Source organism: Coturnix japonica, chromosome 3 (genome assembly GCF_001577835.2).
Source record: "Coturnix japonica isolate 7356 chromosome 3, Coturnix japonica 2.1, whole genome shotgun sequence".
Lineage (NCBI taxonomy): Eukaryota > Metazoa > Chordata > Aves > Galliformes > Phasianidae > Coturnix > Coturnix japonica.
This window is the reverse complement of record NC_029518.1, coordinates 69890324-70178681: the sequence shown is the minus strand read 5'-3', so window position 1 is coordinate 70178681 and position 288358 is coordinate 69890324. Positions and strand designations below refer to the sequence as shown.

Sequence of the window (288358 nt, the reverse complement as noted above, 5' to 3'; positions counted from 1 at the left end):
ACAATAGCATCAAAATGCTCTAACTTTTCCACTGAGTTGAAACTCCATTTTCCAAACAGCTCTACCATCAACTTCCATCTCCTGTGAAAGCTCTTAGAGAACAGCAAAAGAAGCTTCTCCTTTACCTACTCACTCCACATGTGTCTATGTGAGTGCCAAGGAGAAGACAGCCACAAGAGAGCACCCAGTCCCCATTACAGATCCTGACTAAAACAAAGCCCATGTTAAGTGAGTGAAAGTCTTCGTGGGGTCCCTGCCACCTCTCTCTAGTTTTTTCCATCCTCAAAGCAACATCATTTCCTATTTCTAGGAATGTTTTACTAAAAAGAAGGAATATTAACAATTCGATACCTTCTGCCTTGTCTGGCCCTCTAAAGGTCACAATGCAGGAATAAAACTTACTTCAGTGTTCCACAGCTAAGCATTATTTTATAGGCATCATGTGAAGAGAGATTCCCTTCTTTTAATTACCATACAGGTACTGAAGGGCTAGCTTCAACCTAGCCTTCTCCTGAGCTACTCCAGCAGCACTGAAAAATGGATCTGCAGCTAGCACAGAGTGGCCATATCTGAACAGGAACCCTCATCTTCCACATATACTAATGCCTCAAAATAAAATCCACCTCACTCTGAATGAGTGTGGTTAATGGGTCAGTGTTATACATGCTGGTCCTGGACCTGTGTTGAGCTTGGAAGGGGCAGGAAGCACTGTGCATTATAGCTGATAATGGAGCGCATGCCGATGGAAACACCTCCAGGCAGCCAGGCTGCATGGGTGGCCCAGGCAGGGAGGCGCTGCCAATATTTTAACAAGTGGCTCCCACAGAATTGTTTCCCTTCAGCAGGTGATAAATTTATGCTTCAAAGATGTGAAGTCTGAAAAAAAAATAAAAAATAAAAAATAAAAAAACCCAAAAACTAGGGATTCTGGAATCCATCGTTTTATTTAAAACAATGTAAAGAAAAAAATATGCTTCTAGCTAAGGAAGAAGACATTGCTGCTTGGCAAGAAGACGTATACTAAGATGCAGTTGGCCAGAAATGCACTGAGTCATGCCGAGCAGTGTTTGACCAGTGTAATTTATGGAGGTGGAGAATGCAAGAGGGGAGTTGAATGCATTGCCCAGGAGTCCCACAGCATCCTACTCAGGAAAGGTTACTGAGAATACCTAATGCTGAGTAGAGCACTATTACAGCTCTGATGAGCAGCCAGAGCTAATAAGATGCAGGGAAAGGTGACGATGGAAAGTTAGGCTTTCACACCTTCTCTCTGTACTCTGGTAGAGGAAACACAACCACGGGCTCCCAAACAAAAAGCTTCTGAGGGAGCATTTAGCAACTTCAGTACAGTCCCTTGTACAAACAAACTCCACATTGAGTCTCTGTGGGGGTAAACACTAGAGCTCTAGGTCCTTCAAATAGGTCTCTATACGTGGATCCGGCTTTTTGCAGTCTGTCAATGCAATCACAAGAGATTCCCAGCCTTCCATTTCATAGGTTTTCCATTTACACATAGGAAATGGCACCTTTTACTACTATCCTGTTTCTGAGCCATATTAATAAGTTCAACTGCTTTATGAATTACCAGTTTCAACACTGTTCTGCTTTTCATATCACTACTGTTTTCATGTCAGCAAAAGAATTTCAAACCACAGGAAATTCTGGAGATGGAGTGTAAATGTATGCTTAGAAAGACCTATGAGGAAGCAAAATCAGTTGAAAAGATATGAAAAAAAAGTCCTGTTACTGTATTCATACTGCACTTTTAATGTCATCGTTCTTTAAATACGCAAATGAAGAAGATTAATAATTTAGCAAGTGAAGGAATTTCTGTTCAGCTTCTGAAAATCCCTGAATTATTCATCTGTTCTGACATCAGATAGCTTTTGTAGCGCTGACACATCCACACTGCCTAAAATGCCGAAGAGAGACTGAAATGACTGAGTCACTCTCTCACAGCCCTCTCACATTACAGCTTATGAACAACAAAACCCTGTAAATCAGCAGCTCACAAAAAGAGAGGAGGCAGCTCATGATCACCTGTTGTCTATGCCAGAAAGATGATGAGAAAAGGGGAGCAGGAGCATTTTGTTCATCCCTTAAAAACGGTGTTAAAACTATTACACCTTGTCTGGAAATGGATCAACTCCTTCCCTGGATTTTAACCATAGGGTATATGAGAAGTTTAAGAAATCCAGAAGATAAGCAGCACTCAAAAGCCATTATAAAAGCAGAATATTGGTGCTTACAGCATTAGAATCGAGCCTGAAAAATACATAAACATATTTTCTTCCATAAAGCAAAACTTATGTATATGTATAGAGATAATTTTTATGTTCTATAATACATAACATGCATTGGCCTCACACACATCTGAAATTAAAATCTGACAGCATCATAATGATATTGAACTATTCCCTTCACTTCTTTCATCACTTTTGCAGTTCTGGATGTTGATTTGGGTTACAGATTATACAGAGGGATACTGGAGAAAAATGTCTAGCAAACGAAATAAGCACTATCACCTCAAGAATAAATATTTGAGATTTCTACTAGAACTCTTGGTGTAAAACATTCCAGTGTCAAAATTAGCAGGATCTTCCTAGGAAGTTTGCTGTTTTACTGGCCGCAGCATTTGGGCTCCAGCCCCTTACACATGCATGTTTTGCAGCTGGTCCTTTACAGATAAAGTACCTTCAGGAAATATCTATTTCCAGCAAGTAAGGAATTCTCATCTGTGTTAAGACTTCCACCAGCACAGCAACACTCAGAAGAGAATGCAGAGACACAGGCACAATCAGAGCTATATATCAGAAGGCATCAGTCAGCCTGAGATTTTAGCAATCGTCTTTAAGCATCTACAGGATAGACATCTCTGACTAAACTAGTTGTCTAACATCTCTTTGTAATCACCAGAGACTCTGAATTTCTGGAAGAGGAGAGCAAACCGGAGTTACCTGAACAGCCTCCTCAAGGTATGCCCCACCTGCACTGCCATAATGATGACTTTATCCAGTACTTTGGGCTTTGAGTTTCCACATACTTGGGAACAAGAACATAGCATTCATTCATATCACAAACATTTTAGCCATTAGAATTTGCTGTCCTCCCTATGAGCAGAATGAAAAGACCCTTAAGCCCTTATCTGGAGCATGTACCAAAGCATTAGAAGAGGACCAAAGCAGCTCTTAAACATCATCTGCTACTTCGTTCAGGGCATTTATACTTAGTAACTGTAATAGGCTTCTGAGGGCAGCAATAAGATTGACAGTTACTTTTTATAAATTCTTCCTTATAATGTAATGGCACAAAGTTACTTAAAAATGTTAATCTGCCTTATTTTTATGAGTTATTTAAAATTGAATGTCCTCATATAGGTACAACAGGACAAACGTCCTCTCATTTAAATAGCCTGCTTACTTTAAAATTTGAAACTAGCTATGAATTTAAACCTTTTTTAGTTTTTGTCCACCTGGAAAAAATTAAGAAATTATTATATGAGTATCATAATAGCAACAAACACTGAAGAGTGTGAATTCTAAGGTTTCAAAATCTATTTTTACATTATTTTTCATGTAAGTTTTTAATTTAGATTTAATAAGATTCTAATTGCTCTTTTAAAAAAATATATCCATTGATTATTGAAGACATATTTCTTTAGGATTAGCTTACATAGCTTTGACTTTTAAAATATTGCTTTAAATAGTTTCTCTTTTTGTAATTTATGCTACCAAATCTAGACAGCAAGACATAAACTTATTGAAGATTATCCATTTTATAAGTACACATCTCCAGCATAATTATTCCATGTCAGAAAATGTCTTCAGGAATGAATGATGAGTGATTAGTTATATTCTGTGTAATTAAAGCCAACTGAACATTTTGCCACAGCTCAGAAAAAATATATCAGCATGCAAAATGAAATAAGCTGTACAGCGTGATTCTCAGGTCTGCTCCAGTTGCCTTTGCCACTTCAACAATACAAGAGAGCCAGAAAGACAGCAACCTTTCTCTCCTGGTGGAATATATGGTAATTCAAAGCAGCAATATCAGCTGTATGCCACTTTCCATTCTCCAGCTAGAGGGTGCAGTTTTAATACTGCTTCCTCCCTTGCTACAGATGTACTTTTGAGCTCACAGGTAGCTAAGATTCATATATAACAGTTTTACAGCAGCCTGAAGATCTATAAAGTCATTTTTGCCTTGCTAATCTGGCACTGTTTGCTATAGTCGTTCTGGGCATTTAAGCGCAGGAAGGTTTTATTTAACTGTAGTCTTATGCTAACTGCAAGCTTTAGGTCTGGATTGAGAAGGTATTACAGTCACCTGGAATCTATCCCTTCCTCTTGCTGAAAGACACTTAGGCCTTCGACATGTTGCACACTACTTGGGAACACCTCTCTCCTGGTAGGTAGAAATCACCTGGAACAGTATTACACCATACATTATAGGAAGGCCTGCACTAGCAGAAGTGTTAATGAAATTAACTGATTATTTATTTATTTATTTATTTTTACGCACTCTTAGGTATCTCACGTGACACCTTTTAGAGTGATGATAATGAAAACTCACAGTACATTATATAGAGTTCTCTCTTTAGGAGTTTGAGGATAGAAAGTGCTTTCCCACCATGCTTCAGTCCACTTAGGTTTGAATCATCTGTTTTGATTTTTACTGCAATCTTGATGTATAAAACCAGAAAAAAAATCGACCAACCGACAACACAGTCTAACATTCAAGAAACATGGAGCACTGAAACAACCTTTAAGGGCAACATCTGCCTTGAGAGTGTGTCTCCAGTGAGTAAAGCTGCCTCTAAAAGCAAAGCATTGCAGAGCAACAGCAGTGCTGAGCTGAGCTTGTTTAGCTTGGAGTAGAGAAAGCTCCGGAGAGACCTCACTGTGGCCTTCTAATACTTGAGGCAGCTTACAAGGAGTGAGACTGACTTGTCACTCATTTTAATACATAGTCCTGTGAACAGTGAAAATATGCAGCTGTGCTTTCCATTCTGATAAAGGAATCTGAGAATAGGTTTCAAGACTGAAAAAAAAAAAAGAAAAAAAAAAGAAAAGAATTTTTTGCTTATTTGTGACTCCATTTTCAATCAACATAAATACATCACTTATGAATTTTCTAATAGTGTACAGAGCTGCCATAAAAATGTGATCATGTCTCTTTACCAGACTTCTGTAAGTCCTCACTTACCAGAAAGATATACCTCTCACTTTACAATCTACCTTATTCATATCACCCTTTCTGGCAGTACATACATTTATGGACAACTGTCTTTAAGGATGAAGCACAGGAGGAGCGAAATTTCATCAGAAGTCACAAATGAGCACCCTGAGAGCTCACTAATAATTGAAACTGCTTCCATCAAACCAGAGTGATGTGTAAGTTTCGCAGCACTGAGGTTATGTATCTCACTAGTTTAATGCCTTTGTTGTGCTCTTTTTTTGTATGATTTAATTAAAATAAGTTTTGTTACTTATATACACTAACTACGTTGTATATTTTATGATGGATGCCCCAAAGGTAATACATCCCATTTTGTCAATGATGTTTGTCTTATTACCAGATTCATCCACACAGAGGATACTACAATTTGTTCATTTATGAGCAGCAAGTGGCAGAAAGTATGACACACAATTATCCCAATGCCTGATTTCTTCAGTAACAACAGCTCAAAATTGAGAAATGGCTTACTTTTAAAAGTACATTCACTTGTACACCACAGGAGTCTTTTTTAGATAAGCACGGCCTAAGTGCATGTCTGTGCCACATTTTCAGGAACTGCTACAACTTCCATGGGAACTAGAATACTTCTGAGATTTTCAAAACATGCTACATTTTGCTTAGAATATCCAGTCTGGATCATTTCCCAGACCACTAAACACTTTCTAGACTTGGGTAGCATTTTCTGCATGATCTCCTCCTGCATTGCCTAAACTATCTAGGATATGGGATTGAAGTATCAGTAAAACCACAAGCCAATTGCTTACTTACTTACAGTCAGGTGTGTGTGGGGGGGGGGGGGAGGGCGGGGGGGTTGTAAATAAATAAATAAACATTATACATACAACTTAAAAATTAATAACTTCTTACAGTATACCCAGGGTAGGTCTTTGCATCTTCACTGCTATTTTCATCTGGTAGGACAGTTTTGAATTAATAGTATTTTAATTGTGAAAAATTGGAAAACTGTGGCTACAAACACGAATGTTTTGTCATAATTCTGTATTTTATTTTTTCAAACAAACTCAGTCTACAGAGACAGTAAATCTTCAGCAGGTGCAAATCAGCACATCCCTACTGCAACAATCTTTACCAGCATCTGGTACTCTGATACAGATAAAGTCTTCCTGGTTGAATTAATACTTCTTAATGCTTCTTGTTACCTTCTCCCTCCCAGGCAGTTATTCTCAAAAGCTCTTATGGTGGCTGCTTAGATATTTCGTGATTGTCATTAATAATGACAGGCTATGCGGTCACCATATTTCTTTCGCCATTTATGTTTTCTATTTATTTCAAGGAACAGGCGCACCCAAGTCCCAGTCCCATATTTCACCAGTGTTATCATTTAAAGTAACATAAGAGACAACTCTCAATTCTCCTGAGAACCCTGAAAATTATATTTATGCAGGTTGTGAAACAGGAAAAGTCTTCTAGTAGAATTGCTTGTAAATAATGTAATAGACTTCCCGTAGAAATTACAGAACTTCCCTCATGGGCATCTTCAGTAACAGGAAAAAAGCCAGCCAGGAGCAACAAAGCCACAGTGGACCTTTCCTTGATCAGGATAATAAGCCAGGAGAATCTCAAGATCCTTCCTGGCTTGTTCTTCCAATCTAGTAATATTACCAATTATCTTCCAGTGTACACAAATACAGTACCTCATTTCTACACAATGTCATAACATTTGTTCCTAATACATCTCTTCCTGACACTGCAGTAACACATCCAGTCCTTATTTACAGTTAGTTGTAATACAAATCTATGATCATCGATTTACAACATCTTTCCCAACATTTCTAAAAACCATAAATCTATTAATTCAAACGTTCAAGCAGTTTAAAATGTTATTCTGCATTAGCCAGAATTAAAGAAGTATTAGAAAGCACCAAATGATCAGATGTGAAACAGCAACTCAAGGCAGAATTGGTAGCTAGATGTGTATGTGGTCACAGATATCATAGCAGAAAGCAAAAGAGTTGGTCTATCTCTGAGGAGATTGTATGTAGGAGTCCCTGCACAGTTCTGGATACTTCAACACCAAAAGGAGAAAAATGCATCAATGGCTGCAAGGGGGGGAAAAAAAAAAAAAAAAGAGAGAGAGAGAGAGAGAGAGAGAAAAGACTGAACAGTTGGAGGAGCTGATTTATGAGGAAAGATTAAATGAATGATATTTATTATCTGTAAAATGTCCAGCAGCCATATGTTAATGACTTCAAGTACCTGAAGAGTGCAAATACCAATGAAAGGAACAAATAACCAGGCAGAAAAAGAAGATGTAGCTTCAAATACAAACAATGGAAAGTCTGGGGGAAATGCCTAACAACGAGCTTTCTCCACTGAGGAGAAGCATCCAGGTTGGATGGGGCCCAGGGCAGCCTGATCTGGTGAATGACAGACCTGCCCGTGGCATTGGGTTGGAACTGGATGGGCTTTAAGGTCCTCCCAACCCAAGGCATTCTGTAGTCTGAAGGAAAGCATCAGGAACCTTGTTGCTCCTAGTATCTTTGAGAGCAAACAGGATAAATCACCAAAGAAAAAAAAAACACAATAACATCATGGATCTGTCTGGGGCTATCTGGCAAAAGAGTTTGCCCAGTAACTACTCTTTGATTAGTAATTTATGTCACTTAATATGTATATTAAAAAAAAATAAAAACATTGTTTAGGAAGTATACATCTTGGAATTACTAACAGAAAACCACTGTCTTCCGCTATTTTATTTTCATGTCTCTACCTAATGAATGTATAAATCACTGCGGTTTTTATCCAGAGGTCAGGGATACACATTTTCCTTCAATAAATGTTATTTTGTACCTTTCCTTTGCTGCTCAGCTTTCTCATTATAACAAGAAAAAATTGTTCCCTGGTAAAAAGCTGGAATTCCCATTCATTTTCAAAAGAGAAACTGGATATTCCCACTACTCTCGCACAAAGCCGTATCATTATTTACTAATTCCTTTTTAGTCTTACTTCTGTGTTTCAGAGATGGATTAGAAGGTGAAATAGATAAAAATGTACTCAAGACAGACTCCAGGGAAAGTTCCCCACCAAAGCCTTGTCCCACATACATGTCTGTTTTGGAAATAATTAAGACTCAGGCTCACCCACGTAAAAGGATGCTGACTATAATGTATGTCAGTTAGGTGCTCAGCAGTGCAGGAAAGAAACTTATACTAAGAGCTGGCTCATTTGTGAAGAAAATCTCAGAAGTAAACCCAGAGCTTCTTCTGTTTGAACAATGGGAAAGTCATGGCCTGCAGCTGAAAGATGCTACCAGCCACACAAACTTTGCTAATGTTCCAATGTGACCCTGAGCATGTGCTCACAGTTTCATCTAATGAGCACAGAGATCAAACCATACAATGTTTGTATGAAAATCTAACTTACATAAGGAAATATTTTCCCTAAAGGCATTTTTAACACACATGGGGAACTATTATCTAACCATGATCTAACCATTATCATGGTTAGAGTTCCCAACATTTTCTACTCAAAGCATTTCTAAAGAAGGGAGGCTTCTTTTCCAAATTAAAAGATCTGTGGTTTTCACAATTTTCCTTTTTTTCAGCTTTCCTGTTGTCTTTCTTTTCCACACTGTTTTGGAAGGGAGAAATCTAGAAAATAAAAGAGTAGAAGGTAAAGAGGAAGAAAAAGAGAAAGAAAGAGAAAGAAAGAAAGATTTGACAGAGGGGAAAAAAAAAAAAAAAAAAAGGATGACTGAAAATACATTTCAAAATCCCAGGGAAAGCAAAATAAGATCAACTCTCAACAAGATCCAGCAGGGTTCTTTCAGTTGACAATGAACAGATAGAACCCATTCCCTAGTGAAAATGCTTACAAGCCACTAAAACTCCTGCAGCAATTAGTCAGCAAATGTCCAATCAGGTGGAAATCCAGGATGGAATTAGCATCCTTCCTGCCAACCTGGCATGAGCAACATGACCTACTGGATTTGGCTGACTGCACAGTATAAGTGTATACTTAAAAGTAATAACTGTTATTCATATGAGTCAGTGGAAATGAGGCACCTACATGGAAAGGCTGTGTAGAGTCTTCATTACAGTCTTCCAGTATTTAGAGGTAGATCATAAACATAAGGGATATCAACCCTTTACACAAGTAGATAGTGATAGGACAAGGAGAAATGGTTTTAAACTAAAGGAGGGAAGATTTAGATTAGATGTCAGGGGGAAGTTTCTCACTGAGAGAGTGGCAAGATGCTGGCACAGGCTACCCAGAGTGGTTGTGGATGCCCCAACCCTGGAGGTGTTCAAGGCCAGGTCGGATGGGGCCCTGGGCAGCCTGGTCTAATACTTGATCTAGAAGCTGGCAACTATGCCTGTAGTAGGGGGTTGGAACTTGATCCTTGAGGTCCCTTCCAACCCAAGCCATTCTACAAATCTATAACAGTTAATCACGTAAATACCTTTGCAGATCAGGGTCTTATTTCAGTGAAGGGCACTATGGTGCATTTTTTGTCATGGAAACTGGTATTTGCCACAATAAAAGAGACAGAAGTTCCCACAGAAGTTCTCCAGCCAAACAGCTTTATTTGGAAATGACCACGTCTGCAGCAGGAGTCACTTTTCTGATCAAATGTGCAAATTTCCTCTTGGTTCACACGGAAACATTTACAAGAACTCTGAAATATGGAAAGATTTTTGCCATATCATATGTTTTCATATTAGGAATTTTGTCCACAAATGCGGTCTTCCAAAAGAAAAAAAAAAAAGTGTGATTCAAGGAAAATGGTATCCAAGTCAGAACACGAAGCAAGCTAACAGCACTGTGAACCCAAAACAGCCTCAAGAAGATCTGTCTGCCAGCGGAGCCAGTAGTGGCGTCAGCCAGAGAAATCAGCCACAAAACCAGACACGGCTGCTGGAAAAACACATTCCAGGTCCTATATAACACTGCCAAGTTCACCCCATGATTATAGCCATGGACTTTGGAGAACCCAGAGGAAGAAGGTGAAAAGGAATAGATTCAACATTGCCTAGATCAGGAAGAGGCAGAGCCAAGGCAACACTAAAATTACTGGTAAGTCCCATTTCACTTTGTTCCTACAATGTTTTAAAGCGGATTCTAGCTATAGACTTTCAAAGTTTAAAGGAGATTTTGTCATTTTTGGCATCAAACTCAGCTTTCTTAGCAAACATGATAATGGCCTTACATTGCATGGCCTTTGCCCCAAAGGATTCCAAAGTGTTTTACAAACTTAAACTGATATGTGGCCAACGTACACACAGAACTCTTCATCTACCACTGAAATGTGCTCAACCTCAAGACAACCTGTCATAAATACTTACCAAAGCACAGAAGCTCTCTACAGTATTTTAGACTAGGATGTGATGAATGCTTTATGCTACTGAATCCGAATAGGAAGGTGGAACATAATTATGCCAGCAGACATTCAATCACACACAGAACTTTAGCTCCTACTCCTTCTACTCTACACTTACAGTCCAGCTCCTACCGCAGTGCCTTTCAGTGGTACAACTTGATTATAACCTTTGTTTTCCTAACCTCCCTCAGTAAAGTCCCCACCTACATAACTGAGTTCCCCTTCCTTTCTGACTGGTGCATCTACTGGACCAGCACCACCAGTTCTTCCTTCACTTAAGTGTTCCACCACAGTTTTTGACAGATATTTCACTTCTTCTAGGACACAAATATATCAAGGCCAAGTGAAGCTTTGCAAATATCTTCCAGTACAGTTATTGACCGCACAATAGTAAACTGCTACACACACTGTGCTTTCTTTTGTTTCTTTGAAATGGATATCCATTGCTGGTTTTACTTCTTTCCTCCTCAAGTAAAAGCATTTTAATAGTAGCATCAATTTTTGAGGCTCAGTAGCTACCTGTCCACAGTGGGAGAAATATTCATGGCCACAGTTTGCTTCCCTCTCCTGAACTTACAATATTAATAATTAAATTAATAATTAAAAATTATCATTTTGACCTTATAAAGCCACTTAATTCTCATGGCCATTTCAAGGCCAGAGGAATACCAGATTACTTAATCCTTAGAAAGAAAGATTTATAGAGCAAAACAGATTTGTGCCAAGTGCACATGGAGATCACAGGGTTTTAAATAAAAAATTTCAGACATAAAGCTATCACCAGCTCATGCAATACTGTATGTGGTTGCCACTAAAAAAGCATCAGCAGAATCCCAGATATTCTGAACACCATTGCTCTAAATAATGCTATCAGCCTCAGCAGAAGAAACGACATTTCCAACTCTAAGCACCAACACTAAGGCATTTCTTCTGAGAAATGAAGTGGTGGAATAGGCACAACGTCCCAATAAATGAAACCAAACAGATTTTTAGATTTCACCTCCAAGGCAGGGATATGGCCACAGGTTTCTCTTCAAGGGATGTTATGAGAAAATCTACTATCTGATTCCAGTTGCTTTTAGTACATGCATGTCTTTTTTTCATAATTACCTCCCTAATTATTTTCTCCAGTAACGGGAGAACTGGCTCTTGCAGCTTTCTCTCATAGTACATGTAATTCTGGCTCCTTCAGAGTCCCTGGAGTTGTGGAAAATATGTCTGTTTTCAAAAGCTTGAAATCTGATGATCTCAGTTTTCCCTTCTCATGGTGATTACTCTGAGACCATCAGATTTCAAGCTTTTGATAGCAAACAATTTCTTCCACATGTAAAATATTTCTGATAATACATAAGCAACAAATATTAACTGCTGGTCTGACTCTGAAATTTTCAATATAATTAATACTCAGGGCCCAATCCCATCCATTTTGGCATAACTGAATATTTTACCTGGCACTGCACAGCAGACCTAAGCACTGGCTTTGTTCAGCTGATAGACCATCCCTTCACAAGAAACAGGTAGCAAATCTGTTATGCTCCAGCACAAGCAATAAAAATTATGACAAAATTGACTACATTTGCTTTAGGAAATGTCTATAAATCAAGTAAACGCTAGCTTTGAGAAACTGCATTCAAAAGCTCACACACCTCAGCAGGCTGTAAATACAGCTATTTACTGCACCTTTTAACTACAGCATTACACATCTAGTAAAAGCAAATACGTAATAGAGGTGAGCCTGTTGATCTCAGCCTGGGCTGAATTTCAGCACTCTTACTTTTCTAGCAAAGTGCATAACATTTAGAAGGATAGGGGCTTGCACTGGAAGTGGTTTGCATAGCTAGCCAGCCCTTCCAAAGCTCTAAATCACATCCAATTACTCCTGTGCTGAGATCACAAGGTTGTGCTGGGATCACAAGCTTATGCTGGGCTCAAAAACTTGCACCCAGCTTTTCTTTGGCCAGCAGTGCCAGACAGCAGACAACTGTAGCATCAAGGAGGCTCTGCTCTGACTTGAAGATGTCCAGAGATGGAGACACTAACATTCCCTGCAGCAGTGTTTTCCAACAGCTAATCTTTTCCCTGTTGAAGACTCATGTCTTATTTCCAACATGACTTCGTCTGGCTTCAGTTTCAGGACATTGGTTTTCATTATTCCTTGGACAAATAAACCTGTTCATTATCATGCCTACAGATATCCAGCCCTGACATTCCCATCCTGTCTTCCTCAGCTCCCAGAGATCTGAATGGGGGAAAGAGAGATCTGAAAAGGGGAAAGTCCAGCTTGCTACAACAGATGCTACAACACTATTTATTAATTTATTTTTAAAGACAACAGCTTTCAAAAAGGTATGCAGTGTTTTGAGGCTGCAGTCTTTCTCTTAACTTCCCACCACTAGCCTCTTACAGGAGAGCCCCCTCTGCAGAATCCCCACCCACAGCAGCTAGTGGTGAAAATACTTCTCCAGCCTCTTCTGGTTTGGAGATCCCATTTCATTTCTTGGTTTGACATATTTCAGGGTAAGACAGACAATGCCAGTCTCTTCCAGCACTTCTTTATTGGATTGCTACTCTCTGCTGAGGTAGCAAACACACCAGTAGTTTAATGAGGAATTCAGGGAAGTTAAAAGACCTTTCCATTTGCGTTCAAATCTCACACAAGCAGCAGGCTGCAGCTGTAGCCTTTCCTGCCTATGGATAAATGTATTATTTTATAACATGGCCTGGACCTCCTACAAGGAGGTCCTCAAGGAGTGGAGCCAACGAGTCATTATGAAAGGCGGCCTAAAGAACATTTGACACTGTTTTCTGCCTACGCTTAAAAAGCACCTCGTAGTTTGGGCTGCAGTTTGCACGATTTTGGCTTTTAGAAAATATGAAACACCTTAGTAGATGGATTTTACGTCTAGGAGATTCCATCCGAGGCACTGAACCCACCCAGTTTTATTACTTATGCTTTCAAAAGGTTGGGAAAAGCTTCAAAGTCACATCTGAAGAATTCATGAACTTACCCTAAAAAAATATCTGGAACTCTGGCATCCATGCAATTTTTTAAAATATCAACACAGACAAAAATCTTCAAATAAATCTTACCTAAGCAAAAATCAATGGACTTATTAATTGTCTTGTATTTCATTTCCTTTGAATAAACAAGCTTATTTGCTACGTGTTGAGACACCATTCAGTAAGTCACATGCAGTCCAAGCCTGCCTGGCAATTAAGGCCCTGGGCTTCAAGAACCACCTGGTGACTGGGAATTCATATTAAAGAAAACAATGAGTGGAAGCTGCTGATGGGGCAGAGTTACAAAGATGAAGAGAAGGACATCTTCCATGTCTGAAGAGAAGATGGGACCACAATTAGAAAACTGCTTGCTTACCCTTTGTACCTCTGTTCTTGTGGCTTTACTAAAACTCACAAAGGTATTCAGGCAAGTGATAGCAAGTACAATAGCTAATTGTTATATTGCATGGCCTTTGGTCTCCAATCCTGCAGCAGTGTACAGTCCACCTGTGCTCTCTATGCCATGCAGAGGGCTGTCAGGCAGAGAAGCCTGCAGAAAGCCTTAGAGAGAAGCACAGAATCATAGAATCACAAGGTTGGAAAGGACCTACAAGATCATCTAGTCCAACTGTCCTCCCTTTACCATACCTACAGAAAACCACTAAAACCATATCTCCTAGCTCCCTATCCAGATGCTTCTTGAACACAAATTTTATAGCCTGTCCACTTGAGATTCTAATTTGTGATAAAATAGCATAAATAATCCTCAAAGAACAGATTAGAGCCCAGATCTGGGTCCTACTGCTTTGGCAGTAAGTGCTGAGCTTCACCCAAGATAAGACCAAAAGATGCCACCTACTTAACCCAACAGTTCACCTTTATGAATAGCATAATTTCATTGAATTGTTTGTTTTTATTTTTTCTGTACCCTTTCTGATGAAGGAGGTGAACCAGAGCCTGTAATGAGAGCACCTGCATAAACTTACTCCCAACTTCAACCCTATCTCGTGCAACTCCATGGACTTCACAAAAGTAAATGTGCTACCCAAAATATCTCTCAGATTTCCATAAATAATAGTTTCAAAATGAAAACATTTATGTGAATAAGTTCTTCAAGCTTTCAGCCTTCTGCTCCACTTTCCTTGGATGTGTTACTGAAGCTTATTACAGTTGAAAATAAACTGAAATGACTGTTAGGTTGTGGTAGTGAAATTAAAAGCAACTGAGCATATCTTGTAAAGTACGGTCAATAATTTATGGAGCAATTTAGGTCAAATATGCTTGACAATTCTCCACTGGCTTGCTAAGAATGTTATTTATTACACTCTTCACAACTAGTTGCCAGCTTAGTTAGTTCTCACTTCTTTATTTACTTTTCCACCTGATGTGTCCCAGGAAACACAATGTTTTCAGGTTTGGAGAGGGGATGGAAAGCATTTTTTGTGCACGCACATAATATCTAAAGCAGAGCTGTAATGGAAACTGTGGTTAAAATATTTTCTAGAGGAAAAGGTCAACTTCAGTAAAAAAAGAGGGATGATCTCATATCTGACAGTTCAGATACATGCAAATCTTAGCACCAATAAGTTATGTCATCTGTTAAATTCACATAAGCAGAATGCCTCTGTACATTTTGCACTGTTATGACAAGACTGTACAGAGCAGGGGTAAGTATTCCATATGAAACTGTTATCAATACAGAATTACTTGCATCTATTCTTATCTTCAGATAAATCAACTGTGAATTAAACACAGCATGGTTTTCTCTGCTGTCTTCAGAGACCTAAACTGTGCCACATTAAACAACATAGCAAGCATGAATTTATACTTAGACAGAATGACACTGAAAGTTATATCCTAGCATCTTACTCAGTGAGATACCATCCATCCTGACCTTGGCTAGACTTCATATTTTACACACCATTACTGTCATAGTAACAGACAGAGCCAACAATAATTTGCTCATACAATTTACAATATATTGTCTTCCAGCCACACTGAGGCTTCCTTAACCACCAGCAGATGTGTTGCTTGTATTAGCTACATTTGAACAAAGCAGAATTTATTCAGCCCAAAAGTCCCTATGGCTGCTTGGCTGTATCTTCATCTCAGTGTATAGCTAATTTAGTGTTCATACCACTGTAAATAATTACAGTATGGCTGAAGACTTTCAGCCTAGAACATGCTACCTAAATCTCATGCATTTTCCCCTTTCCTGGCATCTAAATATTAGAAGTCAGCCCTTGAAGAGGTTAATCAGTTAATCAGTACTTAATCCTGTTGCTGCTTTTTGATGTGCAGCCCTCTAGACTGTTTATATGTGAACACCATACAGAGCTTCTTTCATCATAACCCCTCAAAGATTGAAGTCCGCTCATTTTAATGAGCGCTACTTGTGCTTTATTATTGAGTCACCCCATCTTTTATGAATCTCTATATCTTAATATTCTGTAGAATAAACTAATGTAAAGGACATAAAGCACCATAGCTGCTTTTCCACATGAATGGAAGGGCTGTGGAGTTTATTAAGGTATAAGTATGGACCTAGCTCTGCTGGCAAAGGCATTCAGAAAGAGGAAACTCACAGGAAAAAAAGATGCAAGTCCCTAGTTTCAGGTTTAACTTACTGAAATAGCAGTACAACTGTATCCAGCACAGTGTAATAACATAGCCATCATTAATTTTTTTTTTTCCAGGTATAGAGCTATCCCAACCTGGCAAAAACTCTCAGTTAGGATCAACAAATAACTTAAATATCTTGTCCAGGAGCTCATATTCATTTGGGCAGAAAACCTGCCTGGCTTCAGAGAGATTAGTAGCCTGAGAGCTAAAACTACTATTTTTAAAGAGTAAATTAGGCAAGGAATTGGCTTCCCAGAAAGTTTCCTTAACAGCTTTAATTTTTTAGTAAAAGAATATGAAGGGTAAACAGCTCAGAATGTTGCAATAGTCTTTACTATAGTTACTGATTTTTATTCCTTTGTTTTTCAGAATAAGAACTGAAATGAGGGGAAGAACACAACTCTGAATTATCTGGGGTAGAATTACCCAGCCCATATTTTCCTTTGCCCATTTCACCTTTTCCTATCAGTAGCCTCTTTCACATCTTGACCAACAGAAACTCTTAACCTTTAATATCTATATCCTGTTAGTTATTTCCCTTTATACTGCTCAAAATAGCACCCCTTAACACCTGGTTACCAAAACTATTCCAGTAGCAGAGGGAAGAACATAGTGTTCTTCCCTGCCCACTTTCTTAGTGTGAGTTCATGACCCAAAGACGCTGCTCTTAAGCCCAACATAGCCAGCCTGCAAGGAAATAGTACAGCTTGAAAGGAGTCTTCTTATACTCACTAGAAAATGAAAATTTAGGTTCAGAATTTCCCCTTCTTTTTACTGCTTCTACAGGAGATAGTATTTCTCTAAGCCAATGCCCAGCCACTTGGTTGGGCCCTTGAGTCCATCGCCAGACATAACCCCAAACAGCCTGAAGGCTTCTGGAGTTTCTTCCACAGGTCCAGATGTAGGAACACTGCCTCCTAGAAAAAGTATCTTTTCACACCCTCCACTGGATGTCCTTCTTGGTCCCTAAGCACAGCAGAGTATCTCTCTCTTTTATAATTCATTTCTTTCTGCTTCTTCCTTCAACAGTCTTGAGGTATCTCAGGCATCCTGACTGCAAAAGCCAGGTGAATCTGCTTTAACATTAGAAGTTGGTCTAATTACTGCAGCTCAGATGTTTAATTCTTCCACTGCTTCTGATTCAAGGTGCCTTCACAGTGCCTGTACTGTCAAGTGTTGGCAATACTTCCCCAGGACCTTTTGTTCTTCTATAATATCCATCCTGGTTGGGGGTGGGGGATTATGAAATGAAGAACCTTACCCCTTTTCCTAAACCGGTTTTGCTTAGCTCCAGTGTGCCTCCAAATTTCCTAAACTTCAGGGTAGTAATTGTCATCAAAACAGATAATTTTATTCTTATACAGCTCTTCATTGTTCTTCCTGACTGTTAAAAGAAATTCTGCTGAGCTTGATAATTCTGGAAACTGAAAACTACACATTTTAGCTGGAGCCAAGGCTGTTTGTGCTCTTGCCCTGTAAGATCTTTGTATAACACAATCAAAATGCACGGACCTTGTGAGCGATGGACCAACATTTCCATATTTTTGTTATTTTCTGCATTTTTAGGAATGCCATAAATCCTGTCATTGCTTCTCCTTTGAGCATTTTCTAAATCATCGCATTTTACTCTTTGGGGCCTGTTCTGTTTTACCAGGGAAAATGAAATGTGTGTTCTCTGTAAAAGGTTAAACAATAAAATCTTTGCAATCTCCTCTCATCTGGCCAGGCTCGTTTTAATTTCAGTAACAATGCAAGTCAACTCACTAAAAGATGCAGCTTAACCTTTTTGAAGTCTTTCTGCTTCATTTTGATGTTCTTTTATTCATTATTGTTAAACCTTTTGAACATATCGTCAAAGTTTCTGATATCCAGGAGTTCCCACAAAGCCTAAGTTCTTCAAGTTGTGTTACATGATGAAAAACTGAGTTCTTAAAGCAATACCTGCTATTTCCTAAAGGGTGTGGAGGAAAACCGTAAATATATCCATAACGTACAGTTATGCAAGTATTCAAATGGGTAAAGCGAAGAAGGCAACACTTTTAAAAAATATGCTCTGTAACATCAAGGTCCCATTTACACACAATTCTCTACACTGGCAGCGCTCCTACTGCTCATTCCCTCTTGTGTGCCCCATCTTGTAACAAAAATCATTCCATGTATGTACTTATAGAGAAACATATCAGTAAGCTGGGTGGTCAGGGTAGTTAGAGGATAATCCTGCCAATTTCTTTGGCACCAGTGTCCAATGCCTCCCCAAAGCCTGATACGTGATGAAGCTGAACATCTTAGAGATCATATGAGGCAATATGGTACACAGAACCACACCAAGGTATTTGGTTTGCTTTTATTTGGTATATTAGTGTAGTACAAACACCTACACTTTTTTCTGTCCTGCCACTGTAGAATCTGAGGATTCAAGATTTTATTGCATGCTAGCTTTGAGTTAAGAAGATTACAAACAAGAGTAAATTATGGATATGAAAGAGTGAAAAAAAATCAGTAAATATAATTCAAAGGGAGTCATCTTTCTGTCATGGTCTAGATACCATTGCATAGAAAGCAAACTCAAGAGTGTTGTCATTTTCATTTGGAAAACCTACTCTAAACAGACCTGAAAAGTAGAAAGCTTAAAACAGTGTAAGCCAAAAAGCATGACATTATCTCTGGGATAAGTTCGTAAATAACACCTTAAAATATACATTGAGGCAAACTAGGCATCACTGCAAATAGAGGGACAGATTAGAAGTGCTTATCTCAAAAAACTGTGGTGAACTGACATCTCTTTGCAATATGAAGAAAGGTTCTGCTACACTTTGACTCTTCCATCATACAGAACCAGGAGCTGGAAGAGAAGAGAGGGGTTGGTCCTGCTTCATCTCATTCCCAGCTTACAGCCACCATTGGAGGTAGAGGACAACAAAAAGAGCCTTTAATCTGAACTGTTGATGCCAATTCAGTGCTTTTATGATTTTAATACAGATATTACACATGTATATCAACTCACTGTGTACTGAGTTGATGCAAGCAGTATTTTTCCAAAAAAAGACATAATGGGAATAAGTATGAAATAGACTTTAGCTTTTGCAACATCACATGCCTACAGATTTATTACAAGACCAGAACTGCTATTATTCCCACAGACATAATTACATCTTAAAATACAAATTTTTTTTAACTCCCAAAATATTCTTCACAGAGAATTAATTTTAATTACAAAAATATCTCAAAGTGAAACATCTTTCTGTAAGTAAATACAAAATTTAAGGGATGGAGAGTATCGCATTTTTAAAATTCCCAGCTCTGTTTGTCAAAAAAAAAAAAAAAAAAAAAGAGTTGACTTTTTTTTTCTATTCCTGGTTGAGTAGCAAAAACGTAAAAATAACTTTGTGCAGCTGTATTACAATACTGCATATTAGTAATCATGCTGTTAGCAGATGCAAGTTTAACTTTCCCATATGATTGGAGATATATATTACAAAATCGTACTTTATTTACTTTTCTATCTAATACCTTTAATTGGCACTCTTAACAGAAGTGCTTCGGGTTCCAACTCAAATAACAGCATTTCTTGAAGCTGTAGCCATAACCATTTTAATCACGTGCTATATGGAACCAGTTCTAAATATTAAGGAGAATAAAAGCTCTAACAGCTAAGCAGAAGGCTGGAATCCAGGCAATATTTCTTTGCAAACACAAACTAAAGCTCACTTTCTGTGTGACCTTGAGCAAGCTACTTGATCTTTTTGTGCCCTGTCAAGAGAATTATTAAAAATTGGACTTCTCTAACCAACAGATGTTACTGTACATCAACACAGAGAATACTAGAGTGAGTGCATTACTGAAAACATTTATGACAACCAAACAACGTAGAACCAAATTTATTTCATACTGTGTGATTTGCATCTTCATAATTCTTACCACACTTACTGACAAAGCCATTTAAATCATGAGATCACTTGTTTTCCAACAAATTAAATCCCAATACTTGCCAATCATTCTGTTTCACAGGTCAAGAAAGATAAAGTCCTTCTTTACCTTGCATAGATCCTCAAGACTATTAGAATTACATCTATTTGCAAGAAATGCTCACAAAACTAACAAGTTCCAAATGTTTCCTTAAATGCATGTTTGTTTCAAATCACATGTTTTTAATCTGTGTAAACTGACCGCATTTTATTTACCCCAAGCAAGTGCTATCCAGGAGATACTATAACTAAAACAAGCTAAGCAAATATTTTTAACTCATCTATCAACACAGAGCGTAACACAAGAAGAAAAAAAAAGAAAACTACTTTAGCGAGTACTACTCATATAAATAACAGTGTTCAAAACATGTGCTACAATCAGAAAGATTAACGTGGTGGAAGAGCAGCAAAGCGATGTAACAATAAAGGGACTAGTGCAAATAGAATGGTGTCTTGATAAAAAAGGTACTCACCCATCTCAAAGATCTAGGCTCACAGAAAATACAAGGAAGGGATCTACAACCAGAGATTTTTCCACTCTGGTTTGTCAGCTATTAAATGATGTCTAAGAGAGGTGCAGCCAGGCTCCACCCCTTGGGTCATGCAGCTGAATTGCCTTCACCTGTGCTCCCAGGGCTGATCAGGTCCTAGCCCCAGGTGCTCAGTCAGTGGTTCAGGCTGTGAGTCAACAGTTACCATAAAACAGGTAAGAGGCAGAGGGGAAAAGCAAACATTCTCTATCTCTAGGAGCATTAGGACAGGAAGAGAGAGCTCTTAAGTAACATCTTTTAATAAGAACCCTTGCAAAAGTAAAGAAAGACGGTGACATGATAGAAAAATATGTTCCCAGGGACTGCAGCACTAGAGGCCATTAAGATCCAGGAGGACAGACATCTGAAGTACTGAGAACCCTGATGCAGTTGCATGTGGAATACACCTAAGTAAAAGTGATAATCATTTTTCTGAGCTCCTAGCTACAAGCCATTCAAAATAGAAAGCCAAAAAAGCCCCTCAAACCCTGAATTTGTATTTTCACAACCCTAGGACAAAGCTTATCAATGTTGTTAAAAACCCTTTGAGTTGTTTAACATTGAAAAAACAGTTCAGGTAAATAGGGATCAACAAGAGCCTCTCACATGTCTTAAACTGATTCTAGAAGGTCATTCAACAACAGAACTCGTGTATTTACCTTGCGCGTTAAGTATACACCATTGTTTTATTGCAGCAATAAACAATTTTGAATCAAAAGGAATCTGAAGAAATTTTGGTGAGAAAAGAGACCCATAGGACACATAAGCTGGGTAGCTCTAATGGCATCCATTCTTCCATGAGGACTGGAAGTACATGCAGACCTAGGAATGAAAGATAAAAGGATAATTATGAAACATCTTGAGGTATCTTTGTTGCAATTATGCTTCCAGTCTGAATCTGGTGGGGAATGTAATGAACTTTCCCAAAGAAAGTAAGAAATATTTTCTTTTCCCCTCTTACTGGAGTAAATTCAGCAATTTTGCCCTTGACTCTTACCGTAGTGTCCTCAGTTTCTCTCTTTTATGATTCTCAGAGGCATTAAAAAACTAACAATGCCAAATGATTGAAAGGTGTCCTTATGAGACAGATTTTGGCACACAGCATTGTCAAGGCTGACTTTTCTCTCAACTATTTCTATACAGTGAATGAAACACAGGCATGTAAAAATATTAATCTGAGAAGCATCTTTCCACTGTTTGGTTAAAAGAACCTTATTCATAAACCCTGTTGTACTTCAATATCACACAGGCATCTGTCTTTACAACCAGTCATGCTCAGAAATTACTGTGATTAAACCTTGACATGAAACCTGAAGCATTTTACCGTACTTCTCATGAAAGATAAAAAAAGAAAAAATACATGCACACACAAAATCTGGCTTAGTTTTCCTAAAGATATAATTGTAGATTAATGCTACTCAGCACATTTCTAATGAACTATACATTTAATTAAACAGTTCTGAGGCAAAACAAGGTTTTATACTACAGCAGTAAAATTGCTGATGAGCAGAAGTCATTTTCCATCAATTCCCCTCCTGCCTTAGTTCATCTCCTTGTATTTCTGACCTTTTTTGGTGAAGATTTGACCCTGATTAGGGTTAGGTATCAATGCATATAGATGACCTTCTAAATTTCACCCTAAATGTAGCGATGACAGTTTTAAGTGGTGTGCCTGCATTCCAGAGCTTGATACCCAATCATGTTTACTACCACTGTCCTAACACACAAAATGTATTTATAAAGAATATTATCATCCCTACTCAAGTTTCATCAGTCAGACTATATATCTATCTATCTATATATTTCTTTTATTTCTATTTTTTTTATCAAGCACTCCCGAAGCAGGCTTCTTTTTCCATTGATTATCTTGTCATCATACTCTGAACTTGTTCCACTTTGAACCTTTTGGTGTTTTTGTTTTCAAAACCAGTCAGATGAAATTGAGTAAGAATTCAGCTAAAGTCATATCAGTGCCACACAGAATAAAATCCTCTCTATGTAATGCTTCTGCTAGCAGTATCTTGCCTGAGATTTATATTTACTCTTTTTCCCAGCTGTGTCACATCCTTGGCTCTGTCAGAGACCTTTGTCTTTCACTGCTTTCAACTGCAGCTTCCTGCTTCACATAAAATTTAAGAGAAGCAATGGCAATGAATTGAAATGTGTTTAATAACTTCTTGTTTCACTTAATTTAGTCACAATGAAGATTAAATGATATTTATAGTGCCATTTTACTTGTTTAGATTAGAAGACTTTCTTATTCTTGAAATTCTAGTAACTCAAAAATGCCAACAATTGTAAACTAAACACAGGGTGAAGAGCACTCATCTGTGCCAGGGTCTGGGACTGCATTTCCAGAAGCTTCAGTTTTACTACTGTCTATTTCAAAGCCTGACTACAGTTTCAAAGATGTCATCAACTCACTGAAAATACTTCGGCTATTTTAAGAGGTTCTCTGTCTGTGTATAGGGTTTCAGATCTCAGCTCAGTTACTTCAAGAGGTGGAAGCACATCTGAGGACATCTTTGGATTTCTCTGATATGAGCTGGGTTAGCCCTCAGTTCAAGTTCAACATCCTGTAAAGCCTAGCAATTACTTGACTGTAGAAAGGCATAGTCATGTCAACTTAACTCTGTCACAACCACTGAAACATGATGTTCTTTGTTTTTTGTCCCTATTCCTTGAAAAGTTCATGGCAAAATGACTGATTTCCAGTTAGTTAATCTTTTCACTAGCTATTGTTGAAGACCTGCCTTATCCCATGCTTTTTACAACCAGTTAAGCCAGTATAATGGCCCTGAAGCATCAACAGAGCAGCAAGATCTTTTCTAGAGTATGAAACAAGATTGATTATCTGATTTCCTTTTAATACAGCCAATAAACACTCTTAATCTATATATCTTATATCTGAAGTAGCTTTATTATTTAATTCCTGTTTAACTTCTCAAGCAAATGCAGAGTATATCCTCTATTACTTTACCATCTTACTTTCCTGGAATACATGCACATTACAAACCTGCCCTTCCAGACCATGTTCTCAATGTGTTTTTACTTTAGTTCAGTAACTTGCCATTGAATAGAACAGCAGAGGACTGAGAACACAGTCTGGAATCCAAATTCTGCCTTCAGATTGGATACAGCCTGCAGTACAGGACCAGAGTCAGGCTCCCTCCTGCTCTTCACTCATCACCTCTGACATCCTGGGCAAGAGCTTTTGCCACCAGTTCACCACACAGAAGGCAAATGAAAGCATATCAGATGACAGCAGTTACTCTACTGACCAGGTCCAGTTTTCAAACCCATCTACAAGACTTCAGAGAGTATCAAACTGCCTAGAATTTGAACAGCAGCCCAGTTCTAAGCAGGCAAATGAATCTTCTCTTGTCAATCAGAAATATCATGAAATCACAGAATATCCCAAGTTGGAAGGGACCCCGAAAGACCATTGAGACTAGCTACCAGCTCCACACAGAACTACCCAAAATTCAAACTGTGTCTGAGAGCGCTGTCCAAGAGCTCCTTCGAATTCTGGCAGCCTGGGGCTCTGCCTATTGCCCTGGACAGACTGTTTCAGGACCTGACCACCAAGAAGAATCTTGTTCCAGTCCCCAACCTGTCCATCCCTGACACAGCTCCATGCCATTCCCTTGAGTCCTGTTGCTGTCACCAGAGAGCAGTTCTTAACACTGCCCTTTCACTCCCCTCATGAAGAACTGCAGCTGCCATAAGGCCTCGTGTCAGCCTCCTCTGCTCTGGGCTGAACAAACTCAGGGGAGTCAGCTGCTCCTCATACACCTTGCTGTCAGACTCTTCACCATCTTTGTAGTCCTCCTTTGGATGCTCTCTAGTAGTTTCAAGTCATTCTTACAATGTGGCACCCAAAACTGTGCACAGTGACTGAGGTGAGGCCATACCAATGCAGAGTTTGCACTACATTCTGCCCGACACAGATTTTAGAATGTTCCACCAGTGCGAACTGCACCAGCATGGCCTGCAACCACAATTTATATTCACAGCCATAACATTTGCAGGAATAATTCATATGGCAACTAGACAAATACTTGTTGTATTTGACTGTGACCATACCGTTCTCCTGTACTAACTGTAAGCTCAGTCTACACAGACATTCTCATTCAGAAATACAGGGAACACAATGCACTATAAGGTGACTAAAAGGGATTGAAACTGGCTCAGACTAAACATTAGTGGCTAAATGTTAACTGTTTAGGCTACCTGCATTGATGTCTAACAAATCTATGAACTTAATGTGGTTGGTAGGCAAGAATTAGGTTTTTCTTGAGTTTCACAGCATGTTCCACAATATTTCTGCTTTTTATTGTTCTACTGCAAGGGTTAATGTGATACGAGCTGTAACGAGCTGGCCAGCTCCTGACATGAACAGAAACTGATTGATTATATGTATAGCACACTAACTCTCTGCAGATGATAATCGCCATCCATGTATCATGCATTCAGCAATCACCAACATCTTTAATACAGATGTAAACCTTTGTATTGATGCCAGTTAAGCTACAATGAAGAGAGAAAGAATGTCAGAGACCATTCATTTTCTTTCAAAGAGTCGCTCCCAGCAATGCAGTTTAGAGCTCCATGCCATTTTCTGCTGCCATAATTTACCAGAAACTCAATTCCTGGCAGTATATTGTTCATGGTTTCAGAAATAAGGACACGTCTAAACTGAGAATTACTGCTCACAGATACAAGCCATCACAGCTTACATCCTTAATGCGATAGCTGAGGTGGAGATGGTGACTGCTGTTTCTCACTGGATGAGCTGTGATGTATTAGTCATTAAATAAGTTTCAGTAGGTTTTTCCCATCTTCACTTAAATCCATTCTCAGGTACCTACTTAAAAATATTCTAGGCACTTCAAAGGTTCTAAATAATCTCATATCTTCTTAGAATTGATGGAAGTCAAAGACAGATATCACAGAAGGAATCTGTAGAACAATACAAGGAGAAAATTCTAGAGGGAATAGTAGTAATAGTAGTGTAGATAAAATGGAGGATAATGTACAAAGGCAACAAGCACTGTGTTATAGCAACAGTAAAGCAAGAATAGTGAGATACCTGCATTTCTTAGATAATAATATGGTAATATCTCATAAAAACAGGGGAAAGAACACTAAGGGTACAGACGTCAGAAATTGTACAGGTAAGTTGATCAGAAACACAGAGGGAAGAGAGAGAATAGATTCAAATGATGTGTTCACTTTACCATATAAACTGAGATTAGTATTCCTAGATGCAAGGTTTGCATCATGTTGATAAATCCCAATTTTGTGTAGAGAACAGAGTACTGCTAGAGATGGCCTGCCCAGACTTGATGTCAACCTCTTTTCTCCACTCTCAATTCTTTTCTCTCTTGTGCCAGTAGAAATGCATCCAAGAGCTCATTTAACTGAAAAATTAGGAAAACGCAATAATTCCTCACCTGCTACAGTTACAAGATCTCCCAACTTAACAGTGAAGTCAGCAGACAGATTGGCCTGAAGAATGAGTGTTCAAGCATGCAATGACTTGTGCTCTTAATTTTCAGTTTTCTGTTTCTGCTTCACATCTGAAAGAGAACTAGTATGCCTGAAAACTTGCCTGTGCTATTCCACCAGTTAGACTAATAAGAAATAAGAGAGAAAGCTTAGAACAAGAATTTGGAGCAAAATCAGCTCTGACTTTTAACTAAAAGAGTTGCTTCCTTAAATAATTAGTTTCACAAAGTTACCTCTACTTCATCTCTGTGGTCCTGTATACTAGAAGCCAAGTGCAACAGCAGTTAGAATTAAATCACAAATATGAGACTGCTCAGAAAAATGACAAAGTAGGGTAGCTTAAAGGTCAAAACCCCAAGAAAAGCATTCTTTGAGGAACTTTTCCATCCTCTGATATAGATGGGTGTAACTCTCAGACCTGAAGTCAGTGATAGGAGTGGCTGATTGCATCAGGTGCATAAACGTGGTCCCCAAGAGGCCCAAGTATCCTGTGACATCAAACAAAACATGAGAGAGACCTGCTTTCTCTTTCACTCTCTGACTGGTACTTCTTGCTTTCTTCCTTTCCCTCTTCAGGCTCCATCAAATGTGTACGTCATTAGCTAATGTCCATCGGGGCTGCTTATTCTTCCAAGATCATTTCACACCATCCTATATGCCATTTCAAATAATGTGAAAGATATTTAGCAGAACTGCATTTGTCTACGTAAGACTGTATTTGGCCAACATCTTCACAGGGTCCATTTAACACAGGCGTAAGCGTGAGGTTCTTAGGTTTTTGCTTACATGAAGATTGAGAAAAAATGTTTGGCACTATTATTATTACACATATGTCATTCTGGCAGATCTGCATATTACGATAATTAACAGTCTTGCATCCAGAAGACAATATGACTACCAATTCAGTTTGTTCAGCAGTTCTTGCTGTGCTAAAACACTAAGGAAAGGAAAAGGAAAAAAAGGAAAGGGGAAAAAAAAAGTGAAAAAATAATTCTATGTGCTGGAAAAAAAAGGAAGGAAGGAGGGAAGGAGGGAAGGAGGGAAGGAGGGAAGGAGGGAAGGAGGGAAGGAGGGAAGGAGGGAAGGAGGGAAGGAGGGAAGAGGAGGAGGGAAGGAGGAGGAGGGAAGGAGGGAACGGAGGGAAGGAGGGAAGGAGGGAAGGAGGGAAGGAAGGGAAGGAGAAGGAGGAAGGAAAAGGAAGAAGAGAAGGAAGGAAGGAGGAAGCGAAGGAAAGGAAGGAAGAAGGAGGCATAGCGAAGGAAGGAAGGAAGCGAAAGGAAGGTAAGGAAGGAAGGAAGGAAGGAAGGAAGGAAGGAAGGAAGGAAGGAAGGAAGGAAGGAAGGAAGGAAGGAAGGAAGGAAGGAAGGAAAAACAGGCAAAGACTCCAGAAAATAGTTCATTTAAGCATAAGTAATTCACCAACATTTACACAAAAATTACACAGGAATTATTTACATAGGAACTAAACTTTCTTCTTCCCATAGAGTACAACGGATGTAAAAAGAAAAGTGTAATAGATGAAGATGAATCTTGAAGGTGAATCCTTCAAGAAATGTCAAACTTTCCATGAGTACAAGTCAATTTCCTACCCAGGACACTGTCCCACCCAGACTGGAATTCCTGCATGTGTTTGGTGCCCACAGTTCTCTCTGTGTTGTTATCTCTTCCGCTCAAGTAAAGACTGATACAGCTTTCCTAAAGCTACAGAGTTTACCAGAAATCAGCTGAGCAGTCATCAGGAAAACATAGTGTTCCTGTGCATGTAAGAAAAGATAAGACAATGATAAGACTACTGATGATGATGATGCTCAAACCAAATTCATCTGGGCATCAATACAGGAATGTTCTGTCCCTTAGGTTTTCTAGATAGTGGAGAAAAATGGAACAAAATCACCTCTGCCTTTCAGACTTAATTTCTGAACAACTACTGGGAAACACCACAGCGTGAACAGCCCAAGCAGCTTAGCACCTACGTAAGGCCTGGACCCTGAGAAGATTCCCAAATCAGATCCTCCCTGTCTGTACAGTCTCTTTGGAGACACTCCACAAAGTGTTCTCAAAAACATCAAAACTGTAACAACTGTTGCCATCCTCTTTCAAAACTGCTTAGTTAAACCAGCAGCATTTTCACTCCCTCTATTGCTGCCAGCTATGAAGACCTACCCTTCCTTCTCACTGGCTCTGGCATTCATGTGACCCCCTTAGAAAGTGAATGTAGCTCACTAAACTGGCAGAAATCTAACCCAACAAAACAAAACAAATCAAGAAAAAGTGAATAGTTTTCACCACTTTAGTGAGCTAATGGATCGGACATATCCCAGAGACGACAGAAGGGAGACAAATGGAGCATGTGCCCAGGAACACGCCTGCCCCTTTCACCAGCAGCAAGCTTGTGGGTTGACAATCGCCTCATGAAACCTCACCCACAGGAGAGGAGAGGGCCTGTCAGAGAGGCCAGAGAGGCTCAAGGGGACCAGGAGAGACAGAGTGAGCTCTTCCCAACCTAGCTGCAGTGCTGAAGGGCCCAAGTCATTCTAAAAGCAGAGCTGGTTAAGACTGAGCCTGCCCCGAGGAGCACTGCAGCACCGTCTTCCTTCAAGACTGGCCTCCCCTCAACACAGAAATGGAAGGAAAAGCAAGAAAGACAAGCAAGTTGCCAAAATCTGTCAGTTCCAGAAGAAACGGTACTATAGGATGCGTCATGCCTTTTAAACAATAGTGCTATATAGTTGCATGTGAGCACAAAAAATCATTTGTCCTTTAATCAGAAAATTAAGGACCAATCACATCAAAGTCAGCTATTTAGGATATTAAGGATCGAGCTTTATGGAAAGCCAACCTAATGCAGCAAAACCATAAGACTTGCAGCATTTTCTGGTCAGTATATACAATTGAGAAACATCAGAGAGCTAGAAGTCTGAGTTGACAAAGCAAGTAAATAATTTGTCAGAGAGAAGAACCTGCCCCGTGTTAAATCTATGTATGGATATAATTGACCACATTTCATCTTAGGAGAAAAGAAAAGTTGTGGCCAACTTCAAAGGAAACTGAACAAAAGTATCTCTAATGATTAATGAATTAGTATCGTTGAGTAAACGAGCTATTCTGAATGTTTGCCCAGAGGCAGTCATGGGAAAGTTTCCAGAACTATTGTCATTTTTCCTGGAACTCATTGACTTTAAGGACTCCACAGCTGCAAGAATTGTGTGAGCATTTCAAGACTGTCAATTTCACCACTGATTTTCTGAAAAATTCTTCCTGAACTGATTTTTATTGGTTTCAGCTGGGGAATCCATTGCACCCAGCCAGGAAATGCCACATGCCTCCTAAGCTACTGCTCTATTCTTCTTGTGCTGATGCTATCAGAGACTCAAATTCACTGCGGGGAGAACACTGGGGGCCAAATTTGCCTTCTGATGTATGCACACAGCTCCCACCGAGCTAATGCAGTATTTTTTCGCCTTTGATGCCTCTTATAAAATGCAGTTTAAAGAAGCCTGGAAGTATTGCATTAGAACAGGGAGTTCACACTATTGGTGGTCCCCATTGTCATTAACACAGTTAGTGGCATTCCAGTGAAAAACACAGAACAACTCTTTTGTTTGTTTGTTTTATAAGCAGATCTTTCAGGGTGGGATCCGGCTTGCTCAAACTCCGCCAAAGCTGGAACTTCAGCTAAACTCAACATAGACCAGCAGCGATCCACTTAGTCTCCTTTCCATAACTGCCTAACATTTTAGGCACCTCAATACATCAGGCTCTTTCCTCCTCTGCCCAAAAACTCCCCAGGCAACTAATTTACAGTTACATATTCACTCCCACAAGAAGTTAGAGAGGGTGTCTCATTCCCCACCCCTCCTCTCTTACTTCCATTCATGTAATGCCATCCCTTCTCTTGTGCTAGCTGTGATGCTCCAGGGACCTTTGCTGTGGCAATTTATCTTCACAAAACAGCAGATCTCCCACTTCTTTACTGGGCTTATTTGTTCCAATTAGTGAGTTGAATCAGCTCCCATAGGGGTGGCAATGTTCCACAGCAAGGCCAAGGTAAGTGGCTGGCGCATGTAGAGCGGGAGTTGGACTGTGTTTCTTATAGTGCCCACTCTTGTTTCATGAAGCTGGTCACTCAACTGGCAGTCTGTATTAAGAAGCTCCATTTCTTGGGGGAGACAAGTTAATTCCAGCTGAGACACCTGCAAGCAGGAAACAGTTCAGGATCTACCTCTCACCCCAGCAAAAACTAGAACATGAAATAAGCCAGGGCCGCAGCTAGTTCAGTTGGTGTGGCTTTTTCTCTGATTCACAGTATAGATTTTTTTTTCTATTGAATCCATTAAAGAAAAACAAATCATAGTAAATCATTAAAGTAAATTAAATACATATAAATAAAACTTCACACTTAAGGCAGTGTAAGACAAGACATGCAGCCTGGAGCAGAACTGAAATCTCCGCCTGCCTGCTGTACTCAGCTCACCTCAGTCTTCCACAAGCGCACACCCCAGGTGTACTGCTCTGCAGCACTGCATTGGTCCTACATGAAGTCTCCAATTTTCAGTTCAGCTGAGATACTTTGATCACAGTTCCTTCCTAAATGCATTCTTCTGTGCTGGAATAGCCATGTGAGGGCCCTTGATGAGAATGAGTACTGAGAGCAGAAACAGAAACTCATTTCGTTTGATGCAACAAAACTTCTCCTCAGACAAATGCTCCATGGTGGTCCCATGGTAGGAGGCTGTGCAGAAGGCCTTGCTGAAGTAATAATAATACTGAAGTAATTTCATGCCTCCACCCACTTCCAGGCCTCTGATTAGTACAGATGCTGGAAAGTTAACAGCCTTGACTGTTATAAATGGATGCAGCTTCTCTGGCATCAATGAAACCATGTTAATTTACCTTTCAAATTTGCTGAGAATCTGGTGTTCATTCTCCTATAATTAACTATTTTAAGAAGTTTTATTCTGAGTCCTATTTACAACTTAGAGCTTGTTCTTCAAGAAGTTCAGCTTACTCCAAGTCACAAAAAAAAAAATGCCCACTCTTTGCTGTCCTGTCATTATAGTCCGCAGAAAGGCAACTCTGTCTGTATAAAATACTTAAACAGTCTTCCTTTACAAAATAGGAAGCCAACAGTCTGCATGTAAAAACTCTTACAAAAGTATTCTCTCCCAGATACACCTCTGTGCTTCAGACTGGAATATCCACAAACTACAGAGACACAACATTAACATCCAGAGCATGGAAATCAATGTGAGAACTTTTACATTACTTTCTGACGCATTGTTAATTTGCACATATGAATTCAGGTTCTTATGAGCTCATTTCTTAAACAGCTCCAGCACTCATACAACTGCCATCAGTAACCTCCTCTTCTTTGCCATAAACATGCATACCCCACACTTGGCAGCTCAGGCAGCATTTCTCAGCAAGTCCAGCAATATTTCAGGCACAGAGAAGGTCTAGAACTGCCCAGTCAGCATTAACACCAGGCAGAGGAGATATGGTAGATTTCAATACTGTCAATTGAGACCACTGGTGAATCCACTGGGATTCTTAAGTAGAAGTGACTCACAACTTGAGTCTAGACCTGATTTTGGTGGTGTGAAGGATCATTTCTAAAAGAACTCAGAAAGCAACATAAGCAAAGAGCTTGATGCAGCATTTAGGCAGACTCTAATCAGCTTGCTTCTATGCAAGAAAGGGCAATGTAGTCAAATATCTTACTTACAAATCTGGTATTTGAACAGTGGCCTGAAAATCTGAAATTTGTTAAGCAGAATGTTAAACCTGCTAAGCTGTTTGATGGGATGCATTAGGTGGGGCTAGTTCTCTAGTAACAAGATATTAACTGAAATATATTGAAATGCTGTTTAACAGCTATGCTATTTAATGAAGTACAGTCACAACCAGGTTTGCTACTTCTTTCAGCCGGTGGAAAAAATGAACACATTAGGGAATCTTATTGCCTGCCTAGAATGTGACATTTTACACTGGAGCAGGATGGAAATCACATAGATCACTGCCAAGCATGTCGGTTTATTCTTAAAAGATCTCTCATACTCACACTGACTTCAGAATGAAGGCAAAGCTTACTTCAAACTACCCTACAGTACTGAATTTCCAGCGAAAACTTCTTTCATACCAACAAGTCAAGTTCTCAAAGCATCAGCGCTCTGTGAAAGAGAATAGGAAGAAGCCACATAAAAAAACAAAGAACAACAACAAAACAGGTGTAGTTTTGTGCTTTGATCTTTTCTACATGCTTTGTCTTCACTGGTCTACCTCACATCCTAAGATTTCTGTTAACAAAGAAGATCTTTCCAAACTGGATTGCTAATGTGATAAGAGTTTTAAATCAGAATGGTGAAGGCTAGAAGCTGTCTAGTCCTCGAAGAAGCATTAAGGAAGAGGAATCTACAGAAAAGACTTAAAACATCAACGATAAAATTACAATAAAGTTTTAGAAGACTAAATTAGGATGGCTGTCAATGAACAATATATTTTCCAGGAAGGAAATAATGGGTAATGAACGCTAATCTGTAAGTGTTATAAGATCAGACATACAACTTCATTGGCATGACAGAAGTGACCTGATTATATGAGGCTGCAGTTTGTTCAAGCAGGATGGACAAGGAAACACATAACAAGCACATACACACTTCCTTGAAGACCCAGGGAGAAATTTGCTGCTCTAAGGTATTTGGATAATGTTACACAGGAAATAAGACTATAGGGACTATCCTGGATTAGAGCACAGCATAATATTACATTTGGAAATCCACATGGTTAAGTGTTGCAGTCTTTATAACTAAAATTACCTTAACGGAGGTATGCAGCTGATGAGAATTTAATTTCCCAACCTTCTGTTGAAAACGTCTTATCTAAGTTATTCAAACACTCAAATATTTCTAAAATCAATGAAGTGTCATGAACTGACATCACAGACTGGTGTAAATTACTCCTGGATGTGCCTCTCCATACTCTGACTGATGAGAGAGAGAGAGCCTGGACACCTGGGCTTGGTACTCAGTGTCTAAACATTTACCATTCACAAGCCAGTTTCTCCCCAGGAGGTTCTTGGAATGGGGTGAAAAGGAGAAGACTTGTCTGGACTCCACTGCAGGGAGGAGGGAGAAGCAGAATAAGGAAAATGGGAGTGAAGTTCTGTGGATTCTTTGGAAGAAGAGGCAAAGAACAACAAAAGACTATAGACTTCAGGAAAATGGCCAAGAAGAAATGTTGTTTTAATAGGTAAGAAGAAAAAAGAAAGAATTCAGGAGAAGTGGCAGTTCTTTAAAGAAACAACAATGATGGCATTGCTAAAAACCATCCCCAAACCTGCAGTAATCCTTCCATTCCATGTGTCCTTGTCAGATGGCGACATAGGCCTCCAGTGAAGATGTGAACCTTTTGCAGCAAAAGTCTGAAGAAGATGTCTAGAAACATGAGGAAATTGAGGAAATACTGAAGGACTTCAAACTATTCAAGTCTCGAATTGAGCAGACTGATTTTGCAAAATGATTATAGCTCTTTAAAGATAAGCTAGTGCAGAGTGAAATGGATTAACCAGTTAGCATGAACATGGCTTGTTTTGAGTTGGCTAAGAATGCTCTGAACTTACAGCAAAGGAGGGTTGCTGTAGTGACTTAGATGTTAGGGATTTCTTTATCTCACGAGGCCAGCGACAGTCCCAGTGTATTAACAGAGAGTTTTAAGAACAAGTTTAATCAATGCCTGTAATGAATGTTGCATATAATTGCTTTGGATGAGCTCTGTTATTTCCTGTAATAGTCTATAACTCCAAAACTCAAGAAGGCGTTTAGCCTAGAGATCTTAATTCCTCTTGACTCTCCACAGTTGGTCCCTTAGAGGTGGATTAAGAACAGGACTAGCCTCACTGACTTAACTAATGTGAATAGCCCCAGCAGTTCCCCAAAGCTGAGTACACTCATCTTGATCCCTTCCCTCCAATACTGCCAAAAATAGCTTCACACTCCTTCCAACCCAGTGATATTCTCCCCTTCCAGATCTCTTCAAATGCCAGACCTCAGCTTGTGACTGCTGTACAAATTCACACTCCTCCTCACTGTTATCCTGGTGTTTCCTAGTTCCGAACCAGAGCAATTTATCAAGAATGTTTCAAAACATCGCAGACTGGCAATACTGTGTGTGAGGAATGCCATGCTCTTAATTACAACCAGCTCTGCTATTCAGAAAGAGCAGTTACAGTATCATAAGCATCCTTCAGCTCCAATTTTTTTTAATCAACACTAACTGATTGGCAGATGCTGGTGCTCTCTCTAGCATTCCCTCAGGTTTGAAAAGTAGCCACAAGTCAGCAGTCATTCTTCAATACTTGTGCAGCAAACATGTGGTTTCTTTGCCTTCCAAAAAACCCTCAGAGTCTCTTCTAAATTAGGTATAGATTAGGTAAAGCACATCGCCTAATAGTAAAAACAAAACAAAACATAATCCCTGACAGACAGAGGTCAACAATAACAACAGGCCCACAGCCACTCTCAGGTTTCTGCCAGGGTTCAGCTTGCACTGTGTGGGTTGCTTGCAGGTTCACTGATGACAGAGCATGCTCCTGAGCCAACCGCTTTCTTAAGCAACAGGCTTGGCTGCAAAATGTTTCTTCTTGTCCTGCCCTGTGCACCTACCACAGTATCTGTGGCATGCGCAGGACTGATACGTGACAGAGGTAATTTGGGGAGAGATCACAGGCACTGTCTGAATCTCAAATGAACACTGGCAAACTCCACAAGCTGCCCAAAATCAAGAGAAAAAAGCATTGTGCTTGTTTCATGAGGTGCTTTCACTTGCTAGGAAGCTCTAGAGAACCTCTTTCCCAAACAACCCTCCATTCAGAAATTAAGATTATATTCAAAGCCTCTTGATATATACAGTACAGCACAAGGTGATTGAAAGAAACCAGAAGGTATCAAAATGGTTACAAGTATTATCATTTAAATCAAGACTACTCAGCCTTTTCTATCACAGTCTGCTAACCCCAGGGTTACTCAGCTTAAGGTTCTTGTCGTCATATGCTTCTTCCCCATAAGCTCCTATGCTGGATGAGCAGCAGCCAATGAAGTAAGATGAGGCCACAGACTCATATCAGCATAGACAGGACAGCCCCAGTACTGAACACAGCTGATATGCCCTACCACCACTTCTCACCTTTTAGAGAGTAAGAAGGGTTCCAAATTATTTAGAAGGATAGCTGGCAGAGGGAATGTTTAAACAGTCAAAGGGCTCCTTAAGTTCTGAAATCTTCCTTGAAAGACACTAAGCAAGAACAAGAAGCAAGAGGTGAATTAAATGGTCATTTTATCTCAGAGGAAAGTCAGCTGGAAGAAGACTGTCCAGGGAAAAAATGAAAGCAGTAAGTAGGTACAAAGCATAATGAGAAAAGCAAACAGATCAGCATATGTCATTCAGCAAACACACCTAGTTTATTTTTCTACTCACTGAATCATTAACACAAGTTAAAATTATGATTAATACTAAGACCCATTCTCCCTAAGAAAACCAACAATGTATTAAAATAAGCCATGCCAGAAGAATACTGAATACACCATAGGAATGCTATTGAATAAGAATGAATAAGAAATACTGAATGCTCAAGATGATTATCTTGATGATGCCTCTATTATTCATGTCAAGACCAGAACCGAACATCCCTATAGAGTAGCTCTTCATATCTCCCAGCAAATTTGTTTCTTTCCTATTCCAGATTGTGGAGCTTTGTCTCAGCATTTTAAAAATGCTTATCCACAAAAGACAGATGATGCATCTTCCTGAGTTATATGATCAGTCTTTCACTCATCTGTAAAATATTCATCATATTTTTGTTGTTGTAGCAAAATTATTTTGGAACACTTTCAGATGCTGGTCTACAGTTTGCTGCACGTGAATTTTGAAGATAAAGAGCAACAGGATCAAACTGTACTGGCATTTCAAATAGCCCATGGTCAATGTAACCGCCAGCTATACTGGACCAGCAGTGCCAGGTTGTTGTGTCCTGCAATTTGAGATGGGGGTGTAAATAGCAAAAGGTGTGTAAGTAGACTTCCAGTTTGTTTCCAAATGTAAATGCTACAGAGCAAACTGTTGCAGTTTCTTTTCTGAGGTTATTTGGACTTAAAGCCAACCAATTTTTCATGAGTTCTCAGAAAATATGTAGACAATTGAACGTTAGCCAAAACTCCAGTACAAAGGTAGGCTGAAACAGAGGAAGAGAAGTGTAATAGTAGCAATATTCCAGTATCCCAGTTACACTTGTATCTGCTTTCATCTCTACCCAGATATTTTCCTGCACCTTATAAAGTAATGTCAAGCACATTCCTAATCTAGTGTTGAGTGTAATCCGACATTTGGAAAAGTTTGGTAACTAGAAGGTGAGGTCACATACACCCTTGAGAGCATCTGGATACTTCAAAGGATGAAGTTACCAAGCAAGCAGAAATTATTTTTGCAACTTGCACCACAATATCAAGTCCACATCTTTCTCCATTATTCCCGGATGGAAAATAATCCTTATCCAAATACCAGTCTTCAAAGGCAGGCAGGCAGAGATCTTGAGCATATAACAGGGTGTTTCCACTGAACACCCAAAAACATGAGGGGAGGGGGAAGCGGGGAGGAACGCCAAAATACAAAATTACTGGGTAAATTTCTAAAATCATAGAATTACTCAGGTTGGAAAAGACCTCAAAGATCATCAAGTACAACCATAGCCTAATCATAGTACCCTAAATGTAACAACTCTCTGCTAAACCATTTCTCTGATATGGGGGAAAGATTCTCCATGAAAGGCCCCAGACAGTGAGTAGCATAGGAACAGAAGAGTGAAGATGGCAGAATAGCCCAGCTACTTTCAGTGAGATTATAGAAAACACAGTAGAAGCCTGAGCAGTAGCAGTGCTGCAGGCTTCACTTTAAGCCATCAACAGGCTCCTGCTGTCTGTTCCCTGAATAAAGGCCCCTTTCATCTCCTGTTACCCAGTTGTCTCCTCCCTGCTTCTGAGTAGCATCTCACCTCAGACAGAAGGAAAAAGTGGAAGTGAGGAACACCTTGTAGCCTCTCACCCATTTGTCTGTCCAGCACCATTCATGCACTCCCCAGGCTCTTCCCCAGAAGCACCTCACAGCACTGTGGTCCTTCCTCAGCCCCCTCCCATCATTAATCAAGTCCAGACAGGAGTTCTTCAGCCCTTCTAAACCTCTCCTACCTTCTTCCCCTTTGTGCAAGACCCCTGTATGACACGATGGCAGTAAATAATCCAGCCAGCACCACTTTTAGCCTATCTTCCATATGAGATCAATCACCACCCCTTACTCTTTCACAGCTTCATTCCCATTCCCTTCTTCCCTGTTCACAATTCCTCCCACAGAGCAGGCAGCTTGAAATCTCATCATAGAATGCCCTGGATTGAAAATTACTTCAAAGATCATCCAGTTTCAACCACCCTTTTCATGCAGGGTCGCCAACCACCAGACCAGGCTGCTCAGAGCCACATCCAGCCTGGCCTTGAATGCATCTAGGGACAGGGCACCCACAGCCTCCTTGGGTAACCTCGTTTTTACTCTGTGGCAGACTAGCCAGCTTGCTTTGAAGAATATCCCTCCACCATATTTAAACCAAACCCTTTAACCTTCAGGAGACAAGTTGGTTTTGTGGGTAATTTGCACAGCAGGAGAGCAAACATAAATGTCAACCGAGTCAAGCTGCTCTAAGATTTCTGCAGTAAGTACTACTGTCCTAAATCACAGCTCCCTTTGTTTTAGGAGCTAATTTCTCCCCTTCTTACAACCAGGATGGGATCAACCTTTTAAACCTGCAAAATAGACAGGACACTTTAAAAATCAGTGAGTCCAAAATTTGCTGGTGAGAGAAGTTGTGAAGAATGACACCAGCCTGTCACAGGCTTTTGAACAAATAAGATCAGTCCAATTAATGCTGGCCTTTGTAATTTTACTATCAGATCTGTACCTTTAGTAGAAGATAAATACTTGCCAGAACAGATATTCACAGTTTTTTGGTTCACATTGGACACTTAGCTAATATTTTTCTCTGAGTTCCATGCCCTGTCTCTGCTTTTTTTCTTTCTTTGTTTTAAGCTCATGAAAACTATTATTAAATGCTCATCTGAATGCACACATTAGATCTGGTGAGCTGCCTTTTAACAGAATGATTTTAATTGAAAGGAAAACCCTGCCTCCTGCTAGGTTTGGGTGGGCTGCAATTAGTTCCATACTAGCTAGTTTTGCCAGAAAGTCATATAACTCTTCTGTTCAGGCATTCACATTCTGGTCCAGCTGCAAGCAATATGCTAAGTCAGCAAAAAAAGAAAGAAAGGAGCTGAAGGAATTTCTCATTGAATTAAGAATCTGGTCTGTCCTCAAATCTGAAAATATGTGTAGGATTCCATTAGTCCTGGGGGATCATCATGCTGGATGTGCCAGCTACTGATATTCGCATGAGATCCATATACCCACAGCAACGCTGTAAGGAAGCACAGGGATACATCATCCACACTCATACCTTTCTCGTGTTAGCAGCAAAACAGAAATCCTCTCTTTATACCTGAATCGTAATGATCTGGTGAAAAAAAAAAAAAAAAAAAAAAAAAAAAAAAGTAGTTTATTCTGTTCCTTAACTGCAAAGCAAATAAAATTCGCCACACTATCACAAGGATGCAGTGACTGAAACAAAGAGCAAAGCATGCAGAAGATTGGAATTCTGGCAAATTCGGACAAATGAAAATTGGAGGAAACTCTTTCCTTAGTATTTCTGGTTTATTTGAAGCCAGCTAACTATGAAATGGTCTTAACAGTCTGTTATGTTTCAGTGTAACATGAGGATCTTGAATCTCTTGACTAGTAGAGCATGAGCTGGAGTTTCAGTTCACTGATGGGTGGGGTTTTTTTTTTTAGCCTAACAAATATATTTAAACAGTATGTGCAGCAGAGACCCCCTTTAGTCATGAACATTCAATGGGAAATATCTGAAAAGTGGACATTAGGTGCCAAAAGTAACAATTATGATTTCCAAAGAGATGCACTGGAACTAGGAGATGCTTATCTTTTTCCATGTGGTCATATACCTACTAAGATCATTCAATGCTCTAACAGTTGAAGGCATGCTCAAGAATTATCATTTGCATTACCGAGTCAGAGAAAAACTTATCCAGACACCCTTTGAACCTTGGGGGTTTTCTACATCCATGCTTGAATCAGCAGAGTCAGTATTCTAGCACAACTACTGCACAGAAGACTGAGCATAGCAAGCCCATACAGAAGCAATCCTTTCACGTTGTTCTTATGGCATTAATAAAAGGTGCCAGGTAAGTTATACATTATTAACTAGAACTAAATGGAAATTTCCTTTTTCATAAGGGAGATGTTCTATGGAAAAAAAATCTTTATTTGAATTTTTCCTTTGAAATTGATTTTCAGTGTGGGATTTCTCTTACAATTTTAGAATGTTTAAATTGTATTCCCATTATATATATGTGTGTGTGTGTGCTACACTAAAATAGTTCAAAAATACTTCATTCTGAAACATCAATTCAATATGAAAAACACTATTCATTGTATTTTCTGTAGGAAAGCTGAAATTTTCCAAAGGATATAACACTATAAAATTTCAGCTTAAAATAACATTTTTGGTAAGAAAATTTTCTGCACTAAATACTATGGCCAACAGCAATTACAACTTTTCCAAAAGTCAATGAGATCTACAATGGATTTTATGAACCTTTATCCCACCTAATGCAGTAATAATGTAGCATTCTGAAAGAGCGTGAAAGGATTACGCTGAATGGGTTGTATCCCAACAGCACCTGAATATAAACAATGTTTGTTTAGCTGAGAACTGCTTCTCCATACATGACTTTAAATTTGCAGAAAACTATAAATAGATAGCATTTTCACTGAAAGCACTGAATTAGCCAACGGGGTACTCCACACTTTGTAATGTGGAGCAATGTGGAGTGATAATGAACACCATGTGTGTGTGATAATGGAGGCTGTAGAAAACAGATCTGGCCAGCTGAGTGAAAAGGAAATGCTGGAGAAGAAAAAAATCTGAAGTCCAAGCCAAAACAAGTGACCTAGAGAAGCAAGTAAGGGTTTGTATTTGGGGCAGGCTAGAGGCCTGAGAGAGATCAGCAATTCAGCAGGGTATTTTTAAGCATATGCTCAAGGCTCTCCTTATTCAGCAGGAAACTTAAGCATATGCTCAGAGGTTAAGCATCAGCTAAAGTCTCATTGATGTCAATGGGTCTTAAACACATGCCTAGAGATACATGTGTGCTGAAGTGCTTTTACAAATAAGAATGGACTGGGGATCAGGGCCTCAGTCCCCTGATATTTCATAGCAGGCTAACCCTGCAACCTCCTGGCTTTCCAAATTCTTCGGAGTAGATCTCATTTATTATACTCACAGGACCAGACTTAAGCGTGTAAGAACTTGCATTACTGTACATAACTGCCATTGGCCCTTTGGTACTGAAACAAATAGTAAAGTACAGATAAACTTATAAAACACCAGTAATTTTTATTGCAATTTGCCCAAATAATCCCCTTAGCGATAGAAATGAAAGCTTAAAATAAGCAGAAACACAACTTTGGGGAAAGTCATTTAGTATTTGCATTCCTGGTGGCAGAAAAGAATGAACTTAAAGATAAAATTGAATCGAGTGATTCAGATTTACTTTATATACATATATATGTATATTTCTGCCAACCAGTGGATCTATATTTCTTTGTGCCTGAACAGCCCACTTCCCACCTGCATAGCTAGCTGGGTATCACTGTACAACTGAACAGCCACACCACTTCTTTGACAATCCAGCCTTATTGAAGCAAATTGCAAATGCATTAATCTGCACTGATATCGCTTTAGAAACATGCAACAACTATTCTCTGAAGCCAAGTTAGCAGAATAAGATTAAAGAAGAAATATCCAAAACTTTTAGATGAAATGTTAGATTCCAGCATGTCTTCTCCTTTAAAAACACATGAAAATACGTGATAGGGTGACAAGGGGAATTACATGGCTAGATTACTAAATTATTAAGTATTTTTTCCATGCAGCTAAACATGGGACTAGAAATTATCAGTAAAAATCCTTCCTGTGCATTTCAGTGAACCCGAACAACCGCTTGGTCTTTACATTGCATAATTCTCTGAGGATAAATAAGCAGTGGAGGAAATGGCCATAAAGTCATGCTACGGGGCCAGCTGAAAACTCCTTTAGGTGGAATCTGTAAGTGACAGCCATTTTTAAAAACCCCTTAATGAGACAGGAGCAAATTGGGGTACATTTGAGCAGCAAGACTTTGTCAGAGTGCTGCTGAGCGTAACCAATGTGAGGCTGCAGTAGCAGTTACCTCCCCATAGGCATTGTAACAAAAAGATGACTTCAACAAACCAAAAAGGCCCACTTCCTCATTAAAATTTATTAAAGGAGGCAGAAAAATTATTGTAAGAGCCCAGAAATCAGCTTTATGCATGTGTCTTCCTTTTGTCATGTTTTAAACTGAAGGATATTACTGTTTGGCATTTCCTGCAAAGGCACTGAGGAAAAGCCACAGCAATATAGTATTTCTTCCATAGATGTTAAAAGACTCACAAAAAATGGCTAGCATACAATTTCTGGTTAAAATTCACTCACTTTTTTTGCTTTGTTTTTTCAGATGAAGACAACCTGGTGAAAGCATTCCCACATTCCTCTTTGCACTTTTGCCATGACAGGACTTAGCTGAGGCAGGCAAATCTGTGTGCTAAAAGCGTGTATCTTAGCACAACTTAATTTCAAGTTTCTGCTTCTTCATTAAAAGAAGAGCACCTCTCCTTCCTCACTCAAGCAAGCTGCGGGTTATCACTTTCATCCCTCCAAATGATGCTGCCCTAGCACAAATACAAAACAGGTTCCTATGGAATCTCAAGAACTGTTTGTACATCCTACCACTGACCACAGCGGAACAATGGTGTGCCAATGATGTAGGAAAAAAAAAAAAACCAACACCTATACTTGCTTGCTCTTTCGGAGTCTCTGAGCTACATCTAGCTCCAAAACTATTATTTATAGTTATGAGGTGACAACTGAGAGCTAGCAGTCTGCTGAGTGAAAAAACTGTTTGCATTTATCCCTTTCAGAGACATCCTATACACATGTATGCACATCCATGCACAACAGCTATTCATGCTGGATAAGGAGATGTACCTAATCAACTGCACTGCTTGCCCAGTGGCAAGAAAAGGAGTTTTTTATTTAGTGCAAATTAAGTGCCATAAGCTTCGCTTTTTAAGGGTGTTCAAATTGAAGTTTTTTAAGCCAAGCCTACAGCTGCGCTTAAAACAACGAGAAGTTGTGAATGTTTTCTATGGGTATTTTTGCCTATCATTTTAAATAAAGGAATCACTTCTAAGCTGCTTGAAAGCCCCGTGTTATTTTAAAATCAGCATCTTTACATTTTTCACATCATTACAAAAATGTTGTTGTTGGGAGAGCTTCTGGAGGTCATCTGATCCAACCGCCTGCCCAGAGTAGGACCGTCATCAGCACCGGCTCAAGCCTGTTGTGATTTTATTTAGTCAAGCCCTGAAACCCTCCTAGGCCAGATACCTACTCTCTGGGTAGCCTGCTTCAGTGCTGCACTGCCCTTTGAAGAGAAAAGCTTTTTCCGACTTCTGTTGTAACATCCTAAGCCACCCTTGCATTGTTGGGTCCCCTTGTTTGAAGTGGCAAAACCACTGAGAAAGGTTTGGCTTCACCATCTCAGTCACTTGACCTCAAGCAGTTGCAGGCTACCAGACTGCCCCATAGCCACCTTCTTCACTGGGAGCTACATGTGCAGCTCCTGTCACTCCATTCCAGAGGTGGAAACTGGCACGCCTCAACACCTCTCTCATCACTGCTCCAGGGGCAAAAACTTCCAGCAGCAAGAAGTGACAGAATGCTAGAGCTATAACGTTGACCAACACCACACCTAACTAAGCCCCTTGAAGCACACTTTCAGATAGACTCTCCAAATCTCAAAGAATCTCATTATTCCATCATTTTCCCCCAAGAATAAATCATTTCAAGAAAATATAAAACCAGCCATATGAGCATATGCAGTGTAAGCCTTGTGACTGCTGCCCTTGATTTAAGAGGAGCAGAAATCCCAGCAGAATTCTTTCCAGCAGGCGGGCGTTTAATGGATCTTGTGAAAGTGTGAGCATGTGGGCGGGGGTGGGGGGGAGAGAAGGATGCTGATACGTACTTTTGAAATAGATAGTCAACACTAGAAAGTTTAAAGTAATTTTCTAGCCAAATAATTACAATTGCCTTCCAGCATAATTTCCCATGTGTGGAAAAAGAAGAAAGAAAGACAAGACCCAATATCTAGTAATCAGCTCGTCTGAAGCATAGAAAACCTGCTATACCATCCTTCCCTAGGAGGGTAGGAGGCGGTGCTAGAACAAGATGGCTGTGCTTTCCTAAGCACAAGAATCTTAATGATCCACATCAGTTCTTGGCCCAGACTACAAAGATTTTAAGTCCTGGATATTAGCCCTGAAATTAGCATGACTAGCTTTTGCCTTTTAAGCCTTAATTCAGCATGTACTTCTGCTCTGAAGGTGGGAGAGAGAATTACAGAACACAATAAGCTTACCCTAATAGCTCCAGTTCCACCCAGATCTCAGTTCTATGAGCATAGGAATATTCAGTAAACATTTCTTATTGACTGCAAACAACCCGCCCTTCCTATTCCTTTAGGTAGTTCCCTGCTCAGCATCTTGTTTATACTCCAGAAGCTACCAGAGCTGCCCAGTTCTGACTAGGCAGAGGGACTGAGATGGGATTTAAGTATCTGACTGTCCACGTACCCTGCTAACATTGGAGAAGTTGGCTTAGTTCTGCTCACCATAGCCACTATGTATCCTTGATGCAGCCAAGGGGCTGCATCTGTGCCTAGAGGCTTCTGGCAAAGTCCTGGGCGTGCAGTGTATACACCATACACCCTCTCCCTAGGCAGTTCCCGTTGAATATGCCAGGCCATTCAAAATGTCTCTTGTTCCCAGAACAGAAACATTTGACCTGATGAAGACAAATGAACTTTTGGCATGTCCTCACTTCAGTCCTCCCAAGCCACACTTTGTTTTCTTATTCTTTACTATTGGTGGAGACATTTTAACAATCCACAGAAAAAGACTGGATGCTTTTCGTTATTTAAAAGCATTTCTGAATCTACACTGCAAACAGAAAATGACTCAGTGCTCGGCATTACCTCCTAAAACCCCGACCATGCAACACACTGCACCCAAGAAGCAAGATGGTCTTAGACACATTGCATAGTTCTGTCATCTATATGATGTATGGTAATAAATAACCAGATGTCTTTTGCCTTATTTACCCATTGCCTTAGTATGCAGACAAATTCTAGAAAGGTAAAATACAATTTAACAAGCCAGTGCATATTACAACAATGTTAAGGAGACAGCTTTCCCTCTAGCACTCCAGACAACCAAAAGACTCTCCAAAACTGCCTATATGTGTTAGCTTTCCAGCCATCATCAAACACTGGATAGCAAATACTGTCCTCACAACTCTTCTGATTAGGTTTGGGGATTTTGGTCAAGTTAGATGTTCACCCAGTTTGTACCATCACAGCAGCATGGAGTAATTTCAAAACCACACAAACCATTTCACATGGGCATGAAAGCTCATTCAAACAGTAGAGTACTGGAGCTAAGGTAAACTGCACAAAACATCTCTTAACACACAGTTCAAATTGATCTCTCTTTGTAAAGAGCTCTTGGAACACCTATGTAGCAGTGCCTGCAGTTCCCTTGGCTTGGATATGTTCCTGTTTCCCACATACCCTTTCATGCAGCCTTGAGAGTGTTAACAAGTTCTAGAATCGGTTGTGTGAAGATCTCTTCTCAAGGAATAAACATTCTAATATGTGTGTGAGGCTGAGGCTGCAGGGGAAAAAATTGTATATATGACAAGGTTACTCCCACTTTCCATGCCTCTTAGAGTCAGGGATTGCCATCACAGCTTGTAAAACATATTTAAACAACACATTAAACTCCTTGCAGAAAAAAAAAAAAAAAGAAGGAAGTGTTGGAAGTTGAAATGCTGGTTTTGTAAGCGTTCTATTACCAGCTCAGGAATCGCACTGTTTTCAAGCTTTGGTTTTTGCAAGGAGGGAAAAAAATTGTCTCCCTGTCAGAGAATATAAGTGCACTGAAAACAAAGAAATGTGTTTCTCGTGTAGGGGAGGGGGAGGAGGGGGAGGAACTCCTACAAAATAAAAGATACATAAGGCAATTTCAGGAGTGCATGACCATCTGAGAGGAAACATCAAAGCTTTACACACTTCTCTGCTAAGCTCACATCTAACCCATTGACTGCTTCTCCTTTCACCTACAGCTAAATAAGCTATACTTTTGTTAAGTCTAGTAAGAACATACTTGCACTAGGCCAGACTCAGCATCTTGACCCAGACTCTTATGTGGACATTAAGGACATTTGCTAAAGAAACACAGACTCTATTGTTAATCATTTCTTTTAGCAAACTTCCTTCGCAGCCTGAGCTGAGCGCTATATTAAACTGTGAAGAAATAACTAGAACTACTATGCTGCAAGTGACTTTTAAATCAAGTGCATCAGTTATACAGTATTTAGCACTGTGCTGTAAAGGGTGGTAAGCGGAGGTGTCATAAATATCTGACTTTATCATCTGTTGACTCATAATCCAGATGCCAATGGGATATAAATCATGTAAAGCACGTTTCCAGATTAGGAAAGTCTGACTGCTCACTATTGTTCAAGCAAACTACATTATTTCTTTGTAGGATCAGCAGTGCCCTCTGATGGTTAATAACTGTTATTGAGATAGAAGAGCTGAATATGGAAAGTAAACTGTATATTCAATACAAAATGTTCTCAGCTCCTGAACTAGATGTTTTCAGTCTTCTGTATACTTAAAAACTGTTGATTTATTATCTTGATTTAATAATCTTGACTTATTGGAAATATTTTTTGTGGATTTCTCTTTCCATTACAGTTTATTTCCATTGATGTTGAAGGGTACACACACACGTATACTAAGAATGCATCAGAGAACTGTTTATACATACACAGTTTCAAAGGAAATGAGTTGCAAACAGTTTCATGCACAAATCACAGGATTTCTTTAGTAGACACTGAGAAAGGCTCTGACAAATTCAGACAGCAGGATATGCAGATTTTCAACTAAATGTCAGAAAGGACACAACTGGAAAACAAGGAAGAAAACAACTGGAAAAAAAAAAAAGAAAAAAAAGAAAAAAAAGAAACTTAGGCAAGCTCTCTGAAGAGCCACATATGCTTGTCTGTATTTTTCCAGCTATATAAAGTAGGCTAATAACTCTCTCAAGAAACCCTGCTTCACATGTACTTAGAACGTTACACGTAGTACAGAAGTGTAAGAAAACAAGTAATCAATGATGCTTTTTCCCTTTTCATCTTTGACTTTACCTGTCCTTAAGGTCATCAGCGTCCCCGTCACTTACCATTTTATCAATTCTAATATCAACTGGTCTTTTGAAACAGGTAGTAGCTAGAAAACAGCCACGTACTTGGAGCTTTCAGTGATGACAACCACTATGTAAACGTACACAAATCTCTCCCTTCAATTGAACAAGTAGCAGGACTGGAGCTGACACCTTTAGTGAGACAAAACCTCCCCAGATCTGTATCAAGCACACACCTTCCCTACTATAAACTGGAAAAAGAAATGTGAATATGAAATGTCCAAACCCTTGCAAGACTTAAAAACTGCATATTAGAGTTTAATTCTAGTATGACTACACGACAACTCCTAAAACTAGCCAGACAATATAGAGAGAAATATGCATAATAAGTTGTAACTGCAAACACTCACAGACTGCAGAGCAAAATCAATTCCACAATCTTGCAAAGAAGGATGGCATCAAGGGAGTAGACAGTTGGGTGCATCCTCTGCTTCCTATTACCTCTGCTGGCGCACACAGGCAGCAGCCATTGTGTTCCTAGATCTGCTGAGCTGTTAGCAAAACTCTACTCTCTCAGGGCTACTTTATCTTATTTTTTTTGTTTAATCTAAACCAAATGTCATTTTGTAGATTTTTCCTCTGATGATGAAAGCTGAAAATAACAGCTTCAGATGAAAGAGACCAGCAGCAAGCCTTCTCCATGCCAGGTTTTACTCTGGTTCCAGACCTACTACAGAACCCCAAACATTTGGAAACAGGACAGTGCTGGGGAGTTGCTATTTATGCGTCCCTCTTCCACCTGAGGTTGCTATCAGCTGAGGCTCAGCTGGGAATACCAGGGCTGAGACTCCCATTAGTGTTTAATTTGCCCATTGCCGTAGCATAAGAACAAATTCTAGAAAAGTAAAATATAATGTAATAATCCTATGAATATTACAGCGGTGTGAAGGAGACGAGATGCACTCGTGCAGCTTTAAAACCCTCTTCAGCCGCCTGGGAGGGAGGAGGTAGACGCTGGCCGGCTACCCCGGGCTGCAGGCAGGAAGGCCGAGCTGTGAGAAGAGCCGGAGCCTCCTCTGCTGGAGACCGAGGGAAAGGCTGTAAAGATATTTGTGAATGGATGATCTGAATAGAAAGTAAGCTAGGTGGGCTGAACAACGTAAAAGTACTTCTTTTTCACCTTCACTTTTCCACCCGCTTCAACGTAAATTAGCTAAAATTCCAAGTAAGCATCCATTTCCACATTAAACAATAATAAAATAATAGTTAATAATAAAGATGTGAAACAAGCTACTCCAGGAACTCAACATGTTCTCAAGATGCTTTTCAGTCAGGAGATTAATGGGGATGGATCTCTTTAATGCGGCATTCTGTTCCAAAAAATAGCACTGTCCAGAGGAATAATGATAATGTCACTAGCACTATTTGACATCATAAGTACCAGGAGGATCCAGCTCCCTTCTGAGGTTCCTGTGCCTATAGCTACCAGTTGGTAATACCTATTCTTAGGTACTGTTCTGGCTGTAACAAGAAGAATAAGCACGCAGCTGCTTAATAAAAACCATTTCCAAAGCAGGAGATTGATGGCAAATGAATGAGCTAAAGGGAAATTTTTGTAACTTTCTGTGAGGAGCCTTCTGGCCATTATGCTGGGTTGTATGGGAGTAGTTCAGACACAGCAGCTGGTTTATGAGTGTGCAATATGGCAAAAGAACATAGGTCTTCTGGGTCCCTCTTGTGTGTACAGCCCTTGGGAATCACTAAGTGCTTATAGTATGGGCAACATCAGAAAGAAGATACCAGAGTTAGAGCCCAGGGAAGAGAGTTGCAGATTTCTTAAGTTGTACTACAGCAAAATAATTTGAAATTAATAATTTGAGATTGTCTTGGATTCCTGTAGAAAAAAAAATGCTTCCTCTTGTCACTATGTAGCGTGGGAAGTGCCAAAACGATGCCACATAACAGTTTTAAGGGAGCTGGGAATTACCAGTCAGGCAGTAATTACTATTTGAACAGAAACAAACAATTCCTGTGTGAACAAATGGTGTAACTCTTTAATCCAAAGTTTGACTGGGCTTACTGTTTATAGGTGAGGCTGTGCAGATCTCACTGTCCCCGACTTTGCCATAAATAAAGTCAGAAAAGCAGTATTATACTTTTGTTTTGCTTCTCATTTCACCAATGGAATATTTGGCTTTGCTGACAATTCAGGTCAAACAGGAATCATGCACATAAGATATAAAAAACATTGAATTAAACAGCCAACAGCCATGGAGCAAAAGGTGCATTGTGTCCTTAGCCTGGGGCTCTGGGCTCAATGAACTTTAATTTGTCAATAGTTCATCAGCGTTATGAAGGACAGTCAGTAATAAAAGAGTACAAAAAATAAGTCTTGCTGCTTTATGGACAAATCAACCTAGCCAATCCAACACCTTGAATGAGGGGAGACTGACATGCAAACCACGGTCTACACATCTTTACCCTTCAGGCATGCTGAGGTGATGGTAAGATCAAAGAGGCTTTTGAAATGCCAAGTTCTGAGAAAGGAAATTGGGAAATATAACTCCAGAGTTAGCTGGGGAGGGGGCAGGGATGAAGGTCATGTTAGAAGGTGTTAACCACTGTAGAAAGAGAGACTCTTATCCCAGATGGTGCAGACGTTTCACTGTTGAAATATAGCTGTGACCAGCCTATCTTATAAGGTAATGAAATCCGTCACAACTTTAACAACAAAAGTGGTCACAGGCTATAAAGGAACAGTGTTTGCAGGAGAGGTAGGGACGAGAAATGTCAGACACTCGAGGCTGTGTCTTTGAGACGCTGTAGTCAAGAGGATCAGAAAGGAGAGGAAGGAAGAGATTGTCTTGCTGACAGCTGCCCGAGGATAGGAGCGGAGGACAAGTAAGATATTGCTTCCTTTGTAATGAATCCAAGATGTACCTCCCTGGCCTGACATTTGCTGAGTAAACTGAGTTAGCTATTCAGACAGGTCCTTTTGGTCCACTCCAGCTTTCCTATACATTCTTAGTACATTCTGTTTTAATTAGACCAGTTGAGTCTTTGATTGTTTGCAAATTTCATGCAGGCTTTTCCTTAGCGGTGCTTCTAAGAAAGAGGAGCTACAGGAAGATGCCTGGAGCCTGTCATAGCTGGGATGTTTGGTCAAAGGGGCACAGGCTATGGAGACCTTTCTCACAAGAGATGGCACCTGCAGAACTGAAGTCTGGCAAACACTTAGGTAACACCTGGATGATCAGCTGTTTTTCCACTTCTTCATCTTCTAATCTTTTTATACTATTTGAGCATAATGGAAGCCAAACCAGAAAGAGGGATGTCTATCAGCTTTCATGAAAGCCAGTACCGCTAAGTAGGAATAATTTGTGCCAAGCCCACATTTATGCTAGAAATTACTGAACGCACACAGTAGTAGTAGGAAAATAGAGGGAGGGAGGCTGGAAAATGCAAGTAACAGTGCAAAGCCACAGCCAGCAGAGCGCAGCATCACACCAGATGGATGGTGTGTGGATGTGACAGTGGTGAACTATATTCCCATTGATTAAATAGCAGGTATCAGGTGCAAACAAGCAAATCTCCCAGGAAAAGAACCATACTTTTCCATGCATGCATTTTGAATAATACTTAGATACTCCCAAGTGATAAACTATTTTTCAACATCAATGTTTTGAGCACAGAAAGTAGGAGAAAGAATCTGGGATTTACTGAGCAAGGAAAAGGGAAGTGGAAGTAAGAGACTGGAAGATCCAAGCCAGGTGTAGTAGGTTGACTGGTAGCCTGGTGATAAGAAATAAGGTAAGTACTTGGGATGCTGAGAATGGGGAGGGTGGCACTTCTGATCTTAACTTCTATATGTCATAAATCACTGATTTATAAAATAGTGATGAAAGCATTACTTTTCCTTCAGGGGTTATTCTAGAAATTAAGTGGTAATGGGAGGACAGTTGGACTAGATGATCTTGTAGGTCCTTTCCAACCTTGTGGTTCTGTGATTCTATGATTCTAAATAACATTCTGATAATACTCAAGTACGGTAGAGAAGAGTTCCATAGTCCATCATGCACAGCATATGGATCATGATTCCAAGTGAGAAGCATATTTTATGATCTTATAATTAAAACTCTATTGTAATATATAAACATACTAAAACAAATTAGCATTGTAAGGCCAATGTTGGATTTGAGTTATTCTTTCTTATAGGTATATCTTATGTCTATCTTCTTCACCATATATATATATATATATATATATATAAAATAATAATAATAATTATTATTATTATTATATTTCACTATGTTGTGTCTTACATGCTCATAAGATTGTGTATACATTTATATCCTGTGCACATATGGGATTTATTCAGCCTAATATCAGTCATCCAGACTTGCTCGATCAGTAGAGTTTTTATTCTACAATAGGTGCCTGCGAGAATCAGGATGACTCTCTCTTCACACTGACTACTGTGAGGTCCAGACTTGGTAGCTGTTCAATCATGGGGAATATTTTTAAGAACTAGAGATTATTCATCATAGCTTTAAAAATATGATGATATTTCACATTACTAGTAACAACCAACTTACTTTGTTAATGGTAGGTGCAAAATACACAGCTACCTACGTTAGCAGGTCAGGCAAAGGGAGACTAAACTAATCAGTGAATTATATTTCCAGACTTCAGTTTCTCTCCAAATAATAATTGCATGAGTAAAATCCAGGTCTAATCTCAAAACTTCTGTTTTGTTTTAGATTTATACGTTATCTTACACAGATCCTCGGATTTCTCATATATTGTTTTGGATTAGAGTGCACTAAGGTAGAAAGTTGCTCATTATGGCCTAACAAGCAATGGAAATTTGCCCAGTTGGGAAGAACAGCTGGACAGAAGTCTCTGTGATGAAGATGATGGAAAAATGGGGAGAAAGTATGTGGTTGTATGACCACCTTAGATGCAACTGCGCATGCACAGAGGGATATTAGCGTATACTAATGAGTTCTTGGGAAATAATGAATATGTATGGCAATGTACTGCATATGTATGTCTTAACTGTTTAAAGGTAGAACTATAACTCTGAGAGCACACACCTGGTCTGTCAAACGGCCCAGTACATATTGTAAGTAATAAAGGAATGTCATTTTCTAACACCACATTGGAGTCAGACAGTTTTCTTCCTGGATTTTGGATGATAGTTTTCAGGACACTGACAGTTTTTTGAACCCCTCTGAGACAGCTCATTGTTTGCAGGGTCTCTCTCTTGGATAAGAAATGTCTGACCTCCATTTAAAGTCCTACAAACATACAGCTGGAAGGATAACAAGGAAAGCTCATTTCCACATTTAGGCCAAGGATAGAAGTCTGCTTTTTGCTTGATAGGTCTAAGTGGGAGAATAGCAGGAAACACTGTTACTAGCAGCTGACTCAGCTGATAGCTCAGCCAAGCCAGTCCTGTAAGCCATGAGAAGGTCTACCCACACGGACACATACCTAGCCAGCTGCCAGCATCTCTGCTCTTAGTCACCTCAAAGGGTTCATCGGTCTCTGTGCACTGAGTCCCTCTAAAGTCAACACAGCAAAGTGGCTCCTTCTTGGCTCACCTTATTTGGGCTATTCTGAAACCAAATGAGTTGCAGTATCTGATGTGAGCTAATGAGGCCCTGTGACAGAGATGCTATGGAAGAAACAGCATGGCAAGATACATTTTTAACTGATTAAGTTCCAGGAGTTACTTCTGGTAACATTACATATTCATCATACTTTGTTCTGCACTATTTTCCATAGTAAGAAAGACCAAGAGCTCATTGCCCATACAGCTCTATTGAGTGACCACAAGGAGTAACACAGAACAATCCACTTCCTAGAGAGAAACTGAGTTCACCCTTGCTCTGCTACTGTTTGCAATATTTGTTACCAGTATCTATAACCTATGTCAGATTCAGCTGTATGAGAGCTCTGGAAGTGATTAAAGGAGCTTTGGAAGAGCTGTCCTAAGACATTTCTCATGCTGAATATGAAGATCAGTCCCCAGTATCCCAGGGTGCACCACTGGCTCACACCAGAGCATGGCCTGCTCATTTCAGAGGAGTAGAAGTGCTGAAAGAAAGGGTTCGACTAACAGTTATCGCACACTTTTTCCCTCCTCCCCTAAAATTTTCTCTGTGCTCACTTTCCAGTGTCTCCATTGTCTTCTCTAACTCCAGTTCCAACAGTCTCAGGTGCACCTCTGTGCAGTTGCACAATGTTGTGCTTTTCCTTAAAATAGCGGTAGGTTGGAGAGGCTGCGATAGAAGTGGACAGTATTTAATGGGCACATCCTGTTAAGTAACAGGATATTCTTGCTCCGGGCACCCAGATATGGTTCTGGAGTAGACATTTTCAGCACAAGGTTAATCCCACATCTGTTCCTTTTTGTCTTAGTTAATGCCCAAGATGTTCTCCAAGATAAAAGCGCTGTTATCAAAGAGCCCTTCCTGGAGTAAGAGGATGCCTATTTACATTCTCATCACCTTGTAAATGAAGTTTACATGAGGTGAGATCCTTGCAGAAGTGGGAAAGCTGATAAGGGCACATTGTGGATGGCCATGGCCAGCAGGCATGAGAGGAAGTGTGGGCCCCCCACCCTGATACACAGGGTGCAATGCCTTGGAACATCCCAAGCTGTTTCCAACACACCATCCCTGACCAGACCAAAGAATTCCTGTTCCAGAAGTGAAAGAAATCTGTGGAATTTAAGGCTGGGCTGCGCTGTACAAGTAAAAAACAGCATTGCGTGTGCAAGTACCTTTTGCTTCCTTTTGAACTTTTTGCAGTGCCCTCATGTTTGCACAGAGCTGTGGAGGGCAGGACCAGGACTTGTTTAGAAATGGTGTGGCTGTGAACTATGATTCGCAAGGAAAGACGATAAGGTCAGAAAGGTGTCAACAAGCTTAAAGGTGGTAGGTGCACACAAGGATGTAAGCCTGGACATTCAGGAATAAAGTGGCTGGCCAGGGCTGTCTTTGTTGTCAACACAGCTGAATTCCTGGCAGTTTGTGGGTATTTGACAATGCTGGTGTAGCTATTTGGGCGAGTAGTTTCAGAGCAGGGCTGCTGGGTCAGGATGAAGGAGCGTGACTGACTCCAGAACAGGTGTTCGCTACCTGTGATGAGTGGTTTAAATTCTCATAAAATCAGTAGAGATCTAGTCACTACAGGGAGTAATGTGTCCTAGGGAGCAGCACAGCAGAGCAGCCATGGCAGGAGGTACTCAGCTGCCCAAAGACATCTGAGCAATCACGAGGCTGGCAGGTAGGATGAAAGACTTGCAGGAAATCATCTTTTCTAGAGGGACACCTGGAGATCACCAGCCAGAACCTTAGTTTAGGTCATGAATCACACACAGCTCTTGTGTCTGCTCTGGGGTGACTGAGTCACTCTCCAAGTTCCACTGACTGTCCTAACCAAGTTTCCATTGGCCTCAATGAAAGTCTAGCCAAACTAGAGCATGTGTATGCATGTGTGTGTGTGCAGCTACATTTATGCGCCTTGGCTTCAAGCTGGATCCCAGCCAGGCTGTTTCATGAGGTAGTGGAGGGGACATGAAAAGGAGGTTAAGGAGGAGGAGAGGAAGTGCCACGCAAGATTTTGGCACTGGGGACTTCCCAGAGATGAGATAGGTACCGCACAGCACAGTCATCCAAGGAAATGAGAAGATACCACAGCTATTTTAATTCAAGTCATGTATGCGAGCACAGGGACGGTGGATCATAGTCACCGTAGAAAACACGGGTTCATTTACTTTCCAGCCATCTGAGGAAACAAACAGACCAAATGAGTCCAGATTCCATGCCGTGGACTTTGGGTACCCAGGAAATCTCAGCGTGACATCAGCCGTCAGCAAAGAGACAGTGCCTCACACAGCCACCACAGTGCTGCGGGAACTGACACTTCTCCGTGTGGTCGGGACACTTCTGTTCTTAAGGGAAAAATCGACCAGTCAGTCGCTGCTTGCAGTGTGACATTGTCCAAAGGATGCAGGGAACCGTCGGGAAAGATAACTTTCTCCATCTGATTTGGTCATCATCCCATTTGTGGATACGCAACTTAAAGGGCCAGGTGGGGGGGCACAGGCAGCTCTGACTTATCCAAACGGTGATTACCCCACACTGCTCCCTACAAGCTGCTTATTTAAAGCATCTGTGTCATTTTTTTTCCCGTCAGCAAGCGTATGCCAAGCCGCAACCGTAAGCTCGGCGTTTCACCGCAGAAATAGTCACAGAAAGCAGTTCGCGAGCCTACGCTGAAAACATGAAAGCTGTAATTAAGTCAACTCTTAAATAAGTCATTCTCAGGCTGAAACAACACGCTTTATTTTAAGCATCACTGGGGAAACAGGAGGGGAAAGGCTGGGTGGAACCCTGGAAAACAAACACTTTCATCTAAGCTGAAGAAACTCCTTGAGGCGCACTAAACATTCACCAAGGATCCCTGGGAACGCTGGAGTTTGTCCTCTCGCCTCCACCTGATTTCTCCTCCGCTCTCAGCCCCTCACGTCCATCCCCGCGGAGCCACGCGGAGCCGCTCGAGCTCCGCCTCCCCCCGGTGCCCGCGGTATGGCGCACGGCTCGGCCGCGCTGTGCCTGTGCCTGTGGCTGAGCTCGGCGGCGGGGCTGCGGCTCACACTGCTGCACACCAACGATGTCCACGCTCACGTGGAGGCGCTGGGCTGCGGGGACGGGCAGCGGGGCTGCTTCGGTGGCGTGGCGCGGAGGGCGGCGAGGGTGGCGGCGGAACGAGAGGCGCAGCGCAACGTACTGCTCCTGGACGCCGGGGACCAGTACCAAGGCACCGTGTGGTTCTCCCACTTCAAGGGTCGGGAAGCCGTGCGCTTCATGAACCTCCTGCGTTACGATGCCATGGTAAAGAGGAGCGGTGCGGAGCTTCCCTCGCTCCCCGGGGGGGCGGGTGTGTGCCTGCCTCGGAGTATTGCAGCGGAGGGGCTGCGAATCTCGGGGGCGTAAGGGATGGAGAGTGAAGTGCTGAGCTGGGTGAAGGATATCCCGTTGGGTAAAGGAGTCAGCTGGCAGCCAAAGAACGGAGCGTGTGCCGAGGCTGCGGAGAGGATGGGATGCTGCTAAAGAGCCACTGTCGGCAGAGGCTTGGGGCGAGCGGGCTGGAGGGGCTCTGGTGGAGAGGGGCTCGGCGAAATCGACGGGAAACGCCGCGACCGGCTTGACGGGTCGAGGAGCGCACGCCCGAGGGGTTACACCTGGCTGTGCACGCTGGGGGCTGGCAGCACGGCTGTGTCTGGTCCGGTGGGCAGGGACGAAGGGCACATAGCGGCAGCGCTGCTTCGAAGAGTTCGGATATGGGATGTTAGTCGGAACAGCCCTGCTCTTGTCTAGTCCTGGCAGTCCCGGGGTTGTGAGGGGACCTAAGAGTCCGGTGTGAAGCGGTTCCGACTGCGGCGGGCTGTAGGTAGCGTGGGGATCGTCACTGCACCTGAGGAAGCCGGCGCTGTGCTTCCACTCTGTCTTCTATGAGCGCGACCGGGAAGGCTGAGGATTTGGGATGAAGCTGGGTGGTTATGATCAACCCTTGTTCTTAAACCTCTTCTCTCAGAATGATGAAGAATTACTGTGATTTGTTCTGCTTGTGTACAACACCAGAGAAGAGACAAGGGATGGAAATTAAGTTCGGGAGTGTGTAGTTATTTGATCAGAGATGACAGCTTGAGAGGAAAATCTTGCTCTGAGCAAACTGCATCCTCTGGCTTTATCTTGATTTCTGTGGAGTGTGTTCTCCTTTCTCATCTCCAGAAGGGGAAACGTTGTCTCATGCACTCTCCTGCCACACCTCATACCAGACAGGCAGTGCTGTGAGGGATGCTGCTCGTTCTTGCTTGGCCTCCTGAACTGTTTAATCTTAAAACTAACATTGTCACAGGGTTTCCACCCAGTGATAATGGGGAAGAACATGTGCCTGCAGAACTGGGAAACACTTTGATGTTCTGGAGAACAGGAGGATGATATTCAAGATCATATTTTTCCACCTTCCTTCCCAAATCTTGCTGCTGGTTGCCCTTTCTCACCCTTAGTGGTTGCTGATTTGACTGGCCAGTGGTGAAGGGACTGGAGCATCTCCCCTATGAGGAGACACTAAGCGAACTGGGTCTGTTTAGCCTTGAGAAAGGAAGGCTGAGAGGGGACTTGATCCAGCGTTTATGAAATCACCTGAGTGTGTGGGCATGCCATGAGTGTTAGGAGCCTTCTGGTCTCCATCACCGTCAATGCGTGGGCGATCAGGACAGGGTTAATCCGTCGCGGATGAAAGTAACGCATCACGGATTCCAACGAATGTGTCGAACGAACTTCTTTATCGGTTCGAGGTGACGGAGCACTGGAACAGGCTGCCCAGGGAGGTGGTGGAGTCTCCTTCTCTGGAGATATTCAAGACCCGCCTGTGTGACGTGGTGTAGGGAGCCTGCTTTGGCAGGGGGGTTGGACTCGATCTCTAGAGGTCCCTTCCAACCCCTACAATTCTGTGATTCTGTGAAAATTGGAGTTCTCTAAGCGCTAGTTGTATCAGAAGAAGTTCCTTTAGGCAAAATCAGCAATATTGAGCTAATTCCCAGTGTCAGGAAGACATAATGTAGGAAGCATTGGCAGTTCAGTTAGGATATCTCATTAGCTTTTTCATCAGAATAAAAAATTTAAAAAAGAAAAAAATCTGAACCATAGTGGGTATCCAGAGGCTTGCACTGAATGCTAATGCTTTAGGTGAAGCAAGTCAGCCACTTGCACAGGGAGTGAGGTCAAAGCCGTACTGCAGAAAGGTGAGCCAGTGCTTCTGTAAGTAGAATTTGAGAAGTCACAGCCTTGGCAGAAGGGGCGTAGCTTACCAAAGTGGTTGGAAGCTGAGATACCAAAGTAGGATTGCAAACAGGATGAAGGGAACATGAGTCACAGAAATCATTGCAGGATGAGGGCAGGAGAGCCGAGGGAGTGTTAGGGGCAGCTTGGCAGCATTATCAGGTTTGTTCCGCAAGTGGGACAAACTTTGTGGGTTCTTTTTAGATTTCTCATTTTCTCCTTTGTGCCCACTATCACTACAGGCTTATTGTCTCCTGTTTAGCTAGGTATTGTGTTCCAAATCCTCTTGCTGCTAGCTTTCCTTTTTGGTGTGAACAGCACTGAAATCCATATGAAGTACCATAGAGGCGGTAACTGGAGGGGTGAGAGAAGCATTCTAGTTTTAAGTTGCGTCCATATGTTAATCTGAATCCTGATTTTTGAAAGCTTTCCAGCTTTGATTCTTGTGAGAGGGGGGTTGTATGACCACATGCTGTATGCCTGCATCTTTCTGTTTATTCCTCATTGCCACAGAATCATAGAATTGTTTGAGTTGGAAGAGACCTCTAAAGGCCATCTAGTCCAACTCCCCTGCAAGGACAGGAACAACTCCATCTAGATCAGGTTTCTTCGAGTCTGGTCCAGCCTTGACTGACTCCAGGGATGGGGCATCCACCACCACACCTCTGTGCAACCTGTTCCAGTGATTCACTATCCTTATTGTAAAAAATCCTTTTCTTACACCCAGTCTAAATTTCCCCTCTTTCAGTTTTAAATCACTTCCTCTTGTCCTAACACAACAAACACTGCTTAAAGTATGATGTCCTCTTTTTTCTTACATCCCCCTTTAGATACAGCAGTTATCAGAGCTCCATGGAACCTTCAACAGGCTGAATAACCCCAGCACTCTCAGACTGTCCTCGTAGAGTGTGTTCAGATTAGCTGAAGGGTTATTCTCTAAGATTAAAAAGCCATAGGAGCTCCATGCATAATAGTGGTTGGGTAGAGTAAAGGAACCCCAAATGAGCAGTCCATCCTTCTCCCCAGAGGAAAAGCCACATCAAAAATAAGGCTGTATTATTAGACGCCAGTGACTTCTCATGAACAAGAGACTTTATAACTGCCCACATCATGGGAAAAGTTTTGACCAAAGCTTTTATCCTAATGGACAAGAAATAATCCAACTGCAAGCTACGAAGCCAAGAGAAACAAGGTTTCATAAGTGTGTTGGGTTTTTTTGTTTGTTTGGTCGGAGGTTTTTTTTTGGTTCATGTGCTAATGGCTGTTATATGCAATTCCAGTTCTTCTTTCGTTTGCAACAAGTTGTTTTGGGATATACTTTAGTATTTAGGATGAACAAAAGGTATTTTCATCAGCCAAAAGGAAATGGCTTGCTACTGTTTTGAGATTCTCCACCAATCTGTCACCATTCTTTCAGAACATGTTGACATCAAAATGATTTTCCATACATTTGATTATTTTATTATTATTATTATTATTAATTTTTATTTATTTTGTTTGTTTACCACAGGTTAGGTTGCAGTCAGTATTTGGTTATAAATGGTATACAGTCAGAACACATCATTGCATTCTCTGAAGTCGCGATTTTCTTCAAGATGGTTCTCAGTTCTGCTTGAAAAACACAGAAGCAGCAGCACAAGAACCATTTGCCTCCTTCCCTGGAGTGGTAGCAATCTTCTCACTAGCATCAGCAGGAGCAGTTGGTTGCAGATGCAAGATATGGAAGATCTTGCTGATGTCCTGATTTTCCCTCAGTCTTGCTGGATCCCACCACACCAGCAGCTCCCTGCCTGTGGGAGTCAGAGAGGCTGGGAGTCTTGTCTCCCCCAAAAGAAAGACAGTATCAGTTCATTGCTCAAATGCTGACCTCTCATGCTTGCTGTGGCTTCAGAATCCTCCTTTATATTGTCTGTTCAGAGAATAAAAACAGGAACAAAGATGTGGATGTGTAGATCAGGGAGGTATATAAGTCGTTTAAGACGGTGTATACAGCTTTTCCTATTTAACCTTCAGAACAAAATCACGAGCACCTTTTTGTTTAGAAGGGTTCGCTAACTGAATTCAGCACCCCTGTCATACTCTGCTCAGTTGCCACCTGAAATCTTGTTACAGGTGCCAACTAATGCTGTCACTGCCTTTCCATAGACATGTCCTTTCCTTTCCTAACACCTCAGGGTGATGCAAGGTTCTTGTGTGTGCTGAGCTTCTGCATAGCTGCCCTCTGTGGTGATTTTCTGGCTGGCACCAAACATGGAGGCCCAGGTGTGTGGCCTCAAGAATTATTGCTAAATATCATTAAATATATATTTTAAAACAGCAATCCAAGCCTGAGCTCTTAAAGTGCATTTTATTTAAAGATAACATATACTGTGATTGGCTTGTACTGTTTTTTCACTATTTATTTTTCTTTACACAAAATGCATGTTTTATTTGCTGGTTATTGTTAATCCTGTCATAGTTAGAGGATGTAAAACTGCTGGGTTCCAATCTGAATGATGAATAATGAATACAAGCACTTAGATTTTAGATTCCTGCTTTCACATCTGTACTGATATAAGAACATCTAAAAAACAGAAACCTAAACCAGAAGAAGTAATGTTTCTTTGTTCGTGGGAAACAGAAATGTGATGGTTTAGACAAGAAATGGCATTCTTCCCTAGAACACAGACCTGGTTTTCTCAAACATACCTTGTATGTCATTTATAAGAGTAGTTATACTGAACTGTAGGAAGTACCTTACATTTTCTTCTGCTTTTCACAGGCTTTGGGCAACCACGAGTTTGATGAAGGTGTGAGTGGATTATTGGACCCTCTACTTAGAAATGCTAATTTTACAATTCTGAGTGCAAACATTAAGGGAAAAACCCCATTGGGAAACCAAATGATGAAATACGTTCACCCTTTTAAAATACTACATATTGACTCAGAAAAAATAGGCATCGTTGGCTACACTACAAAGGAAACTTCCTTTCTTTCACGGCCAGGTATGTTTTCTTTAACATGTCTATACCCTTTACTCCTGTTTTATTGCTTATCTACTTGTCTGAACCCAAAGATGACAAATGTTCTCAACTGGAAAGTTTGTTGTTTTGTTGGTACATCCCCATGTGATTGAAACTTCTGACTTCCTCGTTTTTAAGCTAGTGAAGGTTTGGTAATTATCTTGCATCACAGAATATCTAAGAATAATAAGAAGGCTGGTGAGATTGTGGGAAAACTGGGGGGGAGTGTTTTATTTATATATATATATTCATATTGCTATCTATCCATTTAAATAAGTGTTAAGTCATGAATACAACTTGTCTCTAGAGTGATGTGTGTTCAGGTAAATACACTGCTCTGTGTTGGAATTTTACTCATGGGTGCCTCCATGCTTTAGCACCAGTAAAAGCAAGGAGAACTTCTGTGTTTTTAAAGCAAAAGTTGCACAAGATGTTTTTGGCCTCTCAGATATTTCCAGAAATTAGAGTAAAGAAGGAACACGCATTCAGCTTTTACCACAATTGCTTCATTCATGAGTAAAATTAGAGTTGATGAGGAAGAAACTTTTCAATTTCTGACTATTTATTCCAACACTTTGGGGGTTTTGTTTTCTTTTTTGCTTTTAGTAAAAAGAAATGGAAATGAATAAATATAAACAAAAGAGAATGGAAATATCTGAATCAGCCATAGGAGATCTGAGTCACTGCCTGTTCACTGTTCAGTCCCATCCTATGAAAATCTGACTTTCTTTCCTGGATTTTCGTAGATTCTAAAAGGAACAGAGATGTTCTAAGCACTGATTTAATACATTTTTCTGCTCAGAAAAAAAAAAAAAAAAAAGTATTTTATTTTGTCTCTTTCCATTGGACAGTAATTAAGCTAAACCAGTGTTGCATATCTTTCCTGAGAAAAGGAATATTCATGTATTGCAATATTAAGCTGCTCCTTTTGTGCCATTTAATTCTTACGCTGTTTATTTAAACTATCAAGGAGCGGATGTATGAGGTCAGAACAGACTTCTGTATCTGACTCCTATTTTTCAATATTGTTTTGGGAGCCGTCTGTTTCCCTAATGAAAAAGGAAACGGATCTGTATTTTGTGTAAGTAGGCAGTAGAACTTCACCAGTGCATGAGAGTGTTCCAGTATCATCTGACATGGTGCTGAGTTCGAGAACTCTTCATACAGCCAATTTTGTCCAGTGTTGTTCTTCTTCAACAGTTAATAAAGTAGATCTCTGCTTTTATTCCAAACAGCAGTGTTGGTGTGGGGATGTAACCAGGCTGATTTCCTTTCAAATACTACTAGCAGTACTCAAATACTCCTAGAGGAAAATCCAGATAATGTTGGACTGATTCTTTACAGCATTTAAATGCATCTCCAGCAACATAAAAATATTGTATTGAATGTCTCAATATGTTGAGACATTTTATCAGTGACCACGACTAGGAAAGACAATACCAGAAGGGAAAGCTTGTTAGCTCCGTATGAGCAGTTGCAGAAGCACTAAGCTAAGTATATCCCACAGTGTGAGTGAACAGCAGGGCAAAATCTAACAGCTACCATTTATAGTGATTAGGGTTTTTATAGCTTTCTGCTTTGCCCTTCTCAGTGAGTGGAGGAACGTTTGGAAGCTCTGAAAACTGTGAGTTCAAAATATGTTTGTGTATCTCGGTGACTAGAACCTGGGACCTAGCAGTCCTTCAGACTGATAAAATCTTGTCAGAGGAGGGTCAGTGGCAAAATAGGTATCAGCCTAATTCTTTAGCACCATGAATAACATAAGGAGTGAATTTTAAACTTATTCCCTTGCTTATCTCCACATACTTCTCTCAGATAGTGCAATTTGCTCAGGCTGAACTGTAATTGCTTTGGCTAAAAAATGCTGAACATACTAAAACACACTAAAATTAAGAAGTCCTTAGACCTCACTGTTGCTATGGTGAGGGAACAATTAACCTCTGCTGAAAATACTGATAATTTTACTGTTGGGAAATGGTAGGGATGGGGAGCACTCAGTTCAATTTATAGGTCCTGCATGCATTGTTTGGACCTTGATATGCTGACAGACTTCTGTCTGATAATCTCAAGGTCAACTGTTTCATATATGATGCTACCAACTCACTGAGTGCCTGACTTGTTGTAGATGTTCTGTATGTTGTGAACTCCCCAAATAATTAATGTCTTTATCTGTCCTGAGAAGTGCCACATAGCTGCTATATACCCATTTGTTGTTGTTAAATAATAGACCTAGTTTTGTCCACTGTCATTTTGTGTAAGGTACAGACCCAAAGCAGCTTACTCAAAAAAAACCCTAATGGCAGAAAAATATTTATTAAAAATGTCAACTTGGCCAGTTTTCTAAAATGTGATTTTAAATTCCATTTATCCAGTTTGTTCTGGCTAGCTTGCATAATGTTTTTAACATGCAGCCAGTTCATTTCCTTGGTTCAGTTTGGATGTTTTATCTGAAAACCTACGCCCAGCTAAAAGGAGAAGAGGATGTCACCTCAGTTTAATAACTTGGGAGAGAAGTGAAATACTGACAGAAGCAGTAGAAAACTCTTAGTTAAGAACGGTACTTCAATTCAGATTATATGCATTTTTTTCAATGGGCAGTGGAACACTAAGCAGTACGTTGCTTTTTGCCTCATTCCTTGAGAAATTAGAAATTCAATTACCCTTGCAGTTCCCCGCTGCATAAGTGTTGAACCTGCTGGCCACTTCCAGCTAAATTTGATGAAGCAATGCAATGGCTGAGATGTGAAGCTATGTGATGTGACGTGGCTAGCTCAAGGAGAGGCTGTGAGAGCAGTACTTGCATTTCCAGAGCAGCAATCCCTTTTGAAGGTACAGGGAACTGCCTGCTGTCACAGCCAGTCCACATCTAGCCCTTCATTTGGAGGTCTTAGCTCTCTGCAGAACTGATCTCTATGCTGTGGTGTGCATGTCTATTGTAGCTAGTCCACAGATGGTTCAACAAGGCCAAGTAAGTGCAAGGTACTGGGGCAATCCCAGTATTTATACAAACTGGAGGAAGAACACCGTGAGAGCAGTCCTGCGGAGAAGGATTTGGGGTCCTGATGGATGAGAAAGTGGACGTGAGCCAGCAGTGTTCGCTTGCAGCCTAGAAGGCCAACTGTGTTCTGGGCTGCATTAAGAAAGGGGTGGCCAGCAGGGAGAGGGAGGTGATTGTCCCCCTCTACTCAGCACTTGTGAGGCCCCATCTGCAGTACTGCATCCAGACCTGGGGGCCCCAGTATAGGAAGGGCATGGAGCTCTTAGAGCAGGTCCAGAGGAGGACCACTAAGATGATCAGAGGGCTGGAGCACCTCTGCTATGAGGAAAGGTTGAAGGAACTGGGCTTGTTTAGCTTGGAGAAGAGAAGGGTGCAGGGAGACCTCACTGTGGCCTTCCAGTACTTGAAGGGTGCATATAAGCAGGAGGGGGAATGGCTGTTTACAAGGGTGGATAGTGACAGGACAAGGGGGAATGGTTTTAAACAGAGACAGGGGAGATTTAGGTTAGATATTAGGAGGAAGTTTTGCATGCAGAGGGTGGAGACACACTGGAACAGTTCACCTGAGGAGGTTGTGGATTCCCCATCCCTGGAGGCATTCAAGGCCAGGCTGGATGTGGCTCTGGGCAGTCGCATCTGGTGGCTGGCAACCCTGCACATAGCAGGAAGGTTAAAACTAGATGGTCATTGTGGTCCTTTTCAACCCAGGCCATTCTATGACTCTTTGGTGAGATGAGCACATGAAGGGCCTATATTCATGGAGCGCTTCTTGGACTTTGTCTTCTGCAAAGAGCTCTGCATTAGGCCCAGCTTCAGACAGGCCCACAGCTGAAGCTGGTGGCCTGGAGAAGGAAGGCTAAGGATATAATTTAAGTCTTCCATTGTCTTAATAGAAAGAAAACAGAAAGAGACCTTTCTGAGAAGGGTCCAGAGGAGGGACAAGAGACAATGGGCTCTAGTAGCACCACAGGAAATTATGGCAGGATGTAAGGAAAAGATTTGTCATGCTAAGAGTGGCTAAGCCAAGAAGCAGGTTGCCCAGTGAGGCTGTGGATTTTCAGCTTGCTTGGACAGGACCTGAGCAGACTCATCTGGCTTTGAGTTCCTGCCCCAAGTAGGTTTTGGAGTTGATGGCCCCTGGAGGGCCCTTCCAAACCTCAATTAGTTTCTGACTCTTTGATCCTAAGAAGAGTTCCTCAAGAGAAAAATGTGGGGATGCTCTACACAATTTGCTCTGAAATGTGCAGTACAGAGATTCCCTCTGGCAGTAGTAGAGCTATTCAGCGGGTGTGGTGGGTATCCAATTTATATAACCCCCTTTTATCTCTTCTATTGTGGCAGTTTCCTCTTCATTTCCTGAGACATTTTGCATTGAATTAAGAATTAGTTTCACTCCTCCGTTTGTTATGAAATAATGTAAATCTTTTGACTTTAAAGGCACATTTAAAAACCGCCTGATCGAAAAACTACAGGAAGGAGAGGCATTAGGTAGATGAGGAATTGGTTGAAATGTTATTCAGCTGTCTTCACTGAACAGTTAAGGCTGACAGTTTGTTGACTCTGTTGTTAAAACTCTGTTGAAGAAATTATCTTCTTACATAGGAAGTCCTTTTGTACAACCGTAAGCACTGTGACCAGGATCAAAACCCCTATTTGTCTAATGTTCTTGTAGCTGTTTGTCACATTAGAATAATTTCAGCAGGCACAGAAACATTTCAGAAAGACTGTGAGTTTTCCAACATTGCAGCCCAGAAGAGCTTTCTCCTTTCCATTCTTTATGTTCTCTTTTTGGGACAGCAGCTCATTTGCTGTGCAGTCATTTGACATTACTGATAGGGGTTCACGTTAGATGAGATCATTTGTTTAACAAGGCAGGACTTTGAAGCAGCTGATGCTTAACATCTCAGAAGAAGGGAAAATAATGAGATGAGTGTACAGTAAAAAGAGAGAGATTTAACCCAAGAGGAGAGGGAACATCTCAGGGTAATATAATTCAGGAATAAAGAAGCTTCATAGTCCTGTGTGGAAATAAGCCAGGAACTTGCTGACACATTTTGTTTCCTTTTTCCAGCTAAATAATAATAATTGGCATTATTATTATTATTATTATTGTTATTGATATCAATGGAGTTATAACTTATTTAGTATAGGCAAGTACATTCCATTACCAAAAACTTGAATTAGCCTAAGCATACAGATATTCTTGAGAGACTGCAGAACTTCAGTTTAGGAGCTTGAACCAACTATGAAACCATTGCCATTTGAACTTCCATTAATTGTACAAAAAAGAATCCTGTATGACGTTTATGTGTTAGAAAAACTTGTAATTGATGCTTTGTAAATATATTCATTCTTGCTTTCTCCTTTCTTTTTATTTTTTTTTTCCCCAGGAAATGATGTAATCTTTGAAGATGAAATTGAAGCATTGCAAGTGCAAGTGAACAAACTCACAGCTCTGGGAGTGAACAAAATAATTGCATTAGGTCACTCTGGCTTTACTGTGGATAAAAACATTGCCCAAAAGGTGAAAGGAGTGGATGTTGTTATTGGAGGACACACAAACACATTTCTCTATACAGGTATTTTACTTCATGCTGAAATGTTTTTTCTAAAACAAAGCTGAAACTGATTGCTTCTCTTTAAACTCAGCTGACTTTCACAAATACAATTTTCTGCCGGCAGTGCTGGCCATACTCATATCTGGTACCTATCCATAACCTCACCATCACTCTTTGATGATGGTGATAACATGATAACAGAGACCGGTCTGTGGAGATGTTATACTAAAATGTGCTGCCAGCAGCTTGCAGATCAGGGAGTTCTCAAGCCTGAAGCAACTCCTGAGTATTTCCCAGTCACTGCCAGAACTTCCCTTCCCAGAACGTGCCTCATCTCCCCATGAGCTCTACAGCCTTTCCACACAACAGCTGGTCATAGGGCATTCCATCGCTGAGCTGCATGTCCTGCAGGGACCTTGCTTTATTTTCCTCCTGCCCGCTGGTGGCATTTTCCTGAAGTTTTAATAAACTGTTTTGGAGATGGTAAAATGAAGGATAAACACAGTACTCAGTGTATGCATTCATCATGGATTTATATGGCAGATTGAAGACTCCTTTGCAAAGACTCATTAGCCATAGATAGATAGAAACTAAAATAATGACCAGAAAGCATAGCTTTCTCTTGTTAATGCTCCATTCATTCAAAAAACAGAGAAGGTAAAAACCAGTTCCTTTTCCAGTTCCAAAAAACTAAAGCCACTTCTGTGTGCATAAATGCTTCAGGGTTCTCATTAGTTACGGGATTGTTTCAATTCTTCCCAAAATAACAGTCAAATAGTGAAGGGACCTGGATTCCTCTAAGCAACCAACTCTGTCAGCAGGGCTAAAAGTAGGAAAAAAAATGTTTCTCTTGTGAACTTGGTTCAGCTTGTCATTTGTTACAGTCATTCCCTCTTGAGAAGAGGAGGGATTAGAGATGAATATGATTTGCATTAGAGTTCTGGAAGGAACATTTGTCATGCTTATCATCCCCGGATTTCATGCTACATAAACAACCACAAATGAGAGGAAACCAGCTGTGCTGTGAGCAGTGCAAGTCAGGAGTGTGCTTTCCTTCCACTCCCCCTTCTACACGCCCACGTGCCCAAGCCTGCAGGCAGCCCAGCTCTCATCCATTAGAGCGAGAGGGAAGCATTCCCATGAATGGAGAAGATGGAAAAGGCTGTGGGGGGTGTGCAGCAGGACCTGTCACCACGCATGCGACACCTCTCGGAGCCACCTGACCTGGGTCTTTGCTGGTGATGGGGTTGAGGTGCTGATGGGAGTATCAGAGGGTGTGATACTACTCAGGTATATCATCAAGGCCACAGGGAGGCAGCTGGCACCCTGGGACAGGTGCTACATGGCTTGCTTTGCCACTTCCTCCCCTGCATGGTTTCTAAATCCACAGCAGGCTACGCTGATTGAGCCAAGAGCTCTGGAAATATCTTGCTTTAATGTGTCTGTTTCCAAGTCTTACATCTAAACACACTTTAAACTTTGCAGGGCAGTAAGTTTTAAATCCATGACTACTTAACTCTCATGCCGATGAAATCTTCTTTTGCAACAGGTTTGCAGCCTGTCTGAGATTTTGGACACTAATTTTTATATAGCAAAAATCAATTGGGTGTTGATTAAAAAAAAGTTACAAAACTCCTTGTAGGTATTCTGACTGTGTATTATCTCAACACCCTTTCTTTTTCTGTATTTTACATTCTTATTTTTTCTAGCTGGTACAGAGCAATGTAGTATGAAGGCTTTTCAGCCAGAGAATGGCATACGTGCACGACTTAGAGGCTTATATTTGGATCATCAGAATGAAAAGTGCCTTTGTTGCTATTGTCACATGATGTCATTGGAGGAGTGCGCTGTCACAACTCAAAAAACACTGTGGTGGTTATTAGAGCCCAAGTCCTCAAAACAACATCATCTCTTATGAATTAACATAACTGGACAACTAAATGTGAATTTGTTCTGCTTAATATCCCATTTATTTTATTAAGGACAGGAGGCACTTGAAATGTCATTCTTACAATTCCTTGAAGGGCACATGAGCTGAAGCCCCTCTTAACATGGTTGTTTTGCGCAGGAACCCCTCCCTCCACTGAGCAGCCAGCTGGCCCGTATCCCTTCATGGTTGACTCAGATGATGGGAGGAAGGTGCCAGTGGTACAAGCTTATGCGTATGGAAAATATCTTGGCTACTTGAATGTTACATTTGACAAGAAAGGAAATGTAGTTGAAGCAGTTGGAAATCCTATCCTGCTGGACAGCAGTGTTCCTGAAGGTAAGTGGACTTTGAATTTTCCTGCTGTACTACAACTCCAGTATTACTGGGTTGAATGCATAGCACAACATTGCAGAAGAATTCAGCTTTCTTCCTGCACTTGTGGCTCGTTTCAGTGTGGAGTTCAGGCTGTCACTGTTGTATCCATTTTCCTCTGTATTTCCTTTTCCAAAGAGTGAGATATAAAGGCCCTTGAGTATACACAAATGCAATGCATGACTTTGCCTGTTTAAAATCACAGGGAGTCCTTCTGTGGGAACTCAGGTGATACATTATCTTCCCACTTAGGAGACAGTAAAAAGCAAAAATTGAGACTGATAGATGCTCTGATCTCATAAGCATGCAATTTTAACATAATGTTATAAATGTTGCTGTTGCTGACAAAGTTACAAGGCAGATGGTTTAAAATTAGTAAAGCAGTTATGATGTATCTGTATGTGCAAGCATTCTTGTACCTATTTATTTTCTGATAGAATTAGATTTGCACAAATGTGTGTATAGAGTTAATTTCTATAATGGGTTTATTCCTTGGCACTGATACTTGAACAAGTATCCCTTTTAGCACAGCATTAAAGGGGAAGGAACTATCTCTAGAAGGGGCTGAGGGGGAGGAGGGGAGTTGGAAGAGATGCTGTGAAGTAAGGGCCAGGCTCACTTGTATATTATAAGTTCTTGAATAGAAGCTGCCATCTGTCAAAGCAGATGCCAGAAATCCCATTGTTCAGCAGTTGCAGCAGAACTGGGTGAAAATATGTGTAAGTGGAATAGAAGAGAGGGCCTTGCTGTGACGAGAGAGTAACTTATTCACCAGTTTATGCAGCTCTGCCACCTCCCTCCCTGAGCTTTGTTTAGAATGAATGTGGATGCCATATTGGAAAAGCCTCTAGGGAATGAGTAACATTTAAGAAACATAGCACAGATACACTTGTATACATTTGAAAATGTATACAAATAAGCACTGCTTATTCTACACTTATTTTTGCTAATTCATAGACGAGCAGATTAAAGAAGAAGTAGAGAAGTGGAGGAAAAACTTGGGGAACTACTCTAAAGAGATTGGAACAACTAGTGTTTATCTGAATGGTTCAAGTGAAGCATGCCGTTTCCAAGAATGCAACATGGGAAACCTGCTTTGTGATGCTATGGTAAGAAGTTACCGCCACAGGTGGCAATCACATCTATGTATTAGTCTAGGGTGATCAGATGAAATGCTCCCAGTCTCTGAACTGTCACTGCATGGGCTCTCTGCTGCTTTCTGTCCCTGTAACATCTATTTCCTTTGAAAGACCTGGCAGGGGCAAGGCTGCAGTGAACCTTACTTTGTAGAGTAGGGAGCACTTTATTTTTGGTATAGATTCACAGATAGATAACTGTTTGTTCTGTTGAAGCTGCAGTTTTAAGAGAGAGGGAGAGCCAGCTTAGCTGCCCATGACTCTACTGCTCTGATTCTCACTCTGACAAGTGAGTGTGCCCAGCGCTTTTGTTTCAGCCAGTGCTGGCAGTGCCCTTTTACGGACTTTTTGTGAAACAGAGCCAGAACTCAGGAGCTGGAAAGTCTTAGGGCACTTTCCAGCCCTGAGGATACCGCTAACTCTCGCTGTCCCTGCCCACCTGCTTCAAGACCCAGTGCCAGCCCCAGGGTCAGGCTCCATCTCCCCACAGCTTTGCTTGTCCCCAGGGAGGTGACCAGTGTCTGGGTTTGTCCTGGTGATTCTGGCTGCCCCACTCCTGGTCAGGGCCTTAGGACAGGCACTGGCTAGTAGGCTTGACCTAGCAAACCAGTGGGGAAATCCCAGTGCTCCCAGCACCCTATCCTAGAGCCTTGCTGTGCTCCTACAAGTGTCACTGTGCTTCATCATGTCAAACCAGAAGTCTCTTATCAGTTTTAAACCAATTGGTTTGGGTTGTTTTACTCTCCCACAGTAGCTCCATTTCCTTTACATGCTCCAGAGAGAAACATTTACCAATGCAACCATTTCCAGAAATGAGAATTGCCACAGATCTCCACAAGCACTGCCACAAAATCAAACTGCAGTTAATAATAACTTTTCATTTTGGTATCTACCAAAAGCTGATTATCCAGTCCATGGGATGGCTTTCATTGTAATCCAATTTTTAGTTCATGTGCTGATTTCCAGATAAGATTAAGATCTGGGGATTCTGCATTCAGTTCTGCTAAAACAGCAGTATCTTGCTTTGGGCTAAATATTATACATTTATTAAAATAATAATAATTTTAAAAAGAGATAAAATACATTGGCACTCTTTAAGATTAAAGAAAATTGTTTCATTGCCCTTCAGAAGTCAGTAGACTTTCTTGATACACACTGTGTTGGGATGTAAAATTCCATTCCAGTGAAGTAGATGTCTGTAGTCAACCATCTGTGTTCGTCATAAATCCACATGGGTTACCTTTTACGTTCTTTGAAGGATGAGTTTTACATTTGCTCTCCTGTGTGGTGCCGTGCATTTGGGGGTATCAAGGGATAAAACAGACCTGTCTGAAACATGGGCTTGAGAATTTAGAGTCATACTGGGAACTCTGGAGATTGAGAAACACGGAAAGATTGTTTAAACAGTTACTCAAAACAGAAGTCCAGGTAGTTCAGTGATGCTTTTCCAACAGGAGCCTGACATCTGAGTAACAGGTTGACAGATGTAGATGGCATTTTACAAAATACTATGAAAGAACCCAAAGGGGAAATGACTGAATTGTTAACCGCAGCACGCAAACACTTGTTCTAAATTGCCTCTGTGTTCAAGGCTGAGACCAGAGAGTGTAGGAGCACATTTTAAACATACTTTTTTAGGTACTGAGGAATTACAGATTTATGATCATGACGTCTGTTCTGGGACAATTACTAAATCAGAAGGTATAGTTCAGACCAAAAAACTCAGCAACAGGCAAAATCAACTCATTAAGTATGAATTATGAATTCAAGAATGGATTTGGCCTCAGAGAATACCAGTGAACAGTAAGCTGGAGCAAAAAATTTCTGCACCTACAAGTTAAAGGTCACACAACACCCAGTGAAGGGATGCAGAAGAGAAGTGGATGAACCAGAGCAGAAAACAGGAAAATCCATCCCAGTGTCTCATCTCCAAAAGTGGCTGGGGGATGGTGGTGAGGACAGAGCGTACGTATGGGCACGCCTGTGGATAGGTTGTGTACTCCACTATGCTCCCAGTAGCTTGCAGCTCAGGGAACTCCTAAGTCAGAAGAAGCACCTTTGTATTCGCTATTCACCACTGGAACTTCTCCTCTTTCAACTTGCCCCGCCCCCCTTGAGCCTTTCCGTCATTCAGCATTCACAGCATCCATCATTCAGCATTCACAGCATCCGGCGGCAGGGCGTTCCACAGCTGACCTGCATATCTTGCTTTCTCCAGTCTCCTGCCAGCTGTGCCCTGGCTGGATGCCTGATGGAGACCAAGGAGCCGTCCTTGTACTGGAACATTTGGTCCCTATTCACTCTTTTTGCACCACTCATGATCTTACGCATGTCATTTATTTTCCTTCCATTGTCTTTTACCAGTACAGACAGTCCTAGCCCATGTCAGCATTCCATGATCAGATGCACTTCAGTGTCTTGGTCATCCCTGTAAACCCTCACTGAATCTTTTCCACTTTTTATTATCTTTGAAATGAGAAAGTACGCTGATTCCTATCCAACTTCCACATGCCCTTCTTGATATTTATTGCTTTTTTGTCAAGCCCTTCCTGTAGTTGTCTTTTTGTGCAACTGACAAGTCATAACCATAGCCATTTCATTATGGAAATGAGTCCGTCCTTTCCATTATCCTTGTTTCCTTTCTCTTAACCCTGTCCCTTTCTACTCAATTATTTCTAATGACTGATTCTGTAGGCTTGTCATCCAACAACAACAGAGTAGATCCCTGACCTCTGTTTTCTTGACTCCTTACGATGTCTCAAGCAGATTCTGTTCTGTCCTTGCAAGTTGCTTCTGTCAGAGTTTGGATACTGTTGGACACATGATTCTGCGTGAAGTAGATTTTTGGGTCTGAATATGCCTGTTTCACATTCCACCTCTCTTCTACATCTCACTTCTTTGCCAAGAGCATTCCAAAAATCAAAAACCAATCTCCAAGAAGGTGAAAAATCTTATTTCCCTGCAACGTGCAACAGGAGCTCCATTATTCAGTACATTCCCCTGCATATTGTAGTGTTCAGCTGTGTTTAAGGTTCTGTTTAAGCTTCTGTTTAAGGTACTTTCTGATTCTCCAAACGTGCTCAAATCATTTCTATGTCACAACAGTTTGAATTAATAAACAAAACAAAACAAAGGATCCTTTGTTCCTCTATCTTTCCCTGGTAATGTTACGTACACACAGACCATGGGAAAAGTTGAGACTTCCCTAAAGAAAAAACCCTAAAGAAAAAAGGCAAATATTTTTCTTGTTAAAAGTTTAAAAAAGCAAAATAATGTGCTTTGCCGTGTTTTTCTAAATCAGTATTTTACAGTCAGTACATAGGTAATACTGGAGAAGACAGAAAACCTTTCACCTGTTTTTAGTCTTGGAGCGTAAACATCCACAGCCTGGACTAAGCGAAGACTGAAAATCAGTTTAAACATTTTCCTTTGATAGCTTTATGAGAATGTCAGACGTCCAGACAGAAAGTCATGGAACCATGTTTCACTCTGCATCCTGAATGGAGGTGGGATACGGGCATCCATTGATGAACGGAGTGCTAATGGTACGTAGAGCTACATACTGAGCGCCGGCTATCCAAGAACAAATTAGCAAGTTGTTAAGCAAGCCTGAACACAGTGTTTGGCACTGTTTGGGCTTTTTCTGATGGGGCATTCTGAAGTTATCTGCTATTACAGTGAACTGCACTCAAGTTGACATTAGAAGTTTTTAGTATTGTTTATGCTTTTTATAATGTCATTCTCACCTTGGTGCTGTGGAACAAAGGAAGTTGGTGGCTGTTCTTCGCCTCCTACTGCAGAAGGATACATGCTATGGTTGCTGGAAGCTTTCTGTAGTCTGCCATGAAACAAATGATTTATTTTTTTTCTGAATGCTTGAAATTTTACAGATCTCTTTTTCCTGATACTGGATAAATGGAAATTGAAAACAAACACAGTTTTTCACTTTAGCTTAATCCTTCTTCAGGGCTACATGAGTTCATCTTAAGTAACTGGAAAAACTGCTAGAGTTAAAGACAGTACTTTTTTTTCTTTTTCTTTTTTTCTTTTTCTTTTTTTTTTTTTTTTTTTCCCCCTAAACCAATGTAAATAAAGTCTCATTCCCCAGGTAGCATCACTATGGAAGATTTGCTGTCTGTTTTGCCATTTGGAGGCCGTTTTGATTTGGTAACACTGAAAGGTTCCACACTGAAAGAAGCTTTCGAGCACAGTGTGCGCAGGTACGGAAGAGGAACAGGAGAGCTGTTGCAGGTTGGAGGTATGCTTTCTTCCTTACTTGCCTTGGTTTTCTAAAGGAGCGCTCCTTTCCACAGGTCTTGTTTGTCTAACACTTGAAAGACCTTTGCATTGCCTCTTTAAAAATGGGAAGCATACTCCAGCTCCGTGCTTCATCTGTGCCAGCTAACTGACACTATTTATCCTGAAGACCTTTTAGCTGAGCTGTGCAAGCCCCACAGCACATAAGCTATCAATGATTCTTCAGCAGAGACAGGATTCCCTGCTGTTGTAAGTGGCAGCAGTTCAGTGCTTTAATTAACCACAGGAAGGCATGATCAGGTAGAGCTTTAACGCAGTAACTGCTGTGACAAGCTCCTGTTTTCAGTTCTTCACCAACAGCCTACCTCATACCCCACACCAGACTTCCCTGCTGGTCACTGCCCATTGTTGTTTTATCAAGATCAGTTTGTGCCATTGCCTAATTATTAGGGATATGTTTAGAATTAGTCCAAGTAGGCCATGGAAATACTTCAGAGAATTTCTAAATATTTTAGAGACTAAAAGATAATATTAGAAACACATGCACTTCTTGAAACACAGCTCCACAGATATTTATCCAGATGCATGCTACGTTACAGGCATGTTTATTCCTGCTCTGCTTGCAATGCTGTGCGGATTTCTTTGTTTACGTAGCAGAAAAGCCAGGCCCAAGGGCAGAGGCCAAGTGATTTCCTTCCTTGCCTCTCCCCACACAGCCTGGTGATGGGGGCACTCACCCCTCATGAGATCCATAACCGCCTTATACCAAGGACACAATCTGCATCTCACAGGTGGCAAGTGCTTGTACCAGTGAATTACCTACCGCCAGGGTAAGGCAGCAGCACTGCCTTGTCTTACAAAGAAAGAAAAGATACCTAGTAGCTCTGGAAAGGGCTCAGGACAGAAGATGCAAAGAGAAAGAGAGCCAAGGTCAGATGAGCTGCTGTGCTTTGGGTTGGTTGTTAGTGGCTTCCTGAGCAGCAAATTCTTGGTAATGCTGTTCTCACAGCCTAGCCCTCCCCAGGCTTTGCACGAGGGTTCACTGTGAGAAACATTCATTCTCCTACAGTGAGTAGGAGCAGCAACATTAGGTCTTGGCTTAACTCTCTTTTCTTGAGGACAGTGTTCGTTACCCATAATAGGCTGCCTGGCTTTAAAAGTCACTTCACTGAACAAGACAGTAGAAAGAAAAAGCAGATGCTGACAGCAATCAGAGACAGTATTTTCAACCTTGCAGTTTCCAGTTTGTTTCTGGAGAGTTACATTAAGAAGAGAGCAGATGATCAGACACCTGAGGTGAGGCAGTATTTCAGCAACTCTCTAAATTCATGTGTTTTCTTGCGTAAAAGTTGATTTGAGCACTAAGAAAATCCTTTGAACCAACACGACCTCTCAGTCACAGAAGTGAATGTATAGAATCTTCAAAATGATGGAGGACGCTGCTTCTAGCGCCATGTGTTCAACAGGCACTGCTTAAAGTGGCACTCAAACTTATTTCCTGCAGGTATCCGTGTGGTCTATGATCTCTCCAGAGAGCCAGGAAACAGAGCCGTTAGCATAGAAGTGCTTTGTACAGCCTGCAGAGTTCCAGCCTACGTCCCACTGCAGATGGATGAAATATACAACGTGACTCTTCCATCCTACATGCTGTTTGGTGGAGACGGCTATCACATGCTGAGAGACAACCACATAGCATACAGCAAAGGTAAGTACAGGCTCCGAGAATGTAGCAGACAAATCCTAAGATCTAGAAGATATTTCTGTAGCAAAAGTGTCAATTTTTTTTTGCTTTTATTGGATAGATTTGCTTCTAATCTGATGGCTCTGGAAGGCCAGTTTTGGTTTTAGACAGCAACTGCACTTTTTTTATTTCAGTTAAATCACAAAGGTTTCAACAAGTTCAAAGGTTTCACAAAGAAGGTGAACCTCACCCATTCGGCTTTGTTAGGAGCACAGTTCTGGAATCATAGTAAATCACAGAAACAAACAAATATAGTGGAGAGTAAGCACTGTGTGCAGCCTTGCTCTTGCACTAATTAGTAAACAATGCATTTGGTGGAAAGGTGCTATTTCCTTCAGACCTCGTACTTGCAATCTGTGGAGGTATTTGCAGAGAGAATGATCACCTCTGCTACTTCAGGACATAAAGCTCAAGCAAGCACCACCAGAGTCAGCCCACACCCTGACAGCACCATGCTTCCCATGAGCTCTGTAGCATGATGCTGTAAGGAGGTGCTGTCAGGGTGCTGACAGAAGCCATGCTACAGAGAGAAGTGTTACCCAGTGCTGTATTAAGACTCTTTATCATAGCACAAATTGTTACAAGGTCACTATGCATATGGTTGATGTAGGGACCTTTTAAGACAAAGGGAAACTTTTGAAGTATTTGAGATTTAAATTCATTATATGCATTCTGTGTTTTCCAGAATGCCCTACCAAAAAGAAAAATTCTTCTAGGATCTCACCCACATCATGCAGAACTTTCACTCGGCACATTCTGATCCCAAAGTGATTATACTTCTGTTGATTTAGTTAAACATGTTTGTACTGCCAAAAAACCACTTCCTTTTGGACCTCTCTCACAGACTATTTTTTGGTTTGTCAGGATGTTTCAACTTAAAGTTGATTCTCCCAAGCAGGGGCAATGTTTACAGTCATATTCAGTCCACAGTTTATACAGGGGGCTGTAGGTTTTAGTAAATAACTGCTGATGCAGAAACAAATTCAGAGAGATAGTAATCCAGTCGGAGCAGCAAAAGGTGACCAGTTTGAAAGGTTCCTGCAGCATCTTCCCATGTGTCAGTGGAGCAAAATGGAAATTACTTTGAAGAGGGATGCTCTTCAGAAGTGCAAGAGCATGGACCAGAAAGAGCCCATTGGAGATGGATGGCTGCAATAACTCATGGGGGGGTCTTCAACTGTAGACAATTTCTGTGTGCAGCACAGCAGTACCCAGATCAGATATTCTTCCTAAAAGAAAGCCAGTTCTATAGCACTCTATCCAAAGGAGGTGGGAACTATCCAAATTTCCACCATAACAGAAGCAAACAAGAAAGCCAGTCAACTGAAAGGTTTTGTTCTCCAGTTAAATGTGATTTCACCAAAGCTTTCTGCTACAAGCCACTACAAAGCGGTGGTTTTATCTCTTCATAAAATCCAACTCTCTGTCCACCCTACACTGTTCTGACAGTAAGCTGCCTGAGTCAGGAAGGCCGGGAATATAAAACCAGTCTTTAAGGCTAAATCCGCAGTTCTAAATTGGGTGTGGGGTGTGGCTGCTGCAGAGAACGCTCATCATTTCTTCTTGTTCATTTAGGTGAACCTGACATCGATGTCGTTTCCCGTTACCTTGACAGAATGAAGAGAGTTTACCCAGCAGTTGAAGGTCGAATAAAGTTTTCTTCCGGGAGCTTTAACCAAGGAAGTCTTACCCTGATTTCTGCTTTGCTCACTGTAACGTTCTGGCATTGCTGATTTTTTTTTTCCCCTCAAGTGTTTACATTTGGAAGAAAGGTGGAGGATCAAGATGGTGCTGAGATGGGGAGAAGAGGACTGTTCTCTTTTCTCAAACCTTAAAACAAATGATTGGGTTTCTTCATGGAGTCAATTAATAGCAAGGACTGTATTTGATCTGGCTGTTTTTGAAGTGAGTCTGGGGCAGAATTCATGGCTTTCCTCACTTTGAAAGAGCAAATACAAACTGTCGTGACCCACCATTCGGGTTGAGGTTTCAAGAAGCAAAGTATCAATGTTCCATCACAAAACAACCACTGACCAACATGGGATATTTTAAACTCGTTGATTCTTCCAGCTGCTTTAGTGAGATGATTGAGAATCTGATTCCAGTAATGTAAATTAGCTTCTATAAGTAGATTATAGGTGCACATACTTCTCTTTCACCTCCACTCAGGGTTTAAGCTTTGTATCTCAGAAATCTAGCTTGCTTCCAGTTATTATCTTACCTGCGCCAATGCCTAAAGTAGCTGGATTAACTCAGTGTCATTAAAAGCACTGGTCCATTTATGTGCAATTTAAAAAGTAAATTCAGTACACTTTTTAAGGCACAGCAGCTTATTTATGTTTTCCATTAATAAAGCTTGATTTGATTTTGATAAATTTTGATAAATCAAATATATATCCTCACCAATTATTATGACCAGTGTGGGGACTGTAGCTACACTAAGTACAAAGTATTTTAAGGTTATTTTCCAGGCAGATGCTCCATTTTACACTTACCCAGAATCCCAACAGTTACCGGTACCAGCAGCGTTCACAGAGGACACCAGATACACAGATGCCTGCAGCACCAGGGCACCCTTTGGAAGTTTCCCAGTAATGGGACTTTTTACAGCATAAGCTGGCTTCACCATAACAGCAATCATAACTCAAAAGCCTCTTTCCTATACGAACAGACTGCTTTAAAAACCCAGTCGTAAGTGCCAAGCTGATGAGCATCGAGTCAGAAATATGAAGAAATATTTCATATGAAAATGTGAAGTTCCATCCGGAACTGATATCAACATACTTCCATATTGTTTACTGCTTTATTAAATGGATGTGCAGAATTATAAATAAACCTACCTTGATTTTCTGGAAAGCAAATGACACTTCTTTTTTCCAAGAGCCAAGCTACTCACCTCTTCAACTAACCATGCCCACAGATTACATGGAGAAGGTGCATCATATTAAGGTAAATTACAGGATGCTTAAGTTTCAAGATCTAATGATTACTCACATAAATTCAAGAGTTGAAAATGGAAAGATTTGATTACAGAGTTGCATTAGTTAAACTGTTAGAACAGGGATGACAATGAACAGCCAGCCTTGGTGGCAGTGCTGACTTGTCAATAAGACTCCTGAAGTTCTTAATTTACAGAATGGTCTTCCCCAAACCAATGTAAAACAAATAACAGAGACTGTATGTATGGACTGAGCTGTACCCTCACATCAGATTTTGAGCTGTATCTGCACGTCAGGTATTTTGTTGTGGTATGTTGTGTTTGCTTAAATAAAAAGAAGTGAGAAAAAACTCCTTTGGCATGCCCAGAGGGAAATAACACAGCTACACCTTCTCTCAGCAAGCAGAAAGAAAAGGTTTACAAAAGCAATGCAAGCAGTTAATGCAAACTGTACAGGCTAAGAACATTCACACTGTATTACTTTGGCTCACTTGTAAAGGCAAAAATGAGGAATTGTCTGAAAAGTAAAATCTCAAGAAATGCTGAAGATATGAAGATATCTCTGTGTTGTTCTGTGAGTAAAACTTGTTAAAAATCCCTGCACGTTTCCCTTGAACAATCTCTTTCAGGCAGGCTGAGCCAACACATACAGGTTTACTGGAAAAACCTTCCACACATTTTTGTACTAATAAATTTTTAGAAAACATTCAAAACAGACTCACATTGTCTTCTTTTCTAACCCTGTAACCCTAGTTTGTTCTTCTAAATGCCCTTTAAGGAACACGACAATAGTTGCACTTTCAGCAAAGTGTATGCACTCAGCAGCCTTATTTTATATCATCCCGTACTGCTGCTCACTGAGACTTTGGGGAAATGAATCTGGCTTTTACTGATAACAGCTAAAGAAATTAAAATACAGATATATGTTATTTACTTGTAAGTGGTATTAAATTTTAATGTCTTTATAGCAGAAAGAGATTTTTAGAACTTAGATTTAATATTATTTACAAGAAAATATACAATGCAAGGCTAAAACGTCACACACCCATTACATTAGTGCACAGAAGATGTTTCTACCGCATGACCAGTGAGGTCCCAGCATTCACATCCAACATGTCGCAGAGCTAGCTTCCTTTGGACCCTGTCAACAGGAATCAAGAAAGAAACTGATGTAAGTGTGAAAATATGTATTTACCTATGAACAACTGATCTACAACAGAATGAGATCTGAAAATATCTGCTGGAAATCAGAGATAAGAGAAAGGAAGGCTACTGCTCCCAGGTTTTTAATACTTTCCTTGAAGTAGGTATTTTATTCCTTTTCTGGAAGCTCTCGCCTCCTCCATTCTTTAATGATAAGTGCATTTATTAATACACAGCAAATTTTGTCTCTGTAAGGATGTGTAAAAAAATATGCAGTGGCATATTTTTACTACTGGATTTCTTTTCTTCCTGTGCTAGGAAAGCTTCTCCTGTCTCAGCTTACCCTTTTCCTCCTATCCTGCCTGAACAAACTCCCAAAGGACAAGCTACACACCGTATCAAAGGAAAATTGAACTACTTTTCCACTTCTATCCTTGTAAATTGTACACTCACATACAGTGCCATTAACCACAGCTTATCTATCTGCATGTACATGTAGCAGGATGCAACTCCAACAAGTAGGTACCAAGAGCTGGAATTAGGTTCCATGTCCCCTCCAACAGAAATTGCTATGGCCCCTCTGAACGCTCAGTACTCAAACCAAAACTTCCAGGACGCTGTTTTCTCTTTAAATGCTGACTGAGCTGAAATATCTTTGTTCCTCACCACCTGCAATCACATTTTGGTATCACACAAGAAGGACCAGCCTGCTCAACAGAGACGTTACAACAATTTCTTTTTTCCACTCCCAATACAACTGATAACCAAATAGCCACTAATTCATTTTAAACTTTTGCATTAAAATTGGTTGGAGCAAACTGTCCTCTTCCCAAGTGGCTTCATGGGCAGTTTGCAGTGATTTAGGGGAAATGAGTTTTAGAATTAAGGGCTCCATATAAAAAACACTGCCTTCCACCCCTCCTCTCTCTTCATCTTGTGTTTGCCTCTTCCTATCTATCGGCCCTCCCTCAGCTGCCTCTTTTAATCCATTACAGTCCTGCAACCCTCCCATCTAAGCCCTACAGTCAAAAACCTTGGGAACACTTCCTTCTGTTTTACTCTTGGCATATCTGAGATAAGAAAACAGATGAAGTTTCTGGTGGGAGCATTTTCTTCCCCTTCCTTTCTTCTACTGAAACGTGAGACAGTTAATCGCTCCCCTCTATTCCCATCAACTCAAATGCTTAACACAAAGCCTTCACTTTCCTCCAGCACTATCTGAAGACAGACCAATATTCCTATACATTTACTGCTAGCTGCTGTGAGAGAAAAGCATTTCCATGCAGTAGAACAGTAGGGTTAGGTCAGGTCTTTCATGCAGCACACAGGTCACCAGGTTACTTCCTTATTTGCTTGGATGGTTGGATCATTTTTGGTTTTGTTTCTTGACTGTGTAAACACTGCCCTAAATACATGAGCTACAGAACCAATGCACAGAGTAGGTTAGACTTGCCAAGCCGGTCTCATTTCAGTGGCAACAATGGAAGGTGCCCTAACTTGTCCTGAAATCTGTCATTTGCTTATTATGCTGAACAAATCATTGCTCAATCCTGTGGTGTACTCTGGTAGTTCCTGGACACGGGACTCATGCAACAAAAATCCAAAAGATAAATAAAGGGCTATTTTTAAATTTTTTTTTCCAGTGAGATGGATCACAATGTGTATCTTTCTTCTTTATCTCAATGGAGTAAGTTAAAGCTGCAGAGACCAAACTTGGAGTAAGAAATCTATCTACCAAATAGAAGTGCTAGAGCTCTATCTGAGCTCTGCATGTGGAACTCACATCTGAAGAACAGGAAATCCCTGAATTAAAATGGAAACAATCAAACAGAAAGGCACAGGGATCCTGACAATTGATCACAGTCTGGTGCTGCTGAAAGGTACCACACAATCACTGCATGATAGGTAAATAGGCCTATGTGGGTTTTCAAACCTAAATAACAGAAGTTAGGAAAGCCAGATCCACAAGATTTCAACACATTAGTAAAAAGCAGATTATCTACCAAAAACCTAACATATTACAAGGGAACAACAACAAGCATGCAACAATGATGAAACATGTCAGTAGCTTGAAGAATTCTGTACCTATTGGAACAGTGTTAGCACATACCTTACTTAGCTCTGGGAAGAGTTCTTGAATCCCAATGTCCAACAGCACGTAAGTTAACTAAAAGAAAATGAAGGAAATGGCATCAGCCAGACACAAAGTTAGACCAAAGCAACATCACCTCTTTTTATCTTTGCTCTGGATGAGAGTTCTGCCCTCTGCTATAGCCATGCATTCACTTCAGGAAATGGCAAGTTTCCCAAGTGCTGCAAATTACCTGTTTGTTGAGCACTGGTTGCTGCATGCCATCAAACAGAAGCCTGATGCCTTCGTATTTAGCCTCTTCCCCAATGCACTTGCCTATTAAATCTAGGCCAGATATCACCAACACAAGTCATTAGGAAGCATTGCAAAACAGCTATAAGATATATAGTTGTAGTTAAATAAGTAACATCCTGAGCATTTGTTTTAGTTGACATGAAAATACCACTATAATTCCATGAAAGCATTTTCTGTTATCTCCAGTAATAAAAAAAGGCTTTAATTAAAGAAAGAGTTCAAATTTTATCCTTTCTAAGTAACCAGCGGAAAAAACAAATATTCCTTTGGTACTTCCTTCCTCATCTTTCAGTGCTGCACACCGAAGCATTTGTTATAAGAATTTCATTCTGTTGTCCTAATGCTTTGTTTAATATGTGGCAAGTTGGAATGTTTTAATTACTTTCTGAATAACCCAAAAAATGAGCCCTTCTGTAGTTTATATAGTTTAAACGAGCTCAGATTTATCTTCTGGCTTCTTCTATCACTGCTTTACCTGGTCTGCAGTTGGATAAAATGCAAATCATACAAGCTAAACATAAAGAAACCACAGTTTTAAGGACATTTGCGAAGTTTTCTGTTACCCCAAGTCTTTGTGAATGACTACACTGCAGCCTTACACAGCAACACTGAATTAAATGATGAAATGAACTCTGGGATTCTTCGTTTTTCACACCTAAGTATTCCAGTCATATCTAAGCAGCGCAGAAATTATTTTATTTGGAAAGCTAACATTACTGTACTTGCGTTACACTTCTGCTCGAACAATTAATACAGCCATAAAGAGCCATTATTAACCTGGAATGTATCTCATCATTTCTTCAAAAGTCTGCTTTGCTCTCTTCTGTTTGTCCTGGACAGAGCGTGGTTCGGTATTCTCACAGAACACAGCATCTGCAGTGAAGACACATTAATGAAACCATCTTTAGGCAGTTATTTTATCACCAGCATAAGAAAGTTGGTTTGGATTATGGCTTCAAAGTTGAGCTGCTTTTCTGCACGACCTTAACTGGAAGAGAATTCTGAGCCTTGATTACATTAGCCTGATCAAATCCAGAATAACCCATGCACTTAGAGGACAAGAATCTTTTGCCAATTTATTTCTTCTCAACTTTTGAAAGCAATAACCTTCCACTTTTGGCTCAACCCTACTTTACGTTAGTCATAATCTTCTTACTTAAAATTTTCCTTACAATCACCTTGTAAAAATTACTGTTCATAGGAAGTATTTGCTGCTCAGTCTTGATGGTTGTTTTCATTTTGTTTTGTCCTTTACAATATTCTTGGTTTCATATGGACAGAGTTGGCCTCGACTGCACAGTTTTGGCAACAAGTTTCATTTAGCTGAGACCGTGGTCCCATTACACTTTGCAACAGTTGTGAGGTTTTGTTGTTTGCTTCTTTTTAAATAATCTTTGCCTTCTTCCCATCTTTGAAGGTTAAAATTACCATAATGAAGAGAATTTAAAAGAAAAACCCACACAAAAAAAATGCCCTAAAGCAGGCCTAAAGCAGCACATAAGTGAAAACTAATTTAAAGAAAGTATGAACCATTCACAAACTGACATACTAACCCACCTTTATTCTCCTTTGCGCACCTTTGCAAATTAATGTTCATAATACCTTTGTTTTGTTGTGTATTTTTCCCTGTAAATCATGCTTGATAGACAACAGGGCTAACATCACCTTTTAGCAACAAATTTCTGGAATGGTTTTACAGGCCCACCTGACTTTTAGAGTTCCACTGGCTTTAGTTCAGCACTACAGCGTAATACTAAATGACTCAAAAGAAGGGATTTCAAATGTCAAATTAAAGCAACACTTCAATCAAATATGGAACCATTGCTGACCTCTCAGCAGCGTTATCAGAGAAACCAAACGGTGCTCCTCACATAGCTGTTCTAACTTATAATGCAAGTAATAGTCCGTGTATAGTTCCAATGTATTTTTGAAGAGAATTCTTCCTCCCATCAGGAGATGATGCAGCCAGTCAGGAATGTGGAAGACCACTCTACCTGCAAAGTTATAGGAACAGATATTTATATGGTTCTCTTAATAACCAGGACCAAGTAGTCAAAAGAAGTCATCACGACTTCTTTGCTGACTCAAAAGACGTCCAGATTACTCATCAAATACTCTTTTATTTAGTTCTTTTATTTATTTCTATATGCTTGCTTGAGGAAACGGAAGGAACTAAACCCACAAAACTACATGCAGAAAGGCGGAAAGATAAAGCAGAATTGAATGATAATGAAAGATTAACTGCAATATTTTAGCACAGCAATAAGGGTTCTTTGCTGCTTTTCTTATAAATGGCTATCTTCCTAAGTTGTATAGTGTTATGGTTGCATGTCCTAGGTTATATACGACTACTACAATAGAATTTTATTTCCTGCCAAAGAACCTGAACTTCATAATGAAAAGAAGTATAAGAACAACTAAGAGAAATCGCTTCTTACCAACATACATTAAGTAGTCATAGACTCCTTCTACAGTCATCATTTCCATGAAGTAGTTCTGATTTTGTCGTCTTTCTGTATTCTCAGAGCGGTTTGCGTTATTTTTGAATAAATCGTTGAAAAGCTAAAAACAGAGATACAATATCAAAAATAAAAGGAACATCAGGCTCTTGTCGCATCTTTGCTTTTCATTTCACAGGCCATTTTGCTTCCAAGTACCTTCACACAACTAGACTTGCTACAGGCCTTGACCCTTCAATGCACCTTCAAAGGCATGAAGGGTGTGAGTCTGTCAGCCTTAAATCACAGGGGGACCCTATGACATTCATGTATTCCTAAAACATCCTATTGTCATGTGTTATGAAACAGGCAATGGGTTCTAGACAGAACAGCTGGAAAAGAAGAGTCCGTTGAGTCATGGAGGTCCACATCTTACAATACCTCACAAAAACCATTAAGAGTTTATTTTATATTATTTAATTCCCAAAACTGTTGATGCAAATATCAGAAAAATGTATAGGAAACAATACTGTATTATGAAAAGAGAGCTCAAAAGCCTGCACCAAGCTTCCAACAAAACTATCTCCCTTTTAGAAGAAAATACAGTGCAACTCCAGTATAGCCTAGAAGGAAAATCTGCCCCGGCGTTCACCAAAAATTCAGTGTTGAAGAGCTTCCTTGCTATGAGACTGACAAGACTACTATCAATAGATTTTTCAGTAGAACTCACATATTAGAAATTAGTTCTGAACAATGGTCTCTAAATTTGCTTGTTCTGGGTCTACTCTCCATAGAGCAATTCTCCCTGTAGTAGATTAAGCCACAAAACATCCAGGTCACAATGGACTCTGAATCCAACATGTCTCCAGAGTTCCTGTGCTCTTACAAAAAAATTATATCGGGAAATCTGGCAAGACTCAAGTTTTGGCACATACTTAGGGCCTTCCTTTTGCCAGTGCTAAACAGCTGACATCACCTTCATAAAGCTCACCTTAACTAAATGACAGCAAGTTACTACATAAAACACATGAAAGGGCAAATACGGTTAATGTACACTGGATGACTGGAATCCAAGAAAATAACAAACCAAAGCAAGAGCAGATAATTATTTGCGCCTACTGTAAGGAGTACACCTGGTATGTTGGGTAAAGAATCGTCTTTAAACTGATGTCTACATGACTTCTCAAAACTGAATCTACGACAGTGGGAAAGACTGTAGTGGAACTGTTGGAACTTCAACAAGAGCTTTCTTTGTTGTTTTTTAAAATACCTCCAAGCTGGCTGAGATAACAAATTGCCAGCTCATAGCAACCCACAGTACAATGGAGAAAAATTTCAGAGGAATGTGTACCAGCCAAATTAAATCATTAACAACTCTCCAGTAGGTAACCTGAAACCAAAATGCTATCTTTGGGCAGAGCTTTCCAGCTTCCAAAAGTTATTTTTCACTTTCACCCCAAACCAGAAGCAACATATTTCAAATACTGTATATACCTCTGCGCAAGGATAGCTTTTCCTGTGCCTTGAGCATAACAATCCCTTGTTCATTGCCAAGCTTTGAAAGTTCATACTCTTGTATGTGCATGGCACGAAGAAATGAGCAGATGAACAGATTTATAAAGTATATACTTCATACTAATCCAGTGTAAGCGTGTATCTACACTCTTTAGCAATGCACATCTGAAGGATGCAGCCACCACCACGTTTTACTCTCAGATTTTGACTGAAAGTGAAAAACGTACAACTGTATACCTAATACAAACATAGGGGTGATATTCATGACTCAGAAAAGCAAGTGATTTTGCTTTTACATTTCTGCTCATTTTACTATCTGAAACGTGATATAATGCTCATTATTGTAACTACACAAAAAAGACAAGCAACGTTACCCTTAGTTAAATTTTTAAGATTAAACAGTAATTGTGATTATAGCACTGAAATATTCTTTAAGGGCTTTCAAGGGGGAAATTCCACTTAATGATACTAGCTAATAAGGGAAGCCAAGATCTTGAAGCAATTGAAACACAAAAACCGTATTACAAGAACAACCAAAATAATCTCAAGTTCAACAGGTTCCCTATTGTACCTTCAACGGGAAAAGCCAGCAAAGTAAATACAACCACCCATTGAACTGCCAGTAAGTTACATATACCCCAAAACATTCCTGTAAGTGCGAAGCTGATAAAAACAGTACCACAGTTCTGAACAATATCCACAGCCAGAGGCATAAACTATTTCCCTCCTTCATTTTCAAAGTAGAGAATTTGCACCCAAATGCTAAAAAGAGCATATGTATAGTATCTAAACCACTTCAATTAGCATAGGAAAATGCATCTGTTTTCCTCCAAGTAACTGCAAATATACACTATACTGCTGTTGTTTCAGAACAGTTCTTACTGCCATTGGCAGGTCAGCACAATTCAGCAGCACAGTGACTTTGCAGGCATGCTTTTCAAAGCCTGCATCAGCTGAGAAGTCCTGTTGCATTCTAGCAGTTCTGATGAAAGTACATTCAGAAGATTGTTGAGCTGGTAGAGACAGGCTCGAAACATAGCTAGGAAAACTGAAAATGCTGTTTGGTGCCCTTAGAAGGGGCAGCTCTTTGCTTGGTTGTTTAACCAGGAAGGTTGGTAACTAGATCAGATGAATCTGATAAAATCCAATTGCTCTCAGCTGTACTTATGTTAACTGCTCACATTCATTATATATTATGATGGAACAAAAGATAATGACCTTAAGTTGTTACAGGGAAAGTTCAGGCTGGATTTTAAGAAAGAATTCTTCTCAGAAGGAGTGGTGAGGCAGTGGCACAGGCTGCCCAGGGAGGTGATGCAGTCGCCATCCCTGGAGCTGTTCAAGAACTGTGTGGATGTGGCACCAAAGGATGTGGTTAGTGGGAACAGTGGGGATTGCCTGAGGGGTGGACTAGGTGATCTTAGTGGTCTGATCCAACCTTAATGATTCTATGATTCTATATTCATTAGCTGCAAATCGCTGATATTTCAAGCATACAAACACACACACACACCAGAATTATCAAAAAAGCAACAGCATGCAGACAACTTTCCAAAGAAACAGCCATGTTTGTGACTAAGCTCCCGCTTTCATCTGCCCTCACAGACCTTTCAGCATTTCTTATTCAGCCTGATGAAGGGGTAGCCTGGGCATACTCTGCTCCTGGCAACTGAGTTGGTAGCACATCCACACATCTCAGTGGATTCTGGCATGCTGACACTAGAATAAGCAGGCTTACATCAGATAAGTTATGTGGGAGCACTGTGGCAATGCAAATATCAACAGAAAATCTATCCTGGACTTCACCATATGATCTGTGTTGAAGAATTTCTTGCCATCAGTCAACACACTCTTCTCAGAGATGGACACAATGAAGCGCTGCAGCATGTTCTACCTTCTATTGCTCCACTGCAGTATCTTTTCATTGACTTCATACAGGTAGTTCACACAATCCTGGTACAAACATTTTGCATATGTAGCCACCACCAGTTTCTGTTGGGACTGTGCAGTACATATAATCTTCAGAAGTGAAACAACAGAACTGAGACTGCAGAACCAGACAACTGAAGTCTATGTTTTGGTGGTGGCCTATCTTAGCTCACCTTTGCACTGAACAGTCCTTGGTATCTGCATTTCCAGCTTAGCCTCATCTGACAGTAATTCAATTAATGAGTTCTCATACAGCTCTCTAGCACTGTGGCAAGCAGAGGTGATCAAGAGATTTGCTTCCCAAACAAATTCAGTGGTCTGAACTACAGTGGCACAGCAGATGAAAGCAGTGTGGCTTACAAAATGAACCCAAGAAGTGACAAAATGCAAATGACCTGGAGTCGCAGTACTGGCACAAAGCTTTCCCCAAGCATGGGCTGAGATGAAAAAGAGAAAACTGGCTCCCAGAGGAGGCACGAACACTCTAACAGTTCAGTTGAAGGCTGAATCTCACAGCATGCAAGCGAATTCTCACAAGAGGCCAGAACATAGCATAGCCCAGCCCTAGCTCATCAGATTGTTAATAATTACAGTGATTGCGTAAGTACATGTGCCCTGGCAAAACAGTAGATAGCAATTTAGCAAGGAGGCAGTCAGCATGTGAACGCCATGTACATACATGCTGGTCAAAACTTGTAGCAGGATTAGGGCACTCCTCAAAGCAAAGTATCTTAAGCGCCTACAATTAGATAATAACTGTGGCTCTGCAGTTGATGAATTAATGTCTGAAGCTTTACATACGGACATCAAGTGGCTCCCAAAACAAAACAGGTTTCTTCTAGGGAAAGAAGAAAACTCTGAAATAGCTGCTACATGACTAAGCAATTAGTTCTACAGACAACTACAATAAAGTCACTTAAAGGAACAGAAAACCCCCACAACAGACAGTGAGAAGGAACTGGGAGCTGGGGCTAGCTCTATTGTACTTAGTCAGTACAGAAACTGTAGTAGCAAGTTCTCTAATGTCATAATACTATAAAAACTGCCATACTGAGGGAAATCAACTAGGCAGGGGGGTTGGAACTACATGATCCTTGAGGTCCCTTCCAACCCGGGTCATTCTGTGATTCTGTGATTCTGTGAAATCAAAAGGCCAATCACCAGTAAGCATCATAAATATAACCTAGGTTGAATGGAAGCATTAGGCTTTAGATTTGTTGATGTCAGAGAGAGCAACTAACAGATAGGAGCCATATTGTATACTAGACGTTAAGGTACTGCACACAAACATTCTAAAGACAGATAACAAGTATCAGCACTGTGACAATTCTGGCTTGTAGCACTTCAACAAACCACTCTTCCCAAACACTCTAGCTCTTCACTTTAAAAAGAAGCTGCCTTACAGCATTAAAATATTCCCCTCTTTACACCTAAGCTTTCAGCTCTTATCCTCTCAGAACTTCTCAGGCTCTTCATATTCTCATCTCCAAATCCAGTAAGGACTTAAAAAGAAAAACTGAAAAACAAAACAACAAAACGAGAAAAAATCCAAACAGAATTAATTTGCACTGTGACACACAGATGATAGAGTGAAAGATCTTTCTTGTGGGAAAAAAACAACACAAGAAATATATGCTGTTTTATTTATGATTTTTTGGCTTTGCATTTTCAGAGCATGATTGCTTTTCCCCACCACTGTACAAGGGAGAAGGAAGATTGCTTACTGTACCTTCTTGTTGTTCTCAGAAGTGGGACTAAGAATTGTAAGCTCAGGCCTGCTTGGTTTGGGCTTGGGAGATTCACAGGAGTTGATAAAGTTCATGATGAATGGCTCCAAATGCTGGCCTTTCTGAAACAGGATACGAGTGGCCTGTCACTTGCATAATTATAGAAGGGGAGGAAAACAAACAAACAAAAACAAGCAAAAAAGCCACGACAAAACCTGAGTTTCCAAACGAGTTTTCCACTAGCCTATACATTAGTGGGCTGCTAAAGTTAGTAACTGAAATTAAAAGGCTGGCAATCTGGATGACTTACCTCTTTCATCAGCTTTCCTGGAACGGATTTTATAATCTTACCTGTAATTAGGAAGAATTAAACAAAAAAGAAGTCAGTGCTTGATCTTAAACATACCACAGCAAAACTCTTTTCCCCTCTCCAATTTTTCCATTCCTTATGGTGCCCATTCTGACCACAAGCTCTTTGCAGCATCTTGATATATCACATTTTAAAGTATTTATTAAGACTTCCTACAAGCAACAGATAACAAGTAATGAGTAAGGTGCAACAAGAGATTTTTCTCAGCCAATCAGTATCTAGCATTTCATTTTAAAATGCTATTGTTATAAAAGTTGATAGAAAAAACTATGAAAAAGTCTTCCACATATCCAGTTTATAACTTAGTGCTCAGTACTCTCCAAGATAAAATACTTGAACACAAAAATATCAAGATGATTCTCTGATTGCTTTAAAAAGCAATTACAGTTTCTAATGTCTAAGTTCTTAATCCTTCATAATTGTTTACCACAAAAAAAGTCATAAAAACTGAAATTCTCCGCTTGCCCTGTAAAGATTGGCTTATCTGGAGAGATTCTGAAAAGCTACAGCCTTGAATGTACCAGTGAGCAATGGTTTGCAAATTGGATAGGCTACAGCTGTGATCTCAAGAAGCGCTCTCTCTCCTGATAAGGCTATAAGGATACAGCATAGTAACTTTGAATGCCAAAAAAAGTGGTTTTATTTTAGGAAAAATACTGCTCTGAACATACCGCTTATCTACATACTGTTAATTTTGGAACTTACATTGGAAAATATGTGCAAGCGTCAAATGAGAATGTTACTAACTCTCACTAAAAGCCCTAATGAAATGCCACATGTTGTTAAAATGGGACATTTATGGGAGGAACACATATTCTCACGTGCGAGATGCCCTGAAGTAAATGAGCCAAGCTTGTCTGAATGACACAGATTCATCTAGAGGGAAGAGGGTTTATTTTTTATTTTTTTCCTTTGTCTAAAACTAAGTAAAACCCTTTAACTGGAAGATGACCATCAAAACTGATTCCACATTTTGGTAACTTGCTAAGAGCACAGCGACCCCAGTAGGTTCATGTAACAAGAGGGAGAAGGAGAAATGCAATGGTACAGTTCAGATACAGCTCTCCTGGTATGTATGCTGATGCCAGAACTATAAGTGTTAGAGTTATGTGAAGACAGAGCAGCCACAAAGTAGGACCTAGCAGCTCTGGCACACTGTTACGAGGAAGCTACATTTATGGTCAAGCTGTGAAGTCACACTGCAAACTGCTTCTTAGTAGTTTAACAGATGATATTAGGCAGTATCTATTTCTTAGATTCATTATCATAGATCCATTATCATTATAGAAATTCTCTACCTCAGTTTCCATTTGGCCTGCCTACATCACATGCCCCTGACTAAAATATTTTTCAGCTGCTCAGATTAAAAGAGGACACCCACCAACACTAAAAATATCTAATATTGTACTTTACTGATTAAAATAAAAATATTTTTATCCACTAAATACTGAAAAGTCAATTTTATTAAGAAACAGCTTATACCATCATATCTATAAGCAATGTCTGGCTTGTCTAGATTTGACCTGGGACGATGCCACAAATCTTATTGTACTACTAAATGTACTTAGCACACCTTATTTTGTGAGTGGTAAGAGGTGTGAAGGAGCATAGCTGTTCTTTCCCATATCCATATCCTTACACAAGCCTATCTATTCATTACCACTATCATTTAATCACAGTACATATGGTCTTAGTAATTGCCAGCACAAACTGCGTATTACATACCAAGATTCACATCAGGCAACATTTTATCAAGAAACTGAGTCTCTCCTCCATTAGGAGACAGGAAGTCAGCTAACAGTTGGCTGTTACTTAGTTCTGGATGTTGCAGAAGTTTCTTTGAAATGGAAGGAAAGAAAAAAGTAGTTAAAATTAATCTTTAAAAAAATCAGTTTATCTACAGCTATATGTATATGTACATACACATACACACACCCAAGGAGTGTTACATTACCATAGATATTGTCATTTCCAAAGTACTTTTCAGTCATGTGAAACTTGTTAGTTAAGGTTTAATTTGTCCCATTGAACCCTTTTAATAACCCATGAATTAGAAACAACAACAAAAAAAAGAAATAGCAGATACTCATTTGTTAGTCTTAAATAATTAGCTGTGGAATATTCTCTACTCTACAAGACTGATACCTGCAGATACTCCTGAAACTCCTCCCTTTTGGATTTTAAGAACTCGTAGTTCTTGGGACCAATGATTCTCTTTGAGGGAAGCTGAGCATCAGGAAAAGTGCCTAGCAAAGATATTGAGCAGATTAAATTACTCCCGTAACAGAACAAACATTGCTTTCCTTATTTTAAATTCCAGCTTGATACTGGATAACATTCGCAGTAGTAGAAAAGTGAGCTTCCAAGGTGATGGAGAACATACCATGAAATTCTGTTAGCTTTGACTCAAGCACATAAAATTCCAGATACCTCCTGTAGACTGACCAGTGCTCAGGTTCATGCCCAACTGGAAAAAAAAAAAAAGCACAGCAGTAAAGATAAGCCAGGTTTTATGCCACTTGGAAAATGAATTATGCAACAGCAGGTGTATGTTAGATTATTGTAGGAGAGACTGCAATAATACTAGGCTACCGTATTGCAGTAATTAAAATGATGAAGTCATGACAATAAGGCACATCAGAGCATTCTGAGTTAAAAGACCTTTTAATTATCCACAGCATTCCATACCTGCCCTTCTATCATTTCTCTCCACATCAATGCAGAACACTGGAATTCTCTCTTTTCTGTCTTTTCTCTCCAAGGAGGGGTCATCAAAAAAATCTACGTATGGGATGCTGATTTTCCATGCAGAAAGGTTGCGGGGTGTGTTTGGGGTACTAACAGCCTCCTCAGGAGAATCATCTTCCATCACCATCACACCTTCTTCAATCTGTAAAGATTCAAACATTCCAGAGAGTTCAGTTTTAATTGGCTCGGTCTACTACTGCAAAGCATATGCGTTAATGAAGCTATCAGGTCTAGATCTGTGCTCATGATCACTTCAGAAAATTAAAAAAAAACAAAACAAAAAACCCTCACATCATTAGTTTTCAGAAGACTTTTAATTTTTAGATTGGCTGTAGATTGCTTTTAAGTTAGTGTATTTTAATGAGAACTAAGAGCTTTTATAGCATTATCAAGTTTCACATCTGATATTTCAAAGGAAAAGAGACAGATAAGAGAAGCACACTGGAAGGAACACAGCTGGAAGAACGCCTTAGATACAGACCATCTGAGTGCTACTGGAACCTGGCAGCATCCAGCACAGATGCAGTGCATTTCCTGGCATATTGGGAACCAAACTGAAGACTTGAGTTTATTAGGTCAGACCATAAAGTTATCCAAACACAATGAGAGACAGAAGCCAGTAGTGCACCAAACTATCAGGTTTCTCACTCCCAAAGCACAGTGCACTGGAGCATGCAGCAGAGCCATTAACTTGATTTAGTCTGCATGGTGCAATGTAGTCAAGACTGGGAATTACTTACTTTCACAACTCAGAACTAGTTTTAAGCAAAGCCACCATCAGTATCACTGCATTTCCCACGAGTTCCAGCTTCAATATCACAGTCCCCAAAACAGATGAACCAGGGAGCAACAGAGATACAACCATTGCTGGCTGTGTGTAGGGCAGCTCCAGTGCTGAAGTGTCACAGGTTTAGACTTCACGCCACAAAATGTAAAGCTGTTTCCTCCATATGCAAACAGAACTTGACACTAATGCCATGCAAATGCTGAAGAAATCCTTCCAAAATGAAATGGTGACCCCCAACACCACACTAACACTGCTCTTTACAGACAGAAAAACCACCCACAAGCAATCTATCAACCTTTCAACATATAGCACATGTGCCTTGGTACCACAATTTATTCAGGACCATAAACATATAGATTATCTTAAATATCTCATTAGAAAAATCCAAGCTTCAGCAAGTATCCTTGAAAAGGTATTTATCCAAACAATGAGTTAGTTTTACAAATAAGGACACAGTATCTGCAAGAAGGTAGCACAGGGCTGGGCTGGGAATTGGGAGCACTGCCTTTGTTAAAGTTAATAAAGAAAATTATAATGCAAGAAATTATGACGTGAATCTAAAGCAAATAGAGAAGCATGAATCCAACTTTCAGATACAAAGTCCCCTAGCTTCACAGTTTACAGCTTAATTCCTCCCAGAGGCACAGCCAAGGTGGCTGAGGAAGTTTTGCCTGTATTGGGATACTGGGAATATATTGGGATCCATACTGCAGATCTGGCTCCCTGCACGTGAACCAATGCATTCTGTCCGTGTCTGCACTACAATATTCACATGGCCATGACTCAATTGCACCACAAGCACAAGTGTTTTCACACAGATATTGGTAGCTAAACTCCACCATGCCGCTTTCTCATTCCTGCTCAAAAGGCTGGGGGGAAACATGTTGAAAAAACCTTGTGGGTTGAGATGAGAACAGCCAGAGTACACTCAGCATCAGTAAAATTAACGTCATTTATTGTCCTTTGCTAACAGACACACACATTGAGAAACTAAAACCACTTTCTCCCCACCCACTCACTTTCTGCTGCAGGACCTAGTCTCTCCAATGGGATGCTGGCGCTCCCCAGCTGGTCCCACATGGGCTTCCAATGGGCTGCAGCTCTCCCAGCACTGCCCCCAGCCACAGCCAAGGTTGCACTCTATCATTAGTTTGTGAAACTGCTGTCTCCACCAGATTACTCACCTGACTACTACCCTGATTTTGGCGCCGACATTATGCAATTTCCTACGCATTTCCACTACAGCAACTCACTGTAATTACATTAACTGAAAGCAAGGAAGCATGAATTTCTGGGGTTTTTGATCCTTTCTAATCATACTACCAACCTACAGTAATTATCATTACCTCAGTCTCTTAGTCTCTTTCCATTTCCTTTATCCAACAAAGCCACAAATCCAAGTTTACCAGTCTTCTTGCTATACCCATGCTATAAAGTGTACAACATCATTTGCTGTATTTAAATTTACCTTACAGAGATTAAGGCTGCCTTACCGTATTAGCAGCTTCCAAATTTGCAGAGCCTCAGAAATCTGCTAATTCATTTCTATCTGTATGTGGTTTCCTTACACTACATGATTTTCTCTTACAGGCTTTCAACTGTAATCAACATAATTTTGTCAACATAAAAAAAAAAAAAAAAACAAACCAAAACAAAATGGGATAAAAACAAAAAGCTCCAGACATTTCAGTTTTTGTCAGGACATGACAATGCTCAAAACACCATTTCACTATTATTCTTTATTAACTTTGAATCCACCTGGCTTATGTTATCACCGATCATTTAAATACTAAGTAGAGAGCAAACTCAGTGGGAGGAAATAACTTTTGTTTCTCTTATGTGTATATTAATCAGAAGTTGCTAAGTCTGTGCTCTGCACTGCCACTACCATACAATTGTGCTGTTTTAAGCACTGCCAGATCATGTTTAGAATGGGACAGCTCTTCCTCTGACTCTGTGATGCCTGCTAGGAAACTGCACCTCAGCTCTTACTATAACATTATTAAACTTGTATTAAGCTGCTGAATTGTTTATACTCAGTATTCACTCAGGAAATGAAGCCACAGGTCTGTCCAGCATGCTGGAAGCACAGTAACCTTGCAACAGTTTAATGCTTTCTTTCCCTATTCTTCTTCCCATTCACACTTACAAACGAAAGGACTGAGGTATTTCCTGAGGTTTGTCTCAAGTGTTTTCACTAAGCGTTGAATCCTCCTTTCTCCTGAATAAAGGAATCTGAGATAATGCTGCACTTAAAACTCTCTATTCTTGCCAAAGATAAAACCATTCGGTCATCCTGAAAACTTACCTCGCTAAGGCTGTCTCCACATAGTCTGCCTCTCACTGAATTCAGGAGTTTTCACAAGTTAACTTCTTGTCCTCTGATACAATCATAGAATCATAGAATTACCCAGGTTGGAAAAGACCTCAAAGATCATCAAGTCCAACCACAGCCTAACCATAGTGCCCTAATTCTAACAACCCTCTGCTAAATCAAAACAAAACCATGTTCCTTTTCTTGTGCAATTGCTTCAACTATATTTCAACTATACTTCAACTATTAATTCCCGCCTACCACACAGGAATTATACTTCCACATCCTTTAGCTAGTAGAGTCTATGGAAGTGATCGTCCTGGTTTCAGCTGGGACAGCTGATTACCTTCATGGTGTCTGGAATGATGCTACATTTTGGCTTCAAACGAAAAACAATGTTGACAATACACCAACATTTTCACATCACATAAAAAAGCCTGAAAACTGGGGAGTTGGCTGCTAGGGGTAACTACTGCTCAGGGAATGGCTGAGCATCATTCATGCTCATCGTTAGTGAGTAATTACATTGTGCAACACTTGTGTTGTAAATATACACACACATATTATCATTGCTGTTATTTCTTGCTCTCTTTTCTGCCTCAGAAAATAGTTTATCTCAACCATGAGTTCCACCACAACCTCCCACCTCCCATTTTCTCTCTCATCCCACCGGGAGTAAATGAAAAGCTGCGCTTAGCTGCTTCCTGGGTTAAACCACAAAAACAATGTTAGAAAATAAACACATTTTCATAATAATCTGGCCTCCAAAGAGAGAGCAGAGAAGTGACATCAACAAGAACTTAACTGCCCAGTAAATTAATAGCAACAGTTTAAAGACATGATCTATATGAAGATTCAGACCATAGAAAATGTTCCATTTAAAGGAAAAAAAAACAAAAACAACAACTATTTGGAGTTCTAAGTTGCTGATTCTTTCACATTTTATTCTGAAAGAAACTCAAAGCAAGGTGAATAGTGTTTGTTTGTATTTACACTTGCCCTTTTGCTGTGGAAAATTAACTAGCAGTTTATAAAGGTAATAAATGCTTACAGGTCTTATTTTGTGCAGAAAAGGTATGAAGGATTGTATGGATAGACACACTGTAAAAAACTATGGCTATCAATGGCTGACCAATCCTCCCGCGTTTTTGAAAACAAAACAAAACAAACTTTCTATTTGTTCCCTAGCTATGTGTCAGGAACCAATGTCCCAAGCAATATTTCCACCACTGGCTCTATTCATTGCTGTTTAGCATGAAAGAAAACATTAGCCAAGAGATGCACACAAGACAAATGAGAAAGGGCTACTAGTTCATGACCATAAAACAACACATCACAGTCCAGCTTCATAGCAATTTCTCCAGTAACGTAAGCATTTATGGTCTTGTGGCAAACTTCAGAGTGAAAAAATCACATCCCTTGAATACCATCTTATTATCATGCAGAATTAGAAAATGTCAGTTTTTAAATAAAAATGCATTGCTTACATAAGTGAATGACAACACTACATTTAATATTTCACTCTACTTAAAAAATCAGTTCAAAGGTACAATAACTGGGGATGAAGCCTTGGCTTATGAATGACTACAGAAAAAGTGCAGCTAAGTTGCTGGCTTCTGATTAAGTGAAACAGGGAACATAGCAAAGTAAGACAGCTTAACATTGCCAAATAAGTGAAGGGAAAAAAATACACAACATAAGGTCTAAAGAAAAAAATGTAAAGCTTTTACTTACAAAGTCATCTTCTCCGTCGTTTAAGTTATAATTAGGCAGCATAGCTCCTTCCATTGCAGAACTCTTGAATACACCTTTTATTTTGTTGCCTATTCTGCTGATTCCAAATGACTCTCCTCTTTTCTGTGTGGTCCTAGGGTTAGAGAAGCCAGAGTTCACACTATAGGGTGTACAACACAACAGCTCAGCAGGCCATTGCAGATAATGTGCAGATTAAGAGAAAAATGCAAAACATACCTAGTCAATATATCTACAATATATATCTACAAATCCACTTAAGTTAAAATCCATGTAGGAAAAAATAGAATTTCTTGGTTACACTTGCAAGTAATTTGGATTTGTCATATGCTTAACATTAACATGCTAATAACAACATCACAGTAATGCAGTCCACAGAATAAACAATTAACTGTATAAAACAATTTTGTTTTGACAGTAGAAACTGGTATTGGTACATGCACGCACACCAAGAAGGTCACTAACTCTGTCCTTTTCCATGTATTCTTATTTAAACATTTATCCACTGTTGCCAAGTACTATAAATGGAGTAGTTAGATGCACTTTTCTACATAAACATCCCAGATTTTTACAAGCATGTGAGATCTTGACTTTTAAGCCTTAGGGACAGACAGAAAGAACGAGCAAGGAACAAGACTGAGCATGAGACAAAACAGATGCAACTGAAAAATCTTGGCTTGAAGAAGCAGTCTGACTGAAAGATGAAGAACTGAAGTCTTCTTAAGAAATAAAGGAACTCATGATAAATCATCCAATAAGAAACATTACAGAAAGATAGTCCGGGCATGAACAGCACTCCATACCGAGAACAGTTTTTATAGCATTCTTATGCCCTTACAAGACCTGACACCAAAGGCTACTCCTTAAGAAGCAAGTCATGACTAATTCTGGAAAGAAAAACGTTGAGTATAGAATCAATCGACCTGAAACTACTTACAGCAGTTCAGTACAGGCAACTAACAGGCAATTTAAAAACAATACAGTGAACTGCAGAATCAAGGACTCAAAATAATTTTATAGATTACTAAAATTCAAAAGACAATACTTTACATGACCAAATATATATATATTTTTTTTTTCCTCTAAAGAAACAAAAAGGAAAATCAGTGCTGCTTTTCAGCAGTTCACAGGTAAAGCATTAAAACCATGCCGACATCACCAACTGCTGACTCAAAGCACCTGTGTGTTACTAACAGAAACTATCTTCCCATTTTATAATTTTACCCAGACTGTGTACATGACAAAAATCACATAAATAATTCACTGTTCTTTCATTATTATCAGCTCCAACACAAAGACAGACAACAGCTATCTTTCCCACCTCTGTTAACCAAAGGTCACAGCACAAACACATGCATGAACAATCTGACTCAATTTTAAACAACTTCTACATGTTACTGAACTTTTTTTTCCACATTTGAGATCTGAATCTTGTTCAAGACCTTAAACCCAAGGACAGCAAAATACAAACCATATTCAAAGTTAAACAGTTTTCCTAGAAGGCTAATCCTTTAGAGCCCTGGCTTAGCTTTCAAGGACGTTTTTATTCTTGCACAAAACTTTGCAGTAGTCAGGATTACGAATATTGCTTTGTACCAGTTCATTGACTTGGTAGAGTACCACTGAAGTTCAGATTGGTGAAGGTTTGTTTTCACTGATAATGATGTAGCAGTAGGCAGAATACAGCTGCACCTGTCACAGGTAGAGCATGTGCCTCACGAGTGCAAAGCAAGAACTACACTGGAGCAGTTATATGGTGATGGACAAGGATAGGATTGTCTTCACAGTTAAACGTACCAATTAAGAATAAACTGGTGACTTACAGGCTATACAGACACACAGCAAAGAATGGTGACAACACTGGAATGGTTTGGCCAAATACTTAAAGAAAGCACAAGCCAAATAAGATAGATGAGCATGGACAGATTCTAGGGAAGTTAGTAGACAGGAAAATAACAGGATGGTCAAACTTCTAAAGCTAGCAAAATTAATAAAAGACCCAAAAGTCAGGATGGAAATTCATGGATTCACAGGGCAGGTGAAAGGGAAGAAACGGGGCTAGAATAGGTTCAATGCAGGGAAGAAGAAAGAGGAGAGTCAGTGGCCAGTTTGGAACAGAAATGAAGTCCACCAAGACTTGCCAATTTGTTACTGTCAACACATAACATAGAAAACTTTAATTGGGAAAATATCCCACTCCCTCTAGTGCTGATCTACATAACAGCACTGCTAGACCATCAATCTAGTTACTTTCTTGGCAGGGCTCCGGGTGGGAGATTCTGTAAGTTCCAACATTCCTGATGAATGATGTGATGACAGCAGGTTGGATTTTATTTTTATTTTTTTTTAAAAAGCTCCAGAATTCACACATGTGTAACATTAAAAATTGTTATCGCTAATCATTCCAGAGCTAGAAACTGCAGAACAAAGTTTGCGTTATTGCCATCCTGCACTGTAACATTCTTTAAAGATGGAGGGCTGCAAAGTCGTTATCCCACAGGATCTGCCATATAAAGTGGTCGGTGTGGGCTATGCAGGTGAAGAATGCTGCTCTGTGGGGCAGGTAGTACCGGACAAGTCACAGCTATCAGACAAACTGGATTCTTACATGCATATGAAATCAGAGTACCATATTCTTTTTTTGGCTGACTAAAATCCATACATCTGATCAATAGAAACACTGAGTGCACAGAGCTACTTTAAAATCAGAGTAAGCTATAAATGTTATTAATTGCCCAGCATGCCAGAAAATTGTAACTCTGTGCACTGAACTGGCACATAAAAGATTAAAAGTTTCCATGAACTTGATTCCTAATCTGTAAAATGAAGTTGCTAATGCTCCCTCATGAATAGCATGAGTAATATATAAAATACCAATGTCCATGCTGACAAATACCAGAAAAAGCTCCAAATAAAAAGATACTGAGTTTGGATAGCATGTATTAAAAGAAGCATAAATAATGAGAAAAATCACCAAGCAGCAATTAAAGCATTAACGAGTGACAACAGACAACCTAGAGCACGAATAAAGAAAACTACTGAAAAAACAGGATATGTTGTAATCAGACCTCCAGCAGCCAAAAGAAGGGCTGCACAAAGGATTAATTTGGAGAATGGTGCTTGACTTTAAATATGATAATACTTATAAAATCGTTATGTGAGCATGCAGTGCCAGGCAATGGTCCTACTGAACACAGCTGTGCCAGGCAAAACAAGCCATTAAGTGGATAAAACCTCAAACATGATCTGGAAATGTGGAGTAAAGGAAATTATAGAAAGCTTCAGAGGAGCCAGCAATCACAGGCAGAAAACACATCAAGTTATGAAATGTGTTCCAAAATTAACAACAATAAGCAAATAGTTAACAGCAATGAATATTAATGTACCGCAAACTTGTGAAAATTAGTAATTAAGCACTTTTTATACGATGGCGAAGAAAACATGGGGACAAACACTTAGTCTGAAGAAGGCACACTGTGAAAAGTGAAATGGATGATTAATTGCTGTTATAAAGGCTGTGTGATGCAGTCATGATAAGACGCAACGTAACTAATGCACAACATTCATTGAGTGTTAGATAGACTTACCGGAAGTCATCCAAACTCAGGCTACTTCTGCAACAACAGGCACACAAATTACCTCAGAGCCCAGGTGAGAATAATGTTAAAAGAAAACAACAACAACGAAAAAGCTCAGACCTACCCCAACAAAACTGAGTAGACTTGGACCATCCCTACACATTAAATACAACTACGGTAAATAGTTTCTGACCTAAAACCCTTACAGAGTGAAATGAGAACAGTGCTTGAATACCTCATCAGCACAATGACCTTCAAATTTAAAACCCCTGTTACTAGAATTTTCTTTAAGATTCATTTTAAAGAAGAATTTTTCTTTAAATCAGTAGCTGCTTACACCGGTTTTCATTGTTGAAGTTAATTGCAGTGCCAGGCAGGTATCAAAGTTCTTCTGTAATCGATATTAAAAATTCACATAGGACTCTAATTCACTTGGCCTTTTTTTTGGTACGTGGAACCAATCCCTCAGCCATTAACTCATTAATTCTTGTTGAAATGTTTAATCGGGTTGACCATAAATACAGTCACTGCACATGCTGCATTTTTATTTCACAAGAGCTACTAAACTCTGGACAAACTGATGCAATGAGCATCAGTTCACTCATGGGGGTGGTGGATTCACCAGACCTACAGGTGTTCAAAATACTTGCAGATGTGGCCCTGAGGAACACAGTTAGTGGGCATGGTGGGGTAGGGTCAATGATTGGACTAGATGATCTTAGTCCAGATGATCTTAGTCCAGTCATAGACTAGATGATCTCACCCTTTACAGAAAGGGTAGTTAAGTACTGGAATAGGCTCCCCGGGGAGGTGGTTGAATCGCCATCCCTGTTTGTGTTTAAGAGCTGTTTGGATGTGGTGCTCAGGGATATGATTTAGCAGAGGGTTTTTAGAGTTGGGGTACTATGGTTAGGCTGTGGTTGGACTTGATGATCTTCAAGGTCTTTTCCAACCTGGGTAATTCTATGATTATAGTGGTCTTTCCCAACCTTAATGATTCAATGATTTTACGAACATCATAGTTTATGGGATTAAAATACTCAAATTTCAGATTTTGTTTTACAATAGGTACTGCTTTCTAAAGCACCATGATAAAAGACAGTGCAAGATAACTGCAAATATGGAAACACATCCTAGCAAACTGGAATGGATTATGTCTAAGAGAAACTATTATAACATATACAGCTGCTTAATTCTGCAGGTTTTATTCCTAATCACTCCTCAAAATTTTTACATCTTCTACTAGGGCCTACATTTGAAAAAGGTTTTAATTTCACTGCTCACCCCGTGATGAGAAGTTGGGATGCTTTTTCTCAGACTACATATAAGGAGAAACATATTTATTGTGAGTGTGGTCAAACACTGGGATGGGCTTTCCTGAGAGGTATCAAATGCCCCCCCTATACCAGTCAGTGTTCAAGACGTTTGGACAGTGCCCTCATTAACACTGGTTAGCCCTGAAGAGATCAGGCAGTTGAATTAGATGATCATTGAAAATCCAACTGAACTATTTTATTCAATTCTTCTGTATGTTCCAGGTGTGTGCAGAAAACCAAAGCAGGTTTATATCTACCCAGAAGCCTGGGAAGCATGGCCACATACACTAACTAGTAGGTGGAAAATACCAATGACAGAGTTGAACTGCTAGTCATCAAGATATCCTGCATGAATTCTTTACAATCCAGAAATATTTGTGACTTCTCATTTATGAACTTAGAAGTTTTCATTGGACATTATTTATGTCTGTACAAGTTATGGTTGCTTCGTGCAGTTAAAAAAGTGATTAAAAACAGAAGTTATGCACTGATCATCTCCTCTTCCTACCTTCCCACTTTACTCTCTAGAAATTGCTGTTTAATAATAACTTCCTTGTCTTTTGATAACTGAAATCTTTCAACAGATTGCCCACATATTCATTCCTCTGGGATTTTAGATGTACTACTTGATCTCAGACTTTTTAGCCGACCGTATCAATGCAATACATGCAAAGTGGCTCTTGCAAAACTTCAAATCAAAGATGCAGGAAACAAAACTCATCACTTTGTAATTTCTCTCAACTGGGACTAAAGGTAGAAGAGGGAAGAAAAAGCATGATGCACATGAATAACATTTGGAGTAATTCCACAAGTAATCTCTACTTCTTCTGGCAGTGACTATTCATAGCAGACTCTGCAGAGGGAAAATCCAAAGCAATGAGCAAACAACTTTCAGATAGGATCTTTGTTTCATGGGAATATTCACTTAAGCATCATTTCAGGAACAAACAGTATCTCATACCATAAACCATAGTATTTACTCAGGGCACTCAAATCATTCTAAAAGGTGAACCAGATTTACTATCAGTAATGCTGCTTGAACTCCAAGAAGTGTGACAGCCCTTCCCCAAACAGAATAATTTGGTTATTTTGTAGCCAGAGATTTATCCTCTGTAACTTCGTTCTTTCTGTATTGGAAAGCAAAGCACCAAGAAGATAGCCTAAATACTTCCTTAATTTGACTAGATTTAGGACATGTGTGACAGGATACTTTCATTCTTGAGATGGATCACTTCGGAAAAGATACCAGAGGGCAGATTTTTAGGTCTGAATGAAACCATGTAGTCATATCCAAGAAAAAAGCTGGAGTGTGGTTTAATGTCAATAATCCTAATGAAATATAATGCTGGGGACAAACACGATTTGGACAAGTTGTCTTGTATGCTTCTTCACTAGTCAACACAAGTTTGTCACCACCAGTCTGAGAAGACACTACTTTTAAGCCTGAATCTTGGCCTCATGAGATTACAAAGACTACAAATAGATGTCACAGATCAAGGGAAAAATGGAACGTTAGGAGAGAAGAAAGGGATCTCATGTTATATAGGATTCATAGTGATTGACTCATTCTGTGAGTCAAGAGCGCTGTTGCTAGGTATGTCTGTGTAGAAGTTGTTAAAAAATTTGCTATGATTCCCATAGGAGGTAATCTAATATAAAAACAAGCGTTTTCTACAGCACTGTGGATCTTATTTCATCCCCAAAAGAAACCCAATCCAAATTATAAAATGTCTTATTGAATGTTTCCTTCCTTTGATTAAAGTGTAAAATTAATTTTGAACTGGGCTTTTCCATGACTGAGCTATCCAGAACAGCGGAAAATACAAGAAAAGAAGAGCTCCAGCACCACAGTAGAAGGAATCCCATTCACACCAGAACAGCCGCTTACTCTTCTCTACAGGCTGAGCCTGAAGTTGGTAAGCAATTATACATCCCAAACCCAGAAACAAGGCTTCTGACACTACATTTCTACAATGAATGAGGATAGCTGGGGGACATAAGCACACACATAATACCACTAAAAATTTACATAAATTAATATTAATCAGCAGCAAAACTCCTGGTTTAATAAACTGAAGCTCTCAACTGGAAAACAAAGAAAAAAATTAAACAAAAATACCTGTTAAACTTTGAATTGCGTGTTGGTGACTCTGCTCCTCGTAAAAGGTGTCTGAAGTACTACAACAGAGAGAAATAAAACACTGAATAAAGCACTGGGCTAGCTAGGAGGTAAGGGCTACTCAGCAAGAACAATGTTAAGCTGACCATAATCTAGCAGCTACAACAAACTTCTAGAAAAGGATTGACTGAATTTGCAATACATGCTCCCAGGACAAGTTATTTTAGTTACACCCTCTTGTGATTAAAAGAAACATGAAAAATTAGAAGCTAAAACTAAAGTCTAAAATTAAGTGATATAATCCATGTTTCCTTCCTTGTTAAAAATCAAACACTTGAAGCACTATAGCTTTTAAAGGAAAGTGATCAACAATGCCATTTTTGAGAGATGCACTTTATGAAACAGAACGTAAGCAAGGCAAATGTCTGATTCTAGGATAAGTCAGTATATTCTGCCTCAAATAAATGTAAGAAACCCAGTTTGACCAATACACACAAACTGCAAAGGGGATGAGAACTCAGACTCAACTTCTGTATTTAAAGTGTTGTCTATTAGAAGGCTTTAGAAGTAGCAGTGTGACCAGTGTGATGACATTATTTATCTAAACTTGCATTCAGAGCTCAGTTTTCTTCATTAATCATAGAACAATTTTAAATGCTTAGCAAATTGCTTTGAATGATCTTCTGGAGATCATACTCTTGATTTTCAGGTGTTATTATTGTACTTATATAAAACCATCATAACTTCAAGCATTGCTGCATTTTAACAAGTAAATAAAGCTATTCTAAATAGCATTTTATGCCTATTAAGAAGATAACATTTGCACCAAACCTGTAATTGTAAGAAGTGGTGGAAGGAATGGGATTTTGTAGTAGCAGTGCTGTACAAGAAATTATTACATCAAAATATTTTCTTTCTTGTTTTTATTCTGTTGATTTTATGATGAACTAGAATAAATTTAGTTTTCTGAGAGCAGGCAGATGTCAGAGCTGAGAGCAAGGTGAAAAATGAGGATGTACTTCTCATGTACACATGCATGCAGCTTAAAAATAGTGTGTCCTATAAAAACAAATACAGAAAACAACAATATTGCTTGAGGACTACTCTTTAAATCTTTCAGACTTACCTCATCACTATGACAGAACATAGGAGTGAAAACGTTTTCAAGGAGAGAAAGTACATGCTCGTAAGCTTCAAAAAGACATCTCATGGTTTGAAGTTTCACAACATCCTCATACGGACCTTCAGCAACTGCAGAAAAATTATTAAAAAACAAACAAACAAAAACAGCATTGCAAGCTAATACAAGTCCAACAGGTAATAAACAGAAATACACTGATAAAATATGGCATAAGTACAGCATAGCAAGGGGTTAACACGTCTTAACAGTTACAACAGAAGACTGAGAACATGTTTAGATAAATTAGTCCTGTCAAATGCTGTCTAACTTTCAGTGTTACATCATTCCTTCCAAATTCAAACTTACTTCTTTGAATCTCTTCCACAATAAAGGGATCAAATCTAATTTTGTCAATGCTTTCATCCAGACAGTAGGTTTTGTAAATTTTCTGGACTTCCTCATGAAGAGCCATCTTTTCTGCATCTGACAGTTCTGGCCGCAAAATTCGGTCATTGAATTCCTCTGAGAATTAAGGAAAAAAAATGGATTTGTTGATACAACTTGGCAAACAAGTAGCAGCATAAAAATCAATTAATTTTCCAGCAGATACAGTCATTCATACGGTTTTGAAACAAACAGAAGACATCTCAAAATGTCAGGGCAGATGCACTCTGATTAAAATTATTCCTAAAAATAAATTGTATTACAAAAAATGATTCCTCATCACAGTAAGGATAAATCCATGAACCCATGAAGGGCCTGAACAGCCCTTTAAACTAATCATCCACCTTCTATGTTGCTAGTTCGTTCAAAAGTTACATCTTCTCTCAATAATTTCAATATATTTAATATCAGGATACCTTGAAAATGAATTTCCTCTGGCTATGTGTATTGTGTATATTCAACACAATAATTCAACATTGAATATATACATATATTCAACGCAATTACTGTGCAATTTCTACATGATTTATTACTCATCATATTAATGGTATGAAAACTATCAAGAAAGAAGGGAAGATATTGTAGCATTCACTTCATTTTTCAATTAATTGACACAAATAACCTTCTTCAGAGAAAGTCTTGCAAGATCATCTCTGTTTCTTCAAGCTGATTTCGTCCAAAACTTTCAAACATTTCCACCAAGTGAAAAACCACCTGTGGTACATATTTAGACACCATAACCCGAGTGAACTACTTCTCACCCTTTGTTTTATAAGCTAATGTAGAGTCTCATCCTTAAAATGAGACTCATCCTTAAAAACATCCTTAAAAACACAGAAGAGGATTAGACATAAGAAAATTCCAAAGTTTACTAAAACATATTGATCATTGGAAATAGCCAGAGTTTGAGTAACCTTTCTGCTTAGAAGAAGCATCTCTAGACAATTTTATTGGCCGAGACACTGCTCTATACATAGCACTAGCATTAAGATGGCAACCACTTGGCTCTTTTTTGGAAAGAAGAGATTTTCCTGACAAACAGTCAACACATCTGAATGATACTGAGCCCAAAGGAAGTGCATGCATGCAGATTCCTTGTATTACTTTCATACAGTAATTACTTGTGGCGTATTTCAGAGATAAAGTCTAATTAAAAAACAAAAAACAAAAAAACCATCTTGCTGCTGTATATAAGGACCTGGGATACAAAGGCTGAACCATTGTTTCCTATGAAACACAGAAATATTTGGTTACAAAAAAAAAAAAGAAAAAAGTAACAAAAAAGCATTACACTGGTAAGCCAGTAATTAACCACCAGTGGGGGCGGGGGGAACAAAAAAAAACAAAACAAAACAAAAAAACAACATTAACCACCCTAAATTACAGAAACTTCACAGAAAAGCTTATGAATGGAAAGCGAGATGATTTTCAGACAATACTCATCTAACAGTAAAACCTAATGCATACATCACAACCAAGATTACCAAATAGGAGGAGGTGTCAGCAGCTTTACTGTTCCTGCTATGTTTCCGCTCTTTATTTTAAGCTTTAGGTCTAAACAGGAAAATCTTTTCATAATGCAGAGCTCATTTTATAAATACTTCAGTAACCACATATTTAAAAGACACAGCTGCACATTGTATCTGCGGCTAGAAGTTTTTTTCTTACAGGAATACTTTATTTGTAAATGGACAACCTTTATCAATAAACAGAAACATAATTAAGACCTAAAGTCCACACTGACATCAGCATTACCAAGATTAGCATTCAAGAACCAGTACATAAGTAAACGAATACAGACCCTGAAATGTAATCTCTTCCTCAATAATGCTGCCTCACTCTGTGACTGAGTATTCACTTAAACATACAAATGGTTAAACCCTTTAAGATCATCAAATGCAGCTCAGCACATACACGTAACCTTACCTACAGTCAGGCAGAACTGCAGCACGTGGACTGCTCCCTCCTGTTTCAAGAAGTTCATAAATCGAAATAAAAGATCCTGCTGATCCCGGATCTCCTTTAACTCCAGTTTCAGGACCTTCATGGGACATTAAAAACAAAACCAAAACCAGTCAATTTTCATACTTTCAATGAGAACAAAAATAAAAGCAAAGAGCCGTAGAACAAAAGGATCAGGTAAAGTAAAACAATTAGGCAAAACAGCAATGCAAATAAACATTGCCTCTTCTTACAGATGGCTTTTTATTTCTTGGCTCTGCAAATTTCTGCAGGAATGGAACCAATGAAGAAGTAGGTTCAGTTGCTTTCTCAGGCTGCAGAAAAAAAAAAAAAGAGAGAGAAAACAATTGGGTAAGAGGGTTTCTTTAAAAGGAGAATAAAATACTCTGGTTTTAGCTTTGTTAGCACTTACTGGACTGTCATCAATGAAGATGAGCAGCAAATGGTTGACAGTGTCCTGGAAGAAAACATCGTAGAAATTTAATATTAAAGAAACTCAACTAGAGGGAAATATTTTCACTACTGTGTTATAGTCATATTAACATTTATATATATATACTTAAAATGTTAAAAATATATATATTATTTACAAGTCGGGATTTCCTACAAGATTTGCATAGAAACATTCTTCACTTAGTGGTGGAAAGATCTGCAAGGTATTTTTGCTGATAAAACAGCTCTAACTACTAATATTTCCGCAGTTACAGTATCTTCTGCTTATAGTTTGCTGAATTATTTGTAAATGCTGCAGAGGATGTTCAGAGGGCTGCAGCACCTCCCCTAAGAGGACAGGCTGAGATAGCTGGGGCTCTTCAGCCTGCAGAAGAGAAGGCTCCAGGGGGACCCTACTGCAGCCTTCCAGTACCTGAAGGGGGCCTAAAAGAAACCTGGGGAGGGACTTCTTATAATGGCAGGTAGCAACAGGATGAAGGGAAATGGCTTTAAACTGGAAGAGGATAGATTTAGGCTAGATATTAGGAAGAAATTCTTTACTGTAAGGTGGTGAGACAGTGGAACAAATTGTCCAGAGACTCTGTGAATACCCCCACTCTGGAGGTGCTTAAGGCCAGGCTGGATGGGGCTTTGAGCAACCTGGTCTAGAGGGAGGCGTTCCTGCCTATAGCAGGGTGTTGGAACTACGTGATCTGAAAAGCACCCTTCCAACCCAAACCATTCTATGATTATATGAAAGTCAATGATGGCAGTATTCTACTTTTATAAATAAAAGAAATAACACTAATGCTCTATTTTAATCAGTTCAGTCAGTTAAGCATTCAAATCATATAACAGTTTGAGTTGGAAGGAACCTTCGAGGTTATCCAGTTCCAATCCCCTGCTATAGGTAGGGACATCTTCCTCTAGACCAGGTTGCTCAAAGCCCCATCCAGCCAGTCCTTGAATGCCTCCAGGGAGGGGGCGTCCACAGCCTCACTGAGCAACCTGTTCCAGTGTCTCACCATCCTCACAGTAAATACTTTCTTCCTGATATCTAGTCCAAATCTACCCTCTTCCAGTTTAAAGTCATCTCCCCTTGTCCTGCTGTTATCTGCCCATATCAGCTGCGGTGAACAAAGGCAGTGGCCACGAAGTTTCCTTTTCTTTAACCCAGACAAAGCCCACAGTGAGCAAGCTACTGAGTGTCATTTGCTTTATCATAATATGCTTAGGATGAAAACCCTAATATTAAATAAATGAACATTACTTATGCGTTTTAAAGTCTTACAGGATCAGCTAAGAAATCCATAGAGGGAAGGAAAACAGAACCAGGCAGAATCTCTCTTATAAGAAGTGCCAGGGACCTGAAAATTAAAAAATAAATAAATAAATAGATAAAATCAGTACCCACACTAAATGACTAAATTTCAAGGGAATAAAGTCGCTAATAACATTACATTGTACTGGGAAATACTTTAGTATTTAAAAACACATTTTAAGTATGTTGCAATACTTCCAACACCGATCAAATAATCCACAAACAAAGGGCTTGCACTGCCCTTGAACACACAAGCAAAAGGATAAGGAGAGCAGGAGGATGACTTTGGAATTCATTCTGTTGCCCCTAAAATTATAGTACTATATCATATGCGTATACTTTAAAAAAATAAATAAATACTTTTTATACCTGCATTCTGTTGATTTGGGGGGCAAAATATATGGAAAAAGAAGTTCAGTAAGTTTTCTTAAGTAGTGAAGTTCATCTCTTCGGCTTCTCAAAGCAACATGGAGTTCTGGACCGTACTCTTCTAAGGCAGCTTGCTGTAAAAATTCTGCATTTTTAACTGGAAGTAGGAAAAAATAAGTCACAGGCTGTTGCTTTTTGTTGTTGTGAAATAAGAGGTGACTGCTTTTCATCTGAGCAAAAACTAATACTTTCAGTACATGTACAACTGCCAAAGGAATACAATGTTGTAACTTTAAAAAGAACCTTGTCTTAGACTCTGGGGTCTGGCTATGCTGAAATAAAAATCCCATAGGAATATGAATTCTCTCGCTAAATAATTGCAGTTTGCATAATTTCCTCAATGATTTTTTTCATTCATCACTACTGAAGAACTCAACATTTTGATTCTTCAGAAAAAATGCATTGTCTAAAGTATATCTTTCTTTGCTTTTTTCTGGCCTCCTTTTTGGCCTCCATTTTACTGGGCTTCTACCTACTGCCTTGCATACAATACAATTCTAGATTAATGTAAACTTAAACATTTATTCAGTCCTGTTAAACCCATTTTCCTCCTCAGAACACTTAGAAATAAACATGAAGGAACATATATTAGCCCATATAAAAACAGCGTGAATCAAACCAGAACCTGGCATGGGATCTGCAGCATCACTGCCTCATAAATAGGTGTTTGGAGTTGAAAGAGTATCTGCTTTACCATGTTAAAAGCTACACATACCAATTAGCAGTAACAATTATATAGTCCTCCAAGTTACTTCAAAAGACAAGAACCAAACTGCAATAACTTGCACCCAGTTGTGTGAACAACCCACCACCTGTTTGTGCCAAAAAACACTGGGATAGTGTGGGATACATTCCTGCTATCTGCAAAGCAAAAGCTTGTTTTCAGCTGACTGAATTTAGTACAGAAGACAGCTAGCTTATCTGGCATAACTAAGAATTGCAAGTTGGACTTGGCAAACTCTGTAGGTCCTTTCCAATTATTCTGTTGTAACAGATGATATGGGGGATGTGGGAACATGTACTGCCTGATAAGTCCACCTAGTTGCTATCACTAAAGGCAGAGAGGAGGAAGACACAGTCTGGCAGCAATAGGTAACGAACAGTAGAGATGTATGCACAAATAGGAGTGATAAAGGCAGGAAGAGCGGGAAGAAAGGAAATACTTCCTAGAGCAATAATAAAAAAGGATATAGGAAGCAAACAGAAAAGGCTAAACTCAACCAGTTGCAAAAGCAAGGCCTGAAAGCTACCTCTGAACAACGCACACTAGGTGACTGGTTAGCAACGTTTACTAGGAAGTGCTGCTGAAAGTCATTTTCAGGTGCCATTTCATGCATCTGCCCTCAGAAGCTTTTCTGAATTTAACCTCTGAACAAAACAGTTCGTTTTCAACGCTGTACATTTAAAATCCAGGCCTTTGCCAATGGAGAAAAGTGTTTCCAGTTTCTTTGCAGAAATCAAAGGAAATATGAAATTCACTTCAACTTAATCCAATCTAATTTGATGATGCTCTTGTTTGTGCCCACAACTCACACCATCAGCAAGAATTTCCAAAGTTCAGATAACAGCATATAATTATGGATATCGAGCAGAGGGAAGGGAGGAAAGTTCATGACTTCAGTGAAAGTAAACAACTACGCTTGAAAGTTGAATGAAACCACATTTAGTAAATACAGCGCTGTGGAACACAGCCAGCGAAAAAAAGATAACATTAAGTGTGATATTTTTCAAATATTCCCTCAATGCAGAGTTTTTGTTACTTTGTTACTTTTACACCAGGCTTGTGAAAATATTTTTATTTAGATATGAATAAAAGATGCTACTTTTCCAACATTTATACCTTGTTTTTGAGCATAATTATATAACTTCAACATAACGAACATTTTCATCACATTAACAAGCAGACATGAAATCAGTGGTAGGTGTGAACTCATTCAAGCTATCCAAGTTACAGTTATATTATAGAACACGGACATGCAACTCTTCATTTGTAATTGCTTAGATAGAACACATAAGAAAACCTTCAACAAGCACTGCTAAATGATCTTGGCTGCTCTGAACAGACAAAAACATTCTTGTTCACCACACAGATATAGAAGTTTAGCACTCCAAACTTATGGTGACACAAATACACCAGAACTGAAAGCCGAGAGATTTTTTGTATCATACCATTTTCTTACTTGTCTTTGCAACCTCCAACTCCAGAATAAAAATGTGAAAGGATCTTTTTGGTTGGATGTTGGTTGTTTGCTTTTAAAAAGGAGGCAGCAATGATAAGAAGACTTAGCAAACATATCAACAAACATGCAGAAATAAAACTTTTATACTTGCCATTTGAAACTGAAAACGCGTTAAATCTTTACAGTACCTTTCTGCCTGGCTTTGGCTATCACTTCTATATGTTTCATTGCTGCCTTCAGCATTTTCTTTGTTACTACAGTTGGAATATCCACCTAAATAACAGTTTCAAAATAAAAACGGAACTATTTCAGTTTCTTCCCCAAAACATCTTAAAGACAATGACTATCAAACATACTAATTTGTCCCCATTGTAACCATAAAAAGAATCATTCAGAAACAACCAATGCATTCTCCTCTAGGTAAATGGACACTGTGCTCACTTTACACTTGTGTGTAAAGCATACAACATCATGTACAATGCTACAAACAATGCTGTTAGCATTTATTTTCAACTTGTTAACAACGTGATTCTTCCATTGCAGTAATTATAGTAATACAGCTTGATTTCCAGATCACTGTGGATGAAGTCTAGTTCTGTGCAAAGAACAACAAAAGCAAATAATTCCCTGGTAGTTCTTAGTACTTATACGTGCTTAAGTTTATTAAGTTATTTTGTTGTATATCAGTCACAGAATAAAATTACTTTATTACCAACAAAGACAGATACGATGAATTATTACTCAGCTTCTAACTCAAGAAGAAAATACGCAACAGTTGGTATGAGATAACAGTTAATACCTTATTACAAGATCAACAGATCAGCTATTTTTCTGCAACAATAAAGGAGCTACAAACAAGAAGTACATACAAGTAATACTTGCAGAGTATATTGGAACTCCAAACGTTAACACCTCGCTCTAGATTTTCACTTTGAAAGATCTGTTTCACTTTCAAATCCCTACATACTGTCTGGGTACTACACAGATCATTTCCTAATTTTCCCACAGCTTTGCTTTAAAAGCAACAGATTCAAATTCCAGTAAACAAGAAAGTCATCTGGATTTGATATATAAAAAGGACAGAATCAGGCTGCTCTTCAGTCACCACAGAGTGCACATACAACTTGTAGCCCAGAAAATACTGCTGTTATGAAGGAGGGGGAAAAACACATTTCCAGTAACTGCTTCAACAGGAGGGCCAGTGCTGAATAAACCTGGAAACTGAGTTAGCATCTCTTACGGCTTAGAACAGCCAGAAATTTTGAAGCCATATCTGTAAAACAGACTTGAAACACTTTACTGGCATACGGGGTGTATGTGTTAACATATTAAAAATACAAATTAATGTATGACTATGATCCATAAGATTGACTTAGGAATTATCACTTGTAAAATTAAAGAACTAGCTGCAGTTGGAGAAAGAGTGGGAATAGCTCTCAGTGGCCTTACCTTGTGAATTCTCCGAACTAAAACAGATGCAAAGAAGCGCAGCGTGCCTCTCAGTTCATCCACAGAGGATTCATCATCAGTAATATTTCTGCAGTGTTATAAAAGCAGGTTGTGTAAGAATAAGAAAAAAAAACAACAAAAAGAAACATTTATATTCATCCAACATGTGACAAAAAACCTAAAGTTCTAAAAATACTAAAAGCTGGAATAATAACATCCAACAGCAGCACATCAATAGACATTAACTGAATTGAAAGCTATGGAGTGTGAGGAGAGACTGAACAGTCTTCTACTTGAGCAAAACACAAAGCATTACCAGCATGGCTGTGCACTCAGCAGTGTCTTAAAAATGTCTGAGGGTAAACTGGAATTGTATGTCAATTCCTGCCCTAATGTACTATCTGCCTATAGCAGAACAAGATGATCTTAAAAGTCTCTTCCAACCCAAACCATTCTCTGATTTGCATGATTTTGAGCAAGTAAAATCTAACTTATCTTCCACATATGTGAAAACAGTAATTGCTTTCTATTCATTCCACCCCAATTAAGCTAGACTGAACTGCATCTTCCCATTCCTGCATACTCCACAACTTTATACACTACAAGATTTCAAATAAAGAAACTACAAAGCAAATGAGACAAGAACTTCAACCTAAAGCCACATGAAACAACTGAAGTTATTTAGTATGTTTCTACTTGGAAAAAAAGGAATAAAGAACTTAAAGTACATTCCCAAGTCACTGTGTCAAAACATCATCTGAACTTTTAATCTGGCTTACCAGTTTCCATCTGCTGCAGTACATTATGTTCAGTGAAAAATCATGTTAAAAATACTTGAAGTTGATTATGGGAAAAAAAAATACTTAATTCCACGTTTTCTGGAAATTGGATGAAAATGGGAAATACTGAGTCTTAGATGCAGAAATTGCACCTAACTTGAATGGGAGATGGGAGAAGAGATCCTAATAATGGCACTCAACAAAATGCAACAGAATAAATAAAAACCTACCAAAATTTAAGTATATATGGCCCTTAGAGAGTCAGTAAAGATACTGCTAAAAGAGCACTATAACAGTTGAGTAGTAACACTACAAAGAAAGCTACACGCTGCTTCAGCTAATGACCATGTGTAAAAGCCATCACAGATTTCAGTCTGCATAATGCATACGCAAACCCCTAAATGTTTCTGCCTATGCACTAATTGCAAACATCATTTGTTTAAATATATATATACATATATATAAATGCAAGCAGCAACAGTTCTGTTTGAAAAGCAAATAGTTATGCCCATAGCATCATTTTATGTTATTAAGCATCAGAGATTTTAAAGCAGTGTTAGCCTGGGTTACTTAGCATCCAAATGCACATTGAAGGTGACCTCTTAGCTACAGATACTGGGGACCTGGCAGACAAAGTACATAACTAATTGCAAGAACATACACCTCAAAGAAAGTGGTCTGGCACGAGGAACACAATGATCCTCCAATAGCTAATCATATGTTGATAAAAATACCGCAAGGGAAGGTTTGTTTTAAGATCACCAGCTCACATTTTGGAAGCAATATGGCTTGCAAATATCCATACTTTGTAAGGAAGCCAAGGGATCAGCAAACAAACTGTATGACTGTATTACTAATATTTGTCAGATAATAAGATACATGAGGTAATTTGGACCAAGAAATCGTTTATTGACACTTGGATAACCACTATTTTGGCAAATTCTACTTGGACGCGACTTTCTGCCATGTACTTTCATGAAACGCCACAGTTCCGCAGAGACATTCCTTTAATCAACAGCGGACTGAATTCTCATTAAAAGGTCAAGCAACTGTAAAACCCCAAATCTCCAGTGAGAGGCAGGAAGGGCCAAATAACATTTTAAAAGCATTATAGAAGTTGGCGGCATTTTCTCAGAATTCAAGGAAAAGCTTAAAAGAAAAACGCTAGAAGAAAAGACTCAGTCTGTTCATTATAAACAGTTACTGAGTCAAATACCTCCAAAGATACACACCCAACCGCTGGTCCATGCAAAGTCTTATGGGGTCTACTGATAAACAAAAAACATACGCAAATACTGAAGTGATTTTTTTTTCCCCTGTTTATCAATTATCCTTATGAAATTCAACCGACTCTTACAATAAGCACTATGAAAGGCTGCAAACTGCCTGGTACTTATTATATATTATAATTGCCTATGCTTGGTAATTCAATAAAAATTCTACATCTGCAAATGAGAAAACTCTTATTATAGTCACTGTCAATGAACAAAGGTTTTCACAGCAACGTATTACATCAGTAAGGTAGGTTAGAATCTGGAAAGCTGGAATTGCAACAGAAAAGAGGGACACATTCCAACATCAAACTGTCCTATTTAAAATCAGATATAAGATGTTAAAAGCAAGACTTCATGTGGTATAAAACTACATAAGCGACTCTGACTGGTGTTTTGTAGTTCTGTACACTTGGATAACTTATAACTGTAATCCACAGTTGAAAAATAATAAGTATTAGGATAAAATCAATACATTTTGAGAAATACAAGCAATTGACATAGTTATAACCGTCTATTTCAGTAGCATTCATGGGATTTTAAGTACTAAACTTCATTCCTTGAAATTAAACCCGTTTCAGGGATGTTTGCTTTTAAATTTTAATCTTCATGAGAGCTGCTGGAGATCACAGGAAAGCACAGAACCAAGTATCTACAGATAAGGATACCAAAAATGATATTGCAACTTCTGGGCTGAAACCTGTAAACCTTTCAGAACCAGGCTCTTTCGCTGGAGAATCAGAGATACCATCGCAGTAGAGCTCACTGAACTCCCACTGCACAGTCCGCTGGAAGCCCATTGCTTCTGATGAGTTGGGTGTGAATTTATGGAGCCAGTTCAAAATCTGGAGGTGCAGCCATGTGAAAACAGAAGACAGATCACCAAGAAGTAAGATGTAACACGGTCTAGGCTGGTTGGCTCCGTACCAACTACATTTTGCGCTGCACTTGCAGCCACACAGATTCCAGCTATGCTATACCAACTGTATGTTGTACTCCAGACGGCAGTCATCCTGGATACCCGGGATGTACACAGGTGATATGCAGAACACAAATCTCCTTGTGGGCCGAAACCAAGTGAAATGTGAAAGTGACTTTCCACCAGTCACCAAAAATAAATAAATAAATAAATAAATAGATAGATAGATAGATAGATAAATAAATAAATAATCATATCTAATTTCAACATATGAAACACCGAACTGTCTCCTTGTGTTTCTTCCTTGATCAAACTCAGAGCACCCCCTAGTTTTCTGCACTTGAAAGTTAAAGACCTTGAGTTTTCCAGCTTGAATGCAGCGAATACATGGAGCTCAAGCTCCCTCTGCTGTTTGTACTAGCAGCTGTTTTATACTTAAACGCATTCACCACACAACAAAGACAGAGGTGACACAAGCAGATGCTGCCCATAATTAAAAACCAATCAGGCCAAAAAGGCTGCCCAAAAATTCCAGACCCCAGACAGACAAAGAATAGCAGAGAACAAAACAACATCTAAATTGCCTTTATCACAAAACTCGACCTCTCCATTTAATGTGAAAGGATGTTGTTTTAACGTATTAATAGCAGCAAGACCAGTTGAAATTTTAATCTCTGTTAGTATCTCCCTACAAAGCACTTTGAGGCACTAATTTATATAACCACAGCTATAAGATTGTCTTTATTTACTAATTGTAAGGTTATTTACACAATACTACCATGTTCAGCTCAACACAGACGCCCATCCCAGCCTTAAATCTCAGCAAGTTATCAGACAGTCTGCAATAAAAGGGCTAAGAGGAGCACTTAGAATATCTTTTCTGCCCTAATTAAAAGCAGAATTCTTATTTTTGAAAGGCTATGTTTAAAGATTACATTTTATTCAGAGATGAGATAGACAAGAATTTCTTTAGTCTGGAAATAATTTCAGTTCAGTTTATTTAAAATTTTATAAAAACAAAGTTGTGCAGATTTCCAAGCGAGAGTTTTTCAAAAGTTAACATAAATTATCTAAAAATGTGGTTTTTAGGATGAAATAAAAATTCTAGGATAACCTCTACTGTATCTCAATCATTAACAGACCTGCTCCTATAACAAAAATGAATGCTGATAACAGTTTGCTTATTGCAGAATCAGAGAACATCTTGGGTTAGAAGGGACCTTGAAGCTCACTCAGCCCCAGTGTCCTACTGCAGGTAGGACTGCCTCTACCAGCTCAGCTGCCCAGGGCACAACCCAACCTGGCCTCGTGCACCTCCAGGGATGGGGCACCCACAGCTTCTCTGGGCAGCTGTGCTGGTTCCTCACTACCCTCTGAATAATGATTATTTTCTTTATGTTATTTGAAAATAGTAACTTTTATGTAAAGCTCATACCTGTACCACGGATAAATAAAGTTTTCCAGGACCAATTCGAGCACCTGTGAAAAATGAAGTCATTGCAAAATAAACAAGTGTACTGTAAGTAGTTGTTAGAGGAGACCACAGAGCAGTCTCCTGTATCATAACATTTTAACATACAGTTATATATGACGCAGACCTACTGTAAGATCAATAATTATGCATAATAATCATCAATACATTGGGCAAGGAGTAATCAGCCGATGTTTTTATGAGGTTTCAAGGTGACACTGTTTTCACCAGCACCATGGACAACACAAAGCACAGTACTACGGCCACTCTGTGATGCAAACCTTGCTTCAGACAAGTTCAGCCACTGAAAGGAAGGCATCTCTTGGGCCTAGGCTGCTTCTTGAGGAGTGCTGTATTGATAGAGGGCCCCTTCACCAGAGGGGTGAGTTCCAATCTTCTTTTGGTATAAGCCTACTGGTCTACCTGTGAATACTTTTCCTAGTATCACTAAGAACTTGTCAGAAGCAATTTTACTTCTTTGTAAGCAGAACACTAGTTCATAAGAATAAGCATTATTCCTCTTACAGCATCTGAGGCTGCTCTCAGTCACACTGCAGATGCACTACAGGAACCCAAGGCTTAATAACTGTATGCTGTCTTTAGGGCTCTACTCATGACTATATAAGTACTCTCAGTAATAGACACATCATAGACTTTTTAATTCCCCTCAGTTCTTCAGACATAAGCAGTTGATGAGCACACTTTTTCTCCTCCCTACTAAGAACACTGTCAACTCGGATCTCATAAGACAATCTTCCTTTCACAACTATTTTACTTCAGGGATTTTCTTCCCTTTGTTTTTTTCAGGATGAAGAAGAAATCCTTGTTCCTTCACCCCTTCTGAAAGGACGCTTTCCAGTTTGCGATAACTTTGTGTATCTAGATTGTGGACTCCATGAACTGGTTATTCTACCCTATATTTCCATTGAAAGGATGAGGGGAAACAACATCACAGACTCATTACTTCCCAGACCAGAAAAATAAAATAAATCTGGAAAATCTTCTTTGGAAGTTAATTTTCAGACAACAGGAAGGAAATCAATCCAGCAGCAGTCTGCAAAGAGACTGCTGGCCTTAAGAGCAAAAGATCAGAGTACCCAAGACAATTTCACTGATGCTTTCTGTAATACAGCCAGAACATAATACACCAATCTGCTCTAGAAAATTCAGTCTCACAAGTGCTGAAACATTATTTTTGTTCGTGCAGAGCTTCTAACAAAACCTCTTCCAGGGGTCATGCCAGAGATGCATTAAAATAAGTGCCTATCAAAGGGAAAGAATTGGAGAAAAATCTACACTATGGATCTGTATCTGTTTAAAGATTCTTTTTCTTTCTTCGTCTATTTTTGCTATGCACCTCCCTAGCAAATAGCAACTGTAGGAGATTACCTTCCCCGTGGAGCAGAGCCTTCAAGCCTTAAGACTCAAAGGGATTACAATGCACTACCCCTGAGCTTTCATTATCTGTGATGGCTATTTTGAAACTGAAAACCTATTCATCAAATGTATTACTGCAACTTTATCAGCTGCTAACATAACTTATTGATGCTATCTCATCCTACTAGAAGAATTATTTCTAACAACTCTACTTAACTCAGCCAAATATACAAGTTCTGTTAAAAAAAAAAGTCCTGTGGTTATTAAATCAGCAAGATCAGACAGCCTACCCTGCCTTCTTGAGACTCATTCTGTTGACTTCCACCTGAACATTTTGCATGATTTGTCGGGGCTTTTTTTGGCGTCTCTCACCTCCAGATTCATACTGTAAGTAAGGGCTCTGTATTAATGATTATCTGCTGGATAAAACCAGGCAGGCAGTCCCACTCAGACAAAGACCAGGCAGACAACTAACCCAAAATACACCTAAAGTTCGTGTGTCTGTGATCCTGAGGTCCAAAGGTCAAGACATATCCTATTAGAATTCAGGTTATCTGTATCATCCCTTGGTCCTGGACACACAGAAGATAATCCTTATTCACAGATTTGCTGAGCAGCTAAGTATGATGCTCCATTCACTGCGTTCTCGTAAAGCATGACATGCATCCACACTCAGTCCAGCAACACCAAAAATATCACCCAAGCAGATAGGATAGCTCAAGGAATGCCACTTAATGACAAGCAATTTCCTTTTCTATGAAGTATTCTTTTCCAGCTCTAAATTGAAATGATGAGTCATTTCATTGAAAGCCTAACTATTTTTCAAGTATTTCACAAAATGACTGGTCCTGCAGAATGCATGAAGTTTTCAGTTGGAAAGAGATTAGAAATGTACAACCAAACATACTGCAGGTAGCAGTACTATAAGTAGCTGAGGAGGAAAAGAAAAAGAAATTCATTTCTAGCAAGCACTACAACATCGCAGCTAATAAATTTCTAGCTGCTGAGACAAGCTTTCTGTGGACTCTCATTCATAGTACAGGCTCCAGTTGCCAGGAGGAAGAACGAGAATTACCAGGCCAAATTGGACTGAATAGTAGCAAGGACTTGATAAGTAAACCACAAACACAATCTAAAAAGCCCTAAAAGACTGCACAGCTAGATAGCGGAGGCTGCTTCCTGAGGGGAGAACAAACAACTAATATGAAAGCAAGCAGGCTGCAGGGAGCTACAGGAGTTTTAGGCTGGCAGGAAGCATGCCATTAATTTGTCCATTTTTCACTTCTAGAAGGAAAAAAGAGAAAAAAATCTGGTCTCATACTATGAGCAAGAATCTGAGAAACTAAACATGAATGAAAATTTGGTGAGATCAACAGACAGCACCCTGACCCACTGGCCTATTTCCATAACGATGCTGATCACAAGCACCTGAGCAGCTTTCTGTAGGTTTGACTTGCAAATATTCTTTTGTAAGTAGAGATGAGCTCATTGACTAAATAGTAGAATTCAGTTCTCCTGTATACAATCTGTAACACCTTGATCAAAAGAATGAAAAAAAAACCTGCAAACAGAATTATAGTGAAGTCAATGTAGTATTCTTTATACAGGATACAACCCAAATGATCAAACACTGACAGATGCATGGCTGAGGCAGTTCAAAGCTCAGTTATAACAATAGCCGTGAATGAAGGGAGGGAGGAAAGTCCAAGCATGTGTTTCTCTTACTGTTCAAAACAATACAATGGCGAGATAAGCAAGGCAAGGCTGCAAAGGATTATGAAACTAGAAAACAAGATGAACTATCATTACGACCTAATGTGAGAAGTCCGTATATTATGACAAAAGAAGAACTAGAAACACTAATCTAGAATAAAAAACAAAAACAGAACTATTCTAATTTTCTGGAGAATCTGCTTTTTCAAAAGCAGGCTGAGCTCCAACACTGCTTTGGGATCTCATTAATCTTAATTCACTTCTTGCTGTATCAGCTTCCCTCTAACATGTGACTAACCCACAAAAGAAAACACGAGCAGTCTCTCCTTCCAACCCTAAGCATGTATCCAGTTCCAATTGCACATTAAGTGCCACATCCCCAGTGCAGGGGATGACAAGGAAAGAATAAGGTGTGGACAGAACCTTTAACCGGTACAGAAGGGTTGCAACAGGGAACAGCACAGGAAGATTTAGCATTACACACAGCACGTGAAAAAGGTGACTCAAGTGTGTGAACAAAAGTCTATTTTCGTCCACCAAAAGTTATCACCCTGCCACACTGCAGAAGGAATGCATGGAACCCTCCAGTTGAGCACTCAAAGAAGAGAAAGGAATAAGAAATGCAGCATAGATATAGAAAAGCCAAGTCTATGCTGCTAAATAAAGCAGGTCCAGAGGAGCCAGTGAAGTTAAAACAAAGAAACAACAAAAAAATCCACCAACAAAAGACTCACATTGTTTTGGTAAAAGCAGAACTACAGTATCAGCAATCAAATACAAAATGTCATTGTATGGCAACAAAAGATCACTCCTGAGAGATAACTCACAGAGAGGTTCCCTTCTGAGAAACATACTAAAGAACTTCACTAGCTAACATAACTGCTTATGAAATACAGAAGTCATGCTGTTAAACTAAAGGGTGTTAACAAGATATCCCTGTATTGAGGTTTTTTTTGCACGAGTTTGTTTTGTTTTTCAGCTTGCTAAGGGGTGTGCTCTGAACACAGAGCTGTATTACAGTTCACTTTAGTTGGCTTTGCACACCAGGTTCTCAGTTGTGAGAGCTGACACAAATGGCTCTGTTCGCTTCCGACACAACATCTATTCCTCCTTTTACCACCGAGCTCCAATGCAGAAATTCTAAACAAATAGAAACTAGGGCACCCAAGGTCTTGATGTTTTCTTAGCTTTTCAAAAGGACAGAAAATTATCTACTGAGCTTCATGAAACAGCAACAAAATGGAACAAATATAAACCAAAACAACTTTTCACTACTTGAACCAACCAAGTAGGCTGATATACACTTAAATCAGATGTGTTTTTCAGGCACTTATTTATACCTGATCTGCCTCCTGTACTTCCCAACGTGCACAGACCTTTCTTGAGTTCTAAGGATGCCATTCAGGAACAGTCACATTTCTGTTAACAAGTAAACCATCTTGCCTCTGCACCCAGCATTTATTCTTCTGATTTGATTCTTAAATGATAAGTTAACGTGAACACTAAGTACCTCTGACTTGTTTGTCAAGCCAGAAGTTACAGGCCTACAAAACATATAATTAAAGAAGTCACTGAACTGCAAGGAACTAAAGAAATGAAACAACCTTTACCTCTGACAGGGACGCGTCGACCTTGGAAGGCACTTTCAGATCCAGCCATGGCTGATAGTTTTCCAGGAGCAAAGCTGGTCTGTTGGAAAGCACAGACAAATTGATGCAACAATACTGCAGTTTTCCCACTGACATACACAAAATGTGATAAACAACAGGACTGTCAGTGCCACATATTTAATTTACCTGTGCCTCTTGCATTTGACTTTGCCACACACAGCACAACTGTGACCATGAGGAAATAGCTCCGGCAGTTCCAGTTGCTGAGAGAAAATATTTGGACAAGTTTACACTCTCTGAAATGATGGTTCTTATAATATACTGATGCATTAGTAAATTTCTCTTTAGAGTATGCAGAGAGTATTACAGAGAGTTGAGTGGTAGAAAGACAAAGCTGTTTCACAGCAGGAAAACAGGGCAGTAAGGCACAGTATGAGAAACCACTGAACCAAACAAAAAAAGCACTTTTGCTGAACAAAGTTTAAGATGACAGATACCCTCTCATATGTCCAGTCACTTCCCCATACAATCGTCTGCAACTAGAACAAATGATTTCTATACAATTCTTGCCCTGCTTGTATCCCTGAAGACAGAAAAAAGGATTTCATAAAATAGAATCAATGAATCTTCAGAGTTGGAAGAGACCTTTAAAGGCCATCTCATCCAACCCCTCTGCAATGGACAGGGACATCCATAGCTAGATGAGGTTGACCAGGGCCTGATCCAGCCTCACCTTGAAAATCCCCAGGGATGGGGCATCAACCATATCTCTGGGCAACCTGTTCCAGTGCCTCACCACCAGCACTGTAGGAGACTTTTTCCTTATGTTGAACCTAAATCTACCCTGTATGAGCTTGCAGCCATATCCCCTTGTTCCATTACCACAGACCCTGCTAAAGAGTCTATCCCCTTCTCTCCTATAGAAATGCTTTGTTACCTTGGAGTTCAGCACCGCTAAGAAATGTTTGCCCTGGAACAGGCTGCCCAGGGAGGTTGTGGATGCCCCGTCCTTGGAGGTGTTCAAGACCAGGCTGGACAGGGCCCTGGGCAACCTGATCTAGTAAAGGTGTATGTTTGGTGGCCCTGCCAGGCAGGGGGGTTGGAACTACATGATCCTTGAGGTCCCTTCCAACACGGGTCATTCTGTGATTCTGTTTGATTATGATCAATAAAGCTACTTACTTCTGAAATACCAAGTGACAAACAAGGAAAATGGTTAAAAAGCCACATCCAGCAACAAGCTTCAGAGGTCTACGTACCCAATGATTTGATGGGATTATGCATAAGCACACGAGGAATCCGGTCTTAATCACCACACACATGCCACAAGATCCATCAGTATGCAGAAATAAGTGGTATTGGTGTGTAATGCTTTAAAAGAAGGATTGCCATCCACATGCATTGCTGCCAAACGTAAAGAGGAACAGGTTCTTACCTTGGGCTTGTATTTGATAGTGTACAGAATGTTGGGCAGGAGTGAGTCCGGTCCCAGCGAGCAGTAGAAGGTGACGACGCCAGCCACAAAGGACCAGAAGATCATCAGGACGTGAAGGTACCTTACAAAGAACGAAGAAAGGAGACGCTACTCTTCATACCTGTATGCATCTCAACGGGGGTGAGGCCAGGCCAGGCAGCACCACCACCCGGCTCACAGCCCCCCCCCCCGGCCGAGTTACCGGTTGAGCAGCAGGGTGGCGGCCGCCAGCCCCAGCAGCAGGCAGCAGAACAGCGGGTACTGCCGGCACGTCTCCCGCAGCGCCTCGGCGCCCCGCACCCGCTGCCGCAGCCTCTCGCCGGCCGCCCGCAGCCAGCCCATGGTGCCGCCGAGCCGGCTCCCAGCCAGCGGGGCAGGCCGCGCCGCTTCCGCCGCCAGCAGCATGTGACGGCTGAGAGGGAGGCGCCACGGCCGCCATCTTCCCGTCCCGCCCCGCTTCTCTCCCCCTTAAAGTCACAAAGCGGAGACCAGGCGTCGTCTGGAATGTAGTTTATTGCTGCCATCTTCACGTTAATAACAGCCCTCAGCTTTAGAGTAAGGCACGAGATCCCACGCTGCCTGAGTGCTGTCAGCACTGTGGTGATCCCAGCTCAGGGAGCTCCGAGTTACCACAGTGCAGCTGAGGGGAAGATAGGCCATTACACACATACAAGCACTTCAGCAGCTGCTCCTGGGAAACCACAGCGAGAAAGCCTGCTCAGCAATAAGCACCTGCTTATTTCTATGTTACCTTGAGAAGCCGGAGATCCCTTTTACATGGCATACAACCCCATATGTGGGCAAAGGACGCATGGAAAATTGCTGCTAAAGCAAGCCCTGTTCACAAAGCCACACTGCAAACCTGTGAAACTTTTCTTTCTCTGCGAAAGAAAAACCATCGCTGGGAACACGGGTGAATATCTAGAAAATGAAAGCTGAAAATAGCTTTCAGACACGTCCCTCCGACGCCCGTCATTTTATGCAACACTTCCCCTGACCTCCACATCAGGTGAAACGCTGCAGTGAGACTTGCAGCATGCTGACCTTTCTCAGAGCGCCTGGCACCAGCCCAGGACGAGATTGGATTTCCTTCAGAGCGCCTGCTCAGTATTATTTCATGTCAGTCCACATGTTCTCTATTAGGCATATAAAAAAAAACCCCAACACCCACAGAAATAAGGTGCACGTTTACAGCAAGGCTCCGTACAGACTGTTCAAAGGAAATCAGTTTTCCTCAAGAAGATGCATCTTTTCTGCTTTCTAACTTGATCCTCAGTTTAACTTATTGGGATTAATATACTTAAAGTATTGCATAGAGATGTCATGACTAGCATAATGTACGTGGGACATAAGAAGTAACTCAAAGCAAACGAGCAGCAATCAGGAAAAGAAGTCAGATTCTGCCTCTATACTCTATGTAAAGTTCCTTTAAATTACCATTTCAATGTTTATTTGTTTATCTCAAATAAAATCACCACATTCCTATTTGGCAGTAATTGTACCCCAAGATTTCCCTCCGTTCAGTTTTCCCTCAGTTCATTTTGCTCCACTGGCCATACACTGCCACAACCTGCTTTACCCCATCCTCCTCCACCACAGTGCAGCCACGCAAGCATCACAGTCACCCTTTACAGCCCATGCCTGACTTCTGCTACACTGAAAGGGAAAAGATGGAGATGGGCTCTGACGCTACATGTGGGCAGCACTGTGTGATGCTGAAAAACTACATTAAACACTAAATTATTATAAGTTATTCTGGTGTTTTAGTTTAATCTTAATTGTTTCTTTAGGCAGTGAGCTATAGTACACATTCACATAGGCAGACTGCATTTAATTTACTCTGCATATACAGTCAGTTTTTGCCCTTCAAGCTTTTTTCTTGTTTTTGTCTTCTTTCTATAATATCTCCTTTTAAAATGTACTTGTTTTTCCCAAGGATAAGGCTGTCAAGGCTAACATGCATCACACAATCCTTCATATACAATCATAGAATCATAGAATTTCCCAGGTTGGAAAAGACACTGAAGATCATCAAGTCCAACCGCAGCCTAACACAACCAGGGACGGCGATTCAACCACCTCTCTGGGGAGCCTATTCCAGTACCTAACTACCCTTTCTGTAAAGAAGTTCTTCCTAATATCCAACCTAAACTTGCCCTGGCACAACTTTAGGCCATTTCCCCTCGTCCTGTCACTTGTCACTAGTGAGAAGAGACCTGCCCCACATCTATATGCCCCCCATATCTAACCTTTCAGGTACTATTGTTCCTTCACGCATCACGTTCCACAAATTGAAACTCAATTCACTTTAATTTTTCACTTTAACTTTTCAGAAGAAAAGCTGCCTATGAAATAAATCTCAAGAGAGTATTCAGCAAACAGGTAAGAAATAAGTGAACAGACCCAGATCCCAAGAAAATTAAGCATTAGTAGGCAATTCGACTTTTCAGACTAAAACTCAAGTCCACCAACAGTTACAGTTTCAGCTTGTGAGTTCAGATAATTATTAGCATTTAGGTAAACAAAACTAGTTCTACTGTTACAAATGCAGTCATGTGCATTTGTCTGTAACTGAGTTAATAGTCTGCTAATAATCAGATCTATGGCCTTTGAAGGTCAGCTCCCTGCACTGTCTATACAGACATGCACTCACTGCTTGTGAGATCGTGTGCTGCCAGCCACAAGCCAGGGCTCTTACCTTTGCTTCCTGGACTACCGCATTCTCCAGCCATGAGTTGATCCATAATATTACAAGATTAAATTGGATAGGGATAACCCAGGGCCCAAGGTAACCTCTGCACACAGCAACAGAGGCTTTAGGTTCATGGGCAAAATCCCATATGAATTGTCTTTCACAGGGAAGGAGAGCTGCTTTGGGAGAACAAAATGGCAGAAAGAAAGGAAAAAATTGCTAAGAAAGATAAGTGACACATGTCTCAACAGATCACTGATCTGCACAGTTTGTCCTTTAAGTATCAGAGAGAATTAGTATATTAGAGGTGAAAGCTATTTGTCCTGTGACAAACAGTTGTTTATGGGACGTTAAAACGAGGACGTAGAGTGAAAAGCTGCAAGATGGCTCCAGAAGGCAACAATTTAGACCACAAGAAACAAAAACCCAACAGAGAATAGCTGTAAAGAGAGGCATTAGACCTACAGAGGAGACAATAGACAAATGCTTGAAGAAATGTACTAATGGAAATAGTCAAAAGAATGTTATAGCACGTGCTTGAGAGCTCAATCTAAATGAAATTATCTGTTTACAGCGGGGTATAAAGAAAATCCTGCCCTGGAAAGATAACTACTTTCACAGAGTGTGTCACATCCTGAGTTGTTCCCACTGATGGCTTGGTGGTTAATGAGTGAAATTCTCATATTTGAGGAGGAACCCGAGCTACATTCCCTTGATTCAGCTGAGTTTGAAAGTGTCAAGGAAGCACTCATAAGATGACAGGCACTTCTGGTACACACTGCTAAGTGATGCAGCACCTGTGCCTCTCATAAGTAAGATGAAACCTGTAGGATTCAAAGTGCACTGCAAGTTCTTCACAATGGATACTCAGTGGATACATAAAACAGCTGTGCTGGATCAGCAGATGTTCATCCAAGTGAGCATCCTGCTTGTGACGATGGCCAACAGGGGATACCTAGGAAGGAGTTATAGAAGCATAGCAAGAACTTTCCCAGAACATTTTTTGACTCTGATTTGAATCTTGGGCATATCCTGAAATGAGTTGTTCCTTTTTTTCCTGAGTTTCAAGTTGGTTTCTCAACTACCACAAAACATCCATGAAAGTCGCACAGAAAGGCATTCCACCACTTAATTCTGCTTGCAAGGGCGACAGAGCATACAAATGGCTCAAGAACTTCCATTTATTATCTTAAACAGAGACAGCGAAAAAATCATTTCTTACGTAGCACAGCTGCTGATTATCACTGTATAAAATAAACCTGACGTCCCTTCCTCAGCAAGCCATCCTTTAGAAAATGAATGGATTTTTTGGCATTTTTTAATTTACATCATTAATTTTTCTTCAAGAGAGCACGTTGGTACTTCTGGACATCTTTATTGCTCTCTTTGTCATTTCCAGATCTATTATCTCTAGTTTTGTAGTGCTGGACTAAGGAGAGGCTGCAACAGGCAGAACAACAGAACCTCCACAGTTTTTATGAACTGCCTAAGTGCCTCAGTTAAATAGTTCTTTAATTGCTTGGGGCTTTTTGCCTCCTTTGATATGCTTGAATTTATCTTTATTTTAGATTATGATTTATTTTTCCCCCCTTACTTGTACACAACTTCAGGGTCTTTATTTCTTATTTTATTTTCCTCTCCCCCTTCAAATAGCAAAAAAACTCTCCCAGCTTCAAGTCTTCACGTGTCCTGTGTGTCGAGAAGAACTCAGCTATGTCGAAGTGGAAAAAAGCCTCACGGTAGCTAAAGATTGTCAGCTTGGATCAAGGAAGGCTTTCTACCGATAAGATCTGTCATACCTCCTGATATTGGTCACATTAACCCTGATATAGAAATGAGATTTTCTTCTTTTCTTTAAGTGGTGACAAGCAAGCTGGTACCATGAAGTCCACTGCTTCAGCTTCTGTAGGTACAACAGCAGATGCCTGAAGTGTTTTTGTTAGGTCAGCATTCCGGAGGGATATTTTTAGTTCGAGCAACCGGTTTCTCTGTGAACACGAAGCATTTAGGAGCAGCGTAGGGGTAAGAGCTAAACAACATTAATTACCACCCCCCAAAAAAATGATTTGTGCTACAGCTGAGTCTTTCATCAACCACTTCACAGAAACTGTTAGCGCCAGCTGTATAACCAAGGTTGTTTTGATTGCCATTTGTTGACTGAGGATGCATGTTGGACATTTTCCTTCATTTGTATATGATGTATGGTGAAAAAATAGACATTTTTAGAGTGGTTAGAGATAGAAATAACAATGGGACATAAATGTTATGTTTCCCTGGCAAGAATATGGGGTGTAACAAAAGCATAAGAATTCTTTTATGCTAACAGACTGATGAACACGATGACGCTGTCCTTAAGAGAGACTTATTTCTCCTCATACACAAGGAAGAGTTTTGAAGCTTTCTGAAGAAACTTCTTAATGCATATGGGCAAATCACCAGTATTAATTGTTACGTGTAACTTGAGCACAAAGCCCCACATTAAAGCTCCAATGTAAGAGGAACATGAGTTTTAATGAGACAATTTAAGAAGCGGGGCTCAGCAGCAAGTTCTGCAAAACCAGGCTTCTCTACAGCTGATAGCTGATCAATGTTGCACTCGTCAGAGAGCAGCTGAAGATGACAATCCCTCCACAGACCTGTTAGCAGACGTACCTTGGTAGGTCTCTCTTCTGGGCCGCTAAGAACAGTTACTTGGGACTTCTCCCAGGTGATCTGCAATGCAGTTCCTGGTTGCAATGCCTGCTCACCACCTGCATGGTGGGCTTCCCTAAGGTGCTCCTTTGGGGAAGGAGAATGCATACTTAGAAGATAACTGAGCTGCATGAAAGGAGGGCAAGTTATGAAATCAACACAAGGGAAGAGCTAGCTAAAGGTGTTCTATAGTTAAACGTGTGACTAGTTGAAGCAGTTAGAATAGTGTTTCTTAGAAGCTGCTAATTTCATCTAAATAAATTAATTCAGACAAGTGAACACTTCATACAGAACACAGCCTGTTCTATTTACCAATTTAAGTATCAAATTTCTGCACTATTGCAAGTTTTGCTTTTTATTTTAGGTAACTGTTATTCTAGCTGGGAAAGTCACTGGAGCTTAGAGGAACTGAGATTGTATGAGGGAATACCATCATTCAGTAGTGTTCTGACACTTTCTACATCAGTTGCTTATCTGTGACTGAATGGCTTGCTACTGCATAAGCTACCTGGCTAATCTGTGCTATTACACTGAAGTATAAAAATCTACTTTCAATGCAAGGTAGGCATGAAGCTTCCTCTTTCAGGGATACATAAATATTTCTAAGTATATGCTAGTAAATGGGCATGTTAATATGAAAATCATCTCACCATCTTTCATATCAAATTGCAAGGAATTATATTTTTTCCCCTTAAGGAGCTGCAAATATTTACTCTTATCTCCAGAGTTTCAAGTATTCTGTACACTTTATTTCTGGTATTTTTTTTCACAGAATCACAGACTTGTAGGGGTTGGAAGGGACCTCTAGAGATCATCGAGTCCAACCCCCCTGCCAAAGCAGGCTCCCTACACCACGTCACACAGGTAGGCGTCCAGGATAGTCTTGAATATCTCCAGAGAAGGAGACTCCACCACCTCCCTGGGCAGCCTGTTCCAGTGCTCCGTCACCCTCACCATAAAGAAGTTCTTGTGCACATTCATGCAGAACTTCGTACGCTGTACTTTCATCCCATTACCCCTAGTCCTGTCCCCACGCACTACTGAAAAGAGACCAGCCTCACCACTATGGCCCCCACACCTCAGGTATTTATAAACCTGGATCAAGTCCCCTCTCAGCCTTCTTTTCTCAAGGCTAAACAGACCCAGTTCCCTAAGTCTCTCCTCATAGGGGAGATGCTCCAGGCCCTTCACCACCTTTGTGGCCCTTTTCCTTCAGGAATTAGAATGATTGAGATTTGAAGTTTCAACAGATGCATTTAAGATAGCTCTTTACCCTGCATAGTAGTGGCAGGCTTTAGATAAACCTGAAGTTGGGTTCGGTGTATTTCAGATACAAGAGGGAAGGAACAACTTTTACCTTGAGAAAGTAGATCTTGCTTCAAAATGAAGGTGTCAAAATGGGGAAGGGGATGCTTTTAATATCATAGATTCCCGGGGGCATATATTGAACCCTTCAGACATAATTTGTTGAGGCACAGCAGTAAACTCCCCTAAGTACTGGCTTTCCCACCTCGTTCCCTGATGCCCACACGAAAAAGCCAGCACAAAGAAAACAAGGTCATATATTATCTGGAGGAGCAGTTCTGGTCATAAGGAGACATCTTTGCACGTAGCACAAGGTGTTTTAGTTCAAAGCTGCTCACCTGAGTGTCACCAAAAACTTAAAACATACAACCGCATCTCCACTGGATGCTTTGTTTCCCATTCCTTCTACAGTCAGGAATGTTCCCATCTCCCATTTGAGTCTTCAAAAAGAACTACTCACCTGCAGAGAAAATGACAACTTTCCCCCACTGAAGGCTGCCTATGAAACAAATGCTTCTGTGTGTTGTCCGTAAGCACTCAGGATACACAAAGCCTCATCTACTCTTGATCCTCTTTCATCTTAGTAAGGAGAGAGAATCCTCACAAAATGAAGCTTGGAATAAGATAAGACAGAATATATTTGCCATTTCTAACTGCTTTATCATCTGGTACAGACTTTTGCATCTGACAGTTTATTTTCTGGTATAAAAATATATATATAAAAACTGCTGCAACTTAAAAATGAACACCTTCAGACTAAAGTCTACCAGCCCTCTTGCTGGCAATCCTTCAGAAGTTCATACTGATCAATGCAAAGATCTTCAATTTTGAGCACATCTCTAGTGCAGAATACACACATGGGCTACCTGTGCTGCTTCATCTTTAACAGCATCCCATCCTAGAAATGCTGTGTCACTTGTCTCCTACAGAATGCTGTGCTTGCATTGGACCTATGCAAGAACCAGGTGTTGTATTTGGGAACCCTTCAGACTCATTCTCAAATTGAGATCTCTAAAGGGGCTGCTAAAAGGGCTTTGGGTCACTGCAGCTTCCTGGGTGGAACAGGTGTTCTCAGTGACCGTAAGCCCTGTGCAAAGATGTGCAAATCAAGACTCTATGAGCAGGATTCACTATGAGCACCATGTTCCCTAAACATCACTCATGACAAAGGCCTCATGAAGCCTAATTAAGTTCATATTTTCCACTTTTACTTACCTTTTATGGAACTGTTAAGAGTACTAAGAAGCAGATTCATTTAATAACTGTAAAAAGAATGGACTAACTCCTCATTTATATTGAAGAACAGGTCAGGCGCTGGAACAGGCACAGCAGGTACTCAGGACTGCCTCTTGCTTTTCTGTCACCACGGCTATTAGTCCATCACTTCAAAACAGCAGGTTAGCAATTATTAGCTGCTGAGCATCACCCTCAACTCTCACAGCAGGGCATCTGAAATAGTGTAACGCACACTAACTGGATTTGTTCATTTTTTCTGCTTTGCTATGTTTGAAACATCCTTTCTTACTGAGGTACTTCAGACTTCCCTAGCTATCTTCGACACGTTCCTACTCTCTAACTTGCCTTTCTCCTAGAACTTCTACCAAGACGAAGAGGCCCCGATGGCCACACTAGCCAGAATGGGATCTCCTTACCTTCCCACATGAAGTCCAATGAACCTGCATCTGCTCTTGAACTGATGTTTGAATCTGGGCAAGATCCACCACCTGACATTTCCTTCCCATTTTTCAGTGGCTGCTAGATGATGCCTGGTTTACAGTATATCTACCTTTCACAGGAAAAGGACAGACTGATTAATAGCAAGAAAGATTCCACAAAGCTGTAACACAGCCAAATGAAGTTCTTTTACTTTGTGGTTTGCCAGGTCATTTACCTGCTGTTTTGCCTTTAACTGTAGACTACATACTTGCTAGTAGCTTAGTAAAGGCACATATAATTATATTATTGTGCCCACAAATTGAGGATTTCTTTCTCCCACTGTCACACAACCTTAAATTCTCTCAGCCTCTCAATTCCAAACAAATATTCTCCTCAGTACTCTCCTTAGAGGAGCCTCCCTTGTTGTCAATCACTGCATCAAAGAGGGTGAAGGGGGGAGGAAAGTCGTCTGAAAGGGGCATAGAAGGATGCTTTAAAAATATTATTCCTATTAACTATTGTTTTTCTAAGACTACAAAATATGAGTGGATGATCATCGACCTGCAGCTGTACTTGACTAACACCACAAAAAACAATGTAAGCCATCAGCACTCCAGTGTAACTCGGTACCAAATCGGACACATTAGCCTGAGCCATTATTGAGGGCAACCTGCACCAACCTTGCTGAGATGTGACCGCTCTCTAATTCACTTCAGTGCAGTTTGTACCTGAGTGGAGTGTACACCTCAGTGACCCTCAGAGTGCCTCTACAAACCAGATGGCTTCACTTCTGAAATGCTGAACATCAGCAATGCTACACAATTCATCATTACAAAAAAACGAGCCTCAGTACTTCCCGTAAGAAATCTCTACTATTTTCAACCATAGAAAAGACCAAGTACCTCAGAAAGCAGAAACTACCGAGTCTGAGGACTTACTGATCAGTTAACACCACACATTACCACATATATACACCACAGTATTGACATTTCTGTCTGTACATGAACGTGACAATGCAATCGCTCAGAACATCAATAAACCTAACTCGGTACTTACCAGATTAGTAAGCCACTAAGACCCTTTAAGTACCATTACACCATTCCCATTGTAAGATCACAGTGATAAACAAAACCAAGTTGCAACTCCATACACAGAATACTTTAAATCCAATGGATTTAAGACATTCCAGATCCTTCCTAGTTTTAACTGAAGGATCATTCTTGCAGAGATGTCTATTAGGATTCCAAAAGCAGCTTCCATTGTACTCACTGTAAAGGCTTATATCCATCTCAGGCTTACAGTGAGACTAGTTATGAGATGCTTTTTTTTCCCCATCTATTCATTGAAGTCTTATGTTAGAATGAAATGTGCAATGTTCTTCTTGCAAATTCTGACAGATCTTTAGAAAAGTACCTTGCTGTGGTTTTCTTCTGAGCAGATCTTAATTCAAAAGCAAGCGTAAACCGCCTACGCTTTCAAAGAAGTATGTTAATGTGAATGAAATTAGTCTAGTGAAACTGTCCTGAAGTCAACTTTGTGTTCGTGCTTCTGGTGAAACTACTACTAATGAGGAATCTGAAGTTGCCCTGGCTGAGCTCTCAGAGGATGCTCTTATCCCAAATTAGCCACATTGTGTACAAGAATTTTTAAATATCCAATGCTGGTCACAGGTGCGTTCATCTCTTTAAAGAAAAGAAATCTGAAAAAAATAAATGAACAATATGGGAAATGCTACACTTGGAGCCAGGGACTCGGTACCTGATATACTCAGCTCCTGGCTCTTTCAATGCCCGTGTTCATGGAAATATCCCTTCCAACTGCTAAGGCTGCTATGCTTAAAAAAAAAAATACATACTTCATAACATCAGAAGCATTTTAGGTGGTTTTTAGGTTGAAAATATTTAACATTAAATGGTATCAGCTTATACTCAGTATTCAATTATCACTGTGATAAACACTAAGGTTCCCAAACCAAAACCCATATAACCTTCCTACTCCCTACAAATAAGGAGTCAGTTTGGCTACAGAAGTTGGATTTTAGGTACTGCAATTAATTTAAGTAATGGAATGTCTATTTTTACTTACCGTTATCACGTCTGCAGTTGAACATCTTACGCTATCCTACTGTGTAGGCAGCAATACCGTGAATGCACTTCACAGCTTCCTTAGCGCAAGGAAAAGTAACAAGATTCAGTGCCTCTTCTTCCACATCAGAGGCCAAACCAAGCGAAGAGGTGTTCTTTGCCACACTAACTGCACAAACGGAGACAGCAAACTATCTCCATTCATCAGACACACGCATCAGTCTCAGAGTAGAAGGAATCCAGATTTCTGACACAGCTGGCTTTACCTAAATGACTGTCAGGAAAATAAGTGTTGGCTTTGGAGCAGACAGTATAATGAACATTCTGGAATTAAACAAACCTTTGAACTGGAACGTAACGTTTGAGAAGCTGAATTCCTCTGTCAGACATTAGTTCTATTTACCTCCCTACCTACCACGGCTGTGGTTTCTGACTGTCTCTGACTGTCACAGATGATTCAAGCTTCCACCAAGTACATGGAAGCCCGGACAGTCTAAACAAGCTGTCATGAAGACAACTTCAAAATAGTGAATATAACCCAATGCTCCCAGACAACCTGAGAGCTGGCCATTTTAGATTAACTTTGCAGAAAACCATTAAAAAAAAATCTAACCAGTTACATCTTAGCAAGAAAAAGACAACAATTACGTGAGACAATCACTGTTCTCTCCAAATTCCAAGTAATCTAACAAGCTACTCCTACTACTTTTCAACACAGCTATCATAATAATCAAGGCAACACAGGACCCAAAAAGTCATACTTTCCTCCTGTGTGTTTAATAATACGTATTTAAACACTTGGAAGTGTTGACTGATCAGATTCCTGCATGAGAATCAGTTTTCCATGACTTTTAACATCAATTTTTAGGAAGCTTTATGTTTGTTTGCACTATCCATCTGTAGAGTAACAATTAATTTACTCAAGTATCTTCAGCTAAACATCCCTTCTTATATGTTGGGTTTTCTGTTTCTTTAAGTCTGACAGACAGAACAAGTGAGCAAGTACGATCTGGTGTTGCCTCTACTGCAAACAGCACAAGCCCTACTCGCAGCCTGGGGGTGTCATGCACTAGAGTTGGCAGTTAATTCAGCACAACAGTCTGCCTACACTGAGTGTCAAATCCACGGTAGCCAGATAGGAAACTGGGATTCATCAGCTTCATGCTAGGAAGACAAACTCACTCCAGCTTTGTGGGTTTCAGTTCTCTGAGCACTATACTAAAAAGGATGGATGTGGCTCTGGGCAGCCTGGTCTGGTGGTTGGCCTGCACATAGCAGGGAGGTTGGAGCTAGATGATCACTGCAGCCCTCTTCAACCCAGGGCATTCTGTGATTCTAAAAGGTACTGCCCTATAGCTTCCTATATACTATTCCTATGTACTTCCAAATTTTTCTACTCCGTTTTAAGTTATTGGCATCTTCTATAAAGCTTTCACTAATGCAAAGGAGTCAGAATTTTGTTGCACATTATCAGTCTGAACACACAATTCAAAGAAAATGTTACTAGAAAATGAAGACCACGTGGACATAACGTCTCCCCCACACTGACATGGGGAAGCACCAACAAAACTGTCAGGCTGAGCAAGTGCTGCCTCTACAGAATCATCAATGGCACAAAAAAGAAGTTGCATCTCCATACAGCATTTATACAATGAAACATTAAGTTAGCAAGCTTATCTTCAGAGGAGGCTGAACTTTATTATTAGACTGTCATATCCCCACAATTCTACCAACAATAGAATTAATAATATTCCTTAAACTTTTAAAGGCAGTATTTACGTAAGAGTTGTATCTGCAGTAACAGCCTTTCTCTGAACAGTAGAAACAAATTTAAGTTTTGCATTCTAACAATTTTCCTCCTCAAAAAACAACATAGTGCAGCTGTATGTCCACTCTTCAAGTGACTGGAAAAAAAAAAAAGAACAGAAGTATACTTTAAAAAGTGTATTCTTTATAAACAAGAAGCATCGAGCAGCAGTTCCCAATTTCTAACTAAGCCCAACTAGGCTTTGAATTGTTGAAAGCACTTCAAATCAGTGTGGAACTACACTTACGCTCAAACCTTCACAGGTGCTGCAGTACAGAAAGCCTCCTGTGAGAACAAACTGAGGCATTACATGAGGTCAACACTTGCCTTTAACATGCCAAAATAAACCGTGCATTACGGTCCCGGCTGTCCCCAGAGCACCATCTAAGAGATGTGTTCTTACTGGTGAACACTTCATGTTTACCAACACCCAGTGCAACTAAACCAACGTTGCACATACGCACTTCCCGCTCTCCCCGTGCTTAAAAATGAAGTGTTTCTTTTTCTTTACACAACTGGATTTTAAGACTGGAAAATAACATTGCTTTGAGTTTTTCCACCGTATTAATCACCACATGCAATTTAGTTTTCTTAAGAGTCTTGCTAAAAAACTGCACCAATATCAGAACAGTGCAAATCATATTTAATTTTAAAAGTTATAATGGCTTGAGTTCATACTTAGAGGGAACACTGTCAAGATCTTGATATTTTGCTCGCTCACCATTGCTTGCATTCGACTGAAAACACTTTCCTGTCAATTTTGCAGTTTTCGCAATAGTTCCCCGTGCTTTTATCAGGGCTGAAATTGAGGTCGACATCCTCAATTTCAACACACGTAGTGCCTTAATAGCAATGTTTTTATTCATTTCCATCAACGGTTACAATTCCATAAATATATTACCCCTCCCCCCCAACACAGTTCCAAACTAAGAACTGTCGCTACCACTTGTGATCCCACAAGCGTTGTTAAGTTTTCCAGCAATGGAGAGATTTTAACATTAAGAAACCTGAGGATGTCCCCTTGACTACAACCCCCAGTGTTTCCTTTTTATAGCAAGTTCAGAATTGCTTTCCACACCTTGACAGTGTTCCTTATAAAACCATATGACAGTAAAAGTGCCAGTAGGCATGGCAACCTCTTTGAAGGGAGCATTTAAACTCCTTGGCACTGGGAATGCCAGCACCAAGGATTACATTGAAATTCAGAATTATACTTAAGGCTACAATTAGCAAACCCACTTTCCATAAGCCTAATATTCTATCACTAGATTTGAAATTTCAGAAGCTAATGCAAACCGCATAACTTTTATGCTCAAATCTGAGGAAAAGGTTACTCTTCTTTAGCAAGGGCAGTACACGAAACTGTAGTAGCAACTGTCTCTTATGCATCGATTACTCATTTCACCATCATTCACTTACTTTGTCTTTAAGTTCAAAACTGGCAAGGCACATTTACATATTCCAATGAATACTTGACAATTTTAAATTACACTTCATGTCCCAGCTATCCCAGTAATTGACATACAACATACTAAAATGGTTTATTAAGATAACAAAACAAAAACAAAAAAAAAAACAAAAAAAAAATTACTGTGAAACATACAGGCTATTGGCAACCACTATTCTAAAAATGATGTAAATACAAGTAAACATACTGAAATGTGTGCGATTCTAAGTTTGTAACCAGAAGATCTCTGTACTAACACACATTTATATTAATGACACATAAAAAAAATAAAAACTTTATTACAAAAATAAGTTACACTCGCCTCCAGCTTACAGTATAAAACAATTTTATTTGCAGGAATGCAAAATGATTGTTTGCCATGAGCATTTTCAACATATGACATGTCTAATTTTGTTAAAATTTGCATTTACTGGGGGGAACTGGTGTGTATAAAACCTTAATTAGGTATAAGCTTCAATTTTCATTGTGGTGCCTATGGGTATGTAGTATAACTGCAGTATCCCTTTGGGCAGGGGGTTAAGGGAAGCTCTTTATGCCAAGTCCAACGCAGGTCATAATTTTAAACTATCTTTTACCTATACGAAGTTGGACTTGGCAAAGTTGGTGTTTTTTTAGTTATTTTATTTTTTGTGGTTTTTTTTTTCTTTTCTTTTCCTTAGGGGTGGTTCAATAGAGGATGCTTCACCACTGAACACTCACTGTCATCAAGGTGCTTCAGAAAATTAAAAACGTAGCACAAATGATTGTACTCTACTCTACTCTACAGGTTATCATGATCTGCATAAGAGAAATGGAAAGCTGATCCACGTGTTTTTACAGTGATCAGCAATAAGAAATGCACTAATGAAAACATACCTTTTACCTAAAAAGCTAAACTACAGCCATATACTATTCTATGATTTATGAAAAAACTTCAAAATATCCAAATGTCAGGCTTCACTGTACAGTTGTCAGTTTTAGTCTGACCTTTTATAAAGGGACACTGCAGTATTTAGTACAAGTTGCTGATGCACTTTTTTGAACATCTGATGTCTTACAAAAGTAACATCTTGCTAAACTATTATACATCCAAATAACTACAATATCTGAAGAAGCAAGGCTGCTTTTTCAGCCACAAAATACGACAAAAGCAAGGCCTGTTATGATGGTCATGAGGAAGTCTTACAAAGCCTCTGGAACTAAAGGCAACTAAGAATGTTACATTTGGTATATTATAATCTTACCCTCATATCATATTAAACAAGCCTTGCTTTTATCTACAAAGATTTTCTATGTACAGTACAGACAGGGTATAGTTCAATCCTCTGCTACTGAGGTAGTTAACCAACCCTTTAAAAAAGGTTCTGAAAAGAACCACTATCTGGAATGCCTGACTAACCAGCTCTGATGATTACACCTGAAACTGCTGTATCTGAACACAATTCATAAGTGATTACTATATAAACAATCATGATTAACCTTCATGAGCAGAAATAAAATTTAAGGATACCAACGATGGTATTCATCTATACCACTGCAATAACAATTTCAATGCAAGAATTTATGAATACCACTTTCGGAATCCTTAACTAAGAAAACTTGGGGGAAAAATCTACTTAAAGCAGATTTTTTAAAGAACAACTTTATTCTTTATTAAGATACCATGCTAGACGTTAAGGATTTTGTTGAACACATTGGGGAAATAGAGTAGCTTTAGTTTAATAACTTGCACTGCAGAGAAAACTGTTAAAGAAATTCATTTCAAAGTCCAAGTATTAGTTCAAATGTCCCATATTTGAATCCATGATCTTCGCAGGAAGGTCTTTTGCAACAGAATATGCTCCTATACAGCTGAGATACTTAAGGTTGCTTGATTTCCTTACCATTACTCCACTGCAAGCTTCTGGTGTAATCCCACATAGCAAGTCAGTCTTCATTGTAACAGGTCAGGACCGGCCTCGACCCCTTTTCCCTGCTAGCCAGGTAACAAAAGGAATCAATTAGATAAATCATTTTAAACTCTGGTCTGTACATTTGTTAACATAAAATCTTAGCAAAACGAATTACTTTAAAAGAAAACTACTAGGTGAACATTTTGCCTTCTGCTTGCCACTAACTTTGCAATTTCGCTAGGAGTGTTTTACCACTTTGTCACAAACTGATTTTATTTAAAAAGTTAAGGTTTAAACCTTGTTATCACCAGCTAAGGTTTTGCGCACTAAGTCACAAACAACTTTACATTATAGAAAAGTCCCAATAACAGTAATATAAAACTCTGCGGTTGCAGTCATCATGAAAACATGTTGAAAATTGAATCAAGTCTAAGCATAATGTGACTTGTGATCTAGTTTGAATTTCAGCAACCTAACTGCTTTAGGCATAACTTTAAAAAGAAAAAGATCACATCTTTGCTCAGGTGCAATCCTTCCTTTTTTTAATGCTTTTTCTTTTTTTTTTTTTGTTATTTAATATAGAGTTTGGAATCTAAGAGAGCAGTGCCAAAATGAAAAAATACCTAGCAACCATTTTCAAGGCAGTTTTCAAGACGACTCATTGAGCTGAAAAGCACCACTGAAGAAACAGACTAAAAAAGTCTCTATATATTATATCAGGGCTCTAAACCTCACCCATCGTTTTTAATGCATATTTCATAGATATGTACATACATATGCGCGCGCACCTGCTTGGAAATAAATGGGGCAAAGTTTAAACAGACGTATGGAGGTTTAAAGAGGATTTAACAGACAAGTCATTTGGTAATTTCCAACATTCATGCTTTTCCAATACCTCCACTAATTTCTACCTGTTTCTAGTCTCATGTATTAAACAGGTTTCCACAGTCTACTTAAATTCAAGCATTTCGGTTTCACTACCAGCAAAATAGAACCAAATTATAGCTCTGAATTCATTTACTTGAAAGAGAAACTGTAAAAGCTACGTTAACTTGTTTTGGCCAAAACTGACCTTGAAACGCTAAAGAAAAATTTCTGCAGGATTGACAATTCTAAGCTGCCTCTTTACAGCTTGTTACGTAAACAATTGTTTCAAATTAAATACTTACCAACTTAACTTACTACATGAACTACTTTAGCATTTGGTGGGAACATGAAGTCTGTTGCAAACTAGCACTTTTCAACCAGGAGCAGAAAACTGCAGTAAGTCCGTGTTGTGTAATGTGCCAGACATATTCCACACAACAGCGACAAGGCACAAAACCCTTTAATTGGCCTTGACATGCTACACAATTTGAACCAAATTTGCAGTAAAATTTGTCAAAAACGAATTGTAAACACAATTTTAGTAAGTGTACACTTAGGTGTGAATTTTTATTGAAGTAACAACAGCATAAAGAATACAGGTAGCCAAAATGGTTTTGAAAAAACCAAATTAGGTCAAAGTTCTAAATTAAAAAAAAAAGCAATTGTGTATCAATTTACCTTTTCTAGCAATTTAAGTTGGTAACATACAAATAGTTACTCTGATACAAGTTATTAAAGACACTCAGATTTTATCAACTACCTTTCATAGACACCAAGACTATATACTATTGGAAACATAGCATACACTACAGCCAAATAGACTTGAGCCAAATTTTCCCAAGCAGTAATGCAAACTCAACTATTATTATTATTATTTTTTTTTGTAATACCTAAGAATGCCTTTATTGAAAAATAAAATAAAAAATAAAATCAGTTCGCCAGAAGCAGTTAGAAGTGTGGCTTTGTTCACGTCCAAGCGGATTGTTAAAATATATACATAAAGGGCATCTTGCCAGATGTCACAAATTATAGCGGCAACCGTTCAGATTTAGGGCCAGTTTCTGATCAACCTATCAGTCTCTAATTTTTACAGAAGCCCTACTGTTCTATTTCCACTGTTGCCCAAAAGAATCCTGATAAAATTCCTGGTTGTCATTATTGTAACCATAGTTACCGGCATAGTCACCACCTTGCTGGAGCGGTTGCTGAGCAATGGGTTGGGAGCCCCAGTTCTGATTATTGGTCTGGCGCCGCTTGGAATCTGGCTGGTTGTACCCATCAGCTTTGCGCTTTCCTCCTACATTTCCACCGCGGCCACCCCTCGCACCACGTACCCCGCGGCCTCTTTGTTGCTGGGCACCTCCTCTCGCACCACGAACGCCTCTTGCTGATCCAGGACCACCTCTCTGTGCATAACCGGCTCTGCCACGGGGAGGAGCAGCCCCGCGACCTCTGGATGGAGCAGCACCCCTTGCTCCTCTACCACCCCTTCCTCTAGCTCCAACTTGAAAATCTTCATAACCATAGTAAGGATCTTCATATCCACCACGATAGTTATGGTAGTCATAGCCATAATAATCGTAATAATCTTCATATCCGTAATAGTCAGGGGGATATCCATAACCACCTCTGCCTCCTCGGCCTCGACCTCTTGTTGGAGGGGGCATATGAGGTGGACCGTAATAGTAGTAATCATCATACCTAGAAAAAAGGAAACAGACGACATGGATTTCGAAGGAACTACTACTAAGCAACCGCGCACATAATATTCTTCTACTTCAAGAATGACTACTTCGTGACAGGTAGCTATTATCACGACAGGTTGATTTCTACAAAGCACTTCTGCCTTCTGCATTAGGAAAAACCTTAATATTAAGGAACTTGATTATCAGTGACATTTCTTCTATGAATGCAATACTTAACGCCTAAGGTAATCATCTACTTCTGCCCCTACCACACAGAAAATTTCCTCTCATTAAGTAAGTACTACGCAACGAAACTCTGCCCTCGTTTAGGAGCAGCAGACCAAGCAAACTGAAACCTAATCCTCTCACGCTATTATTATTAAAATGCATATTTATATGACTGTCTCATCAACTCCTATGTAACATTACCACTATTCTACCTGCCCACACCCCTCAACTCTCCAATCGTTGGAGTGCTTCTCCCCTTTAAATAGTCAACTTCTCTTCCAAGTAGCAATGCATTCAGATGCCTTTTACACCTGCCCACATTATCAATGATCGCTAAGACCTTTAATATTGCCTTCCAATCCAGACCTTTCTGCCGCTATGGAACCTTACAATCACCACCAGGTTTCAGCCGGAATTCTGCTATCTTCTTACTAACTGTTCATACTTTAAGTACCAAAGGGTACTCATTCCATTAGAGATGCAGATGTGTCGCTCTCCAACATCACTGTGATTTTTATGTGTATTTATTTCCTAATGAAGTCCCTATTGTCAAGACTTTTGAACTGTTCCCTTCAAACCTAGGATGGAGCCAACTTACTAATCATCGCAAACTTTATGATCTCATTCACATTCTTTCTCCCTCAAATATAATAATACCACTAACGCAACTCATGCATTAAAAAGTTCTACCCCGACAATCACGATGGCTTTCAAACAGGAAAAGACTGATTCAAAATGCACTTTCCTCACTAGAAAGTCCCTTATATGCACTAAGCACAAAATGCATGAACCAGATTGAATCTACAGCCATGCGCAAGTTTCCAGAAGAAAGTCAGAAGCGTTTTTACAACCATGGAGTACAAACTCCAAGTTACCTCTTAGACCTTAGGATGTCATTTCAAACTTCTCATGTAACTACAATACAGACTTAATAACATTCATATCCCTCTACTCCCTTTTTAGAACCCTAAGAAAATCAAAAGCCCTTACAATTCTCAATTCACTCATTAATAGTATAACCAAAATTCAAATAAGCCCGGAGCTTAATGAGTCTAACTTCCCTTCCTAACTAACTTTCCTACTTCAGATGCCTCAATAGTTCCTAAAAGTAAAGGAATATAGAAAATTCCCAAATGAAAGAACTGGAAAGAGGGACTGAATGACTGAAAGTACCGTAACTCTGACTAGAGAAAAAACAAGAGAGGAAACCCTGCTTCACCTACATCCACAAATTTAGACACGAGCTTCTTAAAGGGGGCAGGGGAAATAACATACACATACATTATTATGTTCTTCTTAGAGTTGTTACACAGCAAGAAGACATCCTGTGTTCTAAATACATGTGCAATATCCAGAAGTAGCAATACTGGATGTCAGATCACAGACAAAGAACAGTTAGGGGCAGGGGAATGGAAGTCATAGAGCATTATAGCTGGTCAAACACCCCCTATGAAAATCTTCCTTTCCACTGCCAGAAACAAACCATTACCAGATCCTGAATAAAGAGCTGGAAAATCAGAAGTCTACTGCCATGTTAAGACTTCTTATTACTCAAATTCATCCAGAGAAAACTTATCTCCAACCAGAGACAACTACCCTTATTGACCACACAGACAACTGCCTTCCTTAAGGAGTCGTACAACGTTCAGTAGCAATTTATATTACAATTAATCAAGTATTCACTGTGCTACTGCCAAGACAAAGTGTACAAAGAAAGAAGATGCATAATCAAACAAAATAAGCAGAACAGAAAAGGCATGGCACAGAATACAAGCACAAGAATAGTGAGATCAACTCCTTTCAGTAATGGGAAAGAACAAAAGGGCCAAGAAAGTTACAAGACCTATAAGCAGGGCAAACTTAAGCAGTTCCATGCGTACGTTAGGTCACTATCTGGAGATCTGCAGTAATCTGGTAACCCCACCATCCTGTCTTCTCATTTGCTGCGCAGCAGCAGTGGCAGAAGTTATTTTTGGAAATACAGGGGGGGAGGGAAGGTGGTTAGGAAAGTTACAAGATACCCAAGAAGATAAATACATGAGAACATTAAGCAGAACACAGTGACATGAAATGTATTTTTTGCCATGTTAAGCATTCAAGAGAGTGAGATCTTGATGAGTTTATAAGTTTCATAAACAGATGTGTCTTCTGGAAGTTGCAAAAACTTATACCAGGATCCTCCTTTCAGGGGTGGCCATATCAATTCTCCTAAGACTGCTAGAAGGAGCACATGTCACTAAATACATCCATCTGACAGACCAGTGCAGAAATACATGAAGCTTAAGAACAAGAAGTGAAGAACCCACACGTTTCCTCTGGTGCTCATACACCCTTTGAGCAGAACAGTAACTGAATTCTCAACTAACACCACGAGATCTTACATAAAACACAAACACATCCAACATTTTAAGAGAAGCTGAAGAACCTATGTGCACTATGATACACTTACTAACTACCTAGAAGTTCTAGTTCTTAAGATCATACATGTCTTTCAGAAGTAATACAACACATGTGCATGCATTTACACTTACATCTGATTTTTAGCCGCTTGTCTCTGAGCTTTCCGTTCTTTCCTTTTTTGATCTGGTGGCTTAGCAAAAACAATTTCAATGTTTTCTCCCTCTAAATCTTTGCCATTCATTTCTTCCATTGCCTGAAGGAATTAACCAGACTTTAAATATACTTCTAAGCATATCTGGAGTTATTAATTTTATTCTATCCTTTAGAATATGCATTTTAAATGTTGTTATCCACAGCTAAAACAACAATTTAAACCTAAAGAAGAGAATTAGACAGCACAATATTATGGGTTTCAGACAGTTATGCATTTCCTCTTAACTTGACTCTGAAACCCAAGACTGCATGTATTAGTTTAAAAATCTTCCACTCAAAACTCTGAATAGACCTCAAATCCTTTCAAGTTGTTTCAATTAATGAAGTGGCAGAACTGCTTTCTGAAAAGACACTAAGGAAAACTTTGCAGTAAGGCAATATATTTCTACTGTCAGCATAAATACAAACACTACTAAGACTAAAAAATCAGTGTGGTTTTGTGCTTTTACACGTTAATTTGTTTCTTTTTTAAAGCCAAAAAGTAACAGTCTCATTCTCAATTAAGGAAGTTTCAGTAATTGCTAAAAGTTCACTTCAAGCAGAGGAATCCTGAAGATTCTACAGCTTTTAAGGATTCTACATAGCCAAGCCTCAACAGGATGTGTATCCTGTGAGAAGACTCTTTCAATCATCTTCCTAAGCATCTGCTTCAAGACATTTGGATGAACAAGAAAAGCTAAATCCCCCTGTATCCTGTATCCTCCCACAGGACATTAAAATAATAATAATAAAAAAAAATAGACTACAGGCAGGAGAGGAAATGCACTTTCCCTTCCTAACAACAGATGACCAGAGAAAAGACCAGGCTAACAAAATCCGGGGGTGACAATTCCTCAGTTGTCCTGAACCTCCTGTCAAAAAGAAAAGGTGCTTATTCTACACCATAAAAAATGAAGTTGCTCAGCTCCTAGAAAATAGGTTTTTACCTAAATGAATCTTGCTTGTCTTAGAGAAATGACTTTAGCGTCTACTGAAAATTCATTGAGAAGTCATTCAACTTCTGGCACTTTCTATTTCAAATTACAGGTATGATTATCTTAGATACTCATCAGAGAATTACTCAGGATACATGCACCTAAGATGCAGTCTTTCAAGCTAACAAACGCTTTGGTGTTTTTTTTATAGGAGATTCCCAGAGATGAATGTTTACAGCAAAAACCCTTAGCACTCCTCCACAGTTAGAAGAAATACATCATCTAAACTATATATTTAGTAACTGTTTTCACACCTGCACGAGCATGCACACACAAGTACAACTCTCTCCACGTACCTTTACAGCACCGTCCCGTTCATCAAAGTGAATGAAAGCGTAGTCTTTTAGCTTCTTCACTCGCTCTAGCTTTCCAAACTGACTGAAGGCCTTTTCTAGTATCTCCTCTGTTACAGTGTTGGCAAGATTGCGGACAAATAGAACTTTTACCTGGAAAACAAATTAGTTAAGATTTAGAAGTGTGATCCAAAAGACAAAATAAAGCTTTGCAAGTTGTTACTATTGGGAGCACTGAAAATATCCTTTAAATGTAGTGTTTAATGTATGTAGATATGGAAATTTATACGCTCCTATAAGCACAAGTTGGCTGCAAACATCCCTCGCTGCTAAAAATATGAGATCCATTTTCAAACATGATTACATAGCACTAGCATCCTGAAAGTCAACAGCGTTTTTGTTAATCTTTAAAAGAATCCCAGCAGCTCTAATTTTCAACTCAGGAACACCTTCAAACTTGAAAGAAGGCAAGCGAGATTGGTTACACACAAAATAATTAACTTATCAAAACATCCCATTGTTCAGACAGGTTTCTGCAGAACAGTCATCACTGTAATATCTAGGTCAGAGGTGACAGGCCTGCAGCTCTCAAGCTGCTTAACTTGTGGCTCCCAAGCTACAGCTACACCAAATACTAGAGCAGCAGGACTGTGCTTGCCTGAGAAACACTCAGTGAGCTGAATCCACATCCAGAAGAGGGAAGAAACACAGAACGGGACATTGAGGCTGACACTGCCAGGCCACTCTTGGACTTCCACAGGTCAAGCTGAGCCCTTCGTTTAAGAAAACAGCCACCTCCAACCAACTGAAAACCTGTTTCCTCCCCACATTAGCACTGCACTAAATGAACTGTGCATTATCACTACCTTTGCACGACATCACCCATGAGTTCTCTCTTGCATTCTGGGAGTCCCTTTCAGATGCTGCCATTGTGTCCCGAAGTTACAGTGCTACTTTCCTACAGTGCAGCTGCAACCTCTGTCCACACCCTCCCCCACTACCGATGGTGATAAAAGCAAGCAAACGTGCTCTATGACAGTATTTGACTTCCCATTTCCAATCCTAAAGGTCAACACAAGTAACATAGGCTACAAAGGAACCAAAGAAAGCATGCTTCAACTTTCTGAAGTGAAACTATAACCCCTGCTCCTACAAAGTATAGGAATTTAGAACACCCAAACATCTAATTGTATGTATAATACATAATTACTATGTGTATGACCATGTAATTAGGTTACTAATAAACAGAACAGACTTCTATAAATCCTCGTCTCACTAGATGGCAGAGTTAGGATGGGATGAAAGGACACTGCAGACCATAAATCTGATCTAGATAATCAACTTCAGCCTTTGGCAATAGCTACCCTGGAAGATTCTCGGGGGATGAAAGAAGTTGCAGCCAGCTCCACAAGGAAAGCTTCTTCCTGTCCCATGTTAACATTTGTCAACGAGCCTTCCTAGCACAAGCAAGATATCTTAACCATGCCTTAATTAAAAAAGTGAACTACAAATGTTTTGCCACGTAACTGCCTGCTTTTAGAACTGGTATCTTTCACACCAATGTTGCTTATTCTTGTGCTTTAAGAAGGGATAAAATCAGAGACGGTTCTCACAAGACTCCTAAGTAGCCTTCAACAGTAAGACCACAGCAGCTGACATTCTCTGTGTCAGATATGATTACAAACCATATAGATTATAATCTTTATTTCTTAGTACAAACTGCTCTAATGTGACACTTTCAAAAACACAAATAGTTTAAATTTTCTTTTGTGCAGTTGGATACATTGATCTCTAACACCTTTGTTGTTCTTACAGGTGAAATGCGTATCTGAACCAATCAACACAGAATCACAGAACTGTAGGGGTTGGAATGGACCTCTAGAGATCATTGAGTCCAGTCCCCCTGCCAAAGCAGGCTCCCTACACCACGTTGCACATGTAGGCATCCAGTCGGGTCTTGAATATCTCCAGAGGAGGGTCCACCACCTCCCTGGGCAGCCTGTTCCAGTGCTCTGTCACCCTCACCATAAAGAAGTTCTTCCACACATTCGTGCAGAACTTCCTATGCTGTACTTTCATCCCATTACCCCTAGTCCTGTCCCCACGCACTACTGAAAAGAGACCAGCCTCACCACTATGGCCCCCACACCTCAGGTATTTATAAACCTGGATCAAGTCCCCTCTCAGCCTTCTTTTCTCAAGGCTAAACAGACCCAGTTCCCTAAGTCTCTCCTCACAGGGGAGATGCTCCAGGCCCTTTACCATCTTAGTGGCCCTCCGCTGGACTCTTTCCAAGACATCCCTGTCTTTTTTGTACTGGGGAGCCCAGAACTGGACACAATATTCCAGATGAGGCCTCACCAGGGCAGAGTAGAGGGGGGAGGACACAGGTGTCAATGCTAAGAGAAAAACTGAAGCATGGGCTGAGTGATGATGAAATCACTTTTATTTCATTTAAGCTGAAGAGGTTTCAAGAAAAAACGCAGTTGGTTAAGGCTCAGAGGTTGTAACCAAGAATTCACCAATACACATCTAACAACAAATATACCCTGCTATTCGGCATGCAAATGCACAGCAGCATTGTGTAATAAATGCAGGACCCACTTGTGAACTGCTCAAGATTGAACTACCCCCAGAAAGTCTGAATCTGGTCCTTTTCCTCCTCCTACCTACAGCACAAGCACTTCAAACTCTGTTACTACATTCTCCAGGGGTTAGTATCCCTATTTCCTGCCCTATCATCTACCACACAGCCATGAGAACCAGACTTTATTTAGCTACTTAAGCTGCCAATCCAGCACATGCTCTGTACCCACAACCACGCTACAGAAATAATTTAAAACATGAGCAGCATCAAAATGCTGCTTAGGAGAAAACTATCAGCACAACTACTTAAAAGTTATAAAAAAGCTTTTTTGCTAGGTATTTCAAACATCACTTTCATACCCTGGCTAATTCAAGGTAAATCTGCCTTCAACACCATTTGCTCTTATGGACTTTATTTTCTAGTAGTTTGGATGAGAAAACTGCAGATCAAATAATTGCCCTGATAAAAGCAACCTTCTACTCTTACAGCACTCCTCCCAGAGCCTTCTACCAAAGGAAGCATACAAGAGTCAAGCACTCTCCCTTTGCTCATGAAGGGCAGTGGCTGGGAACACCGATAACCAACCTGTAGTTACAGAATCACAGAATTGTAGGGGTTGTGAGGGACCTCTAGAGATCATCGAGTCCAACCCCCCTGCCAAAGCAGGCTCCCTACACAAACCCTACACGGTTCCCACTTAAATATAAAGTAACACAAGGTATTGAAAGGGTGACACCTTAAAAAAATTATACGGGACAAAACACTACCAAGTTTTAATTTCTTCAGTCTTCCATTCCTTACACTTGCAAGTTTACCACAGAAAGACACTGATAGGGACTGATGTCCCTTCCACCTCCCACTTAACTATGTGACCAAGTCATCAGAGGTTCTTTAGTTTAACAGTATGTTGGATTAGGATGGCTCTCTTTTGAGCCAAGAAATTCAGACAGAGATGCAGGAAGTGCCACTCTCAACAGATTCTTTCCTGTTGCTGATCAACTACAATACATAGCAAGAAAAACAAAGCCTGAAAACAGGGTACTCCAAAATGCTTCTGCAATGCCCTTACTACAAAAGCAGATTATTTTTTTCCCCTAAAAGTGAGCCCCTGCTCCAGCCCTTTTTTCTTATGGACCAGCAAAGAGGAGATTCTCAGCCAAGTCATCTTACTAGGCCCAACAAAGCAAGACTCCAGCAAGTGATTTGTCTCAGGTGAAAATAAAAGCACGGGCAAAAAGCAAGTGAAGAGATGAGGATAAGAGCTAGCTATGAGTTTCTATCAAACAACCCAGCTACACAACAGAACTGAAAACAACAGACTTGGACATTATCTGATGGGAAGAAAAAAAATCAGGCAATCAATTCCTATGGCAAAATATCATATGTATAATGGAAGTGTTGCAGTGTACTTCACAATGTTTAGAGTTCAGACTTAAGCTTAACTGAAATACTCAAAATCCAGTCATAACATTTTAAGGAATTAACACTCTGCCAAAGTAATGAAGAAAGGAAAAAAAAAAATACATAGTTCAAAGTACAAAATAATTGGTCATCTTCTCAAAAGCTATTGCTACATCTCTGAAAAGTCCAATCTGCACATCTTAAATGTTTCACTTCTTAAGTTATAAACATGCATTTCCAGGGTTACAAATCATTCAGGCTTGTTCTCTGACCATAGCCAAATTTCTGTGCAATCAAATCCTAAACTACAAAAGCTATTTGTGTTTTTGGAGTCACTACATCCACTTCCAGAGGAGAAATTAAGTACACCAGCAGATGGACCAATTCTTCCTTGGGAGAATGAGATAACATCAGACAGTAGTTATTTAAAAATTCACATCTATATTCAAGAAGACTGACAGATGTTATTTAAACCTGGGCTAATATCAGGAAATACTTACTCTGGAACAAGGTATTTTAATTCTACTACGTTTCTCTTACAGCTTTATTACCTTTGCCATGACTTCAGGATCTGGGTCTTCTATAGGGTCGGCCCATTCAACTGTAACAACATTTCCCCAGACTTTCACTTTGCCGCTCATTAACCTACGTCTGGCTTGAGCAGCAGTTTTGTGATCTTCATATTCAAGAAAACAGAAACCCCGGTTCTTTTTCTTGTCATCAGGCTGATGATACAATATAACATCTGTAAGGCCCTCTGAAATTAAGCAAAGAATTTATTTGTTATAGCTTTAGTCTATGACTTGATGTTCACAAGTAGAGATTATGTTTCTGGGAAGTACACATCTAACTAGTGGTTCCAAAAAGCATGATCATGCTGGACTTTTGAGCCTATGAACATATTAAAGTTTCCACACTTTCAAGAGCAACATCTCCAAAAGGATGTTAGTCTATCCCAGCTTAGCAACCCTTTTATTAAGTGAGGAAAGCTTAGAAACTATGGAAGAATACCTTTCTTCTCACTGACCAGAGGAGAGAGGGCAGCCATAAAGTTGCATTTTGTAACTCCTCTCAAACCCCTATGTCACAACACTTATCAGCATGTGCTTTTTCCATGGATGTCCAAAGAACAGAAGGTTAAACTTGCATGATTTCAATACTTCTAAATTGTTTCAGTGTTGCTCCAGGAAACCTTAAGTACAGCATTCAGTAACAGAAACCATACAACATTACCTTTTCAAGTCTATATGCTATTAACAAAAATAGATCCTTATCAGAACGCTAGCAATTCTGAAGCACAAAACTAGTTATGTTCTCCAATCTGCTTCAGTTCTGTCTTGAAAAGTTTCTGAAATACCTGTTAGCACTGAAAGAATTAAACCACACGTTTGTTTGAATGGCCTTTCTAAACATTACACGTGTCTCAGTAAAACTGGACCTACACACCAAGTCTAATTACAGATTTCAGCCCTTGGCACAGTACATTAAACAACAACCCATAAATCCCCAAAGTCAAGGGAAATGCTGAGTCCTATCAGTCATCATCATTCAACAAGATAAAGATGGCAGAAAGTTCATTACTGATCACATCCGACACTTCCCAGCTCAATACAACAGTTACTGCGTTACCTGTTACTTTGCTGAATTCTTCAACAATTTGCTCCTTGGTTTTACTCTTAGGGATGGAACCAACAAAAAGTCTATTATTGGCAACAGAGATGCATACACCGATGTGTTTCCCAGAGCGAATTTCGTGATTGTTGTACTGAAAAAAAAACCACAGATAACCATTAGTTGGATAACTTTCATCTCCAACAGCAGCACTATCAAATACTTCACTTCTAAAAGTGTAACACCTAGTAACGTGGTATGTTCTTTGACATTTAGAACATTCTTATGAGATATACTCAATTACTTTGCACTATAACTGTGTTCCCTAGACTGCCTTCATGCAACAGCCAACAACTACCTTTGGTTTTTGTTCAAGCCTGTTTCTTAATACAAGTTTCTTTAGATTTTTTGTGGAACTATGAAAAGTTACGATTATGTCCAGCTCACAATGGGCAAGGGTAAGTAATCCTTTCACAGCAGCACAGAAAGAAACTCAAGTTCCTCTACAGATTGCATCTGTGAATTCTTAAACTGAATTGTGTATAACAGAAGACAGGTGTTGCAATTAAAGTCAGATTCCCTTCCAAAAGTCTGTAGTTCACAAAAGACAGACGGCCACGATCAGGTCTTCTCCGCAAAGCATGCAAGAGCAATAGCTGAATTCTTTCCAAAGCATGTAGATTACACACAGACAATAAGCAGCAGAACCTTCCACTGCTTTGAAATCCTAAGATTTCTGTTCAAATGCCTCTCCCAAAACACGCAGCCTGAACATATCAGCCGTTCAAGAGGAAAAATATACACCACTGCAGGCAACTGCTGACAAAGAAAGTGCCTTTCACTAGGATGCAGACAGACATGTATCATCCAAATAAGCAGCAAGGAGGTCAAATGGTGGCACATCAACGCTTTTCCAATTGCAAGCCCAGCAACAGGCAGTTCTTCAGCTGGGAAAATGTGTTTTGTGGTCAGTGTTTTATTGACAAGCAGTAGAGTAGCATTTCAAAATTCAACCCAGCTATTTAATCTAGCAAGTGGTTCTGTGCCTGGTGGCACACTTTCCCACATATGCAAAGTCTTCCACACCCCCTTCCTGTTCAATGCACTAAAAATGAGGGTGAAGATGTACAATTATTTAGACATACATGTAGGAAAAAAAACCAAAAAACCCTGTGTAACTGAGAACTGTCAAAGCTATACAACTGTAGAAGTGAGCTGAAAGAACTCTAGATGCAGGAAGGATTTTCAACGGCATATTTCCAACTAGTTGGACTAGCAAGTCCCTTATGCATCTGGATACAAGACACAAAAAAGATGCTTCTTCAATGGAATATACAAGTCAGTTTTACCCAGTACATTATCTTGATGTCCCTTTTAAAATCTAAGACTAAAGTCTGACTCCACATATAATCCAAATGACTCTCCCACACCTTGTAATAAGAACACCTCTTAATTATCCTAACACACTGCATTTGCACACTGACATTAGTTTTTCACGCCACAATATATTAACTACTATTTTCTATCACATCTTTCTCCTACTTCTGACAAGGCAGCCTGCAATTAGGTGCTCCTAAATATACAGCTGGTGCTTTTTAGGTAAATAGTTAGCAAACTTAGATAAGGCACGGGGCAGGAAATGGGGAAATGGTTTTAAGTTAAATGAGGGAAGATTTAGGTTGGATGTTAGGGGGAAGTTCTTTACTAGGAGAGTGGTTAGGCCCTGGAACAGGCTGCCCAGGGTGGTTGTGGATGCCCCGTCCTTGGAGGTGTTCAAGACCAGGTTGGACGGGGCCCTGGGCAACCTGATCTAGTAAATGTGTATGTTTGGTGGCCCTGCCAGGCAGGGGGGTTGGAACTACATGATCCTTGAGGTCCCTTCCAACCCGGGTCATTCTGTGATTCTGTGGTGGCACACACAGGCCCAATTCTGGATTAAGTGCCACAACAGTCAGGCCACAAGATTAGCAAGGGCAGCATAACGCTTTTCTCTCCTGTCACCACTGAATCCACGCCCAAAGCCAACAGAGACATTAGTATCCTGTAGACACTACAGAGCATTCTTACTTTGCTGAGTTCTTCAAGAACCTATTCACAGACGGGTGAAGTAAGGTTACAATCTGGTTCGCCATTTCATTCACTTTCACCCAAGGTTTATTTCTAGTGGTGAACAAGCTGCACTGCTGGGCCTCGCTGGCAAACTGCTTCAGGGGAATGCTTGCATAATTCACCTGTACCTGTACTTTGATCAAACTTCTATTTGCTGTGGTCAAAAAATACTTCAAATTATAGCAGCATAAGGTATATAATCTCCCACAAGCTTAACCCCCTGGTTCTTATTTCCGTGCCTTATTTTGACAGAGCACTGGAACAGGCTGCCCAGGGAGGTGGTGGAGTCTCCTTCTCTGGAGATATTCAAGACCCGCCTGGACGCCTACCTGTGTGACGTGGTGTAGGGAGCCTGCTTTGGCAGGGGGGTTGAACTGGACGATCTCTAGAGGTCCCTTCCAACCCCTACAATTCTGTGATTCTGTGCATGCCCACAGTAATAGTAATCCTTCCAAAATAACTTCCAAAACTAAAAACTAACAACTTCATATGAAACAGCAGGAAGAACTGAGTGTGTGTGTGTATAAAACACAATGCTCAGAGTACAGAATCAGAAGGCAAACCAGACACTCCGATAGAGAAGAGATGCCTGAAAGAAGTCACACCCAACTTCTGACAGGTGGTGCTTGAGTGAACAACACTTGAGATGCCACTTAAGCAGCTGGCAACAGGGCAGAGATGGTGGACTACACACTGGATGAAGTATCAGACATACAATTAACTACTGTTCATATCTTTAGGTCTCCTTGGTATCAAGCCACAGCACCATTCCACTGCTTGTCTGAAGCATATCAAAGTTATTTCAAACAATCCACTATTTTCAGCAGAGTTCCACAGGCATATTTTGCTGATTCTCACAGAATCACAGAACGACCCAGGTTGGAAGGGACCTCAAGGATCATGTAGTTCCAACCCCCCTGCCTGGCAGGGTCACCAAACATACATATTTACTAGATCAGGTTGCCCAGGGCCCCGTCCAACCTGGCCTTGAACACCTCCAAGGACGGGGCATCCACAACCTCCCTGGGCAGCCTGTTCCAGGGCCTCACCACTCTCCTAGTGAAGAACTTCCCCCTAACATCCAACCTAAATCTTCCCTCTTTCAACTTAAATCCATTTCCCCCTGTCCTGCTATTGTCAGCCCTTTCAAAGAGTTTACTCCCCTCCTGGGTGTAGGTTCCCTTCAGGTATTGAAAGGCTGCAATGAGGTCACCCCACAGCCTTCTCTTCTCTAGGCTGAACAAACCCAACTCCCTCAGCCTGTCGACTTGCATTCTCATGCAAGTCACTCCTTGACAACTTGAGCAACTTCTAATACAACAAGCCAGCCAGCCTGCTATGGTCAAGACCACTCAAAAGCTAAACCTCATCTTGTAGAATTTGTCAGAGAGAATTAGCATGAAGACTGAAAATCTGCGCTATCATTCCTAACACTTTTCAACTATTACCCTCAATAGGTATCTAACTGAATGACAAGTAACTGCTTTATCAAAGATCAAGTGTACCGAGGCATTAATTACCTTCCTCCCCTGTATCACTGAGTACAAGACTGAGGTCAGGCATCTGACATGTTACTTCTAGGGAAACAAATGACTTCTCAGACCCTCAAAGAAATATGCTGCATTTAAGCAAAATGCAGCTGAGGAAAAAAACTCTTCGATTAGTAAGGACCTCTGGTAACGTATTTGATTTGTTCCACTCTTTTGGTAAGTCATGTGCACAACTCTGAAGAGTTTACACACATTATAAATAGCTGAGCTGACAATGAAAGTACAAAGAGGTACATGCAAACAGCTGAGTTTTCCCAAGTGTATTTGGATTGTGCACAGGCATACTGAACATTCTTGTTTAAAAAGTTAAACAGCAGATACCTCTTTTTTTTTTTTTTTTTAATACTTCCATGTTTTTGTTTTTAAGACACTTCGATACTTTTTGGGAGACAGTCCTATCTTCAGCCTTATTTGTCTCTATCAATTGGTTTTTATTATTAACGTGCCAACAAGGTAACTTCATTGTCTAAGGTGCACCCTATTAAAGAAGAGAGATTTTAACCCTACTGGGTTTATACAGCATCAGTGTAACTCAGAACGAGCAGGGTTCACACTCTTAGGATCACCTCAGCCACGTCAACGCAGAAGCAACTAGCTCAAAAAGATTCACATCTCACTTAACTAGAAAGACAAAGGGGGAGGGGGTCTTTAAGAATCACAGAATTATCAAGGTTGGAAAAGACCTAGAAGATCATCTAGTCCAACCATCACCAATACTTCCCAGCTAAATCATATTCATCAACACAACATCCAGACGTTTCTTGAACACTCCCATGGTCGGTGACTCCACCACCTCCCTGGGCAGTGCATTCCAATGCCTGACTACCCTTTCCGAGAAGTAATACTTCCTAATGTCCAGCCTGAATCTCCCCTGACGCAGCTTAAAACCATTCCCTCTAGTTCTATCACCGATTACACGAGAGAAGAGGCCAACCCCCAAGAAAAACAAGCTTGCTCATAAGGAGTTGTCTATTATAATACCTCACATCTCTGTCTAAACAGTGTAAACTTTTTAACCCGTGGCTTTTCTGTCATTTTCCAGTCTGTTTAAACAGCCTTAAAAGTGATTCTCTCTCCCCTCAAGTATCTCATGAAATTGTGTGAGTTTAGACACATTTTTCTCCCGTGGTGCCCTCTGCTGGTACATCAGCAAAGCAGAAATCATACAAAGCCCGACCAACTCCTTTGCACTGCAGCAACTCAATCAGCGCTTTCCTCAGAACTCATCCAAACCGTGACAGCTCAGAAGTCACCACAGCTAACACAGCTCTGGTATATAGTAAAGGCACACCGAACTGGACCAAATTTCCTTGCTTTTTTTCTATTCGTTATCCTGTGCCTAACACCTGTCCAGCAAAGATTTACATTCACGATAACACAGAAATACTTTTAAATGCCAAGTGGACATTTGTGAAATGATATAACAATGACACAGCTTAATTTTAAGCATTCAGACATAAGCATAAGGACAACTGCTTAAAAGCCACAATGTTCTTACCAAAAAGGAAAAGAAACAAAAGGCAGAAGAAGAAACTTACCAGCTTAACAGCCTCCTGAGCTGCTTCTTTAGTACAAAATGTGACAAAAGCATATCCTCTATTTAGACCAGTTAATGGATCCATCATCAAGCGGAGATCCCATATAGGTCCGGCTTTCTCAAATAACGGAACAAGTTCATCTTCAAACAAATCTCTTGGAATCTTACCTACAAATATCTACAACAGACACAGAGTGTTGCTTATAAGGAAAAAATACACCCAAGCAATACAAATGCACCTACATAAGTTATCTCCTCCTTACCTCTGTTCCAACAGAAGGCTGCTGTCCTGAATACACAGTATCTGGAGGAGGGCCCCCATATTTTCTCTGTCCTGTAGTTACATCAAGAGTGTAGCCGGTTCTTTCCAAGAGTGCCTGCAAGTAGAAAACCCAACATTTTGGTCTCTTTTCAGTAGCGCGTGGGGACAGGACTAGGGGTAATGGGATGAAAGTACAGCATAGGAAGTTCCGCATGAATGTGCACAAGAACTTCTTTACAGTGAGGGTGACGGAGCACTGGAACAGGCTGCCCAGGGAGGTGGTGGAGTCTCCTTCTCTGGAGATGTTCAAGACCTGCCTGGATGCCTACCTGTGTGATGTGTAGGGAGCCTACTTTGGCAGGGGGGTTGGACTCGATGATCTCTAGAGGTCCCTTCCAACCCCTACAATTCTGTGATTCTGTGATTTTAAAATCACATGGAAATTTGGCTGACTGAGATGTACTTCATTCACAGACAACAGACATGCTTAAAATTCATGTTTAACAGTACTGCTTTGAAATTCTCACAGGCGAACAAGCCTGGTGCTTCAACAAGTAAGTAACTTGCAGAACAATTACTCAAATTGCCATGAAAAGAAACAGTAGAAAATGAGGAGGTTCACATGAAGTTTTCCCCAATTCCTTCATTTTCATACACATACATGCAAAAAAAAAAAAAAAAAAAAAAAAAAAAAGGAGGCCAAGCATTAGAACACTGAGCTTCCCTTTAATTAGGAAGATCTTAGCAGCCCGAGCCACTTCTTGTTTTGGCATGCCCAATCCTGCAAACGTTTATGCAGAGAAGTTCCCTTCACTTAATGAGATTACTCATAAGTGTGAAGCTAAAGAACACATGTTCAACAGCTTACAACTCCTGGAACACTAACAGTGCTCTTTCTGCTTCAGGTATCCCACCACTCAAGTGGTAATAAAACTTCCTTCCTCCTGCAATGCTGTCCCTCCTCCTCCCTTCAATTCCTTGTGGGAAAATACAGCAGTGCAGCACAACTGAGCTTTGCTACCATCACTGCACACACTTACAAATTCGTTACCAACTATAAACTGAAGTTCAGAACGCTGATATCCACAGCAGCTCCTCAGAAAAGTGGCTTTTCTTAATAACTTTGTACAAAGACGAACCAACTCTGCAGGCAAAGGAACTGCTCGCTTAACAACTCAATCAAAAGCTGATTTCACAACTGGAAAATTGCAGAGCAATTTTAAATGGTGGAGCCATCAGCAATAACAGCTACGATACTTTATTTAATACATATTATTGATGCTTTATGTGGCAATGACAAGAACCGTATACCAGCTGTTTAATTATTATTATAATAAATTATTATTATAAAATAATAAATTATTATAAAAAAATCAAAATCAGGAGAAAAAGGGACATGCCAGTTTTACAATCCACATACTTATTTTTAATCTGCATCACATGGATTTTCCATTTTATTCATATAAAGTTAAAGACAAAAGACTGCCTCAACTTTCCAAGATTTCAACTAAACATACTTCTTTGTCCTTTCCATTTGGTAAAGTTGCTTATCACAGTATCTAATGTAAACTGTAGTACACCTAACTCCTGTTACAAGTGTTTCTTGGTATCAGAAGACTCATGCGAAGAAGTAAAGTATTCTTTAAGACAATTTTGACTCATACTATCTCCCTGTTGGGGAGTTTCTCTCTGAACTGAGAGAAGCAAACCAAGCCAGTAGCTAAAGTCATGTACTTGGAACTCAAATAGCTATGCTGACAAGTTTCCTACAACTTCTAACTGTGAAGCTGTCTGACTGTCCCAACAAGCCAATACACAGAATGTAAACCAAACTGCCAAATGCTTTCCATGTTTCAATACACATTCAGTTCTAGTAACAGACAGATTAAGTTCTCTTAAAGACACAACCTAAGATGAAAGCATAAATGAAAGCTTGTAAATAACACAGAATCACAGAATTGTAGGGGTTGGAAGTGACCTCTAGAGATCATCGAGTCCAACCCCCCATATCATAAAATAATCTCTAAGATCCCTTCCTAGGCAAGCACGGTTCCTTAAAACTTAAGATCTGTATCACAATCACTTTGAAAAAACAACAACACAGTCTTTGTAGCTTTAATCTTTTAGTCACATACCTTAATTTTTGCCTCATCTGGTCCTTTGCTAGAATCTGCCACCTTGGTCCCCTGTTTTTCCCTCTGCCTGTACGTCTTCATGACTCCACATAAAAATGCACTTTTGTTCTGCAAGAGATGCATTAATCTTCAGTTCTGCAAACATTACAAACCAGAACCTAATTTTTCCTTGAACTTCCACAGAGCACATTTCACATATGACACATGATTCAGTGAAGAGGTTTAATCAAACCTTTTGTCAGTCTACCAGCAGTTTATCCCTCACCAATTATATTCCGAATTGCTTCATGTTACCTGAACATGTGAGAGATCACTGTCTTTAAACTGCTGTAATACAGAGAGGGCTCCTTCTTCATTAAATTCCCTAAGAGCATCAATTGCTCTTTCATCTAGATCACTATGTGCAACTAGCCCTAGAGAAAAGAAAAAAAAAAATTACTAATTACATTTGGGTAGCAATCTCTGTTTCATCATATTTAACACACCTAATATACTTCAGTGTCCCCTAAACCAATTGCTGGCTAAAAGTAAGTTGCTATAACTAAGAAATCACTCAGTTCCCTAAGTTAAAATTTAAGTGCACTTTGCTTACTTTCATCCAGAAGTATTAAAATCATAAGAATTAGACTAAGAGTTAATGCATTCATGTATTTGAATTCTCATGTCACGCGGGGCAGGTTTAGTTTTGGTATCCTTAAGTTGAACTCTAAAGGATCTATCAAAAACTGACTTGGCTTGATGAGCAACGTACTGTGATGACTGGGAGGAGACTGCAAACTGCAGCACTCAAAGCAACTACAGCACCAAAATCAAGCTTTACTATGCTACTGCCATGCCTGACAGGCAGAATACAATGACAATCTATGAGCTCCAGTACCATGCCACAAAGCATCATTTACATCAGATGATGTCTACCAAGGCTTCAGTGACTTGACATTATCTACAACTACACTAAAAGCTCACAAAGCCCATATCACCTGCTCCTTCTAAGTGTCAGCTGTTGCCTATCCCAGGTAATACTATGCTTATACTCATACTTCTCTTTCCCACCACCCACCCCAAGCAGCTTGGCCCAGACTGCTCTCTGGGAAACATCATGATAAACTAAAACACTGAATGATAAAAACAAACAAGAAAACAAGCACAAAAAAACACCATGTATTTTGTTGAGACTGTAGTTCTTGTACTTCTAAAAACCACATGAAGTTGCTCAGATAGCCCAAAGACAGCAGCAGAAGCCAGTGAAATATTCTAGGACCTAGGAAGGTTTGGCAAGTTTCACTGCTTACCTGCCACGTAAATTTCGTCTAGTTTTTCAGCAACTTTCTGTGGTAAACCAGCATCAAGCAACGTCTGGAAGTGCTCAGAATGGGTAACCGCAGCAGAAGTGTCCATTGGCTCTTCAGTACCGTTCCCATTCACATGTTCAGTAGCCATGTTTCCAGATATCTGTTCAAACGCGAGAAGCAGAATCGTTAAGCTGCAAACACCTTCCAGCAGAACAATTCAAGTGACAGCACGTGCAGCAGCCCACCCAATTCTCGTAAAGAGACAGCGGAGCACTTCCCGGATACTTCCAGCTTCCAGAGCCGCACGGAATTCCTCAAAAGGAGCCTTGACACAAAGGGAAGCCCTAACGCCGCTGCCTGGCGGGGGCGGGGTGGCTCTCACTGCAGGTTTTACACAACGCAGCCAGACACTGACTCACCTCGCCCGCTGTCTCCGTAACGCGCTCCCCGAGAAGCTCCCAACAAGTTCGGGACGGAGCCCGGAGCCAGCGGCGGGGGCGTTAAGCAGCGAACCGCCGCGTTCCTTCACCACCACCACCGCCCGCCCGCCCGCCCCCCCCGCCCCCCGACCCCTCGCGGTCGCGCTCCCCTCCCGCCCGCGCCGCCGTCCGGACCGGGCCGGGCCGGCGTAGAAACAAAGCGCCCGTTCCGGCCCGCACCCTCCCACGGCGGCAGCGGCGGCCGCCATGAGCCCGCTGGAAACACGTGCTCTGCGCGCTCAGATGTCCTACAACTTCCTCCAGTGACCGACTTCCCCCTCCCCGCCGCGCTCCCGGGAGCAGGAGGAGCGGCTCCCCCCCGCCCGCGCCCCGGCCCTTCCCCACCTCTCGCCCGATTCCCCCCGGATCGCGGTTGCGACACCGCGGGCCCGATTTCACCACCGGCCCGGCCGCTCCACGCGCCTCCCGGCCGCGCCGCCGCCGCCGAGCCGCGCTTCCCCCGAAACAATGCGGGGCCGCGCCGCCAAGCCCGCGGCACCCCCGGCCCGGGCAGCCGCCACCGCGCTCCGCCCCGGGAGGCGAACGAGCCCGGCGGCTCCGGCGGCGCGGCCCGTGTCGGGTAATGAATGGCGCGGCGGGGCCGGCGGGACAATGAAGCGGAGCCACGCGTCCCGCACGGGGCCGTCCCCCCCCGCCCGCCGGGCCTACCCGCCGCCCCGGCCCGACCCGCCGCGCCCTCCGTCCGCCGCCCGAAACGGCCGCTCCGCTCCTCCGCCCGCAGCGCGGCGCCGCCCGGCAGCGCCGAGTGCCCCCCGCCCCTCGGCCCCTCCGCCGCCTCAGCCGGGCCCGGCCCCGCTCCCGGCCCCGCTCCGAGTGCAGCCCCCGGCCCGGCGCTGACCTGCGGCTGCGGGGGCGAAACGCCGTGCGAAGGGGCTCGGGGCGCGGCTGGCGGCTCGGCGTGCTGAGGAGCTGCCCCCCTTCTCCGCTCCCTCGGCGTGTCCGGACAGTGTGCTGGAGCTGGCGTAAAATGGCGGCCGCTCGAGCGCTCACGCCGCTGCTGGCACCAACCCCAGCCCCTTCCACTCGGCTCGGGGGGGCGGGGGGGGGAGCCGGGGGGGGGAAGCGAGGAGGAGGCGCCGCGCGCGCTGGCGCAGCCCCAAACCCGGGGTCTCCCAGGCAGCTCCGCAAGGGTTATCGCCTCGCCCCGCCCGACGGGCTGCGCGCGCTCCCGCCCCGCCGTCCCCTCCCTCCCCCATCGCGGCGCCGCCCCCTCCCGGCACGGCGGGAGCGCGCGGGGCTCGCGCACGCGTGGACTTGCGCGCTGCCGACAGGGGAGGAGGAGGAGGAGGCGGCTGAGGCGGCGGGACGCGCCGGGTTGTAGGACGGCGGGGCGCGGCAGGCGGCGCCTCCCGCAGCTCCGACACACCTGTGCGGGAACCGCTCGCATAGAACAGACAATAAAAGCGGTGACAAAGCGCCGCGCCACGGAGCTCCGCGGCGGGAGGGACACCAGGGGGTGAGCGGCCGTTCCCACGGTGCGCAGGTGGCACGAAGGGGAGGGCCGCGGCCGGAGGCACTTTGCAACGCCGGAGACCCCGGTTCGAATCCCCCTGTGGCGCAAGTGGTCGAAGTGCCGCTCTGCTACACAGGGCTCGAATCCCGGGGGTTGGACTCGATGATCTCTAAGGTCCCTTCCAACCCGCACCAGACTGTGAGACTGTGATAGAGACAAAGCCACGCAGACAAAGGGAGGGGAGAGCGGCGCTTTGTGTGGCTGCCGGCCAGCCCGCAGCACGGCGCCCAGCCTCCAACAGGGAGGCGCCGCTCCCCGCCCCACCTCATGGGGGCAGCGGCTCCCCACACGCGGCCGTCCCCTCATCACCGCGCTCCCCCTCTCTCCCAGCCCCGCCCGCTCCCCCAGCGGTTCCTCAGAGCGGGGATCTCCCCGAGGGCACCGCCGTTATTCGGAAAGGCGAGGCCGGGAAATGGGCTGTCAGCGGGGCCCCTCGGAGCGTGCGCTCGTTTGGCGTTTTGCTTCCTAATAACGCCGACATGGAAAGCACATCGAGCCACGTTTAGGGCGTTGTCAGATGTACGTCCCTGATGTGGGAGCCTCCTGAATTGCAGCTCCCGACAGCCCCAGCTTGCAAACCTTACCGAAGCCAACCCCATCAACTCTGCCAGATCCGCAACTCCAGAGAAAGACAAAACACAGGCAGGAAGGCAACGCTAAGTATTACTCACTTCCTCCGAGGCATCACATCGACCAACTACTGCCTCACAGCCCAGCCCGACACCTTCAGCATCTCCAGTGCATCAAATCCCCCTTAGAACTATATAGAGGAGCGAGCACAAGCAGCAGCTACAGCCCAAACTCACTGCCAAGAGCTATTCGTGTGCTGCTGTGTACAAATGCATAACAAGAGTGCTATCCAGTGGATGCGGGAGCAAAATCTCTTCAAGCTTTTGTGATGCCATGAGAAATCATTAAAACCTTTACCACTTTCATAATGGTTTTAAACTGAAAAGGGATAGATTTAGGTTAGATGTAAGGAAGAAATACTTTAATCAGAGGGCGGTGAGGCACTGACACAGGTGCCCAGAGCTGTGGATACCCCAATTCCTGAGGGTGTTCCAGGCCAGGCTGGATGGCACCTGGGCAGTCAGAGCCTGTTGGTGTGGGCCCTGCCCACAGAAGCTGAGGTGTATCTAAAGTTCATAAATGGATTAATTCATTGAATGGAGTAGTAGTTTCCTAAGCTCTGTCAGTGGAGCTGACTAGCTACAGATGGCAGAGTGCTGAGAAAGAAATTGCCATTTTTAGGCTCAGGCTTAGAGGGGAACCCCCCCCACTTTAACGCATATTCCTTTTCCTTCATCAAATGGAAATGAAAAAAACAACTAGAACAAGCACAGATGTGCACCACAGCCATGTTGTGGCTTTTTAGCTACTGAAAAACCCAGGAGGCTCAGCTGTAGTGGGTTTCTTACCTTCAGCTTCTACAATGCCTATTAAGATGGTGTGACATTGCTTTCCACACACACACCAAATTCAGGCTTATCCAAATAATTGCTTAAAAGCAAGCGCCAGAACACACTGGCTACAATTAGTGCAGTCAACGACCAGTCATACAGCAAATATCACTCCTTGTAATAACAATAGAAGTCTCCTGTCCTACATCTGTCGTAGAAGACACTTTTGGAGAACTTCCTGATCTAATGCTTCCATATATGCATATATATATATATATACATACATATATATACATACATATATATATATACATACATATATATATATATATATATATATACACACATACATACATACACACACATTGAAAGCTGTGAAACAACTTTACTGAGCTTTTTCCCCTTTGCTTTCTGCTTCTCTGCTACGAGTGCCAGTGAAACAGTACTGGACTGTTAATTCTTTGAAGTGCTTCATTCCTCCTCTCCAATACCAAGTAGGTTTTTCTTCTTTGCGTTCAATGCACATACACACACAGAGGTACATCCTTCCCCCAGTCAAACATTCCAGAGCTGACTTCAAGAAAGAAAAGCACAACAAAAACTGCAGAAGGTACATTAGTTCACATTCCACTAATACCTTTAGCTTTTTTTTTTTTCCCCCCAATTTAAGTTACAAGTTCTTAAGGTGTTTATCATTCATGGGCTCAAGAGCTATCGTTGTAGAATTCAATGCGTTTCACAGCACGCTATAGATTAAAACATGCAAAGATGTGGAGTAGGAGAGCACTCTATTTTAGCACGCTCACAAAACAGCAAAATTGCTTCTCTGTGTATGGGGAAATGCAAACTCAAAGGCATCTTAAGCTATTATCAGTCAGAAAACAGATGCTGAGACTTGTTACGAGGAACTACAACGTGCCCTTTGCTTAGCAGTAAAAGAGAAAAGCGTTAGGAGGTATTCAAGAAGGATAAGGAACAAACCAGCAAATCGCTGCACTACTTTATAGACCCACATTGTAACAGCCTTTTCAACACCACATGCAGTCCTAATTCCTCCACTTAGGTAAAGATAGAGAAGAGGAAGCTGCATAGAAAAGCAAAACAAGGATGCTCAAGAGGTGGATTGCACTAAATTGACTAGGGATCTTCAACAGAGCCAATCAAGGAACACAATACAGTACTACAAAGCCAGAAGCATCGTGGAGAGAAGTGGGGAATAGCTGTTCACCCCTTCTTCTAACTGGACCAGATGGACCTGGCAAATAACAAGCTCAGAAGAGCTATTTCTGCACACACGCAGCTACAGTGGGGAGTTCAGTGTCACATGAAACTGCAGCTATCAAGTTTGTAGCTGAACAGAAGAAATTCCCATCTAAAATTATTATAATGCAAAGATCACTCTAATTTAAATTCTGCAGCAACATTCAGTAGTGTAGGCTGTGAGAGCATACCAAAAGCACCAGCATACCCATGCATGCCCCTTTTTTTGCCTATTTCCCTTTGCAAATGCCCACTGCCAGAGACTGAATATTGCTCACAGCTCTTCAGTCTGACTGTACAAATACTGTGCCACTGCAACGTGCTGGACACGCAGTTGCTCAGTTTCATCCCAAACCCTCCCCACTTCTTGCAGAACTGTACAAGCCAATGTTCCTCTTCCTCCAGATTCCCTCTAATCACATATTCCTCATCCCACTACAGATCTAACAAATCACAGATCTCTTATACAAATAGCTCATAAGCTTATAAAGGGTGAGGGAGCTATGGGAACAAACCACCCAAACCGAAGAAAAGCATTGCTTTACTATTGCTGTGGATACAAAAATGAGTTTAACTACAACTGCTTTCTTGGTCCTCTTTCTCTTACCTGCCATCTGGTGCTTTAAGGCATCAGATGTTACCTCAGGGTCAGTATCTGGCAAAGCTTCAAGGAAAGAGAAAACCATACAAAGTGAAAGCATTTGCCCCCTCCACTCCAGCATTATTCAAATTAGGACAGAGGGGCTGAAGAAAACAGATCCCATCCCAACCAAGTACTCTTTGCCTTACAAGGACTTAAAGAGTCACGCAGACAGCATTCCTCCTATGTATCTGAATGGAAGCATCTTGAAGTCACTGCAGGACAGCAGCACTGTCCTGTTCACTCACGCAGAGGGAGGCAGCCAAGTGCTGAAGCTGCAGTTTGTGAAGTAGAGCCATAAGCTGCGTCAATGCAGAATCAACTACTTGATGTAGGTCTTCCTCCACTCCAAGTACTGCTCAGACCTGCCTATTACCTCCCTGTACAGTAGCATCCAAACACCCCTGGCCTGGGCTAACAGTTGTAAGCCTTCCAATATTTGACACACATTAAAAAACATGACTGAATGAAGAAACAACAGGACAGAGATCACAGGGATCATCTAAGGTTGCTGTGAACAGCACAGCTTGGCTCCCATAGCTCAGTTCTCATTTACATCAACCTCCAAGCCATGCCTAAATATTCCAGGTGAGCGCTAGCAGGCCTAGACACTACATTAACCCTCCAGTGGCACAGATGGACAGATGTCAGTGTCTGGACTCATGCAGCAGCACTATTTGACTAGCAAAAACATTACTGATCACCTAAGAGGGAAAGTGCCTGATGCAGCAGTTGCAACACAGCTTTCTGGTTAAGTGTCCCATACTATTTAATAAGTAAGCAAACAATCTAAAAATTCTTTCAAGCATGGGTGAGCCCAAATAACTTTGCATCTTCAAGGAGCCTGTAAGACTTGACTTTTTTTCTTTACAATCCTTGCCAGGTACAAGGCAGAAGTGACTATATACACACAGTAAATAATAAATACTATCAGGACGTCAGGCTCTGCTTGCTGCTTTCCAATAGTCGTTTGGAAGACTTAATCTGTGCTGGTGAAATATTGAGTTGGCCCTTATTTTGGCTGGCAGACATAACAGTTTCATCTTTCCAGCTCATGCAGAGCAGACCAGGTATTTCTTCATAGTTTTGCACAGGGAAGTGCAGACAACATAACCTGTTCTCAAACCTGAACAAATCTTGTAATTTAATATGGGAATAACTATTAGTGCTGCATTATGCTGCTAGAGGTAAGCAGTGCTCTAGTTATTTAGGTAAACCTTAATTTTGCTCAGCAACTGGGCATTAGAAAAATTAAAAGTGCTGTTTAAAGTTTTCAGCCCTCTTTGATCTGCATGGGATGCGAGGAATTATTATTCTTCCAGTCTACCTCCAGAAAATAAACTTTAGAAGTCTCTTTGATCCTGCAATAATATAATTCTAGTGGGTATCTTAGTTCAGATCTTAAAAGGTAGCAGCAAATAGAAACAACTGCAGTGAAGTTTCATTTTCAAAACTTAAATCAACAAGGGTCAATTAGAAATAGAAATCATACTAGATTATCACTACTTAAATAGCTAAATGATAAAGAAGACTTGTTTGCAGTCCAATAACACCAATACACTTCCAACATCTCCAGAGATCTCTTCCTTGAGTGCTGTCCCAGAGGACAGCAATGCTCAGATATACACGCAGGAGTCAATGTGATTGAGAAAATATACATTCATATTGCTAATAGATTAACTCTTAGTTCCTGCAGGATCAATACAGATACCTGAGCGCATCCACAAGAACAGCTGTTAGAATTACTGAGAGTTAAATGGAGGAACCTCTGAATTCTTATAACCTCCCAGTGTAGGTGTTTTTACAGTTCACTGCCACATCCACTGTAGTGGCTTGTTTCCCTCCCAGGGATACATTATTTATATTAGCAGGTAAATGCCTACAATTTAGCACCAACATTTCCCCCCCCAACTTGTTTAAATGTCTATTGAAAGACAAGTCTAAGTTCATAACTTAAGTGCATGGAAGCCGCTTACCAATTTCAGACTAATAGCATTGATACAGACCTGCTAGGGCCAGAAGAGGCTGTAAGCAACGCGTACAAGAATCTTTTAGTTGGAAACGATTATGCAACTCTTCTAGTCCAAGGACACAATGGAATAAAAACACAGTGCTACTGAAGAGGAAACATATTTACATTCAACGCACATTTTATGTAAATACCTACCCAAGCCAAACGTGAGATGTTCCAGCTTAGCTGTTCACTTGCTTTCTATAGCTCAGAAGAGACTCTTCTGGACCAGAACAAAGTGAGAATACTATACAGATTACAGTTGGTATTTTGCCTTGTTATACCCCAAGTAGAAGGTTTTTAAATAAAAGAAAGTTCACTTTTCCCTTTTCTGGCTACTTCATTGCCTGGAGCTTTCACATATGGGGAGCCCAGTATCAATCCCAAAATGGAAATGTTTCTATTCTGCACCTGAAGCAACCTGAAGTCCCAATAGTTGTCATTATTCACAGATGTGCAGTTTACCAAATCAGCAACGTATCTGTAGGCTCTGTTCATGACTCCTGGAGAGCAAATCACAGCTGTCATGTCAAATCAGTTAGAGGAACTGGTTGTGTTTTACAACCCAACAGGTGTTAGAGTATTATTAATTCATCTTTGTTACAGACAAAAACAAATTCCTAGTGACCTTTCTTTCCTTCACTAAAGACTCACACTGGAGGCTTATGTAATTATCTTTCACAATTTTATATTTTCACCTTGGTTCTCAGTACATTTGCTGCATAATATCTGAGAAGAGCAATATGGGACAGATTAACATGGGATAAAAGGGGGAAAAGAACCTTGAGATAGTGTCCAATAGTTTTGGACACTAAGGACCCAGTTTTGGCCAAGAGTAAGAAAGCTCACACTGAGAGACAGCTCCAACCTTCAATAACCTACTGCAGTATCTAAGAACTATAGATTCAGGAACGAACAGATATGCAGATACCTTCTGTCTACTTTAGTGCCCTTCCTACTTGAGTCAACACATTTTCATGTTTCCTGACCACAGTTAAGCAGTAAGGTGGTAACAGGAACATACAAACTGATCTTTTATGTAAAGCAGCGTTTCTTTTAGAAGTTAATGCCAAGGCACTTCCAGGAGCGCTATCTCAGAGAAACAGAAAACCTCTTTGTAGACTGTTTTCTTCTCGTTATGGGTAGGTGAAGATTCAAGTCTCATGATCCCAGGCACTGACAAGTTTCCTCCTCTTGTAACTGAAGCTAATGGGCTTTTTTCTTTTAAAGCTGGTCAGGTAAAAGACATTACAAACTCAATGGTCCTCACACAACAGCTCACCAGTAACGTGCTGCTCATAAGAACCTTATAACTGTGTCTAGAGGCATCTAGAAGTAAAACCTGAAACCAAAAGGGCCAAAGAAGGGCATCACCACAGCATAATTCAGAATTGCTGCCCTAAGGCTGCAAGCGCTACCAGGCATCTCGTTTATTAAATGAGTAGAAAATTAAGCTAGTCTTACTGCTTAAGGCACAGTAGTATGGAGTTGAGTATGAAATCCTGATTCACAAGACCATCTTTTTGATTCCTTTGGTGGAAAATCTTCATTTAGTATTACACATTTTGCTTCTCCAATATTAGACTTCTTGCTGCTCAACTTTTTACACTGCGGTTAATACTGTTCAACAGGAAGATGGGGGAGCATCAGTTCCCACAAACCAAACCTTGTTAGTAAGAGCCAATTGGTAACTTAATCGAGTACACTGTAGCTGCATATTCTTCCTCTCCAATGACCTTTAGATGATCTAAAAATACAATCTTTTCACTCAGCCTACCAGCTTCAAAATAAGGTCTGAGCATTTGATTCTACTAATCTGTTAGCTTCTTTTCTCATACACAAAATAACTCAGGTTTACTTCAGGTCAGTCTGTAATAATTCTCTGTCTACCATCCTTAACCTAGTACTGTCATTGCTGAGACAACGTTCCTACAGTTACAGGGAGCTTCAATCCTAAGTGAAAATAGTGCTGACTTGTTACAAGCCTGAAGTGTGGCTCAGGGCTACCGAAGGTGAGAACACACATCAGTAGGCCCAATTTTCATCTCCACTGTAGTTCAAACAGTAATGCTGACCTAGCAATGCTGTCTTAGCCAGTCTCCTGTTATTGCACTTTTCACATCTTTTTAAATTGAGATGGCCATAATTGCTAAGTAACGCTCACATATGATGAATATCTCTTTATCAACTTCCCAAGAAAATCACTGGAAAAAAATCTTTATCCTCCTCTTTCTTATACTGATCACCCTCAGATAGAATACTGAACAAAGCAGACTTTCTCTTACTCCATACAGTCATTCTTCTGAGAGAAGATGAGAGACTGGTTAGCTTGACAGAATACATTTCTGTTAGGTTGTTTTTAACTCACTGCATGGGTACTTTGCAAAAGTAACTGCAGCTCACTTGGAACTGTTTATGATCGACCGTCTCCACAAGCAAGACTAATCCTCCAGACAAAACGTTCTGCCTTAAGCATGACTTCTCACTTAAATGGTAGCAAAGCGCTTATGCACAGCCACTATTCTACTTCACTGAAGCTCCAAGACACTTCATCTAAACACAACACTCACTTAACACAGGAGAATGCTGATCTTTTGCCCAGTTACTAAGTCCAACATAGCAATACTCCAGATCAAAGTTTGTCTAGCCCGATTTTGGGAATCACAGCCCATGTGATAAATTAAACACTAATGACTGTGCAAGATTTTAATAACTACTTCAAATACAAATGGCAAAAGGGCTTCCATGCTATTTACTGCAACATCTGAAATCAAAGCTTAAAGTCTAGCTTAAAAAACTTGGACTTTCTATAACATGTTTTTCTTTGGTTACCCATATTCTGCATCCCAGTGAGCATTTACGTCAAAAGATTCACAGATAACAGGCTCATATCACTGGCCACGTCTTTTTTCTGAGCTTAGTCACACACTCTTCCATAAGAATAGCTTCTGGAAACAGGCTTCCACCACCCCAAGCACAAACGTAATACAGTTCTTTGGCCTCTTTTATCTATTACTGCCAATTGAAGATTAGATCACCCCCAGTAGTTTAGATTAAGACTGAAGTACTTTGAGTAGTCAAGTACCATCCATAATCCTGAAACTATCTCCAGCCTTTTGATGTCAGAACTTAGAAAAGCAGCTCATCCTCACCAGTTTTACTAGATGCTGACATACTAAGAGCTCTTCAAAAGCTTCAGATGCTGTTTGTTAGCTTCAGCCAAAATGCATTGTTACAGTCAACACATACCATAAATAAAATCTTGGACTGTTATATAAGCTACATAAAAATCCTTTCAGAATAGCTAATATACTACTTACCAAATATTGCTGCCCTATTACCCTTTTCTGGTTTTCAACATACTTCTCCCCCTCCAGAAGGCATGTTGATTGTCCTAAGACTGTCAACTTTTGACTGACCATCTGAACAGCTTCACTCAACATTGCCAATAAAAAACAGAATTGTAGGGGCTGAAAGAGATATCCGGGGAAAAATCAAGACCAACACGCCTCTGCTTAAGCATGTTCCCTACAGTAAGTTGCACGGACACATCTTGATAAACTCCAGAATCTGTGGGCAGCCTGTTGCAGTGCTCTGTCACTTTCACAGTAGAGTTCTTCCTGAAGTCTATATAGAACTTCCCGGGTTCTCATTTCTGTCTGTTACCCCTTGTTCAGGGGTGTGCACACCACTGAGAAGGGCTGCAAATGCAATGCAATTAAGATGGGAGACTGATCCCTCTGCATTTCTGAATTATATAACTGCCAGCGGAGCTTACATTGTCCAGGAGTCAGTCAAGCAGCGTGTGGAATGTCACATGTTCAGCATGCCCTGTACCAGTACAATAAAGCCACATTGCCTCTGCAGCCCTTGCAAAACACAAGCTGTCAAGAAACACCTTAAGTGATTACAGAACTAATGTTCAACAGCTGGTTAAGTTTTCCACATCCTCATCTTTATTCAAGAAAGAGCATGTACAAAACACAGCAAAGAAATACCTATCCTTCTCAGCAACATCAACAGATAATAAATCCTGATGAAAGCCATCAAGGGAAAGTTTTCTGTAGTAAAATTGTGCAGCATCCAATGATATATTCAGTAGACCAATTTACACAGCTAACTCACTGAGAAGCAGCCTCTGAACAGCCAAAGTAGCTGGTTATTACTGAATAACCAAAGCAGAGGTTATGCAGTAAGCCAAGCCACTCCTGGACTTCAGACTTCAATCACATCATTAATGTATGTTTTTGCAGTCAGACACTTATTTCTGACCTTCCCAATGCTGCTACTTAAGTGTTCTGCACTACTATGATACTGCACTAATAGGAAAATGGGCCTTTCAGGTATCAAGTGTAGTTCATGAAGTCTTTAAAGGCAACTTACTCAGGCAACCAATTTATGATTCCTCTCTTGCTCGGTGGAAGAGAGATGATCTGCTTAATACAACAAACACGATGTTAACATATTACTGTGTGGTTAGTGACAGCTGCAAGCAAAAGTTCCAGCGTTTATACTCCTTTTCCTCCCACAATGGAAACAGATAACGCTGCCAAGGTCTTCTTCAGTGGGCACAGTTCCAGCTCCGATACCGGTCTTTTCATGCTAAATTGGCAGCTCATGAAAACTCCCCTTTCCTTCTGTCCCCAACCAGATGCAGAAGAAAATGAAAGCTTTAGTCCACGCCTTTTCTGTGACCACAACTTCCCTCATGCCACCTGAAATTTCAAGTGTTTCTTTTTGCAAGTGCTTCACGTTGGTGCTTTCACACCACCTCATCTACTTATTTCAATCTCCCACGTGACATCTTCAAGAAGCACTCAGTAGTTTGAATTTATGTATCAATGCTGCGTGGCCTACCTGCAAATTCCACTGTTTTGAGTAATTTTAGATGCTCAGTATCAAAAAGTCTGCATAGCCTTACATTCCCTAAGGGCCAATAGTCTGTTTCTTTTTTATACATTGAAGCTCACCACTCATTTCTCTATTGCTACCGTTATCCTTCCCAAAGAGGGCAGTTTGAGGTTTGGGGAAAAGCATTATTTTAAATACACAGAGACAGTAATTTTGGTTCTGTATGGGAAATCACAGCTTGAACCTCTGATTAATCAGCTGAGGCAAGTGTTGGGTCAGCTGCAGGAGCACAGGTGAGAGTAATTTAGCTGTGTTCCTGGAAGGGGTGGACTTCGACTCCACCTCCTCTAAGACCTCATTTAAGGGCTGGCCACCACTGAGGCAGCATCTCTTGAAGATTGCTCCCCAGTGGAGATTGCCTCAGCTATCCAGTCAAGGCATCGACATTGGTGAGTTTTCCTTTGCTAATAACCTTTGACTATTTACCACCATCTTGGTTAACATCTTTATATTAGCCCCCCTTACAGGTTCACGTGCAGTTTTTGATAACAGCTTCTGCTAAACAATTTCAACAACTGTTTCAGCAGGATTTTAAAATCACGGTCCCACTCCAAGCGAGAACATCTCTTCAGGTGTTACACTTTCTTCCAGTTACAGATCATCCACATTTGTCAAGCAGCACTGACAAAAACGTTCCAACTCACTGGAAAAAGGAGAACAAGGTCTAAATAAAATGGTTCATTTGAGGAAGAAAGTTAAAGAAAGTTATTTTGCAAATAAGCACAGAATGGTATAACTTTCTACTTCTTTTTTTTGCAAAAGCACCTAAAACTGCACAAAAAAATGTAATACTCTTCAGTAAGTTTAAATCTAGTCTTCTGATCTCATCTCAGATGCCGGATCCGTTGTAGGTTTTTCAGCAAAGAATTCAGGTTCGGGATAGGATCATCACAGATGAGATGCAGAAACTGTACCATAAAAGTAAATCTAATACATGATGCACTTTGCTCTTCTGATAGCGTTGCTGACTGCAATGAAAAAACTGAACATTCTTCACCCTTCCACACATAAATATTTAAATCTTCATAAGTAGATTTTAAGGTTAGTAAAAGCTGGGCACAACTAATGGCACATGCAGTCCCTTGAGTAGTAAGTGACCTTATACTTAGTACATATACACAGTAAGTTACCATGCAAACCTACTGTATTGGTTATTGAAGTATATTAGCAACAGTCACGGTACTAAAAATTTATAACTTGTAAATACAGACTTAATTCACATTTGATCATAAAATGCTCAAATGCTTTTCAATTACATACCTGAACAAATTAAAAGCATTTGTTCGTACAGTTGTGAGCATTTTCCTGTTGGAAAAGAGACATTTATTAGCTCAGAAATGTTTTCTTCCATCGCTCAAAACACACCGTACTCTTTGGTCTCTCATTCCACAGCACGCTTAGTAATGTGTAATATCAGTACTTATTAAGCTCTGCAAAACTTAACCTACAAGTTTTCTCACATCAAAGTAAAATTTTTCTTTTACATGTGTTGCCTGGACACAACTTTGCTCTAAGCTGTGACAGACTCACCTGTTAAAGTCTAAGTCTCCTTCTACCATAATCAAAAGCTTAATTTCTGAAAATGATAGTGAGAATGTGCTTCTCAACTTGTATCAAAACATTAAAAGCTAAAATCTGACAACAAGCATTACACTGAAAAACTATTCTTCCATGCAGGACAACTGAAGCGACAGGAAAATTAAACATGGTATTTTGAGCTGGAACTGATAGAACTTACGATTAAAGCCAATATAGATGAAACACTTCAGCACTCCCCACAATGCACACAGGCATAAACACTTCACAATTTCAGATATGCCATCTGCAGTAAATGTTTACATGTCACCTCATACTTTCAGATGTGTTTGATATAGTAATGCAGTTTGAAGTGCAGTCATTCAAACCTAGTTTGCCAAGTTTTCAAGGTCTGAAAGAACTACAAAGTGTATCATCTTCTTAATGTTTTATCTGTCATGGTACAACAATAATCTAATTTCAAAAGTCAAGCCACATGCATTCTTACAACTTAATTCTATTCTTATTGAAGTCATACCTTCAAGAAGCAACCTTCAAGCATCCCTGCAAAGATAAAAATTGCACCAATTAGTTTTATCAACAAGGTTTGCTACTTTCAGCTTTCCTCTGGACTCCTGTCTAAACAAGGCATTGGTTTACAGGTAGCACTTCCACACAAAAAGCTTCACTTCTCTGATTGAACTTCACATACTAGAACAAAACTCATTCATTAAAAGAAACTAAAAGCCTTTCTTTAGGAAGGAGTGAAATTAAACTACAGCTGTGTAGTTGGACAGCAAAATTAGAACTTCACATTTCTACATTTTGACTTTCTAAATAAAATCTGAACTTACACAGAAATTTTACATCAAAACCCACATTTCATTGAGAAAGGTTGAATTCAGAAAAATGAAGATCTTGAGGAAACAGCTCCCAATACACCTGAGGCACAATGAGTGTTCCTGTGCACACTTTTTGCCTGCTGCAGGTAAATTCAGACTAGCCCTCCTGAATTAGTTTAACACTAGAGCTGAAGCAGCTTTAATTCATTACAATTCACTTCTAATCATTAACTTTAGCAATCCTTAATGCCTGCATCAGAATGCATCCCATGTTAACAGTGAGTCATAGTACCATCAGCTAACTCAAAACCCAGGAACACTTCATTTTCTTACCAGGGCACTTACAATACTTGCTGGATTCCTCATTTTTTAATCTCCAAGACAAGATACCTCAAATTACAGGGATCTAAGCTTCTCCTCTCTCTTGTCTTTAAAGGTGCAACCATTTGCTGGGCAACTGGACGCCCATAAGCCAATTTTCAGTAGTGCACCAAAAACAATATTGAGCTTGTATATGGGGACAGCATAGAACTAACTGGGAAAGTGACAGAAAGATTAAATGGCTTTTGAAAGAAAAGTGGTTTTGTCTCAGAAGCCAGATCCGTATGATGTTTTTCATCAACAAATCAGGTATGGCAACTTCATCACAATCCACCACTTAAATAATTGTACTAGAAAGAGAATACACATAGCTTTAATAGGGAATACACCAAGGAAAAGCTTCAGCAGTTTAACAGTATTACCTCTATCTGTTGTAGTAAGTTGCCAGGACATCTTTCATCATAAAGATCACCTTTTCCAACATTAAAAACTGTTCACACGTCATCCTAGATAGAAATAAAGCAAGCAATTAGAATATGTTCGTTCATTAACACAACCCACTTGGGATGACTAAGTTTTAGTCTTGTGAATCGTCCTTCCTCCCCATTTTTACTTTCCAGACATTGTTGTAGGCATTTGAGTTTGACAAGTTAAACTGAACAGATCCTAAAATTGTTTCTTAGCATTTCCAGAAAGTGAGAATATAGACTACACTCTTAAAAAATGACGAATACATTTTAATAGGAAACTTGGAACTAAATTTGTCTGTTTATACTGACAAAGAACTTCCAGCTGTCAACTTCATTTTCTTCACCTCAACTCCTATACTAATTCCCCAATAAAGTGTACACTGACAGATAATTGTCACATTTACGATGTAAATCTTAGACATATTTTACCAGCTCCTTCATAAGCAGTTTGAAATAACTGAATCTATTCACCTTTCTAGCCTACACATTTCAACACAGATCATGTCTAATAACATGCCTGAAATACACTAATGTCTCATTTTTAAAGCTAATGACAATGTTACTAATTTGAGTACAAGTACATTGCTAAGCCGTTTAACAAGATCATTCAAAACATAGAATCACAAAGGTTGGAGAAGACCTGAAAGATCATCCAGTCCAACCGTTCACCTATTACCAATAGCTCCCACTAAACCATGTCCCTCAACACAACATCCAGTCTTGTCTTGAACACTCGCAGGGTCAGTGACTCCACCACCTCCCTGGGCAGTCCATTCCAGTGCCTGACCACCCTTTCTGAGAAGTAATACTTCCTAATGTCCAGCCTGAATCTCCTCTACCATAGCTTGAAACCATTCCCTCTGGTCCTAAATACATACACAGCTTTCAGGAAAATCCACTTGTGTGAACCAAATACTCTTCTAGTTCTGATGGTGCTTCCATGATGGGCTAAAATCAAAATTAAGCAACAATTAGATCAAGCAGAAAAGCTGGTATGATGTTCTAAGTACCACCTCACACAGTACCATGTCACATGTTAAGAAGCGATCAGCAGGAACTAAACTTTCTTTTCACACACACACAAAATCAATTTGTCTACAATTGTCTGCTAAGAACTTGCAGTTTAAATTCTATACACAGTAGAAAAAAGTGGCCTAAAATCATTTTAGGATGAAGAACCAAGTCATTTAAGCTTCTGTTTTATGTTACATATTTATCCACAACGTTATTCCTAATATTTGTAGATTCCTTCCAAATTAAATATTCTACTGCCCATAGTTTACAGAATCAGTAGTTAAGCTCAAATATGGCCATGTACATGGGTTCACATTAGCTCCAATACATGTCTAATGCATGACCATTAACTTGTAGTAAGTTACACAGATCACAGAATCACAGAATGACCCAGGTTGGAAGGGACCTCAAGGATCATGTAGTTCCAACCCCCCTGCCTGGCAGGGCCACCAAACATACACCTTTACTAGATCAGGTTGCCCAGGGCCCCGTCCAACCTGGTCTTGAACACCTCCAAGGACGGGGCATCCACAACCTCCCTGGGCAGCCTGTTCCAGGGCCTAACCACTCTCCTAGTGAAGAACTTCCCCATAACACCCAACCTAAATCTTCCCTCTTTCAACTTAAAACCATTTCCCCGTGTCCTGCTATTGTCAGCCCTTTCAAAGAGTTTACTCCCCTCCTGGGTGTAAGTTCCCTTCAGGTATTGAAAGGCTGCAATGAGGTCAAAGATGGCACAACTTAATCAAGTGACCCATCACGTAGGCCCTCATGCTCAATGCAGTGGTACAGAAAAGATGATAATTAAAAGCATGTGACCTCAGCACTCATTTTAACTCATGTAATTCCTCATCAGTTTAAAGGTAACCATGAAAATGCAATGTCCTGCAACTGTTTTTCTGTTTTGTTCACTTAAAAGCCATACAAAGACAGCAATCTCTGGCACCTTATACATTCTATACTTACATCAGACGGAAACGTGGAAACTGAAATGAAAACATTTACATGCAGACCTATTCCTATAGCAAAAAAAACAAACCATTACCTTAATGCTTGTGTACAACATACTGGACACCACTGGAAGTTTCTGCTTCATACCTAAAAATAAACACAGACAAGCTTAGCACGTGAAACGAGCAGATACTTAGTGTTAGGCCCCTTAATAACATACGTTAAGGCTTTCTGAAGTCACAGAAGCAACGAAATGTTAAGTAGTCAACCCTCAGTTTGCAGTGTTTTCAGAAGGCAGCAAGAAATACAGCCATATAAGCAACAAGGAAACAGCAAGTTATATTCGTTCACAAGGCAAAGAAAACATTTGTTTTGTCATATACATTTCAAACATGTAGCTTCTTCTAACAGAAATGTTTATTACTACACACTGTGCAGATGAAATAAAGGCTGCACTCTGGGACAGGTTACTAAACTTGGCTTTGTTTCAGATCAAAGCAATCAAAGTATATTTATTGCACCCAATAACCATGGTGCACTAACAGTTAGTAAAGATACAATAACTTCACAGCTCAGTAACCTAACACCTGACTCTGGGTATCATTAGATGAGCCATCTTAAGGCAGGGATTGCCTCTCACGTGAATACAGCCACCACCTAATTGCTGCTCACATATCACAGACGTTTCTTGAACACTCCCATGGTCGGTGACTCCACCACCTCCCTGGGCAGTGCATTCCAATGCCTGACTACCCTTTCCGAGAAGTAATACTTCCTAATGTTCAGCCTGAATCTCCCCTGGCGCAGCTTAAAACCATTCCCTCTAGTTCTATCATCGATTACACGAGAGAAGAGGCCAACCCCCAGCTCACTACAACCTCCCTTCAGGAAGTTATAGAGCAATAAGGTCTCCCCTTGAGCCTCCTCTTCTCCAGGCATATAAGCCTACAACTTCGCTACTCTTTTCCTTACCATTCCTGCTCTTCCAGAACAGCTACTGCTCAACAACAGCATTTCCACAGTGAAAGGCGTGTCTCAGGCTAAACATTTTAAAAGAATATGTATTTCCATAATGCTTCTTTCATCCTGCTTTCATTGCCTAGCAAGAAATGCATACCTCAATGGTTAAAGCTTTAAGCTGGTGATTCACAAGGCACACAACCCTATGCTGAAGTAAAAGGGCCGCTGATTTCTTCATAGACATGTTAGAATAGCTCTCTCCCGTCGTTCTATGTGTTGGCGTAAGAACTGGTAATTTAATTGCCAACTAAGTGTAACGAAGGACCTCCCTGTTGTATGAAGGGGCTGTTTCTAGCCCTAATGACTCACAGACGGGCAGCGCTCGCCCAGCAGCCTCCGAGCTCAGCTCAAAATGGCGCGGGCCACTCGGAGCCCAGCCGGGCACCGCCCGCACCAGGGCAAAATGGGACCCCGCCGCCCACGTTCATAAACTACACACCGCGGGCTCACAGCGGCACGGAGCGAGCCTCCCAGCAAACCCGCAGCATCGCAACGCGGTGCCCCCTGGATGCCCAAGCGCGAACCAAGCAGCCTATACGCCCCTCAGCTCCATCCGCCCCACCGACCCCTTACCGCCAGCACCACCGCTCCACAGGAAAAGAGGGGGCGGGGGGCGCTGGCGGCGTTTATATGGCCTTAGTGGGGTGGGAACGAGGCTGGCACCGCCCCCAGAGCCGGGGGTGGGCACTGTGAGGGCCCGGCCCTCAGCCACAGGGCGGGCGGGGCTGCGGGCGGTACCGCGCTTACCTCAGCGCCCCGCTCAGGGGCTGTTCTGGTAGCGCTTCCCTATGTACAGCCAGTCGTTCTATAGCTCCGCCTAAAGCGTTTCAGCTTCCCTTTGTCTCTAATTAGATGTTCCTGGAATCGCCCCGCTCGCACGCCCTTTCCCTTTATGGACATGGCACTCTGCTTTACCACGTACCGCATTCCGAGTCGGCCTGGTGCTCAAAGCGGGTGGATCGCTTTCTGGCACGGCTATTGCTTCCTGTTTGGGGTCGTTACCAGCGCATCCTTTGGGATACCGAGTTCCCCCCACCTCTCTCAGCTTCCCAGCAGGAAGTCTATTGTGCACAGCTTTAATTTCTTCCTTCTCATAACTGATAGTGCTCGCTGTGAAGTCCTGAGCTGACTTTACCCTCTTTTGCACTCTGCACCATGAAATGTTACAGTGGCTGTGCTGTCAGATCACAGGGCCAGCCCCCATGTATCCTTCCTCCAACTGTAGCCAGAAGTAAATTCCTAAGGAGGGGAATAGGGACAGAACAAGCACACAGGAATCCTTCCCTGAACATGTGCCCAGCTTCTGGGAATACCAAACTTAGACTCCTCCCAGAGGATGGTGATTTTATCTGTGTGTGAATGTAACAATTGTCCAATCCTCAATAAATTTCTCTACCACTTACTGATTTACCATTTACCATCTACTATTTATTAAATACCAAAGCAATTTCAGGAGAGGGTTCACACACTGCAATCCATCAATAAGTCAATTAGCATTTCATCTGGGTGCCTCTACAACACTACCTGATCACATTGCAATTGCAACATCTTTAAGAAGCTTGAAGCAGCTTCTGTGATGAATGCCTCATAAGTGATAAGTGGTCGGGAGTGGGAAATTCCCCCAGACCTTCAGCTCTGAATACAGAAGAGAAAAATGAATGCAATTGCCTGGCTTAATTTTCTCTGAACAGGCTTCCTGTGCCTCCTGCATGTGTAAAGGGATATGTTATTAGTTTTGATAGGCTAAACATCTTTATACTGGCATATGTTTAGGCACACTTCAAGCCTTCCTTAATGGTGATTTTACACCTTCAAAATAGTGTCCTTCATTTATCTTCATAACACTTGTGAGGATCTAATGTGCATAGATGTACATTCTAGTTTTGTTTTCAGTAAGCATCTTCATTTTGAGGCAGATTCCCTTTCTAAATTTACCTTACCCTTGCTAAAGCTAAGTATCATGTGAAGTATTACAATGAAGTAAAAGTTGTAAAACTGCATTCCATCATCTGTGTTTGAATCTGGGCATGGTAAGTACAGATGCCTTGGTAAGAAGGAGGCACTCCCTTTGAAGTGGAGATTTCTTGGAAACTTAACTATCTGGAATGTTCCATCTGATAAAGTAAGAAAAGAAAATATGCATACTCATTACTGTGCTCATAGCATGCATATTGAACTGCAAATATTGGTTAAATAGTAAAGATATAGGAATCATATAGCTGTGTTAGGAGAGGGTCAGCTGGGGGTTAGAGAAAGGTTCTTCACAGAGGTTGGTGGGCATGGCACAGGCTGCCCAGGGCAGTGTGCACAGGCCCAATCTGCTGGAGTTCAAGGAGCAATTGGACAGTGCTCTCAGACGTTGGGTTTGTGTGTTGGGTGGTGCTGTGTGGAGATGGGAGTTGGACTCCTTGAGCCTTGTGGGTCCCTTCCAAATTAGGATATTTGAAGGCAAAAGAAACAGCATTATCTGCAGATATTCTTTCTAATGGGTTCAATTTTGCATCACATCTTCACTTGGGTGATTTTTCCTGGTGATCCTCAAGTCTTTTTTTATTGTAGAACTGTCTCCATGTTGTCTTGCTCTTAGAAGTAACATGTCTTCCAGGTCAGGACAGTATGTTAGCAGACTCTGTAAGCACAGCTTGCTCTTCTAGTTGCTCAGTCCTTCATGCAGAGGGAGAGATCAAACAACACTTTATAGAGGTGTATTTTAACTCATATAGGTCAGCAGACCTCATGAGCTGCTGCTGAAAGATGTGACCTTGTTCTTCCCTCCCTCCCTGTCATCACTACAGGTTAATCATCACAGTTCTACAAGCAACTGCAGAGGGTGATAGAGAGCCTTTTATCCTTCCTTCCTTCCTTCCTTCCTTCCTTCCTTCCTTCCTTCCTTCCTTCCTTCCTTCCTTCCTTCCTTCCTTCCTTCCTTCTTCTCCTTCCTCTCCTTCTTCTTCTTCCTTCTTCCTTCCTTTTCCTTCTTCCTTCCTCCTTCCCGTCCTTCCATCCTTCCTCCTTTCCTCCTTCCGTCCTTCCTTCCTTCCTCGCTTCCCCTTCCTCTTCCTCCTTCCTCCTTCCTCCTTCCTGTTTCTCCCTCCCTCTTCCTCCTTCCTCCTTCCTCCTTCCCTCCTTCCCTCTTCCCTCCTCCTCCTTGCCCTTCCTCCTCCTTCCCCCTTCCTGTCCTTCTTCCTCCTTTCTTCTTGCCTTCCTTATTCCTCCTTCCTTTTCCTCCTCCTTCCTTCCTCTTCGCATCTTCCTTCTCTCCCTCTTCCCTCCTTTCCATCCTTCCCTCCTGTCCTCCGTTCCCTCGCTCCATCCTTCCTCTTCCCTCCTTCCCTCCTTCCGTCCTTCCTCCTTCCTCCTCCCTCCTTCCCTCCTTCCTCTTCCTCTCACTCCTTCCTCTTCCCTCTTCTCTTCTCATTCGCCTCCTTCCCTCTGTCCTCTTCCTTCTTCCTTCTTCCTTCCTCCTCTCCTGTCTTCCTTCCTTCTTCCTTTCCTCCTTCTTCCTTTCTCTTCCTGTCCTTCCTTCCTTCTTCCTTCCTACCTCTACTTCCTTCCTTCGCTTTTACTTCCTTCTTCTTCCTTTCTTCTTACTTCCTTGCTCCTCCCTCCCTCTCTCCCTCCCTCCCTTCCGCCCTTCCTTCCGCCCTTCCTTCCGCCCTTCCTTCCTCCCTCCATCCCTCCATCCCTCTGTCCTTCCTAATTTCAGACCCGTTGTGTGGCCTTGTCTGGTGCATGTTGCCCTGCACCGAAGTGGTTTCCAGAATGCAAAGTGCAAGTTGCATACCCACATGTTGAGTAATGCCATCCTTCCTGCCAGGCGGTGCCAGGTGATGAAGTTCCATTCCTGTTGAGGGCTGTGCATCACAGCAAGTAGGACATCGGTACCAGGACTGCCTACTTGTTTTTTCAGTATTCATCTCCTCCTAGACCATCTAAGGGAGACACAATCCAAGATTCTTTTACAGGAGTCTTAAGTGTCTTGAGATGATCTCTTCTAGCTGTGGACGTCCCACTTAGCTCATCTGGAAATTCCTGACATTCTGCCTGCACGGGAAGGACTCCAGCAGCAGCTTTTTATTGGCGTATTGGTCAGTAAATTATTACACCTCCCCCCTGCAAAGGGCTAAGTGCTGTGGGATGCTGTGGGACAAGTGGCTGAAACCTTATAGGAATGCATGAGCAGCCTCGCTTGTAGTGTCCATCAGAGACATGGCCTGACCCCCAGCCAAACCCATGTTCGATACCACATTGGATAAATTTTTCCTGCTGCGTGATTTTGAATGGGGTGAACATTAAGATCATTCTACTGTAAACACAAGAGGGCACCCCCTCCTCATTTTTAAATGGCTTACAGCATTCATACAAGGCAGAACAACGCAGAATACTCACTTCGGTAATATGACAAATACTGTTCCTTTATAAGCATTTATAGGTCATGAACTTGTAAGCCATGTTTAATAAAAGTACTTTTGTCTTGATCCAACAGGCTTTTCCACGAGGAAACAAAATAACATTCAACTGCCATTTTTCCAACTGCAGAAAGATAAATCAGAATGGAGGGGTGAGCAAACTGTTTCTTTTGTTCATTGCAAACTTCATCATCAATTCCTTAAACAATTTTCCCTTTCTGTTTCCACAAGATCACAGAATGACCCAGGTTGGAAGGGACCTCACGGATCATGTAGTTCAAGATGTTGCACTTGAAATTCCAGCAAAGAAAGAAAGGATCACATCCTCTAATGCAGCAAATTACTTGACAGCGCTTTAGGGGAAAATTTGTGAGACTCAAATTATATCAAGTACTAAAACAGTAACTCCTGGGAGTGGTTATGTGCTGGAACTAAATGCAAGTCAGCTTCTGCTGTGGTCTCTTGAACTGCATTTTATCTTCATGACACTAGTTTTTCTTTTATGGCCTGGCAGATCTATAAATTCATTCCTGACTACACTATGAAGCAGACAGTGAGGTACAATGTAAAAAGATCCAAAGCAGATATGGTGCTTGTAATGTAAGTTTGTAGAAAAATATCGAGTTTAACTGAATTTTCTGTTATTGATTGCCTCTCCGAAGGAATATGATTTAAAAATGCGCACTTTTTACTTGGAACAGAATGGAACAATGGCAGATTCATGTGAATCAAAGTTTTCATTTCATTTCCGAGCATGATTTTCTCCTCTGAAATAGCAAGTGATTTACAGGTGTGCATCTTTCCGAAATGATGAACATAAAACTTGACTTTTGGCTCTATTAATGAACCAGACTGAAGAGACCAGCTGCTGTGTGGAAGGCTACCTCTGCCAGCACTTGGAAATTGTTCTCCAGGAAGGGTCAGTGATGACTATTAAAACAGAAGAAATCAATCTGATATGTTAGGAAGAGTTTCAGAATGTTCTTAAACAGTACAGGAAACAATAATGAAGGAGAAAACCTGTGAAATGCTGAGCATTTGATTGATTATATCAGATTTGTAAGTGAAATTATACAGTCATTTTGCTCATAGTATTAGTGTATGCCTGCTTAAAGAGTTTCTGAAACTAGATCTTAAGTACAGTCTTGAGTCTCATCTAAACTCATGAGACAAATTTAATTCTAGGCTCTTTTCTGGTAAATGAGGGGATGCACTGGGTGAACTCTCAACAGACATGGGGCAGGAGGAAGCACTCATGGAAACAAAACTAAGCCATGGTGATTTGATCTATTTGGCTGGGAAGGAAGACTTCTCTTTTTTGAAAGTTTATTTTTCAGAGGGAAGAGAGAAAAACAGAATTTAGGACTTACAGATCTAGGAATCAAACCTATAAGCCTGACCTTTGTGTCCCAGGATTGCTTTTCTTAGTACAGACCATAAGCTTTGTACTGAATTGCAAGGCAGTAAGGCTGCAATCTGTTGCTCTGTCTGAGCTTTTCTTGACATGCCCATAGGTTTGTTTTACTTGGTTTAGCTGTGGCAGCAATTTCTCTAATTGATCAGGTGTCTGTGGCTAATTTATTTTGCTTGTTTGTCTTTGTGTGGTACAACCACAGTTCTGTACAGATAGTGCAATGAGCAGTTATTCTGTCTAAAGTGAGATATTTATGTCTCTAACACAATGACGCAGTGCAGAGAAACACAGCTCTGATGATGGCAGAGGCCTTGAGAGGTGGAAAAGTGGGATGCTTACTGAGGAAGGAGAGGCACGGGATGATAAATTGGAATATGGCTTGGAAATGGAGTGTGCATGTGGCTGTCAGCAGCGCCCTGGTGGGCTAATAAAGAAATGCGGGCCTGGAGCTGGGCAAAACCAGTGGCAGGTAACAGGGAAAACAAAGAAAGAGTATGTTCTTGCTGCAAAAGTAATGTCTGAAGTCTCGCAGTTCTCTGATCTGTGACGATCTGCCCTGGAAACATGAGGACAACCACACAGCCCCCTCAACCCCTGTGAGGTAGGGACCAGCATTACCTGGGACCCTTGAGTGGCACAGACTTGAAATTAAAATGTCAATGTCTCAAGATCATTTCACACTTTACAGTAGGCACTGGCACAGACATACCAGCATTGTGCAGTAGCATATAGCTTAGTACTTGTGTGTTTGCTACTGGGATAATACAGTGGCTGTAAACTGATTTAGTCATTCACACTTATTCTGTGTAAGCTAAGCATACGTATTGGTTTACAAGCTGTGATGTGTTAATTTCTTATGCAACTCTATAGATTGTTTACAAAATGCAGTGCAAACCCCTTCTGTTGTCAGTCGTTCAACATCTGTTTCAGAGATGCTTCTATAAATGAATATCCCCTGTTGCTGCCCTTTCTGATTTTCCTCAGGGAAAGGTGATAGAATGTAGCTTATCTCTGACATCAAAAGAGATTTGCTTTATAGGTCTAGAAATGCCGAGCACTCACGAGTTATTGCTTCTGGCTGGTTTGTTAGTCCACATGATTTACAGCAACCCTGCTGCTCTGCAGTGACAAATGTGCTGTCCCTTTCAAGGCACAGTCTCTTACGTTTTTGATAAACACAGGCTGTGCTGATTCCTCTCTGGTTCTGACCATCATACAAATAAGGACTGACACATACAGGAAATCTCAAGCCTTGATGTCTCATGTGTTTGCATTTTACATTGCTCTAAGGGCATCTCCTCACTGCAGTAGGATTATCCTCCAGTGGTTTCAGGAGAAGGCTAGTTAGTGCTTAATTTGAGCAGGTTGTTTTCTTTTGAGGGGGATGTTTTTGTTGTGCCTGGTTATTACAGATGTCTGTATTTCTTGCAAGCAACAAGCCAAGTTTCTTCCCCGATGCTTAGCTCAGACAAAGGCAGGACCTACACTTCTGTAATTCAGAGTCCCTCTGGTGGGGAAATGTGGAGGACACAGTTCTGATTTCATGATGGACAAAAGCCAGACTAATGGTAGGATGTTGTTCTCCCTGCTGTCGGAGCGTGTTCCCATCACCTCATGACTCAGCCAAACCTCCCAGACGGTAAGCTTAGTTTCTGGCCAGATCACAAGCAGCTTCCAGCTCTCTGCCAGTGTCACCACTGCTGAACTTGAGGTGGTGAGGGTGTGTGGCTGGTACACAAGCAGCTATTTGGCCCCACACCTTGCTGTGTTGTAGGGCTACAGCAACAGATCACAAATCCTGTTCCCTCTCATTACAGTATCTCCAGATCCTCCATGTTCCTTCCCACAGTTTCACCGTGTTTTCATAGCTCTTTTGATCAAAGAACTTAAAGAACAACAAATATCAGTATATTAAAGTATCTTTAAGAACCTGGTATGAATGTGAAGGATAGCAATGAGTTGCTGTGCCATAACTACTTTCACTCTAGCACACTGGCAAAAACAGACAGAGTACTTTGTGACAAAAGCATTCACGTTAGATGCAAAGGGTGCTCATATTGCTAAATGCTAGGAACCAACAAATGTGTTCCTAAAAGGAAATGTTTATCTAAAATGTGTCAAATAGATCTCAACTCAACCTTTGCAATATAATGTTCTTGCTTAAATTAGCCTGTGTGGAAACTTGATATAACTTTGCAGTAAAGTCATGGATTTGTCTAAATGGATGGCATTTTTTATGCATTTTCTATAGTAACCCCCGTTGATTTGATGTTACGGTTATATGTTAATGCTTTGTTAAATGTATTCCTTAGCTCATTTTTTTTCCCCCATGCCCATGATAATACATTGTCCCTAGCAGTAATGCATATAGGCAGCAGAGAGATACAATTCCAGAAATGCTCCTGTCAAACTGTTACACAGTCCTCATGCATCATAAGATAGATGACAGTGTGTGCGTGCAATTTAGAATGGGTCTTTGTTCCCAAACGCTGTGACAGCACAACTTAGTTGCAACTAATCCTGGGCCCCAGAGGCTGAGGGGAAAGCTTGGAGCAAGGATGACTTATCTTGGGTTGAAGATCAGGCTGGAAAATACTTAAGCAAAATGCAGAGACATAAATCCGTGGGCCCTAGTGGGGTGTGTTTACAAGTACAGAGAGAGCTGGATACGTGCACACTGAAATAAATGCTGTGATTAGCTCTGTTACTTCAGTCTTTAAAATTTAGCATAGAGGAAACTTACAAAATGGGTACCACTGCCATTTCAATTGCTTTTCCTTTCTTGTATGAAAGGACATCCAAACCATTCATCATGTTTTTTCCTGGAGCACCAGTGCTTTCAGCCCATTATGTTAAGATATATTGAAAGAGGAATAGCTGTATGTGAATATGGAAATACATAGCAATTTGGAAACTAAGAGTGTGTCACATTCCCTTGCCTTGGGGGAAGCAGCATCCATCAGAGGGGCAGAAAAGAAGCCTGAGGAAGGTTGAAAGGTTAGACAGTTAATTTCTAATGTTGCTATATCACATCAGAAACCTCAGGTTTCTCTAACTTCCTCTCATTTTTCTGTTTGCATCTGCAATCATTTGATGCTGTTATTTTTGGTAAAACAGCCAAGTTTTGTTCCTTTTCCCTCCTCCCATATTGACAGTTGTAGCTACCAGATTCTTTTTTTCCCCAAAATATTTCATTTAAAGACTAGAGACTAGAAAATATAACTAAAGCATTATTTTATCTTATGCGGTAATATGCACATATATATCTTTTTTGGGGGGAGGAGGGGAAAGGTGTTGTTACAAGAGCCTATAATGCTCTGACCTGTTTGAATGAAAGCAGATGATCCTTATCACAACAGATACACAATTTTCACCTTATGATGCATAACTCTACGATGTTCTTTTTAACGTTAGCAGTCAGACTCAGTAATGGAGGAAAAGTCTATGTAACCATTATCTCAGATTTAAAGACAACTTTTCATTAATCAGAAAGCAAACAACAAAACAAATCTGATCAAATTCCTGCTGCAAGAACAAAGAGTTCCAACAACTAATGAGTTCTGTTTCCTAGGGCATCCCTTTTGCAAAAGCTGCCTACCCATTAAGTATGGTTGGAAATACATTAAAGCTTTAAAGTGCATCTCAGAATTGAAAGGATTTGAAACAACAGTAAGAGTCAAGTTTGATCAGCCACAATCCGTTTCTGATGAAAAACTCATCCTCTTTTCATTAAGGCTAATTACAGGTGGAGTGCCACTCTGACTGAAAAGCAGACCGTTACCTTTTATCTTCGAAGACTTGCCTCCTAATCTTGAAACTACATCACTTCGTTTTACAATACGTTATTTTTATGCCCTTGAAGAGAAATGGAACAAAGCATTGTTGGTCAAAGTGAATTCCTTCCTGACTTATTGAAAAAATAACGTGCCTCCTCGGCTCATGTACTGCTGCTCTTTTGGAAGATCCTTGCTGCACGCTTTGCTTTGGTCATTCTGCTGTACCCGTTTTGTCTCCTCTAGGGGGCAATTTAACACAAGCTATATCGAACAAGGCGTACAGAGTGGCAAGAAAGGATGCTCCACCATTGACAGTGGAGGCTAAATAATTCATTTCCATTTAAAAGGCCTGGCCAAGCTGAAATAAAGTTTCTGTGGCTGCTTGTCCGTGAAAGCTTTGTAAGGGGGCTGCGGAGAATAGCAAAGTGTCAAAGAGTCTCTGAGCTTCGAGGCTCACATCTGCTTTCTCTGGAGATGGAGAAGGTCAAATAAAGGTTTCTTAAATTCTTCCTTTTCTAGACCTGACCTTTTTCTGTACTGCTTTTTTCCCTTTCCACCTGAAAGAAATACATTATCATGGGCACATCACTGCGCTACTGCTTTTTGCTTCATGATGGTCTTAAATGGAAGCCTGAGCTCATGGTTAGGGCACTCAACAAGCAAGCAGCACTGGGACATTTCTGCTTTCTCAGATAGCCTCCTGCCTGCCCTTGGGAAGCTTTGTCATCTCCGTGCTTCAGTTCCCATGAGCAAAAAGAGGACAGCAAACAGCTACATCTGATTAAAACTGTTTTTCATAAACTTCTCCAGACTCTCTAGAAGAGGGCTTCTGTAGGGTTTTACATCGGCTGGAGATGGCAGTCTCCTTAATGGAAAAAAAAATGCATAAATATCAGACAATTTAATGGCCCTAATCTCAGAAACAATTTGCAATAGAACATTTAATCACCCTGCGGTATCGCTGTGTGTTGACTGAGTTTGGCCCTATTAATTTTTTTCTCATGTACGTGCCTTGTATTTCCATACTACTTTAACCTTATGCCCTGTATTTTTACAAGATTAATATATTTTTCTTATCAAGTAAATGCTGTAGAAATAATGTAAGTAAATAGACTCATAATAGTACAATTCCCCAGAGCTCAGATTCTTCAGAATTGAGAATTTATCCATTCTGTTTTCAAAAGGAAAAGAGGAAAGTATACTAGAGAATGCTCTGAATAAGAGTGCAATTATTATTTTGGAAAGCTGGGCACACTGCTTGACAAGGCAGCTGAAGGCACCATCCTTCCCTGTGAATTCCCACTCATGAATGTTCAAAGCTTACATCAAATGCTTGCCTGTTTGGAAAATTCGATCATGAAGCAACATTTGAAAGCCAAAGAGGAAGAGCCCCTGCGCTCTCAGCAGGGAGAGTCAGAGAGATTAATAAAAGCACTTGGTAGCCAGCGAGTAAAGATTGACGTAGTTCTAAGTGCATTTTGGCTCGGGTAGTAGAAACTGCAGAAATGCACAGTCCCCAATACTGCCAACACAACTGGCAGTGTAGAAAATCTCTTGAAACAAGCTGACTCTTGTTATTAAAAATTACCCAGAGCACCAAAATCCATTAGATTCCTATGTTTCAACCTCATCTTTCATTTTCAGTCCCCGTTGTTTAAAATAATCATGAAAACATAATTTATGCTACTTACGTGAAAGAAGAAGAAAGGGAGAAGGGGTAAATATTATCTCTAAGTAGAAATTCTCTGAACTGAAACAACTTCAGAACAGTGTTTGTATAGCTTGTTTCAATGTCGTCTTTTAAAGAGGACCATAATGGCAAACTACAATGACATAATTTGTAATAGCATGTCCCAACAATCCCTGAATCATAGAATCCTTTGATTTGGAAGGAACATTTAAAGGCCATCTAGTCCATCTCCCCTGAAATGAACAGGGACATCCACAGCAAGATCAGGTTGCCCAGGTCTTGATCCAGCCTCATCTTGATAGTCTTCAGGCATGAGGCATCCAGCATCTCTCTGTTCCAGTGCCTCACCACCCTCACTGTAAAATACTTTTTCCTTATAACCAACCTAAATCTACCCTCTTTAAGCTTGAAACCATCTCCCCCTTAGACACTAAAGGTCGCTACCAGGTCACCTCGGAGCCTTCTCTTTTCCTGGCTTCAGCCCCAGTTCTCTCAGCCTGTCCTCATAGGAGAGGTGTTCCATCCCTTGGATCATTTTTGATCCTCTGGTTGTGCTCCAGCAGGCCTTTGTCTCTCCTGTACTGAGGACTCTACATGTTGATGCAGTACTCCAGATGAGGCCTCACAAGCACAGAATGGAGGGGCAGGATCACCTCCCTTGACCTGCTGGCCACACTTCTTTGGATGCAGCCTAAGTTGGTGTTGGCTTTCTGGACTGCAAGGGCACACTGCTGGCTCATGTCCAGCTTTCCATCCACCAGTAGTACCCCCAGGTGTTTTTTGGCAGGGCTGCACTCATTCCTTTCATTCCCCAGCTTGTATTGTTAGTGAAAACATTTGTTTGGTACTGAAAGCATTTGCTACTCTTTATAGATCAAACCAATCTGAATGTTTGATAGAGATTGACCCTACTCAATAGCTGTGGTAGCACCATCAAACTAAAGGAGATTATGGTCCCATCTAGCAGACAGTGATCCTCATCCAATGCAGAGATGAAGCAGATGAGTCACAGTGACCTTCAAAAGCCCTTCCTTGGAGTCTTTCACATAAAGAAGCGACAAAGGGCTCTGTATGATACTGCCTGAACTGGAGCTCAGACCAGATGACCTCCTGAGGTGCCTTCTAACCTAACCTATTCTGTGATTCTAGTTACCAATGGTTCTTGACGCAGGAGACACAGCTGTGAGGGTCTGGCAGCTGTCACCCAGGAACTGGTGAAATAGATGTGGGTGTCATGGAGTAGACTATCATAGTGGAATTAGCATTTCCTATTTGTATACTCTGCCGCCAATGAGTTTTTCCTACTACATGTGGTTCCATTTGTGAGAAAAAGCACTAATACCCACATTTTTTACCTCCTCCTTAGTTTCTTCTCCTGGGTATTTGTAAGAGTCACGAGTCTGAAAGAGATCAGAAAAGCATCTTGAATATTCCTTGTTATTTTCCTGGAGTCAGGTGGTATTGTTATCCCAGCAGCAGTGTACAGCATCACGATATGCTTCATGGTTAAATATATAGCTGGAATATAAATCTCCAAAGGAAAAAGAGAAAAAAAAGATCAAGACCATATAAAAAAAGCTTTGAATAGCAACTCCCTGACATTTTAAAAGGTGTACTGATAGAGGTGAGCAGTCATGGGAAAAGTGGGGCAGTCTGAACAGTGCTGGCATTTGGAAGCAAGGCAGAAAACATCAAAACTGCAGATTATACAGCTGAAGGGGTTGTATACTCAATAAAAGAGGATTGTAATTAATCTGGAAGCACTATTAATTAAGTAAATCACACATTTATTCTAAACACTGCTCATTAATTGATATTAATAACCTTAGTAACCTTTGGTAGTAGATTCAGCTTTCCCAGCAGTGTAGGTAATATTGAACTTAGCTGTCCAAACAGATGAGGCTGAACTGCTGCAGACTTGAATGAGAGTGAGGGGAGCTGGGGAGTAAGTCTGAAGAGCTGGCTTTGGTATGTGCTAGTGCCAGAGAACAACAGAAACCAAAGAGGGACTGGTGCCTCTGGGAGAAGACTGTCTTCCACCTACCTGCAGTTGCCACCACCATACCCATTTTTCAGCCTGGTAACAGTAGCACATGTAAGCTTGGCTCTGGCATGGGCAAAAGAGGGAAGATAACCTGCTTGTTTTATTGTACGAGCAGCAACTGCCACAAATATCATTCTGTTTTGTTATTTCCTTGAATAAGTCCTGGTAATAACAGTGCTAACTATTCTTCTGAGTATCCAGAGTATAAGATAGAGATCAATAATTAGTTAAGAAGTTTAAGAAGAATTGATTAAAAATTCTTTCCATTAGGAAAAATGAGTAGAAAGGCAAAGCAATTGCTAAAATGAGAGAAACTCAACATCCAATTCTAAGGAGTTCTTAGCATTAGTATATTGAGCTAGGTTCACTGGAAGGTTTATGTTCACTACGACTGCTAACTCGACTACATGGGCCTGCTCTGCATAAATGTACATCTGGTAGGTGGTAATTAAGTGCTAGACTAAACTGGACATTTTTCTTTAGATATTAGGTCAATAATTAGCCCCCACCCCCCCATAAAACAGGCATATGTATATTAGGGTGTTTTTAGTCACTCTCCTTCTAGCTGTAATACCTGGGATCAATTTCAGATTTCTTAATATGAGTGGCTTTCATTTGGTGGATCAAACAGACATAGACAGAATTATTGAGGATTTTAAAGTGTTTTTATAACTCTACTTTGAGAATGTTTTGGAATATTATGGGAATTATGTTTACAGACCCTTGGCCCTTATAGCTCCTGCTAATCATACAACCCATAATTATCAATTGTAAAGGAAAGGTTTACATCTCTAAGATTGGAACTGACCAAAGTGATGGTGAAACTGGCACTTGGGATCAATGCCGTCTTCAAAAACCCAGACATGGTGGGGTGAATTACAGGGATGGTTTGTGACTTTGAGTTCTTTTGCTCTTAATTAGATGCTTCATACCAGGAATAACCATTTTACAGGAATCATATTAAAATCAAATCAAATTAATCAAATTAAAATTGTCATATTAAAATCAAACTATCAATCTGCTTAATTCTCTATACTGGATGGTATGGTTGATCTGGCTTTGATGATGTTTAATGTCTGATGTTGTAGAAAGAGTCTGAACTTCTGTAATGCTGATTATACCTGTTTTTTTTTTTTGTTTTCCAAGGTTGTTTCTTTCTTCTTTTTCTTTTCCCCACAGTTTTTACAACTGACTGATCTGTACCTTTGATACAAGAAGCTCTATTTTCTCTATATATTTGGATTCCTGTCCCATCACCTAACACCTCTTGAGGACAGTGGAAATGTGCCTGTTGATGTTAGAGGTTACTCAATCAGTTGATAAATGAAACTGTCAGTATTTCATGTATGGAGTTGGCAGTGTTTATTAATATCAAAAGTGATGCTATAAGTACATGGAGCATCCTTAATACTGTAACCTCTTAAAAAAAAATCCTACCAATATGAATTTTTGCAGGAGTACCAGGCTGCTCTGCAAATCTTCAAAGGTGCCAATTAAATCCAGTCTTTACAGCTTCATAGAAAACCAAATCATGTGAATTCAACTTGGTAATAGAGGTAAGTGTGGTAATAGGTCTGATTTGAAACTGAGGTCAGTGGTGACTACTTAATAACACATAATAAGTTTCATATCAAATATAATGCAATGACTTGAATGTATCAAACAAGTGTGGGAAAGCATCAATGCTGACAAAGTAATGAATTGCCTCCTGGCATTATGATATGCTCTACAGAAGCCAGGTTTGGGGAGAAAATATGTCTGAGTTACATGCTTTTCTCTTTTATGTAGGAACAGCTGGACTGACTACCAGAGTTATGGAAGTCATCTGGAAGCAGAATTTTACACATGAACGAGTTGAATATTTTAATTAGGCTTTTAAAGATCACCAGTCTTTGTGTGGCATGAACTTGGTAGTCAGCTTGTTCTATAAACCAACTTCAAATATGACACCTTCAGTATATTTGACAAAAAATGTAGTGTTATTCACATGCATGACTTCAAGCATGAATTTATTAAATTCAGCTTCACTGTCTATCGGGTAGTCTTCTCAGCTACAGAGTGAGAAATGGGATACTGAACATTTAAAAGTTAATGTGATCCTTTTGCTGTCAGATTTCAACTTAATGTCTTGAAAAGAAGTCATGGAGAGTAGGGCAAGTCAGGCAAGAAGGCTCAGCACTTTGCATAAAGCCAGAGCCGTACACTTTCATTTGAAGTGACCTAATTCTTCTATGTGGAAGCTAACAAGTGGAATAGACAAAGGGAAATAAAAAGAAAGGAGTGTTGAAGGGATGAAGCAGAAGTTCTGGCTAGAGCAGTAGGCTCAGAAGTGCTTCTGAGGTGACCACTTCCTCTGTCTTATCTCCAGCTTTGTTAGGTTAGCACAAATCACAAGGGCACCTGCAATATTCTTCCCACTGCCACCAAATACGATGATGGGTACATGAGCAGGCCAGATATGCCTGTGAGATTATCAGGCATACTGTGGTCCCGAGGTCCATTCTCTGTGACTGAGATGAACCATGAACATGTCTATGCTACAAACTCTCCTAAGCCATTAGCACAAGCTGGCCACATTTCAGCTGCCTAGTGGTAGACCTCAACCATGCTACTTCCCAAGCTGTGCCTGAGTTGTTTGGAAAGTGGTCCAGGACAAAAGTGTGCCAGAGACAGGCAGTGTGTAGCTGAGAACCCATCATAGTTTAGTGTGCCAGAAACAATGCACCAAGAGAGGTGCATGACGATAGGTAGTGAAGGTGCTGCTTTTCATTGGTTGGCTGTTATTAGTTCCCCAGATAAGAATTAGAGATCACTTAATACATTCCGAGCTTATTTTAAGGTAACTGCTAAACAGAAGACCTCAGAAAGGTGAAGACTAGAGAGGGACAAGATCTGAGAGGGATGATGGTGCTAAAGAGAGGCATCCGACTCAAAGCACAGACACTCTGGGGAAAAAGAAATGGAATTTATCACACCAAAGAGATCTATTTGTCAGAGCTTCTCCAGTGATTGCTCTCATAAGTCAGAAAAAATTTGAAGAGGGCCAGTGCTTCAAAACTCAAGGACTCTGCATGTCTTTGTTGATCCCAAATCACACAAAGGAAAATAAATACAAATATAATTCAATGCCTGGCAGATGCTCCATATCTGGAAATTCTCTTCTGCTTTCAAACGCACCTTGGTGGGAATAGTTTGTCACACTGATCCTTCAAAAGACTCAGGATTATACTATTATCACCATTATTTTACTTTTTTTTCCCCACATTGACTTGCCATAAATTATTAAGCTGTCTCTTCTCTTAAACTGCTCCAGCTGTGCATTGTAGAGTTGAATGCTATGTCAAACTTGTAATAAAATACACAGCTAGCCAAAGAACCTTTGAACATGAACTTGTATGTAAGGTGTTACGAGTTTCACAATGTGGCCATTTCAAATATCGCTGTGCTAAACAAAACTAGTACTCACTTTACAGAAAATAGTGAGGATTTAGTGTAGGGCAGCTAATTTTCTCTAAGAATAGATTTACACTCGTAGAAACAAAACTAGGTTATTTTCAGTCTGACTTGGTGAAAATGCCCAGACTTATCAGACAATCTGTGCAGTAGAATTGCAAACTTCATTTTGTTATGTTTACAGACTTCAGCCGACCCTTACCAGCTTTAATGAGACGGTGCCCTTTTGTGTTAGCTGCTGTGGCATGTGCCTGGCTCCATTGCACTGTCTTATTGCTTCACAGGCACTGAAGCATAATATCTCCCCCCATATGTACCCTGCAGCTCTGCTAGGGGTCATTGCTCAAGGCACCTGCATACTTTGATGCTTCCCTTTTTTGGCAATGAGTGGAGAAAAAAAACATTGTATTCATGTCCTTGCTGAGAAACTACTGACACATCTTTATGTGAATCACTCCAGCATTTGTGAGAGGCAACACAATCCCACTGAATTTAAATAAAGTTTAAATAGCGATTTAATAGGCAGCTTTCCAACAGTGATATAATCCATTGATGCTTTATGTTTTACCTCATTTTTACCTAATTTGTAAATAGCATTAGCTTAACAGTTTATTCCTTTCACTGATGCACTCTGGTCTGTGCTTTGCTTTAAGTAAGGTGATTTTTTGGCAGAGAAACCTGAAGCTGATTCCACCTGTAAGCTGAGCAACAATTGGCTTCAATTTTATATATTTTCCTTCCAGTTTATTTTTCTGGTGTAAGTTTCTCTGGCTTTGGATCAAGGAACAAGGGTAAATAAGCAGATATCTAAGCGATCTGCTGAATTAGTGCCTCAAGGGCAAAGCTACTGCTGACAGAACATCACTGACTTCAGTGAGACCTTTTCTGGTCTAATGATCCAAGCAGCACGGGCTACTTTGGGCATTCTGTGGCACAGTGCAAAATGAAGCTAATTTTCAGTTTTCTGTCAGATGTGCTGTCACATTCAAATACTCTGCCATGGTCAGATATAAATAGCATCTGCAGTTTTGTACCTCTACAACGTGAATGCAGAATGTGGAAATTGATGATGGTGCCTGACTCTGTGAAAAGATGACATGTTAGAAAAAAAAAAACCTGAGGATAGGAGAACAAATATCCTTGAAGCAATACTTGGTGGATTTTATAGCTTTTCATCTTCCTCAGATTGAATACCTAGCAACTGAAAGGATGGGCATACTTTTTATTTTGTGGGTTCTCCAAGTAAATAGCCAGTTTAAAACTTCAAAACCTGACAGCTGCTAAATGCATTTTGTGCTGGTAGTGAGATGACATTGTTCAGAGCAATTTGTTCCCACGTTATCTGGGAAGAGATCAGGCTAAGGGTCAGCAGCTCTTCTAGAAGCACTGCAGCTACCTGAACAACATCAAGAAAAGTGGTGTGATGTTGCATAAAAAGGGTTGCTGCAGTTTTAGTTAGGACTGAAATCATAGAAACACCAAGGTCGGGTAAGCCCTCTGTTCTGCACAAAAAAGAGCAAAATTGCTCCTGAGAGGTTCTTGGTGACACTAGGCAAAGTATTCATGGGCAGACTAATAGTCACACACAGAAAGACCTGAACTCACTCCCACTGGCAAAGGGGCCATCCTGCAATACAGCACTCCTTCTCAAGAAAACAGCTCAGGCCCAGGAGATGCTCTCCCTTCAGTGGCTGCTTATATGAGAACAGGGCGACTCCACTCTGGGTTCACCCTTTCTGGTCAGGAGCACAGATGCAAAAAATGTGCCTGTTCTCCCTAGGCCAGCCACATCCCTTTACCAGGTGCTCAGTCACCACCAGTTCAAGCCCTGACCTAACAGTTCCCCTACAACCTCCAAGATCATGCAGTCCAACCATCCACCTATCACTGATACTTCCCCAATAAACCATGTCCCTTAATAAAACATTTAGAAGTTTCTTGAACACCTTCAGGGACAAGTACTCTACCACCTCCCTCAATGGGCACCTCATTACAGTGCTTAACCATTCTTTCTCAATATCCACTCTCAACCTCCTCTGGCTCAGCTTGAGGCCATTCTCTCTAGCCCTATTTCTATTTATGCAGGAGAAGAGTCTGACCCCCACCTCAAGACAACTTCCTTTCAGGCAGTTGTGGAGAGTGATAAGGTCTCCCCTGAGCCTCTTCCAAATTAAACAACCCCAGGTCTCTCAGCCACTTCCTATAAGATGTGCAGAGTACTTTGCTGCCTGTTTGGACACATATGCTTTTGCTGTTCCTTTCGGATTGTGATGATTATTCCTTTTCTGTGGACACAAGTCACCTGGCTTTCAAGTCCAGATATTGAGAAATGCTCGGTGCAGTGACAGGATTAAGTACTGTCTGTATCCAGAGGCTGCTCTTCCTATGGTGGGTGTGCCATCTCGAGTCCTCCAAGTATGAGTAAGGTATCCTTTGCCAAGGCTTTGAGGCAGATATAGGAAAAAATATAGAAAGATCCTGCATGGAACAAACCTGGAAAGAAACTGGGAGCTGACAGGATGTGCCACAGCTCAACTGCAGTGCAAAGCTCTCCCCGTTGTGTTCATCCCAAGCCTTTCAGCTTTGGGTTGGATATAAAGGCTCTGCAGAGCCACGTAGTCTCTGCCGCTTGTGGTTTTTAAGACACTTGTCATATCCTTCTCAGTTGTCTCTGGGCAACTCACTCAGACAAATGGACTCATTTTTGGGTGGTGTTGTGTGGAGCCAGGAGTTGGACTTGGTGATTCTTATAGGTTGCTTCTAACTTGGGATATCCTATGATTCTGTGATACGCTTCTATATAGCCTCTTTTCCAAGGTGAAGGATCCTCATGTATTCAGCAGTTCCTTATGCAGAAGCACTGATGGTCTTTGCTGCTACACTTCATGCTTTTCCTTGTTCAAATTTTGAGTTGGGATGTGCAACACAAATCACAACACTGATGACATGGATGCAGAAGAACTTACCTAGCTGCACTGTTTGGTTCTCATTTCCTTCCCTAACAAGCAGTAATGCCTAATTTATACCCAGGCTGTGTGTAGAAGTGGCTTTAATAATACCCATTCTGACAGTGAGATCTTTTAAGAGACAACAGTCAAGTCAAAGCTCATCACTTTCTATGTAAAGCTGAGTTTATTTAAAAGGCCCTTACATAAACCTCTACTGAATTTTAGCTGCCACTTATTGCCCAGCACATGAAGTTTTTCTGAAGTTTATTATGTTCAGCTTTCATCTTAACCATCTTGATACCATCAGCAAATGCTTCTGCTTCACTACTCATCTCTTCTCAAGATCTTTTGTACTGAGAAGCACAGGCTACAGCAGAGATCACTGTGAGGCTTCATTAAGCATCCTCCACTATAAAAATGTGCAGCTCATTTTAGCCACGTTTGCTCTCTTTTAATCAGTTGTTCATCTAATGAGGATATTTCTCCTCATCTAAGAACAACTTTGTTTATTTGAGAGTTACTGGGGAGAAACCAATTACTTAATCATTTTGCATTCATCTTTCCCCCTGAGCGTAGCCAGCTTTCTTCATTTCCAAATTTATTCATTCATCTCTTTTTGCTTTCTTAGTGATTTTCCAGCTCTTATGTTCAAATATCTTATATGCAAAGTCCTTGTAATGGTGCTCATAAATGTTTGGAGTTTTTGAGAGTCAGAAGGATTTCTCTCTTTCCCAAGCTACAAACAGGAGTAGTCCTTCTATTGCAGGTATTAGTGCCTATTGACTGCTAGATAAGCTTACATCAGTCTTCTTGTCAGTATATAGACTGATTTCCCTTCATTGATCTGAACTCCCTCAACTGCTCTTGCTTTCTTGATACTGTATTTTCTACATCTCCTTAAATATTTGATGCAAATCATTTGCCATATTCCAAGGATTATTATCCGCAAGGATTACCTCTTTTCAACAACCACATACAAGAGTACAGAGTTTTAAGTGCATATCTCTGATTTAACCTGACTCAGTTTGAAATGTGCTCCCAGCAACGTTTCCGTATCCTCTTTTTAAAACCCCAGATACTTAGTTAAACCACTCTAACTGGTTTGACAGAGACTTGAAATGAAACAGAGTGGTGGGGTCCAGGTCAGCCCCCTGGGAGGAAGGGGAAGGTTGGTCCTTCCCTGGGTAGCATTAGGATACACTCGGGGACAAAAGGATCTCAGAGATCCTGAGCAAAGTGGTGCTGCTGCTGCTGTGAGGGAGCAGGAGATAAAGAAAACACAGGACAAAAAGATAGAGGGACCATTGCCAAGCTGGCAATATGGGTATACAGATATCCTGCTTAGAGAAAGAGTGGATGAACATGAGGCCCCGTGGATGTGATCCACACATAAATACCAATTGTCTTTAGGGCTGGGGAGTGGTCCACACCTGCCCTATTCACTGCCCCAGGTTTTGCCTGTCTCACTGATGACAAAAAAGAGAAAATGTCTTCATTTGGGCAGAGTTTGCTGCAATTCAGAAAATCCCTATATCAGCTTAAGCAAACAGATGAGCTGGAAACAGGGTTTGGCTATGCAGACATAGCGGATAAGGAGCTAAGTCTTATATTAACTTTTTCTTTATTTCTATTGTTCCTGACTAAGTCCTACAGATTTTCTCTGCAGAAGAAGCTGATAAATTACATTTATTCTAGACTGACTTTTTGAGCTTAAAATCTTCGTACACTCCCTTTGGAGAGTTCAACTTTGGACAGATCCTCTTTAAAGCTCCAGCTAACTTGCATTCCTGATCCAACATATTACACAGCCATTTGAGCACCAGAGTTTCTCTGCAACTCTGTGCTTTCTGTGGATTCAGCAGTCTGCATTTGCAGCTTTCTTTTTTTTTTCTTCAATAAGAGCATTTGGAACCTGTGTCTTCTCAGTCTTCAGTATCTCCAATTAATTTGTTGCACCAATAGAGGTTATTCAGTTTTTCACTGCTTATTCGAACATCTGCTGGTAAGGTTTGCAATGTGAAGACAGGGCACTAAGTCAAGAGCAGAGGGCTGAGGAACATATGCTGGCCTTAAAAATAATCTGTGCCCTCTTGAAATCCAGCTCCTCTCACTGCCCGAGGGCGGCTGTCAGCAACGTTGTCTTCTCAAACTGTCCCTTTGAGCTGCTGCACAAACCCCACTACAGTGCAGCGTGAAACCCTGAAACCACTGTCACCACTAATAAAAGACATAGAGTCATGTATCAGCTGTAAGAGCAAACTGAGAAGCAACCCAGAGCATCCAGCTGGAGCTGTGTGTGGCTTCCCATGTGGAACCCTGCTCTTCTGGCACAGAGTTACTGAACCAGCTGCCCTACTGCCAAGTGGGTGCCAGGTCACGCAGTACTGCTTCTTTGCCAGGCTCAAGACCCAAACAGGCCATCTCTTTTGATTCAGAACATGTTACTGAGGCAAAGCTGCTCTCTGGAAAGCTCACGCCATGACACTGGCAAGCAGAGCTTACAGAAGGGAGCAGAAACTGCCAGGATGCTGTAGCCAAACTGCCTGAGCTGCAGCCTCAATTTGTCCCTTCTCTCCCCCTGCAGTTTGCAAGAGCTGCTTTCTTCAGTTTGACTCCAGCATTAATTGTTTCCAAGCTAAAGTTGCTGAGTTTTGACAAATCTGTGATCAGAGCTGAGATTAACTCCCCATAAGCCTGCATATCTTTCTAATCAAGGGTGGTTGTGCTTCACTTCGAATGGAGTTATGTGATCTTAAAGCAAAATGCTGTGGATGAGCCCCATGCTCTGCCGAAACGTGGTAAATTCATGTTTATTCATTTAAAATCTGTCTTCTCAAGAGTCGTTTCCTTCTAAAATCGTTAATGCATTTTGATAGCTGTTGTTAATGCTGTCATTTTCATTGGCTTGCTGGGAAGGTTACATGTCACTTACAATCTACACAATATGTTGTTTAAAAGGCATAAATGCTGTTTCATTATTACAGGGAGTTTGGAGAAAGAACACAGCTGAGAAAATTAGCTGTAGATAGCCTCTGGAGATTTATGCAGCTCAAGGATTTTGTGATCTCTTTTTGATGAGCTTCATTAATAGTGTTGCATGCTTAGTTACACCTCCATGTCTGCCTGCTGATCCCAAACTGTGAAAACAAGAAAAGGTTACAGTGATCAGAGCCCCAAATTGCTGCCAAAGTCAGTGTAACCAATCCTGCATGGGAGCACACTATCACTGCAGGTTTGGTGGTATTACACATCAGGGAAAACGTGTTTATCTCCATTTATCTCCATTTATTCATCTCTATTCCAGATGAAAAGAGGGCAGTGAAGAGCCGGTATAGCTGGGTCAGCTGTACCTGTGGGGTTTGTTCTCTGTACAGGAAGACAGTGCTAGGTATGTTTACAACTCATAGCAGCAATGCGCACCATAAACACAGTCTTCCTGTCTGTATCCACACCACTTAAAAATGCACAGACACCACTACCTGATCAAAACCAGTGTATACAGAACTACTGTTCGAAGTCTTTAAAAATACTGTTGAACAATACCATCATTCTAATTGAATATCAGTCCAAATTTCTAGCAATTAGCTATTCTGATAGCAGGATGCTTCATTTTAGCTCACAATACAGGTAACATGTTCAGAAGTTTGATGTGGATTCAGACAATTAAAACTGAAAAACAATAAAGTTGTTCCAGCAGTACATTATATCGCAGATAAAAGCCCACACTTAGCACACTGCTATAACATTAACTCAATCAGACACACTACAGGAAAGCTCATTAAGTTCTGGAGCCAGCAACAATAAACCATTAGCATTTTCTGCTTAGGGCTAAAAGAAGAATGGAGATGACAGACCTCATATTCAGAATGAACTTGTGAGGAAAACAAGAAGGATCATGTTAGGATAATGCAAGGACATGCCACAATTTGGAATGTTCCAAGTAATGCATACAGTCAACTCCTGTAATTTTGTAATTACATTACAATAGGTTATTCAAAGGGACGAAACTACACTCCTTATTCTGAAGCATGTAATATGTCAAAGTTAGGAGAAGTTTGTACACCAACCACACGGAAACTCTGGTTCTGTCACTGGGAACATCTACTCAGCACTGGTGAGGCCACATCTGCAGCGCCGTGTCCATTTCTGTACTCCCCTGTACAAGAGAGACATGGGCTACCGGATACAGTCCATTGAAGGTCTGCTAAGATGATGAAGGGTCTGGAGCACCTCTTCTACAAGGGAAGGCTGAGAGAGCTGACACTCTTCAACCTGGAGAGGGCTTAGGCAAAATCTCATCAGTGCTGATAAATAACTGAAGGGAGAATGCGAAGATGGTGCAGCCAGGCTCTTCTCAGTGGTGCACAGGGACAGGACAAGAAATGGCACCCAAAAACTGAAACACAAGACTCACCATCTAAATATTAGGAAACACTTCTCTACTGTGAGGATGACCACGCATTGGCACAGACTGCCTAGAGAGGCTGTGGAATCTTCCTCCTTGGAGATCTTCAGAAGCTGACTCATTTTCATCTTCCCATCAGTCAGAACCCCCAGATCCCTTTCCACAGAGCTGCTTTGCAGCTTCTTGTCCCCTAGTCTGTATATATATATGTCTCCATGGTGAATCCATCCCAGATGCAGAATCCAGCACTTGCTCCTGTTAAACTTCATTGAGTTGGCGACTGCCCACCCTCCAATTTGTCAAGATCTCCCTGCAAGGCCTCTCTGTCCTCAGATGTAGCTCTTCCCAATTTAGTGCTGTATGCAAACTTAGTATAATTTCAAGTCCTCTATTCAAGTAATTGATCAAAACATTATAGAGAACTGGCCCTAATATGGGGTACAGACTGCAGAAACCCACTAGTGATCAGCTGCTGGCCCCAATGTAACCCCCTTTACTATTATCCTTTGCACAACTCGTCAGCCAGTTGTCTACTCATTTTATCATCTTCCTTGTGAATTCTATGTTTGTACATCAAGAACCCGAACCAAACCTGATGAATTTGATGAAGTCTTAAGGACTTCAGTGGGCTGTGGTCAGGCTACTTAATTTAACTTTTGATGCCCTGCAAGTTATGGACATTAGGTTTTTTTTTTTTTTTTCAGTTAAGTAATTATCTGTGTCAGTTCTTCAAAATTCATTCAAGTCCACAATTAGGCTGTTGAGTGATGTAGAGAAAGTTCATAAAACATCTACTGTGTCAGCCTAGAATAATTACTAAGGCTTTGAGCAAAAAATAATTACTCTGCTGTACACCTTGCCAGCAAGGAGCTGGTGCCTGCTAAAAGGCACAAGGTTTTTTTCTTCTCTCTCTCACTTTTTTTTTTGTTTGTTTTTCATTTTTGTATTAATAGCTGAGCAACTTTGCCGGTTTGTTCATGATTACAAGGATCTGAATTCTGTTGTGCCCTGCAGTGAAATGAAATAGCATGTCTAGAGTTTCAAATTGCCAGCTGATATGAAACTGAGGCTGGAACAGGATACGATTCTATGATTAGAAAACATTTCCTTTTTTATTTGAAGAAATTGCATAAGTCATGAGAAATAAAAAGTTCTTTCAATGAACTTTTTGTCATCTGATTGTGAGTTACTGTAACAGCTGCTCTGCAGGGTGCCATTTACTAAGCACTACTTTGAATAATAGGCTTCTCACAATTGCTGCTATCTTGATTCATAATAAGGAGGAATCTTGTAGTGTTAAAAATCCTAATTTCACACTGTCATTAAAACTACATCTGAAATAGCTCTAGCTCTTTCTGTTTAAAGTTTCTGACTTGTTGTGGTCATATTTCCCCATAAAGACAAGAATCACTGCCATATCAAAAGAAATAAGTTTCAAGAGGAACATTTCACAACTGAAAATGATATACACCAAGAAGTCTCCTAGTATATAGCAGATTTTCTCTGTAATTTATTAGCATGTGTTCCAGCACAGCCAGTTTTTGCCCTACTTGGAACACAGCCTTTCTAGCTGAGCAGAATACAGATTAACTTTTTGCTAGTTATATTATTTTCTACACATTTTAAATGCTTCTGCAGACAGCTGAATGACTGCAACCAGTGTAAAAATCTCAGCTCTTTGTATATCTCCACGAACCTGTTATAAAACCTAACCCTAAGCTTTTGTGACATAATGTCCCTGTGAAAGAGCCAATGAAGTTCTTTCTGTGGGAGAGAAGCTACTTCTTCCCGTTGTGCTTCTCAGGCCTTTTGCAAACATTCAACCAGATCAGGAGGAAAGGGCTTTTGTCATAGGGGTGTGAGGCTCCACACGTCCCTGTTCACTTGCCTGCTGTAAAATAGCAGAATTTGTTCTCTAGAACTCATGACGATCAGCTGGACCTAACAGAGGTCCCTCAGTGGCTTCCTGCACTGTCTCTGCTCCAGGTGGTCCACAGCAAAAACTCACTTGCACACCACAAGCCTCTGTGCAAGGTAGAAATTCCTTCCACCTCACTTAAGAAAGACTTTTTAAAGACACGATTCTCAAAGTACTAGGGTTTTGTTTGTTTGTTTTTTCTTTTTTCTTTTATAAGCAATTTAAATTATTGTGGCAGTAGACAATTCTTATTATAAAATGTTATTAAAACAACTAAAATCATTGTGGTAGCAGACATTTCATATTAGAAAATGTTATTAAAATAATTTGGAAAAATACGTTGAAAATATTGTGAGGGGAATTATTTCCCTGAATATCTCAAAGCATAAAAAAACCTTCTGTAGGCTGTCTGAGCAAGTCTTTGGTCCTGAAGTTTACTTCAGAGCAGGAACAACAAAAGGAATGGGAGTGTGATTTGCTCATGATTTGCTTACATCTTTTCTCAAGTGTAAGCATTATTTCAGGTTTTGGCTGTGATCACCACTCTCCTCTAAAATAAGTTGTTTCACTAATGCTTGAAGAAAACTGTCTTTATATTTCTAGGAAGACCTGAGGATGTTTGAGAAAGCCACTACTCTTTCTGTTTCACCCAGGAGATATAGATCAGACCAAAATATGTCAGCTAATGCTTGTAGCATTTGGTGATTTAAACAGCCATAGTCGTCAGAGCATAAAAAGAGTTTTGCTTGGCTGGAAATGACAATAGAGCTATGCAATTCTGAAGAATTTTTCTATTAAAACTGCTTATTGAAGCACTAAAGTTTGGGTCTGCTATGTGATTAAAGGAGGTAACTGAGTTCATTTTGGGATGGCAAACTGAAGAAGGCAAATTTAACTCCATTCCATTACAGTCACAACGATGTGAAGGTTAGGGATGGCCTTGACTGCAGTGACCCTGGACAGCTGTTTGAATGAGGAAGGGAGACTGGTGACAAAGGAGAAGTCCAAGCACACAATTCCTTCTTCACCTTGGACTTTACTAAGGCTGCCCTTCAGGCATCCTACATCCCTGAGACCTGAAAGGTATTCTTGGAATGACTGTTGCATTGAATAGCTTTGCACTTTGTGGAAGTATTATTTGTATGAACCATCACTGTTTCTCTTCTGTGGTTCATCTGCGTAAGTGTGAGTAGCTGATTCTCAGTGGATGTTCAAGGACAGTCCTGATTACAGTGTCAGGTGCCATTGTGAGCAGGTCAGTGTGCTCCATGGGCTACTGGAAACCTGACAGCTGACAGGACACCCTTAGGGTGAAGATGTATGAGATAGGATCTTTCTCATTACCATTCCACAAAAAGCAATTGAAAAAGAATATTCTCCCCCTTGCCCCAGGAAAGCAAATAATTTGCTTTTCCCTCTTTTGCTGGCACTTCACATGCACACACCTGTGTGTGTCTAATTAAGCAGGAACCATACAGAAATGATGTCAAGACAGCAACCTTTCAGCTGGAGAGAAAAAAATCTCTGAGGTAAGAAATGCCTGGTAATTGTAGGGTTGCTGTCATGAAGCCAGAGAGACAAGATTATGTCAATCTTTCCTAACTGCCCAGATCTAAAATTCTGTAAAACTGCGCATCTGGGTTCACCTTACCTAATCTGGTTCTTAGCCCCAGTGTTGTCCTACACCAACATAAGAGAGATTGCTCCCCTATGTGAAAAAAAAAATATGTGTTTTTAATGGGCTTTCACTTTGCTGCTTAGCTGTTTTATTTCATATTTATTGAATTTACATCAAGAAGAAGGAGAACAAAAATAATTGCTGAACGATCTAACTGCAGGAGGAAGATGCTTTCAGTCTAACTTAATCAGTTTTATATATATATATAGTTTCTTTTGGAAACATATATATATATGTTTCTTTTAGAAACACAGACCTAAAAATAATATTGGTACAGGTTTATAGAGTGGCACCTTCTTGAGCTATCTTTAAGAGGAGGGCTCTCTGACGCTCAAATGTTACTACGTAAATAGCAACACTCTTCTGAGCTCTGAATAGCTGTACGACCAAACAAACTGGAGGACATCAAGAAAGGAAGGGAGAAAGTTTTTTCCCTGGGAAAATTATCATCATGGAGGAGATGTTATTTGCAGGAGTCCTGTTCTCACAGTGCTATGGGGTTTAGAGATCCTTGCTGCTGCTGCTGACTGATGAAATGCAAAATTAATACTTCATCAAGGGAAGCCCTTGACAAAGCTGCAGGTACATATTTGCTGTAAGTGGTAGCACATGTTTGGAGCCTATTTTTGCTACTGGTGCTGGGCCCAGACCAGAGCAATGCTCTCTGCCTGGTGGGGTAATGATGCTGAACAGAACAGAACCTGGTCCCTAATTGCTCCTTTCTTTGTCATGTTTCTTATTACTACATTTATGTAGGTCTTTCACAATCTAAAAAGTCAAGTGTGAAATGAATCACTGCATTGGGTTATTGGACAGTGACTGATAATTCAAAATACGTAATAACTGGTTATGAATCATTTATATTGCACCAGCAATGGTTTTTTTGTTTGTTTGGGTAGCTGTTACATTACTCCAGATGTTCAATATCTTTTAAAGGAATGAACATTTTGGAGGTTAAAGTGACCTCTCAGAAGTCATTTTACTCTGGCAGGTGAGAGTCTGTTAAAACACGTTCATCAGACTCACATTATCTGCCTTTGGCTGTGGAAGATAAAATTCACTCACCATCACTGCCACATCTCTGAACTAGAATTCACACACAATCCTGTCATTAGCTTAGCAGGATGTTTCAGCTGTAGTTAATTTTCCTCCAGCAGTTCCACCCCTGTGTGCTGCAGTCCTGGGTGCCCCTGCTGCTTCAATATAACTTGTGAGGGCCAGCCTAGAAACTGCTATGTGGTTTCAACACTTTAGTAGAATACGGTAAAAAAAATCAAGCACTGAGACACTCTAAAATAGAATAAGGGATGCTTTTCAAAAGAACACCCTGTGCACATATGTAACTTACAGTATCTATCCAAGACTGACCAGAGGCCCAGCAGGTACCTTAAGAATAGCATGTGGGAGTCTTTCTGTTCCTCCAGGATGCTGTAAAGAGCATAATGAATCCCTGTTGCACAGAATCAGGTTGAGGCTGTATCCAGCAAGATTACTTCATATCTTATATTTGGTTCAATTTGTAGGGTGTGTGGGTTCTCTCCAGGAATGGGGGAGTTTAGTGATTTTTTTGAGACTGTTTTTCAGAGCAGGTGATGATGACCATCCAGATATGGTGTCTCTTTCTCTGTGCTATGCAAACAGTCAGTGCTGAGAGCTGAGCATGCAAAGCAAAATGCAAGTGAGCTGCTTTAGTATCTAGCTATCTTATATTGTTTTAATACCTCTAAAACGCCAGAGTCTGACTTTAAAAAATCATATCACATATCTGTAGATGCAGTTGTAATTTCTGGATGTGCATATTCAAGCAACCACCTAGTCCTTGTAGATACGACTGTGATGTCAGTGGCAGGTGATGAACTGCTATGGGCTGTTAGTGACTCACTTTTTCTCTGGAAGGGTGACAGAGCTGTCAGATTTCAGTAGGTATCAGACCTGTATGAACATCTTATTTTGATTCTTCAACCAGTGAGCTTCAAACTGCTTTTTCTTAAACTTGTAAGCTATGTGAAAGAATATATTGCAGAATGATATTTATGAATACTTGAAAGAATCCCCTGATAAATAATGTCGATTACCACCAAAATAGATCATTTATGTTCTATTTGGGCCATTAGTTTTGTTTTGCCAGAAAGCTGAAATTTGCTTGGGACTAGTAGGAAAAAATTGCAACATTAATTGATGTAGCTGTGTGCACAAACCTTGACAGTAGTAATATATTTGTAATGCAGTCAATGATAAAGCATTTATGTTCTGATATTTATAAAACCACTTGGCTTATTTGCATAGAAATGACTAAACAAATAACTAAGCATTCCTTAGGAACAGTAAATGAGGATAAAGTTTTCTCATTGTTTTGGAAAAACAGATGTGTGATCACGTTTTTTGCTGCAGTGAAAGCTGTTGCAATTTAGTGCCACACCAATCTGCCCCATGATAAGCACAGCCAATAAACGTTCCACTGCATATTATTGGTCCAAGACTCTGCCTTCTTCCAGGTGAATATTACTTTTTCTAAGACCCTTTCTTCCTATCCAACAGTTCTTATATCTCAGATTTTGTTTTCCACTAGTAAGATGCTGACTTCTTGACAAGGTAACTTTCCTTCAGTTGAATTATTCCTAAGAATTCCACCACAGTGAGCAAAAAGAAATTATCTCCAGATAAATAATGGATATTGAGTCTGTGCCAGGCAGTCTGTTGGGATCTGAAGCTCTGTGGCCTGACAACAGAGCTCAGTGGAGAGTGTTATTAATTTTTCTGGGTTATTAAATTACTTATTGATGTTGTCTAAATGAAGAAACCTGGGGTTTAAATAGTCATAATAAATTAGAAAATTGTACACATATATATATAAATGCTAATTGTATCAAAATAGATGTAGTGTCAATAAAACATTCAAAATACCCAGTGAAAGGGTTTGCTGGGAAAAATTGGTAGAGCCTCACTGGCTTCCACTGAGCCACGGTAACAGTGAATTTACATAGTGATTTAGCTATAAGAAACACCTGAAGCACAGAACATAAAACGTCGCTTACAATGAGAACACTATCGCCTAAATGGAAATATGAGCACTTTAGGGATCAGAATACAGAAAATCCTGTTAGGAAGAAAAAGAATACAGCAGAATTGATGGGACAGGGAATAGGGGAATGAGGGCTGGCAGAAAAACATTTCTCTAACTCATTTTTGCTGCTTCCTGCAATAGTTTCAAATTAAATCTGAAAAAGATTTGAAATCTGAGTCGATGTCTGCACGGAGCCAAAGGAAGCTGCAGCTGAGCAGAGGAGGCTACTGCAGTGGAGAAACAAAAAACAACCCAACAACCCCAAACAGGGCTTGTGGGCTCATGGTGAATTTAAATATTAGCCAAAGAATTATGTGCTGAAGCACAAAGATAAGGGACTAACATTGGCTCCCCAAGGTGATAATGCAATCAGCTGATAGGGATGAATAAAAACAAGGCTGTTGCTAGAATTAAATCCTGATACATACCGAGATTTCAGATGCTTTGATTAATATAGCTTCCGAAACTTTGCATCAATGTGGTGATCTTGCCAAAAGATAAAGTTCTCAAAAGATAGACTCCAGTCCTGACAGCCTTGAGATGCTGAGCCATGTCAGACTAGGAGCATTTGCTAAGAGACGTGAATCGAATATCCTTAATGTGCTGAACAGCTCGGCCTGCATCATGGAGAAGAGTGCCACGTGATCCAGCTGTGTAAAATCTTTGGGAGTATTCAAGGAGCTCCATGTTTTGGTATGAAGGTGGCTACTCCCTGTATGGCTGGCAAACCAGAGGTGAATGATCCCTAGGGCTTGTCATGAAGAAGCTTATGGACAGTTTGAACTCCAAAGGTAAAAATTCCAAAGGTAAAAAAGAATCAATGGAGAACTCTGATCAAACCCATAACGTTAATCTACCCTCTCAGAATTATGAGAGTTACTTTGCATCCTGGTTTCAGCTGGAATAGAGTAAAATGAATTCCTAGTAGCTGTTATGGTGCTGAGATGCAGATCTAGGTTGATGCCTTAGTTTCAGCTGGGATGGAATTGTTTTCTTCAGAGTGTTTGGTATGATGCTATATTTTGGTTCTAGGTGAAAACAATGTTGATAGCACACCAGTGTTTATAGTTGCTGCTAGTAATGTTAGATAGAGCTAAGGCCATTTCCAGCAAAAGACCCAAGGAGCTGGGATCAAGCAGAATTAGGACAACTGACTTAAACTGGCCAAAGGGATATTCCACACCACATGACATCACGTGGAAGGTGTTTTCAAGGAGTGGGAGTTTGTCTCTCTCTCATTTCCACTTCTTGTGAGGCTAAGTAGGCATCAGTCAGAGGATGGCGAGCAATTACTGGCTTATCACTTGATATATACATCTAAGCTTTGCTGATGGTTAAGAGATCTTTTCCTTTGAGACCTGTTGCAGATTTAGGGCAGGGGGGTGGTTGAACCATAGAGGCACATGGCAACAGAGACCATAATTTGTCCAGAGGATGTCCAATGAAAAGAAAAATAAAACTTTACAGTCATAATGGAGACAGATCTGTGCACAATTTTCTTTTAAGAAAACAGAAATTGCATTGAATCTGTACTTGCATGTGCTCTACATGCCTTTCTTTTCAATCCTGCTTAAGCTAATATCATTTGTAACTCTTTGAGTTTAGGAGTTTACTTTTAACATCAATGGAAATGATAACCTAGAGCTTGATTAGCACTCCTCTGCAGCTAGTTGATTTCCAATGAAAACCATGCCTTTCACTTTGTACTCTGCACTCTTTACAATCTGCTGAACAAACCATTTCTAAATGATTTGCAATAAATGCAGCACGTAAACAATTTTTATTGGATTTGTTAAGATTCTGTGTTTGAGTTTCATGATTTGTGTCACTAAGCCTGAGATTCCCCAAGCATAGGAATCTAAAAATTATATATCTACATCTGAATTAGTTGTCTTGATAAATGTACAGTAATATTTCCATTCAGAGCAGCAATGCAATTCTGAAACAAATCTCTTAATCATATCTGATAATGGCTCAGCTCTCATAGCAGCATTTGCTAAATTGAATTCCTGTTGAACAAAACTGGTCTGTCTGACAAAGATCCTATAGAAAATCTGTGCATGAACCTATTATGAAGAACTGTCAGAGGATATACTATAGATTACAAAAAAAAAACAACAAACCATGACCTTAGTCTTTCTGGTTCCTAAATTCCTTATGCTTGGTTTCACAGCAGTAACAGTGCTCTTTAACTTTCATTATCTTGAGATTTCTGAGCTCATTAAACACCTCCACATATACACAGAAACCAGTCCTGTTGCATCCTACTAATACTGCAGCTAACCTTACAGCCTTCTGCCCCATTGAGCCCACATGGGGTCTGTCATCTCATAGACCATCTACTCCCCATTCCACCTGTTCAATCCACTGTACATAGGTAAACAGTGGTTAAACCAGGCACCTTGTACAAAAGATTATTGTGATAGAAGTAAAAATGCTCACTGATGTTGAAAGTTCAACAATAAACACCACAAAGGAGCCATCTCCAGAGAAAGAGATCCTGCCTTAGTGGTAGTCAGTCCTTAAATGAGAGCTGGGAGAGGTGGAGCCAAGCTTCACCCCTACCGGTAGCACAGCTGAATTGCCTTTGCCTGTGCTCCCACAGCTGACTCATTGTTTGCCTCAGGTGGTTAATCAGAGATTCAGGCTGTGATCAACAGTTCCCATACACCCACCCATCCTGTCTTTCTTTTTATTTTATTCAAGGTGTCCAACTATGTATCGCTATGTAAGTCTCCTTTAAATCTTGCACTACATACGAAAGTACTCCTTTATTTGATTTTCTATACAAATTAGTGGTTGATTTCCAAGAAGGATTTTGATGTGTGCTTTATGTCTTGATTTAAGAAGTATGTGCAAGTGGAATGTCTGGGAAGGAGAGACAAATGCATCATCGCACAGGTGCTTTCAGCTACTTTGCTGGCAATTTAGCAGACTAATTGAGTATTGATAGCATGCTGATTATCCGGTGTTAGAAACATTGTTTAACTTACTTGGAACTTGCAAGACTTAGAATGGTGATGCTTGAACTGCTGGCTGCGATTATTTTTTTATTTTCCTTTTGGCATTTTCAGATTCATCACTATCTATGGCACCAAAACAAGATGTTGTAGATTTGTTTGCAATCCATTTCAGCTTTCTGTTGAAACAGTAGAACTGTAATTGACGTTCCCTGTCAGTGCCATCTGCGGACAAGCAACTCAGCCACACATGAAACACTGTGCTAAACCATCTCTGAGTTAGAGCTGTAACTCTGGAAACAGTTAAACAAGTTGCTTTGGGGCTTTAAGAAGGGCTTTGCAGCAGGAGCTGCTCACTTTGTTGGCAGGCAGCAGTGGGGAGGACCTGTCTGGAAGATGAAGGTGCTCTGTGCCAGCTGGCTCATTTTCAGGCAGTAATTAGTAGCCAATGGGTGTGTAGAGCTGGAAAGTTGATGCAAAGGTCTCTTTGATCTTGCTGAGGAGAGATGCATGGCTTTGCTGTGAGTGCACCCTGCTAAGGGAGGGTGAGTCACAGACAGCACTTGCATGCATATTAGCAAATTTGAGATCACAAACATGCAGATAATATTTTTCTTAAAGAAATGTACTGTCCTCTCATCACTGTTGAAAGACAGAGAGCATGAAACAAAACACGTTACTGTCAGCACTTCTATCACTGAATCATAGAATCATGGAATCACAAGGCTGGAAAGGACCTACAAGATCATCTAGTCCAGCCATCCTCCCATTACTGTAGCAATAGCAAACCACTAAACCCTATCTCATAGCTCCTCATCCAGATGCCTCTTGAACACTTCCAGGAGTGACGACTCCGTCACCTCCCTGGGCAGGTATTCCAGTGCCTGACCACTCTCTGGGAGAAAAAGTTCCTTCTTATGTCTAGTCTAAAACTCTTCTGGTGCAACATGTGGTCATTTCCTTGAGTCTACAGGGCCCCAGTGTCTTTCTTGTAGTGTGGAGCCCAAAACCAAACACAATACTCGAGATGTGGCCTTACCAGAGCTGAGTACAAGGGGGATGATCACCTCTCTGCTCCCTCTGGCCACACTATTTCTTATACAGGCCAGGATGCTGTTGTCCTTCTTGGCCACCTGGGCACACTGTCAGCTCATGTTCAGCCCAGCATCAACCAACACCCCCAGGTCCCTTTCCTCTTCACAGTCATCCAGCCACTCAGCCCCAAGCCTATAGCATTGCGTGGGGTTATTGTGGCCAAAGTGCAGGAAAATGCAAAAAGCAGAGATATGGCGTCTGATTTTTCACCTCTTGGGTGCTTGCTCTGTCCCTGAGCTCAGCTTGAGACACTCTGCCTACAAACCCAAGTTGGAACTGGTGGGGAGCAGAGCCCCAGCTCGGCCTTCCACAACCTCTTTTCAGATTATTGTAGAGATCTCCCCTCAGCCTCCTCTTCTCCAGACCAAAACAACCTCAGTTCCTTCAGCTGCTTCCCATAAGTTGTGTGCTCTAGACCCCTCACAGCTTTGTTGCCCTTCTCTGGACATGTTTCAGGGCCTTGATGTCTATCTTGTAATGAGGGGCTCAAAACTGAACACAGTAGTTGAGGTTCAGCCTCACCAGCACTGAGTACAGGGGGATGATCACCTCCCTGCTCCTGCTGACTGTGTTTTTTCTGACACAAGATAGGATGCTGTTGAAATCCTTGATATCCCATGCTGTCGAGTCTGGCAAGGATTTGTTGGCTTGAAACGCGGCTTAGATTGAAACACGGCTTAGACTGAATGCATGGTGTTTGAAGCATCCCCTGCATGAAATGCTGTGAACTGCAGCATTCATATTATAGGGTTGTCACCCATCAACAGTTCATTTCTGGCAGCATGGCATAGATGTACCACTCTGCTGATCTAATTCTCACTGTTCACAGTGAAAGAGCACAGTGTATAAATAGTATACACCTGAATACAAAAGAGCCAAACCTTAGTGCATTCAAAAACAAAATGAGGTTTTAGTTCCATAAATATGTATCAGAATGAGTCTTTGAGAGGGGAAAGACACTGGCAAAACATGGTTTGATCAGTGATGTGGAATGAAGGAGGGAACTTTGCAACCTGAACCCAAGGTGTTCCATGGGCTGACCTACACAGAAGGCACAAGCACAAGATGTCTGTTTGTTTTTTGAGAACACAGTGGAGATTCTGTACCATCTACACCTACAGGCGGTCATATCCTTGAGTAAAAGGTAAGTAAACTTGTAACATATATCAGAAATATACTACAGAAGAAATAGAATGCCAAACACTTTTCATGGCTTGTAACTGAGTGTGGGTGTGCAGTGAGTTTGAGACTGATCTGGGAGAAAAGGAGATTTTTTTATTAATACAATTAAGGAACATTTAGAGTGAATATCCTTCATGAAAAGCAAAATTAATTACTATCATCCACTATTTCTCTATACACATACATATCATTAAAGCTTGTACTTCACAGAGGAGTCGTTTTTTCTCCATATAAAAAACTGCCCAGTTACACTGTTTACTTTTGTTTTGTGTTCCTTTTGTCTCTTGTTGATAAATAAGTGAGAGTTTGAGGAAGGAAAATCACGAGACTTATTCCAGGATGTATTTGCCAGTCATCTTTGCAATGCTGATGATTTAGACTTGTAACCTAAGGCTGGTAGCATTAGGAAGTAATTAGATCTGAAAGATTTAAAAAGTAGTATTGAATTAAGAAGACAGAAAAGACCAAGAACAAAATCTCTGTTCTGGAGACAGTCTGCATAGTTTTTTCTACTAAGTGTGCCTTCAGTTTTATAGCAATTGCAAACCATAATAAAGTGCCTGAAATACGGATAAAAGGTTGGCTACATTGTTAAATAAGACATCATTTGTCTCATAAGCCCTGACCTAACTGCATAAATGATGACATTAATCATCTTCAGAAGGAAGCTATGCATAATGAGTCTGTGTGAATGACAACATGCATTACCTCATTAACTTACTATATTTAATACAAAAGAAAGCAATTTTGAGCTAATTCTAAAATAATGGTTCTTATGACATCTACCTTTCCCTGATTTTCCCCGTGTTTGCACCATAATCATCTCAGAAACACATTCTGTCCTTCCAGTGCTATCTGCATTGTTGGGCACCAGACTGCCAGGACCTGACAAGCCTCCCCACTGCCCACTGGACTTAATTCCTTTGGGGTGTGTTAATTGCTTCGGGATGCAGACAGAGGATTAGAAAATTGCTAAAAACCACTGGCAGGGGTGGGCTGGCTGACAGTCAGCTTTAGGAGCTTGATCTCCTTAGGAAATGTTTACATTTGCTTGTGTTTTCTCACTGTTTTGGCTACAACCTCTGGCTCCCTTTGATCCCAGTCCCATCACCACACAACAAGAAACTTCACCCATCGTTGCTCCAGGCTGATCCCTTGAAAGTGAACTGCAGACAAATTGCTGACAAGGGCAGGGATTATCTGTTTGGTGTGCATTCACATAAAGCTTGTGAGAGGGCCCTGATTCATCTTTGCACTCCCTGTGAACTACAGTAGTGTGCGTATATTGATATCCTGGCTTGGCTTTGCACTCCAGCCCACCCTGCACAACAGCAAGGTAAGACAAGCAATGTAAAATATAATAACTGGACTTCCTATCCTACTAATAATGCATAATATATCTGGATGTGTGAAATCTGCAGTTTTACACTAAGTCAAGGCTGAAAGTTTGGTTAGGGTTAAAAAGTAGCAATGTCCTTGTGTCTGCTATATCAGTGCTTTCCGTATTTCCAGTGTGATGCTTATCTCTTTGCTCCCAGTACCATGTCCGTGAGGACACAGTTTATTGTGTAGGCACAGAGACAGGTAAAGGCGAGTAGGTGAAGTAGCGTCTTGCTTCCCCAAACTGTTATTTGTGCCTCCTTTTATCAGGTTTCCAATTAGCAGACTTGGTTTTCAAAATAGTATTGTGAATAATAATGTGTGCACTCACAAACAAAAAAAATGAATCTATGGTCATGCTCCCTTGCACAGTGTATTGTCCTATTTTATGTATGCTGCTATCTCTCTATTGGATTTCAGGTATTTATGCCTCTTATCATGCTGCGTGTAATATGCAACATTTTATCTGTAGTGTGGAAATCATGGATTGTGTGCTTATTTGCATCCTAAAAGGGAAAGAAATGCTAAAATAAGCTCATTCTGTACTGAAAATAACTTTTCTTTAAAACTCTCTTCCTCTATTCCTGGCCCATGCATCCTCAATTTCGGCCTGAGTTGGTGGGAATTTTCCCCTATATGATGCTGTTTCATTTAGATACACCTATTTTGAAAAGAGATAATTGATTTCAGCTTTTATAAGAAGGTCAGGAATATATACTTTATTGGCCAAAAGGAAATGGAAAGCTGTGCCAGCCATTGGAAATGAAAAACTAACTGACAAGACAGAACTTCACCACTGTTCTATCCCTACCTTCAGAGTAACAGAGATTTATTTTCCAGCTCCAGCTCAGGCTGCACACTCAGCCAGCAGCTATCATGCATGTGAAAAGCACATCCAGTCTGAGGCTGGGTGCTCAGCAGCAAGCTCTGCTCTGCTTGCATGCTTAGCTGCATAGTTGGGGAGGGTCAGATTGGATATCAAGAAAAGGTTCTCCACCAGATGGTGGCTGGGCCTTGGAACAGGCTCCTCAGGGCAGTGGTCAAGGCTTAAAGCTGCCAGATTTAAAGGAGATTTTAGACAAAGCTTCCCATATTTGTAACACATAGGCAGCATTTGGAAGTAGATGTAGAGAATAAGAGCAGCTATGCAAAAGTGTAAGTGCTTTCCAACTCCACCAAAATTGCAGTGCAAATAATATAAAATGAGCAATCTCTCCCTGGTGCACCTCTAAAATCCCAACAAGTAATGAAAGCTAAATCTAAACTTGTGTGGCGAAACTAGCAAACCTTCTCACATACCCTTCTCCCCTGATATAAGAAAATGGGTGTGCTGGTGTCCTCCAGCTGGCAGACATGCCTGGGTCACAGGACAAATTCCCAGCAGAGTTCCTTGCACCCTCCTCTGACTCCTTCTAACAGTTTGCTTTCAGATCCTGTACTCAGATTTATTGCCTCCAGCTCCCACTGGGAAATGTCAGCAAGATTTATGGGCAGGTAGCCAAGGGCAAAATTCAACTGTGATAATGAAAAAGCTCCCAATTAGCGTCAGATAAAGATGACAGACTCAATCTGTCTTTGTGAAAGCTGAATCCTTTCAAGTGCCACACTGCCTTCATGTTGCTCTCTCAGGTGCCTTTCTCTCACCTTAACTTACATCAGCCATGACAAAATGGAATAGCGGAGGCAAAGTAATTACACTGAAAAGTGCTTGTTCTGGCTTGGCCCTCTCTTGTTATGTTAGTGAGTGCTGGACCTTCTCATGACATAGATGAATGTGGTCTGTCTGTTTCTCTCCTTCCCACAAAATAAAAATGAAATATGAAACATATTCAAGGAAATTAGATCACAAAGCTTGCCTTGTCTGCTTTTATACTCATGAATCCTAGGGCATTTAAACATTTTATGGCCCATTTGGCTTTCATAGCTCTTTCAGTCTTGTTTATGGCTAGATCTCTTCTATACCCATGGGATGTGTTCACTTTATTAAGGAGTATAGGAGAAGACGGAATGGAGCTCCTCTTTGATGTTACCTCGGAGGTATGCTACCCTGCACAGCTTGATGCTATTCTCTGAAGTCAAAACCTTTGGAGTGAAATTTCATAGGGACCCACTAGAAGGATGTCATGGTGAGAGATCTGGGTTTAAACGGCTATTTAATGGAGAAACAAGCCACTATTCTAGTAAACTTGAAGGTTCATCAGGGCTATTGTGGGAATGTCTAGTGAATTGGATTCAAATATCTCATATTTGATGCAGTTGGAATCTTCACAGGCTGGAGATACATGCTGACCTCATAAAGTTCAACACTGGACTTCTGAGGCCTATTGGATGAACAACTGGACATGAGCCAGCTGTGAGCACCCACAGCCCAGAAGGCCAACAGTATCCTGGGTTGCATCAAAAGAGGGGTGGCCGAGTGGGAGTGGGAAGGGATTGTCCCCCTCTACCTTTGTGAGGCCCCATCTGTAGTACTGTAACCAAGGCTGGGGCCCACAACTCAGGAAAGATGAGGAGCTGTTGCAGGGGTTTCAGAAGAGGCTGCACGTGGAGTGCTGTGTCCAGTTCTGGGCTCCTCAATACAAGAGAGAGCTGGAAAAAATTGAGAGAATCCAACATAAATCCACCAAGATGATGAAGAGTCTCTCCTCTGAGGACAGGCTGAGAGTGCTGGGTGGGACTGCTCAGCCTGCAGGAAGCTCAGGGAGATCTTACCAATTTGTAGAAAATACCTAAAGGAAGGCTGCAAAAATGACAGAGGTAGAGACAGAGAAACCTTTTTCAGAAGTCCCATCTTACTTCTTTATTTCTCAGTTGTTGTTCTGCTATAGTAACTTACCGTTAGCCCCATACAAGTCATTTTTCACTTGGCTGCTCTTTTCAACACATATTCTTGCAATATCTGTTCATTACTGATTAAAATCCCAGCTACCAGCTTCCCCTAAATCATGATTGACAGTGTTAAATTCAGCTGCAGTTTTCCTGCTGGTTGCATGGAAATTCAAGTTCAGCTCAAATAATTGGACTGTGATCACAGTTTTCCTCATTAGTTTGCAGTTATTTCGTGTTCATTGGTACCTTTGATCCTCCTGCACTAGCTTTGTTCTGAAGCCTTCCCATGTGAGGATCTGCAATGTGGCACAAAACCCACCTGGAACAGGAGAAAGATTTCCGCTCTCTGTGCTTAGCCTTGAGACAAATCAGTGCAAAAGGAACCTCTCAGTCTCTGGGTAAGTGCTTCTGGCTCTCCCTTCCCAAGAACATGGAGTTTTAAAGCTGAGGACATAAGATAAAACTACAATGTAGCACCCATCTGTTTTTTATTCAAACTGGGGACAGCATGGTCTGACAATGTTTCTTCATTTATTTAGATCCATATTTTTCCAATATTTAATCCCTACATTTTGTCTGTAAGTCTTGCTTCCTCCCACCATCTCTATCCTTCATAGAACAGTGTTTTTCTCCATTGACTTATTTAATTTAATGAGATTTTCCAAGTGATTTAACACAGACACTTTTCAAATCTCTTGGGATAGAAGTGTCTGCATTGCATTTGTTGTGTCTCTTATTTCTTCCCATTTTCTCTAGACTATCAGGCATAGGTCTTGCAAAAACCACATTCTCCAAGTCTCTCTTGAAGGCTTTATAAAAGGCTTTATAAAATGCCTTTATTTTAAAGGCATTTCTTGAAATAACTGTGGTGTTTAATGAATTGGAAACAATTTATGTAGGTATTTTGCTGCTTGTCTTTCCCCCATCCTCTTGTTGTCCTGTCAAGTTAGGTCTCTTGTCTGGAAAAGGTCTTCATCAATAGCAGGGATTTTGAGCTATGAGCACCAACCTCTGAGAAGCAAGCAGTGGCCATGCAGCAGGCCTCCCATCCTCACCGTACTCTGCATCTTGTCTTGTTTGTGCTGTGGGACTCCAGTCTGTAGCCCAGTATCTCAGGCAAATGTCCTGTGGGAACTCCTTCCACTACTTGGTTCACAGAATTTCTGCTAAAAGACATAGAGCAGAAAAGAGTAATCTCTCTAAGCACATTTAAATTCCTATCACAACAGGATCTAAATGCTCTAAATTCATGTCAAAATATGTTCTAGTTACAGATTTATGAGAGCATGTGAAACACAGCTGAGGGGGAAAAAAAAAAAAAAAGAAAAAAAAGAAACGAAACAGAAAAGATGTCCTATAGGAAAGACAGGAGTATGTGAGAAGCTGAGAGAGCTGGGACTGATCAGCCTGGAGAAGAGACTCAGGGGATCTCATCAATGTCCAGAAATACCCAGAGGGAGGGTGCAAAGAGGATAGAGACAGGTTCTTTTCAGTGGTGTTCAGTGGCAGGACAAGAGGAAATTGGCAAATTGGGACACAGGAATTTCTCTCTCAACACTGGGAAGCACTTCTGTGCTGTATGGGTGATGGAGCACTGGCAAAACTGCCCAGAGGACTCCTTGGATATGTCCAAAACCTGCACAGATATGGGCCTGGTCACCTTGCTCTGGGTGTTCCTGATTGTGCAGGTGTTGGAGCAGGCAGACCCTTCCCACCTCAAACATCCTGTGCTTCTGTGAGACATGCAGTCTCTGGACTGGGAGGTCATGGCCCCTCCCTGCCTTGTCCCACAGCTCACACTGCATTGCCAGTCAGGGTGGGAGCAATTGCTTCTTCTGCACATCACAGATCACTTTTTTATGGCATTGACTGAATGGTGGGAGGATGCATGTTGGCTGTCAGTACAACTTTGATATAGACAAGCTGGTTTGGCCAAAGAGATATTCTAAATTTGGTTTTCTCACAAAGAGCCCAAAAACTGTTTTACTGGTAGGATGTGCTGTACTATCAGCTCTGCTATCAGCACAATGTAATCCGTGACTTACAGTAGGATATTTCCATTCTTTACTGCCAGGTCACTACACAATGAGGCTGTGGCAGAGAAATTGAAAATTTTGGGCTGATCTTGCACACAAGTTATGTTGTTATATGCAAACAGGAAGCAACTTAAAATACTCCATAGAAATTAATTGGGCTTGTTTGACTGTGAACAATAGCATTATGAATATATTATTTATGTCCTGTGCCAGAGAAAGCTGGTGCTTCACAGTGCTGGTGAGTCCTGTTTCTTGTCCAGACAGTGGTAGTCTGCTCCCAGACAGTATGCCAGTTTAAGTCAGACTATTAAAACAAATCTTAAATTAGATAAAGTGGTAGAAATCTACTTCATTAGAAAAAAAAATCATTTGATTTGCAGCTTCTGGTACATATTAAACAAACACAAGTCAGGATAAAACCAGTTTGAAAGCACCCACAGGCAGTGCCTATCTCAAAATTTAAATTGGCTACAATCACATCTTCCATTAAACAGCTCCGTGTTTGGGTTGCAGCTGGTTCAAGAAGGTAAAAAAAAGTAAGGATAACAGATAAGAAGGAGCTGAGATGGGCTTTTTTCAGCATGAGGTGGGCTATGAGATACTAAGAGTGGGCACCCTATTGCCTCTGTAGCCCAAAGGGCAGGAGGAGCAGCCCTCAAGGGTGATGCTTGAGGTTGTGGATACCTTGTACTGGAAGGGGCCGTGTCTCTGTGTGTGGTAGAAGTGCTTGGTGATGAAGCCCTGATATGAATGCCTGGATGCCATTCATTCCCTCACTCAGTAGTTCAAACTTCTACCTCCAGCCAGCACTCATATTGCTTTGCATTTTTCTAACATTTTGCTTCAATTCTGTTGATCTTGTTATATTTTCTGCCTCAACTATCTACTTCTAAACTGTCTAGTTGCAATAGCTCACACGCCTGCAGAGCGTATGTCGAAATGTGCTCAAAGCCCTTCAAACAGCACTGCCCTTTTTGCCCCTTTTTGTGTCCTTGACAGATTTTTGTCTCCCTACATCAAGTTATCCTGTCTCTTTGCCTGTTTTCAGCAAGTGGCACAGAGGTACGTGGAAAGTCTTCCAGCCCTCCAGGAGCACGCCTGAACCAAAGTGAAATGTGTCAGCACCGCCGCAAGTGAACAGCTCCTCCAAATAGCTCAGAGTGCGAGTCGTAATACACAACATTAAAGTCATCACTGCCTCCGTAGATCTGGAAGGTATTGTCTCTAGAGGCTAAGGGAACATAAACAACAATGGCAAAAACAAAGGCAAGAAACGCTGTATTTCATACCAATTAAAGTGTATTTCTGACACTTTGCAGAGGCACTGTGCGCTCAACTCTCTTGAGAGGTCTGCTGCTGAAGCTGTGATGTGGCTCCTGCCTTCACAGCTCCTTCCTGCCTCACCAAGTAATTATATTTGCTGAGAGCTTTGCTTCCTATTGTTCCCATAACATACTCAGCATAGGAAAAGCGAGACGTGCCTTTTGGGAGGAAAGGAATGGTGGGTAGTGAATGAGTATGGCAAGAACTGGAGCTTGCACAATGATCAGTCCTCATGCTGGATAGAGAAAATCAGCAGGAGACATCTTCCACTGGAAAATGCTGATTTGGCAATGTTATTGAGGCTCTGGGAATAGGCTGGAAGCTAGGCCAGCTGGCAGCCCTACCTGTTGGGCAGAACCTATGCAGTTCTGCCTCCTCCCATCCAGACCCATTTACACCAAGTTGTTTTTTTGTTTGTTTGTTTGTTTTCTTTTTCCTGAAAGAAATTTCACTTTCAGTCTTATTTCTCTGGCTCAGACATGGTGTTTTGCTCTGACAAAGTTCTTCTACTATAGAAATTTTCTGTAAATGTCACCTCTGTGAGAGCTGGAGGGTATGTACTCTGCAAGTCCCTGTGTCTGGATGAAGAAGGAGTTGCTGGAAACCAGTAGGACATCTGTGTGTACCAAAGGACCATGTGTGGAAGTCCCCCAGGACATGTTGAGCTCCACAGAATAATCACACTGTGGAACTCCTGGAGCTGATAAGTTCAGAATTCTGCAAGACATTGGATCTGCTCGAGGCCCACAGCACATGCTGCCATTGAGCTGCACAACCTGAGGCACCTCCAAGAAGGAGGTGGCTGCTGTGTGAAGCCCAAGACTGCAGACAGACACCTGGGGGAACAAGATCTCTGAAGGGCTTTCTAAGTGCCCACCTGGAAATCACTGGTTCACCAGCAGTGAGCAGTCAATGGATACTGCTGAACACATCACAGGCATTGTTATATATCGTTAATTACAGCTTGGTTCTACTGATGACAACAATTTCTTCCTTAACATTTCTTCTAAGAAGGACTGGATGCAGTCTGTTTCTTCTTCAGCTTATTTTACATCAGGAAAAAAAGAAGTCATTTTCATTGCTGCACATTCCCTTCTAGCTACTGCACAAAGGGGCAGGAAAGATGAGGCCCTTAATAAAACTATGCAAAATACTAAGTTAATAGGAAATTATGCATTAATTTTAATTATTGCCAAATAATTAAGAAAAAGCATCTTGCCTCTCCCCAGCAGCATTTAAGCAATAGAGATAAATACCAAAATAATTATTTTCCTTGTATTATTGCCAAAGACAATAATTAAGATGGTTTAAACATCACTGGAGACACTCTGGAAAAGCAGCTGGGAGAGAGAGGACACAGCTGTTCAGATAACACCTCCTCTGGCTGGGAAGGCAGGGGATTTAGCATGAGTTTCTCACAGAGACAATCATGTTTTAATTAGTTGAATGAATTTAAACAGATAACCCACTGAAGGTGGCCACAAGCGGAATTACTGTGTTGGCTGGTGAGATGTGCTATGAGGAGGAATATTTTGGCTTCTCAAAGAGTAAAGAGAACAGCCAGGGAGAAAAAGCTTCACTGGTTGAGTTTTGAGGCACAAGCAGATTTAGTATCAGGATAATTCATCCCTTTTACAACCATGTCAACCAGCAGGAGTATGCTTAGACTCCTGCTTCAGCATCACCATGCCTCCCTGCAAAGACCCGCACGTCTTATCTGGGGGATGGTTTCAATGCTGTTGGGATGCATCTTGGATTTTCCTTGTTTTTTTGTCTGCAGCATCAGACCTAGGTGACTGTGTCCTGTGGTTAAATCCAGTCATGCTCTGTATGAGGAAGGTACAGATAAACTGGAGCCCCTGCTGCTGGCTGCTTCTGCTCAGTGGGTCAGAAAAAGCAAAGGGGAGAATTCAGGCTAGAAATGCAAAAGCCTAACAAATATGTGGGTTTTATCCCTCTCATTCTAAAGAGGATGAAGAGCCTGATTTTCAAAGATGCTTTCCAAAGAGGCAGAAAGGTGTTTGGCAGCATTTTCAAGACACCAAGAACTTCTCTTCTGTTTGACATTATTAGCAAATACTTAAATCATTTTTGATCAAACTGCAGGCTAAAATATTGCTTTAAAATATCCCAGCTTCCAAGCCAATAGGCTTATAAAAATAAATATATACTGGGAAATGTGGAATAAGGTGGTGGAAGACAGTAAATGAACACAATGGAGTTTGCTTCCTGTACTGCTATGCAATGCTGACAAATTGCCGTATAAACATCCAGACATGTCTTGAGTAACTGTATGCAAATTAGACTTGAAATGGATGTGGTATTTCATTGCTGTAACCAGCTTTCCATTTTTATGGCAACTATTAGAGCTGCTCTTGGCTTTGGGAGGTACTGAAAGTGAAGCATTAGTGCTGAGCTGAATCTGTAGAATAGGGAGCATCTCCTGTCACCTTTTCAATAAAAAGTCATTAAAAGCATATATTTAATTGTTGGGATTTTATTGGTGTGTTTCATAAAACAAAATGATTCTCAACACATTGAAAGGAGTCTAAGAAAAATGATTTTCATAATCCAGGTGTAGGTTTACATGTTACTACAGAGCTGGTAGTTCAGTATTTACATACTGTAGCTTTGTGGAAGGTACTGGTTCTTCTTAAAATGATGCCTGAAAATCCAAAGTTAATGCCTTCTGGGGGCACTAACATGTGTGAAAAGATACTGCTAGTGACCAGTTCATTTGGTGGCATGTGAGAGCTTTCTGCACAATAGCTCAGAACTGGGATTTACAAGTTTTCCTGGAGATTGTTGGAGAGCTGGATGTCGGGGTGCAGGGTGGTGAGCAAACCAAATGGAGGAACTTTGGCAGAAGTGAGGGACCTTGCATGGTCTGCATTCTGCAGTGTTTCACACACTGCAACATTCATAGCTGAAGATACGAAAGAGTTGGTATATAAAGTGGGCAACTTTTTGCCTTTAAGTTTTTACTAACTACTGGGATCTAAATGTTTACAAGTCATCCTTTTACAACCCTGGATATGACCTCATTATTCTGTTGATGTTAACTGATGCCTTGCTTGTTGAGAAGTTTTACTTCTTCTTAAAGAGCCTGGGGCTGCACTTTATAGTGGGTAGAGCCTGGAAAACAACTGCAAGTGTATTGTTCAGACACGGAGCAGACTCTCCTATGAAGAAAGGATAAGAGATTTGGAGATGTCTATCCTGGAAAAGAGAAGGTTCCAAGAAGACCTCGTGGCTGCCTTTCAGTACTTCAAGGAGACCTATGAGAAAAATGAGGGACTCTTCATCAGGGAGTCTATTGATAAGACAAGGGGTAACATCACTAAGCTAAAAGCGGGGAGATACAAAATAGATATAAGGAAGAAATTATTTGCTATAAGTGTGACAAGGCACTAGAACAGGCTGTCCAGAGAAGCTGTGAATGTTCTATCACTGGAATTGTTTAAGGCCAGGGTGGGTGAGGCTTTGGGCAACATGATCTGGTAGAAGGTGTTCCTGTCCATGTCAGAGGAGCTGTAACCAAATGGTCCTCATGATCCCTACTCATCAGAACAAATCTATAATTCAAAATCCTTGAGAAGCTCTGAGTGCCTCACTTCTGTAACAAGTAATTGTATATTTATATAGCTCAAGGCACAACAAAAAGCAAAAGAAAAGTCAGGAAAACATATCACCAGCAAAAGCCACTTCTCACAGCACAAGGACAGAACATCTGCACTCACCAAATGCCATTGCAAAAGACCTACATCTTTTCTTAACAAAGGCTCTCTTTTCCTGCTCAGATGGATACAAGTACTTGAAAACTTGCTGAATTTGGCAGGATTGCGTGCATGTTCCTTGAGGACTACCTTGCAATGACTATTCTCTTCCACCTGCTCTTTCTGCTTGACCTTTCTTCATGGATATCCACAGGGGTTTGGAGAATACATCCATATGCAAACCACACCACTCAGTGAGTCAGGGGTAGGAGTTGCATGTTCTTCTTAGGCTACATCTACATAATTTCAGTTTCTAAAGGATCCTCCATCGAAGCAGGGCAAGTCTATAGTGAAAGCTCGAGGAATACACGGAACAGGCTGAGGAACAGGCTGGGGGTCTGTTTTATTTCTTGGCAGTGCTCTTTTGGTAGCAAATATGTACTGTAAGCTCTGTGGGTTGAGAACAATAGACGGAGATGTAAAGCACTGATCGTACAGGTACTTGCAATGCATGTGCTCATCAGTAGGTGTCACCATGCTATCAGTTGCAACAGGGTCACACCATTGCGGTGAAATCATTCCGAGACTATACCTGAGGTGGTTTCGCAGCTACTCTTGATATTCTCAGACATCCTCTTGATATTCACTCCAGGAGCATTCAGTGAAAAATGAACACTCCTGAATGAACCTTACTTTCTTTTTTTTTTTTTAGCTAGCTTTTACCATACAAGTTACCTTCCTACCTGCTACTGAGTTACTGTCTTAAAAATGTCTCCTTGGGATTTAGTTGGATGTCTGAACCTTCCTGCAAGGATTTGGTTGTTTTGCTCAAAGACTTTGGTAGATTGTACATGATTTAAAGCCCAAAAGCCTGTGGTAATTAATTCTCCTTGATGTCTGATGTTGACTTTCCGTGTAGTAGATCCTACAGCATTCACAGTGTGAGCACAGCGGAAAACAAGGCAGTAAGTGACAAGATGTATCGGACATCTCACAGTGAGCTCTGTTATCTGAGAGCTTACATAAACTCCTTGTTAAGAGAAAAGCATTAGGGAGAAGGGCTCACAGAAGGTAGCGTAGAAACATTGTCCAAAATATGTCTTGAGGGTGCTTCGCTGCCAAATATTGATTTCTTCAGACTCAAGCTGTATATGACACTTATTTTTTTGTTCTGATGGGTGTTGAGCCTTTACACACAAACCCCAACATCTCTGGAGATGATTACTTTCTTGTGTACACCTTGTACATGTGCAGATTGGCACTGACATCGTGCGCATTTAAAAACAACAGCAGTAACAAAAGGAACAATAGTGACATCTCACTATACTAAGATATAGTCAAGGAGTCTCCTTGAGTCAGCTGATATATACTCGAAACACTTATAAAAATATTGCAAGAAAGTGTATTTAACCTCTTGCATTTAACATTTTATTATATATTAACATCTTTCTGTGCTGTTATCAGCACTACACATTCAGGCATAGAAATTTCAGTTTAATGCCAGGAGCAATTTACTCTGTTATATTAAATATAGATGAAATGGTGCAAATTGTAATTGCTGGTAAAGTTTTTCAGCTTATAAAATTCATATGATATTTATGATCTTTCATTCTTCAAGTTTTTCTGAAGACCAAGCAACCTGTTTTTCTGATATTTGCAGCATTGGTGTTTTCCTATGGGCACTTTCACAGCCAAGTGTCTCCAGGAAAATCAGAAGCTGTAGGACTGAAGATTTCAAGTGCATCAAAAGATCACCTGCTGCTTCCATAATGCAGCAATTTCTGCTGCTGACAGTGAAAATCCCAAACAAGCCCTTTGCTTTCTGTCATGCTTTGTAGCCCTTTTCTCAAGGTCAAGACCCTGAAAGCACTTCTGGTGTTTGCTTTTAATGCTGAGTGTGTATTTCACTCAGCTCCAAGATCTCAATGGTCAAGTTAGCTTGGAGAGGTATTTTTGAGCCTGATCAACATTGCCTGTTTTCTAAATTTCAAACTGGTTCTGTTGTGCCTACCAGGGACATAGACTCATGCATTTCTATTTCCTAGTCCTTATGCAAGTATATCTGTGTATACCTGCCTGATATATTGAGCAGAGATGTTCAGTAAACATGCAGATATACATGCAATCACAGACAGAGAGATCACTTTGAGGAGGTGACTCATATAACCTTTCTTGACCCACAACAATAATGTGGGTAGAATTCACACTTACCTGTTTCTGTTTATCCCCATGAGCTCCAGAAGGAGCTGCTAAAGTCATCCAGTGCCCTGAGGCAGCTGTGGTTACATGAACTGGACCCCATCCTTCCAGAATAAATAATAATGAAGGTTGATCTCAGCTTTGGCTGTGGTAACCAGGACATTAAACTACGCTTCATCAGCTGTTATTTTTAGCCTGGCACCTATATATCTCTTTCCTATTTTAATTTCCAGGAACTGCCACACAGCATTAATCAATTCAAAGCAAATGAAGAGTGAGGAAAAAGTGGAGGAAAAGTCTATTCTTCCTGCATAAAACTGCTCAGTGAATTGAGGAGGGATGTGTAATTCCTATAAAAAGGGCAGGAAAGATTTTGCAGTATAGTAGCAGTATTATGTCACACGCTTTGAAAGCACGCAGTTAACTTCAGTTTTCATACTATTTTTTCATTATGTCATTATTAAAGTGTTCTGCATGCTCCAAAGTTAGGAGACGTGGAAGTGCTTTTCAGTTTTCTGCTTTGAACTCTATCTTAGGACTTTCAAAGCTGCAATTACAAGCTGATATGCCACTGCTTTAGAATTCACACACTGACAAATAAAGAAATCCTGGTCCATTCCCATAGAACTTGGCTATTTTTGCTCTCTACCTCCCTCTTTTCCTGAAATTACTTTCTGTTTTATTCCATTTCTCTTCTCTGTATATTTTAGAGCTTATGCATTTAAGTTGCTTCTTCAAAGGCATTTTAAATATCTCCAAAGCCATTAGCTTCAGTGATGTGAGCCTTGTAGAATGATTTCTTCCCCAGTAGCTCTCCTAAATCCTTCATCTCAGAGAATGGGAGCCTCGCTTCAGTGGAGAAAAAGCAAAGTTTCTAGGTGGTACCAACATAAAATTACTACCAGAGAGCATCCTAATCCATTCTTTTCCCAACAGAAATATTAACTAAATGCATTATTCTAGTCGGTTTCACTTTATCACTTGTAAACCAAATGGAGTTTTCATTCAGATGGCAAATCATGCTGACACCAAACACAGTGGAATTTAAGAACAAGGTTCATAGTTTTGTATTTCATCTTTATCTTCCACGGCTATCCTGAAGGTCACGATTTCTTACATGACATAGTTTGTGGAGTATTTGGCATCATCTATTAACACTAAATGTCATCTCAGCACTCTTCTGGTTGACAGCAAACATTTTCATTCAATAATAGAATCATTCGAGTTGGAAAGGACTCTTAAAGGTTACGTGGTCCAACTCCCCTGCAATGATCAGGGACATCTACAGCTAAATCATGTTGCTCAACATCCCTCTATCCTGACCTTGAGTATCTCCGGGGATGGGGAGTCCACCACCTCTCTGGGCAACTTGTTCCAATGCTTCACTGTCCTTATTTTACCACCTTCAAAAACTCCTGTACTTTGAGACCCAACAAAGCTGGGTGTGGGTAATGAATGCGGCTCTCAGGGTTTCTTTGGGGACTGATTTCTCCTCAGCACTCTGGTAAGTTTTGATTGTATTTCTCTGTTCTTACAGAATATCCCTCCCCCAAAACTGTTGGCTTGTCCAGAGTTGTGTTTTGTTAGTTTCTGTGATTGCCTGCAGAAGATGTAGGGCAGGTGAGCAGCACTCCTGGAGCAGGTAGCATGCAACTCTGGAGCTCTCTGGGCACAGATGGCATGTTTAGACTTTCTCAGGGAAGTGCCATTGAATTCTGAGCAGCCTCAAGCTGCCTGGACTTGACAGACCTTCAGATTCACATTTAATATTGGATGCAGACTTTGCCTTCATCATTTCCTTTTGCAGATGGTATCTCTTTAACCTGCAAAGAACTATTATCTCCTTTCACACTGGGTATATTTGAAATAAACTTCCTTTCACCATATCTTTATATTTACTTATCTGCAATTATATGGTGTACATTTACAGTGCAAAAGACACGAAAAGAGTAGGTGTCACGATTCATAATAAACGAGTAGTGCTCTTATCACCAAAATTAATTTGGAATGAGGCAAATAATATTTTTACTCTCTCTTCCAAAAAAATGAATGGAAGTGGTGTAACTCAATAAATGTTGTACCATGTGTTGGTAGGCTGGAAAACACAAAATATTTACTTTCAGTTGAACATTATTAGTGCTAGGCGAAATGGAGAGCGATTCAAATGAACACGTCCATTAATGCTTTCTTGTACGTAACAGACAAGGTTATTGCCTTGCAGATTTCTGCTGATTAAAATGCCAAAGGTGTCATGGCATTTCCAGGGAAATAGTTATGTAAAGATTAAAAGTTCCAAGGGGAAATAACAGTGAGGGAAGAGCGGGAGGAGCTGAAAGAGGGATAAAAGGAGAGCAGGAAAAGCAACAGAGGAAATTAGGCAGAGAAATGAAGAGAAGCACCACCTATGAATTTCCCATGGCCTTGACTTGTGTTGCCTGCAGGGCCATGCATGGGGCTCTGAGCCTCGCATACCAACTGGCTTGGACTTACTGTGGCCTTCACATGCCCTCCTGTATCCCATGGGAGCCAGCAAAATATGATGGGGAATGTGAAGGGAGGAATAGTGGCACCTGAAATGTACAAGAGCACAGAGCATCCATACCTTTGATAGCCCTCATTCATCAGGTGATGATGAGCTCTCTGATGTATGGAGAACAGCTGCAGGGAGACTGTCATGATGGTGAAGAGTGAGTATGAAGAGGAATTCTTCCTCTTTCTGAACAAAGACTGTTGCTGGACTTTACTTTCAGTCTTTGGCGAAACAGACAGCAAAAATGTAGCCTTGCAAATTACTAACTGCACAAGAAATAGGAGATGAGCGCTTCAGTAACAGTTTCTCTATTTGTGACCATTGTCATGCAGTGTTTCATTTTGCTCAGCAGTGTGACATCTGATCTAAGTAGAAAGCACCAGTGCCTTCAGTTTCTCATCATGGTAACTTGACTGTGAAACTTACATTTAAAAGAATGATGTCTCTTGTTTTGTTTTGGTTTTTCTGTAGAATGCTCTCAGATAAATTAGTAACAAAATTGCAATGTAATTATCAGCGAATACGAGCAAATCTCTCAGTAAATCAGATCATGTTTAATTGCAGTGGGAAGTATAAGGTGAATAGTGAAAGTTTATTCCAAAGTGTTTGTGATAAGGGATCTGTACCTTCAGGTGATCAGCACAAATTCACATGGATTCTAACTGACCTTATGTACTTAGGCATTTGTTAATCCAAGCTGCAGGTGATCTTAAAATCATAGATTCATTAAGACCGGAAAAGATCTCTGGGATAACTAGTTCAAGCATCAGGCTATCCCCACCATGCCCACTGACCACATTCCTCAGAGCCACATGTATATGGCTGTTGAACACCTCCAAGGATGGGGACTCCATCACCTTCCTGGACAGCCTGTGCCAGTGCATCACCACTGTTTCTGAGAAGTAATTTTTCCTAATATCCAACCTGAACCTCCTCTGGCACAACTTAAGGCCATCACCTCTCATCCTATTCCTGTTACCTGAGAGCAGAGACCAACTCTCACCTGGCTCCAACCTCCTTTCAGGGAGTTGTAGAGAGCAATATAGGTCACCCCTGAGCCTCCTCTTCTTCATACTAGGCAATCCCAGTTCCCTCATATAATAAAGCAAACAAGCATCTGCTACTGCTGTGGTTCAGTAGTTCAGCCTCTCTCAAACATTTTGGTGCTGCCTGATACAGCAGAGTCCCTGACCACTACTGATGTAACTATGAATATCTTTGTGTCAGTTCCCTGCATAGTCTTGTGCAGAAAGGTGACACAGCCTTGCCTTTCTTTTTGTAGCCTTGGGAAGCTTTGAGCAGCCATCCGGTGCTGTAAGTGTGGTTACTGTAGAGGCAAGAAGAGATCAGGAGTCATTTAAAAGCAGCTTTATTCATTATAGCTACGGTCAATAAATAATATCTTCTTGCCGTTGGTGGTAGCATCACTTGTCAAGGAGTATGGTCATGTGGCTTCTTTTTTCTCCAAAGGCAATTATTTTAAACAAAACAACTTAATATATCTTCCCTAATCTTTTTCCATTTGCATGTCTCTGATTAATGTCGTGTGCACATTGTAATTAAAATGCATTCTGCATCAGGGTCTTTCACTGCTCATAGCCCATCCTGTGAAATGAACTTGTTCCTTTTCTTATAAAAGCATCACCTACAGTATTACTGATGTGTACCACTGTTCACAAAAAACAAGAAACTGAGCTTAAATGCAGCAAATCAGAGGCCAATTAAGAAACTTACGTTGTAAGTTTTTCATACACCATGCGTTTTGATACAAAACCAAACTGTCTTAGGGAGAGCATTGCAATGCCTGCACCTGACCTGGTCTCACACTCTTGCACACCAGCACACTGTTGAGGCACTGGCTCCATTCCCTTGTGCTGCTCTCAGCACTGTGTGTGCTGGTCTGCTGCATCATCTGGCAGGCAGTGGGAGATGGAGTTGTCGTGCTGACACATACCCCATGCAGAGCTGTGCCCGTCTGCAGGATGAAGAGATGTTCCACCGCATCAGGGCTGCTTGCAAAGCTTCACACTGCTCTCTCTATTTCTCTAAATCCTGTGGTGCGATTTGGGGAACTCACTGCAGACATAAGACACTGTGTTGGGACTCAGCAGGGAGTTCCTCACGGGCTGTGTGTTCTGTTCCGCTGTGATCTGATGGTAAGTGCAGTTCTGCTGGTCTTTAAGGGACTTTGCTATAGAATTTGAAGATGTCTGAAGAACTGGTCAGTCTCCACCAAGAGCCTGAGGAGGGGGGGAGGGATTGTACAAAGTAGATATTCTGACACAGGAAAAAGATGAGCTGATGTTACCGAACAGGGAGGAAATGCAGGGATAGGTGCCCATGGATTCGTGTCCATCAGTAGTGGCAGACCTTGGCTTAGTCCAAGAGACCAACTTCTGCATAAATTTTGGAGCAGATGCTGTCAAAGTGGCTCTGGTCTGTGTGTGACCCTGGGACAGGCTGTATGCAGGGCTCACAGGAAGGCAACAGCAACATTTTGCACCAGACAAGATGAACCTATTGCTTAAAGACATTTTGAAACTCAGCTTAGAAAGAAATGAGAATTCAGGTTTATGGGTAGGTGAAATCATTGCCAGACATGGTCCTTTATAATACTAATAAAAAAAAAAGTTTGCTCTTTATTTCTCAAAGAAATTGCTGACACTGCAGCATGCTGTGAGTGTACAGAGCTATTTCTGCTCAGATTCACTGCTGCCCAGAGATAGTACAGCAGTATTCCCAGCTTGCTGTGCTATACCACGAAGCTCGTGTGGCATTCAGCATCCTTCTGCAGTCTCCTGATAACTCTGTCAAATCCGGCACAATTAATTCCTCCAACCCCAAGCTGAGTCTGTGAGACGTCTTACATGAAATGCAACAACATGGCAGAGAGCTGCCTCTGTGTGCTGGAGAGCCATAAAGAGAGAGAAGAGAGATCAAACATTTACTATGCTATAAAACGTTCAAATCTGCTGATTTTTGGGAGGTTGTATCATGACTAGGAGTTGGAGATCTTCTCAAGAGCCCTTGGTGTGTTTTTCTACTCTACCACTCTTAGCTTTTGCTTGTTCCCACCAGTGAGCCCTGGGAGCACACAGGTGCAGGTGAGCTACAAACCCAGAAGCAATCCTTTGGCTCATTTTTTGTTTTAATTCCAGGGAAACTGGTTTGTTTGTTCTTCAGTTCCCCATGTTCTCATAATTCTTCTTTTAAATGCAGTGCAGGTATATGAGTGATCCCACTGCTCCCTGCAGTTGTTGTGCTGGCATCTGCTGTCTCATCTGCTATCCCTGGATGCTCTTCTTGTCATTACCATGGCCTCCCGATACTCAGAGTTTTTCCTCTGATATCAAAGAATTGTTTTATGACCCCGCCACAGTTGAATTCAGCATCCTGCTCATCAGCTGATGGCTGTGCACTAACACTGAGTAATTCTCCTTTGATCAAGTACAGCTAATCCAAGTGCAGCTTAATTATTAAGCCAAATACTAACCAGATAAAAGGAGCCCTGAATAGTGTGCTCCACCTGCATCGCAGACCTCTGCTTCCTCTATAGTGTGACCAATAACAATGGCACCACTGTTCCCATCCCTGAACAACTGGGCAGCCAAGAAGAGATTTAGATTTCTCCCTGCAAAAAATTTTCCAGCGAGAGACTTCCTCATTGCTCTCTTGAAGGGATGATTTGTAAGATCAGCACAAAGATCCATCCGCTGAATAAGCCTTGACCTTATAACAAGCATTAATACCTGGTGTCAGATCACAGCCACAAGGTTCACAGCAACACAAAATGCTCTTCTTTGGTGAATGCTGAAGGTCGAAACAACCTTGTTCCTCTGTTGGAAAAAGGCTCTTGTTTTGGTGCTACTGGAATTGGTTGCACTTTTTCTGTCAGAGCGTTATTCACTGTTAGGAAAATCCTGTTAGGTTTTATATCCTTTTAAATGTCAGAGCTACCCATCAGAACAAGATTATGAATTTTGACTAGATTAAGGAATTATAATTGATTGTTCATTGTAGAAAATCAGCCCCAGCTCTCAGGTGAAATATGCATTTCACCCATTCTTTTCATCTTTGTATTCAAAAATGGGATGATCTGTGAAGCTTTCAGGCTTCACAGAAATAAAGCAGGCAGTTTGCAGGAATCTTTGTTCAGACATCCTCCCTGGCTATGAACAGAGGTGTTGCAGTGAGATTTCCTTGTGTTTGCTCTGTCTTCCCTCAATGTGGTAGAATGGTGAGCTCAGTGCCTTACTCAGGGGAGTCAGGAGATGCATCAGTTGCTGATGGTGGGCAGCCTGCCAGAAGACAGTGTCTGCTTTGACTCAGGTGTCTCTTAGAGGCTGTGGTCATAGAATGAAGTCTGAAAACATAGTTTAGTAATAAGCTGTACAGGGCCCTACTTACCTAGCTACTAGTTACATATTGATGGCAATTCAGAACTGCTTGCTTGTTTAATTTTTCTTTCTGAGGTTTACATGCATCTTTTGTAGGCTGGAACCAAATAAAAAGAAAGTTCACAAATCCTCAGCATTTCTTTTGTGTTGTCTGGCATCATGAGTGATGAAACCACTGAACCAGGCCTGGCCTAACAAGGGAGATTTGCTGTTTTCTTAATGAGCTAATTATATTCTTTCTTCCCAGCCACTCGTATTATTACTGTCAGAGGATCAACACTTTGTAACACATGGCCAGCATTGCACTGCGAGCTGGGATAATGTCCATATTTCTGTTGTCCAATGGAAAATTCAATTTGAGAAGCAGACAAATTACAGCTTAACAAGCTGAAGTTATACAAGCACCTCCACACAAGGAAGATAAACAGAAGCCAGAAAAAAAATCTCTGTGGATGTTTATTATATATTTCAGAGCACCTTTACTCCCAGAGAGTTACCCAGACCTGGACTTCATGTTAACAATATCTAGTGTCTATGCAATTTCTGATTAAGATTTTTTGGTAGAAGGGTAAAACAGGTTTCTCTCACACAGCCAGAAGTGGTTTGGGACATTCAGGGTGTTGCCCTTTCTCTCTATCTCTCTCTTTCTGTTTTTGTTTGTTTGTTTTGTTTAATTTGTTTGTTTGTTTTTAAGAAATTATATACATAGCTGAGAAATGAGGAAGAGAGTTGGGTAATTTTAAAGCAGATTCCCACATTAAATGGACAGATGGTCCTTCTATTGCAGCAATAATTTTAATGGGAAGAGTGCATACAAATTCTATTAATTTTCTATGTAATTTCAGAGATTGCTGGGAGTTGGCATTAAAAGCTGTAGCAAGAGGATAACAGGTAGCCTTTCGGACACTCCAATAAATTGCCAAGGAGCCTGCAATATTTTCTTGGCACAGCAGTCTCAATTATTAGAGGATTCAACAACAGAAACTTCAGGGAATGGCAGGCTTTATTTTTTTCCAGGAGAGTATTTATAATTCATTTAGTAGCTAATCCAATGGGTTTATTTTATCGCTCAGGAAGAAAAGCAGGCAGCACACTATCTTCCAATTGCAAGTGGTATTCCCTAAGAACAGGATCTCGTAGACCCAGTTGTTTTTTTTTTTTCAGCTTTTAATTGTCTCCAAACTCTTGCTAGATGTGTGCAAATCCCATCAGCCTATCATGCAGCTGATCCAAATCCACTGAAGAAAAACAGAATATTCCACTTGATTTCAGTGAGCTTTGGACTAGGCCTCCATTCACAAAAATGGCCTATTTTCAAAACCTACTCCAGCTGTTGACTCACCCCCACTATGCCCACTGACCACATCCCTCAGTGCCACATCCACAGTTTGTGAGCACCTCCAAGGATGGTGACTACACCACCTCCCTGGGCAGCCTGTGCCACTGCCTCATCTCTCTTTTGGAGAAGAACATTTTTCCTAATATCCAACCTGTCCCTAAAACATACAGATGTTTATCTGTATGGACTTCTTGATCTACTTAAATTTCATTCTGATAAAATATTACGGGTGGTGTAACGCTATTACTAATAGTTAGGAGCACACAAATAGTATTTTTGGAGTGTTTTTTTGGCTAAAGCAAAATGAGCAGAAACTGATGGTGAGTACTTATTGTCCTTCTGGACTCAAAATCAGGAATTGATCCAGGGTTACATACAATGCCTTCCATAGTGGTGGAACATGGCTTTGACTGTGGCAAACAAGCTCTGTAACCCAGCCTCCAGATAATTTCCCTTCTGCAAAGGGCAATTCCCTCCTTGGGAAATGATACAAAAAGCTCATAAAAGAGAAAAAGGAATACTTCTACCAAATTTTAGACCAAAGACTTCCCTGGTGGCTAAGACCCCCAACTCCTGTAAAGACAGTTGACTAAACCACATGTTTTTTAGCTTGCTTTTCCAGGTAGACTTTTAGACACAAGAATATTAGTTTTCTTCTAGGAAGCAATACTTTTTTCTCTGTCTGCAATGTATCAAGAGTCTTTCTAAATTTGCTTATGGAGTTTCAGTTCTTCCTAAGGAAGATCATGAAGCAAATCCTCCTAAAAATGAGCACCTGAAGGGCAAGACTGGAATTTGCCAAGGGCAAGCCATGCTTAGCCATCCTAGCCAATTTCTATGATGAAGTGACTAGCTTGATATCTAAGGGAACAGCCTTTACCTTGACGTTAGTACATATCCCCCACAATAACCTTGCAGCCCAACTGGTGAGATATGGACATGATCAGTGAATGGGTGGTAGAAAACTAGCTCAACATGCAGGATCAAAGGATGCAACCAGTGGTGCAAAGTCCAGTTAGTGATGATGCTTAAGGAGCATCTCTAGGACCAACACTCTATAAAGCCTACCCTAGTTGTGGATGACAGAGTACATTCTCAGCATGAAAATGAACTATATCATCCTGAATGATAAGCTGCTCTTCAGGAGGACCTGAACAAGCAGAGAGGAATAATAGAAATTCCATGCTAGGAAATATAGGGTCCTGCACCTGGGAAGGAGTGACTCCACACATACATGAGCACATGCTGGAGGCTGACTGCTGGGGAGCAAAGAAGGACCTGTGGATCCTGGTGGACACCAAGTGGGAAATGTGACATCAGTGTGCCTCTGTGATAGACACAGTCAGTTGTGTCCTGGGTTGTATCAGCAGGTGCTGCCAGAAGTTAAAGGAAGTTGATCCTTCCTCTCTACTCAGAACTGGTGATACATATGGAATACAGGATCCAGTTTCTGGATACCCAGTGCAGGAAAGACATGGACATTCTGCAGTGAGCCCCACAAAGAGCTATCAGATGGATGGCACAGAGAAGACGGTGCCAGACTTTTCTTGGTGGTGCAGTGATACAGCAAGGGCTTCAATAACATGCAGTGGTCGTGAGCTGGAATGGAAGAAATTCTCATTAGATAGATGGGGAAAAATTCACCACATGTGGTCAAATAGTGGAGCAGACTGTGATAGCACAGAAAGGTTGCTGGACTTTCATCCCTGAAGATTTTCGAAGTTCTGATGAGCAACCTGCTCTCACTAACCCACATCTGAGAAAGAGTTGTGACAGGTGGCCTCTGGAGCTCCCCTCCAGCCTACACGTGCCCGTGATTCTGTGATAAAGAACAGCTGAATAAACCTTGTTCAAGATCCCTGCCAGTTTTCTCATCTTCACACCTTAGAGAGCTTTGGCAGCAGAAGAGGCCAAGACAGCTGTCAACAGGAGAAGCAGCAGCTCCCCGTAAGGGCCAGGCCTGACAAATGACATTGGCGCAAAGTCCCAGAAGTAGCTGAGGAAAAACAGGGAGCCTGAAGACTAGAAGAGCCATGAGCAAGTGTTCAGTCTCGGAAATTACTGTATTGGAAACACTAAGAAAAAGCAAGCCAACACAACCCTCCTCTGAGAAATCTGCCTTTTTTTCTAAGAGGTTCCCAAGGTTTGGCCAAATCTACATTTTGCTTTGTATCTTCGTATGCTGCCACATGGAAAGAGTGACAACAAATAGGCAGTCACTGCCCTGTGTTCCTGAGACATACTGAGAAGCTAAACTCTGGGGAAAGTAAGGTATATGTGTGGAAGTGTTTCTGCTTGTATTTAAACCTCTGTTATAGTGCAGAGCCTAAAAATCTCCAGCTTGTCTAACGACATTTCTGTCTTCACAACGAAAAGAAGCTTTGATGTTACATTTTTCCCTGGCTTTCCCCAAGGCACAGCTGAAAGGTATAATTAGCTTTTCCCTGGGGCACACAAAAGCCCTGGTACTGACATGGCATCTTTGATTCCTTCTCTCCACCTGCACTGTGCTGCTCTGGGTCAACCTCAAAGTGATAAAGCAAATTACCTGAGCAGCCAGAACCTTAAAAAGGAAAAAGACTTAAAATATAGCTTTTCAAGTTGTTTTCTTTTCTTAAAGTACTGATTGGAAATGAGATTCAGTGGTGTGAATTGGAGATGAAAAGATGAAATTGGGTCCAAGAAGGGAAGATGTTATGCCACAGCAGAAATGCCTTACTTTGTTTTTCACCAAATACATAAGCAGCAAGTATAAAACGATGTGAGGAGTGAGAAGAAGCACTGCAAAAGGGCCTGTGGGTAGCAGAAACTGAAATCATACACAGGTACAGAATTCTAGGATGAGAACACAGGTCATTTTTATCTCAGTTTTTTGGGTGAGATTACTCCTTCCTTCAGTCACCCTTGATAGAAGCACTTATGCAAGTGTTAAAGTCTAAGTATGTAAACAGTGCTGTGTCCATTTAGCAAAGATCCCAATGACTATTTCCTTAAGACTCCTACTAATATTTAGGACATTCATTTCCTACTCTGGGAAGTGTCATGTGAAGTAGGAGTACTACACAGTGGACAAAACGTGTAACTCTGTGGAAGAGAGCATGGGAGATGGAAAAGCTTGGAAAGAAAGAACTTGTCATATTATATTAGATAACTGAGCCTTCAATACTTAGGCTTGGTTTTTCTTTCATGCCTTCACATCATCGCACAGCTTGTAGGTAGGTGCTCATATAGAAAAGATATGACAATAAATGTCATTAAAGGAAACTCCATCCAAAATTACTTCATCTAATTGAAAAGAAAATTATGGGAATGTCAGCCCACCCTGAAAAACATTGGGCACGGAAATCTGCTTGAAATATTTGTCTTAGTCATAGGGTTGAAAAGAAAAAGCTGTCCAGCTCCAAAATTAACTTCTAACTCCAGTGATTGCCCTTCCAGAGATGGGCTATTTGGGGAAAGTGGAGCTAAGCCAGAGGGAACAATCACAGAAATGACAGTGCATAACAAAGCAAGACAAAGCAGCATTGGCTTCTGGTGTTCTGTAAAGTGATTCCTTTCACGCTTGCACTTTAGCACAGGGTTTTACATGAAGTCTTGTAAACTCCTGGAATTGAGGGAAAATTGCTGGCAGTGAAGCACAAGTGCTTCATTTGTGCTGATGAGAGAGCAGTGCGACACAGCATGGGCTGGTGCTGGGCTGGGCATGTTCAGCTGAGCAGCTTGAGCCCTTGGCTTTCCCAGCCTCCTGGATGTACCTCCAGATGTAGCCTCAGCATCTCACAGTGCCGTAAGGCTTCTTCCCTTCTCTGAGTTTGCATGGTGAGCCACAGAAATGCAAGAGAGCTGAGGCCAAGTGCATGGAGACACTCAATGGCAAGAACCCAATGTGCCTGTGAACACCTCCTCTATACCTGCTAGCACTCTTAAAGAGTAAAATGAAGTGATTGCCCTTCAGCTGAGTAGAACAAATTCTGTTTCTGAATAGAATCACAAACACAGCCAGGGACTGACTGTAGCAGCCATGGCCTAAACCTGTTGCTGGGCTCTTGAACTTGAAGTGGGGAATCTGCCGAGTTCAGGTGCCCCAACCCCATTCACTGGGACTTTACAGTGAATGCAGATTTAACTTCCCTGTGCAGCAAGGTCTGCGTGATTTGTCTGTTCAATACTGGGCATGTGTTTAAGTGCTTTACTGAACTGGATTCTTATCTGCAGAACAAAATCCTGATCCGGGGAGGTGAAATGCAAGGTTGTTCAGTGGCAGGATCTCTATCCCCCTCTCTGTTGCACACTGGTGAACCGTCTCTGACTCACTACATTCAGTGTCTGCTCAGCTTGTTTGGAGCAGGAAGAAGAGATGAATTTTCTTCCTTCAGTGCATTTCTAGTAGAGGTGGCTTATAGTGGGTTTCTGGTTTGATTAGTAAACATTTACTGGTTTTGCTTGGTTGCCCTCAGATGTTTATTGCCTGGGGTATGTCCTGCACTGTAATACAAGTTTTCTGTTGCCATAGTGTTTATCAGGATTTATTTTTGCTCCTGCATGTACTGACACAGCTATTGATAAAATCGAGTAAGTAATGTATTACTCTGCAAAATAGTAAATGTGATCTATCTCTGTACATGTATAACAGTGTAACTGGAACAACAGTATTTCTCTGTGCATGGGATTAACCATTTAAATGGGACTTTGACTAAGTTAAAAAGACAAATGATAGCTAGATCTGAATGATGTCATAGCAATTGGTAGACTGAGTAGTTGTGGGTCTTGCTTTGTTGCTTTTTTAAGGCTTTTTGCAGCATCACTCCTCCCATAGTTCCCTGGTTAACCTGGAAACATCCGCAAGTGCCCCGGGACCATCTTCCTCAAAGAAGTTAAGAGCTCACACATTTCTGTAGTGTGAAGATCTGAGGACTGCAAGTTTGACTGCGCTCGCAGTGACACACAAGGTACAATAAATATAGATATGTAATAAGATCTGGACTTTGGGGTGTCAGCTTTCCAGTGGGCTCACAGCCACTGGAGTTCCTCAGGGTTCCATCAGTCAGCCAAGCCTTCATCACTGGTGAGAGCTATGACTACAGGTGGGCTCATCCCAGTTGCACAGGGTGCTTCCCACTGCTGAACACTCACCCTACACAATTACAGTGTGCTGCTAGAAACTAGCCCACAGGGCTGCAGTTAGGGTACAACACCTATGCATTCTAAGGAACAAGTGTACTATGTATAGCACGTGCAATACTATTTGGTACTTTATATCTTTGTCCTGTTCATACAATCAGCAATTATATCTTGCTTCGTGCACATAAATTAAGCATAGAAAGCATTTACGTGAAAAGAATAACAATGAACAATACCAAAAATCTCTTACCTTTGTTACAGAAAGAAATTTAGGGAACAAAAAAGCCACATATTTCAGAAGGAGGGAATGGCAGCATGTAAATCCTCCATGCTCTCCAAACAAACACAAAAATGCCCTTTGAACAAGATTTGTTTCCTCTGATTTCTGTACCATCACTTAAGTTTTTAAGCCTTGTCTGGTCTTTTTTAAGAGACTGGTATGAAACTCAATGCTTCTTTTCTAAAACACACAGAGAAAACTGTGGGACTTCAGCTTTTAAAATGCTATCAGATAACCAGCAGTGTGCAATGTGTAGGATTTAAGATTAAATGGGCAAATCCCCAGCTTGGCCTCAGTGGAACTATGGCAGCTCCCATCAGCTGATGGCCTCAGACCCCTCAAGATTATGGAGTGGTCTAGCAATCATGCCCACAGCCTCCACTGATTGCCCTTTGGTCTTGATTGTCTCATTTTCTATTCTGGGCATTTTGCTTGCTGGTATCCTCCCTTGCTTTCCTGCTATTTCCTATTTTTGAAGTCATTCTTCTTTCACCATGATTATTCTTCCTGAGCAGCTTTTGGCTTCGTGATCTCACCCTTTTGAGAACTTTGTTTCCAAGAGAATGTTGTGTAGCTGCCGTCCCTGGGCAGCAGATGTGGAAAGCCATGGAGAACCAATGTGGTGGGATCCTCTGCCCCAGATGAGGTTATTTGGGAAGCCAGAGTTGCTTCTGTACAGTGCTGCTGTAGCTTTCTTGTCCCCTCTCCAACAATTCTCCCACTGCAATCCTGCATCTCTCCTGGGGGATCTGAAGGCTGTGGGAGCTGTCAGAACTATCAGCAAAAGGGAGAACTGTCATGGAAGATGATACAGATCAGGCAGCATAAAAGCAAACAGAAAGGCTTATGCATGTATTGTGGAGAGAATGCTAGGTCTTGAGGAAACTACTGCTTGGGAAGGAGTTTTAGGCAGTGAGCAATGCACTACTGCTTCATTCAGCAGTGTATGGGGCCTCCATGTACACATTTCATAGAGAGCATTACAGCAACAAAATGTTCCTCATGTCCTTATCTAAGGGAAGTACCACAGAGTACAAAATGCTGACTCTCCAGTCAAAGCACAGCATCATCTGTTATGAGCAGTGATTACAGGGGTGACACTCTTTGTCTCACACATACACGCATCTGCTCTTATCATATTGGGAATTTATATTGTTTTTCTCTGCCATATCCCTTCTAAGATGTTGTTTTCCTTGAAGAAAGTCTATGGGACATGTTGAGTAATATTCTTCAGAGAGTTTCAGTGCAGCATGGTGTTTTCATTGAACAGTAGATGTAGCCAGCAGCTGTGTTTCACTTACATACGGAGCCTGGACTTAACTGATTTTTATGTGGGGAAGCCATTTCTGGCTTAGTTTACAGCAGCTCTTGTGTCTGCAGTTGCTATTTCTTTCACACCTGGCTTCATAGAAATGCTTCATTACAGATGCTTTGTCTGGAAGAAAGGAGAAACTGACCAGTGGTAGTGCTGGGACTTCTAGACACCTTATGGTCCTGGGCAAATCTCTTATGGGAAAATGATGTCACCAACCTTGACATTTTCTAACTAGCACAGAAAACTTGCACTCTAACTCCTTTTCATGAGCTCTTTCTCATTGACTTTTACTTGCTTTTGTAGACTGAGAATTGCTTGGTGCCGTGTTTGCTCGCTGACTGTCAAAACACAAATCATTGTGAGTCAGGCAGCATCCTCACTCACGTTCACACTTTGCTGTGGCTCTCAGCTGCTTTGCTGAGTGAAAAAGGAAGCAGAATTCACTACAGAGTCTACAGATCTGCACGCCTCTTTCTGATCAAGGCTCCCTGAAGGTGATGGGGAGAAAAATACAGCCCTCTACCACCATCATGGGCTGGACAAGTAACTGATCTCCCTCCAGCAAGGAGGTAGGAAGAACACCACAACTGAGAGCAAATGAGTGGATTTTATTGTTCCTGACACAAACATTCTTTAGAAAATGTTTCTGTGCTTTCACAGCATGGAAGAACTGCAGGTAAAGTTGGTGCAAAGTGAAATTCATGACTGTTCTCACTCAGACACAAGAAAGGCACAGCTGCGTTAGTAACAGCAACACCACCAGCTAGAGATGAGGAAAAGGGCTGATCCACTCTTGCTCTCACACTTGCATGGCATTGGCAGCATTTGGCCACTCTCCAGCAGTTTATTGGCTGTGAACATAATTAGTAATAATTCTGTGACAGTTTACCAAGAGAATGATAATAAGAAAAGCGTGAGCAGAAGTCAGGCTCAGAAGAGAAAAGTTGTGTTGCTGGTTCCTCCTCCTCCAGGTTAGTGGAAAAAACTGTCTATGGAGACTGCATTTACAAGATGTTCTGTATTTGAATTTCCTACAATTAGTCTTCAAAGAGGTTAATTAGGTATGAGACATTTCAGAGTTAATCATTACTGTTGCATATTTGAAACACCACCTGGTATTTGCAGCATAATTAGTGGTATTATGACTCTTGCACAGTGATTTTAAATAATCTTTAGCAATGACTATCATTTGAATTGGTTAGGAAAAATAATCCCATCTGCACCCATAAGGTAAATATTCTGACTGTGCTTTTTGTCATCCATTCACAAACTCTCCCTCATCTACAATATCTTTGCAAGAAACAAGCCAGACTGAAACTGAAAAAATGCTTCAAAAAAAAGAATTTTGAAACTTTTCATCAGACCTAAGTCAAACTCATGTTACTATCCATTGCAGGCAAACAAACCTCCTAGTGATATGCTGGATCAAAAGGGTGTGATTGCTAGCAATACAACTCATGTGTCCAACAACAAGTCAATATTTCCATACGGCTGTTCTATTCCCAGGTAATAGCTAACTGTGCAAACTGATAAGCAATTCAGTGCAATCAATAAGAAAAAGGAGGTGGGAAAATCAACACTTTATTTTCACAGAATCATTGAAGCACAGAATGGCTTGGGTTGGGGAGGACCTTAAAGGTCATTCAGTTCTAACCCACTGCTATGGGCAGAGCTGTTACCCACTGGATCAGTCTGCCCAGGGTTCCACGCAACCTGGACTTGAACACATCCAGGGATGGGGCACCCAGAGTTAATCTGGGCAGCTATACCAGTGCCTCACCACCCTCTGAGCAAAGAATTTCCGCCTAACATCTAATCTACATCTCTCCTCTTTTAGTTTAAAGCATTTGCCCCAGTCCTATCACTATTAAGCTATGTAAAAAGTCAGCGTTCTGTTTGTAAGCTCCCTTCAACTACTGGAAGGCCACAGTGAGGTCTCCCTTGGAGAAGGGAAACAGCCAGAAACTGGAGCATAGGAAGTTCTGCACGAATGTGCACAAGAACTTCTTTATGGTGAGGGTGATGGAGCACTGGAACAGGCTGCCCAGGGGGGTTGTGGAGTCTCCTTCTCTGGAGATATTCAAGACCCACCTGGGTGCCTACCTGTGTGACGTGGTGTAGGGAGCCTGCTTTGGCAGGGGGGGTTGGACTCGATGATCTCTGGAGGTCCCTTCCAACCCCTACAATTCTGTGATTCTGTGATTCAGTTTTCAAAGGGGTTTCATCCAATAGTTCCTATAAAAGTCAGAATTTTGCTCTTATGAAGTTCAGGGTCCTGACTCTCCTCTTTGCCATGCTCTCAGTCCTTGAGATCATAAACTCAACCAGGACACGGTTTCTGCAGCCGTTTTCTGATTTGTGTGCTTAGCATATGCTCATAAGTGGTGATTTTAACAGCAGTGTGCATTAGCTTAAGTGCACACCTGAGCTGGGTGTAAAATCTTCTGCAACTCTCACCTTGGGGAGTTTTCAGGAAAAGAAAGAGACACTTGAAATTCAAGTCCATGTAACACTAAGATCTCTGTTAATCTGATCCAGAGAGAGACTTCAGAAGGAGGAAAATCCTCTTGAATTTATTTATATTTCATGCTCATTATGCTGTCTTACATATGGGAATGAATATAGTCATGGATTTTGAACTTAAAATCTTCTGCAGCGCTACTGAGCAAAATTCTGAGGCTGAAATGAGTTCTGGACCATACCACCAGGACAGCTTTCACCATGTGCTTCTGCTGTCCTTGTAGCTCAAAAGCCTGGGGGTGTCAGTGGCAGCAGGTTTACTTTTGTATTCATGCATTGTCTCTTATTTGTTGTGGGAGCTGAAGATGCACTGTATCCATAGAGCTCCAATGACGTCAGTGGGGTGAATGTACAGAAATCAGCTAACCTAGCATAATTTCTTTTGTCCTGCTGTCATTGCTTGGGAACAAAAGATTGAACAGATAAGCCCTAAGTTATCAATAGCATTACCGGAGCTGAAAATGAAAGGAACATATTTTGCAGCATCCTTCAAACCCGCCTGCTGAGCAACACAGAAGCTCAGGGAGCAGCTGGCTCTTGGTTGCTCTGCGTTGACTGTGCAGCACACATTTACCACAGGTTTGTGTTGGTTCCATGCTCAGGTCATTGTATTTTGTGGATAAATAGCTAGCCAAGCTTGCCCATGAGAACCTGAAAGGAATGCAAGAACAGCAGGCTTTACTGATAATCCTCATAGTAGTTTTGCTGGTGGTCACCTGCAAGCCAGAGGGGTGCACAGGTAAGCCTCATCTTCTCCCTAAAGCTGATGATAAACTTTTTAAAGCTATAACTTCTTTACTATCAGCTGAACACAAATTTGAAGGCAGCATGTGACAGCATGCCAGCAATCTGTCACCGCACTCCAGGTAGAATCATTCCCACAGAAATTGGGCCTCAGAAGCACCGTATCTTCTCCCACATCTTAGTGAGCTCAAAGTCCACAGCAGCTCAGCAAGAACTCTGTTGTCATGGGTGTTTCACTGGAAATTACTCCCTCATTCACACATAAGTGCACTTAACTTGAGTTTTAGAAGCTCGTCCAAATGGGCAAGTGTGAGCTCTTTTTTTGGACCCTGTAGATAAAGGGCAGAAACTGGCACACACAGGAGTGACTCACGGTTCCCTGGGTGCACAGACCTGGGACGAGTCCATCACCATTTGAATGCAACAATTTTTACTGCAGGTGCATCTGTTTGGTTGGATGATCCCCAGCATTTGGAGTCATTTGGGTCTCTTTCCTAAGGCAGTGTTTAATCTGTCTATGCCCTCAGACAGTTTTCTAGGTAGGATAAACTGTGAGAGTTTTTTAGTAAGCCACAGAGCCAGGCTTGTAGTTTTCCAGCGAAAATTCTCCTCGTTATTAGGATCTATTCTTTGGCCAGACAGATTGCTCACTATATCCTTCCTGCTTGCACAGTTCACACTCCATCATCTTCAAAGTTTTTGCAGCAAGCCTTTCATTGTTAACAGCTTCAGTCTCGTTAGGAGTGGCTTATCACAAATCTTTACTTACATGAGACAGCTTTCCTGGATGGCAGCCCACTCTGTCTATCCTGTGTGCCTTTGATATTCATTTTCTAATGGCTCCACGTGTTCCTTCATTAAGTAATACAGGCCACAAAGGTTAGCCCTGAGCACTAGCTTTCATAATTTCTTGTATATGCACTTCACTAGGGATGCACTAATTATTAATGCTTTGGAGTGGTAATAACCCTTTGAAAAACTCTGCTCAGCAGATCTTTGCCTTGGCAATATACACACACAATAAAACAAAACCCAGCTGTGCTTGGTGTTACTTCCCTGCTCTCAGAGACAGCAAATTCCTGGGAGCAGAGCGTGGTGCTGTGCAGCTGTCCCCTTGCTGTGTGGCAGGGATTTCTCTAAACTCTGCCTCCAGGACAAGGATAATGGAAGCTGAGCTTTAGGAAAAGCAGCTTACTGAATTATCCTAAAGGAGAAGTCATCAACAGAAGAGAAAGCCAAATGGGATACAGATAAAAGAACTGAAGGTTGTGGTTGTGCCCTCATGCAACTTCTCTCGGTGAATGGATAACTTTCTGTTCTAACAGTAGTCTCCAATGAGTTGTCCTGCTTTGTTGTGTTACATCTTGCTTTAAGCCTGCCTTTCTTATTCCTCAGCACAGTTTGTGTTTCTCCTGTTCCCAAACTCATTTCTCCAGGCTGGAATGGTGCTGATGTGCCCACAGAAGGCAACGTACCCTTTCTCCTTTCCTCTTCCTTATTTTTCATACTCTGACCTCTTGGCTCTGAATTTTCCTTTTCCCAGCTTATAAGTTTGAACACATTCTTTTACCCTTACATGCACTTTCTCCTCAAACAATTTAAACCAGGGATAAATCCATGGAATTCCCTGGAGCTGTTTCTTCCATAGCAGAGATGAAAAGGTAAATGCTATGGATTTGTCTCAGGTGTTCTCTAATAAATACTTTAAAAATAGCTCTGTCATATCCTATCAGGCAATATCTTTATTTTGTCTGGTTTTAATGTAGTATTTCAGGTGAGGTTTGAAGGTTGAAAATAACATGGGCAAAAATGTATTCAGACAGCAGAAGTACTGAAAAAGAAGGAAGAATTATTACAAAATATTATGTATTTTTTTCTAACAGCTTATTATCAGGTTGCAGTTCATATATCTCTCCCATGGGCAATCAAAAAGAGACAGGAAAACTGTAGTATGAAGTTGTTGTTACAGACTTGACCTGATCGCACCCCTGGAGGAAAGGCCTAAATGTTGTTTGTGACAGAATGCAATGCTGAACCAAGCTTCACCATTCATTCCTGCAGCCTAAATGAATGGTACGGCCGTTTCAATGTGAATTTAGCTGCACATGCTCAGGCAATAACTGGTAGTATCCACAGCTTCCTGAGTTGGGGTGTTCTGCCGTCCTGGGTGCTGCTGTACCGTTGCACACTTACAGTCATTAACTTCTACATGGGACTTCTGCAAAACATGACTTTGTTCTGGCTGTAGAGGAATGTAGTGGACATGGGGGCTGCCCATGGGGGCTGGAGCAGCCATGCCCCTCTGGACTCCCTGGCAGCAGAGTGGGCAGGCACAGCTCCCAAGGTCACCCTCACACAGATTAGAGATGCAGTCTGAGTAAAAAGATGCTCCCAGGCCTGCTGTGGCTGGAATTATGCAGTAAAAGGACATCCAGCTGGGATGTCGTAAAAATGAACTTGGCAAGCGCTGCATGATATGGGGTCTGTGCAGCTTGGCCAAATAGCCTGTGATGCTTAGCACGTGCAAGGGCAGCTGAGGAAAGCAGCAGAGGGGAGCACAACATCTCACTTCAATACGATTTCCAGCTGAGCTGTCACACTGAGACCTGGTGTTACCCAGTGCTGCTATTAAAGACACATTGAGGGTGATGAGGGGCAAGACTTAAACTAAAATAGGGTAGATTTAGGTTAGATATTAGGAGGAATTTTTTTACTTGGAGTCTGGTGAGGCACTGGAACAGATCAGCCAGAGAAGCTGTGGATGCCCCGTCCCTGGAGACATTCAAGAACAGGTTAGACTGGGCCTTGAACAGCCTGGTCTAGAGGATGGCAGCTCAGCCCATGACAGGGAGTTGGTACTGGATGGACTTAAAGGTCTTGTCCAGCCCAAACTATTCTATCATTCCCTGATTACATGAAGGGAGCCATTTGCCTTGGTTCTCACCGATGAGGTGGTGACCAAGCTGTTCTCTCTGCACACACCATGCTTTGCTGACTCCTGTGCCTTTTCATCTCTACCCAATGCACTCATACCTGGAAGATGAAGTCATAAGAGTCCTCAGCTCAAGGCTGAAATTGCAGAAGTGGCAAATACTCTTTGTTTCCTATCCAAGCAAGTTTTAGGTAATTCCCTGCAATCCTACTGGTAATTCAAAGAACACTTGATCTACATAAAGAGCTTTCATGGAATAAATTCATTTCACAAGCCTGTTAAATATCCTACACACACATGGACATTTGTACATTCATTTTCTCTTCTGATGGCAACTAGATTTCTTTTATTCTAGAATCTCTGGAATTTCATCTGTTCAGGATGAACAGCAGTGCAAAACAGTGATCTACCATCCAATTCAATGCAGTGTGAAAAAGCATTTCCATCTGTTTGCTTGAAACCAACAGCCCATTTGCTTTATCAGACAGGCACAGTTCTTCTGCTGTGAAAAAAAAACCAACAAAACAATTGTTATTCTCAGTTCATTTTCACTAAGGCACCAAGTCTTGTGTATGCTTCTAGCAGAGGCCAATGTCTTATCTTTTATTGTGTGCTGAAGAATCTTAAGCTATGTTTTTCTTTTCCCAGAGAAGCTGTTCCATATCTCCTATCTCTGTATTTTTCTAATTTACTGTATTTTGAAACTGTGGTGACATGCACTGCAAGCAGTACTGAAGGTGTCTGTGCATGCTCTTGTATAGCACCATAATAACCTTTCCCAGTTTGCTCTCTCCCTGAGATGCAGAGATGGGTTTGCATGCCTGAGCACCTGAGCACTCCTTTTAGCTGTACTACATAGATGATTAAAAGGTATAAAATATAAATACGTAAACGTTTTGTAGTCTGCTGCAGCATTCATGTTATTGACCACACGCTTCTCAGTCTAGTTGCCTTTCTGAGCCTCTCCAAGCGCTGAGAGGTATTTTCAGGCAGCTATTCACATCAACATCAAGAGCTCTTCCCTGACTCAGAAGAAATAAATCAGAGTTTGTGGATAGGCGTGCATGGCTAAAATCGTTTTCACCTTGTGTTTGACTATGTTTTTATTTGCACTCAATTTCACCTGCAAGCTTATTGCCCAATTATTTATTGTTCTGGTGCCAATTTTTGCAGTCAGCTTTCGATGTGAGTATCCTGATTTATTTTGCATTATCAGGCTGTGTAGCACACACTACTGCTTCAAACTTTTCCATCAGTAGTTCATGGTACTCATATTAATAGCCTCTATGCATGCATACAGGATGTATTGAATGGTCCTTATACAGAGCTTTGTGCATTCCATTGGAAGCCTCGTCTTTAATGCCTAGCTTTTGGCCTCTGGCACATTAGCCTGAGAAAGAAATACCCTTCTACCCATGACAGATTGATTTCTTTAAGAGACATTGGTGGGAACTTTTTTGCTCTATATGGACTGAATCACCCTTTCCCAGTGTGCTTGCTTGACTCCTGTGAAGTGCTCCAGCAGCAGCCCAAGATGCCTGTATTGAATTGGATATATATGAGGGAGACAAGGGGACGGTTTGTGCCCAGCAAGCAAACTAGCAAAACTGAGAAAAAGTTGTCAATAAAATGTCCCAAATGCTAGAATTACTCCAAGCACACAGGGCCACCAAAAGCAACGATAGATGTTCAATACGTTTTATTAGTCAGAACAGCAGGATTGCCACCTTCAGTTTGCATAGTTCTATAAGTCTTGGAAAGGAGAATGGAAAAGTGAAAAGGACTAGCGAGAAAACTAAAACAGTCCTAAAGAAGACACCAAGAAAGCTAAGATGATGGAAGGGTGGATGAGTATTTGGTGGCTGATATCTGAGGATAACGTTATGGCAACTGACACTGAATGTGCCATCAGGTTGAACAACTGAAATAGTTTGAACAAGGGACTGAAATCTGAAAAACCCATGGCTGTGTTCACAGGCACTCACAAAGGTTTCTGTCCTTCCAGCATGTGTGGCAGTGTCTAGAAATGAAAACTGAATGCACACAAAAAACACATTGTTGGGACTCACATGGAACTCTGACCTTTCTAGATTCTGAAACTATTTCCTATAACATCCTTGTGTGAAGCTCACCCAATTGTCTTTTGTGGCCACTAGTCTGGCTGCATCCTCAGTATGTGACCCAGGAAAAGAAGCAGGTTTATACAGCTGCCACCACATCAGAGCCCTGTATATTACTGATTGCAAGGCATTTGCACAGTAGGAAACAGCAAGTTGACTAAAGTGATGGGAAGCCTAAGCACAGTCAGACTTATAAAAGGTAGTAAAAATTCAGACATCTGAAGAAAATTATTGAATTTTAGACAGGCTCTGAGAAGCTAAATGAGTTCAATGGCTGCTATACCATCTAGAAAGCTGTAACACGTTACTGGCAGCACTGGACGTAATGTTTCGGAGTTTAAAAATAGGCTGCTTATATTGCTCCTTCTGCTTCCCTAGGAGTGCTGAGAACATTCAGTACTTATTAAAGAAGGCATTAAAAAGAAGTTGAGGTTTGCATATTTCTTTCTGTGAATTCTATTTAAAAAAATAATAATAAATGCCAGAATGACCATTTATAACTGTTCCTGTGAAGAGTCAGATGGAGGCAGAAAATGGAAAGGAGGCGATATTCCCCTTGGTGGGTCATGGAGCTTACTATTGCAGGTGTGTGGGGGGCTACTCTTCTAGTCCAAGAGAACCCCTTCGCATCCTGATCCTTTCTCAACAGCCTTCCCCCAGCAGGCCTAGGAACTGGCTAACTTCTGAGGTTGTGTTCTAGGGAGGAAAAACAGGAAAAATCTCATGTTCCAGTCAGAAAGTAAAAATAATAGAAAAGGGCAATAACCACACTGTAAATCACAAGAAAGTAGATCTCGAGGGTTTTCATTCAGATTGTGCTGCAAAGGATCTAAGCTCTGTACCAGTACCAGCCAGCCCAGAGATGCTTGTCATCACAGTGACCTGTTACAATTACATGTCAAAACGTCCTCAGGGACATTTTCTGGGACATGATGCCCTAAAAACTTTCAGGGGATGCCGTATCACAAGAGCACCGCCAATTTCATCTATACCTGCATGTTATCCAAAACTTTGTGGCTTATGCTTGGCTTGCATGTTCCTGTATCTTGTGTAGCTCCATACAGAGAAGGACTCAAGGATGTGTATGAGACTTCTCATAAAGGATTAAGCAGAGATGAGGAGAATGGGTCTTTCATGAATTTGTACTCATGAGCCCTGGGAAGAATCTTTGCATTTTACAGCAGCAACTTGTAAATAGTGCTTCAACTGATTTATTTTTATGGAGGTGACTGCTATTATTTTTGCTCTGAAAATATTTTGTTTGCATGCAAAGGCTCCTATCAAGATTGAGCTCCCCCTGGGGCTGGATGCTGGGCAAGAACTAAATAGAGCAACTTTAACATCACTCCATGGCCACAAAGGAGCATTTTAGGTTTCAAGGGATGCCACCATATCTGTCTCATCAAAGTGCTGATTCTGAGGCTAAAGGAGCTGGTGAATCTGTGTCTCAGTGGGGTGAGGTGGAGAACTGGGAAAAGATGAGAGGAGCAGAGATTTAAATGAAGAAACTGGTATTGATTCTTTCCCAATTTGTATGCTCTTTTTTGAATCATAAATGAATTTCCTGTGTGCCAAGGACCTGTTAGCACACACAGTGAGTTTTTAGGAGTACATATCTTACACACAAAATTCAACATTGCATAGACATTGGAGCATTTACATGGGATTATGCCTATAAGTATTTGTTGAGGTACAAATCCAGTCTTTGACTTTAAAGTGTGTCACTGGATTTGAGGAAGTGAAATTTACAAAAAGGGAGAAAGAAGGTTGAAGAACAAATTAGGGACGTTTCATCCCAGGGACTTGTGCCAAGTTAATGCATTTGGAAAGATGAGCATGTCATATTTGCCTGTGTGAGCCAGAGAGACAAAGAACTGAGCCAAGGGATGTAAAGCCACCTCTGGAAACCAGTCAATGAAACTGAATACGGTGCCTCAGAAGTCCTTCACCAGAATAATTAGTAGCTAATTTATTTTTCTATCTTCTTAATGAAAGAGCCTTTGCGTTCACAGCCTTTTCAGAAAATACATTAATAACTAAATCAAAAGAGAAGCAGAAAAATACTAAACGTCTTATTTTTAGTAAAACTACACTCATTTAAGGTAAATCAGTAGCATTTCCCTGCAGAGCTTCTTGTTGTATTATCTATAAAAAACTCCGAACAGCCTAAAAATTCCCCTGGTATTATGAGGGCTTCTGGCATTTGTAAGGGATCTTCAAGCAAGCTGTTAAGCTGTGATGTTTTCCTTTGTAATTGGCACTAAAAAATCTTTCCCTTTGCTTTTGTATCAGAAGTAGACAGAAAAGAAAAAATCCAGATTCAAAATTAGAAGGAGCCTGGTACTGAAACCACATCACTGACATGTGGGGGAAGATGTAACTGTGAGCGAGTCACCAAAGAGCTTATCAGACTCTTTGGTAGACCTTATCACTGTGAAACCCTGGAAGACCAGAGTGTGAGACAAAGAGCAAGCAGTGTCTGTTTGTGTCTAAGGGTAGACAGGAGGTTCTTTTGATATGCATTGTTAATCCTGTTACTTTTAAGAAACCTTTCTTCCTTTTATCACTGTTGTTTGGGAGAAGCTGCGACCAATTAACTGACTGGAGGGACTGTTAGGAGGACAAGGTTTCCTTGTTTAAAGTGAATGGTATATAAGATGTATGTTGAACACAATAAAAAGAACTATTCTGATGCTACAAGAAACTAAGAGAGCTCTCTAGCTCCACTGAGTACTGACACTTACATAGTGATGCTGCCTTTGGGACTGGTGGTAGGCTTACCTGAAAACTCCAACTCCAATGAATTTTGAGTACAGGGGAAAGAGTTTACTAAAACAAGTAAAATATTCCATTTCTCTCTGGCATGCACACGCTGTACTTACAGCGTAATAACTGTGCTAATGCTCTCTTCAGCAACTGCTAGTAAATATGCTAGTAAAAATCACTGGTAGAAGATCAGTGTATGAACAAGATGATGTATAAATACTGTATTTTCTTTCTATTTTGGCATAAAAACTTAATTTTCTGAATCAAGTCACTTGACATTTGAGTGATGACTCCCCTAAGGGCTATTACTGCATATCTTGTGTTAACCCATGGACATGCTTTGATACACAAGATATAGCTGTAAAATAAAATGTTATTTATTTTCTGAAATGTTTCAAGATTGTGAAAAAATGCTATCTATACCACAAATTATGTCAGTGGTTTCTAAATGAGTCGGGCCCATGGACTGCTGCCAACCCATCGTGTCTCTCCCAAATGACCACACACAGTCCTCATCATGGTGTGTAATTGATAATATCCCTAATGTGATTCCCAGCCCTCCCTCTGGGCTACTTACTGCACTTTTGAGGGTCACTGATGGAAGCCACTTCTGTAACACCAGTGGCTCTTGAGCAGTTTTAAGACCTTGAAAGTCATGGTTCCTCATTTGGACCTTGATCTTGCGAAGGCCCCAGTTGTAAGCAAACCCTGCAATAGGAAAACTGAGAGCACAAAAAGCCAAGAGCTTTCTTCAGTGGAGTCCCAAAATTTCCAACAAGAGCAACAGCAGCAGGATATTCTTTTCCTTTCTGAGCTGGAGAAACGCAAAGACAACTCTGTGTGTGCCATTAATGATACTTGCACTGAATTAAATGACTCAGCCCAGTGCAAGCACTCCACCTGAATTCGTTCTTAAATTCAGAGCTCTTCTACACTGTGTCTTTCTGTTTAGCCACTGTGGTTATAAAATTGGGCTGAGCGCACAAAACAGTGAAAATCATTTTCATAGTGTGCAATTTACATAATACCATGCCATTAGCTTAAAACCCAGCAAACATAGAAATAACTGAATAATTTCTCTTCAGAATTCCCAAGTTTCTTCAGCAAACCCACACAGCAACCCCCACATGCTTTAAGTCCTTGTCATTGTTTGTGGCACTGGTACTGTGGCAACACGTATTTTATTTTACATTTTATTTTGTTTTGTTGCTTTGTTCTTGTTTTGATTTCATGACCTCATCTACTTCTCTTCTCCAACTGGAGTTTCTGGGAGAGCAGTAAGAGGAGACACAATGATGCATGGGGCCAACCCAAAGCTTTGTAGGACCAGACATGTCCATGCCTCTGCCATCCTTCTGTCCCTGCTGAGTCCATGATCTCTCTTCCTCCTACAGGTTGTGGCTTTCCTGTCCCTCAGCAGTTTTGGTGCCAACTGAGGCACTGGCACAGGCTGCCCGAAGAAGCTGTGGATGTTCCATCTCTGGAGGCATTCAAGGCCATGTTGGATGGGGCCCTGGGCAGCCTGAGCTGGTGGGTGGCATACTACCCATGGCAGGGAGTTGGAACTGAGTAGATTTAAATGTCACTTCCAGCCCCAGTCATTCTATGATTCTATGATGGACTCTGATCCTGTACCATGCTGGCTGGAAGAGGCACTATCTGCTGTAGTTGCACTCTGTACCCCATGCTGCACCACTGCTGCCAGCCTCATGGATGTTAATTACATTTCTTCAAGCAGAGGTACTCTAAATTTAGTCTGGTTGGGAGCTATTTGAGAAGGCAAATGGTGTTGATCTATGGTTGATGGGCTGAATAAATAACTCAGGACAACCTTGCTAACAGCTACTGTGCAGTCATATGTCAACAGTATCAACCAGCAGAGCTACGAGCAGGTGATGCTCCAGTCACCCCTGGGTGGACTCAGCTTGGGAAAGGGCGGTGCAGGAAATGATGCTGAGAGTCCAACAATATAAAGCTAGAAATCTGTCCCCAAGCAAGAAAACCCCATATCAATTAAAAACCTCAATTTGATATTCTGACCATTTATTTTATTTTTTTTTTTTTTCAGACTTAAGTGGCTTGTTTTAACTTTTCTTCTTGGGCAATCCAGTTTATGCTTTAAAATATGATCTGGTTTGTGTTGTGCTCATTCCAGAAGTGGCTTCTGATGTTGTACCTCTGCCTTTATTCCTGAACCGTTTTACAGAGCACATGTGTCAGGGTTGCATTTAGTGGTTTTGGTAGACTGAACTCACTGAGCGCACTTCAGACTGTGCCCTGTCAGAAGCATTCAGTGTGTTAGTGCTCTTGGAGAGGCTGTCTGGAGGACAGAATGAGGATAGACAAGTGAATGAAATGAAGAAAGAGCAGTAGGAAGACAGAAGAGTACGTATTTTGTGATAAGATCTTCAATTTGCAGAGGGGTCCCTCATCCTCCTTTGTCAGCTTTATCAGGAAGTCGAGATTATTTGTGTTTCCAGAGAGAGTCTGCACTTAAGGCTTATAAAGGTAGGTATCAGACCTCCTAAATCTGGACTTTGGTGCTCAGTAAGAAAAAGTTTTCAAAGGATTTGGGCATTCATACCCTTTTGCTCATTTTCAACACCCTTTTCTTTTTGCTCTCAGAACTGCAGTATTGGTACCTACAAAGTCATACCACAACTTTGTTAAGTGCCCCAATGCCAACCTCTCACATTGCCTGCACCTGCCTTTCTGTTCAAACCAAGACACCATTTGGATGAGCAAGGTTATTCATGAGTCTGAACTGGACTGTAGCACAATGCAAATCTATTGTGAACTGAGCTATTCATACTTTTTAACATTTCAGAATTTCTGTTAAAACCTCTAACTATAACAGCTCTAATTATACCATCATTTAAACAGTTTTATTTCCATTCTGGGATAATTGACTACTTGCTTTTGAAATAGTTTCTTTATGACAGTGTTTTCCTGGTTTGTCTGACCCTCTACCAAGAAAATAATGTTTCTCCTTTCCTCATTAATGCAATTACATCAAGACTCAGTAGCTCATCGAATGATATAAATGTCAGTGAATGTTATTCCCTAGAAAACCATTTGTTCCTTTTCCATTCACAGGCAAAATTAGTAGATTTCTTGATGGGATTTAAGTTTTACATTAATGAAAAGACCTGACGGCAATCATCCTGATGCACAGAACTCGCTAACCTGCTCCTATTCAGGAATCTTGTGGTGGAGGACCAACCTGCCATCAAATCAAAAGCTGGTGACACCTATGCCATCAAGTCCATCAGCAGCAGTTGAGGGTCTGATCTGCAGTGAAGTGCTTCAGGGTCAGGAAAGGGCCTGGGTTCTGTGAACTGCACATCTATTGACTGGAAAGCCATTCAGGCAATTATTTTCTATTTGTTTAAAAACAGCCTGTGAGAAATAGTAAATGTTTCACATGCAAAGCAAAGGGCTGATGAAGATCCTGTGCTACTGAAAGCCATTCCTGCATGGGACCTGCAGAATTTCCCATCCTTCTGTTCTTTATCGGAAGGATCAAATTCCACTTTTCTGGTTCCAAGATGTTTCTCTGAAGTAGGAAAGGACAGTGATCAATTCAGGGGGAAAAATGGCCTGGAGAAACACCTGCCTCAGAGACTTCTCCTATCATGACTGACAGAGGCACATTTTCTGAGTGAGAAGAGGGGATTCATTGCACCATCTCATCATGAAGCAAGCATAAAATGGGCCAAAGAAATTGCATCCTAAAATTGCCTATTTTTTTTTTTTTACCTGGGGATTATAAAAGTGATGTAGAGTTACTGTCACTAACACACACCTCTTGGCTGTAGACATCTCACTTGCTGGCATGCACCCCTTGCTATGGACGCACTGCTCCATGATGGATGTCCAAGTGAGGATCACCACTGTTTTTTTTCCCATTCTCCCAAAGTTTACAATATCTGCAGAGCCCCTGGACCAGACTGTGCTGTAGCACTACTTTGACTTATAATACTGATTGGTATACGTATCACTCATGGGAGCAGTAACATATGGTGAGCAATTTAAAAGGCAGTAATTGCTCATCTGTAAATTCTAGGGAATCACTCTCTTACTGAAAGTTCTCTGAAGCACCAAAATCTATTTTTTTCATTCAACTGGAAACAGATTTAACTGATAAATGTGTAATTGCTTTGCCATGCTGAAATACACTTTAGCTGTCAGGAATATTATGATAGCAGAGGCTAAATTCAATAACATGTCTTAAATATAGGACACAATTTTCCCATCTATTCTGAGTGTCAGATATAGAATGGGTAGATTTGAAGTAGCTTGTATTTGTGCTCGGAATAAGTTGAGTCTTGCTATCTTCATCATACCAAAGGAGATAAAAGCAATGTTACCACTCACCTGGGGAAAGCAATATGGAATTTCTGACTCTGGTAGAGCTCGGAGATATTTTGGTTGTGATGAAATTTCAGTCTTTCAAGTGGAAATACTTACCATTTCTGTCAAGAACAGGACACCTGGAGACTACAATCTGAGACACGTTATAGACCTTGTTGAAGCCGTGTTGGATGTCTTGGATTGCTTTTCTACCATCTGTATGTCTTCACAAGGCTTTCAGGAGGATCTGTTCCTTGATCTTCCCAGGAACAGAGTTGAAGTTCACTGGTCTGTAGCATCTCAAATCTTCCTTTCTACCTTCCTTAAAAATGACAATGATCTTACAGTTTTTCCTGGTACCTGGGACTCCAGCTGGTAGCCATGACTTTTCAGATATGGTGGAAAGTGGATTGGCAACCACATCATCCAGTTCCCTTGGGACCCTGGGATGTATGTCACTGAGATGCACAGTCTTTATGTTCAGGTTTGTCAGGTGATCTCAAACCCAATCTTGACTCCTAATGGAAGGATATTCACTCCTCAGTCCCTGCCTTCCAGCCCATAAAAATGTGTAGAAGGAAAGAATGTCACTGAATTTCTCCATGTGGTAAAAATTTTGTCCATTGTCATTCATTGACACTTGATGAATATTTATGAGACCAAACAGTGGCTGTGAGCACAGTGAAGCCATGCAAGGTGCATTTCAACAGTGTTGATAGCAACAGTAATGACAGCATCCACTAAAGCAGATTTTGATGAGTGTGGCATGTGGGTGCTTGGTCGTTGCTGACCAAGCTGCATAGCTAACAGTGGTGACTATGCTGAAAAAAAGTAGTATTTTGTCCCTGAGGATTTGCTCTGTCAAAAAGTGTTATTGTGCTCTTTATTGTAGCTTCCACGGAAATAAATAAAAGGCATTACTTTTGGTGTGACCTTTGTAGTTTGGTTAAGAAATTGTTGGCTACAGTGTAACAGAAAATTGCCTAGATTAAATCATATGGAGCAAGTGACCCCACAGTCTGCTGATAAATTGTAATACTCTGGTGTCTGGTCTGGGAAATAAACTAATTTCCATTCTTGCAGAGGCTGGAGACGGATGTGTATAACAGAAATACATCTGTTATCCAATCACAGAGGAAGCTATCTATCTACCTATTAGAAGAACTGTGTGCATGTTGCTTGAAGAACCACTTGCAGTCTGAGTGGTGTAGAAAGGATGGGACAAGTCCAGTGCACCAACCCTGTTGTACCAATACCTCCACCATGGCAGGGCTGTGTCTCTGCACAGCCAAGCTAAGCTGTACTGTGCACCAGGCACAGCACCTCTACCAGGCAAAGGAAGGAACTGTTATGCTCTGCTCTGCACAGACACACTTGAAACACCGGGTGCAGCACTGGGTGCCACAGTACAAAAAGGGCATTCTCTGATCCCAATTCTAATTCCATCCGTGTCACTGGAAAATGAAAAACTTCCACTGGTTTTATTGGAGTGAATCTCAAGTTTCACACAAGCAACTGAGATAATGAACTATCCCATCTGTTTGTTGGCAGCTCTCATTTTCCGTAGCCTAAAAACCAAATAAGTGTTTTAAGATACCTTGACTTATACTGAGTAAAACTACAGTGGGACTTTTGCTACTTTCATCCTGCAGGCACGAACAGAGGGGGCTCTCTCTGCAACCAGAAATCTTTTACAATATGATGACATTTTTGAGGTCAAGAGGACATCCAGGGGCACTTACAGTACAGCCAACAGCAGTGACTTTTATGATAATGCAATTACATTTCTGTTTGGAAATGAAAATAGCAGTCTCCTACTAGCTGGGATCAAACATCAGATCTCAGGAGGAGTATTTGCAGACTCCAGGCTTGACAGTAGTTTCTTAAAAATGAAATGAGCGCTGTAGAGATCAAGATTGCTTTGGTTTTAAAAGAAACAACTGTATTCTTGACAGGGTGCTATTGGGCGTAATATCACCACTTTTTATTATTATTAATTTTATATTTTAAAGATTTCAGATAATAATTTTGCTAGGGAAACAAAAGGACTCAGTAGTGAAAGGACTATGGATTCTTTAGCAAACTAAGATATTTATTGATATAACACTGGGTCTTACTATGAGGCTTTCACAAAACTACACTAAATTATTTGAAGAAAGTTTTAGCTTAATGCTCTAATTCCCCTCCTGATTTAAAAATAGGTTTTGCACTAAAGGAAAACAAAAGGTATTTACCATCTCATTTTACAGTCTTACTATATGTACCTGTTAGCAGTTCCAATGTTTAATAATTAGTCAAGATATATGAAAACATACTGAAAAGTGTTGTGTTGATAAAGCTGTAGTGTTCAAAGTTACTGTTGTTTTTTGAACCTTTTCCTCCCTACATTCAGGGCATGACTGTTTGAAATACGATGCATCTGAATTGAAAGTCCGTCAATTTCTAAGTACATAAAAGAGAAACTTTGAGACTTTTTGGACAAACCAAGAAATATGATGCTGCTTCAATAATTCTGAAGCCTTTGCTAAGGTCCTTTGGTAAAGTACAGTAAATATGAGGTATGCCCATAGTAGGTGATAGGGCCACACCAGAAAACAAGATAACTTCTTGCTTGCAGTCTTTTAATGCCAACACTCACTCTTTTGGTCTCACTGCTTCTCCGAACCAGTCCATCTTTAAAAAGATGAATACATCTGAAAAAAAACCAACACAAACCAAACCATAAAACAGAGAAAATCTTATCTCTAGTTCAAGCTAATTGTAAGCGCACTGGTCAGGGATAGATGGATATGATATTGGAACAGGATCATGTTCAACCAGTAATATGTGTCTAGTCCTCTCCTCACAGCCCAAACAGCCTCAGAATCTCCAAAGGTAGTTTTACCACCTGCCTACTAGACCTCCAAAAATTAATGACCATGAAGTCATTAGCAAATGCCTGGTATTCTCAGAACCGTCAATGTCTTGACTATAAGTCCTAATTACTGAGAAATCTTCAGGGGCTGTGCCTACTTTAGCAAACAGTTCACAACAATAATGAGTTAGGGGAATGAAGCAGCTGCTGATGAGTCCTGACATTTACACTGTTGGTGGTTCTCAGTTTTTCCTGTAGACTGAATTTTATCTTACCCCTTGGAGGAATGGTAGCCCTCTTGTACGTAGCTTGAAGTTTGCCCAGGGCTTTGGTTGTTTGTGTGGGTTCTTGTGTACCCCACAGATTGAAGCATCATTAATACCCTTTGAGCAGAGATTCCAGGCTGGTGGAAGAAGTCTGTTGTGACTGCACAAGTGTGGGGGAATCTGCAGATCTGAGAGCTTCCTTCAAAACAGTGCAACAACTGCGAGGAAAGGCCTAAATGTTAGCAGAGGTATGGGTCACCTTGAAAGAATATATGGGGTCATCTAGAATACGTTTATTGGTGTGGCCTTAAGGTGTCCAGAATAGCTGGAGAACAAGACTGCACATTAGAGATCTTTGTGGATATACTACTAGAAAACTGGTTTACTTTTAAAACTGTTTGGACCTTGGGTAACTAACTGAGGTAATGGCTAAATACAGTGTATTTGAAGTTGTCTGCTTCCATTGAGGTAAAAGATCCCTTGTATTCGTTCTTTGTAAGGCATTTAGATCGAGACTGTAAAATTCAGTTGGAGATATCTATAGGAGAAATAAACAATTTTTTATACTGATGATACGGCTTGTGTATTTTTCAGCCCTTTAATGCAAATTGTTGGCCAATATAAACAACAAGTTGTAGAGGTTTCACTTTATTGCCTTTAAAGAATCTGCATCTCAGACTTTATTTAGAAAAAAAATTTAAACTGAAGGTCCTTTTCCCCTGCTTGTGGGACAAATTCTTGTTTTTCTCAGGTGTAGTAGTAGGGACTGGCATTCTAGGAAGCACTGTTTATGTATTTTCCTAAAGTTATACAAATATTTAGAAGCTTAAATTTGTTCAACACCCACATTAGTATTTTATGTGCAGCCAAGTGGCGTTCAGTCAAATCCAACATGTTGTTGATGACTTCAGTTTTAATAATCTGCTGGAAAATTGGTTGTAAGAGTATTTCTGATGATCTGATTTATGTTTCCAAAAATAATAATGACACTGCAACTTCTTTTTTTAACCCATTCAGCCCTGGAAAGCTATTCCAATTACATTTTAGTGGACAGAACTCGATATCTACCAGGTTTCATAACCTGAGAGGGGCATTCTGGTACTTCTTTTAGAGTTCCTGTGGGTTATCCACCCTTGAGATATTTGAAATCCAGCTAGGCATGCTCCCAGACAATCAACTGTAGTTAGCACTGCAGTGAGTCTGGAGCTTGGGCCACACAATCTCATCTATTTTTCCTTTTTTTTCCCTTCTCCTCTGACTCTACCAATCAGAGACTCTTAGAAGAAGTGAGAGAGTACCTTGATTCAGTAGTGTTGTACATTTTCCCTTTTTTCTCCCCTCCAATCAGAATTTTGATGAAATTACCATATTGTTTTTGAGCATTTTCAAGTCAGCTAGGTTTGTGTATTCCAACAAATCTATCTTTTGACTGTATCAAAGATGCACTGTGGATGGAGAACTTGGGAGACGTGGACTTCGGGGATAGATTGGCTGTTTCACTGTATGACTCAGTAGATTGTCTCATCGCTGATATCTGCTTCCTTATCTATAAAATATGAATAACAGCAGCTGCCTCTCTGAATGCTCTTGAGCCTTGTAATAGAAACCACACACGTAAAAGGTGAGTAGTATTCTTCCACCATCACCGTCTAGCTTTAGTTTACATCAGAAACTCTTGGGAAGTGAACACTTTTCTTAAGAAAATCCACTTTCAAGAGCAGAGAGAGATCAGCTAATGATTTAGAAATAAGATAGTTGAAGTTAAATGATTAAATATCTTAGAAAATGTGCATATACATATACAGTACTTCCAGATGAGGTTTCCCACTGACATCAGTGAGTGAAGCTGAAAACAAAATTATTCTTATAAACTATCTAAATAGTTACTCCTTTAAAAACAAATAAATATTGTAATTACTTAATATTTATAGGAGAATTGTGTTCTGTGTTTTTAGGCTAAGCTTTCTTGGAACATTCCTGACACTAAAAATAAACTGAGTCCCCAAAAAGAGCAGTTACACATACTTTAACAGCATACTTGCATGCAGAAAAAAAAAAGAAAGCTGAGTAAATCAGGGCACAGATCCTGCACTTGTATCATTAGGCTTGGGTTGCCTCAGACAGGCTTGTCATCTTTAAAATCGTATATACCCCTATATGAAGTGAGCTATAATCAGATAAATTGAATCAGTTCATTATAGTAACAGTTATAAACATTGCTAAAGTTAATGTTCAGTCAACATTTAATAGCAGGGGGTCGGATTTTCATCTTGTAATTCCATCAAGAAAAACAGCTTTGAATCAAGCCTCATTAAATGGTGCAAATATTTTTGCTTTCCTAATTAAAGATAAATTTGTCTTTGTATAAATCATGTAGGCTGAAGAAGCAAACTACCGACTGATCTAAGAACCATATCTAAAAGTCTTTAGATCTGAAAATGTGAGACTACAGTACTCAAGTCCAGCTTTATATGGAATGCCTCTCCAGCAGTCTTTGTCTGAAAAATATTACTGGTACCAAATGTCCTTGTAAATAAGAAAAGAAACAAATACCAGTGGACAGAGGTGGAAGGAGAGAAAATTATGACTTTTTTTTTCCAAAAACAACTGTGATCTCTTTGTGATCTCTCTACAGGTCTAAAGTAATTTAAATGTGGGGTCTTTCTGGCCCTCGCTGTGAAGAAAATGAATTTCATAGAATGAGGTATAGAGGTGTCTGGTGGGACATACTGCGGTGGAACTGATTAAAGAGCTTCTGCATCAAATAATGTTTAATACCAGAAGGTATAATTGGAAGGTATTGGAAAATCCAGACATACTGTCCTTTGCTTATAAAGTGTTGTGCTTTTCCTTCAGTGCCTAGATCTGAGCATCCAAACTAAGGAGCTAGATTCTCCCCAACCCTGAATGTTTTCTCTGTCATTGTACTCTTCTGCCCTACAGTAAGTACCACAGAAAAGTATCCAAACTGATCTTGAATATCACCAGAGAAGGAGACTCTATACCTTCTCTGGGCAACCTCTTCCAGTGCTCCTTCATCCTCACAGTAAAGATTTTCTTTCCCTGTGTCCTCATGGAACTTCCCATGTTCCAATCCATGCCTGTTGCCCCTTGTCCTGTCACTGGGAACCACTGAAAAAAGTCTTGTCCCACACATTTGATTCCTGCCCTTTATATATTTGTAAGCATTGATGTCAGTTTTAGCTGAACAGTGAGTTTAGGCAATGTTTCAGTGTTGTTAGATGATATTTCAAGAATGTTTCAAGACTTTTTTCATGAATCAATTTGTATTTTTCATCTTTTCACCCATGACAATGGTATAATCACATACTGCACAGAAGTACTTGTGTTGAAACCCACTAATAGATCAATTTGCAAGATATGTCTATATTCTTGTTTTAGAAAAGATACAGTAATACAGTATCACTGTTGATGAAGCAGTGTGTGACCTATTAATTTTATGTACATCTAGAAAGTGTTAAGGACAACTGTTGCACTATTCATTTATTTTCTGTCACCTTAATATTTCAGATATGCAGCATGATTTTCTTCCGTGCAGCAGAAGTAATCTCTGGATTCTCTACTAATTTACTAATTTATTTTAAAGCCATCTGGAGCCCAACATTCTTTGTGCTACTATTATTGTTATTATTTAGTATTGCTCTGTCTTTCAGCTCCTTAATTAGAACTGCAGTGTTGTCTTGCAGGCAACTTCACATGCAGAGCTTCAATACACAGAACACAGTTGTTTTCAAATGTAAAGTTTAGACATTTTTCCTGTAAGACTTTAACATGTATTTATGCAACATGATGCAATCAGTTGACTTCAGCTGTCCTGAAGCTTTACAAAGTGAGAGTGACCCACTGTACACAAATGGACAAATTCTTGCTGACATTCTATTGAGTGTAAAGAATGGGCAATCATTCAAACCCATGTGAAGGGTTATTTATATTTGCCTTTGCCATTTGCTATTAGTAGCAAAACTGGGCAACATTTCATTTTAGTGATGTGAAATCACTATGCCTCTGAAATCAAGCATATCTTCTAAGGGTCATTTCAGTAACTGAGCAACTGTACTTCTGCACAGCTTTAAACCTTGTGCTGACTCTCCTGAATGATCACAATAGAATACATCTTGTGCAGCATCCACCTCACTTACTAAGAAGAGTTCAGTCTAGTAGGCAGGTTTCCACTATAGTCAAAAGTGAGAATGATTTCTGGTAGGAGCGATCTGTCCATTTATCTCAGGCAACAGTTTTCAACTATGATGAAGTCCAAGTGGGAACTGAGGATTAAAGCAAACAACACGCCTAACAGTTAGAAGCAGAAGACACAACCTAGTATATGAATAGCTCAATACAAACTACACCGAAAACACATCCAAGAATTTTTATCTATAGCAATGCAGTGACTGGTGTCTATGTCAGAAAGACATCTTTCTGGTCAGAAAGAACCAAAACAAGGACTTCGGGTAAACACAATCTTCTTTTTTCAAGTATATGAGGAAGGCTTCAACTTATTCTGAGATTTAAGACATCAACCCACTTTCTACAGTACTTCAGATATGGATAAAAATGAATAAACACACTGAGAATGCTTTAAGGAAATGCTATTAGCATGGAAAATGTCTCATTAGCTACAAAAAGATGGAAGAATCATATTTCAATGTGACTTTATTACTTAATAAGGTCTCAGAAGAAATAAAAACAGATTTGTAAGGGCTAGATTCATTTTACCTGTTTTCAGAAGTTGAATTTAAGATGCACTGAACTTCAGCTTTTCCTCATAGGTGTGCATGGCCTTGCTGGCTGTTAAGCTTCTGCTTCGGTCAGTGAGGTCAGGGTAGCTTTCAGCTCATCCAGGAGGTTTCAGATGGCACACAAACAGGCATCTAATATTGAGACGCCTCCACTGTTTTGTTCTTGAGGATCGACTAACTGCATTAACCAGGCTTCCATTGACGATGCTGAGAATGGCCCCAGACCACATGCAGGCACCAAAGTTCAGGTATTACAATCTTGAACTAAATCCTGCTTTAGTTGTGGGCAGCATGGATGTTCAGTCTCTGTAATATGCCCACTGGAGAGAAGCAAGCATTTTTATCATGAAGTAACTGTGGGTACTGTATCTATGTTGCAAAGTGAAGAATTGTGCTCTTGAAATAGCATGCTGAGTGTGGATCTCTGAAATGAATGGAACTGAGTGATTGCCATGTATACCTGGCAACCAGAAACACTTAAAAGTAGAATATCCGGAGGCCTGTAACTTATTTCTGCATTGAAACTACTATTTTCAGTATTTTGTTTCAATGTATTTGCACTTAAAGAGCATAGTCTGGATACCATCTGATGTTGTTTGGCAGAAAGGATTAGAAAAAGGACTTTTCGTTTTAGACTTGAACCATCCTGGTGGTAGGTCCAAAGATGGTCTATGACTCTACAGAGTCATAACAAAGAATTCATGAAGTGAGAGAAGGGGAAGAGGCAACAGAAGAAAACAGTCTTCTGATTCAATCTATTTTAGCACTAATTTGGTGCCCGTGATTTCTTTTTTCTGTGATAATAAAGACATAAAAATATACACATAATGCATTCAATTTTGTTTCTAGTTATGGAGAAGAAACAATCCATCCTGGGAGCTTAGCACTTTTATTGCAAAGACATTAGGCTGTTCCTTAGCAGGAAGGCAGGCTACATTAGCACAATGCTACAGCACTTGCAAGATAAACTTTCTTGTTTACATTTTCACTATTACAACGTAACCGTGACTGTTGTCATGCATACAGGTTTAATAAAAATTAGCAATAACTTTTGTAACCCGAGGCTTAAAATGACAGTCTGTAAGGAGATACCTTTATTAGTTTTCCATGAGTCATAACGTTTATGTGAGGTTTAATCTGTTATTTTCTTTTTCAACCAAAAAGGCTTTCAGAAAGTAATTATTTGTTAGCATAGGCTTTTCAGATGAAAGAAAAGGATGTTCTGCATGACTTTCAGTTTGCCTGTATCAAGGAAAGTGGAAAAAGTTGTTTGCATGAGGAGTGACAGCAGATAACATTCATTTAATCATGGTATAAATAAAGTAAATACAACCTCAAGATGCTCACTCCCAGAGCAGTAAAGCACAGAAAGTCTCAGTGAATAAATGTAACAATCCTTTAAAATAGTTAACCTGTTAGCAAGAGAACATAGGCTCTTTCTGTATGGATACCATTCTGTATTATTTTTCTGAAAGGCTCCATTTGTTTTACTTTGAGGTCAAGCTCTATTTTCACATGTTCTCATGCAGACTAAAACAACAGAATAAGCAGCATTATTTCATATATCTTGGAATACAACCCTGTTTGTTGCCAGATATGAGATACCTGTGTCATCTTCCAGATGATTGCGCATCATCATATACTGAAGTCCCAGTCTTTAATAGAGATTGATGTGCCAGATAGAGTTGTCTACAGACAGGTATTTCTTCCATCACTCCTTCTCTGATCTTTATATGGGACAGCAGGGTCAAAGATGCCATTTGAGGTGTAAGACTCATCACCATATGATCTTAAAATGCACTGTGGAGAGTTTTAAGTCCAAACAAATGTTAGTATTTGCAATTCCTTCAGGAGATGTTATTTAAATGTTATATTCTCAAACATTTCCTCTATTTATTTTCAGCATGAACTACAAGTACCTGCTCTCACTGAGGAAATAACTCATCTTCTGTTAGTAGAAAAGACACTGCAATTCTAAAACCAGCCTTTCAGCTAAGTAAATATATACACATAAAAGGATATCAGATCTCTGCCTATAAAAGGGAAGTACATGAAACCTAAAAATTGCTGTAAAGCATAGCAAGAAGACTTGGCTTCATTTAAGATCTGGCAGAATGGATTCCAAATTAAAGAGGGTGCAAGCTGGACAGCGCTGCTAAGCATCATCCCTGATCTTACCATGCCAAACTCCGGGAAAAACATATAATAAATGTGTTGCCTGGGAGAATTTCAGTGTTTTGTAGCCTTAGCACATCATCACGCTGATGTGGCTGCTGGGTTGCAGCTTGCCAGAAGGGACATAAGCAGAGCACCACAGTCCATCTAGGAGAGCAGTGCAAAAAACTCACTGGACAAAACAATCCCTAATTCACTGCTAGCTTCAGTTTGCAATGATGTGTGTTTTATTTGTTTTGACACAAACTGAATAAAGTTATTATTGATGAAGACACTGTGGTATACTACATGACCCTAGGAAACTGTTGATCATTGTAGAAAATTAATCAAGGGGACCACTGGCCAATATTAGATACAAAAATCACTATTTCTTCCTGAAATTGTAAGTAGGGGTTCAGTTTGTGGTATGGTTCTTTGTATAGGCACTGAGACACTTAGAAGCCTTCTGCTCAGATATCCATGAGTCAGCCTCCATGTCAGGCCTGCACAGTGGGGATTTTGAGAGACATGGAGCATTTTTGCAGAACAGAACATGATCTCTTCATGTCTTGATTGTTCTGATGATATCCCTCTTATTGCTGCCAGTATTTTAAAAAACCTGCTAGTTTTCTTTATGAAAGAGCATTAAGATGCTTTTAACAGAAATCTTTGTCTAAGTCAAGGATTTGCTCTTTATAAATAGACAGGAAATTATTTAAAAGGGAAAGCGACCCTACTCTGCTTTCTAATGTGCTGCTGCCCAAGGCAACGACTTGTTAATGACCTAGCAGGGCCATCACAAAGATCTGGCTGTTCTCCTCCCATTCCAGCACAAATATTTTTATCACAAAACATAAAAATTTTGAGACCTCTCAAAAGGCAGAGGCTTTAAATCCAGTGAGAGAAAAGGTTATCAATTGTATCATTAGGATCCTTGTTTTCAGCTATTTACATGGAGCTAGGAGAAGCCCCTTTATGCAGGGCAGATTGAGCCAGGAGAATATCACTCTCTCTGATGCCTTTAAGTTAGTCATGGACTTATGTGGAGGAAAATCGGACATTTCTCCTTTTTCTCTTCCTATCTGAGGGCCCAGGGGTGATATCTCACATACAGCTGTCATTTCTCATTGTATGGAGGCCCATGATAAAGGCAGGTCTCTATTTCATTAGTCATATTAACCACACAGCTTTGCTTTTCCACTGACTTAAGATCACCTTGCCTGTGCCAGAAGAAAAGCTTGAATTACTAACTGTGCAAGAAGTGTGCACTGAAGCATGTGTTTTTTCCTCCTACAGTAGTTATAGAAGTAATCCTCCAATATGACAGAGTGCTAAATGTATTGAATTAGTGCTGATTTTTTATTTCTTCTAAAAGAATTACGAATAATTTTGTTTTAAGACCAGAAAAAGAAAATAAAACAAACATGTTAGAAAAAAGGGTGAAATCCAGCTTGTCTTCAATAACAATGTGGTATAAACAGCTGTTTACAGTGCCAGGAATGTAGTTTTCTGCTCAAATGTGGATTTGTTTCATAGCGAGTCCTAGGATACTTTCAGCAATTAAAATAAGGCTACTTCTGCAGAAAACTGAACAAGTACATGAATTACAGAATAATTAGAATAAAGTCTGGTTCCTACATATCTGGGGGGTATGAGGTAGTTCTTTAATTAATCTTCAGCATTAATTAGCATATAGGAATAATTCTCTTCCAGAAAATCATCAGACTAATGAGGATAACTGACTTCATGTTACATGAGTTACATTCCTGTGCTTGTGTAGCAATGTGTTGAGATTACAGATGACAAGATCAGGATCCAGCATGTTCTGTATTTGATTTAATTTTTATTTTCAGACTTCTGACTCAAAGATTTGTAAGAAAAGATTCCAAAGGATGCAAGCCTGAGTAGCAAGACTATGACCAGTCCTAGTGGCTTGTACAGGTGAAGAGACAAAGATCACACTTAAATATTACTTTTTGAAATCATTCTTGAACGGTGGAATAAGATGGAACTGAATGGAAGAATGGAAAAGATGAGGTGAATAGATCAAATATGTCAATGTATATGATATGTAGGGCTGTGTAAATTGTTCACCTAAGGTGAAGTGTGTCTTAGTCCATTAAACCCTCATGTTATGACACATGGCATTCAGTCCATTGATGATTAGTGGAAGGTGCTTGTTGGGACAGTGAAACCATGGGCTGAAGATACTCTGCCATGCCAAGAGCTAGACAATGACTGTAGAAAATATAAAAGTAACAGAAGGAACTACAGAGAAATAAGAAAACCAAGCTGTGAAGCTCAGTCTGTAGCACCCTATGAAGTTGCAGTGTAGCAGTGATGCAGCCAATGGTTTGTGCAGAGAATCCTGGTGAACCCACTCACTCATTAAAGGTGGGCAGAGAGAGGTATACTGTGAGCCAGGATCCATACTTATTGACACCCATGCACATCAGCAGCCAGTACAGGACTTCAGTTTTGATGGACTTGGAGGAAATACTTTTGTCCAGACACTTTCAGTCTTCTGCAAACCTTTCTCCATCTGGTATCTACATGAAGCCAAATCCATGGATGGCAGATTGGTACACATCTCTATCTGGCATTCAAGTTTGGTGTCTGCTTGGACACCAGATAGAGATCTGCCCCAGTCTGCCATTCGTGGGTTTGGTTCCATATGACTTGCTACACAGCATTAGTCCCAGTGAGTTTCTGAACAAGGAGTTCATCAGCTGCCTGCTGACGTCAATTTCCTTTACTGTAGGCAATTTTCCAGGCTCTACATTCTGGAGCACAGATTTAAGGAAGAGACTACAGTGAACAGTTTGTTCTTCTTCTCATGTTCCTTGGAAGACATGAATTTCTATTCCTACAGATTTGGACTAGTCTTGTCCTTTTGTTCTGGTTGGATGTTGAGCATCAGAGCTCTGCAGGGACCAATGGAGAACTGTGGAGTATGTACAAACTCAGAGCAATGGACTTTCCTCTGTCTTTGCAGTGCATTCCTGGAGACCTTCCAGCAAAGTCACTGGTATTATGTCTGGTTTTAAGACTTTGCAAAGAAAAAGTACATCAAATATATTGAAGGTCACTCCAACTTGTACAGTTACAAATACCAGGAGTAAAGGCAGATTTCTGCTGAGAACATCTGTCTAACTACAATACTTGAGGGGAACTGCTGAACAAGCTTTGTGCTCCTGAGGCTTTAGTTCTGTTTCATCGGCCATAGCAAGGAAGAAACCATCTATTTGGGAGGACATTTGGAATGGCAAACTGCTTGGTTGGGACTGCTGAAGGAAGACTTTTTTGGTGTCTGTCCAACCTCTGAGCCTCCATGCTTTTGTTTAGTGGACACTTTGTTGATCAGGTAAGTATACATGATGCTGTCATATACGACCACTAAGTAGCAAGGAAAATTGATGAACTGTGTAAGAAAAGAATTGTATAAGCCTGATTCTAAATCCAGAAAAGACTGAGGTTTTATTCCTTTTTTAAGCAATATTTTGTTTTCCATCCTTGCTCTGCTACAGAATCGGACAGATGTTTATGGCAGTCACAAAAAAGAAAACTGGGGCAGTCCACAACAGAACAATTTAGAAGCCATTAATACAATTTTATGTTGTTATACTGAAGGGCATTTTCTGCTGCTCTCAGCACAATATTGTGACTGGCCTTCACAAGACTGAAAACATGATGTACTCTTACGTCATTCTAAATAACAGTGCAGCTGACAGGAGAACAAATCCTGGGAAGGGCAAGCAATTTGCAGTTCTTGTACGTGCAAGGAAATTCAAACACTAGAACTACAGGAGAGTTGAAATGCCACCTAGAAAAATACCACTTGACTTCAAAGTGTGACCGGGCCTCAAAGTGGTGTCAGGGCAACAGTGTACTGTGCTGACCTCAGGCTGGCTGGGTGGTGGCTCTCAGCCCAGAGTGATAATGGAAGGGGATGCCTGTCTTATCCATGGCAGGAAGAAAATGACAGCTCTGATAAAAGCAGCCTCCTCAAGGAAGAGCAGATGGCATGACCCAGCAGGGCGAGTGGGGAAAGAGGGTCCCAGAGGATGAATGGAAGCACCATGGTCCTTTGGGACAAGTGGGGATGGTGTGACCAGCAGGGGAGCAAGAGGACCAAAGTAGCTGAAGGATGGGAGAGGATGGGCTTCCTGGGTGCCACATTCCCCAAACTGGTCAGTAGCAAAATTTAAGAAAAGGTTGCATTGGGGGAGGATGAAAAGGAATAAAAATGGTGTGTGGATTGTTCTTTCTAACAAGTCATTTTCACACAGAAGCATTTGGAACTGAATTCACTGAGAACAGCACTTTAGGTCACTGCTCAAGAGATTGAGTTTCTCTGTTGCAGGTGCTGGATCTGGGAGACCAGAGATCCGCAGCTCTGGTGTGTAGCTCTCAGGAGGCACCACACTGTTCTGTTAGAAGAAGGTGCTCTTCTAAGAAGCAGAACTCTGAAAGTGCAGCTTCCATGAGACAGTGCACCAGGATGGGAAAATGCACTTTAACATTGTGTGACCCAAAATAAAATGCTTCAGGTCATTCAGACACTGTGATTCAGCTAAAAGTGAAATTACAAACAGGCTATTGTTTTTATGGAAATAAAAGAGTAGGGAATTAAAAAAATATCTGTCAGGTTACTATTCCTGTTCTATTTACCTTGTGTGTATGTGAACGTGCTTGTATTTAATCAAGACTGAAGCAAGAACCCACCTCATGCACATCACCAGTTTCTCTTCTTACTGCAAGCAACCCTGCTAGTTGCTGAACTTTGGCCACCTGCTCAAGCCTATGGGGCACTGATATTAAATTAACCATAGCCTGACATTTCTCTGATAACTGACATTTGCACAGGCAAGCCTTGGATGCGCATGTGCACAGTAGGAAATTAAAGTGTAAAGTAAATAAGATTATTGTTGCGTGTTTCTTCTCAAAAACATGTTGCAAGTCATTATCATGCCCTGTAATAACTGAGATTTTCTGTGCAAAGCCAAGTAATTTAATTTACATATCTGAAATGCATGCCTTTTTGTTGTTGTTGCAAGGCCTGTACAGCGTGTCTTGTGAATGAAATCATCTCATAACCAAGAACTGGCACAGCTGTGGGCAAATATCATCTTTTGTCACGTTCTGAGAGCACAGTATTGCTCCAGAAAGTGCTGTTTGTCCTGTCCTTTCAGAGAGCTTCAGGCTACTATCAGGGAATGCTTCTTCCTCTCTGCAGCTCTCTGCTTCCTCTGGAAGAAAACCTCACTTCAGACTGGACTCAGTTACTGATCTCATTTTGTCTCCATCCAAGGCAATGGGAATGTCTCTGTCTTTGGCGGTGAAAGCAAAATTATGGCCACAACAATTCAATGAATTTCATATGTGTAATTATAAACTGTTAAGATGCCCCAGAGATCTGGGGGCAGCGACACCTACAACAACCTCAACAAGCATGGTGCTTCACCAAAGTGTGTGACAGAAATATGCTGTTTTCAGCACCTATGTGACATTACAGGAGGAAGACAGGATCAGCTGCAGAAGAAAAACCAGGGCTTAGTGAAGGACTGCACAGACCGACTTAAAAGGTCCCAACTGTCAGCACGTTTGGATGTGTGATCCCCTTTCACTACTGATGGCAACAGAAATGCCTCTGATTTTTAACTTTAGAAGAAATTCAGCTGACATAGATGAGCATTATTTGTTATGATCTTAGATGCACCTGATACCACCCTCTAACAGTTTCTCCAATAGTGAATAACAGGAGTATTTTCTGCAAGCCTGCCCTGTACCTCCACATTCTCTGTTGGCTTTTTTTTTTCTGGCAATGGGGCAGATTATGCAACTGGTTGTTGATGTTACTATTCAGCACCTGAAAAATATTAATTAATAGTAGATTTGTGGCTTCAGTGATTGACAGTCACATAAACAACAGAATATTGTCTTAATTTTCATCATGGAACTTTAATTTCCTGTACTTCCTGCATAAACAAGCTCATATTCTCTGCTTCAAATTCTTATACAAAAAATAGTGTGTTGAAAATGTCATTTTCTTCTCTCTGTTCTTCCTCTCACAACTACTAATTTGAGGTCTTACTCTTAGCTAAATGTCTTCTCTTTCTTTCAGAAAAAAATGTTGTGCTTCCTGGGTATAAAGTTGGCCCCTCCGTAGCAGAACTGTATTACTTCAGCAGGGTTTTGGTCCCTCTTAACTCTGAAAATAGAAAAACTTTCAGCAGGTATTACGTTAGTTTCAAACAGAGAATGGGAAGAAAAGCATCCAGGTTTTATACTGATATTTCAGACCAGGAAATGAAGTCACAGTTTAAAACTGAGAAAGGATGTTTTTGGTCACAAAACAAGCACAGACATCACAACACATGATCAACATGGTAGAGTTACATTTTTGTGCTAGTGATGTCAGATTGCTCTTGCCTAAACTATACTAGAAGTAGCTCTTAGCTGTAGAAATTCAGGCAGCTCATTGCAGTGTACATGAGATTAATTCAAAACCATGTGTAAAACAAAAACATCCTCTTCATTAGCCTAGTTCTGCAGAAGTGATCCTAATGTGTATCTCTGGAAGACAACAGCCTCATTAATGAACCAACACAGAGAATTTCCCATAATCAGAAAGCCTTGATTCTCCTCAAGATTTTAGTTATAACAATTCTTCTCCTACTGTGTCCTTTAAAAATTTAGGAGTCTCTCTTTTAGGTTGCCATCTGCTTCAGGTGGGTAATTATCTTTTAACATCTGCTCAGTGACATACACTATATGGTAGTATTTACATTGGTGATCTTAATCCATTTTGTGGTGGGCAAAAATATCCAGATTTGCAACAACATTCTGGGGTTTTCAGGGCAAATAACATGTTTTGTCAGGAAAACACTCAGCTTATTTGAATTCTATTGCTTCTAAACGGTAATGAAGAAACCTAATTTGCTTACTGGCAGTTCAGCTTGTCAAGAGACATGTTCTTTCCATCTATAATCTTGAAAATGTGCAATGAGGATGTCAAAAAAAGAGAAATATTTTTGCATTCCACATCTCCAACCTATTGCCTGCAGCACTGCCTGTGCCCTTCCAACAGTCCACAAGGATTTAACTTCTTTTTCAATGCAAAATATTAGAACCTGCTTTGTTTTTCCATTTCAACACAGTCATGCAGCATTTGTAAAACTGCAGCAGTAACCCCCATATGGTCTCATGTCAGCTCACCAGCTCCTGTCACTGTCAGGCGTTCACTGCACTGGAAAAGGCTCTTTGCTGGGAGCTTTCTGATGAAATGCTCTCCACTGAAAATGCCATGTGGTTAAGAGTTAAAGTAGGAACAGGAGAGGATCTTCCTTTGATAAATACACTCAATTTAGAATATTTTAGTTGAGAAGGTACAACGTGTTTTGCATTAATATTTTATAACATATTTTTTTCTAGACAAAAACAGCTTTCAAACTGAAGGTAGTCTATAATAAAAAGGAATAAAAATGGTCAGTGGTAGAAAGGAAAACCAAAACTCTCTGAGTGGCCTAGTCCAAAACCATGCTTAGTTAATTATTTCACCCCAAATTACAGCACTGTGTAAGACATCTACCAGAAGATCCTCCTTTAAGCAGATCTGTGCTGAATTTTTGAAACTGTGTCCTCTGCCTCATTGCTGCTCCCTGGGGGGACTTCCCATCAAACCCTCTGGGAGATGTGCTCTGTGACCAGCACCTTTACTGTTGGCCAGCTGTGTAAGCACTCTCAAGATCATTTTTCCCTGCAAAGTATGCCACATTGACCTGTACTCAAGTCACACTATTCTCAGACTGGATCCCTTTGTCTATGGGGCCCCATGCTGTGCAGATGGACCGCCTGGGACTAATGACAGGCCAAGGCCCAGGTCCTATTCACATCCCCTTGTGCTGTGCTGTGCTAAATTTCCAGTGTCTCTTCCCCAGTATATCCAGCATTAGGGGGAAGGAGGGAGAAGAGAGGTAGTTTTTTAGAAGGTCTAACTGAGCATGGCCATTAGGATCTAGGGTTTATGTTTCTATTTTTCTATTTTTCACTCAGAGGGTGGTGATGTGCTGGAACAGGTTGCCCAAGGGGGTTGTGCATTCCCCATCCCTGGAGGCATTCAGTGCCAGGCTGGATGTGGCTCTGGACAACCTGGCCTGTGGCAGGGGCATTGAAACTAGATGATTTTGAGGTTCTTTTCAACCCAGGCCATTCTATGATTCTATGATTCTATGTAAAACTTGCACACACCATCACAGAGAGTGCTGCTAAACAGTATTTGCTGAAAGAAAATGATTTTGCGTGTGTGTTGCCAAACTTCTTCCTAAAGAAAAGTATACAACAGCTCAGCTTCCTTTCTGCATGGTTGTATATCCTAAAGCCATCACAACAATTCTGGAATGTGAATTTCATGGACAGAAGATGTGTATGTATGTAACCATCTTCAAGGATTTAAAGAAATGCAGCATTTCTTTTTCCTTTGAAGTTTGTGGAATTTTTAGAAATATCTTCCCCCCCAACAACAGAACAGAACTTACCACAGTTAAATCAGTGTAGCTCTTGACTTTGTTTACAGTGGCAATTTGTTTGTCAGAGCTTTGAAGTACTGCGTTTTAAGGACAGTAATTGTGCTATCATAATGTTGCTTCTGTTCAAGTTCTGCTCAGGGTTCATTTAAGCTTAGAGCGTGACTTTGTATTCTAGCAACACAATAATACAACAGTTAGTACAAATTACTTATCTGAAAGCAAAAAATGACATTAATGTAACATGCAGGTGTCTCAATTACACTCCAGCATATGTGCTTTAACTTTTATTGCTGAGATTTTGTAATCCAGTTATCCTCGTAAATGTATTCATAACAGAATCTATAGTTAATTATTTGCTAAGGTAACTTTTGCCTGTTTTTAACAGGTTATCACAAGAATCTAATGACTTTCCAAATCGAGCTCACGGATTTAATGTGACAAATCAGGTTGTATGCCATTAAGAAACATGGCTATTATGTAAACTCTTTTTTATATTCAGTAAAACTGCAAAACTTCTTCCTTAAAACCCAGGGATATATATAAATATATATTTATTTGGTACTGATTTACTAATGGTAGATTGAGAAGTTGTAGGTCATTTTCAGATGGCTAAACACAAACACATGTATTTTCATCACAGTGCTAACCTCCTGTCTGAGCCTTATTACACAAAGCATTTGCCCATGCTTTTCCATCTCATTTTAATTGGAGGCAACTGTTCCAGCTGGACTGCCTGTCTTATGCAGAAGATGATGACGTTGTTAACAGGATGCAGGTTCCTCAAACCATCTGTCTCTAATGGCAAGATGATGGGCTATCTTCAGCATCTTCCTACTGGCTGTGTTTTTCAGTGACAATGAAGATAACATTTCTGTTCATGCTTCACCTGATCTAGTGACCAAACACTTGGACTTTTCTGGTAATTCTAATGTGTTTCTAGAAAAGTCTAACTAATGATCTAGCTTTTCTCAGTATGTGATATCTAGTTAGTACTTTTTTTCCATATAGTCATGCAAAGATAATAGATTAGAAAACGTAGTATGCAATGATGTTCTCATGTAGCTCATACAGCAATTGTACCTCTGAACTCAGGATACTGGATTCTGAAATGCCGCTTTCCTTTTGCAGTGAATATGCATCTGTGCTTGTCTGGGCCCCTGATACAAACTTAACAATAACTCCATCAGAACGACCAGGAGAGCCCTGGTAAAAAGAAGAGCCTGAGAAATGGGATATTATGGAGAATGTCTAATACCGTTATTGTGAGTCTTGAATGAATACACTGTCAGTTTCTTTAGGAAAGAGATAACAGGCAAATTGGGATTGTTTTTAGAGTATCTGATATACTGTCTCCTTTGCTGGAAGAAGAGCAGAGGATGTAATTAAGAAGTTCTTGGTTGGTTTGGGTTTATTTCTCTTTATAGTTGTCTTGCAAAACATCAGAATTAAGAATGAGAAATGATTAAAATGCAAAGCCCCAGAAGCTCTATGTAGCTCTCTCACAGATACCAAGAAGTAAAAAACAGCTTTAGGGTACAGTTGACATTCAGCCTCTGGTACAAGACATACAGTAAGAATGTGATGCTCCTAAAGAACTAATCCCATGTACAGACTTATCAAGAACCTCTATTCTGCCTTTTATCCTGGAGAAAACATATAAACATAGAATCACAGAATCATAGAATGACCTGGGTTGAAAAGGACCTCAAAGCTCATTTAGTTTCAAACCCCCTGCTATAGTGCAAGGTCACCAGCCACTAGGCCAGGCTGCCCAGAGCCACATCCAGCCTGGCCTTGAATGCCTCCAGGGATGGGGCATCCACAGCCTCCTTGGGCAACCTGTTCTAGTGTGCCATCACCCTCTGGGTGAAAAACTTCCTCCTGATATCTAACCTAAAATTACTATCCTATTTCTATCCACCCTCATAAACAGTCATTGCCCCACTGAACAATCCATCCTTCAGATCCATACCTGTCCAATTTAGAGAGAAGGATGTGGTAAGAGAATATGTCAAAGGCTTTGAAAATGATAGCTTCCCTGACCGGGAATCGAACCCGGGCCGCGGCGGTGAGAGCGCCGAATCCTAACCACTAGACCACCAGGGACTATATAATATTTATGCTTTTGTCTTTCAGAAGAAATCATAGGAATCACAGAAATCATAGAATCTTTTATCCAAGAGGAAACATTCAATTGTGAAAGAGGAAACAAATAAATAGGATAAACTACAGGTATAGCAGCCTAAGTGAAAGACTGGGACTTTGGGATAGGAGATGTGGGAGATTTTGCCACGAGGTGAGTAACCACTTGAAGTTGTCAAGGACAAAGGCAGATGACAAAGGGGCACAAATGGAAAGGGCTGAGGGAGGGTGAGCATCTTTCCACCAGCTAATATTGATGTGAAACCTACCTAAGCTGCTGGTTACTTGAGAGATCCTGTCAGTGTTCAGGCAGAATTAATCGAGTACCCCCCACCTTCTCTTACTCTTTTTTCTTCTAGTCCTTTTAAGTTTAGCTTAACTCAAGAGAGCAAACAAAAAAGTTTGTTATATAGTTATAAGCACCAGTGCAGACCCCTGACTTCTCACTCCCAGAGGATTTTTCTTCCTTAGGAATGAAATATCATTTGGATTTTTATATGAAATATTAAAAGTGGTTGTACTGACAAGAGTAAAAATGCAAGATTTGGAGAAAACAGTGTAAAAAAGAACACTAAAACATTTAGAAGACTCTAAAGCAGAGCGTTCTAGAGGGATAAGGGGGTCATGATCTCTTCCTTAAGGAAGGTGAGAGTGCAGGGATGAGCAGGAATAAAAAGAGAAGTGTATTTTTGAATATTTCAGATGCTGAGTTTTTCCACAGCCTACCACTAACTGGAGAAAAACATGGTGGTTTTCAGGATTTGCTGTAGAAATTTGGAAAGCTTTGTACTCTTGGAAGGACAAGATTCACAATGTTAAGATCAGTTCAAATTATGATTTGGAGAACGTAAACACCATTCTAAAGAAACATATTTCCTAGCAAAGGCTGTTCTATAGGCAGAAGTCATTTAAAGATGCTCCTAACTAAAAAGCATTCTGCTTCAAGTGCTTCTCAAACTTTGAGAACACTTTGAGGAGTTCAGGGCCAGGAAAGGGAACACCAAAGACTTACAGTCTCATAATACTTCATAATTATTTTCTCTTGTGTTTTCAGATATTCTGGTATTGATTCCTTCAGCTGGCAGATTTGTGAGATATCTGAGAGCTGGAAGCAGTGAGTAACCAGCAACTCATTCACAGACATCACCAGGGCTTAGGCTATTGTGTCTCTGTAAAAACTGAGAGGAGAAGATGTTTGTATGGCAGCATAAATGTGTGGCAAAAAAAAAATAAGTATTGTACTCACACACAGAAGCAGTTACTGAAATGTTTGTTGGTGGTGTTTTGTTTTGTTTTATTTTCCCTAAATCAATGAACTATTTTCATTCTAAACAAAAGACAAACGTAAGGATTTGATTATTTCTCAAATATATTAAAATGGCAGGTGTAGGCATAATTTCTACCTGTATGCATACATTTTTAATTAAAGCAAAATCTCACTGCTCTTGAAAGAAAATATGCTGCAATCAGACCATACAACCACTTTTAATCCTGCGCAATCAGTTGAAAGAGCAAATGTAATCACAGAAGTAAAAAAAATTGGTGCAATTACGCCACATAGCAAAGTTGCTTCTGAAAGACAAAGGAATATATATTAAGCAGTCTGAAATATTATCAATTTAGCATAATGTGGTAATGAGGAATGTGGTTTGGGGGTAATTCATTAGTTGAAACTCTTTTGAGGTAGAGTCCTGTCATTTTATGTGCAGTATTGAACAATTCATTTCCATGCGATTGTCCCAGAGTTCTCAATCCAGTCTCAAACACTTTCTTTGTTCTTAGCTTTTGGCACTAAAGAAAAAATGTGAATGACACCATTTATATCTAACACCATATCTGGTCTCTGAGACTGTGTACATCAGATGCCAAAACTAAAATCTCTTGTTTAAATTCTAACCTACTTGAGCATTATATGAAATGGCTCAAGCCCACTGTTTGGGCTCACTGATGTGAGCAAGATATCATGCAATGATGTTTAGGAAAAACAACCAGTTATTCAAATTTAAATTATCTCACATTTTCCCCAGAATATACACATGCTCAGACACTTGTCAGTAATTAGATGATAAGCATTAAGTGTCTACTCCACAGTAAGCTGTTGATGTACTGAAACCCACAGTCATACAGCAACTTGCCCAGTAATTTTAGGTCTTCTCTGCAGCTAAAAGGCACATCTCAGTGTTTCCTACCACAGAAAATACTAATTGCTGAATAAATTACATTTGAAAGTAAACACAAACCTGAAACAACTGTAACAAAAATAGTACATTACATTCATGCACAACTGGATACAAACACACAGAAATTGCCCTGACAGAAACTGTTTTATCTTTGAAAATACAAAAGCAGATACCCTGGAGGCATGGATCTTGTGGAAAGCACAGTACCTCCAACAGCAATCTAAAAGTCCACCAAGAAACAGTGGGACCAGATGGAACACTGTCAAGTGACAATCCTAGACAATCCTAATTATATGGATTCACCCCAGAGATTTATGTGGTGGCACCTTAGAAACAGAAAGAACAAGATGGACACCTTCAGTTAGAAAGAAAGTCATCTTTTCTTTTTCTCCGCAGTTAAACTTCTCTAAGGACAATTCTGTGGCTGTGAGATGTGTTGAAGGTTAGCAACCCTTCTGCTCAGTGAGGAGATAGATAGAAGTCATGGCTCTGAAAAATACAGGAAAAAAAGGAAAAGAGGTAGTACAAGGTGTAGGCAGAGTTTAAATTGTAGAGTACAGGATTAAAATTGAGGTGCAGAGTGCAAGGAAACAAAGGAAATTAAGAAAGAGATGTGCTAACTGGATTAAGAGTAAGAGAGTGGCAAAAATAAGTTTAAGTCTACCACCAATTTGAGAAAAGAAAAGGAAAACAGCAATTTATGTGTAATACGCATAAATGTTATGTGCTTTCTTTGCCTCAGCTTGGTGAAGAAGGATTAATTGCAATCATTTAATTATTGACATTCATTTCAGAGGGGGATACAAGAACAGCAAAGAAGAGAAAGAAAATTAGTTCTGACAAGACATACATTAAATCTGTCTGCTGAAGAGAAGTGGAAGAAGAAAAACAACAAAATTATCTTTAAAAAGCAGGAAAAAGAATCAAACCTAGAAAGTTACGTATCCATCACCCCAGTTTCAATCCACTAAAAGAATGGATCTACAGAACAACAGGGAATAAAAAAAAGCTTACATAGATCTGTAAATAATGCAACCCATCAAAGGGGCCTAGTTCTTTCTTTGGAGGAGTAGCTGGCCTTGTGGCTGAGAGGGTTTGGTATGATTCAAGTTTAGTGAGGCTCTCAGAGCTATTTTATCTAGATCTACATAGCCAAAGTGGGAACAAATCCTGCAGATGCAATCACTAAAAGTGGGTGAATGGCTGATTGATAGAGTCCTCTTCATAGGGGTTAATCAAGGATTTGCCGTCACACTTCAAGGACATCGAAGTGAGGTCCTACAGGGGTCAGAGTCATTAGCAGTCCCAAGATTATGCTTAATAGCTGAGATGATGGAATGGAGAGTGTGATCGTAAGATCTGAGAATGACATCAACATGAGGAAAGAGAAACCGCAAAGAAGGACAGGAATGTAAATAAGCCATGTCTAAAGCCATGGACAAAGAGCTAAATTTAGGCAGAAGACTTTAATATATAATGGGACATATCTGGCTGTCAGCACTTCAGGAAGGAATCGTGCACAATTATAGAATGACGTGATAAAAAAGTGAAATTTTATTCATGGATATATATAAATAAATTATTAGTAAGATTACATCATGCTCATGACTATAGAGGGATAAAGTGGAGGTCAGTGTCTTGGAATGACACCGAACACATGGCATCTGATGGGTGTTATCTGGTAGAGCAATGGGAAAAAGAGAATGAGTCCAGAAGAGATCTCAAGAACATGAAGAAGCTTACAGATATGATTTAGAGGAAGGAAAGGTTCTGCCTCAAAGCAGAACATAATGGACCTGGGAGTTTTCTGCAATGTTTTCCCTTTGACTTTATTTTGCCAGGCTGTACTTCCGCTACAGCTATCTACAGTGACTGTGTCTTTTTTCCTGTTGTCTTATGTAAGTTTCACAGCTTTACTGACTCCACTGCTCTAGGAAAACCATAATACAAATTTATGCCTGTACCTACCTGTAAAGCTATGGTAGAAAGAAGGTGCATGCCAGCATTCTAAGTCTTGATCATCTTCAGATATAAACCATTATTCCCTTACACCACAGGCAGGATTCTCCCATGTAACATCTGAACTGATGCATCAGCATTTATGTACATTCAGCTTTGTTTCTTCAACAGTATCAGAAGGTGTATTAATACAGCAGGTGGAGCTATCAATGACAGGTACCAATGGGCACAGAAGGTGGCTGCCTTCTCCATTCACCAGCCCTGGGGCTGTGTGAACCCAGAGTCACCCACTGACACAGCCATGATGCTCTCTGACAGAGCAAAAAGCTCTGGAGTCAGAAATAGCAGAGAAACCTGAAACTTAGCTGTCAGGGATGGAATTATGGCTATAATACACAAGCTTCAAATATCAGTCAATCTGTAGTATTTTCTTCAGGCTGTGACTTTCTTCTTGGAATGATAGAAATAATAATTGAAAAAGATGTATTCTTGAATACTCTAAGGACTGGCTGACATCACAGTTTAATGTGTTGATTGATATAAGTTGCCTATTTTCTTCTGCTATTGATCTCTCTGTAACTAAAAATGCAAAGCGGGAAACAATCCATGGATATCTTTACAGTCACCCTGCTACAACAGTATCTCACATCTTGTGCTCATTCATCTCTGCAGGAAAATAATTCTCTTGTGTTTAAAAAATAGTTCTAAGAATTTCAGAAAAAGAAATGCTTCAATGCAGTGATAAGGTTGTGATGTGACAGTGTACAGTCATGCAGTGCTGTTTTTATCGAGAACAACCCATATATTTGGCATCAGAGAAACAGAATCACAGTGCTACAACCCTGACTCTCCTCAGCCATGTCCAGGTATTAAAACAGAAGAAAAATGTGGCACAGGGCAGAACAGGATATACATCTGTTTGCCTTGTGTCTAACCACTTAGCCCTTCAAAATCTGCCTGTGCTAAACTGCATGAGCCCTTGACCGCATCGATCTTGTATGCATTATGCCGAACCGTAACTGTATTTCCCATTGCTAAACCCATACAGTGCTTTCAAATATAATTCTTTCTGGTTATAGCTGGCCTTAACAGGATAGAGAGTAGAGTGAAGGCAGTGTGGCTATGCATTGCAGTGTGATATTTCTTGGTTTTCTAATATTTTGAGTGTTGCTGAATTCACTGTTCTGGAAAGACAAGGCTTATCCCTGGGCATTGATTAGCTTAGAAGGATTTATGAAAAAAGCACATTCCCTCTGATATGGTGGAGTTTATGTAGCATAGCACCAAAATGGTTGTTCACAGGACCTGCAGCATTTCAATGCTGTGGCTAAGTAGTATGCTTTGTTTCTCAGTGATACAAGGGGCATATCTCAAATGCTCATGCACGTGGTATTACGTGAAGACAGGTACATTGATGTCCCTGCAAGCAAAGAGTCATACCTTAACAAGCCCATCACACATGCCATAAGGCTGCAGCTACTTCCCATGGTAATAGACCAGCAGTTCTGGTCAGTTTTTTATACCTTCATTTGCTATAATGAAAGGATTGGTACTGGAGAGAATTTGTCAAGAAGACAACTCAAGACTTGTCCCTAGTGATATTTGCCAGAGTCAGCTACTTGGCTGGGTCCTCTTGGGTCTACTATTCTCCTCAAAATCAAAGGAGTCCTGAATTTGATGAGTTTCTTTTCCTTGAACTTGTGCTCCTGAAATGCTTGTTGTACATGGATAGTTGTGCTGTCAGATTCAACTCATTGAAACATGTGTACAGCTAATTTTAAGCTCAGGTATATAAGCTGTCCTGCCAAGAGTGGTGTATTTGATGTGAGGTGGAATAGTATTAGACAGCAGAAGGGCTGAATTCCCAAAGTGCTCAGCCAGGGCTCCTGCAGAATGGAAACGAGATGAGACAGGACACCTGCACCTTTGCACGGAGGGTGGCTGTGAGCGTAATTGCATTGTGTTGGTGTCAGCGGCTCTGACAGAAACTGGAGATGAATACCACCAGTTTTTCCTGCTGGACTTTGTGCAATGTAGGACAATGTTCAGCACAGCAAACAGAGAAATAGTCTTTTTTTTTTTTTTTTCCAGAGTCCCAGCGCATGGACAAAATGAAATTTAAACAAACACTGAAATCACAGAAGGAAAGAAGCAGATAGACAAACACATAAAACAAAACAAAACAAAAAGAAACCCAGCACCAAACAAGACCAGTCAGGTCAGCAAAGTACAAAATTAGTCCAGATTCGCAGAATCTGTTCAGAAAACTCTCATTTTTTATTTTTTATTTTTTTTGTCATTTTGGGGAAAATGGTAAACATTCAACCCTTTTGATTCCAGTATTTGAGAAAGGAAAACAAAAAAAAGAAAAAAAAATCAGAATTGGTGCCTGGTAAGCTGTTGGGCTCTCAAAGTTCAACTGCATTATGCAGGTGCACTTATTTACACAGATGCAGTGCTGTGTAACGAATGTGCTGCTGGCTGCTCCAGCAGTGGCCACCCTTCCTTTCCAGCTCCTCTTTCCCTCGCTGCCTTCTCACTGTGGATCAGTAATTTTTGTTTCTGCATTTATCTCTCCTCTATGACATTAGATACAACCTCATTTTTTTCTCTTCCATGCTCAAATTCCACTGCTCTCCTTCGTGCCCTTCTCTCCCTCATGTATTATTTTTCTTATCTAGCTGATCCCAGCCTTTTTTAACCCAACTGCTCTTCATCAATTTACAGAGTTTCCCTTAATGAAGATAATTCCCACTATCCCCCACCTATGTTGTTCCTACATCTTCACCAGTCTTCCCCCATGGATATCTATCTGCTACCATCTTTTTCAGCTCAGGAGCCCCCCATCTTCTCTGTCCCTTCACCCTTGCCCCAGTCAAATCTCAATTTCATCACTATTTCAGTGTTTGAACTGAAAATCTCCATTTCTGTCAGTGAACAAGAATAAAACTAAGGCAAATGATGACAAAGGCTTTGGAACAGAGAAGTGAAATTTCATATTTCTTCTCTGGGGATCACAACCAGACCAGACATGGCTGCTTTGCTCTCAGTGCGAAATAGTTCCACACAAGTATTACAGACTATATGGGTTTCAGTTTAGAGTTACACAAAAGGCTGCACACTAGGCACGTTTTTTGGTCAGTCCCTAGTTTGTTCTGCTTTGAGTAGTAGAACACTGAAGAGACTCGTGCTCTAATTTTGCTCTTCTGATCTTCTTGCTGAACTTTCCAAAAATCACTGTGTTCTGTCTCTGAGCCTATCACACTGCATATCCATCTTACATGAGTTCTCTTTGAGACAGATTTCTCAATAGCTATCCTCCTTGAACTGTGAGTGCTGCAAAACCAAATGGTGATGTTTTGGCACACACCATTTGAGGCAGATACCCTTACATTGGTTTCAGCTTTTCTTCACTATTTCTAGTTTCATCGTACTCCATTTCAATGTGTATTTGTTCCCTCCTAGTCCATCTTTTTGTTTGTTCTATACAAAAATCAGCCAGACTTTTCTTCTGTTCAGCCTGGAAGTTAACACAGGAGCACTGTGCAGCACAGAAGAAAAGCATCTATTCCTGCCCTGAGCAGCTGGAAAACATGATTACTAGAGAAGCCTAATTCTCAGAACAGACCATGCTCTTGGGAAAGAAAAGTATGAACTGATGAGAACTGTGAGCCTGCTGGGAAACAATAGACCCATCAGGCTCTTCAATTCCAGGTCATTTCTGGAATAGAATTTTTCCAGGTGTGGGCACATTTTCCACAGACTTTCTCAGGGAAGCCAAAGCAGTAGAAACCATTCATGCAAAAATTCAGAACTTGAATCCAATATTCTGATGAAGAGATTTTCTGTATTTCTCTCTGATGTCAAGAAGAGAAAGAATTTTTTTCCCAAACCACACTTTTTGATTT

At 40.7% G+C, this 288358-nt stretch overlaps 3 protein-coding genes, 1 long non-coding RNA gene and 3 other non-coding genes across 17 annotated transcripts; 1 reads left to right on the top strand and 6 right to left on the bottom strand.

The window, feature by feature from the left end:
- Positions 1-54963: 54963 nt before the first annotated feature.
- On the top strand, positions 54964-79228 carry NT5E (5'-nucleotidase ecto). The gene is made up of 9 exons (XM_015858889.2): positions 54964-55630; positions 60345-60567; positions 65974-66162; positions 68210-68407; positions 69401-69552; positions 73016-73124; positions 73688-73837; positions 75341-75541; positions 77153-79228. The coding sequence occupies exons 1-9, from the start codon at positions 55325-55327 to the stop codon at positions 77308-77310; spliced, it is 1686 nt and encodes a 561-aa protein (XP_015714375.1). The 5' UTR covers positions 54964-55324; the 3' UTR covers positions 77311-79228.
- A 216-nt stretch (positions 79229-79444) lies between these two features.
- Positions 79445-124978, bottom strand: SNX14 (sorting nexin 14). Of its 4 annotated transcripts, none has more exons than XM_015858883.2 (29): positions 124791-124977; positions 124550-124670; positions 123301-123377; positions 123115-123193; positions 118379-118422; positions 113975-114062; positions 112714-112798; positions 110286-110442; positions 109887-109962; positions 108576-108620; positions 108397-108477; positions 108128-108242; positions 106124-106279; positions 105764-105888; positions 104638-104696; positions 101212-101238; positions 97607-97739; positions 92712-92913; positions 92407-92490; positions 92169-92269; positions 91749-91860; positions 89964-90004; positions 89656-89775; positions 84483-84606; positions 83874-84038; positions 82822-82917; positions 81983-82074; positions 81769-81825; positions 79445-79656 (listed from the first exon to the last, which is right to left on the bottom strand). In XM_015858883.2, the coding sequence occupies exons 1-29, from the start codon at positions 124928-124930 to the stop codon at positions 79618-79620; spliced, it is 2841 nt and encodes a 946-aa protein (XP_015714369.1). In that variant the 5' UTR covers positions 124931-124977; the 3' UTR covers positions 79445-79617. The 4 variants fall into 4 exon arrangements, with proteins under 4 accessions (XP_015714369.1, XP_015714372.1, XP_015714374.1 ...); XM_015858886.2 differs by having other exon boundaries at positions 101212-101235; XM_015858888.2 differs by lacking the exon at positions 81983-82074 and having other exon boundaries at positions 124791-124978.
- Positions 124979-136689: 11711 nt separating this feature from the next.
- Positions 136690-162846, bottom strand: SYNCRIP (synaptotagmin binding cytoplasmic RNA interacting protein). 8 transcript variants are annotated; one of them, XR_001554319.2, is made up of 12 exons: positions 161304-161463; positions 160309-160427; positions 160015-160122; positions 157881-157994; positions 157619-157795; positions 152440-152575; positions 151362-151567; positions 146826-146975; positions 145474-145595; positions 142224-142730; positions 140154-140247; positions 136690-136920 (listed from the first exon to the last, which is right to left on the bottom strand). XR_001554319.2 is itself a non-coding variant. In XM_015858891.1 (11 exons), exons 1-11 carry the CDS (start codon positions 161449-161451, stop codon positions 140217-140219), a joined length of 1818 nt encoding a protein of 605 aa, XP_015714377.1. In that variant the 5' UTR covers positions 161452-161463; the 3' UTR covers positions 137450-140216. The 8 variants fall into 8 exon arrangements, 5 of the variants coding, with proteins under 5 accessions (XP_015714377.1, XP_015714378.1, XP_015714379.1 ...); XR_001554320.2 differs by having other exon boundaries at positions 140154-140245; positions 142364-142730; XR_001554321.2 differs by having other exon boundaries at positions 140154-140242; positions 142364-142730.
- An 11046-nt stretch (positions 162847-173892) lies between these two features.
- LOC107311953 lies at positions 173893-180292 on the bottom strand. Its single transcript, XR_001554322.2, has 7 exons — positions 180245-180292; positions 178746-178798; positions 177565-177634; positions 176639-176722; positions 175592-175617; positions 174799-174843; positions 173893-174181 (listed from the first exon to the last, which is right to left on the bottom strand). It is a non-coding gene; the product is annotated as an uncharacterized LOC107311953 (long non-coding RNA).
- On the bottom strand, positions 174365-174435 carry LOC116653282. The gene has a single exon (XR_004306851.1). It is a non-coding gene; the product is annotated as a small nucleolar RNA SNORD50 (small nucleolar RNA).
- LOC116653283 lies at positions 176481-176548 on the bottom strand. The gene has a single exon (XR_004306852.1). It is a non-coding gene; the product is annotated as a small nucleolar RNA SNORD50 (small nucleolar RNA).
- Positions 180293-280203: 99911 nt separating the features above from the next.
- TRNAE-CUC lies at positions 280204-280275 on the bottom strand. The gene has a single exon. It is a non-coding gene; the product is annotated as a tRNA-Glu (tRNA).
- Between the last annotated feature and the right edge of the window lie 8083 nt (positions 280276-288358).

Coding starts and splice junctions, on each gene's coding strand:
- SNX14 (XM_015858883.2), bottom strand. CDS start 124,930: ATGGGCTGGCTGCGGGCGGCCGGCGAGAGGCTGCGGCAGCGGGTGCGG. Junction 123,194..123,300: donor GTCAAATGCAAGAGGCACAG/GTAAATTAAATA, acceptor GCTTTCCAACAG/ACCAGCTTTGCTCCTGGAAA. Junction 97,740..101,211: donor CTGAGTTTGGATGACTTCCG/GTAAGTCTATCT, acceptor CTCTAACCCTAG/GACCACACAGAAAAGAGGAG.
- SYNCRIP (XM_015858895.2), bottom strand. CDS start 161,451: ATGGCTACTGAACATGTGAATGGGAACGGTACTGAAGAGCCAATGGAC. Junction 152,576..157,618: donor CTCAGGAGGCTGTTAAGCTG/GTAAGTTTCTTC, acceptor TTTTTTTTTCAG/TACAACAATCACGAAATTCG. Junction 146,976..151,361: donor ATCCTGAAGTCATGGCAAAG/GTAATAAAGCTG, acceptor TTTGTTTTCCAG/GTAAAAGTTCTATTTGTCCG.
- NT5E (XM_015858889.2), top strand. CDS start 55,325: ATGGCGCACGGCTCGGCCGCGCTGTGCCTGTGCCTGTGGCTGAGCTCG. Junction 60,568..65,973: donor TTCCTTTCTTTCACGGCCAG/GTATGTTTTCTT, acceptor TTTTTTCCCCAG/GAAATGATGTAATCTTTGAA. Junction 69,553..73,015: donor ACCTGCTTTGTGATGCTATG/GTAAGAAGTTAC, acceptor TTCCTTTGATAG/CTTTATGAGAATGTCAGACG.